This window comes from Onychostoma macrolepis, chromosome 04 (assembly GCF_012432095.1).
Source record: "Onychostoma macrolepis isolate SWU-2019 chromosome 04, ASM1243209v1, whole genome shotgun sequence".
NCBI classification, from domain to species: domain Eukaryota; kingdom Metazoa; phylum Chordata; class Actinopteri; order Cypriniformes; family Cyprinidae; genus Onychostoma; species Onychostoma macrolepis.
The window spans coordinates 14206475-14453953 of record NC_081158.1 but is presented as its reverse complement, the minus strand read 5'-3'; the positions used below and the strand labels follow the sequence as shown (position 1 = coordinate 14453953).

Below are 247479 nucleotides of genomic sequence, written 5' to 3'. Positions count from 1 at the left end.
GAGACGCTTTAGTTGCTATGATTTGGAATATCCAGGGCGGCAATGTGTTACTAGTATTTCATTTTTAAGAATTTTACTAAATATAAAAAAAGCAGTAACCAGTAATATTGACTTCTCCCTTGTTGTAGGCAGTTGGTCGGTATTTGTCCCGCCCCTCCTCTATTTACGGCTGGGTAAATAGTTTGCCAAAAAGAACACAGAACGTTTTGCGCACCATTTACACGTGGTACGGAGCAGGTGTACATTTCTTTCGTACCAACTAACATTTTGAAAATACGAACATTTTCATTCATTCGAAAGTTTACATCAGAACGGCTTTACAAATGATTTATACGAAAATTCGTTCTGCTCGTGTTTCATGAATGCTATTACACAACTTCTGAATAAGCACAGACTTCATATCAAAACACAGGTAAAGAAGCAGGAACAAGCAATAGCATACATAAGCGGATACATATGTAAAATAGTGCAATCATCAAACAGCATATAAATCAAAACTGCCAAACATTACATCAACCCAGGAAGCAGTATAGGACTGTGCTAGTCTCAGCCTCAGATGTCATGCCCACGAGCCTTTGGCTGAACATCTGAAGCATATTGCACACAAAACTGGAAACACTTTAGGAGTTTTGAAGTCATCATCGGATTGGTTGAATTATACAGGACTTCCAGGAAATGTGTGTCACGTTCTTTTACGTTCCGCCTGGAAACAAAAATGATGCCATGATGCCAAACACCCTTATGGAAGAAGAAAACCGTCATGTTTACCCCTTATGAAACAAAAATATATTGCAGTATATTGGAAAATATCATGCAATATATTAGGCAATATATTCTCATATATGGGATTTAATATTTATATTTTCCAATATATTGCAATATATGCATAGACCATATATGTATATATATTGATACATATAAAAATATATATATTGCAATCAAAACCAAAAAAGGCAATATATTTTTACATGTAATAGTTTCTTTATATGCTTAAATATACTGTAATATATGCATGTGCTATATATATATATATATATATATATATAGTTACACACACACACATATACATATATAGTTACATTTTATACTTTCCAAATAAACCATAGCATATGCATGGTATAGCTATATAATAAAGAAAATAGTGAAGACAAATATCTGCATTACACAAGCAACAGTTTTATTGTTGCACACTGTAAAACCTAACAGTGAAATTCACTAAATGAAATGAGTTAATTTAACTCAACATTTTAAAAAAGTTAATTCAACTCAATATATATTTGTGATGTGAACTCAACAGCTAATTAGGTTAAGCAGAACTCAATCTAAATAAGTTACTATAAATTATTTTAATCTGTTATTACCATACAGTCTATGATTATTACATCTAAATGGCAGACCACAAAATATTTAAAAGAAATGAGCTTAATTCATTATATCTAACATTGTTTTTCGAGAAGTCACGTTTGTACAACATAGGGCTATAGGTTATTATGCTTTATATCTACTAAACTAAAATATAATACCTTTCATAACTAATTAAATAACTAAGCCATAATATAATAAATACATAAATTATTTCATATTAAGCATAGATGAATCCTTTTAAAGTAATTAATTTTACTCGAGACAAAATATTATCCGGGTGTTTTTCAAAAACCGCGCGCATTTTTCTGTCAGTCAAGTCTCTGCTGCTCATCCCCGCTGCAGCTCACTCAGTCAACGGGACCACAGCCGGACGGTTCGCGACGCGGTCACGGGAAATAACAGGTAAGCATTCGAACTTCTTTATTCCTGTTTAAAGCACTTTTGAACCATTTTGTGTTTTGTCAACTTTATCTGAAGATTAACCAGCTCAGTTATCATAATGCGTGTAATGCTAGCTAGCAAAGAAGCAAGGAGCTAACGCGCCATTAAGTTATCAACGGCAAGTGTTAAATATGCAGTGTTATACACAGCAGTTTGTCAGTGGTGGTAAATTAAGAGATTTTTTTTTTTTTTTGTGGTTTCTCACAGCCGGACAGAAACCCGCAAATTATATTTTGAAACTAGAGAGACGGCCGACAGAGCATCTTCCTCATCTCTAACAGTCACTCGCGCCACAGATCTGAAGCAAGGTAAAGCAAACACACATTCCCTGTATTACACGTTTAAACTTTTTGTTAATCGTTATTTATTATCCGCTTTGTCAGTTTCATCTATAATATCCATGTGATGCTGATCAAGTTTACTAAATCCGCCGAAGCCCCGGTGAACAAAGGGGCTGAGGACCGTTTATAATGGCTTTTTTGTTAACTTTAGTTAAAATGTTACACTGTTATTTGCTCCTCACTGTCTTATTTAAAATTCATACTAACACATTTTTGTCGTGCTTTTGAAATCAATCTTTTCAGAGCAAAGGCAGCGAGGGGTGGTGTGATGTCACTGGCAACAGGAAGGCTGCAAAACTAATATGAGCATAAAATGAAGTAAGTAGAATTCACATTAAACAAATTGATGGGCTTTAGTGTTGTACAAGATGTAATTTGTCACGTTATAAACAGTTATTTAAATACATCGTTTTTCATTTTTTTTTTTTGATGGATTGCTATTAATGCAGATGTAATGATGACCAGCAGCACAAATGTTAAGTCTTCTGAAGCAAACTATACTTTTTTGTGAATATTAGATTGAAATTTAAACTTAAACATTGATTAAATCATGAATACACAGCACAGATGAAAAATCACAAACCTCAACTAACATCCCACAAGAATAACATTATGACATCTAAAAACCAGTCATGTTTGATATAATGTAGTGTGTGCCACCATTTTGATTCAGACTGAATTGGCAGAGTGAATAACATCTTAAATTTCAGTTTGTCGATCATTCTGTCAAAGTCTTTTTGCATGTTGTGTTGGTTCAGAAGAATACAAGTGAAGTCTTTTTAAGTTCTGATTATAGTTATATAATTATATACTTAACTAATATAGATGGAAAAATGATCTTTTATATTTCTACTTACACTTATCCTAAAGTTGCTCTGGTTTTTCATAAAGATATCAGGTAATTGCCATTGCTAAGTTTGTAGTGGTTGAAAGTTGTCTTATTATGATTCATAAAAATAAGCTGTCCATAAATGTTGCTTAATTGTGAGTTAAATTTCTGTAACTTTGTGTTTTGTCTTCAGGAACAATAATGGCATCAGTCATTCAACCTAGGATCCTGGAAGATCTACTACTATCTGAAAAGAAGACTTTTTTTTTTTTTTCAAGACGCACAAGGTAGGACACAAGACAACTTTATATTTACTTGCCAACATTTTAAACTTTTAGCTGAGATCAGCAGAAATGACTGAATAGTTGAACATTTGAGTTGTCTTAAATGGATAGTCCACAAAAAAAAAAAAAAAATTCTGTCATGGTTTACTCACCCTCATGTTGTTCCAAACCAATTTTGAATGAATTTTATTCATCTTCAAACAAAAGTATATATTTTTATATTCTTTCGTTTTTGTCTATCCATTGGAAGTCTAGGCAGTCTTTATTTTCAAGCTTCAAAAAGTTTTTAGTTTAGGCTTTGACTCATAATAAAAAACCCTTAGTTCAAGCTTCTCAGTTAATGTTTGTGTCTTCTTTAGAAGACTTGAATGAAACCACTTTATGCATATGGATAAACTTGTCTTTAAGCTTAATATTGATTGCCTAGACTTTCAATGGATTGACAAAATGGTGAGAGAGTTTTAAAAATATCTTAATTTTTGTTCCATAGATGAACAAGATTCGTATGTGTTTGGCATGACATGATGGTGGGTAAATTGTGGTAATTTTCATTTTGAGGTGAACCTGTCCCTTTAAAGGGTTAGTTCCCCCCCCAAAAATTAGAATTGTTATTAATTACTCAGCCTCATGTTGTTCCAAACCCGTAAGACCTTCGTTCATCTTCAACACAAATTGAGATATTTTTGATGAAATCCGAGAGCTCTCTGACCCTCCATAGACAGCAACACAACTGAAATGTTCCCAGACCCAGAAACATTTTCCTATTCCATACATAGACACTTAGGTTACATAACTGAAAAAACAAAACCGTTCATGAAACCTCTTTAAAGAAGTCTGAAAATGGGACACAATTATTTTTTATTTATTATTCATTGTTATAATGGTGTTGATTTTTGGCATTAAGAAAATCTATCCTTCTATGTGATTGTAGAAAAAGAGGCTACACTCAGAGCTGCTGAGCGGGAACTATATCCAGAGGACATGGCGGGCAAGAGGGTAAGGAAAGCCAAATGCCTAGACTTTGGTGAGGAAGATACCACCAGTACTGGCAACAAAGCCTCTGGCTCTGGAAATCCTAAACAGGTAATTACACAGCAAAGATTGATATATCAGATTAGGGATCATTTGTGTATTGGATTGTCCATGATTAAATATTAAAAATGAACATCTTTGCCCTATAGAAAAAGGCCAAGGTTGCTGCACAAAGACGGGCGGAGGAGGAATTCATATCACTTAGCACAGCGTTCATCGCTCGACTTGTCGAGACTGTTTTTCAAGATGGCTGCTGTCTGTATACGCGTAATGTACTGTCTTTATAAAGTATCTTCTTATTAAACCAGGGGTGCAAACTTGTCACCTTTCGGCGAAATTCGCCGTTTTCATGTTGAAATAGGTCATTCACGTGAATCGTGTAGATCTGTAAAAAAAATAAAATTGGGGGGGGTTCGTATCTGCGAGTCATCTGTGTCACGTCACCTGTAGCGTTTTTTCCCGTTAACAAAGGAATGGCCCCGCCCAACTCTGCCTCTGATTGGCTTACCTTAATGTTCTTTCCCTCATCCAACCAATCTCACTCCTGAAGCACAACTTTTAGATGCTGCAGGCAACTGTCCATATTTCCAGAGGCTACGTAAAACATGAAGGAACAAGCTAACGGCAAGCAACTTATTTTTGAAGTAATTGGGCTATGTTGGTGGTTAGATTAGCCTGTTTGTAGCTAGCCAAATTAAGTTCGCTTGTGTTCCAGCATAAATGGTGATTACCGCGTGAGACTGCGGTTTTTTGTTTTGTTTTGCGTGAGGCTGCTGTTGCAATAGCTATGAAGATTGTAAGTTACTTAATCGCTACTTGAGTTCGCTACCCTTTGCAAACTGCTCCTCAGTCTCGACCTTAACATTTCTCTCACATATCAGTAAGATATTACACTGATATGAAGTCGATTTGAGAACTGTTCGACCTACAAGTAAAGCATAGCGTTTAATGTACTGTAATATTAGTATCACTCAGCTCAAGTGGAGGCAGCGCTAAGCCAGCTAAGTGTCCGTCTGTAACAGCCTGTTTCAAGACGGAGAAACACCTCGCGTTTAGCCCGTCAGCTGCTTCAAAAATTCGAGTGCTGAAATGAAGATTTACAGTAGAGGTCTGCACGGGCTTTAAATTGAAGCCCGAACCAGGCCCGTGCCCGAGATCGTCTGACCCGACCCGAGCGGCACAGTTAAATTTAGAGCCCGAACCCGAATTATTTTATTTTTTTTCACAACAAATAGCCAATTTAATAATAATAATTAAAAAAAAGGATGCTGTATTTCACGATTGCATGCAACGGTCAGTAAGCACATGTCAAGCAACAGATTCATCAAGGCTCGGCCACTTCACAAGGCAAAAGAAAAAAGAGTTGTCACCTTTTTCACTCCTGAGGAGTTTGCACCCCTGTAAACTGTTTGTACACTTACAAAGTTCTCAATGCTTCGGTTTGCATGTAAGGACCCTCATTATGCTACCGTGTTAGTGTGAGGCTATTTTGAGCCTTGTTAGTGGTATTAACTAGCGATTTACTTTAACTTAGTCTGTGCCCCATATACTAGCGTTATAAGCTAGTATCTGTTTTTAGAGATAAAACTCTTTACATTCGATTATCATGAAAACGCATCCCAGAGAACGATCTACTCGGTAACCATGTGTTAATTACCCCTAGGTTCATTTTTCACCGGAATTGTCCTTTAAACAAAAATTAAAGCTTTTTTGACATTCTATTGCTTGTGGTGATTTTCCTTGTTTATTTCTTTGCTTAAGGCAGGGGTGCCCAATCCTGTTCCTGCCGATCGACTATCCTGCACAGTTCATCTCCAACCCTAATCAAACACACCTGCCTTTAATTTTCAAGTGATCCTGAAGACCTTTATTGGTTGCTTCAGGTGTGTTTGATTAGGGTTGGAGATGAACTGTGCAGGACAGTCAATCGGCAGGAGCAGGATTGGGCACCCCTGGCTTAAGGTCTTATTTTTATTTTATTTTTTGTTTGTTTACAAAAGGTGAAAATTGGGAATGATGGAACAGTCACTGTCTCGTCACATTGTTGGGAGACTGCAAAACCTAGTACCACCCCCAATGGGATGGCACGGGTGCTACTGATGGGGCTCTTCAGTGTGGATATCCTCCTCAAGTCCAACCTGAAAGGAGGGGTCAGCAAGCTGGATCCCTGTGCTGATCGTCGGAAGGCTCTCGACCCGAGGAAACTTCAAGCTTTACTATGTAAATAGTTTTTAGAGCTGGTGCTTTCCAGAATCAACCAGGCGGGGGGAGGGGGTTGAGATTTTCGCAAACCTGAGGGGCAGCTGGAGGAGTGAGGAGGGGTAGAGTAATCATTAGGTGCGTTTACATGTACACTTTTTTGTCATTCCGATTAAAATCATTCCGATTGAAAGATTCGATGAACTGTTTACATGAGACGTTATCTAATCCGATATGGTGTTTACATGTGCCTGTGCTTTCCATTTTAGGATATGCTAATAGCCTACAGTGACAACAAAAACAAGTCACCAGAGGAAAAAACGCCCATATTTACGTTAATATTTTTAATATCTGTTTGCACTTGCTTAGAATAAACGGTTAATATTTGAATCCCTTGCGTTCATTCGAAGCTCAGTCATATGGCCAGAACGCGATCATAGAAATCATATGTCCCTCTGTAATGCAGCTGAGATTAATTGTACTCTGATACTACAAAGTTGTACTGAACTTAAATGGAACAAATACACGATTTCTTACGAAGAGTTGCTGAACAATGAATCAAAGGAGCATTGCTTTATCACAATCGTGTTTAGACAACATTCATGGCGTGAGCACGTATAAATTCAAGCAGATCGAAATTATGAATCTGTCATCTATACAAATAAAAATGACAAAGGCAACTTTTGGTCAAGTTGTTTATTTTCATTGAGCTACTTTCACTATCATCACTGTGTTGTTTCTAAGCTGAAAAGCAGAAAATTGCGCTTCATTTCAGATCTGTTTTCACTCCGGACATGAGAGCAGATAGTCCGTCACACAGCAAGCGTTCTCCTTTCTAATGTGTTTTAACTGTATAATGGAAATTTTAACTTTATACCTCCACTATTACCCAGTCTCTACTGTAGTGTCGGTGTCCCCAAATCACAGAATGTACCGTTGCCGACATCATCACGTTCACGTTCTGACGACCCGACCTCTGGACGTGATGACGTAGACGCAAAGTAATCGGTTTAAAGTGTTTACATGGCAGGATTTTAATTTTGTTCAGTTTATAGAAAGGTTTATCCCACCCCTCTCAAACCGATTACAATTTCATTCGGTTTGGGCATTTTTATTCCGATTGAGGTGTTTATATGGAGTATTTTCATTCGGATTGGACTTTTAAACCGATTACAATGCTCCATGTAAACGCACCTATTGTTGTTCTGTTCCACAGATACTGTTGTAAACCAGTTTCCGACGGCCAAGGAAGCTGATGTCAGAAAATCCATTAATGGTAGAATCTGCGAGCTAAGACACCAGGTGAAGTCCAAAAGTGTGCTCGTTTAGATCAGTGAAGAACCAAGATGGACTCCTAACCAGGATAACGCACTTTTCTTTTGGCATATTTCTTGGCTTTTCCACAGTTTTTATTTATTTATAATTATTATTTTTTTGTTTTTCTTTTATAGAAATGTTATTTATATTTTATAACAGCACTGCTGAATGTTTAGAACAGACATTGAAATTGCTTTAATTTATAATTAATATTTTGTGTTCAATGGTACCATTTAAAAATGTTGCACTGTTAAGTTTATCTGACCAAATGGTTTTAATACTGGTAGGCCTGTGTAGCTCTTTATTATCTGCCTGATTAAAAGAAAATAAAGGTGGCTTTTGATAGATTACCCATTAGTCTGTGTTAATATGTGGTATAAAGGTTTGCACATATATTGCAGATTACATATTTATTAATTCATATTTTAGATGTTACATGTAAATATACTATATATATCACCATATATGTATATACATTGTATGTGCATGTTCTCATATGTACACATATTGTGTGTGTATATATATTTCACATATTTTCACATTATATTTGATAATATTACATATTTAAAATGTATTCCACAATATATTGAACAAATATATGTACATATATTTCATGTTTATAATTCCATATAATTTTACATATATTTAAAATATATTCTACCATGTATTAAACATACATGTGACACTATATCTTTACATATATTACCAAAACATTTTCCCATATAAATTGAAATACATTATGGTAGATATTTATAAATATAATATTGCATATATTTTGGGATATATAAACGCATATATTATATATTCACGTTCAATATATTGAAAGCGCAATCATTTGTATATTTTGCAATATATTACATGAATATATAATATAGTGTATAATATATGTATCATCAATATATTATTCAATGTATGCGAATATATAATATATTGGAAAATAAAAGGGAAAAATAATATATTACAATATATTTTAAGAAATATATTGGTAAATATATTTTCCTTTCATAAGGGACAACTGTGACGATGAGCTGAGATTTTCAAAAGTATGTGAAATATTTAAAGTTCGCAGCACAGAATCTTACATGTCTAAATATGTCAATCTGTTATTGTGGAGACATTTCCGCAGCCCAAAACGAAACGTTGATTGCTTGCTTTACCTGTCAGTCATATGGCCTCTTTGGCGGGCCTTGGCCATTCAAAGCGGCCAAGGTTCTGCCGTAAGCTTGCTACACAAGACTGGGACTGTGCAAGCTTTAACGGTATTGATGGAAGCAATCTAATCAATGTTTTTATCATCATTCTGAATAAGATCCATACGTACTCTGACTAAAATGCGATTATCTCTTATTTATTGTTCAAAGTGTTGATTAAAAAAAATGCATGAAGCTAGAATAAAATGTTTATTTGGTTAAAAGCAGAGGCTCTGTTCTTTTGACATACTGCAGATATTCATACAACAAAGTATTTTGGGGGCCATGAAAATTTGCTGTCTAAATTGTTGGCAGCGACTGGCAACTTTTTAAAACCATTGATGGGAAAGAAATAATTTTACTTTTCTGGTGACATTTTAAACTGCAGAGCCAGTTAAAACCTCTTTCCACACACCCATACAAAATAGGGTCTCACATCTGCATGACTTTTCAATTTTATTTGTGTGCATTTTGTTTTTGTTTGTCTTTTTACAATCATTACAATTAAATCATACTACTTCAGATTAAAAGCACACGTGATTTTGGAAATTATGAATTTTTCTAAACCTCTTACTACAGTGAGGAACACTGCAATGTCTTGCCAGAATGAGTTTGCAAATGTTGTTTAAGGTTTCTATGATATGTAAAACTCTTTTCACATTGAAGACATGAGAACGGCTTCTCTCCAGTGTGAAGCCTTATGTGAGTCTGAAGGTTTCCTTTTTGTGAGAACTTCTTCCCACAATATTTGCAGGTGTAAGGGGTCTCTCCAGTGTGAGTTCTCATGTGGGAATCAAGGGATGGTTTATAAGTAAAACTCCTTCCACACTGAGGGCATGAATAAGGCTTTTCTCCAGTGTGAATTCTCATGTGATTCTTGAGGCTTAATTTATGACAGAAATTTTTCTCACATTGATGACACGTAAAACAGTCCTCTCTTGAGTGAATTTTCATGTGGTAATTAAGGGTTACCTTGCGTGTGAAACTCTTTCCACACTGACCACATGTGAACAGTTTCTCTCCAGTGTGACTTATCATGTGAGAATTAAGGTTGTTTTTGTGTGTAAAATTCTGTCCACACAATCTGCATGTATAAGGCTTTTCTCCGGTGTGAATTCTCATATGGACTTTAAGGTTTATTTTTTGAGTGAAACTGCTTCCACACTGTTGGCAGGTGAAAGAGCTCTCTCCAGTGTGAATTCTCATATGGACTTTAAGGTTTTGTTTTTGAGTGAAACTTTTTCCACACTGTTGGCAGGTGAAAGGTTTCTCTCCAGTGTGAACTCTCATGTGGACTTCAAGATTATGTTTTTGATTGAAACTCTTTCCACACTGACGGCAGGTGTAGTTCGATTTAGATTTGGTCTTCCGAGCTCTTTTTCGTGAGGTATTTTTAGCTTGCGTGGATTTTTCTCCAGTCATGAAATCATGATGTTTCTTATCTTTCTCTTCCATTTCACTCAGTTCTTGACTCTCCTCTTTGAGCAACATCAGGTCTAAAGCAAAAAAGACAAATACAAGTTAATCCCAGTTTAAAGGTACAAAGTAGTGCTGGGCAACAATTAATCTAGGTTAATTATGTATATTTATTATGTATATATGAATACACACCCATGTATGTATATATTTAAGAAAAATGTGTTATGTTTATATATTAAATATATACATGTAAATATTTTCTAAATATATACTGTATGTGTGTGTCTTTATATACACATAATAAATATTCACAGTACACACAGATATATTATATAAACAAAAACTTTTATTTTGGATGAGATTAATCTAGATTAATCGTTGCCCAGCACTAGTACAAAGCAATGAAATCATGTTTGCTAGATCCTATACTCACTAAGCTACTGAAAGAGGTTACCCAAAATCTCAGAACTTCTTCAAATGAACTCTTCACACTTTTAGGACATGTCCAGAAATCATCTGTCATCTAAATATGTTATAGTAGCCTAGGAAGAATATTCAGCTTCAAAAGAGAGACATGGTCCGGCAAGAAAATAGAAAGGATGCTCCATCTCTCCAAATCCATTTTAATTCATTTCAAGGAAAAAAAATAATCTGAAACATTTGGTTAAGAGATGGTGTAAGCTTTATGCCCAAGTACAAAGCCTTCAGGAGACCATCTTAAAAGGGAGAGGAGGGGAGGATCAAGAGTGTGAATTAATAAATGGGTCTTTATCTGTGTTGATCTGTTAAACTTGTATTACATTGCATTTAAATAAATAAATAAAAAATCCTTGGAATTGGGTAAATCCTGCCCAGGGCTATTGTCTCGGACTGATTTCTATCCCGTATCCTGAAAAAGCACTATATCTGCCAATTGTCCCTATAAGGGCAGGGTACACATCCCAGGATTAGTTACGAAGATCAGGGGCCTAATTTATAACCATTGCATACGCACAAAACCTGCCCTGAAAGAGTCGTATGCCACTTCCTACTCAAAAAGTGAGATTCATAAAAACAAACTTGATGGGAAAATTTGCACACCTGCACGCAAACTCTGACCCATGTGTACGAACTCTTTTTCCTGGAGGGAGAAAATTAAACAATTTTAACCTCTTGTTTTCATGCCGATATACACAGTTACATTAAATATTCCACTCTCACTAATGGAGATAAGGACTGAAATTACATAAAGACATTACGCATAAGTTAAACCAAAATTATATGAATTTAGACATATTTGTAGTGGATGCACTTGATCAATTTTCCCGTGGCATGTTAAGTTTTGAACTAAACTGCAGATCTCATTTTATGAGAAAATAATATTTTTTTATTGAGAACAATGATCAATGATGTGCACTTTCTTCGACATTATGGTGGACACTGCTGGATTTGGTGATCGAATGGTCCATTGTTTAGGTGCCACCCCCAGAACCAGCACAAGAAAACACTGAGGAGGATGCTGAAGCTGGATGCGCTCCAAAGAAAAAGATGACTTTAGAAAGCTACTTTAAAACTACTGAACAAGCCTGGCCATCTAACAACCAGGAACCCAGCGTAGCCTGTGAGCTGCAGTCTTACTTACAGTCATGCAACCTGGATAGTGAGGGGGACCTACTCAAATGGTGGAAGGAACATGAAAAGGTCTACCCAAGGCTTTCAAAAGTGGCAACCCAATGCATTAGAACGCCTTTTGTGACAAAAGATTGACTTAAAAGGCATCAATATTTTTATAATCATAAAGCTACTTTCCTAAAATAAATAAAAAGTATAAAAAATTTTGCATATAACAAGCTGTTCACATATCTGGAAAAGTAGAAGAAACACATTTTTGCAGTAAACCTTACAGATTCTGAATATTGTTAGCTTCCATGTCCACTGCACAAAAAAGGTGGGGAGATAAATCCCTTATATTATTATTATTTTTTTTATTTAATACATAATGACGTAATCACAAATGTCCAACTTCTTCTCAGGTGCACTTAAAGCCAGGTGCACTTAGTATTTGTCTGGTCATGTGATCTCAACATGTTAAAATTTTAATAAGGATCGAAGCTCACCTTTGAAAATGGAAACTAACCTGTTTGTTCCTCAGTATCTTCTAGTTTGACTCTGAATGCTTCTTCAATCTTCATGTCTTCACTCTCCTCTTTAATAAATGTCATCTTTAATGTGTCATGTGGATCTGAGTTACTTCACCAGGAGTTTTGCTGTGTGTGTGATCACATTGTCATGTTTAATATGAGAATAATTTATACAAAGAAAAACTACATCTAAAACTATGGATGCATCTCACTCAGCTCCCTAGTTCTGCAGTCAGGGTATACTGGCAAGGAGTCAGTCAAAACAATGGTTGTCTTCAGCTCGCCTGATTAGCCAAAAGAACACTCAAAACTAACACTAAAATGTATCAAAATAAATAAAAGATTGAATATAATAGATTAATAATTTATCATGAAAACAGTTGCAGTTGGTTTCATAAAAGTTGCTGCCATATTTGTTGTTATCGTTTCATTTACTGTGTTTTGAGCAGCATGTGTATGTACTTTTAATTTTTTTTTACTGTCTATGGCGTGCAGTGATTCGAGGCTTCAAAACAGTGAATCATTGAGAAGCAATTGGTTCAATTGACTCGGAGTTTCTTTAAGCTCCGTTTCTCCATCACTATTTGCCAGTGCCTAAATTCGTGTTTAAGGTTAACCGATTCACTATATAAAGAGTTAATGAGCGAAATGAGACACTTGTTCTGCTTTTCAGGCGTGGATGAGCTTTGTTTAAAGAAATAACGTTTAAATATGTTAGCTAATGACTTATTGAATGTAACGTTATAACATTTATCATTACTTGTCAAAACTATAAAAACAATTAAACAGTTTGTATCGATTTAATTATTTTCAACTCCAAAATGCTCAAACAATTTAAAACGTAAACCTTTCTGCAGCAGAATCACAACAGACGCAGGAGCACGGTGCAGCCTTTTGGCGTCAGGTCACCTGACCAAAATAAAAGTCTTGTTTAAACGCTAGATGTCTAAAATCACAGATTATACATATTTACGTACATTAAATTGATTCCCGAGGAATTCAGAGTTGAACTCTTGGTTAAACTGCTGAACACTTTAGACTGTTGGACAGTTAAAATTTTCTTTTGAGTTACGACCTAACTCTAAACGTCAGCTTATGTCTATGTGCGAGTGTGTGTGTGTGTGCGCGTGCGCGTGCTCGTGTGTGTGTAACGTTACGTACTTTTATTTTGGTCTGACGATATGACGGCATAAGCCTGCGTTCTTGTGTCTGTTGTGATGTGATTCTGCTGAAGAAAGGTTTGTGTCTTTACGCGTTTAACGTTTTTACAAATGTTCAGGCAGTTTTACAGTTTAATTTAACCGTATAATATCTCATTTACCATTTAATAGCGTTATTCATTTTTGTGAGTAAAGCATACACAAAAGGTGCGTCTCATTTCGCTCCCTAGACCTCACGCACGCATTGTCAGGTCCAAAAACACATAATTTACACAGCTTTCAAGACTTATTTATTAATTTGTTATATTTGTATTTATTGTTATTATTTTTTTCTGCTGGAATTTTACTGTCTGGCAGAGTTTAACTCCAGCCTTAATTAAACATACCTGAACTGGGGTTTTCTTCATGCTGAAGCAGGTTGGAAACTTTGCAGGACAGCAAAGCAAAATTTCAGTTTCAAGTGAGATAACTTGAGACATACAAAGGAACTGTCATGCCTCTCAGGTCCACAGTGCTACATATGTAAACACAAACATAAAACAAAGAAATATATAAACATACTGTTGAATTATTTCTGGCGCAGTATGTAGGGGTTTAAACAGGGTTCAGAGGGGAGCGGGGTGATTGCAGTTGAACCACAAATCACAATTTGTTTTGTTTTGAATCAGTGGAGCTTGTACTCAAGGCTGATGATGCACAGGGTAACTTTTTTTTACACACTTAAAGTGCACTTTTTCTTTTGTGAACACACTACTCGTAAGATTTATACTACAAAATGTCATAGAATAGCCCATAAGTACACGATTTGGGTTGCATCTAAGAATTCCAATGCAACTCAAGTAGTATCTGATTTTAGCAGTACTTAAGTATTTTACCTGTACTGAATGTGGCTCAAAGGTGCAGTAGTCTTTAGCACCTAAACAGTTCATTCAGCAGTCATGTTTATTTTCTAAAATTGAAATAAAACTGGACACCTCAATATTGTAACACATTAAGATTGACACAACAGCATCTAAATAAAGCAATAATCCCCAATAAGCTGTGGTTTACTGTGAATTTAGAAATCAAAGGGCCGTTGTTAGGCATGACATGGAGCAGAGTGCCCAAAACCCCCTTAAGAAGAAGAAGCCCTCCCTTTAAGTCAAAATTCATAACAAAATCTAACAGTTTGAAACTTTGCATCTTTGGTGCAATGCTAATAGCAGAATGGTTGGCGAGCAACACAATGACACAGTATTACTGATGTAATTAAATAATGGATATGTATTTCCAGAGTAATTTAATTGCTTTGAACATGGCTCAACCATTCATAATCAAGTAGCAAAACTATTTGTTTCGTAAACATCTACAAACACTTAATTCACTTAAAGTTCAAGTGCACAAACAGAACATAAGTAAACCAATATACTTCAAAAAGTTTTCTTCAATGTAATGGATACATTTAAAAAAAAATACAGTACACATGTGTGTGTGTGTGTGTGTGTGTGTGTGTATCTACTTAACCATATTTTGGGGACAAATTTGTACCCAAAAGTGAGGTAAACCTGACAAACTCTCCAAAAACCTCCCTTTGGGGACGTCCTCATTTGTTTTGTTTTTTTTTGTTTTTTTTTTATTGTAAAAGTGCAGAAAGTTTCCTGTAAGGGGTAGGTTTAGGTGTAGGGCAATAGAAAATACGGTTTGTACAGTATAAAAACCATTACGCCTATGGAATGTCCCCATTTAGATTAAACGTGTGTGTGTGTGTGATGTAAAATTAAAGCGTACTTGCACTGGACTTGCTGGTTTCAGCCTCATCACTGAAACAATCATGTAAAGTAGCCATGTTGACAAGTTTGGGTGTGTAAGGGCAAAACACACAAGCTCTAGTATCTTCAAAGCCCCATAGATTGCATTATTGCTTACTTGGTAGGGGTGGGAATCACCAGAGGCCCCACGATACAATATTATCACAATACTTGTGTCACGATACAATATTATTGCGACTTTAAATATATTGCGATATATTGCAATTTATTACCTTTTTCCAACTTCAAATTATGTCCCCAAAGGAAAACTTCGGCAACATGTTTTAACTAAAAATAAATTTCTCAGTTTGTTTATCTCGCTTCAATTTTATTGCTGCAGTGCAAATGGGATTGTCAAGCAGACAAACTGACCAACACTTTCATGAAAACCTGTCATAAATGTATGCACCTGGCAAATTGAATTATTTGTATTACAGTCTAGTCTAGTCCACCTTAATTAAATTTAAACAGGTACGCACTGCTGTGCTACTACAGGTATGTTGAACAACGCAACTTGAACTTGTACAAAAAAAGTTGTGCAGACCCTTCAGCAATTGGGGCATTTTTTAAACTGAATAAAACATAGTCTTACATTCGATTTAAATGAGGATGGCTTTCCTGATAACTTTCAGCAATGCCACCATCTTTATTTTACTAACTTACTACATGCTGAAGGTGACCCAGCTGACTTCACCAGAAAAAAAAAATCAACACTACCATCTAGTGAACTGTAAAGAAATTGATTTTATTATTCAACCAAATAGTATAATAAAAAATCGATACTTGGCATCCGTGTATCAATACAGTATTGCCACGGAAAATATCGCGATACTATGCTGTATCAATTTTTCCCCCACCCCTGAGAAATAAACTGTTGCAAAAATTGTTAGGTGCCATTCAAAATGTAACTGCATTAATTATTACAAATGTGAAGTAAAGAGTACATATACTTATGCGAAAATGTAGTCAAGTAGAGAGTAAAAGTTCAAGTACAAATTGAAAGTAAACGTACAAATGCTTCTCTTTATTATTCATGTCTCAAACTGCTCAAATCACTGGAATGCTGGTCAAAACAGTGCATGTGTCCAGGAAAGTGTAATCTATAACATATACAAATTACTAAATGCCAAATGTGAATCATAAAGTTGTAAATATGAAGTGTCTTTATAATGTGTTCTTTTGGTATTTTTTGGCTATTCAGACCTTTTAAGACCATTAATGATCACTTTGACTTGTGTGCTAATTTAGGGAGCTGATTGAGACACACCAGAATATTTAGTTTTTCTTCTTTTTGGTAATTTTTCTCATTTTAAACATGATAAATTGTCTAAACACACAGAAACTCCTGGTGAAGAGGGCTGAGATTCACATGACACGTTACAAAGATGGCTTATATAAAAGAGGAGTGTGAAGACATGAGTATTGAAGAAACGTTCAGAGTGAAACATGAAGATACTGAGGAACAAACAGGTAGATTTCCATTATTAAAATGTTTAAATGAAATGGGGGCGGGGGGGGAAGTAAATGCTAATGGAGTAAATTTGTCCACCTCATGCTCCCTGTACAGAATTTTTTTTACTAATAATTAATAAACCTCTAACTTTATAATGTTTTCAAATATAATTGAACACCACAATAACCAAGGTAGTTGACAAAAAATATGTAGTAGAAAATGGCATCAGCTAAGCAAACGAAGAAAGACATTGCTTCTAAAGACGAAGCGCATGTCAGCCTTGATTAACATAATTGAGGAACACAAAGCTGCTTCATTGTCCATTTGTTTCTGGAACTGAAAAAAAATCAGAACAAAAGTTTTTGTCTGGTTGATGATTATACTTGAGGAGTGTTCTGTTTTTCAAAAAAATATAGAACTACAATATGTTCAAAATAGTATCGCTGAATTCTACATGTCTGCACATATACTGCAGGTTAAGCTATTGTAAGGCATAAATAAGGTATGTTATAAACATTCAGTATGTTATAAATATGAGATATGTTGCAATAAGATTCTATTATTGCCAATTAGAAATGGAGCTGATAAAGCACATCTTATGTAAACAGCATCAATCTTAGCCTAATTGATAATAAACAAATACATAAACATCCACAAATTAAGATATCTGGTGCAAAATTGATTTCAATCAGTGTTTCAAACCGGTATTGCAACCCAACACTTATTGATCGCAAACTGCTGAGTCATGCATTAGTACCAGCAAGAACACAAAATGGCCAAGGATAAACTCTACGATAAATAATCAAATCAGCTGCACATTCATCTCTACATCTTCTATCAACGCCTTTTATTAAATTTTTAAATGTATAATCAGAAGTTTATTTAGGATGAGCGTTTCTTCTCCAGAACTCAATGTAGTTGCACACATGTGGAATGTTATTCACATTAAGCCCAACAATATAAATGTGAGGACCAAACTCTCAATAGATATTTTGCCTCATTGATCTCTAGTGTATGAGATAGGAGTTATTTGTAGATTTAATGACATACTACTGGTAGCTACCTTGAGATGATTGATGATAACATTAATTACAACACAAGAACTGAAAGTGCAGGGGGTTTTTTTCGGTCACACTTTAATTTGAGGACCAGTTCTCATTATTAACCAGCTATTAATTATGAATTTTGCCTCAACAAACTCCTAATTTGCTGATTATTAATAGTTAGTAAGCCAATATTCTAGTAATATGCATACTATGATAAGAAACCAGACAACAGTGAAAATTGGTCCTTAAACTCAAAGTTTTATTTTTTCTCAATTCTTAGTGATTTTTTATAATTATTTCACAAATTCTTTAAAGGTTTTGTGTAGGGATGTCACACCTTATTCCCCTATCGAATCGAAATCATTTAACATTTAATATTATCCCAATCTGAAAGTTATTAAAATCAACCCAGAGTAGGTTATATGCTTGACAACTGAATAGATCTGTAATGCATTAAGAAAAAAGTCTGAATCCAACTTTATTACTATTATTATTACTACTGTTATTGTTGTTATTACTATTATTACAAAATATACAGATTAAATATTTTTTCTTATTGACAGTTCAGTTTGTTGTAGAATTATAGTAAAATTAGTATAGCATAGCAAACATGAACAACAGAAATTCCGCTAAAGTGGTCCCAGGTAAAAAAAAAATGCACTTCCATAATGTGCTTAAAGTGCTGTATTTTCATGCACTAATTTTGTACTTGATATACTAAAATTTATTAAAATTGTACTTTATAAATATGTATTAAAAAAATGTATTTCGTTATATACTAAAAACATTTAGTACACTTGTAGTACACTTGAACCCACTATTGTATGAAAGATGGGTTCAAGTGTATTACAAGTGGTAACTAATTTCATATAAATACAGAGAAAGTATGTTAAAAGCTTGTTTCATATTTATGGTGTCCCCGAATAGCACAGTTGAGTACACTTAATTGTTCTTAAAATTATCTTAAGAAGTACTAAAGGATAATTTTTAGTAAATAAAACAAAATTATTGCATGAAAACTGATCACTTCAAGTATATTATGGAAGTGCACTTTTTTCACCTGGGGTGAAGCAGCTAAAAAATAAAATCACTTATAGTAAAACCAGAAAAACAAAATAAAATTTCAAGGCTCTCTTTTATGAAGTCCAGTACTTAAAAGTGATTTTATTTGAACAGTAAAAATAAGGTGGCTGATGCAAATCCATTTGTACTTCAGAAGTACCGCAAACCTTTGGAGTATGCTAGATATAGAATGGGCCATCAGTTTACTGTTACAGATTTTTTGAGTTGCATTGCATCACATCCAGTGTAGACAGAACCATAGATTAACCATACACTCATCCTCTCAGTGGGCACTTGGGTTACTAACTTCAGAAAAGGAAAATAAGGCATAATTGTGTTTTTATAGGAAAATAAGGGAAAAAATAAGGAACACTCAAAACATTTGTACTGTACCACATAGTGAATGTCATTTCAGTGTCTGCAGTCAAGTATAAAAGATGTAAAGGCCTAAGGTTCTAAGACAAACAAACACATTTATGTGCATTTTAATTCTAAAAAGAATTTTAATGTCATACAAAAAAACCATTGGCCTGAGCAAACTGTAACACTTGTGTATTGGTGTAGTAACATATATAACTACATCAAAATGCTACACTTTTTAATGTTTATTTGTCAAGAAGATACATATGACAAGTGAGTGGCAGCTCGTGGTACCATCACAGAGGAAAATCACAACATTTTCGCTCTCCGTTCCTGGCTGGTGGAATGATCTTCACACCCCCATCCGAGGCAGGCACTGGTGCTTCCTCTTGAGACAAGGGGGCCACTGGTGCTTCTTCAGAGGATGAGGCAGGCACTGGGGCTTCCACACTGGACATGGTGTGCACGGGTGCTCCCTCTGGGGAACTGGTGGGAACAGGTGCTTCTCCAGGGGATGCAGGCAGGCACTGGTGCTCCTTTCGGAGTTTTGTCAGGCCTTGATGGTGGTCCCTTTGGGGGCCTTAGGGGAAAGAGTGTCAAGATGACATGCCTTGTTAGATATAGTCTCATATTTTCAGGGACTTACAGTTTTCCCCTCAGTTTGTGCCTGGCAGGCACAGGTGCTCCCTGCGGGGACCCGTCTGCCACCAGTGCATCCTCAGGGGACGAGGTGGGCCCAGGTGCTTTCTCTTGGTACAAGGCAGGCACTTGTGCTTCCTCTTGGCTCAAGGTGGGTACTAGTGCTGCCTCAGGGAATGAGTTTGGCATAGGTACTTTCTCTTGGTACGAAGTGGGCACAGGTGCTTCCCTCTTGGGATGAGGTATGCACAGGTGTTTCCTCTGGGGATTTGGTGGAAACAGGTGTTTCCCCAGAGGAAGAGACAGGGACTGGTGCTCCTTTTGCAGTCTTGGCAAAACTTGGTGGTCCCTTCGGGGGCCTTAGGGCCAGTGGTGTCAAGATGACATCCCTTGTTAGATAAAGTCTCATATTTTCAGGGATTTTTAGTTTTGTCCTCAGTTGGTGCCTGGCAGGCACAGGTGCTTCCTGCGGGGACCCGTCTGCCACCAGTGCTTCCTCAGGGGACGAGGTGGGCACAGGTGCTTCCTCTTGATACAAGGCAGGCACTGGTGCTTCCTCTTGGCTCAAGGTGGGCAGTAGTGCTGCCTCAGGAATAAGCCTGTCATAGGTACTTTATTGTGGTACAAAGTGGGCACAGGTCCTTCCCTCTTGGGTCATTGTGTTTCCTCTGGGGATTTGGTGGAAACAGGTGCTTCTCCAGAGGAAGAGACGGGGACTGGTGCTCCTTTTGCAGTCTTGGCAGACCTTGGTGGTCCTTTCGGGGGCCTTAGGGCCAGTGGTGTCAAGATGATATTCATTGTTAGATAAAGTCTCATTTTCAGGGATTTTCACTTTTCTCCTCAGTGGGTGCCTGGCAGGAACAGGTGCTCCCTGTGGGTACACGTCTGGCACAGGTGCTCCTTCAGGGGACCTTGCCGGCATGAGCTCTTCCTGTTGGTACTTAGGAGTAATAGGTGATCCTTGTGGTGGGGTCTCCACAATACCCCACCACTGGCCTGAAGTATGGTCCCCACCCTCATTCATTCCTCTTAGATGATCACAAAAGATCTTCTACCTCCATTATTGCCCACCACCGCCCTGCGAGAAGGGCCGTGTTGGAGGGTCATAAGTGGAGCTGAAGTGCATGGTTGACATGCTCAGTATAGTGGATAAGTGTTTTTGGTGGTGGTAAGACAGGTTATCCAAAAAAGGAGTATAACTCTGAAAGGCTGTCTGTGTGAAACACTGTGAAAGAGAAGAGGTCCCTTTGGGAGCCTTAGGGGCAAGAGTGTCAAGATGACATCCCTTGTTAGATAAAGTCTCATATTTTCAGGGATTTTTAGTTTTGTCCTCAGTTGGTGCCTGGCAGGCACAGGTGCTTCCTGCAGGGACCCGTCTGCCACCAGTGCTTCCTCAGGGGACGAGGTGGGCACAGGTGCTTTCTCTTGATACAAGGCAGGCACTGGTGCTTTCTCTTGGCTCAAGGTGGGCACTAGTGCTGCCTCAGGAATAAGCCTGGCATAGGTACTTTATCGTGGTACAAAGTGGGCACAGGTCCTTCCCTCTTGGGTCATTGTGTTTCCTCTGGGGATTTGGTGGAAACAGGTGCTTCTCCAGAGGAAGAGACGGGACTGGTGCTCCTTTTGCAGTCTTGGCAGACCTTGGTGGTCCTTTCGGGGGCCTTAGGGCCAGTGGTGTCAAGATGATATTCATTGTTAGATAAAGTCTCATTTTCAGGGATTTTCACTTTTCTCCTCAGTGGGTGCCTGGCAGGAACAGGTGCTCCCTGTGGGTACACGTCTGGCACAGGTGCTCCTTCAGGGGACCTTGCCGGCATGAGCTCTTCCTGTTGGTACTTAGGAGTAATAGGTGATCCTTGTGGTGGGGTCTCCACAATACCCCACCACTGGCCTGAAGTATGGTCCCCACCCTCATTCATTCCTCTTAGATGATCACAAAAGATCTTCTACCTCCATTATTGCCCACCACCGCCCTGCGAGAAGGGCCGTGTTGGAGGGTCATAAGTGGAGCTGAAGTGCATGGTTGACATGCTCAGTATAGTGGATAAGTGTTTTTGGTGGTGGTAAGACAGGTTATCCAAAAAAGGAGTATAACTCTGAAAGGCTGTCTGTGTGAAACACTGTGAAAGAGAAGAGGTCCCTTTGGGAGCCTTAGGGGCAAGAGTGTCAAGATGACATCCCTTGTTAGATAAAGTCTCATATTTTCAGGGATTTTTAGTTTTGTCCTCAGTTGGTGCCTGGCAGGCACAGGTGCTTCCTGCAGGGACCCGTCTGCCACCAGTGCTTCCTCAGGGGACGAGGTGGGCACAGGTGCTTTCTCTTGATACAAGGCAGGCACTGGTGCTTTCTCTTGGCTCAAGGTGGGCACTAGTGCTGCCTCAGGAATAAGCCTGGCATAGGTACTTTATCGTGGTACAAAGTGGGCACAGGTCCTTCCCTCTTGGGTCATTGTGTTTCCTCTGGGGATTTGGTGGAAACAGGTGCTTCTCCAGGGGAAGAGACGGGGACTGGTGTTCCTTTTGCAGTCTTGGCAGACCTTGGTGCTCCTTTTGGGGGCCTTAGGGCCAGTGGTGTCAAGATGATATTCATTGTTAGATAAAGTCTCATTTTCAGGGATTTTCACTTTTCTCCTCAGTGGGTGCCTAGCAGGAACAGGTGCTCCCTGTGGGTACACGTCTGGCACAGGTGCTCCTTCAGGGGACCTTGCCGGCATGAGCTCTTCCTGTTGGTACTTAGGAGTAATAGGTGATCCTTGTGGTGGGGTCTCCACAATACCCCACCACTGGCCTGAAGTAATGTCCCCACCCTCATTCATTCTTCTTAGATGATCACAAAAGATCTTCTACCTCCATTATTGCCCACCACCACCCTGCGAGAAGGGCCGTGTTGGAGGGTCATAAGTGGAGCTGAAGTGCATGGTTGACATGCTCAGTATAGTGGAAAAGTGTTTTTGGTGGTGGTAAGACAGGCTATCCAAAAAAGGTGTATAACTCTGAAAGGCTGTTTGTGTGAAACAATTAACTGTCTGTGTGAAACACTGTGAAAGAGAAGAGGTCCCTTTGGGAACCTTAGGGGCAAGAGTGTCAAGATGACATCCCTTGTTAGATATAGTCTCATATTTTGAGGGACTTTCAGTTTTCCCCTCAGTTTGTGCCTACCACTGTGAAATGCACGTTTTTAGCAAACTGTACCTTTAGCCAAAAGCGAACCGTACTCAGACCACCTCCCGAGACGGTCTCGGTTCGGTTCACTTCTAAGGGGTCTGAGATCGTTTGGAGTGTTCACATATGGGCCAAAAATCACACGAACCGCGCTCAGACCCCTGAAAAGAACCGTGTGTATAAACACCCTTATTTGTTCATGTCTGCGTCGATAGCCTTGTGGGCAGTGCGCCGACATACAGCACCGCTGCTTTTCAGGCATCCCGAGTTCGAGTCCCGACTGGTGGACCTTTCCTGATCCCATCCCCTCTCTCTACCACTTTCCTGTCTACATACTATCCTATCTCAATAAAGACAACAAAATGGCAAAAAGGTTTTACTTATATGTATATATATATATATATATATATATATATATATATATATATATATATGCGGTTGTCTTGTCTTTTAGTTTCTTTTTGGTTTATTGCTAAAATTATTGTACTTTTTAATTTTAAATATTAATGTAAGACTAGAGCACAATTAAACAGTTAAAGGATATCAGTAACAGTCCTGAATACATGGACAAGTTCAGTCAGTGATTGGAGGGATTATTACGCTTTAATAATTATCAAGACTATTTTAAGATATCAAAGAACATAATTTGTGTTCAGGAGCATAATTATAAGCAATAAAAAAAATTGTAATCATTAATTTATGTATCGGGCACGTAACTTTCACTTTGAAATGAAGTCTAGGTTCAGTTAGAGTAAAATCAGCATCTCTGTCGTGTTAGCAAACAGCCAGTTCCTCTTCTAATCAATGACCTTGTCACTCTTAAAAGGAAATTTCCCTCTTCTAATAAAAGTATCTTCAACTGTGTTTTGCATCACAATCTTAGCATGGGTTCAGTGGACAGTTCAGTTGTGGTGGATGCCCTCAGTGAACATGCTGTATTCTGTTGAGTGTTTAGTTTTTAGGTGGTGTGTCAGATTGGTAGATTTGAACAAAGCTCTTTTGTTACCACCTTGCGAAATGCTCACATTGCATACATTTACAAGTTGCTGTTGGACTGTTTTCATATTCCAATTTAAAATATTCCACAAAGCAGAAATGTTAACCACATATTCCTGTCACAAATTATGTTCTCTGTTTAGATACCTGTGTGACTGCTGATGTAAAATAAGAGATTGGGCTTAATGGTGCCAAAGCCAATTAGTTAAAAATGCCTTAACTGATGTTTGAGATCAATTCAGTACATCCCACGTTTCGGAGGCTTTTGGGGGTCATGCCATGCTTACAAACAGGCACATGGGCATGGGAGGCCCTGCAGTGCAACAAATTAGAATATGGTGACATGCCAATCAGCTAATCAACTCATAACACCTGCAAAGTTTTCCTGAGCCTTCAAAATGGTCTCTCAGTTTGGTTCACTAGGCTACACAATCATGGGGAAGACTGCTGATCTGATCTGACACCCTTTACAAGGAGGGTAAGCCACAAACATTCATTGCCAAAGAAGTTGGCTGTTCACAGAGTGCTGTATCCAAGCATGTCAACAGAAAGTTGAGTGGAAGGAAAAAGTGTGGAAGAAAAAGATGCACAACCAACCGAGAGAACCGTAGCCTTATGAGGATTGTCAAGCAAAATCGATTCAAGAATTTGGGTGAACTTCACAAGGAATGGACTGAGGCTGGGGTCAAGGCATCAAGAGCCACCACACACAGACGTGTCAATGGCTAAGGAGAAGAAGAACTGGACTGTTGCCCAGTGGCCCAAAGTCCTCTTTTCAAGAGCAAGTTTTGTATTTCATTTGGAAACCAAGGTCCTAGAGTCTGGAGGAAGGGTGGAGAAGCTCATAGCCCAAGTTTCTTGAAGTCCAGTGTTAAGTTTCCACAGTCTGTTAGGATTTGGGGTGCAATGTCATCTGCTGGTTTTGGTCCATTGTGTTTTTTGAAAACCAAAGTCACTGCACCCGTTTACCAAGAAATTTTGGAGCACTTCATGCTTCCTTCTGCTGACCGGCTTTTTAAAGATGCTGATTTCATTTTCCAGCAGGATTTGGCACCTGCCCACAATGCCAAAAGCACCAAAAGTTGGTTAAATGACCATGGTGTTGGTGTGCTTGACTGGCCAGCAAACTCGCCAGACCTGAACCTTGTCAAGAGGAAAATGAGAAAGAGACCAAAAAATGCAGATGAGTTGAAGGCCACTGTCAAAGATACCTGGGCTTCCATACCACCTCAGCAGTGCCACAAACTGATCACCTCCATGCCACGCCAAATTGAGGCAGTAATTAAAGCAAAAGGAGCCCCTACCAAGTATTGAGTACATATACAGTAAATGGACATACTTTCCAGAAGGCCAACAATTCACTAAAAATGTTTTTTTTTTAATGGTCTTCTGAAGTATTCTAATTTGTTGAGATAGTGAATTGGTGGGTTTTTGTTAAATATGAGCCAAAATCATCACAATTAAAAGAACCAAAGACTTAAACTACTTCTGTCTGTGTGCATTGCATTTATTTAATACACGAGTTTCACAATTTGATTTGAATTACTGAAATAAATGAACTTTTCCACAACATTCTAATTTATTGAGATGCACCTGTGTGTATATATATATATATATATATATATATATATATATATATATATGGCGATAATATTGCATATCGCGCTATTGAGCCACTCAAAATTACCACAAGGGAAAATCCTTCACCGCGGCAGCCTTAATGAGATGCAGCCTTAGTCTGACGCAAGAAGCAAGTCATTTGTAATTTTGATAAGTGCATTTTCTGTGCTTTGATGGGGCCTGAAACCTGATTGAAATTCTTCAGAGATAATTTTTTTGCAAGAAGGAGCACAATTGAGCTTTTTTCAAAAATCTTTGACGTAAACGGAAGATTTGAAATGGGTCTGTAATTTGCCAGTTCACTAGGATCTTGTTGTGGTTTCTTAATAAGAGGCTTAATAACCGCCAGCTTGAATGGTTTTGGGACGTGACCTAAAGATAACGACGAGTTAATAATATTGAGAAGCGGTTCTTCTGCTACAGGTAACAACTCTCAGTAATTTAGTGGGCACAGGATCGAATAGGCATGTTGTTGGTTTAGATGCGGTGATAAGTTTATTTAGCTCTTCTTGTCCTATAGTTGTAAAGCACTGCAGTTTATTATTTGGTTGCGATGAATGAAGCTGAAGTACTAGGCGCTGTAGAATCTACAGTTGTTATTGTATTTCTGATGTTACCCATTTTATCAGTGAAGAAATTCATAAAGTCATTACTATTAAACTGTGAGGGAATATATTTAGATCGGGTGGCGTCTGGTTATTTGTTAATCTAGCCACTGTGCTAAATAAAAGCCTTGGATTGTTTTGGTTATTTTCTATGAATTTTCGGATATGCTCTGCCCTGGCAGCTTTTAAAGCCTGTCTATAGCTGGACACACTGTTTTTCCACGCAATTCTAAAAACTTTCAAGTTAGTTTTTCTCCATTTGCGCTCAAGATTACGAGTTTCTTTCTTGAGAGAATGGGTATAACTGTTGTACCATGGCGCAGTACTTTTTCTCTAACCTTTTTCAATTTGGTTACGTTTTGTTTGACTCCAAAATAGTTTATTAGGTCAGTAAACGCAAGTCGTAATGCATCATTTGTATTATCAACGTGAATGTTAAAATCTCAGACAATTAGCGCTTTATCAACATTAACCAATAGATCTGAGAGGAAATCTGCAAATTCTTTTAGAAAATCTGTGGAGCTGGCGGTCTACACACAGTAGCCAGAACAAGAGATAGGAGAGATTTCTTTTGCGTATCTGACAGTGTAACATTAAGTAGAAGTATTTCGAATGAGTTAAACCTGTATCCTGTTTTCTGAGTAACATTGAGAATATCACTATATATTGTTGCAACACCGCCGCCACAACCAGTCTGACGGGGCTCATGCTTATAACAGTAGCTTGGTGGAGTAGACTCATTTAGACCAATATAATCATTTGGTTTAAGCCAGGTTTGAGTCAAACAGAGTACATCAAAACTGTTATCTGTGATCATTTTATTTACAATAACTGCTTTGGGTTTGAGTGACCTAATGTTTAGGAGCCCAAGCTTTGAAAATTGTTTTTGTTAATTTATTTAGCATTTTTCTGGTTTAATCACGATCAGATTTTTCTAGATCCTGCATTAAATTTATATTTTGACCTCACTATTCGGGGAACAGACACAGTCTGTATAGATTGGACAACACAAGTACTTCTGTCATTTAAGTGGGTAGAACAAAAGTCATCATAGCAGTTATTTGAGAATTTGCTTACTAGTCATATGGAACGTAGCGTCCTGGAGATGTTATCCAACAGTTCTGCTCCGACTCTGCTGGGGTGCAGGCCATCAGCACGGAAAAGCCTAGGACGCTCCCAGAGAAGATTCCAATTATTAACAAAGAGCAGTTTCTGTTCTTTACACCATGACAATAACCATTTGTTTAAAGCAAAAAGTCTACTGAACCTTTCCTGTCCTCGTCGATATGTGGGAAGCGGTCCTGACACGATCCTCGTCGCGGGCAATGTGCTGCGTACCGTCTCGATCAGACTCCTGAAGTCCCTCGTCAGTGTCTCTGTCTGCCGCAGCTTGGTGTCATTAACCCCCACATGCAGCACAACAGCTGCAACGCTCTCGTTGCCCTTCAGGATTTCGGGTATCTGTGCAGGAACATCGAGAACACGAGCGCCAGGGAAACAGTGAGTGTGCATTTTACCTTCAGCTAACGTAGCAAGGACGTGCCGTCTTCGATGATCACAGCGCCCCGTTCTGTCTCACGGAGGGGAGTGAAGTGGTTCCGGGTGGAGACCGGAGGGGGAGAGGTAGTCGCCCGGGGCCTGGCTCGTGTCTTCCGCTGCTGGTGCACCCAGGGTCTGTCGTGTCCTGGTGCCGGAGTGAAGGACATCTGGAAAGATCGCGTCCTGGGTGCACAGGGCCTGTGCAGAGAAACACATAGAGTAGAGGTGGTGGGAGTGTTAGCAGCGCGCTTTATACTTCCCCCGGACTTGTGAGCATAAGCCGCTGGCAATGCTAACGGGCTATAAGCTAATAGCGGACTCGGGAAATCAAAATAAATCTAGTGATAACAACTGATTGTTTTTGTTGTAGAATGTGATAGAGGATATATTCACATGTTATAGAAACAAAAATGATGGTCTATAACATTGATTTTAAGATAGAAAATCCAAGATCTTTCTGACCCTGCATAGACAGAAACGCAACTACCACATTCAAGGAAAGGTAGTAAGGACAATAAAATAAGTAGTAAAATAGTATATGTTTCTTCAGTGGTTCAATTGTAATTTTATGAAGCTTACGAGAATAATTCTTCAACAATTCTTCTCAGAGTAACCATCTACCACCATTACGGAGAGTACCACACATGTGCATGCACTGCGCTGTGTCATAGTACTCTCCATAATGGCGGTAGATGGTTATTTGGGGGTTGGACCCTTGCTGTCTATAGAGGGCCAGAGAGCTCATGGATTTCATCAAAAATCTTAAAGTGCCCCTATAGAGCTTGGCAACCGACGTCACTGCGCAGTGCATTCTGGGACGTAAACAAGAGGGCGCCGCCATATTGTGAGGCCACATCGGGCGAGACTTAAAACAACCACATGAAAAACAATGTTGAAAAGTCGATTAAAAGAACAAAATGTACTATACAGAGACAAACTTCTAACGGACGCAAGAAAACGGTACCTGGAAAAGATGGCCAATCGATGCACCTATATTTTTGCCTGATTTTGATTTAGATAACAGCACCCAATCGTGACATTCAGGGTTCATATACGGTCATGAAAAACCTGGAAAAGTCATGGAATTTTAAAACAGCAATTTCCAGGCCTGTAAACTTTTGGAAAAATAAATAAAGCCAGAAAGTTTTGGAAAAGTCATGTTTCACAATTCTATGTACAGTAGAATTATGCTTAATCAGGTCCTGAATTTCGGTGTGGGATTGCGCATATATTCCCGCAGCTTTTGACTTTAAAATGAGGGAAATTCCTGCAAAACATTTATTGAATATAGCGTGTAGGTTAGATGAGTAAATAAATTCACACAACCAGTCATTTGAAAACAGCGTGAGTGATTCAGCTGCACCGCGTCCTCTCTCTTTGACCTTCTCTTCACATCTGCGATACAAGACTTTAGCTCGCGTTTCGGTACAGTTGACAGAATTGTCAATTGCCTAATCGGTCATTGTTGCGTCGTCACAGAAATGTATTATTTGCACGTCTTAAGTCTTTCGGTACTCGTGCGCTCCAGAGGCGCTTTTCTGTGCGCTGCAGTCACATCCAAATCGCGCGCTGCGAACAAACAAACACAGCTGGTTGCGCTTAAGTGGCCAAATACACACAAAATTATGTCAAAATGTTCGTCCTGGCGAGTATCCTCATAAGCATTGTCAGTTTTGTCTTAAGTTGCGAAAGAAAACGCATATGTATAAGTATTGGATCCGTGAAACAGGTCTTGTGACAGAAGCCTAATAAAGCTGTGCCGTCTGTCATTAATGTTAATCAAAAAACAAAAGACAGAAGAAATCCCTCACTGCTCTTGACTAAATAATGTTTTGTTTAATAACTTTAATATGTTGATTTACACTTTAATCAATTTCTGTATCCTATTTAAAACAGGTTCATATTACAACTTCCTCAGCGCGTCGCAACAAGTGGCCTCACAAAATGGCGATTTTTCCCATCAGCCACCGCGGCGCTAGAGCAGTGACGTCACGCCCCCATCCCCTATTATGGGTTATGAAAGGTTCATATTTTTGTTGATGTGAATGCAAAGTCAAAAAACACTTTCATTGTCTTATGATATGCATTATTTTTACCTTATTTGCTCAATGACTCCCAAACGATTCCCTCAACGATTCATTTTTCCAAACCCCTCCTTTGCGTGACGCTAATCTGCAGTGATTGGTCCAATTGGTCGATTTCATTTTCATTTTATCATGCTTGTAATGCCTGATGAAGTAGTGTTTGTGAGCGCAGTGCTGCTTTGTGTACAGCGTAAGCGGCATACCTAGTGGCAAAGAATGAATTTGCATTTTCATTCAGACCAACGTAAAAATCAACTGATGGTCAAGTTTTCTGCTTGTGCAACAATTGGCCGGGAAATATGCTAATGTTTCATGTTGACGTCAACATGAAACAGCTTGGGATTCGTTTTAAAAACGACTCGTTTCAGTGATTCAGAGTCGACTCTTTTTTTTTTTTTGAGAGAATAACTTTATACACGGTGCACTTTCAGATTTAAAACTTTGCAGGATGTTTTCATTCACTTAGTGTTACACAGTGCATGAAAGGTAATTTTTAAAACTCCATAATAGGGGCACTTTAATTTGTGTTCCGAAGATGAATGAAGGTCTTACAGGTTGGGAACAACATAAGGGTGAGTAATTAATGATAGAATTTCCATTTTTGGGTGAACTAACCCTTTAATGAACTCTTTCTATTATTGACCTTGATCTTGTCTGTTCCCTGGATTGATTTTGTGTGTGGACTGATCTCCCAGTGCCAACTTCTGCCTTCCTGTCTATTCTTCTTGTCCTCTACTGACCAACCAGAGCATGGCCCGAGATTTTTAGTTTAACTATTCAGTAAAGACATCGGCCCTTAATTATCAATCTAACAATTTAAAAAATGAACCGAAACTTATCATATACTGAACTTGTTGCAGGGTTGTTGTTTTTTCTGTTGTTGTATTAATCTGTTAATTGTTTAAGTGAAATATATTTTGTGTTGTCCTATTTATTTTATTCCTTTTATATGTAAAATTTTATTGTTTTTCTTCCGTTCACAAAATTGCTGCAGGTATGTGATTTGACCATGTGTGAATCCTCATGTTCTGTTGTTTATGCTCCTATTTGCACATGTAAAACTAAACCCCCGGGCAAATCATATATTTGTGATATTTATAACGGGTCACAGACACATCCATTCTAATTTACCCGAGCACAGATCCGAGCGCACAAATCAACTTACGACAGGGTTAATGTGATTCATGAAACATTTGTATGCCGTCAATCCCATTATACAATTGATTGGATGTTGATAAATGTGACGCCCCTAATAATGCCCCGGTTTAGAAGCCTTACCTGAGTTGTAGCCACTGCTCATGTTCATACTGATAAAGGCCAAGTTTTGTGTGGAAATGGCTATATGTACAATTTTCTGTTGTACATGTATTTCATAATTTAGTGCCACTGTGTCTTTTATCTCTCTACATTTGGGTCCTTATTACAGACTTATGAGGTTCTTAACTGTAGAAAATGTAACAGTACATCAAGCGAGATCTAGATGCATGGAGGTTTTCGTCTTTTGTCTTGTCAGAATTTAATGGAAGGAAATTACTGCCATCCTATGTTTAATATCTTTAATACACACTACTAACCTGGATAGTTGTGCAGTTTCATCAGGCTGTGAGGAAATATAAAACTATCAGCTGCACAACAATTAGTATCTTATTGATTTTTAATCCTGGACCATTATATGTCTCTCTTATCTGAGACACTCATTTCTTTTTATGGAGCTCTCTGCTTAACAAGCTGATGATCTGGATTGGAGACAAACAAAATGTGCAGAGTAGTGGGTCCCCAGGACCAAGGTTGAAAACCACTGCCTTATTGTGTACAGGAAAGGATGGTGTATACAGTGTACATGTTGTTGGTTTTGATGCTTTGAGTGTCTAAATATTCTGATGTCTTTTGCTTTGAGTCTTTAAACTGGAGTTAACTTGTATTTGCCTTTTTTCACTTTAGACCTGATGACGCTGAAGGAGGAGAATCACGAGCTTAATGAAATGGAGCAGAAGTATGAATATGAGAAACATCATGATTTTATGACTGAAGAAGTATCCAGAAAGACCGAAAAGACTTCCTCACAAAAAAGAGGTCAGAAGAAAGGAACTAAAAAGTATTTCACCTGCCAAGAGTGTGGAAAGAGTTTTGATCAATTTGGAAATCTTAAAGTCCACATGAGAATTCACAAAGGAGAGAAACCTTTCACCTGCAAACAGTGTGGAAAGAGTTTCAATGAAAAAGGAAACCTTAATGTCCACTTGAGAGTTCACACTGGAGAAAGGCCTTTCACGTGCCAACAATGTGGAAAAAGCTTCTCTCAAAGAGGAAACCTTAAAGTCCACATGAAAATCCACACTGGTGAGAGCTCTTTTACCTGCCAACAGTGTGGAAAGTGTTTCACTGAAAAGGGGAACCTTAAGGTCCACATGAGAATTCACACCGGAGAGAGCTCTTTCATCTGCCATCAGTGTGGAAAGAGTTTCACTCAAAAAGGAAACCTTAAGAAACACATGAGGATTCACACCGGAGAGAAGCCTTACACCTGCAAATTATGTGGGAAGGGCTTCACACGTGAACTAGGCCTTAGTTATCACATGAACAGTCACACTGGAGAAAAACCATTCATATGTAGTCAGTGTGGAAAGAGTTTCACTCGTAAAGTGACCCTTGATACCCACATTAGAATTCACACTGGAGAGAAGCCATTCGTATGTGGTCAGTGTGGAAAGAATTTTAGATGTAAAGAAAACCTTAATCAGCACATGAGGATTCACTCAAGGGAGAACTGTTTTATATGTCATCAGTGTGGAAGGAGTTTCACAAAAATGAAACGCCTTAAGAATCATTTATTAACTCACACTGGAAAGAAGCCTTTCATGTGCCATCACTGTGGAAAGAGTTATACAAATAAAAGAAACCTTCAGACTCACATGAGAATTCACACTAGAAAGAGGTCTTTCACATGTCTTCAGCGTAAGAAAAGATATCGCCTGAAACGTCATTTACAAATTCACGCTGGAGGAAAACAATTTAATTGCAATCAGTGTAATAAAAAATTCCTGTTGCCATCACACTTACAGATACACCTGAAAAGCCATGCAGATCTGAGACCCTATGTGTGTTCCTTGTGTGGAAAGCATTTTAAATGGCCCAGCAATTTACTATGGCACCAGAAAATACGTATCTGTGTAAAATTAAGGCTACGCTCACACCACAGTTGAATGTGGGCCAAATCTGGTTTTCTGCTTTTTTGTGAATCTGTTCACATGACATTTAAATGATCAGATACACATCTAAACAAGTGATGCTTCTACAACCACCACCCTGTTTTTCACCTCCATCGTTACTTCATTTATTTGCATTAAATCTCTTTTTGCTTCACCATTTTATACTTTGAGGCTTCCTATTTTCTTGCAAATAATACGTATCCATGCGTTACTGATGACAGAGAATAGCGTACGCACTTTGAGTCCATCAGATGCTTTTCAAAATGGTGCTACGCTAACACAGAGAGACAGAGAGGAGACGAATTGTTGAATAAATGTCGTTATTTTTATTTTCTTTGCGTACAAAAAGTATTCTCGTCGCTTCATAAAGATTGAACCACTGATGGCAGATGGACTATTTTGAGGATGTTTTTTATACATTTATGGACCTTGACAGTGTAATTTACTTGGCAGTCAATGGCACTGTCACAAGCCTCCCGGTTTTCATCCAAAATGTCTTAAATTGTGTTCCGAGGACAAACAAAGTTTTTACGGGTTTGGAACGACATGAATATTGACAAAATTTTCATTTTGGGGTAGAGTATCCCTTTAAAGGGGTGGTTGATTGTGATTTCACTTTTTTAACTTTAGTTTAGTTTAGTTTACACTTAGTGAGTTTTCATTTTAAAATGGTGTTTTAGAATGAAAACGACCTCCGTTTCACCACACAACCGAAAACACATGCCACGTGACCATTCATACAGGTACAACCATAGATTTGTATAGGTAGATCCCTATTATTTAGATGGCGGATGCATCTGCATGCTTGGAGCGGTCGAATGGGGAATCTACTCATACATATCTATGGGTACAACAACGAGCATGATGTTATTGTTTGTGGGCAGCCACACCATCGTTTTCAGAAGTCTCCGTTTTGGTCCATTTACACTGAAATGCTACCCCGGAGTTTTCAAACTAAAACGAGGTCTGCAGCGTTTTCAAAAGTCTCGAAAACGGCGGAGTAGTGTAAACGATAGGTGTATCCGTAGCAAAAGTTATGCGTTTTAAAATGAAAATGCACTGGTGTAAACGGGGCCTTAGTGTGTAATGTTGCTGTTTGAGCATAAACAATATCTGCAAAGTTATGATGCTGAAAGTTCAATGCAAACAGAGATATTGTCTTTTAAAATTTTGTCAGTTTAAGGCCTACAGTTACGGCTCGTAGGGACTACGACATCACAATCACATCACAGGCTGGTGACATCACAAACAAGCTTTTGAAATCTTGATGTCAAAATCCAGCATTTTTCCAAAAATCCCTGGCGCCTAAAGGGTTAATTTAGTGTTACATAATCATACAAGAAGAAAAGCAGAAAAATATCTTATTTTATAAACATAAGCTTCTTGAATTTGCATGGTTGGAAAATAACACCCTGGTCAAATCTTTCATAGCAACTAAAGATGAGAATAACAAGTAAATAAAAGTTATATGATGTGTGTTTGTGTGTGTGTATGCATGTGTTTTTTTTTTTTTTTTTTTTTACTAGTTTGTTGCACTCATTTTTAATTTTTATTAACATACCTTGATCACTGTGTAATAGTAAAATTACCTTTCGTATGGCTCTTTCAATAGAATTTCATCTTAGTGCTTCACACTTCTTCATTGGTAGTTATTTTTAAATAAAACTGAAGACCTCTGACATATGATGTATATGTCTGCCTGACATATGGGTTTACCTTAAATTTATAACCTCTGTACATTTGTTCGTACTGTATAGGACTTTTATTTTGATTTGTCTACGTGACGCCATAAGGCTGCGCCGCGCTCCTGCATCTGTTGTGATTCGCTGTAGAAAGGTTTGTAATTTTAAGCTTTTAAAGAGTTTAAATTAAACAGTTCAGGCAGTTTTGTTTGTTTTTCAAGCGATGTAAAATGATTTAATATTTATTGGATGTAACATTGTAATATTTTGCGTGAGTGGAGCGAATCTAACGTTACTAACAAAAATGTGCGTCTCATTTTGCGTGAAATCAGTTTATTGTAAACAGTTGAACAGGGGCGGATCTTCGTTTATTTTATACACCTTATCACAGATTTCATTGTGTCTATTGTGGTGTGTCAAAACCTGCTCTTGCAGGGCAAGACCCTGCAGAGTTTATTTCCAACACATTTCCGTGGAAGTTTATATTAATTCAGATTTTAATTATGTTCTTTTCTTAAACATGACAATGCCTCCAAACACACAGAAAAAAACTACCGGTGAAGCAGCTGAGATCATCTCCGTGACATACAAAGATGGCGTTTATTAAAGAGGAGAGTGAAGACACGAGGATTGAAGAAGCATTTAGAGTCGAACATGAAGATACAAGGAACAAGGAACAAACAGGTTAGATTTCATTCTCAAAGCTTTGAACCTTGAACTGCAACATATTGCATTACACCAAATACACCAAATAATGTTATTTTTAGCATCGTCGTGTGACCCGTTTAAATATGAAACCGTGTCTAACAAAAGCATTTATTTTGCACAAATCAGATGGGCTGATTGGAAATGCAAATTCATTCTCTGCCAGTAGATGGCACTTTTGGAGCAGCAGAAACATAATTGTTTCCCAAGTAACTGCTGTAATCAAAAAGCAGCTCTGCACTCATAGTTTGAACCCTGCAGCACTCATATTTATCCAATGAAATCTTTTGACGTTTAATCGTCACATTAAGCCATATTACGATTTCTGTTTTTTCATCTCTAAATTTAAGACCTCTTGGAAATATAATTTAGAATATACCATTTAAGGTATTTAAGAATTTTTAATGATCCGCAGAAACCCTGTAGTAAACACTCTAGCTGCTGCACCCTATTTCTTTTGTGCTCCCTCTGTTCCTGCACTTTCGTGCTAATGCTCATTCAGAGACTTCCTTGCTGTCAGAATGCAAAATGCATTATGAAGAAGAATTGGACCTGTTCTGCAGCTGCATTAGAGCTAACATTAGCATCATGCTTCATAAGACAATTTATGAGATTAATAGTACACTTTTACTCAGAACTCGCTTCAAACCACCATCGAGTGTTTGTAATAACTTCCTTTTACTATCACATGTGGAATTTGGTCGTTTACTGTTGTTAAAATATGCTATTTATAGCCTTTTCTATCGCTGCACAAATGAGCATTTCAGATGTACACATTCAACTAAAAAAAATCACATACAAATATCTATCGTAATCGTGTGTTTATTATCTTATATAATCTATAGTGGCTGTTGTCATGTTTATTTCTGCTGTGGAAAAGCCTGAACATGTAACGTTATGCTCTGGCTGAAACTCACGTTGCTTGTGATGTTACTTACCGCCTCTCCTTTCTTAAGTCGTCAGGTATACATTCCAAGTATAATACACATTAGTAAAATTATCTATTTGAATTATTATTTGTCTATACTTTGGGCGGTCGCGGTACATTATAAAAGAAGCCCAAAAAACGCGACTATTTTCAAAATAGCCCACTTGTGCCGCTACCCTGGCAACACTGGTTCGCTGTAGCCTCATCACACAATGATAGATAACCTTCCGCACTGCGAAGACGGGAAGACGTTGGGGTCAAACCTTATCAAGCGATTAATTTGCGTGAAAAAAAATATTAACGCGTTAAAAATTTGATTACTCGCATGCGTTAATGTTGACACCCCTATATATACATACACACACACAAACACATACATACATAAAATGAAAACGAGTAGAATAGAAAAAGAATAGAATAGAGAGTGCAAGTGTTAGAGGGTCAAATAAAGATGGAAGATAGAGCTGCATGATAAATCTAAATGAAATCACAGTCGCGATAAGGCAAAAGCTGTGATTGTCATGTGCATCTTGTCAGTGAAGCACAGTTCTGTAATCAGTGGTAAATCTCCATCCGAAGGCCAAAGGGCGCTCTCGTGTGGAAACTCCAACTATGCCATGCGGAAGAAATCTAGGAAATCCCTATAGCAGTAGCTGAATAAACAGAAGATTTAACTGCTTTCATTGATTCAACGTGACTAATAAACACAGGACTACGACAATATATGATTTATCTGAGTTCTTATTAGAAATATTATTATATTTTCCATTATAATAATAATAGAATATAATAATGCAATGCTAATCGAGCCTTTATCACTGCTTAGAATACTATGAAATATGTTGCGTGCCTTATTCTGTGTAAGAAGCCACATCATCTCACAGAAGGATTTATTTCAAACACTCGACTGACGTTATGAAGTGAGTTTGCAGTAAAACCATGTTATTAATTGTGGTATTTTCACATGCTTTCAGATGAAGCAGCATCTACTACACAGAGCCATAGTTCACTGAGAAGCTACGCAAACAGCTGTCATTATTGCAGAACGATTTCTTAATCGCACGATTATATCGTCAGTAGGCATGCTATTGACTGTTTAACCGTTAACCAGAAGTAAGAATTTTAACCGATTAATATTATTAGTCAAATATTATTACTTTTTTTCACACACATTTTTAAGTTTTCTGCATGGTAAAAGAAAAAATAATGCTATACATAGTGTTTACTGCATTCAGACATATTTCGCTGAGCAAGCACCTGCTTCACCTTCACTGAGTTAACTGATGTAGTATACATAACACAATGGCAAGTGGCAATATTGGATAAATGGTTATCAGAGAGTGAATCCGTGAGTGAATGTACTGTATGTAAATTCTGAATGGATTGTAGTGCGCAATGGGAATAATCACTGGAAAGCTGTCACTCATCTTACTGTAGATCATCGATCTCACAAAGTTAATAAAAAATAATCAAAGAAGCTTTACACTTAATCTCTTATTTACATCATGTCTACACTTTCTTTGTTTTAATGAGAGAATTCGCGAACATAGAACTCAGCAGAACTTAACAGAACACCGCATTTGGGTGGGGTGAGTGGATTGCGTTCATGAAATCAACAAATATGTCTGTGATTGGCTATATTGCTCAACGCTGCTGCAAACATGCTGCGAGTATGACCTCTGGATGAAAAGTCCCAAACCCTGAAATGACAGGATTTTTGTGATGGTGTTTTTGCCGCGGGTCTAACAGGTAGCGCTCCAGTCTATCCATACAGCATGTCGACTTGTTACTTAGAAAACAAATAAACAAAAATAGACACATACACTGAGGTAGGCCTGCTGCTGCTATATATTTTTATGTCTGACGGGAAAACAACTAGCCGTTCTTCAAAGCACATAGAAAGTTTTATCTTAATTTGTTAATTATTTATTTGATATATATTTAGTGTAAGCCTACAAGCGCTGCTGGTGTGTGTTAATATGAGGATGTGTGAATCCAGGTTTTGCTTGCTCTGTTTGCTGCTGTTTGCACATTAAAATAAAATACTTGTTTGTATTTCTAATGTATCATCACAGATGCTTGTCCAGTCTATTTTTATTTAATACTAATTTATTATTTTATCAGTTAACGGTTAATGTTCGGATAACGAGCAGCAGTTGTCGGTCAGGAAAATTAACCGATATGAGCATCCCTAATCGTCAGCAAATTTTAATTTTATTTTAATTTTTTTTTGCATAGCGTGTCAGTGAACTATGGCTCTGTGTAGTAAATGCTGCTCCATCTGACAGCACGTGATGGAGATTTACTATAATCGCGCAGCCCTAATGGAAGAGATGTGTTTTTAGCCGTTTCTTGAAGATGGGCTCAGCTGCTCGAATTGAGTTGTGCAGGTCATTTCACCAGGAGGGGAACAGTTAATGTAAAAGTCCGTGAAAGTGATTTTAGGATGGCACAATAATGCTCTGTTCACTTGCAGAACGCAAGCTTCTAGAGGGCACATAAGTCTGAAGTAATGAAATAAAGGGGTGCAGAGCCAGTGGTGGTTTTGTAGGCAAACATCAATGCCTTGAATTTTATGCGAGCAGCTATTGGTAGCCAGTGCAAATTGATGAACAGAGGTTTGACGTGTGTTTTTCGGCTTGTTTATAAATTAATCTTGCAGCCACATTCTAGATTAATTGTAGAGGTTTGATAGAACTGGTTGGAAGACCTGCCAAGAGAGCATTGCAACAGTCCAGCCTGGACAGAACAAGAGCTTGAACAAGGAGGTGTATAGCATGTTCTGAAAGAAAGGGCCTGATCTTCCTAATGTTGTACAAAGCAAATCTGCAGGACCGGGCAGTTTTAGCAATGTGGTCTAAGAAATTCAGCTGATCATCAATTACAACTCCAAGGTTTCTGGCTGTTTTTGAAGGAGTTATGGTTGATGTGCCTAACTGGATGGTGAAATTGTGATGAAGTGATGGGTTTGTTGAAACCACAAGCAGTTCCGTTTTGGCAAGGTTGAGTTGAAGGTGATGATCCTTCATACAGCAAGAAATATCTGTTAGACATGCTGAGATGTGAGCAGCTATTAGCATGAAAACCTAATCCCGTCCGAATGCGAATGTCTTGTGTTTTTGCATTCACAATGTGTTCTTGTGTGGCTAATGTGAAGTACTGTAGACACTCTTACACCGCATGCATTTTTTAATGTTTTTATATATGGAAAAGAAATAAAAATAAATCAAATCAAGAGCCAGATCACGTTAAATGTTAAAGACCAGCTACTGTAATGTCATCGTCAGGTAAGATTACTCGCCTTCATTTCTAGACTCAATTACATAATGTTTTAATTACATATGTACCTTTATGAAAATTAAACATTGTTTTACTATAAATAAATGAAAAAAAAGATGAATGAAAGTAACCACAAATAAACCATGGTATTTGTAGTAAAACTGTGGTTATACTAATGGAAATCAATCCGAATGACTATGCAATGCACACATACAGAGCACAGGATCTCTGCAATGCTCAGATGTACAAAACAGACCTCCCACCTCTGTCATAAACACAGAGATGTTAGTCCTGTCCGAATTTGTACATGAAAATCATTGACGTCAGGTGATAAGAATCAAAACTCAAACGTAGTTTAGAAAACTAGTTCCGTCCGAATAGGGCTATACACTCACTGAAATCATTTCATCAAGTTTTATGTTGAAAACCAACAAACTAATGAAATTAGCAACACTATGCACTTTGTATAAACATTAAAAATCATGGCCAAATTGAAAAAAAAAAAATCTGAATCAGCTTTATTCGCCAAGTGTGTGCAAATACACGGAGGAATTTGTTGTCGTTTTTTTTAAGAAGCTCTTGGTACATACATGCATATCTGACATGAGAACAGAAACATTTAAATAAGACTTAACAATGAATAATAATGTGTATGAATCTGGAACAGAAGATTTATGTACAGATTTGTGCATTATTTACCCTGTATAGAAAATATGCATATGTATACTTAGTACTTGAGAGAGGCAATAATTAGAGATGGAGAATGAATTACAGAACACAGATAATTCCTGTGTTAACTGTTTAGGCTGGAGATGGCATGGGAATATGGCATATATATATCCAGTATCTCACAGAAGTGAGTACACCCCTTGCATTTTTGTAAATATTTTATATCTTTGACACTTTGCTACAATGTAAAGTAGTGAGTGTACAGCTTGTATAACAGTGTAAATTTGCTGTCCCCTCAAAATAACTCAACACACAGCCATTAATGTCTAAACCGATGGCCACAAAAGTGAGTACACCCCTAAGTGAAAATGTCCAAATTGGGCCCAATTAGCCATTTTCTATCCCTGGTGTCATGTGACTGGTTAGTGTTACAAGGTCTCAGGTGTGAAAGAATTAAATAATTAGTAATTCTAATTCAGTAATTCAGTAAATAATTATTCCTCTACATAAAGATGGCGTAGGCTATAAGAAGATTGCCAAGACCCTGAAACTGAGCTGCTGCACGGTGGCCAAAACCATACAGCGGTTTAACAGGACAGGTTCCACCTGTTCTGAGTTTCAGGGTCTTGGCAATCTTCTTATAGCCTACGCCATCTTTATGTAGAGGAATAATTATTTACTGTAAATAATTATTTACTGTTACGCTTATACTGTCAAAACACACAAGGTTTACATATAGACTCGGTTGGTTATGTCTAAAATGAAAGTAAACCGTTGAGAGAAAAATGGATTCGTGCCTGTATATTAGATGCGTGCAGGTCTTAAAGGGACAGAACTAAACATGCAGCCGACTGTCATTAAAGGGATAGTTCACCCTAAAATTTAATTTCTGTCATTATTTACTCACTCACATGTTGTCCCAAACCTGTATTAATTTATTTCATGTGCTGAACACAAAAGAAGATATTTTGAAGAATGTGGGTAACCAAACTGGTTGCTGGTCCACATTGAATTTGATTGTAGGAAAAAATCATATGGAAGTCGCTGTGGACCAGCAACTGTTTGGTTTTCCACGTTCTTCAAAATAGCATTTATGTTCAGCATAAACCTTTGCAAATGAATATTTGATTTAAGCTATTCAATGCATTATTTAAATAATACATTACAGATTATTATTATTATCATCATCATTAATGATTAACTTCTTTGTTTTGTATTTTCATCTAAATGGCACGAGACTTTCCATGCACATGCTATACTTCATACTTTAATATGATAAGAATTGTTATAATAGTAATTTTAAAAAAAAATCCAAAAGCAAAAAAATTCAAATAATTGACAAATGAGGTAATGAGTGATCTTCTGCAGCCATCTACTGTTTATAGTAGTAGTTTAGTGGTAATTTCATGACATTTTCATTTTATAAGTGTTAGTTTTCCACAAGATTGTGCATTTTTGCAATTTTGTCAACTTTTTCTCTCCAGTGGCCTGTAGCACGAAGTGAGATGAACAAACTCAGAGTTTCAGAGTAGGTTTAGAGTTGCAGGGTTCGTACAAGGTGCTTGAAGTACTTGAATTTGACTTTTTGAAATGTAAGTCCTGGAAAACCTTGAAAACAGCCATATTTATGAAAAGTACTTGAATTTTTAAAATTAACGTTACTTTCGTTATTGAAGGGAATGCGCCGATCCTGACCTGCCTAAATGTCTGTGTTCGCGTGAATCATTCGTGATCCGGCTTCATCTACAGAAGAAGTGAGTATAAGGGTTTTTTATTAATATTTGCAAATCGCCTTTCCTAATAATGTGCTAGTTTCGCGGCTGAAGTTTACAGTCTGCTCGACACCCCACGGAAGAGAGGGGTGGGGTCAGCAGAGCTCATTAGCATTTAAAGCAACATGGACTAAAAAACAGCTTGCTGAAAATAGAGCTGACTTTGACAGGGTAAAAAGGTGTTTTTTACACTACCATTGAGAAATTTTTACCGGAGTATTTTATAGACTTTTCATGAAGACCCTTAAGAATCACATCAACTTGTGGAAAATGGTCATCCGATGACCCCTTTAAAAGGCAGTATATATGAAATTAGTGTTAGTTTTTAAATCGAAAACAAAAATTATCTTTTCACGCAAAAATGCAGCGCGTTAAATACAGAGCCATTTCACCCGGCTTTCGGGAGCACTCCAGAACTCGCAATATTACTCCTTGAGGTGAAAGCTGTCTCGTGATATCACTATAGAGTTGAGTTTATGGTAAAACTTTTGATAGTGCTTGCATTACATTGTTCGGTCTTTCATTGCATGTGCTGTTTGTTTGGGTTTCATTTGGGAACGCATATGAAGTCTGATGCGCTTTGTGTTGCACTGTTATCGTTTACAAGCCTGGAGCACGTCTCCCATCTCAGCAGCTCGGTCGACAAACTCTTCCTCTGCATGTGCTGTGAGTTTGGGTTGCTTAAAACCGTGCGTGAAAACCGTGCGTGTTAATTCACTAGATTTATAAAACCTATGCCAACACAGGAGAATGCATCAACATTTCTAAATATGCAATTTGTTGTAATTGCGATTTCAAAATAAAAGTTCTGAGTTTGCTTGTGTTTAAATATTAAAATTAAATGGATTTAAACATCATTGAATCACGCTGTAAAACGAACCATAGTTGGTGCCCACTAAAGGTATTTGTTATAATAGGCTACATAATGTACTTAAAGGGATACTCCACCCCAAAATGAAAATTTTGTCATTAATCACACAATTTAAGATATTTTGGATGAAAACCGGGAGGCTTGTGACTGTCCCATTGATTGCCAAGTAAATTACACTGTCCAGGCACAGAAAAGTATAAAAAACATTGTCAAAATAGTCCATCCGCCATGAGTGGTTCAATCTGAATTTTATGAAGCGACGAGAATACTTTTTGTACGCAAAGAAAATAAAAATAACGACATTTATTCAACAATTCGTCTCCTCTCCGTCTCTCTCTGTCAGCGTAGCGTCATTTTGAAGAGCATCCGATGGACGCAAAGTGCGTACGCTATTCTGTGTCATCAGTAACGTATTGTACTTTTATTTACGCTTTGATTTGAACTGAAACATCGTATCCATGCATTACTGATGACAGAGAATAGCGTACGCACTTTGCGTCCATCGGATGCAACATGGAAAATAAATCCGCAAATAACTGCAATTGCCGGTTTCAAACAGAGATGCGACAAAGAAGCAAAACTTACAGACTGCAGCTTTAAATGCAAAGCTTAAAATTAATTGCCACTTCATATAATAATTATATGAATATATTATATGAATTATAAACAATTATAATTTATATAATATAGACATAAGTAGCCGCAAAAATCTGGTAATTTTGTGTCTTCGTTGCATCAGATATGTCACTTTGCTCACAGCTGATTGGTCCAGTTTGGGTTTGCGATCTCTAACCCAGAATAAAACCTGCTCCGGAGCAGAGTAGCTGTGTAGTGTAAGTTACCATGGTGATGAAACCCGCTCAAAACCAACCCATCTTCTTGAGCCCAAAAACTCAAGAGTTTGCTCGAACTGAACGCGAACTTACCTGGGTAAAAACTGAACCGGCTTCATGCTACAGGCCTCTGATGATTTTGTGTTGCTGTAAACAACAGTTCTTCTTATTTTGTAGCTGGTGCATCGAATTTGAAGTTTAATGTTGTTGTGAGGTTGAATAGTAAATGGATGTTGTTTGGATTGTGATACTGGGCTATATAAACAAAACTCTAAGAAGCTCTAAGAAGGCAGCTTGCCATAAGATGGAGCGTAGGTGGCGTCTCTCTGGCCTGAATGTTCATCACCTAGTTTGGAAGGACCACTTAAGTGAATATAAAGCTGAGATTGCATCTGTCAGGTCTCAGTACTTCTCCCAGATAATTTTAAATAATCAAAGTAATCCCAGACAATTGTTTCATATCATTAACAAAATTTTGAAAGGCAACAGTTCTGCCAGCGTACCCATTACGGCTAATTTCTGTGATCGGTTCCTTGATTTTTTTTAGTTATAAGATCGATAAGGCTCGTAGCTATATGAGTACTTCTTTTGTTTCAGCTGATTCTGCTCTTAATACCACTCAATTATCTGGAGCCCCTCTCTCAAATTTTTCCACACTTGATTTAATTTCTCTGAGCAAAGAAGTTTCACAAATGAAGGCTGCCACCTCCATAGTTGATCCTGTACCGACATGCTTATTTAATGCATGTTTTACCTGTGTAGGCCCTGTTGTCTTGAGTATTGTTAATGACTCCCTGGGCTCTGGTGTTGTGCCAGCATCTTTCAAAATCGCTTCGGTCACCCCTGTACCAAAAAAGATGAATTCAGACTTGAACAATAAATAATTACCGCCCCATTTCGAATCTCCCTTTTTTAGCCAAAATTCTGGAGCGAATTGTGGCATCTCAATTACATACCCATCTTACACTTAATAATTAGTTTGAGCCTTTTCAATCTGGATTTCGTAAGTTTCATAGCACAGCATTAGTGAAGGTCACTAATGATCTGTTACTTGCTGTGGACTCTGGCTGCCTGTCAATTTTGATCCTTCTTGATCTCAGTGCAGCTTTCGACACGGTTGATCATCCTCTTTTACTCTTGCAGTTGGAATCTGTGTTTGGTGTTACAGAGACAGCATTGAATTGGTTTAAGTCTTATCTCTCAGACCGCAGGCAGTTTGTCTCCATGGGAGGACACAAGTCTAAAATTGGCTCAGTCAAATTTGGGGTACCACAGGGAGCACTTTTGAGTCCATTACTCTTCTGCATGTATATTTTACCTCTTGGCCATCTCTTGAGATCTTTTGGTCTTAATTATCACTTATATGCAGATGACACACAAGTGTACATTCATTCTAAACTGGGTGATTATCCTGCTGTTGCTTTTTTGGAGCACTGCATCTCTGAGATAAAAATTTGGATGTCTCAATTTTCTTTGCCTTAACAGTAATAAGACGGAGGTTATGCTTATTGGATCAACACACCAACTTCGTAAAGCTGGACCTTTAACACTAACTGTAGATGGTTCAGTCTTGGAATTTCAAACAAAACTAAAGAACCTGGGGGTGATATTTGACGCTCATTTAACATTCGATCCCCATGTTCAGAACACTGTTAAAATGTCATCTTTTCATCTCAGAAATATTGCACAAATTCGCCCCATGCTGTCTTTTACGGTGGCCGAAAAACTTATCAATACCTTTGTCTTCTCCTGCATCGATTACTGCAATGCTTTGCTTGCAGGGATTGCAAAAACCACTAAATAAATTGCAGTATGTCCAAAACTCAGCTGCTAGAATCCTGAGAGGGAACAGAACTAGGGAGCACATCACTCCAATATTGGAATCCCAACACTGGCTCCCTGTTAGGTTTCGTATTGACTTCAAAATTCTTATGCTTACGTATAAGGCCTTGCATGGTTTGGCACCAAATTATCTATCGGAACTTCTAACGGTTTACTCGCCTAAAAGGAATCTCCGTTCCTCTGATTCTGGCCTTTTGACTGTCCCTACAGCTCGTTTACGCTTTTTGGGTGGCCGGGCATTTTCCTCCCTTGCTCCTACACTCTGGAATTCTCTTCCTTATAATATTAGAAATGCAGAATCTTTTGTGTTTAAATCTTTTTTGAAAACTCACTTTTTTAGACTTGCTTATCTGTGAGTTGTTAGGTGCTGAGGGGAAGGGTATTGTTTTTTTGGTAACACTTTACAATAAGGTTCATTAGTTAACATTAGTTAACAACATTAGTTACCATGAACTAAGAATGAACAATACTTCTACAGCATTTCTTAATCTCAGTTAATGTTAATTTCAGCATTTACTAATGCATTATTAAAATCACAAGTTGTGTTTGTTAACATTAGTTAATGCACTGTGAACTAACAATGAACAACTCTATTTTTATTAACTAACGTTAACAAAGATGAATAAATAGTGTAATAAATGTATTGATCATTGTTTGTTCATGTTAGTTGATACATTAACTAATGTTAACAAATGACACCTTATTGTAAAGTGTTACCGTTTTTTTTTTTAATCAAATCTGCTGTTTTTTTCCTTCATTGTGCTTTTATTGTTACCCTTTCCTCTATATATTTTGTACCCTCTTAAGTGTAAAGCGCCTCAAGAATGAACTTTTAAAGGTGCTATATAAAAATTAATTTATTATTATATTATTATTAAAACAATGTCAGGAAATAGGTGTTCTGTTTCTGCAGTCTGCCACTTTGGGCAAATAAATAAAATGTTTCTCTGAAAACATTTCTTGGATTTTGTGTCCTTTATGCAACATTAATGTCCTTTGGCTGTCACAAGCGCACTGCTTAAACTGCACTATTTTTGGTTGGAGATGTAATTTCATTGATGTAAAAGTGTCAACCTCTGTAGCACCAGTGCTATTATGTGCAAAACATTTACAGCCCTGGTCTATGTTGTCAAAAGATCTAATAGCACGGAAAGAGAGATGTAACCGTAATAAGCACAGTTTCTGTGTTACAATGGAGCTTAAATTCTGACTGAAATGGTTTACAAATATAGTTTTTCTGACTCAACAGTTAAGAGCATACTATTTTATTTTTTAGTTTGATAATTGACAAGTAGCCTGGACTGCAGGTTTTTCATAAAGTCCTAAAATTAACAATACTGAAAGATTCTGAGATTTCAGTTAATTAATCTTTGAAATCTAACAAATCTTAGTGCATAGGATCTAATATACAGGTGCTGGTCATATAATTAGAATATTGTCAAAAGGTTGATTGATTTCACTAATTCCATTCAAAAAGTGAAACTTGTATATTATATTCATTCATTACACACAGACTGATATATTTCAAATGTTTATTTCTTATAATTTTGATGATTATAACTGACAACAAAGGAAAATCCCAAATTCAGTTTCTCAGAAAATTAGAATATTGTGAAAAGGTTCAATATTGAAGACACCTGGTGCCACACTCTAATCAGCTAATTAACTCAAAACACCTGCAAAGGCCTTTAAATGGTCTCTCAGTCTAGTTCTGTAGGCTACACAATCATGGGGAAGACTGCTGACTTGACAGTTGTCCAAAAGACCAGCACCTGTACATGTTGATTTTGATGCTTCATGGTGGTTTTGATGCTTTAATGCTTTTGTGTTGGTTTTGATGTCTGTTGCTTTGTGCCATTAAATTGAGGTTAACTTGTATTTGTCTTTTTTTCACTTTAGACTTGATGGCTTTGAAAGAGGAGAGACAAGAATTGAATGAAACAGAAGAGAAAGACCAGTGTGATAAACAACATGATTTCTTAAATGGAGAGAAATTTTTTAGTTGCACACATACATCTTCACAAAAAAGAGCTCAAACGAATGGAAGTTATTTCACCTGCTTTCAGTGTGGAAAAAGTTTCACTCAAAAAGGAAACCTTAATGTCCACATGAAAATTCACACCAGCGAGAAGCCGTACACATGCCCTCAGTGTGGAAAAAGTTTTACCCTCAAAGGAAACCTTAATACTCACATGAAAATTCACACTGGAGGGAACCCTTACACCTGCAAACAGTGTGGGAATAGCTTCTCACGAAAAGGAAGTCTTAATACTCACATGAGACTTCACACCGGAGAGAAACCTTACACATGCCCTCAGTGTGGAAACAGTTTTACACGTAAAGGAACCCTTAATACCCACATGAGGATTCACACTGGAGAGAAGCCTTACACCTGCAAACTGTGTGGGAACACTTTTTCACGAAAAGAAAGTCTTAAGACTCACATGAGAATTCACACCAGAGAGAAGCCTTACACATGTCCTCTGTGTGGAAAGAATTTTACACGTAAAGGAACCCTTAATGCCCACATGAGATGTCACACTGGACCTCACTTCTCACAAAAAGAAGGTCTTCAGACTCCCATCGAAATTCACACTGGAGAGAAGCCAAGGAGTTTCACAAACAGGAAACACCTTAAGAATTATGTAGTAACCCATGCCGGAAAGAAGCCTTTTATGTGCCATCACTGTGGAAAGAGTTTCACACTAAATGGAAACTTCAAGGTTCACATGAGAATTCACACTGGAGAGAAGCCTTACACATGTGATCAGTGTGGAAAGAGTTTCAGACATAAAGTAACGCTTAATTACCACATGAGAATTCACTCAAGAGAGAACAGTTTTCTGTGTCGTCAGTGTGGAAAGAGATTCACAGACAGTAAAGAACTAAAGAATCATGTAATAACTCACTGTAATAACACTGGAGCAAACAATATCATGTGCCATTACTGTGGAAAGACTTGCATAAGCGCAGCAAACCTTGAGATTCACATTCGAGTTCACACTGGAGAAACCTTTATCTGTCTCCAGTGTGGAAAGAGTTTCTCACGTAAAGGAAACCTTCAGACTCACCTACGGCTTCACACCGGAGAGAAGCCTTTTACATGTCTTCAGTGTGAGAAGAGTTTCACATATCAAAGAGACCTGAAAGGTCATTTGCAAACTCACTCTAGAAAGAAATGGCAGAGTTCTGAGAGTGACAAGAAGTTTAGAAAAAGAAGCGATTTTAAAAATCACCTGCACATTCACTCTAGAGGAAAGAGATTTAATTCTATTCAGTGCAACAGCAAATTTCTGTTGCCATCGCACTTACTGATGCATCTGAAAAGTCATGCATATTTGAGACCCTATTTGTGTTCTATATGTGGAAAGAGTTTTAAATGGCTTAGCAATTTAAAATGGCACCAGAAAATATGTATTATGCGAAATTAATTTCAACATTTAGTTTCAAACATCACTCATTCATTTGATTGAGTTTAAAAGCACCAAAATGTTAATTATTAACAATTATTATAAGTATTAATGTAAAATATTAGATAAAGTTGTAGCTTGCTGTGAAATGCCACAATGTACTGTAAATGAACAATCATAAATGAAAGGACATAAATGGAATGAAATAATAAACATTGTATTATCTGATTCAACTTGTTTTTTAAACTTTTCAATCTGAACCTAAATTTGGCTACTGTTGAGCTTCCTGTAATGACATCTTGGTTCCAGTTGTGGGTTGCTTTATAGCTAAACACTGTCTCACACAATCTTATGTTCCAGCCTGATGCTACAAAGTGCCAAAGACTATAGAAATACAAAAGGCAGTTCACTCCTATACTTATGAATGGAAGAAACTGCAACACACAATATGGTGGAATAGGTCCCGCCTTCTAAATTAAATCTAGGAACTACTCTAAAGGGGCGTGAGGCTCTTTTTTTTTTTCTTTAATCTAAGAATAAGTCAAGTATTTTAATATTAAATCTAGCTCTTGACCCCAGAACAGCTCAGAAATCTATAGGACTAGAAAACCTCTATATATCTAAAGCCCGAGACACACTGCACGATTTTTGGCTGTCCCAGAAAAAAGATTGGCATCGTGAAACAATCGTGGTGATTCAGAAATCACCACGATTGTTTCACGATGCCAATCTTTTTTCTGGGACAGCCAAAAATCGTGCTGTGTGTTTAGAGCCTAAGAGACTGCTGTTGTAAAAAAAGCTTTACCGGTTGCATTTTCACTTTCGTGATTACACAGTGACTGCCAAATTTCAAATGAAAAAGCAAAGTTTGCGATTGCTTAAATACGACAGGTTCATAACTTGTAAGACACTGGAAATGCAGTCATGAGTCACTTCTGATCTGAGAATTTTACATTTTGAATTTTGAAAAATTGTAGCTTCACCAGAATGGCACGGAACTTGGTGACTTTTATGGCACTTGGTATGTGAACACAAAAAAAATTGAGGGCAAAAATGACCGACCATAGGAAATTAATGGAAAATTGGGGGGGAAAAATCCAAAACACTGAGAATGTTTGTGTACAATCTACAAATCCCCCACAATGTAGGAAAAAATTGCACAGCAATGAAGGGGTGAAACTCTAAAACATCTAGAGTGCAAAATCAACTCACCTACTCACACACACACACACACACACACACACACACCTGAAGTGGTATGACTGTAACACAGCAACTATATAAAATAAAATCAGTAATTCAACTACAATGCAGTAAAAAAGTTGACAGCAAGGAAGGGGTTACACTCAAACTCAAAAACATCAAGAATGTAGAACAGATACATCCACTCACACACACACACACACACACTTACCTACACACAGAGAATTATACACACTCAAATGAATTGGTATGGCTATAACCATATAGCCAAAAATAAGTCAGAAGACTGAAATAAGTGATTAAAATCAGATCAGACCCAGAAGGATTAAGCACCGATAAAGTATTTTGGTTCATTTTTGTTACATTTTTATAGAATTATAATGTTTTGTGTAACAAAATGGATTGTGTTCAGGTTTGACTGTAGTAATAATAATAATAATGCAAAACCTACACTACAGATCAACATTTAAAACAAAAAGTAGTCTTTGAGAATACCTAAATATACATTTAAATCCACAGCCTAATAAAAGTAAACAATTATGTATAAAAACAACTAGGGAATTCACAAGCCTCTCTATAGAGTCCTATACAGGAATCTAGTGGTTACACCATGAAATGTAGTTTTTCTTTCTTTGCTCTCACCAGGAGGTGCTAATCTGCCTTATAAAATTGCATTTTAAAGTCGGCATGAAACGGAAGTTGCGACTGTCTTTTCTTCTCTACTGTGACGTATATCCGAGTGAAACGGCATCTGAAATGAGAGGGCGGGACTTGATTTTGTCCTTCAAGAATTGATTGGATCGTTGGAAGTTGGGGTGTTACTAACAAAATGGAGGCAGATCTGAAATGCCAGTTTGCAGTTAGTGGTGGGGGATTTCTCGCCACTGGATTCACCGCCGACACCCAAGCATGAATAAATGAGCTATTTATTAGGGATGACGACCACGATCAAACAGCACAAAACATGCCAAAACAGCGCACACGAGAGAGTGAGAGAGACTGCCTGAATATGAGCGCATCCTCCATCAGGTTAAGTCATATTCATGAAACAAATTAGTTTGCGATGTCCTAAGAGTAATGTTGTCGTAATATCCTAATATCTTTTCAGTGTTCAAGGGTAACATACTCCCTCATGACTGGTGTCAGTGCTATAAAGTGAAGCATCAGCTTCAGCTTTTCCCGTCGTTTATCCCAGCGTTTACCCCTCACATCACTAGCTCCGCCCCCTTGCGCCATCACTCGTGACCGGAAGAGTAGATGAGTCCTTTTGAGGGGGAGGTTAATGTTTTTGATTAAAGATTACGAGGGCACATGAATTTTTTAAAAAAATAATGAAGTGCACGGATGAATTCTTTATAATAAACACTACAGTATTCCATCAAAAAATAAGAATTGTAAATTTTGATTTCATGCCGACTTTAAAGGCCTAGTTTCTATTTTATTGAAATACTACATTAATTGAAAAAAAAAAAAATATATATATATATATATATATAGAAAACGTTGTACTATTTTCAATGGGAAAAATTTATCATAATTATTACAGTCAGTTACAGACATTAATACAGACATTGCAACCTTCTTGGCACCTTTCACAATAAATAATTCTGTCTTTTTTTTGCCCCAAATGCAGCGATTATTCCCTGCCAATATAGAGGGAGCCACAATGGTACACACAATAGGGAATATTCTCTGTTAACCAAATGTTTTTCACCTGTCTAAGCATCTCTCACTGTTTACACTCCGATTGATGCGAGCGAGTAAACAGGACAGTGCAATTTTACACTTATTACCATATATTTTATTCCTCTCTTTTAATCCATAATAGAGAGCGTGTCAAGCCTGTCTCATGATATTTTACTGTTTGCACTCAGATTGATGCACAAGACAAAACTGAACATGCCACAGCCAAGATGAGTTAATATTAAAAATCACGTGCATCCATCTTGTGGCAGGTGCCACGGGTCGTGTGCTCCAACAGATTAAAACGGTTGAATAAAATATAAGGTAAGGTGGTAAATAAGTATAGATTTGCACTGTCTGATTGCTTAGGTGCAACAATCAGAGTGCAAAAAGTAAAAGATCTTGAGGCAGGCGTGACGTGCACTCCATTACAGATTAAAAGAGAGGAATAATTTTATATAATATAAAGTGCTTGGTTAATGGTGAATATTGACTGATTATCTCCATTGTTTAAAGCATTCAGCACGACCCAATATACACGTCACCACCCAATATAAACACATCCCATAGTATAGTCCTGCCCCTGAATTGATTGACAGGTTTCCATGTAGACATCGGAAATTCAAATACAAAAGGAATAGCAATTTGTTAGATTTTGCTGTATTTGGCATGGCTCGCCAAAGTACTAGACTTCTCTAATATATAAAATAAGTAAGCTTGACCAAAGTTCTTGTGGGGAGAAGAATTTATTGAAGGTAGCAGTGTAGCAGATCTTCAGCAGCGACGTTAGCAGGTCATCCTTCAAACAATCTTCACCCTTGTAAGGGTCCTAGCTTCTTCCTAGTTTCTTCCAAAGTTCTCCATAGCTTCTCCCAATTTGTTCAGTACTCTTTAGCTCCAACCAGCTCCAACACACCTCCCAGGACATTTTTAGTAATCATGAAGACCTTGAGTAGATGGTTCAGGTGTTTAATTGGGGTTGGAACCAAACTCTGCAAGGAATAAAGTTTATATAAAGCAAATCTCTCAAGTTCACTTGCTATTATACTCTTAAAGGAAAAAACACCACCGTATTTCCATATTCCAATATGTTCTTCCCTCAACTTAGATGAGTTGATCCGTACCTCTCCCGTCTCAATGCGTGCACTATGCTAGCGTTTAGCTTAGCACCATTCATTCCTTAGGATCCAAACAGGGATGAATTTAGAAGCTACCAAACACTTCCATGTTTCCCCTATTTAAAGACGGTTACATGAGTAGTTACACGTAAGTATGGTGACACAAAATAAAACGTGGCGATTTTCTACGCGGATACAAGGACTATAATGTATGGCGGAAGAGCACTTTGCAGCACTTCAACCTCGGCGCAGTAATATCATCACTCCTGAAAACTCCCCCTCTCCCTCTAACTTCCGTCATCACAAACAACGTGACATTCACTTCTACCTGTGCTGCTAGCAAGCTGCAAGAAAACATTTACAATGGCCAACATTATAGACGATGACGACTACTTTGTAGCAGACCCAGAGCCATATCTATTTGAACCCGAATTCACAGAGGAGGAACTAGCTATTATGGAGTGTGAAAGGGAAGAAAGATATGAAACAGAACAGACCAGAGCCGACGAGAGAACACGGGCAAACAGCAACTGGTGGTGCAAGTGTGGCTGTTGCCAACAGATGCCGACTGAAATTGAGAGCCTATGCTGTCAAGAATGGGACCAGGTGTCCTTGACATTTTTTTTTTCCGACGTGAGAAATTAATTGGAAGAAACGACCCAGGCTGAGTGGACCTGATGGGCAGCTATCCCCAGAGTAAGTGCTAACTGAAACTATTGAAATAGGCCTAGGTTATACTGTTTTCCTATATTTATGCCTGTACTTAGCCTGTTGCTGTCTTCTCAGTCAAAATAGGTTGGTGTCCTACCGGATAGTCCTGGAGTGGGCCCTACAGGGTGAAACTTTGGGCAGAGGGCATCGGAAACCACTGCCTTCATGTGTGGTTGGGGCTGTTCGACAAAGATATCCGTCTGAATTTGGTGTCTATGTTAGATTCCAAGAGATAAATGATGCACTGGATATACTGTAATTGAACTATATGTGCTGGGCCACGACAGCAGTCAGATCCAGATTCTTTGGCTCCTTATGTTTACATGTTCCACGGACATCTGCGGGACAATTGCACTGCAGCTTATGTCAGAATAGGAGGCTACCTGATTGTATTTATTTTTCTATATTACTACCATTATTTAGATGTCTCAATGTAACTACTTATTTTCAATTTCACCTTTTGTATGTGTCCACATTGCACATCATCACTGTCTGTATATTGTCTTACACTCTGAACAGATGTGGGATTTCTATCTTTGATGTAAATGAATAGAGCTTTGTACCTACAACATCTCGAGTGATACCCTTATCTTGTTTGCTAAATCAAACAGCTTCTGATATTATCAGTCATGCAACGTCCAGGATCTTTATTATCTTTTACTTTAGCTTCAATTGCATAGTAAATATGTGATAAAACAGCTTTTACTTGGAAAACACGTGGCCTGACGGATATGTTCAAACATAAGTGAAGTCACAAACTGAAAAAAACATGTAATTTATTTCAAAGTATAAAAACAAAAAGGTTGCCCTCCTATGACAACAAGTGTAGAAGGCACATGTCAGTTATTACACTGCACAATGTAGAACAAAAATGTTGCCCTCTTATGACATTATAACAGACATGGAAGGCACTTGAAGTGACACATTCATCTGCACTCCTATTCATGCACACACAAAGTTCCCTTCTGTAGTTTGTGAAGGACACCGGTTCCTTGTCAGCTATATGAGTTACAATGGCTCAGACAGACTCTTGAATCTTGAGGTGTGTGAATGTATGACCTCCTCTTTGCTGGGCTTTGGTAGCAAAGCAATGTTAGTAGCCAGGCGAGGTACTTGGATACGGGATGATGCATCTTTGAATCTGACTGTAGGGTCTAGTCTTCTTCGGATCACTCTTTCAAAGAGGTCATTTCTGAATTTTTGAGTTGTCTCCACATACATTGGTCTAGCAATCCACTGTTTTGACTGCTTTTGAAAGACAACACTGTGTCTTGGGAGGCCTGAAATCAAAACCAGTATGAATGAAAGTGTTGGAATTACAGTAAAGTTATGATTGTGATATTTATAATGTTATTACAGATCTGTTAGAACTGTATGTGTTTGTGTATTGTATGTTTATTTTTTTTTAGAAGAAAAACATAAGTCAGTCATATGTACAGGTGCTGGTCATATAATTAGAATATCATCAAAAAGTTGATTTATTTCACTAATTCCATTCAAAAAGTGAAATTTGTATATTATATTCATTCATTACACACAGACTGATATATTTCAAATGTTTATTTCTTTTAATTTCGATGATTAGAGCTTACAGCTCATGAAAGTCAAAAATCAGTATCTCAAAATATTAGAATATTTACATTTGAGTTTGAATAAATGACCATCCCTACAGTATAAATTCTGGGTATCTCTTGTTCTTTGAAACCACAATAATGGGGAAGACTGCTGACTTGGCAATGATCCAGAAGACGAACATTGACACCCTCCTCAAAGAGGGTAAGTCACAGAAGGTCATTACTGAAAGGTGTGGCTGTTTACAGAGTGCTGTATCAAAGCATATTAAATGCAAAGTTGACTGGAAGGAAGAATTTGGGTAGGAAAAGGTGCACAAACAACAAGGATGACCGCAAGCTTGAGAATACAGTCAAGCAAAGCCGATTCAAACACTTGGGAGAGCTTCACAAGGAGAGAACTGAAGCTGGAGTCAGTGCATCAAGAGTCACCACGCTCAGACGTCTTCAGGAAAAGGTCTACCAAGCCACCTCTGAACCAGAGACAACGTCAGAAGCATCTTAACTGGGCTGTGGAGAAAAAGAACTGGACTGTTGCTCAGTGGTCCAAAGTCCTCTTTCAGATGAAAGTAAATTTTACATTTCATTTGGAAATCAAGGTCCCAGAGTCTGGAGGAAGAGTGGAGAGTCACAGAATCCATGTTGCTTGAAATCCAGTGTGAAGTTTCCACAGTCAGTGATGATTTGGGCTGCTATGTCATCTGCTGGTGTTGGTCCACTGTGTTTTCTGATGTCCACAGTCAACGCAGCCATCTACCAGGAAATTTTAGAGCACTTCATGCTTCCTTCTGCTGACAAGCTTTATGGAGATGCTGATTTCATTTTCCAGCAGGACTTGGCACCTGCCCACACTGCCAAAGGTACCAAAAGCTGGTTCAATGACCATAGTGTTACTGTGCTTGATTGGCCAGCAAACTCGCTTGACCTGAACCCCATAGAGAATCTATGGGGTATTGTCAAGAAGGAAGATGAGACACCAGACCCAACAATGCAGATGAGCTGAAGGCCACTATCAGAGCAACCTGGGCTCTCATAACACCTGAGCAGTGCCACAGACTGATCGACTCCATGCCACGCCGCATTGCTGCAGTAATTCAGGCAAAGGAGCCCCAACTAAGTATTGAGTGCTGTACATGCTCATACTTTTCATTTTCATACTTTTCAGTTGGCCAAGATTTCTAAAAATCCTTTCTTTGTATTGGTCTTAAGTAATATTCTAATATTTAGAGATACTGATTTTTGACTTTCATGAGCTGTAAGCTCTAATCATCAAAATTAAAAGAAATAAACATTTGAAATATATCAGTCTGTGTGTAATGAATGAATATAATATACAAGTTTCACTTTTTGAATGGAATTAGTGAAATAAATCAACTTTTTGATGATATTCTAATTATATGACCAGCACCTGTATGTGCTATCAGCTATGTGAAGATCAATATTCATCGTGTTTATCTATGGATGAAACCTCAAGGGCTGCAGGGAAGACACATAGTGTTATTACAGAAATTTGCATTCCTGTAGTACCTACCAGCTGCTGTTGTTGCTTGTTCACGCTTTGTGGTGTGATTCTCATTATGATCCATAATGGCTAACATAGTGCGTGCCGTCATTGCTGGGTATTGAAAGTGAAGTCGCTTTGGACAGTACTTCAAAAGGGCATTGTGGAACACCTCAAGTTGTCCTGGAAAACAAAACAAAACAAAAACTTTACAGTGGAAAAACATTAGGACGAAAAGTTGTATGCCTGTTCTTTAGAAGCATTGTGTCATGAATGGGATGCACTGTACCATTTGTCTTGTCTGGTGTAACATTTCCCCCTCATGCAGACTTACTGCAAATTAGTTTCCCAGAACTTATTCTTACTGACACAGTCATGACTTGAACCATATCACTAGTTTGCATGTCAAACTCTTTGATACACATACCTGTATGTTTGAACAGTGTCATCTGTTGTAGATCTTTTAGTAGACGGTTGTCCATAATCACTGCTTGCAGGGCTTTGAAGGCAGGGGAATCAACTTTTAGCCATTTCTTCTTTCTTTGGTCCCCTGCTGACAAGTCCTGATGGTAACATTTGTATTGTGTTCCATTTTCCTCCCAGCGATGGACCCCAGTGATGTGATGTAGGAGTGACGTCCATGGTCTGTGCAGCTCCTGACAACACAAGAGTAGAGGCATACATTTTATTCAGGACTGGTGCTGCCATTTATTTGTGATTTAACTTTCTGAAATACAATACAGTTGTCATCCATGTTGAAGACCAAAAGTTTGCTGTGCATTACACCTGCATACAGAATTTGAAGTATATAAGAAACAAAATAGAATTTCACTTTGTGATATGTTGTGTCTGTATGCTTGTATACCTTTGCATCTCCTTTGGAGGAGCAACAGCTCCACCACATGTGGTTGGTGACACTCCTGACCCAAGGAGCAAGATCTTTGCAGTCCTTTTTATTGGATGCTGCAACCAGTTTCATTTTCAATCCTGAATTATGAGAGAAAAGGATTACAATGGGTGTGCATTTACGTCCTGTGGTAAATGTAATACACAAAGAACAACAGACAACAAAGCAGATGAGATATCAGGGTGTTGTGCTCTATTGCTCTATAGCTTAGACTAACGGTAGACTAACCTTTGGTCACATGCCACGGATCAAACTGATGAATTATATGAGGGTATTCCTCTGTCATAATTTTTCTTATGGAGGGATGCCGGTCTGTGGTGACTACTTTCGCATCAATGCCCTCATCCAGGATCTTCTCCAAGCCTTTCCTGAAGCCCAGTGGTTCCATTGCAACAGAATTGGATGCCTGGGACACCTAGAGAGGACAAATGTATGGATAATGTAATTTAAAAAAAATGTAAGAGAAATGATTTTAGCTGTGTGATTAAAAAAAAAAAAAAGACAATTTTTACCTGAAGCAGCTCAAACACCACAATCTGGTTAGTGGAGTCATCCATGAAAGAGTAAGTGAGGTATTTGCTGGAGTGGCTGGGGCTGTCACTTCTTCCGCCTCCACATAGCTGCACTCCCTCACCATCTTCAGTTTGGCAAATTAATCTAGCCTTGATTGTGGTCTCCTGCTCTGTATATGCTTCCTCAATCACTGGGAGAAGATAGCTTGCCTGTATGTTATAGAAAGTTGTTTGCTGGGGCAACTGCAGGTTAAAAAGTCCAGCCCAGTCAGCTATGTCGGTGTATGTGGAGCCAGTGAAGAGGGTGGCAGCTGCTGCCAGAAGGTTATTTTCTGCCATTCCACGTATATTGGGACATGACTCCCATTTTCCCGTATGGCCATTGTTGCACTGCCAGTTTATATTGATTCTACTGCCGAACTGTGTTATTGTTTGATTCAGGTCACACATCGCAGCACCACAGGTTGTACATTTCTGAAAGAGTTCCATGAGTTTGGACTCATTTACAATCCATTTCCTCTCCTTCCATCCTCTGGGTTGTCCGGAGAGGCTTGAGGTACTCCCTGTGGTGGTGGTGGTGGAGGGGCTTGAATATGGCACAAAACTGGTGTCTGCGGGATCGACAGCAGGCTCTGAGGACATGCTGACATCAAAGACTGAGGTTGCACTAAGATCCATCACAGTAGATTCCATGTGGTGTGGTTCCTGTTGTTGACAATCAACATAAAAATATGAATTGGTTTTGTATACCAGTGCACCATAAAGCAGATTTTGACTAAACAATTACCTGACTTGACATAAAAAAAAGTGTAATGGTTTCCATAAATTGTATTATGGATCACAGATAACAAACATAGAAGTTGGCCACCCACCTCAAATACAAGACTTTTTCTTGGACTACACGTGGCCATCATTTTGGATGAAGATGCAGTGTCCTAGAGATTAAATAGATTTCAAGTAAATGTGGGTTTTATTGCATTCAGAGCTCAGTAGGAAACTAACATGAAGTTACCATGTAGCCTACCAATTGACTTGTCCATGTGGGAGCCAGGGCAACAGCTGGTTTGCTGGACCGTGCAGGACTGGTTAGCTGTACAGACAAGGGCACTTTGAATTCTGCAGCAGACGCTTCAGCTCTGTGCTTCTGGGGGGTTGAATGAGGTACACCGACAAAAAAGGAATCCTCTTGTTCGGGCAGATCTTGCTGTACATCACTCAACTCAGCCTGTATAACAATTGACACAACACAGACACTACCATAATTGATACAGTTTTTTACATTCATCAGAGTAGGAAGAAAGGACTGTTACAGGGGATTACATAACCAGACAGTAGCCTACTCTTTCAGTGTTTCACCTGAGACAAAAATACCCCTCCCCTACCATCGTTAGTCAAGGCATTAGCATGGTAGACCCAACGTTACAGTCTTATCAGACAGTCTCATGTTACAGAGAATCAGGTTTGGTGATAGTAACGTTACATTACGGACTTTGCACAGTGTTGTATACTTCATCTGAATCTCTGAGCTCAGTAGTCATGCAAATAAAATCGTCATTCCTAATTGCCTGTTTCAGAATCGCACTGATTTTGCAGTGAGGTTATTCGTGAACCGAGTTGAACTGGTTGAACTCAACTCGTGTTGCATAGGCTACTGCCACTTCCAGGCCAACCAAACAGAATGCAAAAGGACACTTGCAGCATTGGTTGATGATCCACTTTGTTCTGTTAGTGATTTGAATATCGTTGGTGTGGCTGTATCCTTTAGGCGTAGTCCCGTTGAGGTATAGTCCTCCTGTGTAAAATGCTCTGAGCTAACACGCCAATTCTTCAGCATCTGTACTGGAGTCGTTGGATCCATGTTCAAACAAGCCATCCATACTTTCCGCCGTTTGTGGTGAGTTGGAATTCTGTGAAACATGACGGTGCTATACACTTTCTGCTTGTTATCACAACCCTTTACAATGCACGTAATCACCATGATTATTCACAAGCTATCTTACTACTACTACTACCTGACTGATACTTCGCCCGAGTCTGCTCAAACTCACTACTGATTGGGCAGACTTGCAATGTCACGTTGTTTGTGTTGACGGAAGTTAGAGGGAGAGGGGGAGTTTTCAGGAGTGATGATATTACTGCGCCGAGGTCGAAGTGCTGCGAAGTGCTCTTCCGCCATACATTATAGTCCTCATTTTTATCCGCGTAGAAAATAGCCACGTTTTATTTTGTGTCACCATACTTACTCGTGTAACTACTCATGTAACCGTCTTTAAATAGGGAAAACATGGAAGTGTTTGGTAGCTTCTAAATTCATCCCTGTTTGGATTCTAAGGAATGAATGGTGCTAAGCTAAACGCTAGCATAGTTGCGCCGCTCGCTAGAGCGATTAAGTGCACGCATTGAGATGGAAGAGGCACGTATCAACTCGTCTAAGTTGAGGGAAGAACATATTGGAATATGGAAATACGGTGGTGTTTTCCTTTAATATTTATCTGTTGGGTCAGACCAACTGACCTTTAAAACACATTGTGGTGAGGGGGGCGTGGTTCAGCGAGGTCTGCAGCGGGAGAGAGAGCTGGGAGACGAGCGGTGAGTAAGTGGGTCAAGTGCAGATGACAAACACCTGTGTCTCGTTCCAGTATGTGGCGTGGGGAGACCGCATAAAAACACCTGGGAACGTCAGAAGGGGAGAGAGAGACCTACTGCTGACTGGAGGCTGCTGGCTGGGGATTGTGCGGCTGTGGAAAACGCTATTGCTCAGGAGAGCAGGACTTTTTATTTTTGCGTACGCATTGTTATGTTGAGCGCTAATAGCGCGACTTTCTGTTGGGAAGATGAAGCTAAATAAAATCCCAGTAACAGCCCAGTCGACCTCGTCCTCTTCCTTCCTACACATTGACTTTGTTACACTGGTGCCGAAACCCGGGAAGGAAGCAGGAGGGACGCTGCCATCATGCAGACTCCCACAAGCACGCCGTTTGCGGACGTCATCTCATCTCTTGCGGTCCTCCACCAAGAACAACACCAGGCACTGCTGGACATGCGGACTGACCAGGAGCACCGCTTCCAGGCCATTCTCCGGGCGCAGCAGGAGGACCGCGAGACGTTCCGGAGCTGGATGAACCGGGAGGTTCGGGCAGAAAACACAGCACGTGCAACCCCACCCCCCCACCTGCCACTGAACAAGATGGGGGCTCAGGATGACCCCGAAGCTTTCTTAGATCTCTTTGAGAAAACCGCGGAAGCCGGGGAGTGGCCTCGTGAGCAGTGGCCGGTGCGTCTGATACCACTGTTATCTGGGGAAGCGCAGGTGGCTGCGCAGCAACTGCCTGTGCCTCCTGGTCTTCGATGACCTGAAAAGAGCCATCCTCCAGCGGGTCGGCCGAAGCCCAGAGCAACATCGCCAGCGGTTCCGTTCGCTGGTCCTGGGCGAGAGCGGCCGGCCCTTTGTGATGGCACAACAGCTCCGGGACTCATGCCGCAAATGGCTGCTGGCTGAGGGAAGCGACGTCGACCACATCATCGACCGGGTGGTACTGGAGCAGTTTGTCACTCGCCTGCCAAAGAAGACTGCAGAGTGGGTCCAGTGCCACCGACCGACGTCGCTGGACTCAGCCATCCAGCTGGCGGAGGATCAGATGGTAGCGTGCCCTGGGGTCGGCGAACCCCTTCCAGCTGTCTCTCTCTCGTCACCTTTACTTTCTCCCTCTCTCTCTCCCTCTGCCGCTCGACCTGTTCCCCTTCCTAGGTCCCGTCCTCCAGGTCTTCCTGGGGTCCCACCTCGAGGACAGGGTGGGACTGGCCAGGATTATGCCGCTGGTCTGAGAGTCCCGCCCAGGGGGGCGGGGCTGACCACCGTTGGGACCGATACGGTCTCCGTTTCCCTGCTCTCTCCACGCCACTCACTTAATCCACTTCCTGCCACTAGGGTGGCGGGGAGGTCTGGGCCGGCCTGTTGGCGTTGCGGGGACCCGGGGCATTTTATTGACAGGTGTCCGGTGATGGAGGTGGGGACGATGATCCGGGTCCCCGATGCACCTCAGGCTGCCCCCGGTCAGGCTGGCGGGTACCAAATACCTGTGAGTATTAAGGGGGGTACCTATCAGGCTCTGGTGGATTCAGGATGTAACCAAACCTCTATCCATCAAAGCCTGATTCGGCCCGAGGCATTGGATGCAAGCCGCATGGTTCAGGTACGGTGTGTGCACGGGGATGTGATGAAATATCCTTTAATGTCCGCGATGATCCAATTTAGGGGACAAACTCATAGTGTGGAGGTCGCAGTTAACCCGCACCTCCGACATCCGCTGATTTTGGGAACTAATTGGCCTGCTTTTAGTGAATTATTGGGATGTTTTTGTGCGGATGTCTCTTGGGGAAAAGGAAAGCAGGGAAGGGGCGCGATTATACAGGTGGGAGAGGTTGAACCGGGACCCCTGAGTCCTGAACCAGAGGAACGGAGTGGAATCGAGAGGCTGATCCTCTCGGAGCGCGATGATTTTCCTCTGGAACAGACTCAGGATGAGTCATTAAAACATGCTTTTGAACAGGTCCGTTACATCGACGGTCAACCTCTCCAACCTCACTCCGGTTGTATCGAGTGACCCAAGACGCTCAGACAAAGGAAGATACAACACAGTTGTTAGTGCCAAAAAGCCATCGGGAAATGCTTTTCCAGGCGGCTCATTGTAATCCCATGGCTGGACATTTAGGCCAAACAACAACACTAAATCGTCTCATGGCCCGTTTCTTTTGGCCGGGCATTCACGAGAACGTACGCAGGTGGTGCGCGTCTTGTCGCGAATGTCAGCTGGTAAACCCACCGGCCTCCCTAAAAGCACCTCGAAAGTCCCCTTCGAAAGAATTGGGATGGACCTCATCGGGCCATTACAGCGGTCAGCGAGAGGACATGCAACTGGTGGACTATGCAACTCGATATCCCGAGGCAGTGCCGCTCCGCAGCATCTCGGCCAAGAGTGTTGTGGACGCGCTGTTTCGCTTAATCTCCCGAGTAGGGATCCCGAAAGAGATCCTCACTGATCAAGTCACGGCGCTTATGTCACGTACGTTATGCGAGCTATATGAATTATTGGGCATTAAATCGATTCCCACCAGTGTTTATCACCCACAAACGGACGGACTGGTGGAACGATTTAACCGCACGTTAAAAACCATGATTCGTAAGTTCATTCACGAAGACGCCAAAAATTGGGATAAGTGGTTGGAACCCCTCTTGTTCGCTGTGCGGGAGGTCCCGCAAGCCTCCACGGGGTTTTCCCCCTTCGAGCTTCTTTATGGTCGTCAGCCCCGAGGGGTTCTTGATGTCCTAAAAGAAACTTGGGAGGACGGACCTTCTCAAAGTAAAAATGAAATTCAGTATGTACTGGACCTGAGAATAAAACTCCACACTCTGGGGCGGCTATCTAGGGAGAATTTGTTACAGGCCCAGGACAGACAAAGCCGGCTATATAACAGGGGAACCAATTGGCGGAAATTTTCACAGGGAGATAAAGTGCTTGTATTGCTCCCAACGTCGAGCTCCAAATTACTTGCGAAGTGGCAAGGACCGTTTGAGGTCACACGGCAAGTTGGAGATCTCGATTATGAGGTGGTACGAACAGATAGGGGTGGGGCACGTCAAATCTATCACCTCAACCTCCTAAAAAAATGGAGCGAGGCGGAGTCAGTGATGCTGGTGACGGTGGTGAGTGGAGAAGATGATCTCGGGCCAGAAGTGAGCATCAAACATCTCTCGCTCTGGCCCCGGGAGATCATCTCTCGCCCTCCCAGCTCACTGACATGGCCAGGTTGCAAGCAGAATTTGCTGATGTGTTCTCGCCCCTACCTGGTCCAACAAATCTCATTCAGCATCATATCGAGACCGAGCCAGGCGTAGTAGTACGCAGTCGGCCGTATCGCTTACCTGAACACAAGAAAAAGGTGGTTCAGACGGAATTAGAGGCAATGCTCGAAATGGGAGTAATAGAAGAATCTAACAGTGATTGGGCGAGCCCGATAGTCTTGGTTCCTAAGACGGACGGCTCGGTCCGATTCTGTGTGGATTACCGCAAAGTGAATGCTGTGTCGAAATTCGACGCGTATCCAATGCTGCGAGTCGACGAATTGCTGGATCGACTGGGCACAGCTCTTTTTATTCGACACTGGACTTAACGAAAGGATATTGGCAGATCCCCTTATCGCCGGTATCTAAAGAAAAGACATTTTACATTTTACATTTATGCATTTGGCAGACGCTTTTATCCAAAGCGACTTACATTGCATTCAAGTTACAGTTTTTACATTTTTATCAGCTCTTGCTTTCCCTGGGAATCGAACCCATGATCTTGGCGTTGCTAGCGCCATGCTCTACTATTTGAGCTACAGGAAAGACAGGAAAGACAGCCTTCACAACGCCGTTTGGATTACACCAATTCGTTACGCTTCCGTTCGGCTTGTTCGGGGTGCCGGCTACCTTTCAGCATCTCATGGACCGTATTCTCCGGCCCCATGCTGCATATGCCGCTGCTTACCTGGATGATATCATCATCTATAGTAATGACTGGCAGCGGCATATGGAGCATGTGAGGGCTGTCCTGAGAGTGCTGAGGGTGGCCGGTCTCACGGCCAACCCGAGGAAGTGTGCGGTTGGGCGTGTGGAGGTCAGGTATCTGGGCTTCCACTTAGGTCACGGACAAGTGCATCCCCAAATTAATAAGACTGCAGCCGTTGCAACTTGTACGAGACCTAAGACCAAAAAGGAGGTGAGACAGTTCCTGGGGCTGGCGGGATACTATAGAAGGTTTGTGCCTAATTATTCGGACCTCACCAGCCCGCTGACTGATCTCACTAAAAAGGAAGCGCCCGATCCGGTCCAGTGGACAGAGCTGTGTCAGCAGGCTTTTACCCAGGTAAAGGCTGCTCTGTGTGGCGGGCCGCTATTACACTCTCCTGACTTTTCTCTCCCCTTCTTGTTGCAGACTGGCGCGTCGGACAGGGGGCTGGGTGCAGTCCTGTCCCAGGAGGTAGAGGGGGAGGAGCGGCCGGTGCTGTACATTAGTCGCAAGCTCTCGAAGAGAGAGACTAAGTACAGCACCATAGAGAAGGAGTGTTTGGCCATCAGGTGGGCTGTCCTCACCCACCGATATTATCTCCTGGGACGGGAATTCACTCTCTGTTCGGACCACGCCCCTCTACAGTGGCTCCACCGCATGAAGGATACCAACATGCGGCTCCCCGGCCTGAGTCGGGCAGTGGGGGTATGTGGCGAGGGGGGCGTGGTTCAGCGAGGTCTGCAGCGGGAGAGAGAGCTGGGAGACGAGCGGTGAGTAAGTGGGTCAAGTGCAGATGACAAACTGCATCACTGTCTGGTACGGGAACTGTACTGCAGCAGACCGCAAGACCCTACAACGGACAGTGAACACTGCTGCAAGGATCATCGGTGCCCCTCTCCCCTCCATCCTGGATATTTTCCTCACACGATGCTCCAGCAAAGCCAATAGTATCGTGAAGGACTCCACACACCCTCCCACAGTCTCTTCCAGCTCCTACCATCAGGAAGACGGTGCGGAGCATCAGAGCCCGCTCTGCCAGACTGCTCAACAGCTTTTTCCCCAGGCTGTGAGAGCCCTGAACTCAAATCACCCCAGCCCCTCTCTGAACCCCCATACAAACCCCCTACCTCCTGTAACATGTAACGTGCAATTCAAGTGTGCTACACACAGGTGAGTGGGCCTGTACAAACCACCTGTAGTAGCACACTCTCCTCCTCTATGCGCACTAGTCACTTTTCACACACACTGCTGTGTGTACACAAATCCCACAAAAGAACTCCGTAATATATGTATGTTTACATGCTCATGCACTACAAATCATCCTGCACTGTTCCCCAGCCAGCTGCTTGAACTCAATGTTTCTCCTTGCACATGTACAGTACTTATCTGAAGCATTCGATAGTTTGTATAGTTTGTATTTTTAGTTTGTATAGGTACTTTTTATAGATAGTATATTTATATTTATAGTCAAAATCTATCAGTAGGATAGTTGTGTATAGGTTTATATTGTCTTACTCCATTGTTGTATGCCTGTATTTATGTAGCACCGTGGTCCTGTGAGGCACGACATTTCGTTCCACTGTATGCCCCCGCATGTAGCGGAATGACAATAAAGCTCAACTTGACTTGACTTGAAACACCTGTCTCGTTCCAGTAAGTGGCGTGGGGAGACCGCATAAAAACACCTGGGAACGTCAGAAGGGGAGAGAGAGACCTACTGCTGACTGGAGGCTGCTGGCTGGGGATTGTGCGGCTGTGGAAAACACTATTGCTCAGGAGAGCAGGACTTTTTATTTTTGCATACGCATTGTTATGTTGAGCGCTAATAGCGCGACTTTCTGTTGGGAAGATAAAGCTAAATAAAATCCCAGTAACAGCCCAGTCGACCTCGTCCTCTTCCTTCCTACACATTGACTTTGTTACACACATATTGTTTTCATTTGTCACACAGCTCATCCTTACTTGTTAGTGTATTATACCCAGTTTTTCCTCTGTTAACCGTTTACAAATTTGCCAAGGGTATGATGCCTAGTGTTTTTAAAAAAAAAAATTGTATAGTTGTGTAGTGTATTCCAGCCATTGGAATACACACATATAGTATATATTGGGTTTGAATTATTCAAACCCTTCAGTTTACTACTAATCTGTTACTTGTCAAACCAATACTTGCTATAGTTATTTATTATATAGTACTAAAGGTTTATGCTACCATTTTAAAATAAGGCATAAGAATAGTTTTTGTCAAGTGTTTATTAATTAATAGCCCAATGTTTGCAACAGTTGCATCTACATGTATTGCAAAAATGTTTAAATGACAAATGTAATTTTGTAACATGCACTGACATGCAATGTTTATTAACTGACAGTTTACATTTTAATTGTAAAAACTGTGTTCCGGTGTTGTGCATATGTTGACAGGTAGTTGGAGGCACTGTACAAGCTGTCTCAATCTGTTATGATATGCAATCAATATCGAAACACTGATTATAAAATCTTAACTAATAACTTATATGCTGTCAGTAAATGAATGCATGTACCATGCACAGTATCTTCAGTGATAATTTCAGGAAGAGCATCGAGAGAGTGTTGTCATATCCCCACTGTTGACATAAAGCTGAATAAAAATGTAAGTTACAAACCCTCATTTGATCAAATGCAGAGAAAACGACAGAGACCTACTGAATACAAGTGCATGGAATATAGACTGTCATGTGATCCAGTGACACTCTCCTCTTAAAAAGTATAAATCCTTTTCCAAATCATGTTGAATCCTCCCAGTCAATGCCAAATACGACATACACAATATATGCACAAATTTAGTAGATAAACTATGCTTAGAAGTTAAAAAAAATAACTGTTATAAATGGTTGCTGCACCCAAACATCTTTTCCCTTATAGATGTGCTACACACTCTTTTATTCACAGTCACTGTCAACACACGCTTGTTTATTTATATGAATTTCTATGTACTTTTAGTGTGTAGATGGGACTTTTCTTTTGGTGTAGACGTGACGTCACAACGCTGCGCCGCGATCCTGCATTTGTGATAAGGTTGAGCAAAGGTATGTTTTTTTTTTTTTTATTTGGTTTTTTTTTTACGATTTAAAGTGCTTAATCCAATGTAAACCGTTTAGTCTGTTTCATGGAATTAATTGTTATTAAATGTAGGACTTAGCTAATATTAATGAACTTTATTACGTGAGTACAATGTAGCCATAACAGAAAAGGTGCGTCTCATTTCGCTCCCTTTATCGTGAATCAGTTTGTCTGAAGTAAATATTAACGGTTTCTATATTTTGTGCCCTTTCATTAATTTATAAGTTACAGTTTTGAGTGTTTTAGACTAGTCGGGACCGACTAACACTTTGATAGACACTCTTGTCAGTGCGCTGAATAGGGAGCTGATTGAGACCGGGATTTTATCAGTTAATTATTCTCATCTTACACATGACAAATTGTCTAAACACACAGAAAAACTCCTGGACATGCGACTGAGCTCCATGTGACACACCATTATAAAAATGGCGTTTATTAAAGAGGAGAGTGAAGATGTGAGGATTGAAGAAGCATTCAGTGTGAAACATGAAGACATCGAGACACAAACAGGTTAGTTTTACCTTATCAACCATCATACGGAGGGAGTAAAATAAAAATGTAAGACTGCATATGTCCATTAATATGTAAGACCTGGATTGGGGTCGTTCTGTGTCGACACAACCAGAGGTCTCAGCTTAAAAAAAAAAAAGGATAATTTGCTTTTTAGTGAAAGAAATGCATAATTGACGAAGAAAGTTACATTTTTAAATGTCATATGGTCGAATATTTAACTGAGTAATATTTGTAGTTTCAACATCATTTGTTTTTCAGACAATCTTCCTAAAACATAAATATTGATGCAAAGTGACCCACATTTGTTTTCAACCATTGAAAATTGGTAAAAATTCAACAATTTGGACATGGAGCTGCATTTCCATATACATAATGGCATTCAGGCAGGTGGTTTGATAGAAGGAAGGAAGATACATTTCTATTTTCAACATAATTTGTTGTTCAGCCATTCCTCTTTAAAAGAAAATATGAATGCAAAGTGACCCAAATTTGATTATGATGCTTTGATCAGGATTTTTGCAGCCAATACAGAGTACTGATTTTTTTGTCATGGTGATCGGCCGATGCCGATTCTGATGCTTCAAGCTTTATATATGTAATAATGTTATATAAATAATCACAAAAAATATTCCTTATACAGTGAACATTTTAATATGCCTTTAAAATGGAGTTTATGCATAACATTATGTATATCAGGATACTTAATATAAGACAAAAATAAATACAAACAAAATGGAGTAGTCTGATGCAACCCACAAGGTTTATTTAAACATTATCCAATAGTATGACATCTGACATCTCTGAATTCAATAATGAAATGCCTCTAACTGAAAATTGAAAATTGAGTGTTTAATCTTATCATTATACATTACTGACACTCTATCCTCTAATTTGATACTGTTAAGTGCTTTGACACAATCTGTATTGTTAAAAGCGCTATATAAATAAAGGTGACTTGACTTGACCAGTAAACTGTGGAGGACAAAATAAACATTTAATCTCCTAAAATTGAGAAGTCTGATGTAACTCATAAGGTTTAATACTGTCCAATATAAGACTGAAGAGGGAAAAAAAATAGAAACATTTAAACTACTGAAAGAACAAAACGGAGTATTTTGATCATGGTTATATCCACGGGCGCTGCGGATAATCCGTGAGTCAGGTAATAAAAAATGCATTCTGATTATTTGCGGGTGGATAAAATAAATCATAAATGATGCAAATATTAACTAAATTTGATCAGGCCGACTATTTCATTTGTGTGCGTGTGTTCGCCTGATCGGGAAGTAGCAATGACAGAAACGGTGACATTCCAGATAAAGTTTGTAAGGACAATGTTAATGCTATTGAGTAGGCTAATTTGGCCAAAGAAGATATTTTGTTTTATTTACATTTACATTTCGTCATTTTGCAGACGCTTTTATCCAAAGCGACTTACAATTGGGGAATACATAAAGCGATTCATCTTGAAGAGGCAATCAGGCATTGTTCAAATAAGTACAAGCTAGCAAGGGAAGGAAAAAATAAAAAAAATCTCTTTCTCTTTAAGTTTAGGATGAAGTCAAGTAGTGTCGAAAGAGATGAGTTTTCAGCTGTTGCTTGAAGATTGACAGGGATCCAGCACTCCGGATAGGGGTGGGAAGATCATTCCACCAGCCAGGAATGGTGAACAAGAATGTTCTGGAGAGTGATTTTGAGCCTCTCTGTGATGGTACCACGAGGCGTCGCTCACTAGCAGATCTCAGATTTCTGGGGGGGATGTAGAGTCGTAATAGTGAGTGGAAGTAGGCGGGTGCTGAGCCTGTAGTTGTTCTATATGCAAGCATCAGTGTCTTGAACTTGATGCGAGCTGCAACTGGTAGCCAGTGCAAGGAGATAAAAAGAGGTTTAACATGGGCTCTTTTGGGCTCGTTGAAGACCAGTCGTGCCGCTGCGTTTTATAAATAAATGTTCATTTAAAAGCAGCCCACGATCAGCGTATTGTTACTGTTACCCCTTATGGCTCCGACGAGGTTTTGTTCTGTCCTCCAAGCGGTGCAAACTCACAAAAGACTATTTTTAGCCAAGCAGTGCGGAGAACCGCTTCAGAAACATGCCACGGCTGGCATAATAAACACAAAACACAAGCATTGACTGAGTGGCCGCGATCAGCTCCGGTTCCCGTGGAGCCATAACGTGCCGCAGATGTGTGCAGTAATGCGCAGATGATCAGCTCTAACGTCACTGAATCTGCTGTTAAAAATGAACCGGCGATGACGTGACTGTAGCGCCAAATCGTTTATTTCCCCACGCATCATGTACGTCCTCACGCGTTGATGTCATTAAATTGCGATCGGTTCATGAGATCGGTCAAGTGTAGTGAGTACCGATCGAGTCATAAAATGTGATTATTGGCTGATACTGATCTCCGGCCAATCGATCGGAGCATCCCTAAAATTTGGCATTTGACCACTGAAGATGTGTACAATTGAACAAATTACGAGACACATTGAAATCTCTATATTTCTATAAGGCCATGTCCACACTAATACATTTTAGTTTGAAAACGCATATTTTTCTCTCCGTTTTGGTCTTCTGTCCACAGTGAGACAACATGCTTGTCAAGGAAAACTGAGCTTTTTGAAAATGCTCTCCAAAGTGGATTATTTTGATAACTTAACCGTTTTCTCGTTATAGTGTGGATTGTGAAAACAGAGGCTTTTGAAAACTATGATGCATGTTTAGTCATGTGACACATATTGTACCAATAGACATCTATGTTTATACTGGTAATTGTACCTGTTATGTGTTATTCACTTTATCACTGTTGCTTAAAGATGTTTACTTTGTACACTCTTCATTTCAGTCCAAAAAAGATGAAAATTTACTCCTGCAGCAAACATTTTACTTTTTAGATCAAACATGAGTGAGATGAGATATTTCTTTTTTTTTTGTTATATATATTTTATGACACTTTTCTAACATTTTTTCTGAAAATACAAAACAATACAGAATCCCACAAAATGTGAAAAGAAGAAAAAAAAAACACATACCTGAACATGCACCAGATACAGTAAAAATACACACCATAAAGCCTTACTTAATCCGACTTAAACAGAATATTAAACATAGAAAGTACTATATTAAAATTAAATTTCAACTCTTAAAAAGATAAGTGAGGAAGGGCCCCAGATTTTATCAAATTTTTATAAGCGTCAACCTTAGAAAAACGGATTCTTTCAAGCTTGAGGGCAGCAACCATCTCAGCCAACCATTTATGAAAGCTGGGTGGTAAAGTGGACTTCCAATCCATCAATATCACCCTTTTAGCCACCACCATACCAAACATAAGAGACCATTGCTGAGAATGTGTCAATGCTAATGTATGGTCAGAACATCCAAACAAAGCTAATTCAAGATCTGGACTGATGTCTTCTCCAAAAACATTTGAGTACCACTGAAAAATATTTTTCCAGAACTCAGAAATCTCAGGGCAAAACCAAAAAGTATGAGTATGCGTCCCATCTGATCTCCTACATCTATCACATAGTGGGGAAACTGAAGGGTAAATTTTATTGAGTTTAGTTTTGGTATAATGTAACCTATGCAGCACTTTAAACTGTATAAGTTGTAATCGTGCATTAATAGAGCAGGTATGAATTCGTTTCAGGCCCTCCTCCCAGATCTCCTTGGAAACATTAATTCCAGTGTCATTTTCCCATGCTACTTTAAGGTGATCTGAAGACACTGCAAAATGAGAGACGAACAAAGCAACAAACCGAGTCACCAAGTGTTTGCTCATAGGAGATTGTCCCAAAAAATGATACAAATCATGATCTTGTGGTAACTCTTGAAACTCAAAAGAATGTTTTATAAAGTGACGCACCTGTAGATAACGGATAAATTGTGACTGAGGAAGATCAAAGAGTTTATACAAGTGTTCAAAAATGGCAAATTTCCTGTCTATATAGAAGTCCTTAACTGCGGTCAGTCCTTTTCCGACTGGCCAGGCAAGAAATTATTGTTATCGCAAATGGGCAGGTGTACTGAGGGACATGTAATATTCAAAGCAGTCTTAATTTGATTCAAAATTTTAATGGAGTTGAGCACAACAAAATTTTACATTGAGACTTCTTTAGGGATGCAGTTTTAGAGAAAAGAATAGCAGCTAAGGAGCTACCAACAACTGACCGAGCCTCCATATACAACCATTTGGGTTGTGAATCCATCGAACTGTCAGCAGCTTGGTCACTCATCTGCCAAAACATCATAGCCCTGGCATTAGTGGCCCAGTAATAATGACGGAACACCGGTAGCGCTAAACCACCTAACTCTTTCGGCTTCTGCAAATGGGCCTTAGAAATTCTATGCGCTTTATATCCCCAGATAAATGGCAAAATGACAGAATCTAATTGTTTAAAAAAAGTATGTGGCAGATACACAGGCAAGTTCTGAAAAAGATAAACAAAGCGAGGCAGAGAGACCATTTTAATGGCATTGACCCGACCGATTAAAGATAATGGAAGAGCCCTCCATTTATTAATTTTAACTTATTTATGGCTTCTGTGAAATTTAACCTAATAATATGTTTACAATTTTTGGGGATGACTAACCCTAAATAAGTAAAGTGATCCTCTGAAAGTCTAAAGGGTATTGACCTCAGAAACTGAGCATCCAAAGGCATGAATACACTTTTCTCCCAATTGACAGAATAACCAGAGAAAGAGCCAAAAACCTCAAGTGATTCCATCAACAATGGCAAAGAAGAAGAAGGATCACTCAAATATAAAAGATCATCCGCATATAAGGACAGCTTAACCTCAGTATGGCCACATGTTATACCCCTAATCCCAGAATGATTACGAAGATGTATAGCCAGGGGTTCTAAAAAGCTAAATCAAATAATAGTGGACTTAAACAACATCCCTGACGTGTACCTCGCTGAAGAGGAAAGAAAGCAGACTTATCTGAATTAGTAAGTATTTAGGGGAAGAATAGAGCATTTTTATCAATAGTTTAAAATTCTCACCAAAACCAAACCAATCCAGCACAGAAAACAAGTAGCTATATTCAATTCGATCGATTCATTCTAAGCAACACGGGGGCGATAACATTTGCATTAGCTTTATAAAATTCCACACTGAACCCATCAGGGCCTGTGGCTTTCCCATTAGGGAAGGAATTTATCGCCTCCAAAACTTCACCGAGAGAGAACGGCTCCTCTAATTCCTCTCTGGCGGATTCATTAAATTTTAGAAAGTCTACCGCATCTAGAAATTGGTGCCCTACATCGTTTAGCTCTAAACAGCCGGAAGAATAAAGATGTTTATAAAATTCTGCAAAACAATTATTAATTTCTTGTGCATGTGTTAACAAAGTACCATTCTGAGATTTTATTTGATGAATAGCCCTGCTAGCCTGCACACCTCTTAATTGCCTGGCAAGAAGTGTATCTGCCATATCTCCCAGTTCAAACTGTTTCTGTTTAAGTTTTATTAACAAATTAGAAACCTGATCATTCAAAATAGTTATATTCATATTTCAGTCTTCTCCAGTCAGTCTGAGATTTAGATGAATGAAATACCTGTTCTAAGGATGGCAGTATGGACTCTATCTCAGACAGACGCCTGCGCTTATCCCTCCTCAGTGAGGATTCATATACAATAATACTACTTTACAGGTTTCCCAAAGACAGGAGTCTGAAACATCCCGCTTGTCATTGTTCTCCAGAAATTGGCCTAAACATTCAGACATATAAGATTGAAATTGTTTATCCATTTAATAATTGGGGATTGAAACGCCAGCAATACTGTGCCTTTGTTAGCGAAATTTTCAGACCCATAGAAATAGGGGAGTGGTCAGAAATAAGAATATTGTGATATTTAGAATAAGTCACCCCCTGAATGAGTTTAGAGTCAATAATAAAGTAGTCAATACACGATTTATGAACAATGGGAAAAAAAAGAATAATCACGAGCGGTAGGGTTGAGTAGTCTCCATATATCCACAAGATTCTGGATTTTATTAAATTATTTAAAACACCTACGGATTGAATAGAGGGAGGAGCTTGTGAAGATTGGCGATCCAGATAAGGATCCAAATTGCAATTAAAGTCTCCAGCAATTATCAAGTTAGTTAAGTTCGTGTCTGGAATAAGCCTGAATAATTTTTGAAAAAACCCTGGATCATCTATATTTATTTGGTCCATACATGTTAACACATGTAATCGGGAAGTTATTAATAAATCCAGACACAATAATATATCGTCCCGCAGGATGAGGTACCACAGAGTGCATTCGGAAAGGAATTGATTTCTTAAAAAGTATAGCCACACCTCTAGCTTTAGAGGAGAAAGTAGCTTGATAAACTTGTGAGATCCAATTTGCCCTAAGCCGCATTTGTTCATTGGGTCTAATATGAGTTTCTTGAAGAAAAATAATATCAGCCGACAACGACTTTAAATGTGTAAATACTTTCCCCCTCTTAATTGGGTGCCCCATTCCTCTTACATTCCAACTAACAAATGTAATATTCACTCCGGCATTGTTATAACTATTAGTACTAGTTCCACTCATACATATAGTCAATAATTATCTTAACAAGAATAAACATTTTCTGGTGCAACAATAAACAAGAAAAAGAACACACAAACTCCCCACAGCTGCCCCAGGAACAATGGCATCAAGTATTCCCCATCTTCTCGGAGACAACAAGAGTGCAGAGTAGGAATAACTTGGTTTACCTTACCTCACAATAATAGCAAAAACAAAGGAAAAACCCACGAGGCGAGAAAGAGAGAGAAACAACCCCCAAAAAAAAGCTGATCCCCGCCACGCACATATCTAACGTTAGTCCTTGAGTCACATATCATAATGAAAAATAAACAAAATGTTTCAAATATAGTCTACTTCTGTTCGTCAATATAATTGTTCAGGCCAAGCTGAGTCAACGTAGAACCTACGCTGTCTCATTCGACAAGTTACCCACAAACTTCTTTGCCTCTTCTGGAGATTCAAAAGAGAACTCCCGACCGTTATGATGCAGCATCAATTTCGCTGGAAAACGCAGGGACCATTTCAACCCCGCTTCTCGCAGAGCTTTCGTGACTGTGCTAAAGGCACGTCGCCACGCGGCTACCTCCGGAGTATAGTCAGGGAAGATGTAAATCCGCTTTCCTTTATATTCCAGAGGAAACTTTTCCCGGCTCAAACAAAGAATTGAATCCTTGTCCCGATCATTATGGATCCGTGCGATAATGGTGCGAGGTCTCTGGCCTTCAGATGGCTTGGGTAACAGTGCCCGGTGCGCTCGATCAATTTTGACCGGTTTGGGGAAGTTATCTCGGCCGAAGAGCTCCATAATCAGATCCGAAATAAATGCAGAGGGGTGTCCCCGCTCTTCTTCCATTATTCCCACAAATTTGAGATTCAACCTGCGAGAGCGTCCCTCCAAGTCATTCAGTTTAGCCCAGAGAGATTTATTTTCTGCGCGCAAGTCTTCGCACACCTTTTCCACCTCTCCTAGCCGTGAATCCGTACCGTTCAGGGCCCCTTCTATTTCCACAATTTTTAGTTTGACGTTGGCCTGTTCTGACTGTCTAACGCATCCAAGCGAGTACTTAGAGCCGTCATCTTGTCCTCTATTAACTTTTTCAGTTCATCCCCTTGGGCACCGATTGCAGCGAGTATCGCGTTCACATTTCCCTGTGAAATTGAGTCACCTGGATTGGCGTCCTCCTTCATAGCTGCAACGGCTTTTGAAGATTTCTTAGATGCCATTTTACCGACACAGAATGAGTTAACGAGATGACAAAATTCGCCTTCAAGGCACTTATTTATCACAACGTATTCAAAACAACTGACGAAGGGTAGCTTTCAGAAAGTCATTATTGACTTTGGCGTGAACTGATGGTACTTCAGTTATGAAAATGTTTCACATCTAGCGCCAGCGGAGAGGAGCTCAGAAAAAAGCGTCTACTCCATGATCTGCGCACGTGCGCCCCCGAGATCAGTTATTTCTGTACATAAAATTATCCCGCCAGAAGAATTACGTGAAAACTTATGTCTGTTCCGTCATCATCTTAGTGAGCTTTTATGAGGTTTTACACATGCACAGTAAGGGTGCATTTAACATTTTCCGACATTTCAGCGTGGATGAGAAACTTTTAGAAAACGCTAATGTGGACGGAGAGCGAACTCTGTTTTCAGATGTATCCGCATTAATGTAGACATAACCTAAATTCACCATGTAGGGCAGGGAACTCCTGCAGAGTTGAGCTTCAACCCTAATTAAACACACCTGAACCAGCTAATCTAGGTCTTGAGGATTAGAAATTTCCAGGCAGGTGTGTAGGAGCCGGTTGGAGTTAAACTCTGCAGCACAGTGGCCCTACAATTATGGAGTTCATCACACATGTGACACAGGGCCTTAAAATGAAGATGGAGAAATACATTTTTTTTTAAAGAAGCAAAATTTTAAATATATTAAGGGGGACTGCTTTTTTTTTTTTAACTGTCACTATTGGCATATAATGCCACAAAGATTTCTATACTCAACAGGTTTTACTAATAGACCTACCAAAAATATAATGATGCTGTCATAATTCTAAAGTCATTTTAGGTGAAAATTGTCATTTTGACCACCCTCTACAAAAATTGTGGATTATTTAGTAAATATTTATTTGTGGCATTTAATCACTATTTATGTTTGTCTTTTTAATGAAATAAAAAAAATAAACGACATCAAAAATTAAGGCCAGGGGGTTCCCTGAAATTTGGTTTGATTTGACGCAGAATGAACTATTAGCTATAAAATATTTAAGGGGATGTTCTGTATAGATTATTTTAGTTTGTGAAGATGATGAAACCTATTTTTTTCTGAATTTTGGCAGCGTTTTTGCTCTTGTTAATTTCAATCCCTAATCCTGCTTCTAAATCTGTTCTCTTACCCCCTGCAGCCAGCTTTTGTATTTGTTGGGTAACATGTAGTTGGGATATGCTCTAGACGCTGCTCTAGACTACTGTATCTTTTTAGTGGTTAAGTATTTAAATTGGATATTAAATTATTTGATTTTATTTTATTTATCCTTTGTTTAGCCAGGAGAATCCCTTTGAGACTTCACAATCTCTTCTTCCAGCACATAGAGTTTAACACAAAGATAACTTAACTTAAAAAAAAAAAATGATAGACAGAGTCCGGTTTCCGGTTTGATCCCTTCTAGCTTCATAAAGCAAGCAGTAACTATAAAAGAACCCTAATTTTGGTTTAAGCTTCTTTAGCAGATTATCAGTGTGTACATTAAAAGCTCATTTTTTATCTAACCGTATCCCTGGGTATTTATAATACCCTACTCTTTCAATTATTATACCATCTAACGTTGAAATGACCATATCTGTTGTTTTAGAAGGAGTATGACCAAAAAATCTAATATTTTGTCTTTTTTCAATGTAATACCAGTTTCAACTGTAACAGTGAATGTTGTATTGCAATAAATGCATTCTATAAATTCATCCGGATACAGATGTACACTGCCGCTCAAAAGTTTGGGATCAGTAAGATTTTTAATGTTTTTTTAAAGATGTTTCTTCTGCTCTTCAAGGCTGTATTTATTGCACACACTCTTAAAAAGATGTGTTAAAACTGACTCAAAATGTGTTAAATTATTACACATCTATGGGTGATTTCTGGGACAACGTTTGTTGTGTTAATTTTAACACATTCACTGTGTTAATGATTTTAACACAGTGAATGTGTCAGAAAGGTTAACATAAAGAAGTGTAAACTTGTAACATTAACACATTATGTGCTGTCCTAGGCTATCTTTGTGGTACCTTGGAATAAAAATGTGGTACTTTTGGCATAAAATCAGTTAAATAAAACAATATAATTTGAATTCAAAACATTTATTGTCATGAAATGTTCACAATAAGATTCATTACAATACACAGAATATAGTGATACATTTTTCAAGCATAAGGCAGTTTTTTACTCCATTCCATTGGGCAGATAACCTTGTACTACATTTTAATACTATGTATCTGGGATTAATATAGATTTGATCATCCAAAAAATTTGTCTGAATGTCAAGGGGTCGGGAATCAGACAGATCAGAAGGAATCTTTACTAGTTTATACTCTTCTGTCTTTTTCACTACATATGAATAAAACTGATAATCAAAATACTTAACATTAAGAATCCTTAAAAAAGCCAACAAAACATTGTTGACTACCATTGGGAACAAATGAACAACTTCCCCAAACACGGATTCCTGTTCATAAGTGGGTAACGTCAACATGCTCCCTGTTCTGTATGTGTGACCACTGAAATTAACTGAATGTGACACATGAACTGTCTCTGTTACCCCAAAGGAGATCAGTTCCTCACATAATTTCCAACAATGCATTTGCTGTACCTGGTTTTTGAAAGCCAACGTTTTTGATATATTCCTGAAATTGCAAACAGCTTGTGCCTGCCATTTGAGGGGACCGTGCTTTGATTCTAATCTCATACACCACAGTTTAGACAATGGTCCAAACTTAATCATCATGCTAGGATAATGTGGCATAAAGTGGTGTTTTGGTAAGAGAGTACGAGAAGGATAAAGTTCTTTGAACAAACTATGATGATCTATGATAAGCTGTTTCAGGAATACGGCAAGACCTCTGGTTACAGCAGGAGCAAATACAATGCTGCATATCTCACGCAACAAAATGAACATCTGCCAGTGTTCACTTTCAGGACTGACAATGTCCCCCCCCAAAAAAGGCAAATTTTGTATGAGACACCACATCTGGGATGCTGTTTGTTTGATTGCAGTCTCAGATTTCAGGTTAAGGATGACACTTGGTTTGTTTTTTGCGTTTGAATACCCATAATCATAGCTGGATATTCTTTCATTCAACTGTTCCAGGCACAACAGTTTTTCTTCATAAATTAAGTGCTGAAGTAAAAGTTTGACTTCTAAAGGTGCGACACCCTCGAGCACATCATGCATTACGTCAACACCTACATTTTCAGTTACATGAAAGAATTCCAAAATGTGACTCTCCTTTGATTCCTGTAGTAGTTACATCGTTCAACAGAACATGCTGCTGGTAATTGTGTCTGTCTCTCTTTTCAAGATTTTCTTCATTAAATATACTTTGTGAAGTTGTTTTATCAACAAGGCAAATATGGCAAAACTTATTCGCAGAAAAACTCTCCACACAGTGAATGACAAGCCAGATTGTCGGTGGTTAAAGGGCAGACTGTTCCATGTACTGTGTGTTTCTCCTCTTATCATTATGTCAATGCCTTGTGTCTCTAGAACTTTTATGTCATCTAAAAGAGGCTCAAAGATTTTTGCAAAGCCATATTTTTCTCTATCAATAGAATTGAAAAGACGGCAAAGATGAATGTTAGCCAAGTAAATTTCTCTGAAATTTCTCATTACCAAAGAGAAATCTTACGGTTTCAAGGATGGAAATGTAAAAGTGTTTGTTGTGCAATACCATTTTTTTTCATGGTGTCAGCTCTATGACCCAAGAAGATCTCTTTTGGCTTAACAAGCGAATACTCTGTTTCAAAGAATTTAGCCATTCTATATGGGTTATCTATACTGTTAAGACACTGCCTAGCAGCTTCAAACTCTTTCAATAATGAACAAAACCCCTCATTGTCATCTGGAACAGCCAAGTTTTTACAAAATGCACTGGTAGATGCTTGAAGGCTGTCAATAGTCCTGTCCAAAAGTTATTTAGTGCAAGTTACACTTCTTTGTACATCATTCAATGTTATATTAGAGCAAGAGTACATCTTTGCAGCAAATGTCGCTGCATGACTGGTAACTGACACTGCATCATCGGACTTAGAGCACAAAATGGCATTTTCCTGACCATCTGATGTTGCATCAGTTGTTGATTGAGTGTTGCTGCTGATATCTGCTTTGTTGTCATCTGAAACGTTGTCTGACTCCTGTCTTTCTGAAAGCTGGGCAGCCATGCACAGTAAGCTATCCCCTGATGAATGCTGTCTTGCAAGATGCTTAGAATAGGAGTTAATGTTTTGGTATGAACGTTGACACCCATTTTGGCTGCAAATTATAGTGTAGTCTTGTCCATCGGATAAGGAATGTATGGTGCGAAGATGCCAGCGTAGTCTCCTGATCTCAGAGCTAACTGGCTTTTTACTGGACAACAGTACATGTCAAGCTGATTTAGTCTAAAGCCTGAAGCTTACTAATAAGCTCCAAAACTTTAGATCTTCTTACAGTCTTGGACATTGGCAAGTCATACACATACTCCAAAAATGTGAAAACTGAAGTAAGTTGCGGAGGATATGAAAGGTTGTAGACCCAGAAGAACTTAAACAGCTTATCCAAGGCACAGGTTAGGCTCTCATCTTCCAGTGGAATTACAGCTTTGTCGGTTTTGGCAACAATGACGAACTGGTGGGTCTCACTGATCAGGTTTCCAATGCAGACTAGTTGTGGCTGCTGGCTCCTTGTGGCAATGTCATCACTGTCACATATACAGGAGATCCTAGTCCCAAACTATATAGAAATGAAGATGAAGAGCGAAGGAGACAAGGAGATACAGAGAGAGAGAGAAATACTGAATACTTTTTTTCATGCTACACGTTATTTGTGATCCAGGACACAAGATCATAATGAATAAATAAATAAAGAAAACTTACCGGTACAAAATCCAGCAAATATGAAATGGCAGATTTGACACTGCACCGGCTTTGAACGGCACCTCTTCCTGCAGTTGGTGGAAGTAAGTGTGTCAGGACCTGCAGCATGATGTAGCACTTCTCATCTATTTAATATAAAAGAGCATAAGATGGTTAGTTACAATTATGTCCACAGCTAACAAATTAATACATTATAATGCTGAAATAGTGATTAATCCTTGGTTTAAGATGAACTGATTAGTTTGTCCAAACAACAGCACAAGATTGATCACAAATTTTAAAACTGAAGAAAGTGTCATTTTTTGAAAATGAAAAATTGAAAAATGACTCACACTCCCAGCTCACATTGAAATGGCTGTCAAAGTTTAAGACAAAGACGATCAATAACATACTTAAGCAGTTAATCATTACTTACCATCATTACAGTTTATAAGTTGGTCCAAAAAAGAGGTTACACTTCCTTTCTCAAAAGCTGCGATCCGTTTCAGTTTTGGTAAATACATTTTACCAGAAAACAAATTTTACATGGCAAATTAATTTTCTAAACCATAGTATAATTTGGAATCTATTAGGGCTGGGTAAAAAAAAAAGTCTTCTCAATTTTACTCACTTTTTACACTTTTACAATTTTACTCTTTTGATGAACTGATATTTATTATTAAATCCCAAGAATCTATCTTTTAGTCTGTGCTGTTTTCAGCTGATATGTGAACAAAACTTCACTAAATATTCGTAGTGCTAATATGGCTACAAATTTTCACTATATTGTCACTGTAAAATGCACTAATTCTATTGCTTCATAACAAACAAATACTTTCTACCACAATACCATTGTCAGGTTAGTTTTACTACAGTAAATCCATGGTAACTTTTGGTGATTTGTAGATTGAAAAGGCTTCTGGATCATTGTGGCACAATGTTTCTCATGTTTGTCTCGTGTTTTTGCTGAGAATGTCAACGCTGTTTGATCTGGTTTAAACTAGTTTAAATCCCTGAAACGTGTGTTCTTCATTGAATTAGTCTTACCAGGGATGGCATGTCAATGAAGCGGGGGTACTGTTGGCAAATGTCACCAACTGTTGGTGACTCCATGCTGATCCAGTTCCTGCGATGAATTAATGTCTTTTCCATTGCAGTTTTGATGGAGGTGATGTTCTCAGATGATGGCTTCATTCTCTTGATGAGTGTCAACCATTAATTTGGGTCTTCATCATTAGATGACGTTACTAAGGCACGATGCAGGGAGCTTTCCTTTTTCTCTGATAGTGTCGCTGTCCCTCTTCAAGATGCCGCCTCATATTTCGAAATTTCATTTCGATGAATCCTTTATGGGCACAGGGTCATACAGATGCTCCTGCAAACACATTTGAATTAAAAGTTGAAGTTTTAAACAACAAATCATTTTGCCAATAAAATATACATTTCAGCAGAACTGTGAGCTAAATTATGCTAGATTAAATGTTAATACTTACATATCCTTCATTCTCTCCAGCGTTGTCCAGCGTTGTCCAGCGACCAAAGACCCAGGTGTCGCTGGCCCAGGATCATCTTTAGATGGGTCCATTGCTGTGTAATAAATAAATATACATTATTGTACATTTATTATAGAATGACAAAGGAAATATATTGTGATGCATTAACTGTCGATTAGCATTGCATTATAATAAATACACTAATTCTCGAGATGGCATAAAGAACACAGATAAAACATTTATCCTTGCAATCATGTTTATTTTCACATTTCATCAGTCTCTACGTCTCAGTCTCTAACATCTCTGGCTGCATGTTGTCCTGCTGCAACCTTTTTCTATATTAAGAATTTTCTGGAACTTCATATAATTTTACTTTTAGAGTCTCACTCGTGGACGTTTTCACTCCAGTATGAATGAAACCCATAGCTCACATCATCCCATTTTCATTAAAAACAGAAAAAATTATTCTCCTCTCTAATTAAATTTGAAGTACACATGACAAGTTTTGTCCAACTGAGCACACTTCTGAGAGAAGACGACGTTAGTAAAAGACTCGGTTGATCGAATTTGTTTTGTGGCCTACATAACCTACATTTTGGGCAAAGTGTGGTATTGTTCTGACAGTGGAGAGGGTGTGAGCCCCAGCACAAGCAATCATTTGAATTATTTTGCAAATAATTAACCTTCTATGGCATTTTGACATTAAAGAAAATAGATTTTATAGCCTATGTTAAAAGCGTGCTAAAATGGCGCAAAACCATACTTACCCTATAATCATTAACTTAATTTCAGATCGACTACAATTACACCTTTGGCATAATCCATACCAATTACACCACATTTACACCAATTTTGCAATGTTACTGGCACAATTTCACTGTTCACTGACAACGTCGATAGGGTAATATTGAGAAAAACTAACTTTAAGGGTGCGGTCACATTTACCGTTAATGTTTGGCGGAACTTTGCTTGCGAAATCCAGTCATTTTAATATAAATTCTTTTGTAAAATTATATGTTAACTGTGCTTCATGCATCGATACACCATAATGGTCAATTATTCCATTTTACCCGTGAAAGTTTGCTAATATTTTAAAGTGCCTTAACAGTTCTGTTGGAAACCAAACTAAACCTATTAACTTAACAGCAGCAGAACATGTAGTTTTCGCACATACATGCAAGTTAAAAAACGATTTTAGTACAGCTTACCTCAAAAATCTTCTTAGCAGTCACCGTCGCGACTTATCTTCTCCGTCCTCTGTTGCAAAAAGGCGGTTTTGATCCAAGGGAAATTCGCTCATCAATGTCAAAACGGCGGTCAATCAAACAAAATGGCGGACTATACCATTACTGTTTACAGGAGTCGAGAGTAGAGCACTGAGCTTTAGTTTTAATAAAAGTCATGTCATCAGTTACTCACCCTCCTGTCGTTCCTAAGGCTTTTGTTCATCTTCGACACAAATTAAAATATTTTCATGAAACTTGAGAGTGAATTCTGTCCCTATATTTAAAGTCTATTCACCCACTTTAAAACTTCCTTAAAGATATCATAAAATAAATCCATATGAACTCCAAGTCTTCTGAAGAGATACATCACTTCTTTATATGATGATCAGAATTAATTTAGGCTTTTATTCATTTAAAAACCACAGATATAAACTCAACCAGACACGCGATTATGAACATCGCTGGTTCTTTTGCGCCGTCAAGCATAATAGGTTTATATGTGAATAAAGTCCAAAATTAAATAGACGACTTATGTAGCACAAGATAAAAGAGATAATGAAATGACCAGTCCTTTAGACTTTGGGCTGCTTTAAAATATAATTTATTTCTGTGATCAAAGCTGAATTTTCAGCATCATTACTCCAGTCTTCAGTGTCACATGATCCTTCAGAAATCATTCTAATATGCTGATTTATAATCAGTGTTGGAAACCGTTGTGCTGCTTCATATTTTTTGGGACCTGTGATATTTTTTTAGGATTCTGATTAATAAAAAGTTAAAAAGAACAGCATTTATTTAAAGAAACGTTGTGTTACAATATACAATGCTATTCAAATGTTTGGGGTCAGTACATTTTTTCTTTCTTTCTTTTTTTTAAAGAAATTAATACTTTTATTTAGTAGGGATGTTAAATGAATAAAACATCATAGTAAAGACTTATATTGTTAGAAAATATTTCTATTTTGAACAAATGCTGCTCTTTTTAACTTTGTATTCAAAGAATAAAGAAAAATAAAAAAGTATCACATGTTCCAAAAAATGACAATGACAAATTATTTATATAGCACAATTAATTACAACTTCCGTTTACCAATGTGCTTTCCAGCAAGTCATAAAAAAAAAACAAAAAACAAATAAAAAACAAATACAACAAATAGAAAAGTAATAAAACCATGCAGATATCCCATCAGCCATACGCTTTATAAAATAAAAATGCCTTTAGCCTGGACATAAACATATTAAGAGAAGAGGCTTGTCTAATGGATAGTGGCAAGGCGTTCCAAAGGCTGGGGGCAGCAATACAGAAAGCACGGTCGCCTCTACACTTAAGCCTCGACTTAGGGGTAAACAATAGATCCTGGTTGGAAGACCGAAGGGATCTAGTGGGTTGATACTCAATCAATAACTCACAGAGATAAGTAGGGGCCAAACCATTTAGAGCTTTGTAAACAAGGAGCAACATTTTAAAATCCACTCTAAAACGAACAGGCAGCCAGTGTAGTGAGCGTAAAATAGGAGTAATACACTCCCTCTTTTTAACCCCACTCAAGAGTCAAGCCGCAGCATTTTGAACAAGCTGCAAACGGTATAAAGCTGTCTGGCTAATCCCAAAATAAAGTGAATTGCAGTAGTCCAGCCTAGATGAAATGAAAGCGTGAATTACTTTTTCAAAATCTTTAAAAGATAGAAAAGGCAGCTGCTGAAAAAAGCAAGCTTTGATAACTGAATTTATTTGACGGTCAAACTTTAAGGCATCATCAAAAATGAAATCCATGTTTTTTAGCCATGGTTTCAAGCACAGAGACATCCCACCCAATCCAATTTTGGGGAATTTGAAAACTCAGACGGACTAAAAACTATCATTTCAATTTCCTTTTCATTAAAAATGTAATAAGAGCCAAGCCTTCACATCCGCCAAACATACCATAAGAGACTCAAGACCCACAGAATTGCATTTGACAGGCAAATAAACCTGGGTGTCATCCGCATAACAGTGAAATGACAAACCATGTTTTCTAAAAATCGAGCCAATAGGGAACACATAGAGAGAAAAGAGCAAAGGAGTCAAAATAGAACCCTGGGGAACCCCTACAGGGCAAAAAAGCATTACTCAAGTAATATTCACATATTGTCAAAAAACAATATGAAGCAGCAAATTTGATTAATTGTGCAGCCCTAAGAGAATTAACATTAAGCACAGTATTTCTGCTACAATGGGGCAGAGGTTGCGTTAGACTTTAACAATGTCCGTAATTTTGACGGACAGGGTCGTAAAAATTCCATCATAATCTATTATTAGGCTACCTGTCATTTTAATTTTCATATTTTGATTATAATAACACATTTAATTGCTTTTATTTTTGTTCACGTTTTCATTGTTAATAATGAACGTAGAGGACGAGCATATAGGCTTATGCATTTGCAATGAACTGATCATCTCTTTCACTTTACTAGTGGATACTCGCCTGTGCATTAAGAAACGCATAGCAAAAGACTCATGAAAGTTTAATTTTTGTTCTGGAGACTTATGATCCTGCACTCTGCTGCCTCACTGGAGCGCACTCACCACCAACTGGACAGGGATGGGAATTACAGTTATAAATTACAACAGGACACCCTCAGTATAATCTGTCAAATGACAGACGGCCTTCAGATTTTTCCATCACTGCCAAAAAAATTCTGTCAATGACGGAGAATTTTCGGTTAACGCGACCTCTGCAATGGGGCTTAATTTCTGACTGAAAACTAAACTGCAAAACTGTTAACATCTGGGACGCCCCCCAGATTCATAGTGACCCGACCCGGTCTCTACGAAAGGCAACATCGGTAAACAGAGGATTAATCAGGGTTTCCGCTATCTACATTAGCCTAAGTAGTGGTGGCCCAGCCCGCCTCTCCTTAAATGTGCACTAAGCAAGTAAAGAGGATAAACTTTTCTAAAATTATAGACATAAATGGTAGATATGGGATTTGGTCTATAATAAACAATTCCTTCTGGGTCAAGTGATAAGTGGTTTGCTATCTGCCAACTTTTTATTTTATTTTTTATGAAATAGTTTTTTCTTTTTTCTTTTCTTCAAGCTTGTCCTAAAAAAGTGAACAGTTAACAATGAGAAGAGGTTCTGAGATTACAGGATGTGTATAGGATCTTGCATGCATGCATTTGGTTTTGATTATTATTTTGATGTATTATGTTGATTTTTTTTTTTTTTTTATGTCTGTTGCTTTGTGCCATTAAACTGGTGTTAACTTGTATTTTATTGTCTTGTTGTTTTTCACTTTAGACCTAATGGCTTTGAAAAAGGAAAGCCAAGAACTGAATAAAATGGAAGAGAATCAGTATGACAAAGATCAGGATTTTATGACTGGAGAACAATCCACACAAAATGAAAAGACTTCCTCACAAAAAAGAGGTCAAAAGACTGAATCTACCAGTTATTTCACTTGCTGTCAGTGTGGAAAGACTTTCAATCAAAAACAAAACCTTGATGTCCACATGAGAATTCACAATGGAGAAAAGCCTTTCACCTGCCAACAGTGTGGAAAAAGTTTCACTCAAAAACAAAATCTTAAAGTCCACATGAGAGTTCACACTGGAGAAAAGCCTTATACTTGCACTCAATGTGGACAGAGTTTTACACATAAAGGAAACCTTAATGCCCACATGAGAGGTCACACTGGAGAGAGTCCTTACACCTGTAGACTGTGTGAGAAGAACTTCTCACGAAAAGAAAGCCTTAAGACTCACATGAGAATTCACACTGGAGAGAAGCCGTTCATATGTGGTCAGTGTGGAAAAAGTTTCAGATGTAAAGAAAACCTTAATTGCCACATGAGGATTCACTCAAGAGAGAACTGTTTTATATGTCATCAGTGTGGAAAGAGTTTTCCTGACAGGAACCACCTTAGAAATCATGTAACAACTCACATTGGAGAGAAGCCTTTCATGTGCCATCACTGTGGAAAAACTTGCACAAACAAAGCAATCCTTGAGATTCACCTAAGAGTTCACACTGGAGAGAGGCCTTTCACCTGCCCTCAGTGTGGAAAGAGTTTCACAAATAAAGGAAACCTTAACATTCACATGAGGCTTCACACTGGAGAGAAACCTATCACATGTCTTCAGTGTGGAAAGTGTTTCACATATCACACAGACCTGAAACGGCATTTGCAAACTCATTCTGGAAAAAAATTGTAGTATTCCCCAATGCTGCAAGAGGTTTACGAAACAATTTCAAAACTCACCTGCACATTCACGGTTATTTACGAGCGTGACAACCGTATTTTGTAACCGAACTCACACCTGAAAATTTTCAGGACTCACAACCGCAAACTTGCACTGTGTGAACGGAACAGGACTGGACAGCTAGTTGTCTGTCACATCATACAGTGCGAGAGACAGCCGCTCTGCTGCACAAACACGCGTCTACCGTGTGTTTCGTGTTTTCACGTTTGGTTTCGGTAACTTACAGTGAAGGATAAATGAGCTGTGTGTCATCTGAAAGTTTTAAATTCAGTTTTTCTCCTTCGGAGCCGCTCCCGTCAGTTTTGTGTTCTGCGCATGACTTAAATGCTACACTCTCTACCCTAAAAGCTGCTGTCGGTTAATTGGACTCTTGTCCATACTGTCTATAGACAGTACTCGAGATGCTACTGTAAGCTGCTGTGTGAACGGGACATTTTGAGACTCACACCTGTAAAGAAAATGCAGTTGTCAATCCCAAAAACTGACAGTTTTAGCGTAGATGTAGATGCCTTAGATGTTCTTAAGATTATCTTAAAAGTACTAAAGAATAGTTTTTAGTATATTAAGTACAAAATTGGTGCGTAAAAATAGAGCACTACATTATGGAAGTGCACTTTTTTCACCTGGGTCTAGAGCAGTGGTTCCTAACCCTTGTCCTGGAGGCACCACAACACTGCACATTTTGCATGTCTCCTTAATCCAACACACCTGATTCAGGTCATCAGATCATTAATAGAGATTCCAAGACCTGAAATTGGTGTGTCAGAGAAAGAAGACATGTAAAATGTGCAGTATTGGGGTGCCTCCAGGACCAGGGTTGGCAACCACTGGTCAAGAGGATGACAGTTTTATTTTGTTATTTGTGTGGAAAATGTTTTAAATGGCTCAGCGGTTTAAAATGGCATCAGAAAAATATGCGTCTGTGTGAAAATTATTTTAATTGTTTAGAGGTTTAACTTGTATATTTGATTCAGTTTAATATGTCGGAATCAACACATTAGATGATATTCATCTAGCTTTAAATATTCCACAATGTAAATAAAATAGAAATGTAAACAAAGTATACAAGCTAAACAAGTTTATGTTGCCGGCTTATGCTTAAATGTTTTAACTATGGCGCTAAAATCGTCTCAGAATTAATGTATTTACAATATATTATTAACAACTGCATCAGCTAGGACAGGAAAATAAAACACCAGGTGTCAGACAGCGTTTCGAACAGTGCTTGAAAAGCTATTCTGAACACCAGGCGCGTAGATGGCACTAGGGACGGGGGGGTACATGACGCCCCCCAGATTCATAGTGACCCGACCCGGTCTCTACGAAAGGCAACATCGGTAAACAGAGGATTAATCAGGGTTTCCGCTATCTACATTAGCCTAAGTAGTGGTGGCCCAGCCCGCCTCTCCTTAAATGTGCACTAAGCAATTTTGAAAAACGCTTTTGACCGCAGTGTCTGACCGAGTCTCAAAAGACACTTGTAGCCAATCAGCAGTAAGGGGGCGTGTCTTGTACTGATAGAGCGAAGAGAGCGCTCAATTGACCTATCGGTAAGCCCCTCCCCTCGAACGCAGACTAGCCAATGGCAGTTGAGTATCGGTTTCACGGGGAGCGGAACGCGGACATCTTTAGGTTTCAGCACCATAGAGAAACATTGGAAGATCCAAAGCTCGCATCGGTTTTATGGGGTTTATGCTTCAAAAATGGAAAAACAATGTGTCTGGAGTACTTGTAACACTGATTCCAGGTGTCCTGAGAGGATGGGCAATATAATTTATTTTATTACATTTCCTGAATCTAAACAAAACAGAGCACAATCTCCCTAAGTATTCACCCCAATACAAGTGAAGACAAAAACTTTCATTTTCTGGTTGTCATACACTCATTAAGTTACAGTTTTCATCTGCTCAAGCAGAACGTTAATGTTATCTTGTGCTGTAGCAAGGTATCTCTGGCTAAAACTAGCTAACGTTAAAGTTAGTAAGTCCATGTTAATGTACAAACTTAAATAGCGGACTGTCCGCGATCGTGACGACCGACCGTAATATGAGACTTCTCCCGCTTGCATTGTGATCTGTAAACCCTCCTGCAAATTCCACCGTATTTATTTTTAAATATTTTATAAATCCCTCCATGGAATATTTAATTCCTATTTAGTGGCCTTCTGTGTCCAAAATTGTGCAAAAACATTGTGGGACAAGTTTTTCACGCTGTAGCTGTCATTGTAAGATAGTGAGCAACTCCGTTTGTTTGTCCGAGGGAGCAATAGCAACTAATAGGTCAATTTGAGTGCACATGACGAATATTAGCAGATCGACTATAGATAGAGAGAGATGGCATATAAAAAAAAGATAAAACATTCAAATGAAGGGTTACGATCAGGCAAGAGGTAGGACCCGCGTAAATATCGGAACAGCTTTCCAGCGGTGGGGAGAACTCAAGGAGCGGGAAGGCCTGGAATCTGACGTAGAGGTTGTGTTGTTTCTTTTTGATAGGCGAGTAATGTTGATTTTGCTTTGTTTCACACAACTTCTCCATGTTGGCTTTTGCTTGAATATGCTTGTGTGTCATCTTCGCTTGTTTCCGCGATCGTCGTTGCCATGGTTGTGTACGTACGTGTGCGGGGGAGATATCAAAATAGGGGCGAGGTCCTGTTGGGGTATGGGCGTGTTTGTTTTGGTGCTTTCAAATATCAACATCGTTTGGAAAAAATCGCTTAGTGCACCATTAATTATTGCCGCCACTGCTTCAGAATCGGGTCAGGGCAGACGCAGGCTGACGCACAATAATAATCTACCGGTCACCATTACTTTGTACCCACGTTCTCACTACAAGCTGTTCTGTTGTCAATACACACAACATTCTCTGTGTGTGTATGTGCTACGACTCCTGACCCCCGGAATCCTATGAGGAGCTGGTAGCTGCCTCAATTGTGCCTGTAGCGGTAACCATAGTGAACGTATACTATCGTCTATGACAGAGCTGGTGATTTTTCTGGACTGAAATAATTGGACTGGTGACAGCTTTCAGATTCCTGGGATTCCTGAGGAATTTCAAACTGCCACTGGAGCTGCTGATGCAGTTCTACACAGCTGTCATCGAGTCTGGATTCGCTCAGCTGTCAAATCCGACATCAGAAGGGCACTTTGAGCTATTGAGAGAAGTACTGGTGCTGCCCTACCCACCCTTCAAGAACTGTATACATTCAGATTGAAAAAAAGAGCTTAGAAAATTGCTCTGGATTTCTCACACATTCTCTTTGAACTTTTGCTGTCTGGCTGGCGGTAGAGAGCATTGAACACTATAAAGCCCGGTACACACCAAGCCGACGGTTGGCCGTCGGGCAGTTTTTGTTCGTCGGCCGACGAAGTCTTCTCAGTGTGTTCCGCGCCGTCGGCTGAAGTTGGTCCTCGTCGGCTTGTTTTCGGCCGATTCGACATGTTGAATCGGCGTCGGAGCTCGTCGGTCAGTCGGGCCATCTGATCATTCTGATTGGCTGTTCAGCTGGCGAACCAGTGCAGGAGAAAGGCGCAGAACGGACGTGCTACTTAACAGTCGGGTATCGAGCGTCGGCTTGGTGTGTCAGGGCAACTTTGGACCCAGAAGCTGCCGACGTCGGCCGACCCCGCAGTCTGCTTTCGTCGGCACTAGTTCGTCGGCGTCGGCTTGGTGTGTACCGGCCTTAACAGCCAGGCATAAGAAAACCTATTTACCCCAGACAATGAACAGTTCATGTGGCCTGTTGTCCCCAACTGTGCAATAAAACCTATGTGCAATATTTCTTATGTTTAATACCCTACCTCTTCTTGTTCTATTCGCTGTATTACACTATTTGTATATAGCACTTGTATATACAAGTATACTTTGTTGTTTTGTCTGAGCTAAATCACATTAACCAAAAAAGCTTGTTTATTTGCAAACAGCAATTCACACATTAATAACAATTCTAGTTCACAAAATATAATTTGTACATAATCAAATTTACATCCAAGAATTTACAATTCTCAAATACTACACACAAATGTATGTTTGCACATTTCTGAATGTTTCTGCATGTACAGATTGAATCCGCATTTGCAAGTCAGAATGTGCACATTTATTCGCTACTGTAAATTTGAGGAACTTGAATATATTTAAAGCAATTTTATACTTGTACTTCACTACACAGAGGCAAAGTTTGAACTTTTTCTCCACTACATTTTTCTGAAAACTTTAGTTACTACACAAGTTATTTTTCTCGTAACTGTAGCATTACTGGTTGCATGGAGTTTGAATGGTTTTGCTATCATTGTATGGACAAGAGGTACTTGCATCTGTGTCTCGAAATGTTTTAAGCAGTTGTCATCTAATGAAGTTTGAGCACCATTAGGACATTTATGTATCTTTAATAAGCATGCCTTAGAAAAAAGAAAAAAACATAACTTGTGTACATCTTGAGACAAAACAATGGAATGTTAAGATCAGTCAGTTCAAGTTTCTTTTAGTTAAAACAGCCCAGACATGCATTTTAGTTTGGGGCTAGGCGTAAGCGTTATCTGTGAAACCAGGGGTAAAATTTCATGTTTCTATCAAAGCTAAAGACATTTTAGTGTTAATGCTGTTATGTTTCACATTTAAAAGAGTTTCTGTTTTAAAGTTCTTGTGGGTAGCAGCATTGTGCTGAAGAGTAGTGCTCATGGTTGCAGGTGGCTACATTTAACATGTGCTTTGCTAACTGTTCATTTTAATAAACAAAACATGCATACCACATTCCTCTCCCTTTTCTTGTAAACAGCGCATCGCTTCAGGGAAAGGTTTTAGAGTGGGAACATCTGATCATGCATCAACACGTCGTGGTGTTCTTGTGAACACGCATCGGAGAATGATGCAGAAGTGAAGAAATTGTTAAATAAAGTCATTGTTTTTGTTTTGTTTTTTCAAGCACAAAAGACACTCCCATCACCTCATAAAATTAAGGTTGAATCACTGAAGTCACATGGACTACTTCAATTATGTCTTTACTTCACGAGTTCATGTGCCCATATAATCTTAGCATTAGTGGTAAACGGATTTGGCTTGATGTCCGCAATGGAGGCTCAGAGAGACTATTCTACTCAAGCTCCGAAAGCCCCCCTATAGACAGAAGGATAAATGAAATAAATATGCATAAAGGAGGAGATGGGGAGGTGGAGGGATGCCGAAAGAACCAAAAACGGAAATGGTAAGAGGCTGTTTTTATACTCTGATATTAATTGTAAGATTAGATGGGCGTACTCCTCCCGAAATTACGTTAATAACTTCACTACTTCAATAGGGTATATGTCCAACATCACCTGACCAAACCTGGAAAACAGGTCTCATCGCTTCCGCTTGTCGGAGAACAGTTTAACAGTCGTTTTAAATAATTGTGATATCTATGGTCTTTTAAGGTAATCAGTTAAACTAGCTAGCTGTTTTTATTGCTGACGTTTTATTCAATTTTTATATCTAAATATTAGTGAAAAGAATAAAAATAAAAACTTAGATAACAGTTTGCATATGTGATGGACATTGGTTATGATCATCTTAGAAGGCATCTTGAGTAAAACAGCTTCATATTTAACGAAGCAAATGCAAAACGCTAGAATCTGAAGCAACAAGACCCGTTTAACAGAATACGGAAGTCTGTTGCGTAAAATACGTATTAGGTCTCCACAGTCAATTATAGGGCATGCAGACAGAGCGGAGATGACATGCCGGCCTTGGGAAAACCTCACTGAGAATTTCCTACAATAAAAACATTCAGTAAAAATAGTGCGCAATGTACTATATTAATATGAAGGAATTTTCTGCATTGACTTGGTCTATTGTTCTATGGTTATCACTAAAAGACTATTGCAATTACAAAGAAATGTGAAAATGTGGCATTTTTGTGGCAACAAAATCTAATAATCACATTGCAACATTACACACACACACACACACAATAACATATTGCATGTTATCTATTTGGTTGTGGCTCTAATAAAGGTTTAATTTTGCTGACAATGCTTGTTTATTGCACTGTATTTTATCTTTTCAGCACCTCATTTGACAGCAGATGATATTTCACCAAGAATTCAGCTCTGAAAACCACTGATATTTTTATTTTTGCGTGTATAATTTGAACGATTGTTGTTTTGAATGTTTTTTTTTTTCTACTTAAAACGTGTGAACAGTTTTTATTTTGGTGTGGCTGTATGACGTCACAAGTCTGATTCAGCTGAAGAAAGGTTTGATTTTAAGCATTTGAAGTGTGTTAGTTAGCCTCTTTACAAGCGATGCAAAATTAATTGAATATAACATTTTATTGCTTTATCTAAAATTAATAAATGCAATTTTTTGTGAATTAAACCCCTCCGCACATGAGTAACAGAAAAGTAGCATCTTATTTCACTATATTTTGTAAATCAGTCTAGGTAAAACTAATTCTTTTCTCTTCCTTTTTTTAACTGAACAAATAAAAAATACATACAGAGGGTACATACATCACAAATATCATTTAAGAGAACAGAAATAGAAACTTGAAATAGAGCAAAGAAATAGAAAACATTTTCAAACAAGACACATTAAATAACAGAAGCAACAAATAATTGACTATTTAAAAAATAAAGGAATTAAAATAAATGAATAAATATGATGAATACAAACACAAATTAGAGCACTGGTGAGTAGTGATGAGAGAAAATAACTTTGTTATTTCTCATCGTAAACATGACGAATTGTCCAAACAGACAGAAAAACTCCTGGTGAAGCAACTGAGATCCAAGTGGTGAACAATTATAAAGATGGCGTTGATTAAAGAGGAGAGTGAAAATATAAAGATTGAAGAAGCATTCAGAGTGAAACAAGAAGAGACTGAGGAACAAACGGGTTGGTTTCCATTCTCAAAGCTAAACTAAGTAATTTTTTTTTTTTTTTAATCTTGACATCGATGGAAATGAATGATCATTTTTTAAGAATGTCATTTGAGTGGCCTAATTAAAGTTTCACATGGAGCAGGTTGCTTTATGTGGACAGTAGTGTTGCACGATATATTAATCAATCAAATATTTAATTTGGTGCTACCCTGACTATCTGTATAAGGCTCGAAAAAGACTCGGGCATAGGTCTCTCGCATTCTTTGGTGGAGATGTCCATATCACCATCAATCATAAATGATAGATAGTGGGTGGAGACAATTTTGTCAGTTGTCTTTTTTTTTGGAGATTGTCTAATATAAATTGGCCACAGGCCATGTCGTTGGCATAAGTGGGATTAACATTCAACTCTTTCTTTTTCATCAGTATTATTTGTGATTTGAATTTTGTGAATGGGTGTTCTTTTTTGCTATAAGCCGTGTTAAATGTTATAATTACTATAATTTTTATTATATTATAATTTAATAAATATAATTTCCTTGAGAGATGAATCTCTTCTAACCGCTGAAAGAAGTAGGGAGAGGCTCTGTGTTTCATGTGACACACCGGTCCCTACAGGTTTTAAAGGGTTAGCTCACCCAAAAATGAAAATTATGTCATTAATTACTCACCCTCATGTCGTTCTAAACCTGTAAAACCTTCGTTCATCTTCGGAACACAAATTAAGATATTTTTGATGAAATCTTAGAGCTCTCTGACCCTGCAAGGAAGGAGACTACCACGATCAAGGCACAGAAACGTAGCAAGAACATCGGCAAAATAGTTCATGTGACATCAGGGGTTCAAACTTAATTTTACGAAGCTACGAGAATACTTTTTGTGCACAGAGAAAACAAAAATAACAATTTATTCAACAATACTTCTCCCCGAGTTACCGTCTTTCGCCATTTTGGAGAGTACCCCAGAACATAATCAACGTAATCAGCATTGTTTACGTTCAGTAGAAACCGCACACATGCTGAACGTAAACAACGCTGATTACGATCTTAATTTGTTTTCCGAAGATGAACGAAGGGTTTGTGGTTTATGGGTTTGGAACGATATGAGGATGAGTAATTAATGACAGAATTTTCATTTTTGAGTGAACTAATCCTTTAAGTTTCTTGCTTTAGAGTGTTTTTTGCCCTTCAGCGCTTGTTCAGAGCGTATTTGCCCTTCCCATCACTGTCCGCCAGAATCTGTTCTGTCAGTCCTGCAGTGTTGTGTGTTTTGGGCAACAGCAGATCGACTGTCTCTTGAACAACGATTTTCCCACATGTGCTCCACAAAATGATGCATTCGGAGCTCAGGAGTCATGCTTTAAATCCACGTGATTATGGCATTGTGTTTTCAGTAAATGTGTATCCCCATGATGCATGCAGAGGCCTGTATACTGAGTCAAGCCTTGTCTGTGAGCCCATCCCCAGGCTCCCACCTGGTGAAGGTTTTGAGGTGACCAAGGTTAATGTTAAGGTTGCTTCTTTTTATTTTTGCTGTCATGTTATGGTCATTTTCTTCTCTGCCTTTGAGTCTCAGGATGCTGGCAGACTGTACAGTCCTTTGGTGACACAGAGGGTAGCACTTATGTCATTAGCCAATGAATTGGAATGATTCTATACGGTAATCAGATAGTTGTGAGGAGGGTGTTCTCATTGATTCTTTAAATGTCTAAAGCCCCGTTTCCACTGCAGGAACTTTCCCCTGGAACTAGGGACTTTGGGCCGGTACTCAGTGTGTTTCCACCGCAGGAACCAGGATCTTTATAAAGTTCCAGGTAAAAATTTGCCCCTCAGAAAGACCCTGCTCGCGAGGTAGTACTTTTTCAAAGGTCCAGAACTTTCAGGGGAGGGACTTGGGGGCTGAACATGCTGATTGGTTGAGTTCGCCCAGCATTGTATTTCAACCACCATTTATTCGCATAATTTTTAAAAATATTACTGTTATTGTGTCATGAAATGTAGTTTTAAAAGTATTTCAGGCGAGAATGTAGTTGTTTAAAACTCAAATCTGCGGTTTATTTACACTGAACAAAATTATAAATGCAACACTTTTGTTTTTGCCCCCATTTTTCATGAGCTGAACTCAAAGATCTAAGACTTTTTCTATGTACACAAAAGGCCTATTTCTCTCAAATATTGTTCACAAATGTTGGCCTGTGGAATGTTGGTCCACTCCTCTTCATCTATCTCAATATTCAGCATATAAAAAATAAGGCGAAAAAACAGTGGAATGTTGATTTTATCAGCTTAAAACAAGTAAATGTTATTGAATAACTAAAATAAAACAGTTTTTACATTCAAAACCAATGTTTCTTTGTTTATTTATCTAGCAGCCTTTTTTTTTTACTAATGATATAATACCTGCTTGCCCCAATGCTTTTTATATAATCTGGTTTTGTTTTGTTTGTCAGATATTGTCTTTATTGATCATTTATGGCTTCTTATAACTCTTAAGCATATAAACACAAACGTCTCCAGAATCGTTTTTAATCTTTAACCAAAAATATTTTTGAATATTTAATTCTTGTAGTTCCATATTCATCTTTCTGACTGACTGTTGTTTTTATTTTTCCATCATAAAATTGCAAGCAGAATTGTTAGCAGAAGCTATATGGTTTCAAATATAGGCTACTGTTTTATTAACATATACACTAGCATCTTATTCCTTTGCTTTATCACACACTTCCTTCGATATATCTGTTTTTTCTTAAGCTAGACTTTTTTGTCAATGTCAAATTGTTAGCATTGGTTATGCTTATTTTAGGTAGCTCTACTGAAGACATCTTGGGTAAAACAGCTGTTTTTAAAGACTTTTAAAGATTTAAATGATTAGTTTAGTTATCATTTATGCAATAAATTCTTTCCTCAATTATATCTGCTTGAGGTTGAAGGGGGAAATTTTAACACACAAATATTTTCACCAAGATTTCAAATATGAATACCTTTGATATGTGTTTCATTATGAGTGTGTTTCCAGTCTGTACATAATGTCTCTGCACTTGTGTGATTTTGGAAAGCAGCGTACTTTTATTTTGGGTGACGATGTGACGTCATATGTCAGCGCCGCTCTCCTGCATCTGTTGTGATTCGGTTGAAAAAAGGTGGGTGTTTTTAAGCATTCAAAGTGCTTAAATCGATACAATCCATTCAAACAAATGTATAGTTTTTACCAGCGAAGTACGCGAGTGACCTATTATTGAATTTAACATGCTTCATCTAACATTACAAAACGTTATTTTTGTGAGTAAAGCATATCCGCACATGAGTAACAGAAAAAGTGCGTCCCATTTCGTTCCCAATATCGTCAATCAGTTTATAGTAAACGCGAATTCGGTCACTGGCAGGTAATGATGGGAGAAACGGATCTTTACGGAACTCCGAGTCAATTGAACCGATTGCTTCGCAAAATGATTCACTGATTCGAAGCGCTCGAATCACCGCAGGCGGACGACACCTGTTGGTCAGAACGGTGTAAATACAACGAGAACACACATAAGCATTGAATATAATATACAAATATAAATCATAAGCAAGTATGAAAGTGCATGTATACTTTTTGTTCTTTTATTAATTAACAGTTGTAGTTTTGACCTTTTTTTTTTGGCTTATCAGGCCATTTAAGGCAATTCGTCACTCTGACTGACTCCTTACCAGTGTGCTGACTACTGAACTCGGGAACTGATTGAGATTCACCCAGAGATTTAGTTTTGGTTTTATTTTGTTTCTGTACAATTTTATTCACATCTTAAACATGATAATGTGTGCAAACACACAGAAAACACCTTAATGAAGCAACTGAGATCCACGTGACCCACTATTATAAAGATGGCATTTATTAAGGAGGAGAGTGAAGACATGAAGATTGAAGAAACATTCAGAGTCAAACAAGAAGATACTGAGGAACAAACAGGTTGGTTTCCATTCTCGAAGCTGAATACTGATACTTAAACTGTTTCTCTTTAAAAAGAAAAAAAAAATATTATAATGTTTTGTAATGTCATACGAGTGTCCTAACTGAAGCGGTTTAATGTGAACATACATGTCGAGATCACTTGTCCAGCCAAATACTAATTCTCCCTTCATATGCACCTGATAAGCACCTACTTCCAAGCTGGGCATTCATCATTACAGTTTGTCCACGCATTAAAAAAAATACAATTAGAACCCAATATCTACTTCTAAATTGGAAAAAAAAAGGTGAGTGATCAATGTTAGGCTTGTTGTCTGTAAGTACTCAATTGTATTTCCAGATGGACATCTGTGTGCCCTTTACTCCTGAAAGTACTAACTTTTAAAAGGAAATAATATATGTGTGTGTATATATATAAAAGTTGATTTATTTCACTAATTCCATTCAAAAAGTGAAACTTGTATATTATATTCATTCATTACACACAGACTGATATATTTCAAATGTTTATTTCTTTTAATTTTGATGATTAGAGCTTACAGCTCATGAAAGTCAAAAATCAGTATCTCAAAATATTAGAATATTACTTAAGACCAATACAAAGAAAGGATCTTTAGAAATCTTGGCCAACTGAAAAGTATGAAAATGAAAAGTATGAGCATGTACAGCACTCAATACTTAGTTGGGGCTCCTTTGCCTGAATTACTGCAGCAATGCGGCGTGGCATGGAGTCGATCAGTCTGTGGCACTGCTCAGGTGTTATGAGAGCCCAGGTTGCTCTGATAGTGGCCTTCAGCTCATCTGCATTGTTGGGTCTGGTGTCTCTCATCTTCCTCTTGACAATAGATTCTCTATGGGGTTCAGGTCAGGCGAGTTTGCTGGCCAATCAAGCACAGTAACACTATGGTCATTGAACCAGCTTTTGGTACCTTTGGCAGTGTGGGCAGGTGCCAAGTCCTGCTGGAAAATGAAATCAGCATCTCCATAAAGCTTGTCAACAGAAGGAAGCATGAAGTGCTCTAAAATTTCCTGGTAGATGGCTGCATTGACTGTGGACTTCAGAAAACACAGTGGACCAACACCAGCATATGACATGGCAGACCAAATCATCACTGACTGTGGAAACTTCACACTGGACTTCAAGCAACATGGATTCTGTGCCTCTCCACTCTTCCTTCAGACTCTGGGACCTTGATTTCCAAATGAAATGTAAAATTTACTTTCATCTGAAAAGAGGACTTTGGACCACTGAGCAACAGTCCAGTTCTTTTCTCCACAGCCCAGTTAAGATGCTTCTGACGTTGTCTCTGGTTCAGAAGTGGCTTGGTAGCCCTTTTCCTGAAGACGTCTGAGCGTGGTGACTCTTGATGCACTGACTCCAGCTTCAGTCCACTCCTTGTGAAGATCTCACAAGTGTTTGAATCAGCTTTGCTTGACTGTATTCTCAAGCTTGCGGTCATCCCTGTTGCTTGTGCACCTTTTCCTACCCAAATTCTTCCTTCCAGTCAACTTTGCATTTAATATGCTTTGATACAGCACTCTGTAAACAGCCACACCTTTCAGTAATGACCTTCTGTGACTTACCCTCTTTGTGGAGGGCGTCAATGTTCCTCTTCTGGATCATTGCCAAGTCAGCAATCTTCCCCATTATTGTGGTTTCAAAGAACAAGAGATACCCAGAATTTATACTGTAGGGATGGTCATTTATTCAAACTCAAATGTAAATATTCTAATATTTTGAGATACTGATTTTTGACTTTCATGAGCTGTAAGCTCTAATCATCAAAATTAAAAGAAATAAACATTTGAAATATATCAGTCTGTGTGTAATGAATGAATATAATATACAAGTTTCACTTTTTGAATGGAATTAGTGAAATAAATAAACTTTTTGATGATATTCTAGTTATATGACCAGCACCTGTATATATAAAAATTTAAAAAACATTTGGGTAACAGTGGGAGAGTCATCTGTAAGAAAGAAAGAAGAGATTACATATAACACCTATTAGTAGCTGAGTACATATAGGATCTAGTATACATGCTGTTTTGATGCTTTGTGTTGGTTTAATGTGTATTGCTTTGTGACATTAAACTGCGTTCTTTTTTTGCCATAGATCTGATGGTGCTGAAAGAGGAGACAAAAGTACTGCATAAAATTGAAGAGAAAGACCATCATTTCATAACTGGAGAAAAATCAATTAGCTGCTTACAGACTGGAAAGACTTACTCACAAAAAAGAGCTCAAAAGACAGAAACTAAAACTTTCACCTGCCAACAATGTGGGAAAAGTTTCAACAGAAAAGGAAATCTTAATTACCACATGAGAATTCACACTGGAGAAAAGCCTTACACGTGTCCTCAATGTGGGATAAGTTTTATTCAAGGAGTAATGCTTAAAAGGCACATTAGAACTCACACTGGAGAGAAGCCTTTCACCTGCAAACTGTGTGGAAAAAGTTTCATTCGAAAAGGATGCCTTAAAAGTCACATGAGAACTCATACTAGAGAGCAGCCTTACAAATGCCCTCAGTGTGAAAGGAGTTTTGCACATAAACAGACTCTTAATGCCCACATTAGAATTCACAGTGGGGAAAAGCCTTACACCTGCCAACAGTGTGGAAAGGGTTTCTCTGAAAATGGAAACCTTAAAGTCCACATGCGGATTCACACTGGAGAGAAGCCTTTCACCTGCCAACAGTGTGGAAAGAGTTTCAATCAAAAAGGAAACTTTAAAGTCCACATGAAAATTCACACTGTAGAAAAGCCTGAAAACTGTGTGGAAAGAGCTTTACAGCAGAACTAAACATTACCATGCATTCACACCGCCGCAGGCGAGAGTGTCAAAATGGCTGGAAGTCATTAATTTTCAATGTGAGCCGGCAATGAGCAGCGGCGCAGCACGTCTTGGATGGTTTGGGCATCGAGAAGTTGAAGTCAGGTCAACTTTATGGTAATGAGCTATGACGCGGTTCGGCTGCAACCAATCGGAATGTAGAAGTCCTCCGCTTGAGAGAACGCAGTCCTGTAAACTTTGGTTCCGACCACATTAGTTCCCAAGCATTTTCACACTAGAATGCTTGTTTTTCAGCGGGAATGCAATTCATTTACTCAAAACAACACCGATTTGACCAATTGCATTTAGGCTACACTTCAACCAGGACAGTTTGCAATGTAGGCTGCGCACAAATTAATGTTTATGTTAAAGACCAAGACTAGTAAGTTAAACGTCTCCTAACTGCATGTTGAAATTAGACTAGCACATAAACATGAAGGCTTTTAATTTGTTTATTTTGTTAGCAAACGTAACTATAATTAAGTTCTTTCCATCGATCAATTTCTTACTTTCACATTTAAAATATTTCATGAGGTTAACTTATATCCTACTTGCGGTCAGTCTGCACAAGATCAACACACTTGTTTGCTTTGCTACAGCGTTGTTGGCAGGGAGGCTAGAGCGAATTTTGACGCTCTGGCTGGCGGCAGTGTGAACGCACGATTAGATATCACATTAACATTGACACTGGAGAGAAGCCATTCAGATATGATCAGTACGAAATATGTTTCACACGTAAAAATAACCATATTTTAAAGGGTTAGTTCAACCAAAAATGCGTTCCCAACCACTGTGCCATGACAGGTTGTCTGATGTGCTGTGGAAAATTTTCAAAAAATCTCAATTATATTTCATTATTATTATTTTAAATCAGTGCTATTGGTTATCGTTATGTCTGCTTGTGGGTTTTACAAATATTTAATCAATGAAAAGCATTCAAAAGAGCTTGTGACTAAACCAAGTAACGCCATTGAACCCTCAAATTGTCAGTCAAACCTCATAACTCCACCCCGCCTCCATTCAGAATGAAGTGCCGCGACGCTCAGTTTGAAGAACTGATGTTTGATTAAGTACAGCGTTTTCTTTACTCAAGTAACACTGTCTATAAAGGTTAATTTCTTTGTAATGTAAAGCGGACATAAGAGTCTTAGCTTTTGCCGTCTGGGTGTAGCCAATACACTTTTGTACATCTTAAATATCCAGTACATACCGGTTCATCTTTTATATCATAATATTTCATGATATATATGAAAACCGAGCACCCATATAGCTACAATAAACTTTATAACCTGTAAATTGATAAAAAGTGATTAATATACTGCGGATGCGACCGTTCTAATGACGGACGAAATACATACCTCTGTCATTCGCTCGTCAAAAACCTCCATTTGAGCATGATTTTCAGAAAATGTTAAGTGCAACAAGTCCAAAATACCACCTCTGACAACATATTATATGGGGGGGGGGGGGACCTTTCCCCCTTTCTCTTTTTAATTTAATAAAAAATTTTTTTTTTGTGCTTAGTTGTGTGCCGTGGAATTTTTTTTAATTATCGAAACTGCCGCGGCAGAAAAAAGGTTGGGAAACTGGGTTAGTCTATATGAGCTGATGATATAAACACAGAGTGTACTGAAACCAATTTTCTATTTAATTTGTAGTTCAAAATTAAACCAAACAGTGAGGATGCCACATGTACCTCAGCAGAAAACTTTTCCGTTCCATTCATCTCCATGCCATGTGTGACTGATTACAATATAAAATTCTGTGAGATATGTAGTGTCAACGTGATTGTCAGGTGATGAAAATAGCCTCTTTTACACCCAGCAGAAATACCCACCCAAAGGCTGTTACAAGTGATGGCGGGTACCCATGTTTCGGCCATCCTGTATCGAGAACCAGTATATAATCAAGCAAATCAAAAAGCTGAGGGAGGAATGTGCCTCTGATTAGTTGAATGTACATAGTTTAACTTAAAACGACAGTTTAAAATTTTGTTGTTAGACCCGTATTTTAGTTTCTTATTTGGTGTTTTTAATATATTTCTTAGTCAGAAATAAACAATGTTGATTTGTTTACTCAGACAACCTACCTTGTATGTCATTAAGCTTTCCCACTACTGCCTGCTGTGAGGAAAGTTTACCTTCAAGCCCCATCACTTCTATTATATGACATACAGAAAGTGTAATGAACACACAAAGACATGTTTAAATATTCTTCATCACTTCCTTTCCAGGCCTATATTTAATAATCATCCAACCTTCATTCACATAAAGAATCACACTGAAATGTTAAACTTAACAGCTTGTTCAAGAACAGTAAGACACAATTATTCTGTTCTGGTCCACTGCTCTAGCTGTACTTGAACACAAGAATGCATGTGAATGTCAATGGCTACTTAAAACTTAATGGAGTTATTGCATCAGCTTTTCAAAACTTTGCGAATAGGTCTGTCTCATTCTTCACTATTTGTCGACCAAACTCGGTGTGCTCTTAGTTGAAGGCCATAAATCACTTGACTTTTTCAAGATAGCTAAAGGTGTTAGTTCATCTTTAATCATATCCTCACAGACACAGCCTCCAAATAATGAAAAAAGTAATTAATAAATAATAATAATAAAAAAGTCTGGACTATAATAAGTATCACTGCACCAACGTAATTTGTTTTCCTGCTAGTCACCTCAGGATTTCCATCCTGAAACAGAAATGAGTTAAAACACTAAACAGGTTTGATGCTGCTCAGGTGGAATCCAAAAAAAAAGAAGAAAAGTAAAAAGTACAAGCACCCACACACAAAGTCACAATAATAACACATTGCAACATGTTAACTATTGTTTGTTTCTTATTTGTTTGTTTTGTGTTTTTAGTCTATAGCCCTAATACTGAATACTGTTGACATGTTTTATTATTTGTATGTCTCTATAGTCTAAAAATTTCTGTGCACTTTTGTGACTTGAAGCAACTTGTGAACACGACTTTTATTTTGGTTTTGCGATATGGCGTCATAAGGCATCGCCGTTCTTCTGCATCTGTTGTGATTTCGCTGAAGAAAAGGTTTGTTTTAGGGTTTCATGACCGTTTAAGCATTTACAGCATTTAAATCGATGCAACTTTTGAGTCTATTTTTACGATGCAAAATGAATTAATTATGCAGAATAGTAATGTTTTATCTAACATTAATGAACGTCGTGTTTTGTGAGTAAAGCGCATCCACACGCGAGTAAATGAAAAGGTTCATCTTCATTTCCGCTCTCTATATCGTGAATCAGTTTTTACTACTAATGTTACGTTTTCTCCAAGTTGATAGAGAGACGGAGCTTTTTGAAATTACGAGTCAATTGAACCAATTGCTTCTCAAAATGATTCACTGATTCGAAGCGTTCGAATCACTGCACGCTTAAGACACCTGCTGCTCAAAACGACAGAAAAACACAAACGTATAATGACAACTTAAACCAATAACAAATGTTTTCATTAAAGTGTAATCTATATGTAATCTACAAATCATTGAATACCAAATTAAAGTCATATATTTGTAAATATGAAGTGTGTTTGTGTGTGTGTACCTACTTAACCATAGTTTGGAGACAAATTTGTACCCAAAAGTGAGCTAAACCTGACAAAATCTCCAAAAACCTCCCTTTGGGGACGTCCTCATTTGTAAAACGGTTTAAAAATAAAGTAAACAGGTTTTTTTAAATTGTAAAAATGCAGAAAGTCTCCTGTAAGGGGTAGGTTATACAGTAAGTACAGTATAAAAACCATTACGCCTATGGAATGTCCCCATTTACATAGCAAAGTAAACGTGTGTGTGTGTGTAAAAATGTGAGTGTATATGAGTGAGAGTTATTGGTGAAATGTGTGTGTGTGTGTGTATATGTGTGTGTGTGTGTATATATATATATATATATATATATATATATATTAAAAATGTAAGTGCAAGTTTAGATTTTTTTTTTTTTTTTTTTGACTAATCAGGCCATTTGAGACCATTAACTCTCACTCTGACTGACTTCCTTACCGGTGCTCTGTAAGCTACTGAACTAGTGAGCTGATTGACACGCATCCAGAGATTTAGTTTGTATTTATTTTTCTTTCTCTTAATTATTCTCATCTTAAACTCATCAACTCCTGGTGAAGCTGAGATCCACGTGACACACTTTTATAAAGATGGCGTTTATTAAAGAGGAGAGTGAAGACACGAGGATTGAAGAAGCATTCAGAGTCAAACATGAAGATACTAAAGAACAAACAGGTTAGTTTTCATTCTCAAATCTAAATGATCCTTATTAAAATGTCTACAGATGTCTAAATCTCTACAGAAATTAATGATATTTTTGAAGAATGTTTTATATATATATATATATATATATATCTATCTAGAATGTTTTATTTTAAATGGATGTTGTATAAAATAATAATAATAATATTGAAGTAGCTTAAACAAAAATATTTTGAATTACTTGTAAATTACTATTTACTTGTAAACCTTTAACAATGAAAGCCATTAATTTCTGTGATTTTATTATGCAACTGTATGTAACAAAAATATTTATTTTGAATAAAGCAAGCCATGAAATATGAATGATCAACTTTATATTTGTTGCTGTACATGATTCTTTTACTTATCCTAAAAATGCTTGCTTTATCAAACTGCTGTTTTAAACAAAAATTTTGTTTCCAGATGGAATGATTGACATCTGTGCCATTTACTTCTGGAAAAATTACTTTTAAAAGAAGTTTCAAAACCATCAGTGGGACTATAAACTATATTTAAATGCTTTAATTATGTTCTTATACATATACAGTGCCCTCCACTAATATTGGCACCCTTGGTAAATACGAGCAAAGGCGGCTGTGAAAATAAATCTGAATTGTTTATCCTTTTGATCTTTCAAAACATTCACAAAATTCCAACTTATCATTGAAGTAAAACAATTTAAAGGGGGCGGGGGTCTCATTGTGAAATAAATGCTTTCTCTAGTTCATGTTGGCCACAATTATTGGCACCCAATTATTGCAATGTCCTTTTCCCTACATAACAGCTCTGAGTTTTCTCCTATAATGCCCGAAGAGTTTGGAGAACATTTGATAAGAGCTCAGAGACAATTCCTTCATATATAATTTCTCCAGATCCTTCAGATTCGCAGCTTCTTCTCTTCAGTTTACCCCACTCATTTTCTACAGGGTTTAGGTCAGAGGACTGAGACAGCCATGGCAGAAGCTTTATTTTCTGCTTAGTGACCCATTTTTGTGTTTATTTTGATGTTTGTTTTGGATCATTGTCCTGGTGGAAGACCCAAACATGGTCCATTATAAGATTTCTAACAGAGGCAGTCAGGTTTAGATTTTTTATCTGTTGGTATTTGATATAATCCATGATGCCATGCATCTGAACAAGATGTTGAAAAACAGATCCAGCAGTATATTTAACCGTGGACATTGGGTACTTTTTATCCCTGTTTGGACTAAACCCATCTGGTGGGTTTGCTGCCTAAAAGCTCGTTTTTTTAGTTTCATCTGACCATAGAAGCCAGTGCCATTTGAAGATCTAGTCGTGTCTGACAGCGCTTTGCTACACAACATCCAAACTTTTACATATGCGCGCATTATGTATTCACACGCTTACCTCATATTTCTTTAAATAGAATAGAACTATAATTTCTTAATGACTTGCAGAAAGACGATTCTCTGCCGATCCATCAGTCATATTGCATGATCATAATTCCCCTGACGGTAAACATCTGCGTTCTGTCTCATAATACACTTATTATGCGTCAGTTTATTATATGCATTATCTGCATTAGGTCACAGTAGAGTGAGTTTTGAGCTAAACCATTGTGTATTAGTCTCATACTGTCACTCACGCGTTGACTTTCTGAAAAGCCCTGCATGGATTGAGGCACGAGACTGTTGACCCATCCCTTACACCTTAACCTACCCTTAAACTTACCCATACCACCAAACCTGTCCCTAACCTTACCCATATCCCACCTCAATAGCAGCAAAAGTGTTTTGCAATACAATATAAACACAATAAGTACATTGTACTTATTTTTTGATGTAAGTACATAGTCGTTAATGCCACTTAATATAAAGTGGGACCCATATTGTTATTGATTTACTCCACTTCACGTCGTGCCCATAGACTTTAAAAAAGATGGACGTCTCCACTTCCTTTCACTATAGAAAAGTGAAGCCAATGCTTCTCAGTATGGGCGCTGCCATCTTGAGTAAATGACGTAATTTGGAGCCTGCGCAGTAGTGTCGTGAGGTGGAGCCGTGGAATCAAAGTCCCGCCCAAACTCCCGCAGACCCAATCGCAAGATCACAATCATGACACCACACCCCGTTTTTATAGTATCAAATAACTAACTAAAATCAAACTTATTAGAAAAATGAACAGTTGAACATAAGTCAGCACGATACGAACTACCTCAAATGATGGAAACCATCTTTGGGAAAAATTTATTTGAAGTGTAATTTGATTATTTAATTTGTCTCACATCAGCCAGTCACCTGGGGGGTGATCGAAACATTCTGGCTTCACTTTCTGGACTCGTGTGGCACACTTGGTCGTGCCTAACAACACCCTTCAGCCGTAACTTATTCACAGCAGCTATAGCACGGCCTCTCGACCCTTATTGCTTACTTATTTACATTTATTTGAACATTTTATTGTGCACGCATTAAATATTTGTCTCATTTCAAACGGCTCCACTGTGGTGATATTCGACGCGGTTCTCTTTGGTTGAGGCTCAGCAGTGTTTTCTGTTGTAGTAAGGATGTTGCTCCAGCGCTTTCTTTGATTTAAGTTTGACCTCCAGTACTTTAGCTCTGTAGTGAGATTTCACACTTATGTCCACTCGCAGACATGATTTCTCTTGAATCGAGAACTGCATCAGACAATCTCTGCACCCAAAGTAAGCTGATATGTCACTAAACTACGCAAAAACATGGTGACGCCTCTGTGCATGTGCAGTACTCAAATCAAACAACAACAAAAAAGGAGAGTTTGATCAATCATAGTGCTTGGTTCATTCCCCAAATATCAAGTGGGGATAATTGACAAATTTGTAAGGCCTGTAATTAAAAAGAGACTGCAAATCAACAGAAAATCTAAATGCCACTGGATCACCCTTCCACTCTCACCATCTGACTTTTCTTAAGCGAGGACAGTACAAAGACGGTACAAAGTTTGGCAATGCTGACATTAGCCCTAACAATTGCTGTTCATATCAGGTAAGGTGAAAACTATATCTTGGCAAGGCTGTTGGCAAATAGATCAAAGTAGTAAAGCTGTTTTAGAGTTTGGCATTTTTACCAACAATATTGTTTTTCTTTTTTGTTGTTACTCAACGCACAACAAATATGATGCTATGCAAACCATGTTGATTCGTGTTTTACTACAGGTACTATCATCTTCCCCCTTCTTTATGGTTTGATATTCAATTGTTGTGGCCTCAAGATACTTACACTGCATATAATAGTAACCTGCTTTCTTTATTTACGAATATGAGGTAAACATGCACGGAAGGGTGGGTATGTTGCGATATTGGAAATATTTCTGTTTTAAACCGTTAAGGCAAGCCAAAGGATATCATACAAGCAACGTGCAAACTTTGCGCAAGACTTGTGCCGGTGAACGACTTTCACCAGAAAGTGGACAGCGCATATTCTCTCAGAGATTTTTAATCTTTAATTTATTTCCTTAATATTTATCTTGCGGCCTGAACATAGGCTAGTGAAAAAAAAAAGAGAAGAAACGTATTTTGTGTTTAACTGGTTGTTTTTGAAAGTCGGTGCTTTGAATAAAGCTGCCATTAATTTTCATTGACCAGTGTTAACAATTTTAATTATAAGTAGGGGTGTCAACGTTAACGCGTTAACGCATGCGATTAATCAAAAAAATTTTACGCGTTTAATATTTTTTTTACGCAGATTAAGCGTTTGATAAGGTTGGACCCCAACTTCTTCCCGTCATCGCAGCGCGGAAGGTTATCTATCATTGTGTGATGAGGGTACAGCACCAGTGTGCTATTTTGAAAATACAGTCGCGGGAAAAAATTACAGAGCCGTGGGCTGTGGTTTTTTGGGCTACTTTTTTAATGTACCGCGGCCGCCCAAAGTGTATATAGACAAATAAAAATAAAAATAGATCCTTTTACTAATGTGTATTATACTTGGAATGTATCCCTGGCAACTTAAGAACGGAGAGGCGGTTGTAACATCACAAACAACGTGAGTTTCTGTCAGAGCACACATGTTAAGGCTTTTACACAGCAGAAATAAACATGACAACAGCCACTATATATTATATAAGATAATAAACACACAATTACGATAGGATATGGTCTGTATGTGATTTTCTTGAGATTGAATTTGTACATCTGAAATGCTAATTTGTGCAGCGATATAAAAGGCTATAAATAGCATATTTTAACAACAGTAAACGACCAAATTCCACATGTGATCGTAAAAGGAAGTTATTACAAACGATGGTGGTTTGAAGTGAGTTCTGAGTAAAAGTTCACTATTAATCTCATAAATTGTCTTATGTAGCATGATGCTAATATTAGCTCTAATGCAGCTGCAGAACAGGTCCAATTCTTCTTCATAATGCATTTTGTCATAATACTTCACGTAAGGTCGCAAGAAATGTTTTGTTGTATTTATTTAGAAATACGTTTGATAATAGTCGGGTAAATGTATACTGGGATTGAAGCGATGTGGCTTGGTAAATGTTTTATTGCCAGTTTAAAGGCTGATAATGGCTGAATAAAAACAAAAGAATAATAAGGATTATGTCTCATACCTGGCGGAAGTGTGAAAGGTTCTGTTTCCTTAAACTAGTTTCATGCATTTCTTTTTCAACACATTTCCAGGTAAATCCTAGTATTTTAAATTTGCGATTAATCATGATTAATCACAGCCCATGACTGTGATTAACGCGATTACATTTTTTAATCGATTGACAGCACTAATTATAAGCCTATAATTCATTGTTTAGGCTATAATAGATCTGTTTTAAAAGACATTTTTAAAAACATTTTCATTGAGAGTAAGCTATAGCCTAATCTTTTATTATCCTCACAGCACGTCAGTTATGCGGTGATGCGCTATGACATTATTGCGATGCAAATTAAATTTAATATTTAATAAAATATTTAATAAAAAAGTACCCTAATAATAATAATAATAGCCCTAATAATAATAATAATAAGAATTGTAACAGGCCTACATTCATTAGAAATGCCAAATACTCTTAATATTGACATTATTTAATGCTTTTGACAATATCTCTGTCTATCTTCGATACATGATCATCATCTTTCGACGCACCTGATCATCTTATTACAGGGACCCCCGCAGTGCGTGCCCTGCTTGCCTGTCCGCTAGACCTCTGGTCTCGATGACCTAGCCTGACCTGATCTATAGTCGTTACAACAACATATGGAACAATAGATGAGTTACATAATGGATAAGTCTATTTGACCTTTTCTAATTAGACATGAACACCAGTTTGGGAAAAGTTTCCTGCATATATATTCCTTGTGCCTACTCTGATTCCTTGCTTATATCTTATTTTTGGAGTTTTTCTTCTGATATAATTCTTTCTGATATTCTTCTGATATACTTCATTCCTTAGATATAATAATTTGGAATACTTTGCACTTTAGTATAAATCAGCAGTTCTTAATCCTGGTCCTCCCTACCCCCTGCTCTGCATATTTTGTATGCTTCTCTCATCATTTCAGAGGTTTGTTTCATTCGACTGTAAGTGTCCTGCGAGGTAGACATCACAGGATATTCCGCCATGATTCCAGTTTGAAAGGAGCGTATATGTTCCATTTAAAGGGCATTAAAGTGCGCCAGACATGATTACTTTGCACACTTCAAGATTACGGTTAAATAACCCTTCTTACTTCTGCAGTAGGTTTTGTCTGTTTGTGAAGAAGCTGCAGGTAGTGGTGTAGCGCAAATCTGTGTTCTTAAGTGAAGTAAACTTCAGCTGATTTCCTGTGTGCAGGGAGTAGAGAGCAGTGAACACTGTGTTGCGACGCTGTCAGTCAGAACACGATTCATTCATGGATCTCTCTTCAAACGAGCTGGTGATTTGAATCAGGTGCGTTAAACAATAGAGACATGCAAAATATGCAGAGCGAGGGGGGTGGGGTGGTTGCGCAAGGACCAGGATTAAGAACCACTGGTATAAATTATTGAATAAGATAGATTTTAATTTTGTTTAAATTTACTTCATCTTATAATTTTCATATTCTTTTATTTTATTAATAATTTTTATTTAATGAATTAGTTTTTCCTTATTTGAAAATTGATCTCTGACATAAATATTAGGCTACTCATCCGCTCACTGTATCAGTTAGTGTGGCTTTAATTCAGAGAAATGGAACAAGTGGTGTTGTTAGTTCCAGCAGACTTGACTAATGCAGCATAGCCATGAGTTATGAATGTGATTACAAGTATGCTTGGCTGAAAAGATGCATTTTAGTTTTCAATTGAGAATCTTTTTTAACCCTCCTTTTGTAGACTTTGATATTGAAAGTACAGTGTTTCCCACAGGATTTAGTGAGACAATGGTCGGTAGACCTTGTGTCGTGGGGCATGTGCCCCTGTAAGAAAAGTTTGTATGTTTTAAAGTGAAATGCATTAATCTGGTGTGAATTGAGAGGAAAATTAAATTAAAAAATTTTTTTTTTTGACCAAATTGAAGAGTAAAAAAGAAAAAAAAAGTCTTTGTACTAGGGCTGTGCAAATAATCGAATGCGATTATCATGAGCCGTAGTTCACTGACAAGCTACGCAATATCGCGTTCATTATCAGCGATGAATTGCCTGCGATTATGAACGCAATATTGCGTAGCTTGTCAGTGAACTACGGCTCTGAGTAGTAAATGCTGCTCCATCTGAAAGCACATGATGAAGATTTACTACTAATCACAGAACCGGCTTTATTGACGAGATGCACATGATAATCGCATTCGATACTACTTTGTACCGACTTGAACCTTGACTTTTAACTGAAATAAAACCTCCATTTAGTTAGGGTTAGGGTTAGGGTTTCCAACCCTGGTCCTGGAGGCACCACAACACTGCATGTTTTGCATGTCTCATTAATCAAACACACCTGATTCAGGTCATCAGCTCATTAGTAGAGACTCCAAGACCTTAAATTGGTGTGTCAGAGAAAGGAGAGATGCAAAATGTGCAGTGTTGGGGTGCCTCCAGGACCAGGGTTGGGAACCACTGGTGTAGGCAACTGCCTGTGCCTATGCTACGGGCCAGCCCTGATCAGCAGAGCAGAAGTTGTGTGTGTGATGATTATAAAACCCAAGACACACTGAATGATTTTAGCAATCCTATAAGATCACTGCATGTCACACGGCATGTGCGGCATGGATCTAATAAACTTGGCTACTACATGTGTGTAGACTGTACGATGATGACACCTATTGACTCGTATGCTACGACGCACGTTCCTTTAAGCCCGGCTCACACTGTGCGATTTTGGCCACGATTTGGTCGTCTGGGACAAATTTTGAAAATCCTAAAAGATTCCTATGATCCTAGGCTAAAATCCGTAGTCTTTGATCGCTGGTTTGACATGTTCACCGACAGCCGATTAATGGCCGTTGCGATCAAATTTCACCTCCAACGAAATTCTGGCAGTGTCAGAAGATTTGGCGCACAGTCCTGCAGTGTGACTACCCCTACGACAAATATCAAACTGTCTCCGTTTTTCAAGGCAAGCTATGAGCAGAATTAATGCTAGAGAATTATTCTATCAGCCATAAATTCCGGCGCTCCCGTCCTCCGCTCACAGAATTCATCTAATATGTTTTTTATATATATATAAACACTGGTTGCGCCGCTGTTTTCATGTGGGTGTGTATGAATACATACACTATTCTTCTTAAACACGCCGCTATTGCCGCCGTTCGTATACTTTTCATGACAGCCGACATTTCGGTCCCGTGTGTATTTCAGCTCGCGGTCACTGGACGTGTATGGGTTGATAATGTAAAACTCCGGACAAGTTTTCTTGCGCGCACCCGTTTTTAACTTGTCTTGACTGTCTTACAGTCTGACATTAATGACAACTGAGATCCCATAGTGTGACATGATCATCATGTTCCTACAGTCTGACAAGTACAATCCTAAAGGACTTTCAAAAAAATCGCACAGTTTGAGCCCGGCTTTAGAACATTGGTCTCAAACTCAGTTCCTGGGGTGCCACAGCTCTGTACAGTTTTGCTCCAACCCTAATCAAACACACCTGATCCAGCTAATCAAGGTCTTCAGGATCACTAGAAACTTCTAAGCAGGTGTGAGTTGGAGCTGGTTGGAGCTAAACTCTGCAGAGCTGCAGCCCTCCAGGAATTGAGTTTGAGACCACTGCTTAAGAAGAATAAAACGTCATCAGCATGCGCTAGTGGTAAACAAAAAGAGCATGATAAATCACACTTTAGCAGTTGTATTTTTATGTGTGCTGAAAAAAAGCGGAAGTGGTAAAAGAGGAAGGGATAAGAGCTTGAGGTAAGCAGTTTTATGTTTTAGCACCATGTCGCATTGATTTAATGTAGCATTTTTATTGGTTGGTCAGTAAACGTGGATCATAGCAGTAAACACACTGTGTGATGATCATGCTGTATCGTAGGCTATCTTTGGTCGCAAGACCGTGACAACGGCCGTCTTTGAACCTCTCTCACTGTACGACACAGGACTACCAATTAGGAGCCACGATCACAGAAATCGCCACGATTGTTTCACGATGCCAATCTTTCATCTGGGACAGCCGAAAATCGTGCAGTGTGTTTAGGGCTTAATGCGGTAGAAGTTTGCAAAAATAGTGACTAGCTATGCAGTTGTGCCCAACCCTATTCCTTACAGCTACATTATTGATATATTTTTTGCTATTTTATTTTTAAAAAAAAATCTGAGATAAATCAATAAATACATTTTTAACAATATTTCAAGTGTAATTTATGAGATTTGTTGTATTTTTAATCGCATTTTTCTTTGTAAAAGGCAAAAAAGTTGATCATACTGATTTCAAATTTAGGGATTCATTAGTTTTGAATATACATTGAACCAAAAACTATAATAACATCTTAGTTGATAATTCAGTATATACTGTAGTTTTGACAAAACATCCCATGTTTTGGTAGTGACTGCACATTTATGCTTTGGCAGCCATCAGCCCACCACATCGCGTTACAGAATTTTAACTTGCATACTAAAACGTACATGCACTTTTACAAGTTGATTGTACTGAAATGTGTGTTAGCAGTGCCTGTACACAACCATCATAAAATGATAAAAATCCATCCAGTGTTTTTTTTTTAATCTCCTTATTTGTTTTACCCTGTCTCAAATCAAGCCGTCACACGGTCGGACGCCCCTCCCACGATGGTTGATTGACAGCAGTGTTTCAACACAGACCGCCCTTGCTCGTGAGCGAGCTGTCAATCATAGTCCGCGTCATTGTTGATATACGCTGGAGCTGTCTATGAGCAGAATGGCGTCTAAGCGATTGTGGTGTTCTGTTCTCGGTGCAATAATGAACACAGCAGTCATTTTGATGTTCCTAAGTCCGAACCGCTGAAGACACAGTGGCTGAGTTTTGCTTTTGAAGGGAATATTCCCCACGAGCAACGTCAATGTTTTCATGTTTGCGCGAATCATTTTTCACCAGACTGCTTTATAAATGAAGGTCAGTATAAAGCTGGTTTTGCTAAGAAGCTGCTCCTGAAAAAAGAATCGGTACCAACTATTCGTGTTCCTGCTGAACCTCCAGAAGAAGTGAGTGTAACGTTTAATTAACCTTTATATTAATCTTTATATTAATCTTTGCAAATCGCTAGCACGCTTCACGATGTATGTGGCTAATGTTTACATTCAGGGTACATGCAAGTTTTCTATTTACGATGTTCTCAATATGAAGAATTCCTGCCGTGACCTCATATCAGTGTTTCCGCCCTGAGAGTTGTACCTAACACTGCATAGATAACGTTACGCATCACTGACAAGCCTACATTTACCGAATTTATTTTTCATGACCATTAGCTGTAACATCAATCTGTCAATGAACTAACGTATCAGTAAACACATAGCGTTCGTATCTCACTACTCTACCTGACAGTACACACAAAAATAGATAAAAGTGACATTACGTTAACCAACCATTCAGAAACGTCCCGTTCGAGCCTTAATTGTGGAACTTCTTCGGGGCCGTCATCCTGTTCCGGGTCCGACTCCGGTTCGAATTGATAAGGTTGCACAGTATCCTCAGAGACTCCCGCTGCCATTCTTCAAAATATACCCTCAACTGTTGTCAAGGCAACACTCCACGTGTGTTGTGTCAAAAACGCCCCACAGAACAGAGGGGCGGGGCGAGCAAAGCTCATTAGCATTTAAAAACACACGCACTAAAACTGTGTGCTGAAAACAGAGCTGTTTTTGAGCAGGTAAAATGAGTGTTTTCTTACAATACTAATGAGAATTTTTAATTAAAGTATATTACAAACTTTCAATTTAGACCCTAAAGAATCATATTAGCTTGTACAAAAATGGCATTATATGACCCCTTTAAAACACTAAACAAAAGATACTAAAATACAAAAATGTTTTGCATAACTGTACAGAAATTTTATTTCCCCCAAATATGAGTATTGCATGTTCACTTTTGAAACAATGTCATGTTTCTGTCGTGATTGTTTTGGTAGTGACAATTTTTGACTTTTGAACTTGCTCAAAGATGCTAATCAGAACATTGTTAGCTAGCACAGTTCTGAACAGCTGTACACATAAAAAACTAAATGTTAAGGAATAACTCCCAAAAAAGTCTGCTTAATTGCAGAAAAAGGTGTTAAGTAGCAATGTTCCTTAGTTACACACAGATTTTCAGACTTTTGAAAACAATTTGATGAGACCTATCTACTCGCACCTTGTAGTGTTGAGAGAGGGGGACACAGCAATATTTCCTGATAATAAATTTAGGGGTGTAATTAAAACCAGTGTCAGGCAATGGACTAAAACATTCACTGTTTTGGTTGTGACATGAAAATGCGGGACAGTTTTTTTTTTTTACATACTATTTCATAATTTACAAAGAAAATATAAAATAAATATATATATATTTTTGAACTTCACTTTTTAAAAGAATCATATTATTGTGGGTTTCAATAGATAATAGAAAAATCTTAGTAAACACCTTAGTAAACAATATTTGAATAATTAAAAGCTTTTTTAATTAGTTTTTTGGTTGTGGACAGCAGTTTGACCAATTCTGTAAAATGGCCCATATACAGACAGGTGTGTTTGATCAGGTTTGGAAGTGAACTCTGCAGGTTGGTAGAGCTCCAGGAACAGGATTGGTCATCCCTGAACTAGGCCATTCAAAGCTTTGTGTGTAGTCATCATAATTTTAAAAATGATAGGAAACAGGTAATCAATAGCCATGTTTACATGTACACTTTTTTGTCATTCCGATTAAAAGATTCGGTGGACTGTTTACGTGAGACGTTATCTAATCCGAAATGGTGTTTACATGTGCCGGTCCTTTCAATTTTGGGACACGCTAAGTAGCCTACAATGACAACAAAAACAAATCACTAGAGTATGATTTTGTTTCTAATAAGTTGCACAGATATACTAGATAAAATAATAAAACACAATATAGCTTGATCTCAGCGAGTTGATCAACCCATATCATCATATCTCCCTAATTTCTTAATGTTAAACTATAAAGAGATAAAATAGTACGACCCTCTGTAATGCAGCTCTGAAATGAATTGTATTATGATACTAAAAAGTTTTACTGTACTTAAATGGAACAATACACGATTTCTTACCAAGAGTTGCTAAACAATAAATCAAAGGAGCGTTGTTTTGATACAGAGAGTGATCGCAACAAGCGATATTACACATAACATTTCCAAACGTGTTTTCACACAGTATTTATGGCGTGAGCACTTATAAATTCAATCAGATCGGAAATTATAAATCTGTAAATACAAATGACAAATTTTATTTTATTTTAAATTTTATTTTCATTGAGCTATACTTTTATTATCACCATGTTGTTTCTAAGCTGAACAGCAGAAAATTGCGCTTCATTTCAGATACGATTTCAGGTCATCATGAGAGCAGATATGGCAGTTCATTACACAGCAAGCATTCTCCATTCTAATATGTTTTTAGCCGTGTAATTGAAATTTTAACTTCTACCTCCACTATTACTCAGTCTCTAGTTTCGGTGTCCCCAAATCACAGAATGTGCTGCGTTGCCGACATCACGTTCCCATTCTAACGACCCCGACCTCTTGACGTGATGACGTAGACACAAAGTAATCGGTTTAAAGTGTTTACATGGTAGAATTTTAATTTTGTTCGGTTTATAGAAAGGTTTATCCCACCCCTTTCAAACCAAATACAATTTCATTCGGTTTGGGCATTTTTATTCCAATTGAGGTGTTTATATGGAGCATTTTCATTCGGATTGGACTTTTAAACCGATTACAATGCTCCATGTAAACGCACCTACTGTAAAGCTAATTTATACACCCTGCAATATTTTAAAGGTGGAAAAAGATTGTTTTACAAATGTTGTAAGTGTAGTAAATGTGAATATCATAGGACTGACTGCTGCAACACAACACGTTCATATCTATAAAAACCTTACAATAGTATAAACATCAAGGTCTAGTAGTATTTGTACCAATATTTAATACCTCTGACTTGTTTAAATTTAATAGAAGAAAATTACTAGCCATCCCATTTTTGATAAATATCTTTTTAATTACAACACTCTGCCAACTTGGAGTGTTTCAAGTGTAGATGGAATATAAGTGTATCATTGGCATAACAGTGAAATCTAATGATATTGTCCCTCAAGGAGAAAAGCACAGGACCTAATACTGAGCCCTGTGGTACTCCATACGTATGTATGATGAGGTATCTTACAAAGCATCTAGCATACCTGTTGTTGGGTTTAGTACTTTACAAGTGTAAATGTTTGGATGTATGTTGCTTTGTGCCATTAAACTGAGATTACTGATCTCTTTTTTTTTTTTTCTTCTTCTTCTTCTTTTTTTTTGCTATAGACATGGTGGTACTGAAAGAAGAGAGTCAAGAACTGAATCAAAAGGGAAAAAATCAGTATGAGAAACATCATGATTTCATGACTAGAGAAAAATCTTTAAGTTGCTCACAGACTGAAAAGAATACTCGAAAAAGAGCTCAAATGACTACAATTAGATATAATTTCACCTGCGAACAGTGTGGGAAGAGTTTTGATCAACATAGAAACCTTACAGTCCACATGAGAATTCACACCGGAGAGAAGCCTTATACTTGCCAGCATTGTGGAATGAGTTTCACTCAAAAAGGAAGCCTTAAAGTCCACATGAGAATTCACACTGGAGAGTGCCCCTTCTCCTGCCAACAGTGTGGAAAAAGTTTCAGTCGAAATGGAAACCTGAAAGTCCATATGAGAATTCACACCAGAGAAAGTCCATTCACCTGCCAACAGTGTGGAAAATGTTTCACTCAAAAAGGAAGCCTTAAAGTCCACATGAGAATTCATACTGGAGAGACGCCTTTCACATGCCAACAGTGTGGAAAGAGTTTTAAACATAAAGGAGCACTTAATGACCACACAAAAACTCACACCAGAGAGAAGCCGTTTACTTGTGGTCAGTGTGGAAAGACTTTCAAATTTACAGGAGCCCTTAATAAACACATGAGGATTCACTCAAGAGAGAACTGTTTTATATGTCATCAGTGTGGAAGGAGTTTTACAGATGAGAAACATTTGAAGAATCATGTAAATATTCACATTGGAGAAAAGCCTTTCATGTGCCATGAGTGTGGAAAGAATTGCGAAAACAAAGGAAACCTTGAGGCTCATAGAAGAGTTCACACTGGAGAGAAGCCTTTCACCTGCCTTCAGTGTGGAAAGTGTTTCGCACTAAAAGGAAACCTTAACATTCACTTGAGGCTTCACACTGGAGAAAAGCCTTTCACTTGCCTTCAGTGTGGAAAAAGTTTTGCGTTTAAAGGAAATCTTGAGGTTCACAAGAGGCTTCACACTGGGGAGAGGCCTTATAAATGTCTTCAGTGCGAAAAGAGTTTCACAAATAATAGAGACCTGAAAGGTCATTCGCAAACACATTCTGGAAAAGAAACTACAGTGTTCTGAGTTTGACAAGATGTTTACGAAATGAAACAATTAAAAAAATCACCAGCACATTCACTCTGGAGGAAGGCTTTTTAATTGTGATCAGAGTAACAAAAAAATATTTTGCCATCACACTTGCAGATACATAAAAAAGAAAAGTCAAATGTTTATGAGAACCTATTCTTGTTCTTTTTGTGGAAAGTGATTTAAATGTCTCAGCACCAGAAAATATGTATCTGTGTGAAAACAAAACTTCGTTCACACCACAGGTTTTTTTTTTCTTCGGTTAGGCTGTTTACATGACCATTTAATTGTGGCCCATACTCATCTGAACATGTGACATTCCTACAAGACTCCATCCTTTTCATCACAAGTAATAAATAATTTTATGTCCATCCTTCATCTCTTTATACTTTGCCTTAAAGCAAAGTATTTGCTTGGTTTTGGTCCCCTCAGCAGACATTGCGGTCCAGGGGCACCTACACCGGACCAAAAGGGCACTTTAGCATTGGCACACCCACCACTGATCGTCAAAGTATTTCTGAAAGCAGTGACCGCATTTTGGTGTTTCGTTTGCTTGCTCTAAAACATACTGCAAGTATCAAATTTCAACAATTACTCCTCAGTTTAAATATGAATTATTCTTTCTACTCTTCTGAAATGCCAGGTTTTGAAATCGGGAGAATTTTGACAACACAATATCCCCTCGACATGACTCTTAACAAGTGTTTTAAACAACTCATGTCTGTCTACCAATCAAGACTATATCAATCAAACAAGCATGATACAGCTTTTAGGTAAAGATGAGCTTTCAGTGAAAAAAATGAGCAAACTTTATAAAATAACCTTGAGAAACAATATAAAAATAGTTTTTCATGAGCTCATTTCATGAGCATCTTGACCTGTGATCGGTGCAAGAACCTCAGAGACTTTGATCTCCTGAGATAAGGAAAATACAAACACAGTGTATTAACATACAAGCATCTGTTTCCACATCTCACTAGGGAAAAATGAGAAAAGAGTCTCTCGCCTATCCTTCCTTCACATTTGTTCCCTTTCCCCCACATCCTCCCTTTTAACCATCCTTCCCTCTACTCAGTTCACTCAGAATGGAAAGTAGCAAATTCACAGTCGTGTTTGGTGTTATCTGAAATGTCTCAGTGCAACTGGTAAAATGGTCTCAATCTTATAAGTAGACTAAAAGGTAATAAAGATCCTAAAATTTTAACAATAGTTTGCTTACTGTAGATGATATATGCTTTCCTTGTGTCTTTCATGCAAATTACCACCTGTCCCCTAAATGTGTAAAATATGTGCCTTGATCAATTCAAATTCATTTGGAGGATGTACTCCTGAGTACTTCAGGAAAAGTTGCAAGAAGATCAGGGTGATTCTGTCACATGCCCCCACCCCACACACACACATACTTTAAAAATGGCTGCTATGTCCCTGCTTGCATCACTTGTGTTTTTACCAATCTGTGAATAAACACCTGTTTCAGAAGATATCTGTGTCTGTGCTTTTCTTCTTACTAAAGAAGACCTGATCGATTTGCAATGCAGTATGGACCCTAGCGATGTTTCATTTGCTGAACTAGTTCAAGCACTTTGTCAAACATTACAACCACCCTTCACCTGCTGCCTCTGACAGTCCCATGGCCCAACCAGCAACCTACACTGGCGGAGGAACGCAGCTGGTTTCTATTAGAATGCTCACTATTCTTAAGGCCCCAATATCCACCATTTTCTTCCCGAAAAGTTTACAATGACTTCAGTAATTACTAGGGAGTTCTTCTCACCCATAGGCTTACTTCCGCATTGAAGAAAAAGGTGGATACTTCAAACGAAATTGAAGAACGAACTGATATGACATTATTTGGAACAAAATCAGTCTGAAACGAAGTTCGTTTTGAGTCTGTTTCAACTGTTCGAAACAGCTGACCAAAGCAAACTTTCTGGGGGAGTTTTGGCTCCTAAACACCTTTGAGCTTCCATTGGTCTGTGGCAATTTCACAATCGGTGGGTGGGTTCGGGAACTCCACCTTCTTTAATGTGAGATCCCTTTCCACGGAGGTCAGACAGAAGAGAAACAACATCTAGAACAGCAAGTTACTAGCAATATGAATACACTGGATTGTCGAATAGTTGAGCTGGAACAAATATATCCGCTGTACGATCGGTCATGGAGAAACTTTAAATGATGTTTCATTAACAAAGTTCGGGAGGAGCACATCAGATACTTAGCCTAATTAGACACAAGTGGTACGCCATCAAGCTAATCAACACACGGTATAAATACAGCTGACATACCTCCATTCATTTGACGGTTAATCAGCATCCCTCCACCACCCCTTCTCCACTATCATCACTAAAGTTCTCAACACACTAGGGGGGTACTCTGGGTTCAGGCAATTCCCGAGCTCGGAGCCCCTCGCATTACATTACTCGTGCTAAATATATGCAAGTGTGAACTCGTGAAAGATCAGAGAATTAAAATCCTAAAAAGAAATTGCAACGAAGCACGAGTTAAAGGAATAGTTCACCCAAAAATGAAAATTTGATGTTTATCTGCTTACCCCCAGGGCTTCCAAGATGTAGGTGACTTTGTTTCTTCAGTAGAACACAAATGAAGATTTTTTCACTCAAACCGTTGCAGTCTGTCAGTCATATAATGGCAGTCAATGGGACCAACGGCTTTGAGAGTAAAAAAAACATACACAGACAAACCCAAATTAAACCCTGCGGCTCATTACAATACATTGAGGTCTTAAGACACGAAACAATCGGTCTGTGCAAGAAACTGAACAGTATTTATATAATTGATTTACCTCTGTTCCACGGCAATGTCCAACTGTCCTGAGCGCGTTCACAACAGCCAGTGCGTGACATGTCAACGTGCTCTGGCATAGAAGACGCATGTGCGGAAGTGATCTGTCGCGCGTATAAGTCACTCATTGTTTACACAGTCCAGAGAGAATGTGGGTACGCCGGCTACTCAAAATGGTAACTACTTGTGCTTATCCTGATTGTTGCAACCGATTAAAAACTAAAAGATTACGTTTGCTTGCGTGAACTCATCCGGGAGTGTTGACTTTTCACCGACTCCCAACTTTTGAGCCTGATCGACTGAAGTTATGGTTGCTTGCTCTTCGGCTGGATATCAACAAACCCATGACAGATTGCGTCCGCAATTGCATCTTCTATGCCAGAGTATCACGCACCGGCTGTTGTGAACTCGCTCAGGACAGTTGGACATTGCGGTGGATCAGGGGTAAAAAATGATATAAATACTGTTCAGTTTCTTGCACAGCCGATTGTTTTGTGTCTTAAGACCGCAATGTATCGTCACGAGTTTAATTTGCTTTTATCTGTGTATGTTTTTTTTTACTCTCAAAGCCGTGGGTCCCATTGACTTGCATTATATGACTGATAGACTGCAACGGTTTGAGTTAAAAATCTGTTTGTGTTCTACCGAAGAAACAAAGTCACTTACATCTTGGATGCCCTGGGGTTAAGCAGATAAACATCAAATTTTCATTTTTGGCATTTTTGACTATCCTTTAATGCAAAGCGATGTGGAGAAACATCCGATGCAAGTTTACCAAAGCCATGAAAGGAAAAATGGAGATAAAGTGGTGAGTAACAAATGTGTTTCAAATTAATGTGACACCATACTGCTGCTGCTGTCATTTTTCTGTACGCGAATTTGAAAGGTATTCAATAAATGAAATGACAAAAGAACATACAATAATTAACCGACACCACATAAAATATAAAAAGGTGCAATAATTTACCCAGTTTAATAAAATAAATGAACAATCATAAAATAAAGTAACATGTTTGTGTTATTGAGATGACTCGAATATTTTTTTCACATCATGCTAAAGTTTTCAGACTAAAAAAAAACACAAAAAAAACTTCAGACTATGAGCCATTCACACTTCCCATAAAGGACTGATTATGGAAATGGTATGGTTCTTTTGTATTGCAAACATGATACTTAACTCTGAACTGCTGCTAAACACTATTCTTTTATCTATAATATTCTGACCATTGGTACCCGTGTCACACCTACACTGAACAAAATTATAAATGCAACACTTTTGTTTTTGCTCCCATTTTTCATGAGCTGAACTCAAAGATCTAAGACTTTTTCTATGTACACAAAAGGCCTATTTCTCTCAAATATTGTTCACAAATCTGTCTAAATCTGTGTTAGTGAGCACTTCTCCTTTGCCGAGATACTCCATCCACCTCACAGGTGTGGCATATCAAGATGCTGATTAGACAGCATGATTATTGCACAGGTGTGCCTTATAGTAACGCGCCAACAATGCCCCTGAACACACCTCTTTTGGATATGTCCAGACCAGCACACCCATGGGCGCACAAATGGGCACAAATACATTTGCTATTTAAACAACGCGGTACAGGACGGGAAAATGAGAACTGCGTCTGGCTGAAACTAGCAAAACCACTTACGCCGGGAGCCCTTAGTCTCCAGCGCCATCATTTTCCAGAGCTGCAACCTCCCTGGAGTTTCCAGAATTACAAAGTGTTGGCTTCTGAGAGACTTTGCTTGGGTAAAAAATCCTAAAAAAAAAATTACCCTCATCCCCACAAATACACGAAGACTATTTTTTTATAAGCTGTATGGATAGATAAGTTTAGAGTGACTCTTGAAGGACCAGCACCACATCCTCTTGTAACTGTTTGAAGAATTTATCTTCCAGAATCTGGCAGTAAGTTTTAGGAGCTCATTTTTAGTCAATCCTGCAAGACAGACTTTTCTGGATAGGAGATGGAATAAAAATGAGCTCCTAAATCTTTCTGCCGGATTCTGGAAGATAAATTCTTCAAACAGTGAAGAACTTCTGTTCTTACTTCTTTGTCGATAAGAACAGTGTGGAGGCAAAGGTAAAGGAAATGCTGTTGGTAAGTGTAATTTTATCGCTGCAATTTTGTCTTTAATTTCAACTGAGAACAGTATGAAAAGTACTCTGTACTCATCTCAATGTAAATAATACTACACTCACCTGAAATTAAAAACAATGAGGAAATCCGAGATGACAATGAAAATAATTTGATACAAACTTAAGAAAACAGAATAAAAGAATTCCACATTCACCTGAGAAAAAATAATTAAGTTTTTAATACTCACCTGAGAAAATAAATGAATAACAAATAAAAAGTATTGAGTGCACTCGCCTGAAAATATCTCCCAGTTTTTGTTATTTCTTATTTATTGGTGTGCAGATATTTTCCTTTTTCTTCATTTTTAAGAGAGTGTACTCTGTGACAGTGAACCTGGACAGTGAACACAAATGGTAAAATGGTAACTCATGTCTTTGTCATTTGTCTATAGTCTTTTTTTTATAGGTGCCCCCCTTAACTGCCATGAAAGGAACCATGAAAATCCATCAGGTGATGAGTACCTTGCCTGGAAAATCCAGTACAAATCCATAACCTGTCTCTGCCAAAGAGAGCAGGGTGTCATGGACAGCAACCCTTCATGCTGATGTGGGATTGAATTTAAAATCAAAGGTTCCAACGACCAGAGGTCATTACTATTGACCATGTTGGCAGGTGGTGGTATATGGTGAACTATGAAGATGACCACTACCCTGGCATTATCATTAATGTAGAGGATGACAACATATAGGTCAACTGCATGCATCGCAATGGCATCAATAAATTCTTCTGGCCGGGCCCAAGAAAAGACATCAGCTGGTATGCTGACAATCAGATAGTGTGCCTGATCAAAGAACCGCAAGCCCTCAATAAAAGGTCTTTACAGGTAGATCACGCAACTTGGAGGTACATATGGAGGTTTTTGTGTTAATTTGTTAATCTGGTTAATCCAAATAAATTACAGCATCTTTATTTTAATCAATTATAAATTTAAAAAAATCTAATTTGTAATTATTTCTCTAGCCACCTATACAGAGAATTGTTTTGCCACTTGTCATCATGATTGATTGTGATAAGGAACCACATAGCTATTTTTTGTGTCCCTCCACCAAAGGAAATCTGGAATTTTTTTTGGAAAAAATTGTTTTGAAACAATATTATATTGTGCAGTTCCACACATTACAGATGGCAAACCATGCAGGACAATGACGGAAAGCTCATCCACTGTTAGAACCTGCTAACACTGGTGTTCCACCCTGTTAGACAAGTCATTTTAAATAATTTGACAGCAACATTAAATGTATTGACTTTTGTCTTAATTTGTGAGGTGAGGAGCATTACCAGCATATATATATGTTTTTGAGCAAAATTATTGTATTATTTACCATCCTGCTGACAAAAATGGGCACAAAAAATACCCGTTCTTAATAATCAAGACATATTCTATTCATCAATCAATGTTTTGCTATAGTTTCAAGAGTAATAATTTAAAAAAAAACTATTATGGCATAAGGGACATATACTATCCAATGCTCATTATTGTTTAACATTTACATTATTAACATTTTGTGAACTATTTATATGTCCCTAACAGGGTGGAATACTTTCACATCCAGTGTCTGAACGCATGATTATTATTTTTTTTTTGAGTCTGAGCTTGACGAATATGTATTCCTAATAGTTAAATATATCACTATTTTGGTAGAATGCTAGAAACATGAAAAACTTAATTTTTCTCCAAAAATTATGAAGCCAAAATGTTACTGGATACCAGGAATGACCCAGACCTTCACCCTCTTTATTAATTTTTAAACATTTTTAGTTTAGACTGGACAAACTGTATTTAAATTTGGATGCAAGTGTAAATTAGGTCAGAGGATTTTCATTCTTGTTACCTTTTGTGATTTTAGGCAACAGCGCGTGAATGGGACTTTTATTTGTTCGGACAATATGACGTCATAAGACGGCGCCACGCTCCTGCATCTTTGGTGATTAGGCTGAGGAAAGGTTTGTATTCTTAATCATTTAAGCTATTTAAATCGATGCAAACCGTTTAATCAATGTTATAGATATTACAAGCGATGGAAATTAATTATTTAATATTGAATAAATAATTTTAATGAATTATCTCATATCACTTTAACGTTTTTGGTGAATAAAGCGCGTATTACATGAGTAACAGAAATGGTGCGTCTCATTTTCGCTCCCTATATCGCGAAACAAGTTTATTATAAACACAAATTCGGTCACTGGCAAGTAGTGATGAGAGAAACGGAGCGTTTCAGTTCACTCCGAGTGAAATGAATCATTTGCTTCGCAAAATGATTCACAGTTTCGAATCGCTCGAATCACCGCATCGAGTCACAAACGTGTAATGATCAGGGGTTAAATTGTGATTTCTTATGCGGGGGGCTCTGTGGTTTCAGGCTTTTTAGGGTTGTACATGCTTATGCAAAATCTTAAAAAAATCTATCAATTGACAAACTGTAAAATATAACCATTTGAGAGAGTCCTCCTATGAACACTAAATGCTGATCAAAATCATTCTAGATGCTAGCAGTGTGCAAAGCTACATCTGTCTGCAGGATTTTTTTTTTTTTTTTAAAAGACCTGCAAAAAATAATTTAAAAATAAAAATGAATACCATATGAGCAGGGTAGAGCAATGGCTGGTAATTTATTAAGTTGAAAAATGACTGTAAAAACATGATTTACAGTTGAGATACAGGTTTTTACTAAATAAATAAATAAAATGACAAACTCTTCAAAAGAGATTAAAAAAAAAAAAAATCTTCTGGTTGTCCAGTGATGAGTTACCAGAATAAGCTTATGTGCAAGGGCCCAGTTTAACCTCAGGCAATGACAACTTTTTCATTAAGTTTATTATAAATTATTAATACATAAATATTAAAGCCAGGGTAGGTGACTTGGTTCAAAAACATATTTTGTTATGCTAGTTGAAAGTCTCTTCACATCTCGATAGCAATCACTAAGTTAAGTGGTCTAAATGTATTTATATTGTCTGTGGGAAGCGTAGAACCATAAAATGTTCGTCCAATCAAAATGTCTGGCCGAACATTATGATAGGCTGTCCTGCCTGCCTGTCAAAATATGTATTTGCATACCTCTGTGCACCCTGTTCACGCAGACATGATAAACGGTGCTGTTATTGTAATATTATGCACTTTGTACTGTAATGTTTTCTCAGCGGTGAATGAGACATGAGGTAATATGATAGCGTTTCATTCAATCAAAGTCTCTCATCGTGTCGCAGGTTAGTCTCTTATCTGCCTGAGCACGTCCATGTGTTTTTGAGGAGGCGTGGCTTTGCAAAGTGATTATGCATTATGGGGATCTTGTTTTCAAAGGTAGCTTGCTGTCGCTAGCCTGAACTGATTGATATGCACCCAGAGATTTAGTTTGGATGTTTATTTCTTTCTGTTAATTATTCTCATCTTAAACATGACAGAGTGTCCAAACACACAGAAAAACTTCTGGTGAAGGAACTGAGATCCACATAACACACTATTATAAAGATGCCATTTATTAAAGAGGAGAGTGAAGACATGATGATTGAAGAAACATTCAGAGTGAAACAAGAAGATACTGAGGAACAAACAGGTTAGTTTTCATTCTCAAATCTGAAGTGAGTTCACTATTTGACATTGAGTGGTTCACCTCTTGTGGACAGACATGTTGAGATCACATGACTAGTCAAATACTAATGCTGCCTTCAAGTGCACTTGAGTGCACCTACTTCCAAGTTTGGCATTCGTTATTACAACATGTGACAAGTTAAATTAGCAAAAATAACACACAAGTAGCCCAAACAAAAACATAATTTTTGTGTAAAGGCCTTTTAATGTTCTGCGTAATGATGCTTTTGAGTCAAAACAATAGAGGATAAATAAGGATATTCACACCAGGCGCGATCATTCGCAGTGCGAAAAGGTGAGGATTTTTTCATCCTGTGTGTCGATTTTGATGAAACGGGCCGTCCAATTAGATTTGAGCTGAGATCATGTGCCCGGAGCAGCTGCTGTTGCACAAAAGGGTGAGTGGTGGCGCTGTTTCAAAAACTAGTGTAAACAAAAACTGAAGAAGAGTATTCTGAGAGACGAGAGGACGCTGAGTTCTTGTCATCATTGGTATTTGAGAACAGATTTATTCTCACATGTTCTTTATACAGAATATAATTTCTATTAATTCTCCACCGAATCTGATCTGTAGGGCACTGTCGTTATGAGTCAGAGCACGTTCACTTGAGATCTGTCGATCATTGACACGTATGAAAAAAATGAGAGAAACTTTTTCTATACATTAAATATGGAATCAAATAGACATATGATTATGACGATATATTTTCTGTTTGTGTGTTATGCAGCTCATGATATTCTTGTAAAAATAAAGGATGTTTATGAAAAATGATAAGCAGGTGTCGTGTTCAATCCATTATAAAACATACAGAGTTTATATCTCGCAATTCTGAGAACATATCAGACCCCCCCCCCAACTGCGAGTTTATATCCCTCAATTCTGAGAAAAAAAGTCAGAATTGCGAGATATTAAACTCGCAATTTGCAAGAAAAAAAGTCAGGATTATATCTCGCAATTCTGACTTTATATCTTGCAATTCTGACATTATAACTCGCAATTGTGAGTTTATATTTCACAATTCTGTGGGAAAAAAAGTCAGAATCGTGAGATAAATATTTGCAAAATTATTATTATTATTTTTTTTAATTCAGTGCCGGAAACGGGCTTCCATAGAAACGGCCTTAACACTAAACACAACATATTATTTCAAAACAGTTAAAAATATATACCAATTAATTATGTAGTAACTGACAAAAAACATTTATTTTCCAGAAAGCAAACACTTTAAAGTAAGTAATAAACTTTACGTTTGTTGTCTATATGTGATTTTTACAAAACAAAGGATTCCATGTTCATTAGAATATAACATATTCTAATATGCTGATTATCAATATTTAAAACAGTTGAGTACATTTTTTCAGTATTATTTGATGAATAGAAAGATCCGAAGGTCAGCATTTATCCAAAATAAAAAGCTTTTGTAACATTGTACTACTCAGCTGGGCGTTTGCTTTTCATTTGGTTGCTCTGCTACGATTACTTTTGTGTTTGCTCCCTGTTTTGTTGTTGTTTTCTGAAATTGAGTTATTGTGTGTTTGAGTTTTCTCTTGTGGAACGTTACTGTTCATCGGTTATTTAACTGCGTTTACGCTGTGACTCGACTCTCGGTGTTGTCCGAGTTTATTTACGTCCTGTTTCGACACATAGTGATGGGACCAGCTCAGCATGTCACGTGACTTACATCTTATTACACACAGGGTAAAAAGTTGTCTAAACACACTAGTTTATGAGCGGATGCCAAATTCTGTATTTATGTTTGTGAGTCAGCGTAGTTAGTGGTGTTCTACGCTGAAGATGTTATTTTCTTTAATTCCTATGGTTTAGCTTAGTTTTGATCGGTGTTACTTGGAGTGATTATGTTTTGTTATTTTCTTTTCTTTAGCATCGCTCTTGTCCCTCACTTTTGTTGTCTTTAATTCATTATTTGTACATAATTTGTAAATAGATATTTGTTGGTTTTGGAAGGTATGTTGGGTTATTAGTTTATATTATTATTATTATTGTTGTTGGCAGCTAATATTGAATGGATTTTTCTACTAAAATGCAGAACTTTAATTCCGGGTTGCCTCTGTCTGTTTTTTTTAATTGCACACACCGCACTTCCATAGCAGGGAAAAGTGTTTTAGCTTAATATATTTTATTCATTAATGGTTTTGTGTTACCTCCTAAAATCCCTAGACGCCAAATAATTAGGGAGACGTAACACCCTCCGTCATCCTTCAGTGGTGTGTGCCAAACCACTCGGCCTGAATGGCACACACACCTGTACAGAATATGAGTGACCACAGGACTTCATATCAGCTTCTGAGTATGTGGTTGACACATCCCACAAGGACATTGATAACGCCATGCAGCCAAAACAAGCTCTCCTCATGGAAACTATCCCGGCTGAGCCCTGCCCACAGAGCTCAACACAGACAGATTGTGACATACTACAACAGCTCCAAGACTCAGCGCCTAAGGACGACTTTCTGGAAAACAGCCAGGGAAGCCAGGACAACATATCACAGCCACCGGAAACACCAGAGGCAGAGCCTCGCTCACCAGACACACTATCCCTCTCTCCAGCATCTCCACTTCTAAGCTTCTCACAGAAAATGGAGGAACTGGTGTATGCTGGGACCAAACTCTCCCACTCTTTTGCTGCAAGCCCCCAGATATCAACTAAAAACAGCTGCAGGCCCAGCTCTCCCGCCTCCTCCTGTGAGAGCTCTCCGGCCGCTGCCACAACACCAGGGCCAAAAACCCTCCTCCATCGGCTGTAGGTGAACCAAAAACAATTGAAAACAGCTCTCAGTGATATGTGTCGGGTTGTGACCCAGTGTGCTTGTTGCTCTCCCTATTTCTGTTTTATCACGTGATAGAAAGTCTAAGGCCTTCTCAAGCCATATGGCTGACTCATCTAATCTGCGGCCTGTAATGCATCAATCTAAGATTGCTGTAGAGACGAAATGTAATTCCATCAAATTAGCATTTTTAAACATTCGCTCACTAAAAAATAAATCATTTCTGATCAATGATTTATTAACCACAAACAACTGTTATCAATGATTTCCTCAGTGATTTCCTCAGAGTTTGACTGTTTTACTATTGCAGGGAATTTTAATATTCACATAGATAATGCAGAGATGAAAACTACAAAATAAATTATAACTGTTTTAAACACTTTTGACCTGATTTCAGCATGTGCATTGTAATAGAATTAGCTCTTCATTTAAGCTTTTATTTTGAATTTTAGCTTTAGAAAATCAAATCATAGAGATTCGCTGGATCTGATTAATTGGTATTAATCAAAACGTATAATTTATACTTTCTTAACGACTCGAGCCAGCGAGCATTAAACCAGTATATTTTAGCAATCCTGTTTATCTCGTGGCCACGATAATAATACAGAATTGGTTGGGAAATTTTGAGCAACAGGTAACACGATCTTTGGCAAATAATTTAAGATTTGAAAATCACGGCACCAGACCATTCATTAAAAATGAATCGAGAGTTTATTTACTATTCTAGGATACAATACAAAACACATACACACACATACACACGTTCTGGCAAGATGAAAGCAGTTTGAAGTAAGGCTATTCTCTTTCCTGAGAATAAAGACGACCTAAAGACGTCACAAACAGAAGACTCGACTATCGTTATCTTTTAAAGATTCATTCAAGTCAGCTCAGCAAATAGAGATTGTTTGTTTGTTTACTTGCTTTGAGTTGAGTTGAAGGCTGTTCTTCTTGAGGGAATCCCAGACTTTCGCGCTGATGTGTCGTGGTCACGTGACATCACTTTGAGATGATCAGCTAGATGTTAAGTCTGTAGGCGGGTGAGGCGAGATCAAAGTTTCCAAGCAGCCAAGTTTTTCCAGCTCAGTTTTTTTTCTTCCGCAGCTTTTCCAAAGCTGGGTGTCTGTTTTTATCGGACTGATGTGAGTCCATCCTATACACTGTCTGATCCAATCACATTGTCTCTGTATGGCAGAGCCCCGCTCAGAACGGCTCCTTTTCGTGCATACATTATCTTAATGTTTCATCCATCATGTGAGGAACATTTCTTAATAAATTCTTATAAAAGTATTCATCATTCATACGAGACTGAAAATCGACATACAATTCATTTCAACTTCCAGCATTTGAGATAAGCTTTAACCCAATACTACACACGGCTATCTATTCAAAAAGGCAGTTATAAGGCAAAGATCAAACTAAAACACACCATGCATAACATAAAACACCAAGCATATATATAGATATATATATAAGACATCAAACATGAGGTATTTGTCATATCGAATACCTATAATTTTACCTACTAAACGGGTTAAGTCATAGATTAAGTTCTAATAACCACAGCAAGATAAACAAAACATAAAATACCACATTCATATATATATATATATTGTCTCTTGAGTATATTGCTTTAATAGCAGCAGTCTTTTCTTGATTGTCCTTTTGGCAAAGTCCATAAAAGTTTGGGTGCTTTTTTTGCAGAAGAAGAGAAAAGAGGCGCATTCCTTTGGAAGGCGGGAGACCAAAGCTGAGGTCGTGAGGTCATTAGGAGTATCACGTTGTGTGGCTCTAGTGATCTTCTTAGCTCAGACGAAGCTGTAAGTCAGTCACTTTTTGTTTATCAGAAGGTAGTTTATGGTACGCGGGGTCGCAGTATCGCGAACACTCTGATTCTGGAACCTCTCCAAAGAAGTAGTTCTTTGTTGTTAACTCCGTGCAGATGTAGCGCGATCATTTCATCCTCAAACTTATAATGGTTTACGAGTCTCTCGAGGTGATAAGGAGAGTATGGCCGGACGCTAGTCAGAGAATTGTGGCGTTGTGTTGGTCATTTGTTAATTTTTACGACACAGCGTGGAGGGAGTTAAGATTATGTGTGTGCGTTCTTTTCGACCAGGTTCTACAGCATGGACCCACACACAATTGTGGACGCACTATAAATTTACTCATCAGTAAAGGTCTAAACATTTCATCCATTGTTATTAAGGATATAGCACTATCTGATCACTTCTGTATTTTCTTTGATATATTGATCTCAGTTACCACTGAATCTAGATCTGTCTCTGTCAGAAAGAGATGCATTAACGAGAACACTAGTGCGCTATTTATGAAGGCTATATCTTTAACACCAAGCATTTCTGCAGACTCTGTTGATCTTCTTTTGGATTCATTTAACTCAAAAGTCAAGAATTGTTATTGACAGGGGTGCAAACTTGTCACTTTTCGGCGAAATTCGCCGTTTTCACCTTGAAATAGGTCATTCACATGAATCGTGTAGATATGTAAAAAAAAAAATCTGTGTCACGTCACCTGTAGCGTTTTTTCCTCCTGTTGGCAAAGGAATGGCCCCGCCCTACTCTGCCTCTGATTGGCTTACCTTAATGTTCTTTCCCTCAACCACCCAATCTCACTCCTGAAGCATAACTTTTAGACGCTGCAGGCAACTGTCCATATTTCCAGAGGCTATGTAAAATGTGAAGGAACAAGCTAACTGCAAGCAACTTATTTGTGAAGTAATTGGGCTATGTTGGTGGTTAGATTAGCCTGTTTGTAGCTAGCTAAATTAAGTTCACTGTAGAGCAGGACCGAATGCATTTTTATCTGCTGTAAATTATGGTGTTCCAGTATAAATGGTGATTACCGCATGAGGCTGCTGGGTATTTTTTTTTTTTTTTTGCATGAGGCTGCTGTTGCAATAGCTATGAAGATTGTAAGTTACGTTATCGCTGCATTAGTTCTCTACCCTTTGCAAAATGCTCCTCAGTCTCATTTGTCTCGCATATCAGCTATTACTCTGACATGAAGTCGATTTGAGAACTGTTCGACCTACAAGTAAAGCATACTGTTTAATTTACAGTAATATTAGTATCACTCAGCTCAAGTGGAGGCAGCGCTAAGCTAGGGCTGGACAATAATTCAATATCAATATGTATCACGATATAATTTTTTTCAATAACGGTGATATGATTTTTAAACACATTTCGATATTTCGATATACATTACCAGTGTTCCCCATACATTGATTTATTTGTGGCGTTTGACTTCGTTGAATAAACATGAGCACTGCACGTTTCAAAAAGCGGGTGATTTATATGAATGTATCTCTGAAGGGAACATACTGTCTTCAGAATAGTTTTGATGTTATTTTCATTTTATCTGATAAAGTAGCGTTCATGAGCGGAGCTGCTTAGATTACAGCCGTTACCGGGGAAACCGCTAGTTCTTCCGCTCTCAAAGCGCCTCCTACTGGCAGAGAATCAGATTCTACTCCGCTGTTTTCGACATAATAATAAATGTTTTTTTGAGCAGCAAATCAGAATATTAGAATGATTTCTGAAGATCATGTGACTGGAATAATGCTAAAAATTCAGCTTAGAAATCACAGGAATAACTAGCATTTTAAAATATTTTCAAGTAGAAAACAGTTATTTTAAATGGTACATATTTCAAAATGTTACTGTTTTTGTGCAGGCTTGGTAAAATGCAAATAAATGCAGGCTTGGTGAGCAGAAGAGAATTCTTTAAAAAACTAAAATCTTACTGTTCAAAAACCTTTGACTGGTAGTGTATGTTAGCCTATAGTTTGGTTTGTCACCTTTTTCACCCCTGACGAGTTTGCACCCCTGATTGATGACATTGCTCCGGTAAAGGTCAGCAAGAAGACTGGCAGATAAAAATCATCTTGGAGAAAATCAACAGCAGTTCAGAGTATGAAAAGACAATGCAGAAAAGCTGAGCAGATGTGGCGGAAGATGAAACTCGAAATTCACTTTAGCATCTATAAAGATAGCCTTCGTGCTTTCAATGTGGAACTAGCCACAGCTAGACAGACCTTCTTCTCAAACCTTATAAACAGTAACTTGAACAACTCTCGCACTCTTTTTGCTACTGTGAAGAGACTGACAAACCCCCCAAGTCAGATTCCCAGTGAAATACTCTCTGACAGCAAATGCAATGAGTTTGCTTCCTTCTTTTCTGAGAAGATCAATAATATCAGAAAGCAGATTGGCACATCATCTAGTTATGCAGAGGTCACACAGATTCGACCGCAATTTCTAAAAGAAGTGACTATGTCTATTTTTGAAGCAATTGATGGCACCTTAAATCGTCAACCTGCTATCTTGACACACTTCCCACATCTTTTATCAAAAGTGTGCTTAACTGTTTAGAAGCAGATCTCTTAGAAGTGGTGAATGCCTCACTTCTTTCTGGGACTTTTCCAAACTCCCTGAAAACTGCAGTTGTTAAGCCCCTTCTGAAAAAGCGCAACACCATGTTGAGCAACTATAGAGCAATATCAAATCTTCCTTTCATAGGTAAGATTATTGAAAAGGTAGTTTTTAATCAGCTGAACAACTACTTAAACTCAAATGGATACCTGGACAATTTTCAATCAGGCTTCCGAGTGTATCACAGCACAGAGACAGCACTCATTAAGATAAAAAATGATATTCGCTTTAATTCTGATTCTGGCAAAATATCAGTGCTGGTCCCACAAGCCTCAATTCTGGCACTGCTCTTGTTTTGCCTGTATATGCTCCCACTAAGTCAAATAATGAGAAAGAACTATCACAGCTATGCTGATGATACCCAGATTTATCTAGCCTTATCTCCAAATGACCACAGCCCCATTGACTCCCTCTGCCAATGCATTGATGAAATTAACAGTTGGATGTGCCAGAACTTTATTCAGTTAAACAAGGAGAAGACTGAAGTCATTGCATTTGGAAACAAAGATGAAGTTCTCAAGGTGAATGCATACCTTGACTCTAGGGGTCAAACGACTAAAAATCAAGTCAAAAATCTTGGGGTGATTCTGGAGACAGACCTTAGTTTCAGTAGTCATGTCAAAGCAGTAACTAAATCAGCATACTATCATCTCAAAAACATTGCAAGAATTAGATGTTTTGTTTCCAGTAAAGACTTGGAGAAACTTGTTCATGCCTTTATCACCAGCAGGGTGGATTATTGTAATGGTCTCCTCACCGGCCTTCCAAAGAAGACCATTAGACAGCTGCAGCTCATCCAGAACGCTGCTGCCAGGATTCTGACGAGAACCAGAAAATTTGAGCATATTACACCAGTCCTCAGGTCCTTACACTGGCTTCCAGTTACATTTAGGATTGATTTTAAAGTACTTTTACTCGTTTATAAATCACTCAATGGCCTAGGACCTAAATACATTGCAGACATGCTCACTGAATATAAACCTAACAGACCACTCAGATCATTAGGATCGAGTCGGTTAGAAATACCAAGGGTTCAAACAAAACAAGGGGAATCCGCTTTTAGCTATTATGCCGCCCGCAGTTGGAATCAGCTTCCAGAAGAGATCAGATGTGCTAAAACATTAGCCACTTTTAAATCCAGACTCAAAACTCATCTGTTTAGCTGTGCATTTACTGAATGAGCACTGTGCTACGTCCTAACTAATTGCACTATGTATAATCATTTTCTATTCTTAACTGTTTTAAATTCTTTTTAAATAATTTTTTATATAATTTTGTTTTCATTGTTGTGATTATTATTACTATTTTTTTTTATTCCTCGTGATTATTATTTTTAATGACTATTTCACTAACTTTTATGTAAAGCACTTTGAATTACCACTGTGTATGAAATGTGCTATATAAATAAACTTGCCTTGCCTTGCCTTGTTCTGATGACCTGTATGACCAGTGGGACTCAGTAAGCTTCAGGCACCACAAGATTTCAGCCTCTAGGGTCTTTGCTGGTGTTAGGCTGAGACATGCTCCACTGTGTCCCACACTACTGTCTATGCTGGAGGTGGGAGCGGCTCATTAGCTGACTGCGGTTCTCTTGGAGCTATATAGGGAGGCTGCATTAGATGGGCACTTGGGCCAAAGATGATGCTCCTGTCAGCTTCATACGGGTAGCATGCTTCTTGCTGTTTGCGTGGCTACAGAGTGCTCCCGCTCCCATATTTGATAGCTTGATAGTAGTTTTACAAACTTTACATTTAGCTTTTCTGTCGTCTACTTTTAATACCCAGTCTTCGAAGTGGTCATTTTGTAGCCAAAGCTCTTGAAATGTACATTTTCCTGGCATATTTGCCTGAGTTAAACACAGGTTCAGGTGACTACATGTGACTTAAGTGATTGCCAATTGACGAGCGGGAAGGGAATAAATATGGCGCTGAAAATAGCCTAACCACAACAATATGCAAAACGTGTGAAACAACGCGATAAAAAAAAATCAGCATATAAAAATTACAGCTTCAGTGATTATAATGGGAGGTTTTGAGAGTGCTCGAACTCTGTCTAGACTGAAGTCAATGATAATGTAAATTTTCTTTGCTCTCTTTCTATACAATGACAGTGTTATAATTAGTAACATGCAATGTTTTTATTAAATTCACAGTGAATACAAAATCAGTCATATAAAAAATATTTTATGACATGACACCCTTATCTGGTACAAGTAAAAAGATGGGTTTCATGCATAGTTATTAGTTTACACTAACAGTAGGCTACTTGCCCATTGTCCATTATAGATTAAATAACATTATCTGTAAATGTGCAAAATGCATTTACTAATATTTGAGAGAGAAAATATTTCATGATATAGTTAGTATGTTTGGGAGTATTAAGAATAAAAAAAGGAACTCAAATTTCAACTGAGGAGAGCCTTTAATCAGTCCGTGCCCAGGACATCACTGCGTCATAATCTGTCCCTGACAAAGAGACATAAAACATGTTAAGTGCCGAGAGTGCTCTTGGACAGAACCTTTCTTTTAGTAGCTTGATGCTTTATGTTGGTTTTATTGCTTTAATATTTTGTGTTTTTTTTGCTTTAGACCTGATGGCACTGAAAGTGGAGAGTCAGAAAGATGAACTGAACGAAATGGAAGAGAAATATCAGGATGAGAAGTGTCATGATTTCAAGAGTGGAGAAAAATCCTCAAAGACTGAAGAGATCTCTTCACAAAAAAGAGGTCAGAAGACCGGATCTAACAGTTATTTCACCTGCTGTCAGTGTGGTAAAAATATAACTAATAAGCAAAACCTTGAAGTCCATATGAGAGTTCACACAGGAGAGAAGCCTTTCAGCTGCCAACAGTGTGGAAAGAGTTTCACTCAAAAACAAAACCTTAAAGTCCACATGAGAGTTCACACTGGAGAAAAGCCTTATCCCTGCAAACTGTGTGGACAGAGTTTTAAACTTAAAGGAAACCTTAATGCCCACATGAGGATTCACACTGGAGAAAAACCTTACACCTGCAAAATGTGTGGGAAGAGCTTCTCACGAAAAGAAAGTCTTACTACTCACATGCACATTCACACAGGAGAAAAGCCTTTCATATGTGGTCAGTGTGGAAAGAGATTTAAGTGTAAAGAAACCCTTAATTGCCACATGAGGAGTCATTCAAAAGAGGACTGTTTTATATGCCATCAGTGTGGAAAGAGTTTCCTGCATAAAAGAAGCCTCAACACTCACATTAGACTTCATACTGGAGAGAAGCCTTACACCTGCCCTCAGTGTGGAAAGAATTGCACAAATAAAGCAAACCTTGAGATTCACATTAGAGTTCACACTGGAGAGAAACCTTTCACCTGCCCTCAGTGTGGAAAAAGCTTCTCACAAAAAGGAAACCTTCAGACTCACATAAGTATTCACACTGGAGAGAAGCCTTTCAAATGTCATCAGTGTGAAAAGAGTTTTACATATCATAAGGACCTGAAACATCATTTGCAAAGTCATTCGGTAAAGATATTGTGAGCAGTTTTACTCTGTAGGAAGCCAGTTTAATTGTGGTGAGGGTAATAAAAAATTGGAACCAAAAAATATGGGTAACACTTTATTTTAAGGTGTCCATAATACAGAGTAATTACCTAGTTAAGTACTTAGTAGTAGCCATTGTACTTGCATGAAACAAAATGTACTTACCATGCAACTAAGTTATGGAACAGCCTGTAATTACAGTTTGTAATTATGTAGATGTAATAGGCAGCTACTGTTACACATATGTAATAGACGGAGTCTGTTACACAGCTAATTATGTAACCAAAAGATTGCTACATATGTGTTGCAGACTTTATACAACGTAATTATAAATCTAAGTACACAGACATAAGCTACAAATATAAAATGTATCAAGATTGTACTTAAGTGTACTTCATGTGTATCTATACTGTACACCTTATCCAGCTGCACCTTAGTTTGATTAAACCCACCAGTACACAGCTCAAATACATGTAATACATTTCTAATCACATTACAATTACAGAATATTACACAGGCATAAGCTACTTAAAGTGTATCAAGATTGTACTTAAGACTCGGCCTGTTACATATGTGTAACAGTTCTACATAATTACAAACTGTAATTACAGGCTGTTCCATAACTTAGTTACATGGTAAGTACATTTTGTTTCACGTAAGAACAACGGCTACTACTAAGTACTTAATTAGGTAATTACTCTGTATTATGACACATTAAAATAAAGTGTTACCAAAATATGTACTGTGGAGAAATATTTTTGTGAAATATTGTTGATTATCATCACTCAAAATTTGAAGGAATATGAACTGTAGATATACATATAAACAGAGAATTTCAACAAAAAAAGTGGAAAACAGTGATCAAAATTAGAGAACAGTAACCGCTGTAGCACAAAAGAAGATTACAACTAAAATTTTGGAGGGTAACAGCTGTCAGAAATTAGTTGGAGGTGTAGAGGCTCTTGCTTTGAATGATTTCAGCACATCACTAGTCTCTCACACTGTGCTGGTGTGATCTGGGTCCACTCTTCTTCATAGTTCGGTAACTATAGTAGGTTTCTTAGCCATAACTTTGTCGCCAAGGATTTTCCAGAGATTTTCAGTTGGGTTTAGATCAGGACCCTGTATCTGCCAATTTATTATTTCAGTGTTCTTAGCTTCAAGAAACTGCTTTACCCATTTTGCAGTGTGACGGGGGCATTGTCTTGGATGATATTGCAGGCTGATTGGGGGATGCTTGTAGAGAAGGCACCACATATTGCTAAAGGAGGTTCTGATAAACATTTGCATTCACTGCATTCATTTGCCATGTAGCTGTATAAGAGGTCCAATTCCTGCTGCCAAAAACATCCCCCAAACCACTTCCTCCTCAACCTTTCACTGACTTCTTTACGCACTTGGGGTTCAGTCTTTCCCCAGTTTGACACCAAACAAAATGTTTCCCATCTGACTCAAATAAATTAAACTTGCTCTCATCACTAATGTGAACTTTGGACCAGTTCTCCTCTGTCCACACAACATGTTCCTCTGCAAAGGTGAGTCTAGCCTTTTGATTCTTTCTGCTGATGAGAAGCTTTGTCACTGCAGAGTGCACTTTCAGTCCGACTACTCTTAAACGTGCCGGGACAGATCCTTACCCTGATCAGCTCTGAACTGGCAAGCAATTCCAGCTGCAGTGTTGAACCAGTTCCCCATTGAGAGTTTTCGCATTATTTTGTCTTCTCGTACATTTGTTTTAAGCCGTATTCGCACGGGATTAGTATTACCTAGTGACCTCAAGTCATTTGTAATAATTGCAGAGGTTGTCTGTGCTCTTAATCCTGTGTGAATCGGGCATGTCTGCAATTTGTAAAGTATAAATTCCCCCGCAAATTACCTACCATATTTTGCTGGGATAATATTAGTCCCGTGCAAATCTGCATCTCTGTTGATTTGGCCAGGATTTAGCAGGCTGGTATATAATTTTTTTTCAAGGTTTTTTTTTTTCCTGTGTGCCTTTTTATCCATCTTTTGTGAAGAATGGAGGCTGCGTTACAGTGTTGATAGTATTTTGGGTGCTGGGACATATTGCTATACACCATACAACTGTACAATTTGCAGAAAGAGAAGGCTGAAAACCATCAGGGTCCGTATTCACAAAACATTTTATCTTACCACTAAGAGTTCTCCTAAATAGCAATAAAAGTTTTTAGCTAAGAGTTTTCTCTTAAAGCCTATTCACAGATCTGCTGAGACAAACTATTACTAAGGAATAGAGGGAAGTCTTAAGCTAAGAGTAAGGGCGGGGTTGACCTCGTTGCTGGTTGACCTCGTGACTTGAGCCACTGAAGACGCAGTGGATTACCTTTGTTTTTGAAGGGAATGCGCCCCCGATCTACCTAAATGCGTCCATGTTCACGTGAATCATTCGTGATCCAGCTTCACCTCCAGAAGAAGTGAGTATAAGAGTATATTCTTATGAGTATAAACTCATAAGAAGTGAGTTTTTTAATGAATCTTTGCAAATCGCCTTTCCTAAAAATGTCCTAATTAGCAAGTTTCATGATGAATGCGGCTAAAGTTTACCATCTCTCAGATAACGGCTGAGAAGAGAGGGGCGGGGTGAGCAGAGCTCATTTGCATTTAAAGCAGCATGCAAGAAAATAGCTTGCTGTAGACAGAGCTGTTTTTGACAGGGATTCCAAATTCCAAAACAACGCTGATGGGCATGGAAATTTCTGCGAGTGATTTACTGACAACGTACAAATTAAAGAACACTGATGCAACATCTCATTTCCATAATGACCAACACAATCCAGCAAGGGAAGCGCAAATTAGCGTAAGGATATTTTTGGATTCAGACAATGTGCACTCTTCTGGCATTCCAAATAAATTAATACATGTGGAAAAAATCCTCTCTATTCTTTGTGGTGCCTCCTAGCAACAAAAAAATGCAGCCGTTTTAAGCGCTAAATAGTTTAAAACCTGCTTTTTTGGGGCGTTAAATAATGGTGCAAATACCAGTAATTTGATGAACACAAACGTTAGTAAATCACGTTGCATGATTCATTTTAATACTCCTCCCATAAATTTTGCGTCTGAAAGGACAGGTGCAAAAATAACTGTGTCCACTTTAGTAAGTCCTGACAGTACTATTTTAATGCCAAAAGAAAGTTTGCGATGGCGCAAGCTGTTAGTAAATCTGTTCCATAATGTTACGCAAATCCTTGACATCATATCCAGTACATTTGAGTAAAACCACAGGCTTCTCTTATCTTGTGCAAATGTGCCACACGAAATTCAGATGTGGTGGGGTAATTAATATCACACGAGGTCCTCAGATAATACTAATCCCGTGCGAACAGGGCTTTACGTGAGTGACCATCTTTTTTGAACTTAAATGGATTAGTGTTATTGTAAAGCTGCAATATTCAAGAAATCACAGATTTAGAACAGGCTCTTGCAGTGGCTGAAAGGGTCATCCCTTTGGCCTTTATCTGGACAACCTGCTGTTGCAGGGTTTCAGTCACCTTAGAGCGGCCTGCCATCTTGCAATCTCAGGGAAAATGAAAGGAATGCTGCCAGTTAAAAAGGGTTTTTCATATAATTAAGGAAATTAGCACCAGGTGCCAGATTAACACCTATTACTTGAAGGTATCTGCAAGTATTGAGAGTCAGAGTTCATTTTTATTCTGTGCTTCTGAATACAATTATTTAAAAAAACTGCCATTCTACTCCTGTTAGGATAATCAGTGGATTAAGCAGTGGTCTTTAAATTTAGAAAATTGTAGGTTGCTCTCTAATTTTGATCTCCTCTGTTATCTCTGTGCAGTTAAGACTGTTTATTTCTCAGGTGAATGTGGACCAAATTTGATCGTCCACCTTCATGACCACTTGTTTTGTTTGGATCCTTCACTTTTGCCTTGATTTTTTTATTTGTATTTTTTGATACCTCTGAATCAAACTATTGGTTAAACTTTTGTTTTGCTGAGAAATGCGACAATGTAAAATAAAAATTATAAATAAAACGACACAAATCATACATAAATAATGAACGCAGTTCTGCATTATTTGATTCATTGATGAGACATTGCACAGGCAAAAGTCTTGCTACTGTTGGAGCTCATTTGGTGACATCTGGGAGCTGGTTCCAGCTGCTGATATGGCTAAACATTCCAGCAGCCTCACCACTGATCTTAGGTGTTTCTTCTTACATTCATGTGAATGATCAAACCAGTGTGATTAAAATGTTCAGTGCGTTAGGTGATCAACTTCTGAATTCAAATCTGCTTTCATCCTTTGGTTTTGCTGAACCACATAATTTTTGTTTTTGTTACAGACATTTGTTGGATTTATTTCATTTATTTTGGTTTACTTCATCCTGCCAACTACCTGAAAAATGTTATATTGGATGTAATCTGACAACAAAAACCAGTTAACAAAACTGAATTAATTAAACATCTTTTATCAATCTTAAGAGGTTAAAAGAGGAAGCCTGAAATATCAGAAAGTAGTAGAAGAAGTGATCAAAAATGAGCAAAGTTTATTGAATAATCTTAGCTGCGTATGTATGTATGTTTCAGTGCTCAGACAAATTTTATTCCTACTTTATTTGTACTTTGTTTTACCAGCACATCTTACCTTGAAATTCTCTTAGTCGTGAAGACAAATATCCTTGAAACCACACAATCATAAGGTTGAATTTCAAAAGCAAGAAAAATAAGTAAAGAATATAATACAAATGAATAAATTATTATATGATTAAATTATATATGATTATAATAAAAATGGTCACGCTCCTGGAGGACCACCTGCTCTGCACGTTGTATGTCTCCCTCATTAGACACACCCAATTCAGGTCTTGCAGTCTCTAATAACGAGTTGATGAGTTGAATTTGGTGCGTTAGATGAGAGAGACATACAACATGTGAAGTGCTGCGGGTCCTCCAAGACAGATTTGAAAATACCCGTTCTAGAGTACACAGTGAAAGAACAGGTGCTGCACACAGTTTGATTTGAAGGGAAGAGGATCTACACTTGGACAAGACAGATATCTGAATTTTGAACATAATATTTCCCATGTTTAAAAACAATGTTCTCCACCTCAGAAATACTGCCAAGTTACAGAACATACCAGTTTCAGATGCAGAATAGCTAGTTCATGGAGTAATGACCTCAAGACTATCTTCAGTAGACTGTGGGCTAGATTTACTAAACAGGGCAAATTAGCGTTAAAGTGCATTTCCATAAAAGTGCCGATGGGAGGGGAAAATTCTGCGGGTGATTTACTGACAAGGTGCACATTAAAGAACACAGACACAACATCTTATTTCCATAATCACCAGCGCAATCTACCAAGAGCAGCATAAATTCCACCTGCTTTAAGACATGCGTTAAATAATGGCGCAAATACCAGTGAACTGACAAGCGCAAATCTTAGTAAATCTCATTGCATGATTCATTTAAATACTCGCTTCCCAAAAATGTATAGATCAAAAGAGAAACAAATGCATATTCAATAAGGTGAGTTGCAAAAAATAACTGTGTCCACGCCTTTTCAGCACTAATTTCCCACTGTGTGTTTTTAGTAAATCCTGACAGTAATTTTTTAACGCCAAATGAGGGTTTGTGCTGGTGCAAGCTGATAGTAAATCTTACCCTGGATCTTCAATAAACAATTTGCAATTAGTCCAAAATATAGCGGTGTATATGTTAAAAAAAACAGATACAAAAATAATAATAATTCACAATGTTATGTTTACAGTGCAAAACCAAAAGAAACTACAAGTCAATACCAATCAGGACTACATGGAGACGACAAAAGACACAATACCAGCCGCTTTAAATGGACTGCATATAGATGCTACATTGACCAGTTCAAAATACAAATGAAAAATAAAAACATTCTGCATGTGTTTAAACTCAGCTGAAGAATGGTCAACATCATCAGTAAACAGTTCCTCTGTCAGTGATTCCCCTTGTCCAAATACACTTGCGGTTTGGCAACTTGAGAGCACGCATGCGCGCGACAGGAAGTAAGTGCGCAAGACTGTCCCAGGACTGCGTTCATCCCCAACAAAACGATGCAAAAAGTTTTTTAAACGGAAACGGTGGTGCATTGAACACCTTGTTCTGATGACGCAAGAGTTGCAACTATGGCAGCTGAGAAGGCCATTCTTTGTGTACTTTTTGAAGAATTTTCGGAGTCTGATGAAATCAGTATAAATACGTGTTTAATACTGCAAAATACGCTCGATGTTACAGTCACTGCCCTTGCTGTCCAGAATAAAAGAGAACATCCCAATCGAGTGAAGGGATTTGTGGAAACTGTGGTTCCTAATTATTGTGATCCAACTTTTGCCTTGCATTTCAGGATGAAAAGACAAACATTTCAGGTGAAGGATAATCCACTTCTTACCTCCGAGACTGTGTTATGATCTATATAACCTTATTTTTATTGAGTATTAGGCTTATCATTATTGCTGATCACTGTTGTTGTGCTATGATATTGTAATATTTACCAATATATAATCAGAGGAGTATAGAAAAGTTTATGAAAGTGTCACTTCACAATACAATAGCAAAATATATAAATATGTATAGTATTTTTATGTTACATTAATCAGTGTGTGAGCTGTCTGTTTAATACCGCGTGGTTTATATACATGTTGATGCTGATTGGTCTGACATTTTTGACACACCCACCAAACAAGAGAAAAAGTATCTCAAATTCTGTTGCACACCGTTTCCAGGAAACATGTTGTTCAACCCGGAAACCGTAGCAAAATGATGCTTGTTGCGTTGCGTTTGAGCTTGAACGTGGCCCAGGTCTTAAAAACACCAAAGCACAGTGCCCTTAAAGCATACTAAATCCACACTATCTCGAATACCACTCCAGAGCGCTATTCGAGACTAGGTTATCCCATCATGCATCATGTTCTGGAAATAAATCGTGAGATTTTTTGCCAAGGTCTCGGGACAGGTCACGGAAAACTTTCCAATGTAAGTTAAATATTAATATAATAGGCTAATTAGACATTATATAATTTGGTAGAAAAACAAAATGTTGCACATTTTATTGGGGCAAAGATGAGCAGTGGTGATATTTATTTTGTACAACATTTGCAACTGCTTTTTATTACTTACTTAAAGCACCAAAAATGAAATTGTTTCATGTTATAGGGAATACTGAACAGACATTTAGAAGTTTATTTTAAAATGCAAAGTATTAAATATATATGCCAAAAACTCATCACCAATGACTTGTACATATGGGTTCAGTCATTTCAGACACTTCCAAAACTGTTGCAACAGAGATGGAAATACAATTTTTAAAATACATGAATTTTGTTGCCACAGTTTTGGAAGTGCCTTTTTCTGTTCTAAAGAAAGGGGTGTCCCAATATGTTTGTCCATATAGTGTATGTACAAGTCATTGGTGTTTGGTAAAGAGTTTTTGGCTCAAGATCTGCATTTAAAGTCACACCAGAGGTGTTCAGCTTGGATTAGGACTTGGCTTTCTACAGACCGGTCAAGTTCTTCCACACTGACTAAATCAATCATTTCTTTTTGAACCTTGCCTTACACACAGAGGCATTGTCATGTTAGAATAGAAAAGGGTCCTGTCCAAACTGTTGCTTTAAAATTAGAAGCACACAATTCCCTAGAATATCATTATATGCTTAAACATTAAGATTTGTACTCATGGAAATTACTAAAGTAGTCAAACCCGTTCATTAGAAGGGGGTGACCCAATACTTTGGCAATATAGTGTGTATATATATATATATATATATATATATATATATATATATATATATATATATATATATATATACAGCGGCAGCAGCGTGTGAACAGGACTTTTATTTTGGCCTGGTGAAATGACGTCATAACACGGCGCCGCACTCCTGCATCTTTTGTGATTTGTCTGAAGAAAGGTTTGTATTCTTAAGCATTTAAACTGTTTAAGTCGATTCAAACTGTTTAATGTTATCGTTTTATTTTACAATCGATGTAAAACTAATGATTCATTGAATGTAACATTGTAATGCTTTCTCTAACTTGAGTTAAAGAGTTAAAGTTTTTCGTGAATAAAGCGCAAACACGAGTAACAGAAAAGGTGCGTCTCATTTGGCTTTCTATATGGTGAATCAGTTTATTATAAACAAATTCGGTCTGGCAAGTAGTGATGGGAGAAACGGAGCTTTTCAATACTCCGAATGAATTGAATCAATTGCTTCTCAAAATGATTCACTGATTCGAATCGCTCGAATCACCGCACGCTCACGACACCTGCTGCTCAAAATGAACAAATACAAAAAATAACAAATTTGTAATAACAACTTTAACAAGCACACCGTTTTATTAAGGTGTAATCTATTACATTTAATCTACAAATCATTAAATACCAAATAGAAATCAGAAATGTCTATGCATTTAAGACCACTGATTACATCTCTGCTTGACATCCTTGCCAGTGCTGATGATTACTGTACTAAGCAGCTGATTGAGACGCACCCAGAGATTTAGGTTGGATTTATTTTTCTTTCTGTTAATTGTTCTCATCTTAAACAGAATGACAGAATGTCCAAACACAGAAGAACTCCTGGTGAAGCGACTAAGATCCAGGTGACACACTATTGTAAAGATGGCCTTTATTAAAGAGGAGAGTGAAGACATGAAGATTGAAGAAACATTCAGAGTGAAACGAGAAGATACTGAGGAACAAACAGGTTAGTTTTCATTCTCAAATCTGAAGTGAGTTCACTATTTGACATTGAGTGGTTCACCTTTTGTGGACAGATGTGTTGAGATCACATGACTAGTCAAATACTAATGCTGCCTTCAAGTGCACCTAGCTCCTAGATGATAGGCATAGGCTTAGCTCATGAATTTTGTTGGAAAGTGTGCACCTGTATGATCACACGTGCCAAAGGGTTAACATTATAATGGTAGAATTAACCTTTAGCACATCAAATAAAATAGTTTGTTGATGCCAAGTTGTTCTAAATTGTATAACATTTTCACAATACTCATTGTACCAGAGCAGCTTTACAGGAAGTTGCATCATAACAGAAAGTCATACAATGTCTTAGTAGTCCCTATTGAGCAGTTTTATGAAATACCTTTCTGAAGGTCATGCTGCAATACATTTGTCCAACTAAATTCAAGTGTCTTTCATTTAATTTGAATTTCACAAATGTCAGTAATAATTTATTGTCTGTGTAGTACATAAATTGAGATCTATCCGCTTATGTTTAGAGATTTTTGGTCCAATAATTAATATTTCTGTTTGGCAGAATTAATTAGAAGAACGTTGCTATCCATACCATAGTTTTGTTATATGACATATTTCAATTACACAAAGAAATGTTCAGCATTTTGTCCAAGCAATAATAAAAGAACACCTTTTCATTTATAATTTGTCTTAAATCTCATTTTGTAAAAATCGTAAATCGTTACATCCCTATTAAAAACCTTCAAAAAAATATCGAGAAGAGATTCTGAGAATTTTTATTTTAGTAGCTAAGTGCATATAGGATCTAGTATATATGCTGGCTTTGATGCTTTATGTTTTTGTTTTTTACTTTAATGTCTTTTTTTTTTCCGCTTTAGACCTGATGGAACTGAAAGAGGAGAGTCCGAAAGAACTGAATGAAATTGAAGAGGAAAATCAGGATGAGAAACGTCATGATTTCAAGAGAGGAGATAAATCCTTAAAGACTGAAAAGACTTCCTCACAAAAAAGTGGTCAGAGGTCTGACTCTAACAGTTTCACCTGCTGTCAGTGTGGTAAGAATATAACTAATAAGCAAAACCTTGAAGTCCATATGAGAGTTCACACAGGAGAGAAGCCTTTCAGCTGCCAACAGTGTGGAAAGAGTTTCACCCAAAAACAAAACCTTAAAGTCCACATGAGAATTCACACTGGAGAGAAGCCTTACCCCTGCAAACTGTGTGGACAGAGTTTTACACTTAAGGGAAACCTTAATGCCCACATGAGGATTCACACTGGAGAGACCCCTTACACCTGCAAAATGTGTGGGAAGAGCTTCTCACGAAAAGAAAGTCTTATGGCTCACATGAACATTCACACAGGAGAAAAGCCTTTCATATGTGGTCAGTGTGGAAAGAGATTCAAATGTAAAGAAACCCTTAATCGCCACATGAGGATTCACTCAAAAGAGGACTGTTTTATATGCCATCAGTGTGGAAAGAGTTTCCTGCATAAAAGAAGCCTCAACACTCACATTAGACTTCATACTGGAGAGAAGCCTTTCATCTGCCCTCAGTGTGGAAAAAGCTTCTCACAAAAAGGAAACCTTCAGACTCACATAAGTATTCACACTGGAGAGAAGCCTTTTAAGTGTCTTCAGTGCGATAATAGTTTCACATATAAAAGAGACCTGAAACGTCATTTGCAAACTCATTCTGTAAAGAATCTGTGATTTTCTACTTTTATGACCACTTAATGTATTTTCAATCTTCACATCTTTAAACTTTTTTATTTTCCTTTGTCATGTACATTATCAATCTCCTTTGCTATAGTTTCAAACACTGAGCAGTTGAAGTAGACGCCCTCTAATTTTGATAGTATAGAGGAATCGCTCCATTACATATATTGTTACTCAGAAGCAAACTATTGGTGAAATTGCTGTGAAATGCCACAATGTAAAAGAAAGAATATAAATAAAAGGAAACAAATTGTACATAAATAACCAACACTGCTCTGCATTATTTGATTCATGAGAACATGAACAGGCAATGACATCTGGGAGCTGGTTCTAGCTGCTGATATGGCTAAACATTCAAGTCGAATCAAGTCACCTTTATTTATTTAGCACGTTATACAATACGTATTGTGTCAAAGCAGCTTTACAGTACTAAACAGGAAAACAGTGTGTTGATAATGCAAAAGGACAATAGTAAAATCGTCGACAATATTGCCAGAAATGAAGTGTCCCCAACTAAGCAAGCCAAAGGCGACAGTGGCAAGGAACCAAAACTCCATTGGTGACAGAAATGGAGAAAAAAACCTTAGGAAAAGCCAAGCTCAGTCGGGGGGCCAGTTCTCCTTTGGCCAGACGAATCCAGCAAGGTGTGGTTTAATTCCAGGCTGCAGCAAAGTCAGATTGAGCAGAGGACTCATCATACAGTAAATGAACATACTTTCCAGAAGGCTAAAAATGTTTTTTTAATTTTTTTTATTGGTCTTATGAAGTATTCTAATTTGTTGAGATAGTGAATTGGTGGTTTTTTGTTGAATGTGAGCCAAAATCATCACAATTAAAAGAACCAAAGACTTAAACTACTTCAGTCTGTATGCATTGATTTTATTTAATACACGAGTTTCACAATTTGAGTTGAATTACTGAAATAAATGAACTTTCCACGACATTCTAATTTATTGAGATGCACCTGTACATATATACATATACATAATATGTGTGTGTTTGAAGTAGGGGTGTCAACGTTAACGCATGCGATTAATCTAAAAATTTTAACGTGTTAATATTTTTTTAACGCAAATTAATCGTATGAAAAGGTTTGACCCCAACTTCTTGCCGTCATCGCAGCGCGGAAGGTTATCTATCATTGTGTGATGAGGGTACAGCGAACCAGTGTTGCCAGGGCAGCGGCACAAGTGGGCTATTTTGAAAATACAGTTGCAGGAAAAATTACAGAGCCGAAAATTACAGAGATTTTTGGGCCACGGCCGCCCAAGGTGTATATAGACAAATAAAAATTAAAATAGATCCTTTTACTAATGTGTATTATACTTGGAATGTATCCCTGGCAACTTAAAAACGGAGAGACAGTAACATCACAAACAACGTGAGTTTCAGCAGAGCATACATGTTAAGGCTTTTACACAGCAGAAATAAACATGACAACAGCCACTATAGATTATATAAGATAATAAACACACGATTACGATAGGATATTTGTTTGTGATTTTCTGGAGTTGAATGTGTACATCTGAAATGCTAATTTTTGCAGTGATATAAAAGGCTATAAATAGCATATTTTAACAACAGTAAACGACCAAATTCTACATGTGATCGTAAAAGGAAGTTATTACAAACACTCGATGGTGGTTTGAAGTGAGTTCTGAGTAAAAGTGTACTATTAATCTCATAAATTGTCTTATGAAGCATGATGCTAATGTTAGCTCTAATGGCAAGGCAAGTTTATTTATATAGCACATTTCATACACAGTGGTAATTCAAAGTGCTTTACATAAAAGGAAGTGAAATAGTCATTAAAAATAATAATAACAAGGATTTAAAAATAACAATAATCAAACAAAGTGATTTAAAAAGAATTTAAAACATTTAAGAATAGAAAATGATTATACATAGTGCAATCAGTTCGGACGTAGCACAGTGCTCATTCAGTAAATGCACAGCTAAAGAGATGAGTTTTGAGTCTGGATTTAAATGTGGCTAATGTTTTAGCACATCTGATCTCTTCTGGAAGCTGGTTCCAACTGCGGGCGGCATAATAGCTAAAAGCGGACTCCCCTTGTTTTGTGTGAACCCTTGGTATTTCTAACCGACTCGATCCTAATGATCTGAGTGGTCTGTTAGGTTTATATTCAGTGAGCATGTCTGCAATGTATTTAGGTCCTAGGCCATTGAGTGATTTATAAATGAGTAAAAGTACTTTAAAATCAATCCTAATGTAACTGGAAGCCAGTGTAAGGACCTGAGAGATTTTCTGGTTGTAGTCAGAATCCTGGCAGCAGTGTTCTGGATGAGCTGCAGCTGTCTAATGGTCTTCTTTGGAAGGCCGGTGAGGAGACCATTACAATAATCCACCCTGCTGGTGATAAAGGCATGAACAAGTTTCACTGTTCGCTGTTTTCACAGGACCGCTTCCTCCTGCTCCTCCGTTGTCTGAATTTCACCAACCGTGCACGAGTTAGTCACCATGATCCACTGCACAAAATAAAACGCATATTTACTGCCATTACCTCCTCCTTTCATGGTGTTTTTGTCCCATATAAAGATCTCTGTGAGGCTGGCCTTCCGTCAGTACATCCCTACAAAAAGAAGCCGATTTGGAGTGAAGTTTTTCATCTTGTGTGTTGTGCTGACCGGATATGTGCAAGACATGGTAATTTATACCGGATCCACTACAGACATCTGACATCTGACTATGAAGGGTTAGGCATATCTGGTTTGGTTGGAATGACCCTACTTGCACTTTATCTGGGAAAGGGCCACGTCCTCTATGTGGACAACTGGTACAGCAGTCCACCGCTGTTCCAGCACCTCCTCTCTCATGGCACAGGGGCCTGTGGCACTGTGCGGGCCAACAGGACAGGAATGCCAGTTTTCACTGGAAAAATGGCGAAAGGGCAAGTTGAATGCAGACAGAACAGAACACAGCTAGTGGTAAAATGGCATGATAAAAGAGATGTTCTTATGCTTACCACGGTACACTCCATGTACATGAAAGTCGGCCATGTCACTGGTGAGAGGAAGGTCAAGCCTCACTGTGTCCTTGAATATAATAAAAAGATGGGGGCAGTCGACAGGGCTGACATGGTAAAAGGCTTTCTTGAGTGTGCCAGGAAAACAAGAAAGTGGTGTAAGATCATCTGCTTGACACTGCTGTGCTGAACAGCCACATTGTTCACAGCCAACTGTCAGGTTATAAATTTACACAACCATTTAAATAACCATAACTTATATTTTGTGCACTTTAAACTTATATTTACAATGCACAAGTGTTATGTTCACAACCAAACTGTCCTTTACTTACTCTACATTATTTCTAACTCCCCACAAATGTAATTTACTATCAACAGGACAGGTCACCACTTCCCTGGAGTCCAGGACAAACCTGATGAGAAGGGTGGCAATGCAAGGTCTGCCTCTCCAGCTCTCGGAAGAGAAAGGAGAGGCGTCTCACAAAGTACATGTGTGTGCCATGCAACACTCCGTTGTGTGCAACCCCATGTTTTGAGGAGTACCACACTCTAAAAAATTACTGAAAAAAAAAAAAAAACAGCAACACACAAATCAATATAAGCGCTAATAATCCATGTAAATAATCATAATTCTCCATTTTTAGATAATTTCAGGTAAAAATGATTTTACTCAGTCATTCCTGTAAAAATATTTGCACTGATATTGTTTTAGTAAATCTGTAAATAATTTGTAATTTATCAATCATTTCAATTACATTTATACATTGTTATACATAATATTTTTGTATTTCTTTTTTATTTATAATTTTTTTATACAAATAGTTTTCTGCTCCGTTAATAGTTTATATTAATAAACATGGTAACAGCTGCATGCATTGTGCGTTTCTCTTTTCAGTATTTGTAATACATGAATATAATATTTTATGCTTGTTACTAGCAAAACAAAGCAACCCCACAGCGTATATTTGTTACCATATACACTCTTTTATATATATACGCATTTGAGCAGTTAATGGTCAATAAGTAAAAGATATAACTTATTATGTTTCATGACCTCCAAAGGAATGTATCAGTCAGATTAGCCAAAATAGTACAAAAGCACACCATTGCAATATGACGTTCAGAAAAACATACTGTATCTGATGTCGGTGAACCGCAATTAAGTTTTGTTTATGCGTTTTATAGTCCATACATGTCTACAAATAGTTTGGGCACATTCTAAACTTAAAATAAACGTAAACATTACTCACCAACTAGTCGTCCTCGTGTGCGACAGCTGCCATGTGCTCATGTAAAGCGAACAAAGTAATATTTAAATAAAACGGCTGTATAAAGCGTTGATTGATGTGTTTATTGCAGTTTATAAACATTTGCAATTAATTTTGTGAGGTTTTAAACTGAAAACAGAGCAAACATCCTAAATTACTCACCTGCACGCTCTCATCCAGGCGCTCCTGTGGTGAAGTATTATGCCACTGCTGAGCGTCACGTGACAAGCTCACTGCGTATTCCACGGAATATTTAATTTTTTAGAATTATTTGATAGCGATTTGAAATAATGGTCAAAAAAACCTACGCTTGGGAGGCAGACGGCAGATTTGGAATTTACGTGTGAAAAGGTTAAGTTACGTTTGGCTTACTGACCCTCTGAAGGTATGACCTCGATTGAAGTTAAAGGGCACTGTTGGAGTGACCGCAGTTTCTTCTTCCTTCCATTTTTGGTCTCTTCTTCAGGTTGTTGTTCATGTCAAAACAACTGGAGACATCCAGTCCAACCGTGATGCTGCGGGACCTCCCCCATGCTGGCAGGACCTCAAAGTTGCAACATGGCTCCAAAGATGTTATTCTGACTCTGTGGTGGTCAGGAGAGTGTCTAAACTAAAAGGTAGTTAGTTAGCAGTAGAACCCTTTGTTAAAAAAAGACGCTTATGGTTCGCTTAGGTGGTTAACTGACTCTGTTTCCATATCTTCATTCACCTCATTCTGTAATGGTTTTGTTATGTCTGAAAACGTTCAGGATTGTGTCCTGTTGGACTCTGTTATGTTATGCACTGCGAGTGACAGGTTATGGTGCCTTTAAGGCTTACGGCAGTGATTGACGGTAAAGGTCGTAAAATGTAAGGTTTGCGGTAATTCAGAAAAACGCATAAACGAAGCTACACGGTGTGGTTATTGAGTCTTATCTAAACACAACAGGTTTCATTCATTCATTTCTACTTCCCCTTCTCCATGAGTGTATACATGTGTCTATATGTTTGTGTAGACTAGATATGTGTTAGTGTTTGGTTAGTGAGACCTTTGTGCACAGTTACCTGAGGTTTTGATTCTGTCACTGCTTGGAAAAAAAAAAGTCAATTTAACAAGCCTATCTTGCTACGTGATCTTATGCATTAGTACTATTACTGTGGCCATGAACATTGGCCATTACAGTTGTCCTATATAGCATATATTTACTCATAGCTTAATTCAATCAACTAAAATCTAAGAGGTTACTACTGATTAATAACTTGATTAATAACCACACAAATGGATATATATGTAAGCGGCTTCTGCTAAACTTCTACTTTGGGTCACCTCTTTTTGATGTTTTTAAAAAGTATCTCAGTGCTCATATAATGTTTCTTTTGTACCCTCCTCCCACCATGTGTAAGCTGTTTGTGAGCCATGGCTTTAGCAATAAAATATGATGAAGAAGCTGACACCTGTTTTTTACTCAGGCAACACTGTTGCCAGTAAGTTACTGTAATTAAGATTTAGAGTAGCAAGTTGTATTTGATTTACAGTAGCAAACTGTACTGTTTTACAGTAACTTACTGTTAAAAAATCCAATTCATCAGTATACTACTGTAATCCATGGAAGCCCGTTCCCGCCACCTTGAGAAAAAATATAATTCTGTAAGTCATAACAATGAGATACTTTCTCATAATTATGACTTAGTTTCTCATTATATTGATAAAATTTCTCGTAATAATGAGTTAATAAGTAATTACATTCAGGGGGAATCGCAATAATGAGAAAGTTTCTCGTAATAATGACTTACTTTCTCGTAATAATGACTTATTTTCTCTTAATAATGAGAAAATTTCTTGTAATAATGACTTATTTTCTCATAATAATGAGAAACTTTCTCGTAATAATGACTTATTTTCTCATAATAATGTGTCTTATTCCACAGAGATACATTCCTCCAACCTAGATGGCAATGCTTTGGAGTGTCCTCCCAGAATTCATTGCTCATTTTTTGGATGAAAGTGTGTTCGGGTGTGAAATAAAAAATCAACATATTGCACAAAATGGAAAATTTGAGAAGAGCCATGATGAAGGAGGAGTTGTGAGAGACTGTCTTTCTGAGTTCAGGAATGAGTTTTATGAACAGTGCACTATGGGCAGCTCTTTCAAGGTGCCTTTCCTCCAGCATGATTTTGGGCAAATACACTGGGAAAGTGTAGGCCGTATAATTGCCTTTGGATGGCAAAAGGAAAAGTATCTCCCTGTAAAAATAGCTCAGGAAATCCTGGAGCAGGCTGCTTTTGGAAGTGCTAAAAGCAATGTCATCGAGAATTTCCTGAAATTTGCTCCAGAATCAGAACGAGCAGTCTTTGAAGCATGGCAATCTGACTTCAACACTGTGGACAACGAAGAACTACTTGAAGTTTTGGATGGCCATAGCTGTCGTAAAATACCAACAGAGGAAATCTTACAAGAACTTGCCCAAAAAAACTCATCCAAGAGCCGGCCTATGTCATTGAACAGTGGGCAAACATACTTTCCACTGCTATCAGCCATCTTGATGAAATCTCCTCTGTGTATGAAAACTTGCAGCCCACTGTGAGAAAAGTTCTGAAGTCGCTTTCTTTCCCAGAAAACATGAATGCCCAGCAGAGGGAGATTCAGAGGTATTTAACCACTTACCTTCGGGAATCTGACACACAGGGTCTTTCAGGGTTTCTCAGATTCTGCACTCGTTCTGATCTTTTTCTAGGAAAAACTATCATCATTAACTTTACAACGATTCAAGGATTCCAACGACGCCCAGTTGCACACACATGTGGATGTATCCTGGAGCTGTCAGTTTTCTATGACAGTTATCCTGATTTCAGATCCGAAATTAACAAAGTCTTAGAATGCAATGTGTGGGTGATGGAACATTATCTAATTGCTGAAGTTAAAAAAGATGTCTACCTCTAAATGTAAAAGTCCAATTCCGTTTACATTATATACAACCATAAAACTGACCATTTGTTTTTTAGGTATTGTTTCCTCGTTCTGAATTGTCTGAATGTACAGCTGTACTTTGCTGTAAATTTGAAAAACTAAAAAAAAGACAACTATAATAGCGTTGAAGTAATGCAATGTTATTGTCAGTCAGTTGTAAGGCCGTTTGCAGTTGCTGCTCAGTACTGAGCATTTCCTTACGTAATGTCTTACAGATATACAAATACTGCACAATTCCAGTGCAAAGATATGTATTTTTTTATTTTTTATTTGCTGTGACCAAGTAGCACTCCATCCAAACCTGTTTTAGTGTTGTTCTGTTTACAGTTAAATGTGTTTACAGTTAGTGGTTTACAGTTAGTTTAGTTGTTAGTTGTACATTTGTTTGTGAGTACAGCTGAGCATTGCCTTCCTTCTCAGTCTGTGATGTTGCAATGCAATATGTTGTGCTGTTTTCAAACAGCAATACACCCATTCCTGTTACATTATATGGAAAATAACCATAAAGTTTAGTTTTTTTGTTTGTTTTGTTTTGTTTTTGTTTTGTAATAATTGCCTGCTTTGCTTATGCAGTTTTTACATTTTATTTTGAACATTAGCAGGTCTGCATTTTCAGTTAAATTCAATAAATGTTCCACAACATAAACTTTTATGTAACAGTGATACCGATAAATTGAAATACAGTGTATAAGTAGAAAAAGAGTACATTGTAATCATGTCAATGTATTATATCATTATTATGAGAAAATAAGTCATTATTACGAGAAAGTTTCTCATTATTATGAGAAAATAAGTCATTATTACGAGATAATAAGTCATTATTACGAGAAAATAAGTCATTATTACGAGATAATAAGTCATTATTACGAGAAACTAAGTCATTATTACGAGAAAGTTTCTCATTAATGCGATTTTTTCCCCCCTGAATGTAATTACTTATTAACTCATTATTACGAGAAAGTTTCTCATTATTATGATTTACAGAATTATATTTTTTCTCAAGGTGGCGGAAACGGGCTTCCATAGTAATCCATTCATTTTAAGATAGATTTCATTTGATTTCATAATTTTTATATAGAATTCATTTTATTTTTATCCTGCATAGTTACTACTGGCATTCAATTAAAACAGACACAATAATTACAAAATATCAAATTCTTTATTTAAAACATTGCATGTATAACACCTAAAAATACAGTCTTCCAATGCTGGGACAGTGCATCTTCACCATTTCTCCTGTCTTATGATGTTTTGCAGTGCTTTATGTTGTATCATCTGGATTTATCCTCACAAAGAATCTTTAGGCAACAGAAACAATACATTAAAAAAAATACATAGCCATCTGCAAAACCCAGGTGCTGCTCCAAAACGTGGCCACCACCTTTGCTCACCATTCACTTTGTTAGTGACAGAAATGTGTTCCCTGAAAAACAAGAAGTAAGAAATTACACACTTTTAAAAGGCAAACCTCATATAGAATACACAAACCTCTCAAAACCATAATTGTTCTCTTACCATGAATTATCAGTCTCAGGGTGGCTGCACTGTTAGACATTGCTGTAATTTCTGCAGAGGTGGAAAGTAACGAATTACATTTACTCGCATTACTGTAATTGAGTAGCTTTTTTGTGTACTTCTACTTTTTAAAGTAATTTTTAAAATCTGTAATTTTACTTTTACTTAAGTATATTTTGTTTGAAGTATTGTACTTCGCTACATTTTAAAACACATTAATTACTGAGTAAAAAATAAAAAATAAATAAAAAAATCGCTCCCTGGAAACTACTGCAGTAAATAAAGGGCAGGAGAACAAACTGGCGCTAAAATCAGAAGAAAGACGAGGACGGACAAGACAGGCGTTAATGGTGCAAACCCAGCTGAAAACCAAACCCTGTCGTATTCTGCTAAAGTTGAACTCGAAGAAAATGAAGTGAACCCCTGGCCATGTTTATGCACTATTATGCAGTGTAAGCTGTTTGCCTAGTGAGACCAAACTAGCAGCTTATAAATATCGACATCAACCCTTCGCAAGCATGTAGAGGTAAGTATAAATACTTGCATCATTGCATTGGTGGTTAAAATGAATCTTTGGCAGTTTAGCAAAAGGTTTTGCACAAATTAGCCAAAAAGACAGTGGTGCAAGGGTATGCGATATATCGTCTGCAATAATATCGTAATTGTTGTTCTAACGATGTGCGATTTGACATTATCAGTATTTAGCCAAAAACCAAACAAAACACTCCTACAGAGTGCCGTGAAGTCTAGTATAGACTAGTGCGCGCGCGCATTTAGAGTGCGATCTTTCACTGCGTGATTCAGTGTGTTAAAATGCATTTAAAATCACGGAATTGAAGATATAGGGGCAGAAAATGTATATTTATATCATTTCATATAGTAAATCAATATCACAAGAAGAGTACCGTTTTTCTCCAAAAATCAGCATGATTACATATAGATTTTTTTTTCTCTTTACAACAGTTCAATAAACAAGAAGTTAATTAAGAGACTTGCGTTTTAGACACCATATTGCCTGTTTTCGCTCTATTTCGATAACAAAAATAACCCCAAACACAGCCACAGCACTATTTTGCGTCTCTGAGCAACATGAGGGTGTTTCGTTCCTGAATGAATCAACTGTTTAAATGATTCGGTTCAATCTCAATGACTCACTTATTAACAGTTACTTTTTTTTTTTTCATAATTTCAAATGAGTATTCAACATTTTATGTCTTACATATCAAAACATTATTTCTGCATTTGTAACTGCAGGTTAAATGCATTCATGTCCTGCATTAAACAGTGTGTAAATACATCTAAATGCCACTTCAGATGAAGCTTCTGTGTTTCCTCTGCATTGCAAAGATTAATTTTGTTGATATTGATTTAACTTGCCTGGTAACAGCCCAAATGTCTTATTATTCTAAATAACTGATTCCTTTAATTAAAAACAACTAGTTTGAAATTTATAGGTCTATCCCAGGGGTGTCAAACTCACTTCCTGGAGGGCCGCAGCCCTAACGAGTTTAGTTCCAACCCTGCTCCAACACACATACCATGTAGTTTTCAAATAAGCCTAAATGATTAGATTAGCTGGATCAGATGTATTTAATTAGGGTTATATCTATACTGTGTAGGGCTGTGGCCCTCCAGGAACTGAGTTTGACACCCACTGTTAATAAGTTAATTTTAAATGAGCTACTTTTTACTTTTACTTGAGTAGATTTTTAGACTGGTACTTTTACTTGTACTTAAGTAAAATTTCATTAATGTAATGGCACTTTTACTTGAGTAAAATATTTTTCTGCAGTTATTTACTGTATATCACCCAGTATAATACTGCAAATTCCCTTTACAGTTAATAACTGTAATACCCTTTGCATCATGGGAATTTTCTGTGATGTCAGACCCCACATACAGAGACTTACTGTATTTTTAAAAATTGCTGTATACTACTGTATTTGCTGTAACGGCCTTTTTGGCGCCATTCTATTGAGATTGTTTTATTTTCCTAATTTCTTACATTTGGATTGACACGATTTGCCGTACACTGTGTCTATAACGCCGCAAAAGCTTGGGACTGAATACACTGGACGTGTTACATCGCTTGTAATGATTGGAAAATCCATTTGTACTTCGTGTCAGAAACAGCGCGAGTGCTTGGAGTGCATCTGTACGTCAGAAATATACCAGGGCATCACATTACTGTCCGCATCCACTGTAGATAGTATATATAATGGGTTCTATATCGTTTTTTTATCGAGTCGTGCCGACCAACTCGCGTCCGAGGAAGACCGGGGATGAACCCGCGAGAGTGGAAGAGCTCCGGAGAACATCTGCGCTGTGTCGATGCACCTTACGAGAGAATAAGACCACACCAGTTTACGTAAGGTTAGTAACATTTACCCGTCAACAAAAACAACAAAAACTATGGTAAACTGCGCTGTCGTTTCAAACGACATTTGTCAGCTTATTGAATTAAGTTACCGAATTACAATTGTTTTTAACGAGCAACGCTTATCTTATATTAACATTAGGTTAACTAATCTGAAGTTTTGTTCAGTTGTTAGTAGTTAATGTTGGTCAGTAGATTTACTGCATTTTTTTGTATTTGTGTTTTAAAGGCAACTGCAATGAAGCATCAAGAAAGACATGAGCAGCGCCAGCCACCCTGAAACTGATAATTAATGGTAAGAGAGCAACTATGGTTTTGAGAGGTTTGTATATTCTATATGGAGTTTGCCTTTTAAAAGTGTGTCATTTCTACTTCTTGTTTTTCAGAGTAGACATTTCTGTCACTAACAAAGTGGATGGTGAGCAAAGGTGGTGGCCACGTTTTGGAGCAGCACCTGGGTTTTGCAGATGGCTATGTATTCTTTGGCTGCTTGTCTTTTTTCCCCATTATGTTTCTGTTGCCTAAAGATTCTTTGTGAGGATGAATTCAGAGGACACAACATAATGCACTGCAAAACATCCTAGGTCAGGAGAAATGGTGAAGTTGCACTGTTCCAGCATTGGAAGACTATATTTTTAAGCGTTATACATGCAATGTTTTAAATAAAGAATTTGATATTTTGTAATTATTGTGTCTGTTTTCATTGAATGCCAGTAGTACCTATGTAGAGTAATAATAAAATGAATTCTATATAAAAATATTAAAATCTAATGAAATCTATATTAAAATGAATGAATTACAGTAGTATACTGATGAATTGGATTATTTTACAGTAATTTACTGTAAAACAGTACAGTTTGCTACTGTAAATCTTAATTACAGTAACTTACTGTCAACAGTGTTGCCAGTAAGTTACTGTAAAAACCCTTTGTGTGGCCTGCTCATGTCTTTCTTGATGCTTCATTGCAGTTGCCTTTAAAAGACAAATACAAAAAAAAAAAAAGCAGTAAATCTTAAATTCCATTAAAAACTATAACAAACTAATTCTAAAACTAGAAAGGCAGCTAGCCATAAAACTAGTTTGACCTAGCTAACATACGATTTTTTTCTCAATAGGCTACTGGCCAACATTAACTACCACCTGAACAAAATTTCACATTAGTTAAGTTAATGTTAATATAAGTGATGCTCGTTAAAAATAATTTTAACTCAGTAATTCAATAAGCTGACAAAAGTCATTTGAAACGATATAGCGCAGTTTACCATAGTAAAGTTTGTTACCGCTGTGTTGACGGGTAAATGTTACTAGGTTAAACATGGTGTGCAAAAATGTGACGAAAACACACAGACAAACGTATACATATTTTTACCTTGCTTGCTGGTCTTATTCTCTTGGAAGGTGCATCGACACACAGTGCAGATGTTCTCCGGAACTCTTCCGCTCTCGCAGGTTCATCCCCGAGCAAAACCCGCAGTGTCAAAGAGGCCGTAATGGCAAATACAGTAGTATACAGCAATTTTAAAAAATACAGTAAGTCTCTGTATGTGGGGTTTGACGTCACAGAAAATTCCCATGATGTAAAGGGTATTACAGTTACTTACAGTAAAGGGAATTTGCAGTATTATACTGAGTGATATACAGTAAATAACTGTAGAAATTACAGAAATGTTTAACAGTGCAGTTAGGGGTGGGAAGTGGTCTGATATGGATTTTCATTTATTTATTTTTAACATCTCAAAAAGCTGCACTGATCCCCAATCGCTGAAAGCAATACCAGCCAGATCAACGATCATGGGGTCTATTTAAAGCCTTCTATTTATCACGTACCATTGTTTATTAAATGATTTTTTAACAACAATGTATATTAAGTATTAAAATAAAGAGATGAAAAAAGTATCATGAATTGACAACTGTTTATTTATTGGCAGGCAACTCGTACAAATCTCTTAAAATGTCAAGAAATGCAGCTGACACTAGCAGAACCATAACTGCACTTTGATGGCCATCAAACTGCCATTATGATGGCTTTTGTATCACGAGTCAATGATAAGCTCTGAAGTTTTGCTCTTTGTTCTGGAAAGCACAGGCATATTTTGTGGGCTTTTACAGGGAGATGAGTAGAGAAAGTGTGGGGTACAGAAAGAGGGGGGATAGAGATTAGTAGATTCATATCTCCCAAAGCTTACTTATTAAGCTTCGATAGCATATTTTTCCTCATAAATATAAGCATCTTAGGCAGACATTTCGTTCCTCTTCTCATCTGTATTCCCTGCTGTCGCTATCTAAACTTGTACAAGGTGCACAGAGGTAGGTTTGTGCTGCTTGTGCAAAAGGAAAGCAGCTTTTATTGTCCTGTCATAAAACGAGGCTGTCTGTTTTTTAGTGTAACTGGCTCTGAAAGGTAGAGGTTCCGATAGGCTGTGATGATATTGACCTACTGATGTCACTGCCACCATGTTCCCAATCTTCATCCAACAACTCAGCAGACATAGCATGCAAAGAGCCCATTTGTGGTACTTCCTCTGGGGGTTTAGAGCCGCTTGCTGCCAAACTCGTCTGACCATCCTGTTGCCCCAATCCAGTAGCCAGAGCATCAGAAAGCAGCCCATATAACTGAGTCTTGCTTGTGGCGGGAAATATCTGCCTTTATACCTCTTTGTTAGGGATCCAAGCACTGAAGGTGCCAGAACGCTATTGCATTTCTACTGATTTTCTTCTTTTTTTCTGCCCTAAAAGTGTCTGGCCATCCAAAACTGTCCTAGAAACACCAAATTTGTCAGGGTGGTCCCAAATCTCCCCCACTACTCGGATGCACACACACACACCCACCCACCCCGATCGGACCATAGTTGGTGCCATAAGAACATTTACATTTTTGCGTCTCCGCAACCATACAGGTTACAATCAATTTTTTTTTTTGTTATTTTTTTTTATTCTCTGAGTCAAGCTAAACAAACGTTATTTCTCAATTTTGAGCTTTTTTTGTAAACCTACTTTTTTGAACTTTTCAGGGTCTAGAGACCCTGATGACAAAACCTTATCAAAAGAATTTGGATTCATCAAATGGTTTAGAAGACAGAGTTTAATAAGTGAATGCAACCATGGCTACAAAATTAATTGTCTTATATCTTCTAAACGGTTTGACTAATTGAAATTATTTTGATAACTTTTTGACATCAGTGTCTATAGATGATACATGCAAAATTTTGTTTGAATCAGTTAAGTGGTTTAAGAGGAGATCGAAAAAAACGTTTTTACTACAACACATTGTACTACTGTTGTGAACCACAGGATTAGAAATGCATTTTTTTCTACCAGTTTCCACCACTCTAAAAAACATATACATTTTACAGAGATAAATGTTTACAGAGGAAATAAATAAACCCTGTGCTTCATATTCTTAGGTATATTTTTGCCTTCCTTTACTTTACAATTAAATTTACCAAGTGATGTCTGTGGTTCCCATAGACAATACTCACAGGAGGTATCAGATAATTGATATAGTGCAAGTATAGAGGTTTCAGCCATTTTTAGGGATCAGCTGTTAATATCAATGTGAATGACACATGAATACTCATAAATTGAAATCTGTGAAAATTGTTCAGAATAATGAAGTAATATGTAGTAAACAAGATTCAAACATATTCATTATAGTGTCGTATGGATGAATAAACATTTTGCAAAGAAATTGTGAGATCTCCAAAACACTTACAGACCAATGTTATCGTTATTAAATGATATAAAACATTTGTAAAGCTTAATGACATGACTTTAATGCTGTCCAGTTAAAATGAAAAGTTTCCTCAGGTGTACTCATGCCAGCCATCAGGAATTTTTGATGCCCTGGGTGCTAACAGTAATTTATAAAATGTCAACCATTTATATCAATAGAAATGAGAGATGAGTTTTAAAATCTAAAATGGATTAAAATGTGTAAATAGTTCAACAGATTTACTATACACAAAATTATTTTGTTTCATATAGTCTAATAAAGGCTAGAACAATCTAAGTCTAATCAGTTTCCAAAGAAATCTGTGGTCTCCAAAATACCTTCATATTTATATATATATCCTAAATTCAGAAAACATTTGTCAAGTTGTCAGACATGACTGCATATATTGCTGTCCAGTTCAAATGAAGAGACAATATTATTTGTCTATTGTAATATAGTACAAAAAAAATAATACTTCCACAGAAAGACCATTAAATACTCATACATTTGAAAAGAGACATGGCCATTGTAAGACAACTGTATACTCTACACAAGGCGACTGTGCTTGGATCCTGATGATCGCCACTTGCGGCTATATTTGACAAGAAAAACAAAACATTAATTAATTTATTTTAATTCTATTCAATGTAATGTGAATTTATCAACACTTTATTAATCCGAGGGGAAATTGGGTGACTGTTGTTCAATTTTAGAAAGGAAACATGTAACAGCACAGAAATATTATAAGAAAAAAAGAAAAAGAAAACAGAGAATAAGGCGTTTTCTGTCATTTAATGCATTTTGTAAGTTATGCTTGGCTCTTGTTTTGATTAGTCATAGCCTTGGCCTCATAGAATTCTCCAAATTTGCATTTTTCAGCATTTTATGCTCGCGGGTGCCAATTGGAATCACGACCTTGGCTGCATTTGAGTCTTAGAGGCATATTGAGGACACAACAATGTCAAGTAAGTAATTATTAGCTGTTTGATAACATAGTGAAGCCAAGGGTCAATTATAAAAATTACATTAGGTGTCTGACAGAGCGATAAAACGAATGACCATTCTGATACATCAACTTGTAATGACATTGTATGTACATCGACAACGACCCTGTATAATTCTTCTTCTGAATAAGTTTCTGGTTCAAACATATATGGCTTAATTAAAACAATATTTCCACTTGCCTTTGTGTTACATTTACTACAGTTCAGTGGATCAGGACGCCCTGGCTGGTGTGACTGAGTGGAGGCGGGGCTAATTTGTGCATTCATAGATCCGCGAATAGTAAATGATGCAAGGGTGTAGAGTTACATTCAAGCTATTTTAAGGCATAAGAAAATTATTTTCACAAGAAAAAACATTTAAATATGTCATTTTGATGATCAAAGATGAGTTTTAAGAGATAAAAAAAAAAAAATGTCTACAGGGGGACTTTAATGAGTGCAGATTAATTCTCACACTAATCATTTGTAGCTCAGAACTTAATCAAATAATCCTTGCGCCTATATGTAATGTTCAGATTTGGCCCACATTCAGCTGCGATATGAACGCAGTCTTAATTTTACACAGATTCGTACTTTCTGGTGCCATTTTAAATTGCTGAGCCATTTGAAACGCTTTCTACACAAAGAACAAGAATATGGTCTCACATCTGCATGACTTTTCAGGTGTATCTGTAAGTGTGATGCCAAAATAATTTTTTTATTACACTGATGACAATTAAATGGCCTTCCTCCAGAGTGGACACTTATGTAAGACTGAAGATTTCTTTTTTGCGAGAAGCTGTAAAGGCTCTGTCCAGTGTGAACTCTCATGTGAGTCTTAAAGGCTTTTTTTAATCGAAAACTCTTTCCACACTGGTGACATTTGAAAGGTCTCCCTCCAGAATGAATTATTGTGTGCTTATTGAAGTGTTTCATGTCTGGGAAGCTCATTCCGCAGTGATTACATATAAAACAGTCTTCTCTTGAGTGAATCCTCATGTGGGAATTAAGAGTTACATTATATCTGAAACACTTTCCACAAAGATCACATGTAAATGGCTTCTCTCCAGTGTGATTATTCATGTGATACCTAAGGTTTAGTTCCACAGTGAAGCTCTTTCCACACAGTTCACAGGTGAAAGGCTTCTCTACAGTGTGGATTTTCATGTGTTTTTTAAGGTTTCCTTTTTGAGTGAAACACTGTCCACACTGTTGGCAGGAAAAAGGGACCTCCCCAGTGTGAATTCTCATGTGGACCCTAAGGTTTTGTTTTTGATTGAAACTCTTTCCACATTCTTTGCAGGAGTAAGGCTTCTCTCCAGTGTGAATTCTCATGTGGGCATTAAGAGCTGGTTTATGTGTAAAACTCTTTCCACATTGAGGGCATGTGTAAGGCTTCTCTCCAGTGTGAATTCTCATGTGGCTTGTAAGGCTTCCTTTTCGAACGAAATATTTTCCACACAGTTTGCAGTTGAAAGGGTTCTCTCCAGTGTGAATACTCATATGCCTGTTAAGGTTTCCTATTTGAGTGAAGCTTATTCCACATTGAGAGCATGTGTACGGCTTTTCTCCAGTATGAATTCTCATGTGGGAATTAAGGTTTCCTATTCTGTTAAATTTTTTTCCACACTGAGGGCAGTTGAAAAACGTCTTTTCCGAGTGAACTCTCATATGGACTTGAAGGTTTGCTTTTTTGTTAAAATGTTTTCCACACTGATGACAGATGAAAGAGCTCTCTCCAGTGTGAACTCTCATGTGAGTCTTAAGGTTTCCTTTTTGAGTGAAATTCTTTCCACACTGTTGGCAGGTGTAAGGCTTCTCTCCAGTGTGAATTCTCATGTGGACTTGAAGGTTTCCATGTTGACTGAAAATCTTTCCACACTGAAAGCAGGAGATATCATTTCTAGTTCCAGTATTTTGAGCTCTTTGTTGTGAGGAAGTCTTTTCAGTATGTGGGCAACTAAACGATTTTTCTCCAGTTATCTCCAGTACTTCACTCTCCTCTTTCAGCTGCATTGGGTCTAGAGTGAAAAGAGACAAACTGTTAACTCCAAAAAAGCTAACTTGTTTAATTGCATTTATACGTGTAAAGCAGGGGTGTCAAATTCAGTTCTTGGAGGGCCACTGTATATTATAGACTGATGCCATTTATGAACAGTTAAGATTAATCCCTATAATAATACAGAAACTTTGCTTATTAAAGTAGTATCTCTCTTCTAGTGCTATTAGTGCTTTTGTCAACATAGCTTTAAAATTGTGTTGACATTTTTGGACATGGAAAAAGTCAAAGTACACACATCCAAAGTGTCTTGTCCAGGTGCATGTGTGTATCATAGTGTGTCATGAGAACTTTATAGAAATCTATAGTAAATTCTGTCCTTGCCCATGCTTCAGCATGCTGTTCTGAAAGCGCATCATGGCGGGAGCTCTCTCTCTCGCTATAGCGTTTTTGAAACCTATCGATTATCGAAATGTGAAATTGCCAAAAATATCCATCCGTAATATATATATATATATATATATATATAGATGTGAGTTGTATGTGTAAGAAATAATCAATGCACGACGTGGAGGCAAAGAACCGCCCGACGCGAAGCGCATTCAAAGCCGTTGATTATCCCGCTTATTCAATGGTCAATTGGTCATTTGCCAAGTTGTAGACAAGTTATCACTTGTATTGTTCTTTGCAGCGCAATATTTGACCGAATGGGTAAAAATGACAGATATTTTCGTCAGTTACGGCTCGTTAGCGCTAGCATTCTGCCCACTTCAAATCATACACAGAGATGAAATAGTGCGGTAAGACCACATTTATTTGAATGAGTTATAGCATGTATTTCAATTAATTATCGAGAGAGAGAGAGAGATAACAGTTGTGTACACCTGCTTGCTGCGTCTGGACGTCTCTCTCTACAAATAGTTAACGTTACTTCAAAAACAGCGATTTTATCACCTCGTTGCTGGGGAATATAATGTAGCGATCTAGTATCTATCTTTTATTTTAGTAATAAAAATCGCGGGGGAAGCGTTGACGTTGAAGTTTATGTGTGTGTGCAGCACAATCTGCGACCTCCGACCTCTCTCTCTCTGTCTGTCTGTCTGTATGTGTGCGTGCGTGTGTGCGCGAGTGATGCCTGTTGGTTAGTGTGCATCAATTAAAGCAGTGCATTAATATGGAACGTGATTAAACTGTTTTTTTGGAACTACCTGTGCATTAAACGGTTTTGCTGCATACCTGCCAGCCAATCAGAATCCAGTATTCAGACAGACCATGGAATAAATAAATAAATAAACTATATATATATATATATATATAAAATCAAGGAGTTATTACAGGGTGGACACTAACAGAGCTAAAGTCAGCCAGTGATACACATGTCTGTGCAAAAAGTAGCTAGAATAGAAGATTCATCAAATGAAGAATTGCTTTGTTCTACATTTAATTTTCTAAATATTTTCTACTAACCCCATAACAGAGTGGACATATTGAGGTTGGCCATATCAAACCTCAAAATTAATAAACAATTGAAATAACAGGATCTCACTCACATTATCAACTTGTTTTCCTTTCAAAAAAGTGATGTCAGCTTTATGACTTAATTGTCATTTAGTTCTGGAATCTTTTATTCAGGGATCCTCAAATCTGGCTCGCAAGATTCAATTTCCTGCACAGTTTAGCTCCAACCCTGATCAAACTCACAGACCTGTGATTTTTTAATGATCTTGAAGACACTCACTACATTTACATGGACATCAATACTCCGATTTTAATACGATTAAGACAATACTCTGATTAAGAGACTTTTGATGACCTTAATCCGTCTAAAGTCATAATCGAAGTAAACAGAAATCGAATTAAGACATGTAGAGTATTCCTATTTTAGTCGCATTATCAAGGTGCAGTACAGACATGTAAACACTTTAATCAAACTATTATCGTTGTGTAGGACTTTTCGCCGCATTTTGCGACAGGATACACACACGGCAGCGGTCAACCGTTTGACGGCAAATAAAAGAGCTTCAACACCTCCGTCGTCTGTATGCACGTACAAATAATTAACTGGACTTGAAGCTTTCATAAAATGAAAAATGAAACACTCAAAACTATATATGGCATCATCACAAAGACGAACTATATGTTTGTACGTGAAATTCTGGAGGGGAAGTCGGATGGCGTCGTGTGGTGACGTAATGACGCATGCCATTAATCGATCTATGTACTATAACATGTAAAATGGGAACATGAAAGGATTATTCTAAAAGCAACCCATATAAACACCTTAATCATAATATTGTCTTATTCAGAATAAGGTAAATAATTACATTACTGATGTCCATGTAAACGTAGTCATTGATTAGCATGCTCAAGTGTGTTTGATTAGGGTTAGAGCTAAATTCTGCAGGAAAGTGGATCTCGCGACCCAGATTTGAGGATCCCTGATTTAAAGGGACAGTAGTCAACATAACAGAATGGATAATAACTTGAGTGACACGCTAAAAACCTTTCCTATAATTGTTCAATTATATTAACATTTAAACTAACAATGTGGAAAAAACGGGGGGAAGGGGGGTTGAAGTATCAATTATGGTACTGTCAATCATGGGGTTGTAGTTATCATGAAGAAGGGATATGCAAGCCATGTCTGTCCACATGAGGTAACCCATATCATGTCAAATAAAACCGCTTCAATTAAGACACGTGACATTCTTTGAGAATGAAAAACCAACCTGTATGTTCCTCAGTATCTTCTTGTTTCATTTTGAATGTTTCTTCAATCCTCATGTCTTCACTCTCCTCTTTAATAACTGCCATCTTGATAATGGTATACCACGTGGATCCCAGTTGTTTAATCAAGAGTTTTTTTCTGTTTGTTTAAGATGAGAACAATTAACTGAAAGAATAATGGTAACACTTTACAATAAGGTGTCATTTGTTAACATTAGTTAAAGCTGCAGTCTGTGAGTTTTGCCTCTTTGTCACCATCTCTGTTTGAAAACCTGTAATTGCAGCTCTGTGCAGAATTATCTTGCTTGCATGGGGTTGTGCTCCGGCACGGCTCCAGCACGGATAAATCTAATGTTTTGAGGAGTATGTGTGTGTCAGTCTTTCAGTCACCGCACTGGAGTGGATACTGTACTTAAGAATCACAGATTCTAGCCTACGTCTTGGAAAATATGACCCAAATAAGAATTTTCAACAAATATTTCCATCTGAACAAGTAAGTAACAAGTCTGCCACGTTTGTTCTGACCAACTGAGGTAAAAAGCATTACCATAAATTGCGCTACCAATGGTGATTTAATCTAACGATCGGTTAGCTCATATCACATCTAACCGTGCAAATTATTATTATTGTTATACTTTATTCTCAAATTATTAATGTTAACAACATCAGCATTGTGTGACAGTGAGTATAGTGTATATTAGCATGTAGATTTCCATTTCTGTACAGTCTAATATCTAATTGTCATACCATTCGAATTTCATATTAAGAAATTATTTTAACCCAAAAAGCAAACTATGCTCCCTTCGAACTGGTTTTCTTTAAAATACAAATCTTGTGTAATCCCAGGCTATCTGTAATCAGAAGCACATTTAAAACTGGAATATAATTTAATTTCATTCACATGTGTTTCATAAACACATAATCCTTTCTGAATTACAATCAAAATGATACATTTAATTATTCCAGCTGCTGGGAGAAAAGGCTATAAATGATCTGCCACCTGCAGCATCCTCACATGCGATAGCCTAGTAGCCAGGACAACTTCTTTATGTTTACAGACATGACGTAATGACGCAGTGCCATGCTTGAATTTCCTGCGAAAACCTACGATAGTTCTGAACACTGGCTGGTTATGTACTTGCTCAAATATTGATTTTGGATCATTTTTAAGCCAAAAAAGTCACGGACTGCAGCTTTAATGTATTAACTAACATGAACAAACAATGATTTACAGTCGTTCATTGTTAGTTCATCTTAGTTCATAGTGCATTAACTACGTTAACAAATACAACTTGAGATTTTAATAATGCATTAGTAAATGCTGAAATTAACATTAACTAAGATTAATAAATGCTGTAGAAGTATTGTTCATTCTTAGTTCATGTTGTTAACTAATGAACCTTATTGTAAAGTGTTACCAGAATAATAAATGCAAACTAAATCTGTGTGTGCCTTTCAGTCTGCTCTCTAGTTCAGTAGTCAGTGCTCTGGCAAGAATGTCAGTCAGGGGTGTGGTTTCCCAAAAGCAAGTATGGTCTCAAATTTTCATCATTACCAATAGAGTTCAATGGATCTTGTGACCATAGTTAGGAAACAATGCTTTTGGAAAACACCCCTTACATTGGTATCACAGTGACAGGCATCAGCCGTGCTCCACGCACGGAAACCAGTGAATCCGTGCATGGACCACGGCTGATGCCTTCTGTGAGCCCATCACGATGTTTACATGTCAAGAGCAAAGCTCTTACTCCCGTTTACATGCAATTTCCATTATTCTTATTATTCGCTAAGAATTGTGGTTAATTTTTTTTACTGCCATTATTCACATACCCCACTGGACAGCACAAATGATGGACTCAGAAAGAGCAGTGTTACTGGTCGCTGTTTTAATTTATTTACGTCTAATGCATAATGATTTTGTATGGCTGTATTCCACGCTTTTTCGGCGCCATAGAAATGTGATAGAATTTTGATTATACGCTGCCGTCGCGTTCTGCTCGCCGTTTCTGGATGAGGGTAAGGAACAGAGACTGCTGGCAGCTTGTTGTGTTTTCCTCAGAATGCGATGCTTTCTTCCCCTCCATCGTTTCTAATCTCCGTATTATTACAGGTGCGTGTCACGTTATTCATGTCACAAGCGCATGCGCACTTTGGTCAGAGCGGCAATACTGCGATTAAGGTGTTTACATGCCTGTGTATTTCGATTAAACTCGGCGTACGCCACCTATGTTAATACGATTATGCTTGCTGCGATTATGAGCTTAATCGCATTATTTAGATCGAAGTATTGCGTTTACATGAGGTAAAGCATAATCGCAATATCGCCAAAATCTCATTATAATCGCATTAAGAGGGTCCATGTAAACGCACTCAATGCTTGCCAGTGTGACCAAGTTCGTATTTACAATAAACCGATATAGTGAGCAAAATAAGACGCACCTCTTCTGTTAGTCATGTGCTGATGTGCTTTACTCACAACATAACGTTTCTAAATGTTAGATGAATCATTGCAATCTTACATTGAATAATCATGCATTCATTTTACATTGTTTGAAAAACTTTAAATGCTCAAAAACACTAACCTTTCTTCAGCCGAATCCCAGCGCGGCGCATCCTTAAGACGTCACACCGTCAGATCAAAATAAAAGTCCTGTATCGTGCACTTCTATTAGAGATAATAAACGAAAGTACCGAATTATTTATAAGAAGCATTTTCATTAATAGACTTTACCCAAATCGACTCAGACGTCACCATATTTTTTAATATTTTGATTCAAAGGAATTAAAATGGATATTAATGAGCTACCTCTCTTTTCCAGTTTTCCCAAAAGTAAAAGAGTTTCAATTTAAAAATAATGAATGATTTTGCGAAAGTGATATTGAAATCACTGAGCAAATTTTCTTCAACTGTATCCATTCAAAGCTGTTTTGGTCTCACTTGAATAACAGAATGTCCTGTGTGAATATTCAGTGTTAACCTTATAAACAAGTTAAGTTTGGAGTGTTTAAAAAAGATTGTATGCAACACTACTTAATTAACAACCTTCCTTGTTGTGCTAAACTCTTTATTCATAAGTGTAGATTTTTGAAAACCACTCCTTCTTTTCCTCACTTCATAAATGAACTTAGAATTACTGCTTCATCCCTCTGTACACTTTTGAATAATAAGGCTATTACATTAGCTATTTTTTTCAACGAGTTTAGTGACTCTTATAACCCCTTCTGCAGATATTTATTTATTATTATTTTAATTTATTAATACATTTCATCTTGATTTCTAATGCAAATTTAACTGCTGCCATTCAATGTATATAACTTAGGCTATAGTTGTGTCTGTCTCTTGTATTTGCAACTGTGTATTTTGATAGTTCAGTTGAAGTCCATATAGTTTGTACATTTTCTGATTTTCAATAATAATAAAAAAAAGTCCTGTACAGGGCATAGAAATAGGCGTAAAAGAAAATACATATAAACAACAAAACATATGTCAGAGGTAATCAGAATGTTGTCCAATGATGTGCTGAAAATAATTACCAATGAAATAATAATATTAAACATTCATGTTTGGATGCAGAAACCATTTATACCAGGGGACCAGGGATTGGTGGGTTTTAAAGTAACATGCCTTTAAAAATGTTTGATGCATTTTTTCGAAAGAACCAGAGCAAAAACTATTACTTTACTATTTACTTGTGACTGTGTGATTGTATATGAACAAAATTGTCTTCTGCCACCATTCACCTGTACATCTGTAAAGCATCTGACCTCTGTATCTGAACATCTGTACGTTCACATTGCTTGTAGGGGCTAAAGACAAACATCTGATCATTTTGAGCCCTATCTTAATATCCTAATGTCAAACTAACAAAGAAAGGGTTCATTTTGATGATGATGATGATATAACTATTAAAAAAATACAGAGTGAGATATATTAATAATACTGATCCTTGAATTTTTTGTCATTAGGTACAGATGTGAAATGGGTGGAGGGTCCTATTTCCTAGGGTGGAGGGTTAATGATACCTCTGCACAAGATGGATGAGTAGTGAAGTCTAATGGCAGTAGGCAAGAATGACCTCCTGTAGTGTTCTCTGTTGCACTGGGCTGGGTCAGTTGCTTGCTGAATGTACTTTTCATTCCAGCAAGCATGTCATGGAGGAGATATTGTCCATGATGGTCAGCAATTTAGACATTGCTTTCCTCTCTCCAACAGCCTCAAGCATGTTCAGATCTATTCCAATGACAGAACCTACTTTACCGATCCGCTTGTTTAGCCTGTTAGTACCCCCAGCTTAAATCCCAATGCCCCAGCACACAGAGCACTAGCAACGACAGACTGATAGAACATGTCAAGCATCTACAAACAAAGACCTGATTCTTCTCAGGCAGTTGAGTCGGCTCTGACACTTTCTGTAGATCTCTTAGGTATTCTCAGTCCAGTCCAGGCAAGTCTGTCATCAATGTGGATCCCCAGGTACTGATAAGAGTCCACTATCTCCACATCACTGCCATGAACGGAAAAAGGTGAGGGTTGATCCTTTTTCCTTCTGAAGTCAATTAGTTATATTCATTTGTTAGTGGCTCACTCCACGCCACAGTTTACTCCATCTCTTGCCTACTCTCAACACAATCAACCACAGCAGAGTCATCTGAAATCTTCTGTAGGTGGCATGCCATAGAGTTGTAACTGAAGTCTGATGTATCTAGAGGGTGAAGAGAATGGAGACAGAACAGTTCCCTGTGTTGCTCACCACCCGCTCAGCAAATTTAAATGACAGATGGTGATTATTAAAAATATACAACAGTGACAGAAAAATAGAAAGCCCAATACTCGAGTAAAACCTTGCATTTGATTATTTAGCATTTAATAATTTGTAACATAGCATTTATTATGTTATTGACTATCAAAGGAGATCTGAAGTAGTTTAAAAATAAGATTTCCTTTGTGTAACTTAACTCACTAGAGCAGTGGTTCCCAACCTGTGGCCCATGTGCTTCTTAGCGTGGGAACTTACATGCTTTGAGGCAAAATATGGATGCAAAAACAACTTTTCATAGGTAGTTTCTAACAATACTTCAAACGATTGGCAATTGATCATAACAGCTGATAATCAGTTTCTTAACTTGCCATTCACATAAACTGATAAAATTTTTATTACGCAAAAGACGTGAGCGTGCTCACACTGAAAGGTATGCTAAATGCGAAGAGTTCTAGATGTTGCAGTGAGCCAAGTAAAATAATAATATGTTTACGACCAGTGTTGGGGAAAGTTACTTTTAAAAGTAATGCATTACAATATTGCTTTACTCCCTAAAAAAGTAACTAATTACATTACTTAGTTACTTTTTATGGATAGTAATGCGTTAAGTTACTTTTGCATTACTTTCGCATTACTTTTTAAATATGAGCAGGGCTTGATTGTTTTTAATATTAAGAAGTTCTATTTATAGCAAATGTAAAAGCCCTTTCACACCAAAAAGTGTAATGAATAAACCTCAGGCTGAAGGAAAAGTAAATTCACGTCTGTACAGTAGAACGCAGGAGAAGGTTCAACACTCTTCAGCAATAAAAAAAACAATGACGCACAATTGTTAGTTTATCTAAAGTCATTTTTGCTTATTAGTATGGTTGAACTGGATCATCAAAAGGTCAGCAACAAAGACATTGGTTAATAAAATGGGATTAGATACATTTGTGTTGTTTAACATATTTAATTATTGCAGGTTTGCGTCATATTCTGATTTTGGATTTCACTGTTTTAATTCATTTTGATGAAAACTAAATCTGTTTTGTTTTTTTGTGAGTGGGATGAATTAATGCACATTCACATTTACTCTAGAACTACAGTAACATTACATTTACATTTCGTCATTTTGCAGACGCTTGGGGAATACATAAAGCGATTCATCTTGAAGAGGCAATCAGACAGACGAAGTGCTTGCAACACCAAGTCTCAGGCATTGTTCAAATAAGTACAAGCTAGCAAGGGAAGGAATAAATAAAGAGAAAGCAAGTGTTTTTTTTTTGTTGTTGTTTTTTAAAGTTTAAGATGAAGTCAAGTAGTGTCGAAGATTGACAGGGATCCAACATTCCGGATAGGGGTGGGAAGATCATTCCACCAGCCAGGAATGGTGAACGAGAATGTTCTGGAGAGTGATTTTGAGCCTCTCTGTGATGGTACCACGAGGCGTCGCTCACTAGCAGATCTCAGACTTCTAGAGGGGATGTAGATTCGTAATAGTGAGTGGAAGTAGGCGGGTGCTGAGCCTGTAGTTGTTCTATATGCAAGCATCAATGTCTTGAACTTGATGCGAGCTGCAACTGGTAGCCAGTGCAAGGAGATAAAAAGAGGTTTAACATGGGCTCTTTTGGGCTCGTTGAAGACCAGTCGTGCCGCTGCATTCATGTTCACATCATGTTCACACAGCGCACACAACACCTCTGTACTTCCGATTTCTCCCAGGAGACTTGTCAGTCAATAAATGGGAAAACAAAGTAACTGCCGTTACTTTTTTGAAAAAGTAAGTCAGATATTTTCTCGTAAATTAAAAAGTAATGTGTTACTTTACTAGTTACTTGAAAAAAGTAATCTTATTACATAACTCGCGTTACTGGTAATGCATTATCCCCAACACTGTATACCTGGTCTCATGGCATAAACGTAACTGGGTGCACTTTTTAGCGAGATGCAAAATACGTACCACTAAGTACATACCACTGCAGTTTACAAAAGAAATGAACACTAGAGGCAGTAAAACTCCAACGACTTTTATTCCTTTTCACACAAATTTACAGAGTTTCAATTAATAAAGTGTAATTTTCGTACAATTACTTGAAGAATATGTAGGGTAATATGTAATGTAAATAAGTCAATTCAGCTCAAAGGGAATAATTTATGATTTTATAGGGAATTTAGAGTCACTGTTTTGCGGCTAATCACTGAGTCGGCCGGCGATTCACTGAACGAGACGTACAACATCAACTCTGCACTGGATATCCTGTTGTTGAGAGGTTGATTAACACTTTTGTGTTTACCCGGATTGATTATTGTAATGCCTTGTTGGCTGGGGCGTCAAAAGCTACCCTAAACAAATTGCAGGTATACAAAACTCGGCTGCTAGAATCCTTACTAGAACTAGGATGAGAGATCATATTACACCAGTCTTGGAGTCTTTGCATTGGCTTCCTGTTAGTTTTAGGGTTGATTTTAAAATTTTGATGCTTACTTACAAGGCTTTACATGTGTTGACACCTCAATATTTGTCTGAGCTTTTAATTCCTTATATTCCAACACGTGACCTTCGCTCATCTGAAACTGGTCTTCTAATTGTTCCTTTAACCCGTTTAAGATTGATGGGCGATAGAGCATTGTCTTCATTAGCTCCAAAACTGTGGAATTTATTACTGATTGAGATAAGGCAAGCTAAAACTCTTAGCACTTTTAAATCTCGCCTTAAAACTAATTTTTTTAGGGTAGTTTTTAATTTTTTTAAAAATTATTATTTTTTTACGTTGTTTTATTTGTTGTGTTTTTGATTGTTATTGTGCATGGTTTTATTTGTTGCTGTAAAGCGCTTTGAGATCTCCATTTAAAGGCGCTATAGAAAATAAAGTTTATTATTATTATTGTTATTAAAATCCAAAATTTAGTGAAAACACTATTAATAAGCACAGTAACAAGATCGGCAGTTTAAGACATTAACTTGTAAGCACAAAACACAAGATACTTCTCTTTTCAATATAAATAAGACTTTATTTATATAAACCTAAGACATAAACTAATCTAACACATGAACACAAGCAGTCACACATTCACATGTTGCAGAAAGAGAGAAAGGATGAGTTTAGAGAATGAGAACGTGAAATCCCAAGTTCACAGCAATATGTGCAATTGCATAGACCTGAACAACCATCCATCACTTAATTAACACTTGCATTGAGTTTCTCAATGAGGCTAAAATTTATATTAAATGCACCAGCTCAACAAAAATCTGGAAGTTACTTGCTTGCCTTGTGTTAAGGGATTCCCTTTTGTCATTGTTGTTGCAGAAAGGGGGTTCCCCGAGGTTGCTGATTGGCTGACAGTTCAGTGGTCGTTCGTAGTGAAGTCTTGGGAAGCTAATGGTTGGGCGTTGGCTGACGATGGTTTTGGAGTCCGTTGCTAGTTGAAGTTTGGTGCAGTTGGAGCTGGACTTTGCAGCAAACTTAACTTTTGAACACGAAACTCAACAGAAAGAAAAGAAACTAAAGTAAAAGAATAAAAGGATGTAACGAGACTAGGTGGTTTTTCTTCTCATCGTGGTGTTAAGTAGCAGCTCTGGCAAGTAGCAGCTCTGGCGCTAAAAAGCAGCGTCAAAACGCGGTGGCAAAAGCAAACAGAGAAGAGAGAAGAGAAGAAGAGGAAAGATTTGATGGTGTCCTGAGTTTTTAAACTCGGCTTTTGGACACATCCCAATGGGTGTCTTAACCAATTAGATATGGCCTTAGCTCGTTTCTCCTCCCCATCATAAATCATGTATGTTATCTGGTCAGTCACATGTCCGAACTTTACACGCTCTTGCAAAGTATAATTTTGGACATGATTTCTATAACAAGGCTATGATACATTCGACAACGAATTGATTGGAAGAAACGTTTAAAGCATGATTTTTCAAACTCATACATACTAAATACGAATATAAATCCTTAAAGTCGTTCAATAGCTATTAAAAAGACATACATAATATGTGATTAAAACATGATAGTCTAATGTGTGGGTTACATACATAATATAGAATTATTCATAGAAGTCATTAGTTGCTCATGTCCTTTTAAGATGATTTTTGGTGCATTTGGAAAAGAAGTCTCAGTGAAGTTCTGTGTAGGACATGTTCTGTGAACAAAGGAATTTCAGTCTGGTTTGTGTCTTCTATGTGTGGGGGAAAAGTCAATCTAAGGAAGCTTGTGATTTATCTCGTGGAACACATGTGATGGCCATCTCTTTGACCATTAATCTTGATTATTTACCCCAAATTTGACGATCTCCTTCCTGGGTTGGAATTATCAATAAGTGTTCCTTTTGTTTTAATGTTGCAAGCTGTTCTGGATAAGGCTTGTTGGTTACGCTTGCTTCAGACGGAAGCTTGCTAGGGATCTGATTTACGACATCCTGTTTTCTTGGGGCCTCTCTGGAGTTTCGGCTCCTCTTGTTTCGATGTTCTGATCGAATCTTAATTTGTCTGACTCGTTCTGATCCTACAAATATCATGTTATGACTTTGAAACAATATTAATATGCTGAGAGATTTGAAAACAGATGCTTTTGAACGTTAGCATCACACATATCCAGCTTCATATCTATGGGTTTTCATTGACAGTTGGTTTGTTTGGTAGCTCACGAAGTACGGAGACAAACTTGAGAGCTGAAGAGCTCCGGTTCGAATCCTGTGTAACCACGGTTTGACAAAGCAGTTCAAATCTGTGTAAAAGGAAGTTGAAATGGCACGGTTCCATCTACAAATACGTTTTTATATCAGTTTTGCATTTGTTAACACTATCGGGTAGGTTTCGGGTTGGATTTGGTGTAGGGCATATTTCCAACACGATACAGCATTAACTTTGAATAAAAGACATTTGAATTCTGAACCGCCACAATACGTACCTGAGGCAACGTAATAAAAACACAGCAATACGTACCTATATCAGTAATAAAACCTATATATTACCTATAAGGTAATAAAAACGTGGCAGGCTTCACGTATTGAACCTGTGTTGTAGTGCCACTCAGTGGACATTTCTCTTTGAAACTGTGGCGAAACGTGCAGCAAGGTACGTAAAACGCTGTTGCACAAAAAGTGCACAGAGGTACGTATTTTTATGAGACTAGGTTGGTTTACGAAGTGTGTGTATTTCAGAATACTTTTTAAATAATTCCAGACCAATCAGCATTAGCATTATATTTGTAAAACACTGTAAATTAAAACAATAAAGCATAAATAATTTACAAGTGTACTAATTGTAATCACATATTATAGTGACACTGAAACCTCCATGTTTCTGTGTTTAGTGCAAAACATTAAAAATAAATTCAAATAGTAGATGTGTATGAACAACACATGTTGTTGCTATTTCAACATGAAAACAACAACATTGCATTCAAATGTAAACCACATTTACTTGAGTGGACATTAAGCTGCGAAGGTCTATGAAGTTGGGAGATGGCACTGGCAGCCCCATGACCCTCCAAACAGTGTTGAAGGCCGAATGGAGGCCATTGAAATAGCCTAAATTACAGAAAAAAAATAAAAAATGGAATTCCCATTATCAAATGAGGGCTGAGATTGAGGAACTCTCTTATAAAGGAATACTCATTTTCAGTCACAGCAAAAGTGGCATGGCATTTTGGCATATATACTGTATATATGGCATATATATATGTCTAATGTCTGGAGGGTCATGGGGCTTTTTTTGACCTGTAAAGTAAAAGATTATGCATAAGCACATAATTACTCAAAGCATTAACATGGTCTCAAGACATCATAAGATTATATAAATGTGTCTTGGTATGGATCTTGGTCTCAGTACACAATGTCTTGGTGTGGTTCTTGTGGTCTTACAGTAAAAACCACTGTGTCGATCTCAAATTGTGTTCATTTTTTACTCATACGCTAGGAAATGTGTACATTGTGTATGTGTATCCTTTGAAGTTTTGATAATCATAATTGTACATTTAATTCATACAGTGAAGACCATACAGTGTTTTATTTTAGATTATTCATTCAGTTTCTGTAGTACTTTTATTTTAATACCACTTTTAGCTAGAGCTACCTTTAAAATTTTAATTTATATTTTTGTTCAATATCAATAATAATAATTTTATTCCGGTCCTCACAGACAACTGTTCACAAAGTAAATAAAAATACATAGTTACTGAAAAAGGTGTAGGCTGAAGCCTTGCTTATTATGCCTACCCTTTATACATAGTTAACTGAATGGGCGACACTTTTCACTAAGTTAAATAATACAAAGTAAACAATATTACAAAAACATTTCCCAAAATGTACAAACATAATTCACAACAAACCTAACATAAATACACACTCCAACTATTACTTCGATTCTTTAACAATACAACCACAATTTGTTAATACTGAGTCATATAATTATTTATCACCTTATTTTTATACATTTTCTTAAATTGACAAAGTGACTTACATACTTTTAGTTCCTTATCATATTTATTCCATAAATTTACCCCTATAAGCACCTATTTTTGCATTAGTTCTTGCCCTTACTTTCTTAAACATATACAATCCTCTTAAATTATACTGACTTTCTCTTATTTTGAACAGCCTCTGAATACAATTTGGAAGTAAATTATTATAAACTTTATACATTAACTGTAAAGTATATAATTGAACTAAATCGACAAATTTTAATGCATGTAAATCAATAAACAGTTTCGTTCAATTTACCCAGCAGTGATGATGAACGTTCACTTTCTACATTGACACCTTCTGACACTCAAGGTTTTTTAGATGTCACATACAAGGAGGATTCGCAAGTAAACAGAAGTGGCCGCAGAGGCCTAGACCAGGCGGGGACGTACGCAAAGATCATCGAACAGCCCAGGAAGGCGTCAGAACCAGGAATCAAGAGAGACTGAGACCGTGATTAACATATCTAATATTGATCTTCCACTTGAGTGTACTTCTGTTCTTTCAAAGGGCCTTACATTTGCCCCAACTTACTCTGCTAATGAATTCCAAACTAAAGTGGATTTGTTTCGTTTTTATAGGAACTTACATCTTAAAACATGGTATTATAACAACCACCATGATATGGACAACATTGTAAAGAGTAACCCTATAGATCCAACGGGAGTGACTCCTTTCAAAACCAAGTCTACTTTTTTTCCTAAGAGTTCTAATTCGACTCTTAATACGTATATCAACAAAGTTACATATGATGTTGATTGTCTGTTTGCGAATCAGAGTAAACCGAAATATCATAACCTTACAAAGAATGAATTTACAGCATTGAAGTGGTTATCTGATAATAAGGAAATCATTGTGAAACCAGCGGATAAAGGAGGTGCTGTTGTGGTTTGGGGGAGAGAACAATATATTAAGTGTAGCGCCTCTCTAGTGTGTTAAACTATAAGGAGAGGTGGCTATCCTGAGTTCTTTAAATATCTGTCCAATCAAATAAGTGAGGTTTCACTAATAAACTTATCAGTCTGTAACTGGTGTGTGTGCTTACTAAGCTAACTTATTAATAAGCTTACCCCTTTAAATCACTATTTCAGCAGTAATATTTTAACTTTCACAGGAAATTAAATGTCTTGGAATTACTTTTATCCTATACACACTTTCACATTTAAACCAAACAAAATACTATTTTTCTTAATTAACTTAAAATATCAAAAGAGTCAGTAACCACAACAGTTGTATAAAAAAATATATAACCGATTTACTTGGAAAAATAGGTCAGCAAATAAATGTGTCTTGTCAATATCACTTATAAAATCACAAATGCATTCAAATTCACATTTAAAACACAAGGGCCCAAGAAAATAAAATAGCCGGCAAAAGCTCAATTTGAAATACTCTTCAAATGTTCAAATGATGCAGGCCTGAATGTAGCTTGGGTACGTTGTAGTCTTAAACCAAATGGCTGCTTCACCACATAGGCCAAACAAAAAAAATGGTACCTTTACTCATTGTGAATATAACCGCACACGCCCAGGATCAAGGGCGTCCGCAGCAGATGACAGGATGAGAGGATTCCCGAGGAAGAGAAGAAAGTCGAAGAGAAGAGTCACATGGTTGACGATCAGGGCAAAGTCCACCACTCGGACGGTAACACTATCCGGCTCCGTCAGGGTCGATCTCACAGTTCACACGGGCTTACTAATCGAGGTCGCTGGCCGCTAGCTTGTTAGCAAAGTCCATGCAAAAACACTAACCACTAAATCAGCGGCTAAATTAAACTTATCTCAGTCTTCGTGTGCGGAGTTGGCCACTCACACAGACAGAATGATCACTTGTAACGTTTCACATAAGAGTCCTTGTTGAACACTTTCAGAAAACTCGTGCACTATGCACATTAACACGTGTTTCTCCTCTAGCAAACTTCCCGCGTCTCTTCCTCCTCACTTCCTCAAACCTTGACCTCTACTGTGATTGGCTCATACACAATACTTTCAGAAATAAAATAAATTCACAAACATTTGTGTACCTCTTTCTTCATATTCTTAACCGGCATCTTTTAAGCATTTTCACATATTATTACTCAACAAATAATTAACATTTTAAATGCTGTATTCAGTAGACCCAATACATTACCCAATATATGCATTTCTCTTTTAGCAAAATTATAACTTCCTTGCTGGTCAACAAATCTTTTTTACTTTTTAACCTTCAATTATATTTATTAAACTATGAAATTATTTATTCAAACTTGTATCTTATACTAATGAATATATTTCAACAGGGTTACACCAGGAAGGACTTCGACAACTTTCCAATCCTGAGTATTATTCAGCTCTAACTGTGAATCCTCTGGAGTCCATGATGACTCAATTGACAGATCTTCTTTCTACAGCGAAGGACAATAATTGGATATCCCATAAGGAATATGACTTTTTACTTTGTAAAGATCCTCGTGTCCCATCGTTCTATATGTTACCCAAGATTCACAAGAATGTAGAGACTCCACCAGGTAGGCCCATAATCAGTGGGAATGGATCATTGACAGAACCGGCATCACAGTATGTTGACTTTTTTATTAAACCTTATGTATGTATGCTTCCGTCTTACATTCAAGATAGTACACATGTGCTTAATAAGATTAACGATATAAAAAATGCAGGTGAACACTTGTTAGTGACTATGGATGTTGAATCCCTGTATACTAATATCGATCATGTGGACGGATTTGAAGCTGTTGAACATTTTTTGAGTGATAGACCTCTAGAAAGTGTACCACCTACCATTTTTATTTTGCAACTGATGGAGTGGACTCTTAAAAATAATGTATTTCTATTTCAAGATGTCTTTTACAAACAGATGAAAGGGACGGCAATGGGTGCTTGTTTTGCTCCCAATTATGCCAATCTATTTTTAGGTCTGTGGGAAGAAAGATATATATATTCTACTCATAATCACTTTTTGGAGAATATTGTTATGTGGGGTAGATATATTGATGATGTCATTATGATCTGGTCGGGTTCTGAATCAGAACTACATAGGTTCCACAGATATATTAATGACACAAATAGAAATTTGAAATTGAGCCTTGAATATTCAGTGTCTAAGATTAATTTTCTCGATTTAAAAATAACTAAGGAGGCTAATGGTGAGCTACATACTTCGATCTTTAGGAAACCAACTGATCGCAATACGATTCTTAGAGCGAACAGTTTTCATCCACCTTGGCTGATCGATAACATACCTCATGGCCAATTTCAAAGATTGAAACGTATTTGTGATCGGGAAGACGATTATGAAATTCAGTTACGGGACATGACTAGTAGATTTCAACAAAGGGGTTATGATTCTAAAGCTTTAACTAGGGCCACAGAGAAAGTTAAATCAATAGATCGGAAAAAACTCTTGTGTAAGAAGGAAAAAGTGCAACAATGTTCTAATGATCATAATCGGTGTTTTTTCAACGACTTATAGTCGGAAGCAATACAAATTAAGCGTATAATAAATTCCAATTGGAACATTATCGAAAGTGATAGCACCCTTAGGGAAATTTTTAGAGAAAAACCAATGGTCAGTTATAGACATTCACCAACTATACGAAATAAGGTACGTAGCTATCTACCTGCCCCTGAAAAGAGAACGTGGCTTGGTTCTTTAGCAGGAAATTTTAGATGTGGGAGGTGTAAACATTGTGATAATATGGTGCGAACTAACAGTTTTACTGATGTGTTCTCTGGGAAAATATATCCAATTAAGTCTTTTATTAACTGTAATTCCTCGTATGTAGTCTACAGGTTAGAGTGTGAGTGTGGATACTTTTATGTAGGTCAAACTAAGAGAAAATTGCGCTTAAGAGTGGCTGAACACAAATATGCTATTCGTGTGAAAAATATGGCATATCCTATGGCAAGGCATTATAATGAGGTGGGCCATGTTACTGAGAGTTCTCTTAAAGTTATTGGAATTGAATCTATCCCAGGTTCAATAAGAGGTGGGAATAGACAGAAACAGCTTTTACAAAGAGAGACTTTTTGGATCCACATGCTCCAGGCAACTAAGTCCCCAGGAGTCAATGAAGAAATAGATTTTCTACCATTTTTGTAATTTGTATTGTTGATGATGTGTGACTTGATATTTGTATTGTTGTATTTATGAAGGTTGTGCCTTTTTTGGATTGAGATATCAGTATTAGCCACTCCTACATATTAACCAGCTGTTTTGGATGATTCAGCAATTAACACTAGTTTAAGAGCACCTGTGTAAAGCAATTGATGTGTGTCCTGAAGAAGGCTTTGTGCCGAAACGCGTAGATCTACTTTTAATTATTTGTAATACTTTAAGCCCAATATATTAAAGGCTTTTTATTTCACCCTGTGAGTGCCTTGGAAGTATTTCGTCTATACAATTTATTTGTTGGTTCGTAATAATCAACCCTTTTAACAATTCTAATAGCTTTCTTTTGCAACATGTGTATTGATTTTAAATTGGATTTATAAGTGTGACCCCACACCTCCACACAGTAAATAATGTATGGAACTATGAGCGCACAATAGAATATGTATAACGTTTTTTCATTCAAAATATGTTTTGTTCTATTTAATATTGCAATAGATTTGGACATCTTTGTTTTTACATAATTAATGTGTGATTTCCAACATAATTCATGATCGATTATAACACCCAAAAATGTATTTTCATACACTCTTTCTATTTCCTCGTTATCAAACATTAATTTAACTTTGTTGTTACTTTGTCGATTACTGAATATTATAAACTTTGTTTTACTTAAATTCAGTGAGAGTCTGTCATCATCAAACCATTCACCTTCAATTCGATTTCCACTGTATTCAGAAGCTTTTCCAATATTTTCCCAGAACAATATAAATTAGTATCATCAGCAAACAAAACCATTTGTAATACTTTAGACACTTTACAAATATCATTTATGTACAGTATAAACAACTTAGGGCCTAAGACCGAACCTTGCGGAACACCACAAGTAACTTTCAATAAATCTGATTTAACATTATTAATTTGTACAAATTGATATCTGTCATTGAGGTAACTTTTTATCCAAGCAAAAGCTTTTCCTCTTATACCATATCTCTCCAATTTCATCATTAATAATCCATAATCAATAGTGTCAAAAGCTTTTTTTAAGTCTAGGAACACCCCCACAGTATATTCATTATTATCCATTGAAGAGGAAATCTCTTCTACCAGTTCCATCACAGCCATGGAGGTCGACCTGTTTGTTCTAAAACCATAGTGTTGATCACTCAATAATTTGTGTTTATCTATAAAATCATCTAGCGTGCACACAAATATTTTCTCTAAAATCTTCGAGAACTGGGAAAGAAGAGAAATTGGTCTGTAGTTGGAAAAACATTGACGATCTCCATTTTTAAAAATAGGAATAACTTTAGTTGTTTTCATATTACTTGGAAATATTCCTGTTAAAAAGGACTGATTACAAATGTGTGTAAATGGTTTTACTATATGTTCTATAATATTTTTTATTAACGACATGTCAATATCATTACAATCGATGGAATATTTTTTCTTACAATTATTAACAATGTCTAGTATTTCCTTTTCATCAACTCCCCTTATAAACATTGAATAATCATTACTGGAGATATTCATTTCATCTATCCTATCCCCAGTTCTTTGCTCATGATCACTTTTGCTAAATTGCTCCCAATATTTACAAAATACTCATTAAATTCATTGACAATGTCATTCATTTTATTTATACTTAATTTATCATCATTAACAAAGTAATTTGGGTAATCTACTTTTCCAGTATTCTTTTTAATTATACTATTAAGTACTTTCCATGGTGTTTGTATATTATTCTTATGCTTGTCCAATAACTTATTATAATAGTCCTTTTTACTAAATCTTATAATACTTATTAATTTATTTTTATATATCTTGTATTTATTTTCCGCTTGTATAGTTCTAGTCGCTATAAATTTCCTGTATAATGCATTTTTCTTTTTGCATGCTTTCTCTATTCCCATAGTAATCCATGGTTTATCCTCATTTTTACTTCTTCTTTACAGTCTTAAACAAACAATATTTTTCAATTAATATGGACAAAAAAGCATCATACACACTATTTGGATCTTTACTTGCATAAACCTCGCTCCAATTTTGATTCTTTAAGTCCTCACTGAGAGCAGAAATAATTTTTGGTGTTCTATATCGAATTAATTTAAAACTGTTTGTCCTACTACCTATTGTTTTATCAAATAATCTTTGAAGGATTGCAAAAACTGGAAAATGATCAGTCATATCATTTATAAATAATCCTCCTACTATTTTTCCTCCAATTTCATTTGTGTATATATTATCTATTAATGTAGCAGTATTTTTAGTTATTCTACTAGGTTTTGTAATCACAGGAAATAGACCTTTACTATATAATGTGTCAGTAAAATCTATAATTCTCTTATTACCATTTGGATTCAACAAATTAATATTGAAATCTCCACATATAATTTGTACCTTGTTCTCATTCCATTTATCGAGCATACCAAATAATTTATTCATAAAGGTATCCGTACAAGTTCCTGGTGATCTATACACACAACTGATAATTATATTTTTAGCTCTTTCAATATCGATTTCTATGGTTACACATTCCAAAAGATTTTCTATAGTCACTGACATACTTTTAATCACATTACATCTTAACGCTGTGTCAAAATACAAAGCAACTCCTCCTCCTTTCTTATTAACTCTGTTTACCGTGAACAAATTATACCCTTCCAATTCAACTTCATGTATTTTCTCATTATCAAGCCAAGTCTCTGACACAGCAATCACATTAAATTTATTAAACTGACGCAAATAATCCTTAATGTGTATGAAATTTTTATAAAGACTTCTACTATTTAAATGTATTATTGATAATGCCCCCTCCATATTCACATTTCTATTAAATTTATCTTCTGTATAATACTCACAACTGTTGTTATTTACATCATTAAAAAAGTGATTTTCCGGGTCAATATTATTTTCAATCTCATACATTTTATGATCCACGTGATTGAAGGATTTAAAATTCAAGTTATCGTACTTACAGTGACATTGTAAGAGGTCAGACACACAGTCCATTTGAATATTGACCAACTCCCCATCATCAACATCACTAAATGGGAACAAAAATTCCTTATCATGTCCATCATATCGTTAATCCTTTTATGAATATTCCTTCACACAGTCATCCATACTGATCCAATTCATAGCGTTCTCTTATTGCGTATACTTTGGCTTCTTCAGGAGTTCCATTTAGCCGTATCATCACTTTGCAATTTCTTGTCCATGTAGCTTGTATCTTGTTCTGTTTCCTCAAAATGCGTGCACGTCTAGCTATGTCAGCATTCATTTTAGTAAGATGTTCATTCAGGTACACTCCCGTACCCTTCAACTTCTTCGCCTGCCTCAGTAACTCGGCTTTATGTTTCCGATTCACAAACCGAACAACTATTGCAGGTTTTGCTGCGCCATCCCTTCGTGGAAGGGTATGACAGGCCACAACATTATCGCTCTGAATGATCATATTCTGGCTTTCAAAGAACTTGATTACTTGCTTTTCCAGTGTTTGTAGTTCCTCTGGCGGAGCGCCTTCACCATCTCTGTCTCTGGCCACTGTACTGGCGTACGTCCGGTGTTTTGTTTCTAGTCCGCTTATAATTAAATCCTCCATTCTTGTATATTGCTCCAGGTCGTCAATCCTTCTCTCCAGTCCTTCAATTTTCTTGTCCTTCTCTTTCACGAGGTTCTTCGGTTGTTTAACTTCATCCATCAGATCAAGTAGCATAGTTTGTTGTTTAACAACTTTGCTCAACTCGTCTGACATGAAGTTTAAGGATTTTCTGATCTCCTCCAACCCATCCTCAACCACGCTGCTGATTTTCTTCGGTGGCATTTTGGTTTGTTCGTTTTTGTCTTTGTGTTTTTACAATTTAATTAAACTTAGTTTATTATTAGCACTTTTTTCTTATCAGAGGTAGCTGCACGTCACGGAGTGCCGCCATCTTGGTTTACTCCCCTTCTTCTATTGCTTGATAATTTTTTTCTTTGTTGTATGTATTATACGGTGCTCAGCATAAATCTTTGAACAAATACAAAAGATTTTTATTTCATAATGATCAATAATATTTATCATTTCACACTAATATTGATTATATTAAATCTGTAAATCCCTGGGCTGCTGTGGATACAGCTTTTTCTGAACTGCAAGGCAATTGAGATGAATATACAAGCCAGATACAAAGTTATAAGTCTTCTGTAGGAGAGCAAAAAAGTTAACTGCCTCAGGCACTTGTTTTATGGCATTAACAAGAACGAAATTCAAACAATGTGCATTACAGTGCAAAAAATGTGAACCTGTTTAAAAACACTATTATTAAATCTGAGCAGATATACCTGAATGCTTTCATAGTTTGGACCACATTTTAAGGAAATATATTAACATTTTCAAGAGGCCTACTGCATCTAAGCTTTCAGCTGACTGAAAGTGTAAAAATGTTTGTGAATGGCCATGTTTTTATAGTTCCTCAAAGAGATTTTTCTAATTTTTTCTACTGCCTCATTTAGAGAGAACAATTGATCAACGCTCACTGACGATACAGCATAGTCTGCATTAAAAAAAAACATGGTCTGGGGTATGGTTCATGCAAACTTTTGTACAGTTTGGATCTGATGTGAATGCAATCAAACTAAATCATGGAAGTGAGTGGTTATTAATAATGTATGAATTGGTCAAACTGTGTATTTATGCATTTCCTCACATCACATGCTTTTTTGTTAAGGGTCACTGATGCGAACTGGGTCATCCACTTCACCAAAAAGATTTAAAATATTTTAAAAGAATATTTTAAGGACCATAAACAGGGAACCCACAAAATCAGGTCCTGTTGGATCAGAAACAACTGTGTGGCAAAAGCATCATTATAGCAGGAAATAACCCATGCTGGTAAGAGGCCAGAGGCAGAAAATCACAGATACATGGTGAAAGTCATTGTTAATTCCATGAGAGAACACTCCTTGAACCCATCACACAGAGACTGCACAGCAGTAGCAACACATATAACCTGGAAGTATACAGAAATCTTTCTAGAGAATGCTGAGGAGGGAGAACCCAAACAATATTCGATAATAAAGATTTTACTTGAGTGTACAGTAATGCTATTCTGTATGGTAGGTTAGACATTTCAAAGGGTTTGTACAATTTTACTTATTGGCAACACGGTTTACAGTAACTTGCTGGTAGCACTGCTTAATTTAAAACATCACAATTTTTTAAAATAATTTAAAGGTGCTGTATGTAGGATTGACACCTAGCGGTTGAACTAGGTATTGCAGCCCAAATTCAAAATATTGGAGATGGTTTTTTTCACCAGGCCCCTCCTCCTCAGACTTGACGCACACGCAGGTTGCCAGATTAACGACACCAACAGGAACGAGCGCACATGCCAATGAATGAAATTAAATACGCTGTGTTTTCCACCAACTGGCAACCCGGGGTGCCGAAATACAATTGGGTAAACTGGCAGTGGGCGGGTTTCACAAACCATAACAAACACAGACATTCCGGCCCGGAATGCACATTTTTAAAGGAGAATAACTGACTGTAGAGTTGTTTTTCAGATAACATACGGCAGCTTTAATGTAAATATTTGAAAAAAAATACTGTCATGGATGGCTGCTATGAAACACACAAGCACATGAAGATGAATGTAGAAGGTAATCTTTAATAAATCCAAAGGTTAATAATCCACAAAGTGAGAACAGCAACAAATCCACACATTGATGTAGAAGACCAGACAATAAAGAACAGAAAGAGAGCAACTTAAATACACAATCAACTGAGGACACTATTGCCACACCTAAACAGAATGAGGAAATCAAATCAATAACCATGACAACTAAGAAGACTGTGAAAACGGTGCAAACAGAGAGTCCAAACTAACAGAAACCATGACAGAAAGCCCCCTCCCGGAAGGTGCAACCTCATGCTGTGAAGGGATGATGAAGGGGCAGAGAAGGTATGGCACTCCCGGTGGAGAGCTGCAGGAGGAGGTTTAGCAGGTGGATGGATGAGCGGGAGGAGGACAACAAACAGCATACAGGGAGGTGCAGACAGAGGGAGTAGCCAGGAGCAGGAGGACTCAAGCGGGACCCATACCACAGCCAGGAAGGCGGCCCACGGTGGAGCCGATGGAGGGAGGAGCCATGGTGGAGGAAGGGCTGACGACTCCAGGGAGTCAACTGACGGAGGCGGAGCTTGTGGTTTTTTCCCTGTTTGTCCCTGCTACCGTTTCAGCTATTAAAATAGTTCAGGTTTGTATGTAATGGCAAAGTGATTATATTTCATTTTGTTCTTTTTATGAAGTTAATTTAGAAAAAAGTTTGGAGCATTTTTGTTCATTAAATAGAAGTTTTTTGGTTTTTAAATAACAACCAAGAGGCCAGCGGCAGACAGTGAGCTGATCATAGCCTATGTTTGAACAATTTAGCCTTCTCAAATCATCACGACTAGCCTAAAATAAAACCTATAGATATAAAAGAGTTCAAGCTTATAATAATAATAATAATAATAATAATGTTTAAACGTTATACCTAGATGTGTGCTATATCCAATACAATGTGTGCTATATCCAATAGTTTGTGCGGAGAGTGTAAGCTAAAACATAGAAAGGAGCCAGGAGAACCAGAGGAACAACAGAGGAACTGACGAAGACAAGACAGGTTAGCGTGCCATAAATAGCCAGAGAGATTACGAGCCATACCTGACTCCAATCAGCTCGCATCTCAGACACACCCACTATTTAAACACACACACACACACCACAAGCATGAATGAGGTAATGCATCCATGAAACGTGACAGTACCCCTCCTCCTAGGAGCGCCTCTTGGCGCTCCCAGCCAACCTACCCTGTTGATTGTAATCATCAATAAGGGAGTGATCCAATATGTCCCTGGCCGGTACATAACTTCTCTCCTCTGGGCCGTAACCTTCCCAGTCCACCAAGTACTGGAATCCACGTCCCCTCCGTCTCAAGTCCAGGATACGATTTACCGAATAAGTAGGTTCCCTGTCTACGAGACGCGGCGGTGGAGGAACCGGGGTAGGCGGATTAAGACGAGAATGAAAAACGGGTTTAATTTTGGACACGTGGAACACGGGATGAATTCTCCTGTACGCAGGAGGGAGTTGGAGGCGGACTGTCACTGGGCTAATTCTTTTAGTGACAGGAAACGGGCCAATGTATTTGGGAGCTAACTTATTACAAATGGATCGGAGAGGAATGTTCTTAGTAGAAAGCCACACCTTTTGACCAACGACTTATACGGGAGGCTTCGACCGGTGGCGATCAGCCTTAGCCTTGGTGCGCGCCCCCACCCGGAGGAGAGTCTCTCGGGCTTTCATCCAGGTACGGTGACACCTCTGGACGAAGACGTGGGCAGAGGGGACCGTGACTTCAGATTCCATACTGGGAAAAAGAGGTGGCTGGTAACCTAAACTACATTCAAACGGCGAGAGGCCCATAGACGACACTGGCAACGAGTTATGTGTGTACGCAACACTAGAGAGCTGCTGACACCAGGAAGTGGGATTCTGGACGACCAAACATCGCAATACCCTCTCGAGATCCTGGTTGGCCCGCTCAGTTTGACCGTTGGTCTGAGGGTGAAACCCCGAAGACAAACTCACAGTCGCCCCCAGTAAACGACAAAATTCTCTCAAATTTGGATACAAACTGGGGACCTCTGTCGGAAACCATGTCCATTGGGAGGCCATGAATGCGAAAGACATGATTCACGACAGTAGCCGCTGTCTCCTTGGCTGAGGGCAATTTGGGCAAGGGAATGAAATGGGCTGCCTTCGAGAACCGGTCCACTACGGTTAAAACAACCGTATTGCCCAGGGAGGGAGGGCGGAGGGCAGTAATGAAATCTAGCACTATGTGGGACCAGGGTCTCGAAGGGACCGACAGCGGCTGAAGTAACCCCTCTGGCGGTCGATTGGAAGTCTTACCTCGAGCACAGACTGAAGAGGCCAAAACAAACTCTCGGATATCGCGAGCCATGGTACGCCACCAGAATCGTTGTTTGACCAAAAAGATGGTGCAACCAATTCCTGGATGACAAGCCACGTTGGAGCAATGACCCCACCAAATAACGTCTGACCGTAACCTCTCCGGCACAAACAATCCACTCGCTGGCATTCAGGCAGAGGCGTTACCCCTTCTAAGGCTGTGCGGACCTTCGATTCGATCTCCCAAGTGACTGCAGAGACAATCAATCTCTCAGGTACGATGCACTCGGGAGACACCGGGCGGTCCGAACGATCAAAAATGCGTGAAAACACGTTGGGTTTAATGTTCTTAGAACCCGGCCGATAGGAAATGGAAAAATCAAAACGTCCGAAAAATAGTGCCCAACGAGCCTGCCTGGAGTTAAGACGTTTAGCGGACTGAATATATTCAAGGTTCTTATGGTCGGTCCAGACAATAAAAGGAACCCCTGAACCCTCTAACCAGTGACGCCATTCCTCCAACTCTAATTTGACGGCCAGCAACTCCCTGTTACCAATGTCGTAATTCTATTCAGCAGGGGATAAACGATGAGAAAGAACAACAGAAGAACTGACGAAGACAAGACAGGTTAGCATGCCATAAATAGCCAGAGAGATTACGAGCCGCACCTGACTCCAATCGGCTCGCATCTCAGACACACCCACTATTTAAACACACACACACACCACAAGCATGAATGAGGACTTTCGTTGGTGGGAGCTGGTGATTGAATCATTGGATATATGCTCCAATCTCCAATTGGATTAAATACATTGGAGATATGCTCACTGAATATAAACCTAACAGACCACTCAGATTATTAGGATCGAGTCAGTTAGAAATACCAAGGGTTCACACAAAACAAGGGGAGTCTGCTTTTAGCTATTATGCCGCCCGCAGTTGGAACCAGCTTCCAGAAGAGATCAGATGTGCTAAAACATTAGCCACTTTTAAATCCAGACTCAAAACTCATCTGTTTAGCTGTGCATTTGTTGAATGAGCACTGTGCTACGTCCGAACTGATTGCACTATGTATAATCACTTTCTATTCTTAAATGTTTTAAATTTCTTTAAAATCAATTTTTAAATCACTTTGTTTTTATTGTTGTGATTTTTATTATTTTTAATTTCTTATTATTTTTAATGACTATTTCACTTCCTTTTATGTAAAGCACTTTGAATTACCATTGTGTATGAAATGTGCTATATAAATAAACTTGCCTTGCCTTGAATCCGCTGGCGATTGTGAAGTCGTGTTTGGAGTCTACGGCGGTTGACATAAACTGGTTTGTGACTGGATTGAGGTGATTTCTGGGGTAATGGATGAAGATGAAATGGAGTCAGATGACTGGAATTTAATAAGTAGTAGGAAAGGACAAGAAAAGAGAAAGAATGGGCGAAATGAAGGTAACGTTAATAGCCGAACCAGTAAAAGGGGATTAGAAGGAAACAGTTCAGAAGAAGATAGTAGGGTTGTCCGTAAAAAAATCGTAAGAGAGGACTATAAAGTAATTCTTAAATTCGGAAAGGAAGATGAACATGTTAATCTAAGTCCAATAGCATTGTCTAGAGAGCTGAAGAAAAAGTTAGGAGAAGTGGATACGGCTAAGATTTTGAGAGATGGAAGCTTGTTAGTAATATGTAAAACAGAAGAACAAAAAAACAAAGCACTAAAAATTGATAATGTGTGCAAGAAAAAAGTGAATGAAAGGAAGATGTTGGGTGAGACACGAATGAAACAGGGAGTGATAACAGGCATTCCAATCGAAGAAGATCTAGAAAGACTCAAACAAAGTATTTCTGGAGGTGAAGTGAGTAAAATAAAAAGGTTGCAAAAAACAATGAATGGGGAAAGGGTTGATAGTTTATCAATTCTTTTGGAATTTCAGGATTCAGTGCTTCCAGGAAGGGTCAAAATTGGCCATATATTCCTCCCCCACTCCGCTGTTATAGATGTCAAAGATATGGACATATAGCAGCGGTATGCAAAGGAAAACAAAGATGCCCTAAGTGTGGAGGTGATCATAGAATTGAAAATTGTGAAGAGAATGCACAAGACAAGTGCTGTAATTGTGGGGGGCAACATAGGGTAACATACAGTGGGTGTAATATAAGAAAGAGAGCTGTGGAAATTGAACAAGTGAAAGTGGTAAACAACATAAGTTATGCGGAGGCAGTGAAGAAGGTCCAAGAGCAAAGGAGAAGTGATGGTACTGACAAAGATAAAGACATCTCGAGACAAGAGGTTGGTCAAGCAGTGGAAGGTAACCCAACACTGACAGTGGATGGGTTGATTTTGTTCATTCCATATGTAATTAATTGCACCGACCAAGTCAAACACAAAACAGAGAAAATTAAAATAATTGTGAAGGGAGCTGAAAAGTTTTTGGGTATAAGTAACATATCTTGGGAAAATATCAATAAAAAGTTGGAAGTGGATGGGAAGTCGGGAGGTGTAGGTGATAAGACAACCTGAATGCAAGAAGCCTGTTAGCAAATGGTCAAGAGTTTAAAGGTTTTATAAAAGAGCTTAAAAAGAAACCAGAAATCATATGCATTCAGGAAACCTGGCTTAAACCAGTTTTAGATTTTAGTATTAAAGGATATGATAGCATACACAGAGATAGAGAGGAAGATATTGAGGGAGGGTGTATAATATTTGTAAAACAAGGAATACAATACAAGGTTCTAGGGAAAGGAAAGAAGTTGGAATTCATAGTAATAGAAGTTTTGGAGGGAAAAAAAGGAAATGTTAAAATTATAAATTTTTATAATCCTTGCAAAAGATTGTCATTAGAGGTATTGGATGAACTGATTATATATTTTGAAGGGAAAACTATATGTTGTGGAGATTTTAACGCTCATAGCACGTTATGGGACAAGTGCAATGATGGGAATGGAATGGTGATTGAAGAATTAATGGAGATTAAGGATTTAGTATGTTTAAATGATGGGAGGGGAACAAGGATTAATGTCAGAACAGGAACAGAAGCAGCTATTGATCTTACACTTGTTTCAAATTCATTGGCAGGTATATGTGCATGGGAGGTGTTTAGAGAAACGACTATAGGGAGTGATCATTATCCTATAGTAGTTGAAGTAAATTTAAGTGTAGAAGAATGTTATACAGGAGGAGTAGATAAATGGTATTTTGAAAATGCAGATTGGGAGGCATTTAGGAGTATTAGTGAACACGAAATGGAAAAAAATCGAAAGGAGGGGTTGATAAGATTAATAGTGATATTTGTAATGCAATATTGTTGGCAGCAAATCAGACTATTCCAAAGAAGGGAGGTAAGAAAAAAAAGAAGATTGTACCATGGTGGACAAAAGAATGTGATAAAGCAATTAAATCTCGAAATAAAGCTTTTAAAATGTTAAAAAAGAATCATAGTTTTCAGAATTTTATTGAATATAAAAGGAAGCAAGCAAGTGTAAGAAGAATCATTAAAAATACAAAAAAATAATTTTGGAGGAAGTTTTGTAACACAGTGGGAAGGGAAACAGAAATCGGTCAAGTATGGGGAATGATAAAAAGAATGAATGGGATAAAAAGAGAATTTGGGTATCCAGTATTAAGGGATGGAGATACAACAGCTGTTAAAGATGAAGACAAAGCAGAAATGCTGGCGAGGAATTTTGTTAAAATACATAAATCAGACAATATTAGTGAGGAGGGAAAAAGAGGAAGGGAAAGGACGTTGGAGCAGTATAAAGAGTTAATACAGAATGAGGAATACTATAATGACCAAATAAATATAGCATTTACGAAGACAGAAATCGTTCTCTTTGGAAAACCAAGAAATCAGCTCCAGGTATGGATCAGATTTGTTATTTAATGATAAATCATCTTAGTGAAGTATCCAAGGACGTTTTATTAAAATTGTACAATAAAATTTGGGAGGAAGGAAAATTACCACAAAGTTGGAAGGAGGCGGTTATAATTCCAATACGTAAACCTGGGAAAGACTGTACAAATCCAGGAAATTATAGACCTATTGCTTTGACATCTAATATTGGTAAAATAATGGAAAAAATGGTGAATGAAAGGTTAATGTATCATGTGGAAAATAATAAATTTTTCTCCAAATATCAGAGTGGTTTTAAGAGAGGGAGAAATACAATGGATTTGGTTGTGTGTTTGGAACATGAAATAAGGAAAGCACAAATAAATAGAGAGAGTGTAGTGGCTGTCTTCTTTGACATAGAGAAAGCGTATAACATGATGTGGAGAGAAGGGTTGTTAATCAAATTATGTAGGTTAGGTATTAAAGGTCAAATGTATAGGTGGATCAAGAATTTTTTATCAGGGAGAGCAATAAAAGTGAGAATAGGAGACGGTTATTCAGAAAAGTTTGTGATTGAAAATGGAACGCCACAAGGAAGTACAGTGAGCCCTTTATTGTTTTCTATAATGATAAATGATGTATTTGAAGATTTGGATAATGGGCTGGGGTTATCGCTCTTTGCTGATGATGGGGCAATCTGGAAAAGGGGAAGGAATATTGGTTTTATTGTTAAAAAATTACAGGAGGCTATTACAATAGTTGAAGAATGGTCATATAAATGGGGTTTTAAATTCTCAGTTGACAAAACAAAGATAATGTTTTTTACAAGGAAAAAAATTGGGTGTGAGGTAAAACTAAAATTATATAATCAAGAACTGGAAAGAGTGAAACATTTTAAGCTTTTAGGGGTATGGTTTGATGAAAGGGTTACATGGGCGGTGCATATCCAGAATATAGTGAACAAATGTAAGAAAATAATTAATACAATGAGGTGCTTAGTTGGTAGTGAATGGGGAGCAGATAGGATGGCATTAAAGGCCATGTATAGTGGATTGGTTAGATCAGTGTTAGATTATGGTTGCGTGGTGTATGGATCAGCAGCAGAAACATCTCTTAGGAAGTTAGATAATATACAGCATCAGGTGTTGAGATTATGTACAGGAGCTATAAAAACTACACCAATTACAGCACTACAGGTTGAAATGGGGGAAATGTCATTAGAAATGAGAAGGGAACAATTGTCAGTGAATTATTGGGTTAATTTACAAGGCCATAGTCAAGAGCATCCAACGCTAGTTACTTTAAAGCCCTGTTGGGAAAAAGAGAGGAGGACAATTAAATGTTTTGGATGGACAGTGATACAGAAAGCAACAGAACTTTTAGACAATAAAGAGTTTAGACAATAAGACAGGAGTAGCGTTTACCGTTCCTGAGTTTCACTTATCGGTAAAGAAAAGGACTAGTGATGAGTTATCTGTTTATTCAGGAGAAATGATTGCACTGTTATTAGCAACACAGTGGATAGAAGAGATAAGACCTTTGAAATCAGTTATTTGTTCAGATTCATGTGCATCATTGGTTAGTTTATTATACAGTCATTCGGAAAGTAGACCAGACATTTTAATGGAAATAATACAAACGTTATACAGAATTCAAATGATGGGTATTACAGTGGTATTTTTATGGGTGCCTGCACATATTGGTATCCAAGGAAATGAAACTGCAGATAAAGAAGCAAAAGAGGCAGTTAAAAACAACAACATTGATTTAATTGTTAATCTAAGTAAGAGTGAAATCAAGAGTATTATTAAAAAAAGACTGAAGGAAAGGTGGCAAAAACAATGGGATATAGAGAAAAAAGGTCGATGGTTTTACAGAATTCAAAGGAAAGTGGGAGAAATGAGAAGTGCAGGAAAAACAGGAGGGAGGAAATTTTAATATCAAGGATGAGATTTGGACACACAAGATTAAATGGTACACTTTATAAAATGGGTAAACATGATACAGGAAGGTGTGAATTTTGTGGGCAAGAAGAATCAGTGGAACATGTTATTTTGTATTGTCAGAAATATGAAACTGAAAGACAGATTTTAAAGGAAAATTTAGGAAAAATAAAAGTGCGATTTAAACTGAGAGATATATTACAAAATAACTCGGGGAATGAATGCTATAGTTTTATTTTTCAGTACCTTAAAATAACAGTCATTTTGATCCACACTCCATACCAGTTGGTGGCGGAAATACACCATTTTGTTGTTTGTCAATAAATTTCAAGAAGAAGAAGAAGCATGAATGAGGTAATGAATCCATGAAATGTGACAAACAGATGTTCTCCACTACTGGCAGGATCAACACATCCATTCAATCGTTCATGACAACTAATCGCTTAAAGCACCTCGCCATCCTTTCACATGAGTGTGAGATTACAGTCTTTGAAATATGATGAAATTATTGTGATTTAAAAATAATTAAAACAATTATTATAAACAATGTTTATGGTCTTGTTCTTTAAGATTTGAGACTTGACGGATGCAAAAATGGATTTTTCATAATTTTCTAAAAAGACATTAGAATCACTAGAGTTCACATCCACAATATATAAACAAGTATTCAAATACCTTTCAAAAGCAATCAGCAGTTATGAACCTTGGTAGCCTTTTAATCAAAAAGTCCAAAACTTCCATGCTTGTTGCTAGTTGAGAACATTTTGAAACTTTGAAAACTTTCTGTTATGTATGATGCTTAACAAATCTCGACAAGTCATATTTTTAATTTTCAATTTAGTTATGCCTACATATAAATATATAAATAAATGAATATAATTTTTGGCTCATATCTTGACTTTTTTTCCATTTCAGCCAAAAAACATTAATGCCCTTCTCAGCTGTCAAAATTTGCACCCCTATTTGTGTTATGTTTTATAAAATGTATTGTATTGTACTTTAGTTTCCCTGCTAAAAAAAAAAACAATAGAAGCCCAATAGAAACCATCACAGAAATTCCAATGGTTTCCATTAAAATACCATTATAAACCATTAGCTTTTTCCAGTAAAACCATTACAAAATTCCTCTTTGTAGTGTGTTTTGGGCATTTATCCAATAGGATTTAACATCCCACCAATAGAATCCATCACATACCAGTAGACACCATTGTAGTTTCCATTAAAACCAATACAATTCCCATTATAATCATTCAAACCATTACATTTTCTATTGTGTTTTGGGCAGGGTTCTATTGTTTTTTGTTTTTTTTCCAGCAGGGTATAGGCAGTGAGGTCCACCCTAATTCACCAAAGTTCACTAAATTTAAAATTTCTGGCTTTGCTACTGGCTTACATACCACCTTATTTCCTGTTTTGTTTGCCATTTCTTCACTGCTACAAATAACTAAAATGAAATAACTGAAATCAAAAACCAGTTTTTACATCAGTTAACAACAATGTGTATTTAAATATGAATTTCTCTAAGAAATAAACCCCGATTTACTCATTTTATTGTTTGCATGTATGTGTGTGTAAATTTCAGCGCACTTTCTTGTGATTTTACACAGCAGCACGTGAGCGGGACTTTTATTCTGAGCTGGAGTTTATGACGTCATCAGGCTGCGCCGCACTGCTGCGTTTGTTGGGATTCGGCTGAAGAAGGTGTGTGTGTGTTTTTAACCATTTAAAGTTTTTAAATATATGCAAACTGTTCAGTCTGTTTTATAGTTTCTTTCACAGGCGATGTACAATTATGCAATCTTTATTTAATATAATATTGCAATACTTTATCTAACATTAACGGTCGTTATTTTGTGCAAGTAAAGCGCATGCATTCACGAGTAACAGAAAAGGCGCGTCTCATTTCGCTCCATGCATTGTGAATCAGTTTATCGTAAACATGAATTCAGCGCTGCTAAGTAGTGATATGACATGGGCTTTTCGAAAATTCGAGTCAATTGAACCAAATGCTTCGCGAAATGATTCACTGTTTTGCGCTCGAATCACCGCACGCTGAAGACACCTGGGCAAAACAGCAAAATGCAGCATGCTTTTACAAACAAATAGCAAACGTTTTAATGAAAGTGCCATTTCTTTCGATTTAATCCCTTCTTATCTTCAAATAATTAAATACAAATATAAACCATAACTAAACACGAAGAGTCTGTAAAATTTGTGGTCTTTTTTTTTTTTTTACATTTTTTTTATTAGAAGTGCTGGTTTTGAGTGTTTCTTGTTTTTTTTTGTCTAACTTAATCGGGCCTTACCAGTGCACTAACTACTAAACTAGGGAGCTGACCGTGTTACACCCAGAGATTTAGTTTGGATTTATGTTTGTTTTTGTTATTTATGCTTGTCTTAAACTTGATTGTGTTTCCAAACACAGAAAAACTCTGGTCGAAGCAACTGAGATCCATGTGACACGCTATTAAAAAGATGGCGTTTATTAAAGTGGAGACCGAAGACATGATGATTGAAGAAGCATTCAGAGTCAAACATGAAGATACTGAGGCACAAACAGGTTGGTTTTCATTCTCAAAGCTGAACTAAATCACTTGATCCTTATTAAAATGTTGTGTTGTGCAGAAATGAATTGTATTTTTGAAGAATGTCATATGAGCATCCTAATTAAAGCTGATTTATTTGATATTGAAGGCTTACTCCACCCCTAAATGAAAATTTTGTCATTAATCACTTACCCCCATGTCGTTCTAAAACCGTGAAAGCTTCGTTCGTCTTGGGAACACAATTTAAGATATTTTGGATGTAAAACGTCTTCTACGTTTGTTTACGCTTTGATTTGAATGAAAACTGCGTATCTGTGTGGTGCGGCTGACACAGAAGAGCGATAATAAATTGTATTATTATTGTTATAACTTTGAAGTTCATTGTACAATGCTAATATATTTCTGTCATAATTTCAAGTAAAATCGAACTTTTATTTTGACGGGTTGTTACGGACCTTCGAGTTTCAGAATGTATTGTAAACGTGAATTTGTTTCCAGGTGGACTGTGTATCTTTCACTCCTGAAAGTCCTAACTTTTAAAGGAAAGTCAGGTTGAAAAACACATGCGTTGCAGTGGTAGCATCATCTATAAATGCTTCTTTTTAGAAAGAAATATAATAAATCCCATTTAAAAATATTTTCTTCTTTTTGTGTTATGCAACATTAATGCTAAAAATATTCAGAGCTTTATAAAATTCAGAGGGACAAAAACACACATAAATATCAGTAAATATTAATTGAATCAAAACTTTAAAATCCAGTGACCAGCAACATAATAGATGGTTTGAATCAAAGTGCTTGATTGTTAGTGACACAGTTTAAAACAAAGACATGAATTAGCCTATATGCTAAAGAAAACATCTGTTGTCGTGACTTTCACATCTTCTAAAACTTCAGTTGTAAATGTAGCATCTGAAGTTGATCTAGGATGAGTGCTAAGACCAAAACTTAAATGTTGTTAGAAACAAACTCTCTCTGAAGTAACCGGTTTTACATAGAGACTTGAGACTTATGATGCTCTGACTGAGCGCTGTTAGCTAAATAATAACATTGTCACAATGACCAATTATTTTAAAGAAAGTTATATAAACTCTGGTTACTGGCTTATAAGAAATATTTTGGCACATACATTTTCTCAGTTCACTCTCTGTTGGCAGTTCAGCATATATTTTTTTTATTAGATTGTACTGTTTTTTATTTTATTTTAAATAGACAACGGTTTTATTCTGAGGTGTGTTTAACTGATTTATTTAAAAATGTATCACCTGAATATATTTTAGAATTTTTGTCTAGTGTAGATCTGAAGTGTCTTTTATAACTTTTTGTTAATTGTATATTTTGTGTAATTTATTCAGAGATCGCCATGAAAATAGTTTTGATGCTGGTATGGCGTTAAGAAGTGATTTAAATAGAAAATAAACTCTGTTGGTAGGTGTTCCATTGACTTGCATTCATACTCATGCAAATGCATCAGACCAGAAACGCAAACCCGTGCGAAGATATTTTGCAGCATAGCAAAGTTCAAGTTTGGTAAAATCTGACCTGCGAATTCACGTCACATGAATGCGCGAGACCAAAAGAAGATCAAAATGTCACACAGAGACCTCGGTACAGAAATTTAAAACATGGCGGAATCGCTAATTTTAGCAGTGTCACATCATCCTGTTTTATACAACTTTAAAAGATTGCAAAAATCACATAAAAAGAGAAGCGGCTTGGTTTGCAGTGGAAACAGGAGTGGATGGTACGTTTGAACAGTGAAACGTGTAATTTAAGGTTCGTTTCCACTGAGCGGTACAGTACAGTACGATTCGGTACGGGTAACCCTGATCAGGCTTGCTTTTCCACTGCCAATAGTACCCTTACTTGGTAGGCGTGGTGTATGCCGGAAAGTAGCGATCGACGATAAAGCGCGACAGTAAGCACAACTCTGCCTCTTTTTGTTAAATGTCAGTTTTAATGAACAATAATAGCCATTATAAAAGTAAATACATAGTATAAGAGGCTTATATAAGAGAAAATAAAGACAAAAGCAAACAATTCAGTCAAACGTATGCTACAGGTCAGCGCTGTTCTATGGTAAAGTTCAAAATAAATATATAAAGTTAAACATAACTTTGTGCTCAGCCAAAACGATATGACCAGGAACAAATAATAGATTCATGAGACCATGAATGCCTGTTAAATATAGCCTACCCAAAACGAATTGTATCTCATGTTTAATCACTACAGAGACATCAGAGCCAGCGGCAAATGTTGGAAGGACTAGCCGAGTGTGAAAATATAAAATTATAAAATGCAGTGTTATATTTTTTTGTGTGTGTTTGCGCACTCTGCTGTCCATGAGTGTTGGGCTTATAATTACATCAGAGCGGAACGAGTGAAGGAGAAGCTTTATCCCTTTGTATCACGCAAAAGTGACGATTCTAGTCAACCAATCAGCGTTCTGCAGTGAGTTTAGCTCCACCCTTTTGGTACCCTTTGCTATGCTAGGTGCCCCAACGGATACGGTTCGCTATTTTAGTACCATTCACAACTTCTGGCAGTGGAAACAGAAATAATTGCGTAGCGAACCGTACCGCTCAGTGGAAACGAGCCATTAGTGATTTAATTTTTTTTTTTTTTTATTGCATGAGATTTTTATGTGCGTATACTTGATTGACTATACTTCTGACCATGTTGTGTGTACTGTGAAAACCTTGGCGCGTGATGTCATATCCTGCTCCCGCCCCTTTTCACCGCACCGTCCGAATGAAGTCTAGTCTGTCCGTGGCTTTACACTGCTTTTGTATTTGAAGGCCTTTTTAAGCTTCATTTTTATTTAAAGGGGTCATGCATGCATAACATTTCCCCCCTTAAGGTGCTCTAATAATGTTAGTAGGATTAAATCAAAATGAATCTTTTATAATTAATTTATAAATAAAAAGCCACTTTCTACCCTGATTTTAACGCTCTTATTTAAACACTCCATTTAGGAGTAGTTTTACTGTTACACCTGCCAAGATAATTGAAACATTAAAAGCATTGGTTATAGCATTGTATTCCACTGCATCAAAGGTTACAATGCTGATCATTGTTGGCGATCACGGTCATGTCTGTTGAGCAGATGCATGCAGTGATCTCACTCTTGCAGTTTGATTTGGGAACTCTCAAGAATGCATTTGTTATAACAAACATAGTGCGGACACAGTGTCAAGTTAGAGATTAAACTAATTAAAAATTAGCAAAATCTGCTCTGAACCGGTCCAACTTTCTCTTGTGTCATCCTAAAGCTTGTTCACAAATGGCAACATAATTCTCAAGTTATCCAAGATAATGCTGTGGTCTGTTGTCAAAAGAGGTTATGGCAATAGAAGAGAGATTAACATTAATAAGCACTGTTACTGCACTACGATTTGGTCGAAATTAAGTATGTATATTATATATACATATCACCCTGCAGTCCAAGACTGGTTGCCCACTGAAGCTAAGCAGGGTTGAGCCTGGTCAGTACCTGGATGGGAGACCTCCTGGGAAAACTAGGTTGCTGCTAGAAGAGACCAGCAGGGGATAACTACACAGAGCTGTAGTTATTGCGTAGCTTGTCAGTGAACTACGGCTCTGTGTAGTAAATGGCACACCATCTGAAAGCATGTGATGGAGATTTACTACTAATCACAGAACCGGCTTTACTGACGAGATATGCATGACAATCGCATTCGATTATTTGCACAGCCCTACTCCTATCTTATAATCACAAAAAGCCTTGTGTTTTGTTACTTTTTCTTTTCTCATGTACATATGAACGTCTATGGCCAACCTGACCATCTCATTTGCTATAGTTTCAAATCTAGAGTGGTTGTGGGAGGCTCCCTTTTTTAATTGTGTAGAGGCGGTCCCTCATATATTTGTTTGTTTAACACCTTGGAATCAAATTATTAGATAAATTTGCTGTGAAATGACACTACGTAAAAGGAAAAGTATAAATAAAGAGACAAAATGAATGAAGAAATAAACATTGCACTGTGTTGTTTGATTTATAGAGTGAGAATGTACAGGTAAGCATATGGTTTCAGTCTGTACTTGAATATGACAATTGTTGGAGCTAAGTTTGTCATCTGGAAGTTGGTTCCGGGTGCAGGTTTTGTAACAGCTAAACATTCTAGCTGCCATTTTGAAGCACATTCCTCTTCAGGTGGACAAGGGAGGTTTACATGGAAAGACCCTCGTCCCCTTGATTTTCTGTAACTCAAACTGATGTGGTTTCTCTTACAGAAGCTCCAAAGTCTTGTCCAGCCAAACTTCGTATCATTCTTCAAGACCATGACATTCGCAAACTGGACTTGCCTCAGGGAATCCCTGGGACTGTGAGTGAACTTGAGTCTATTGTGAGGAAGACATTTGGCCTTAATGGGAACTTTACTTTGCATTATAAGGATGCTGATTTCGGGGAGGAATATTTTTCTCTTACCTCAACAAGTGACATCAAGGACAAAGACACAATTAAGGTGATTCACATTGTTGAACCTCCCACACTTACTCTGACTTTTACTGATGTGGAGAGTTCCATTAAAAATGCATCAAAGACCTGCATCCAAACCTCGGTTCACACTTCAGTGACCGACATCTATCCTTCTATCAGCGGTTCCTTTTCTGGATCGCAGGATACACTGATTTTTCCATCACCTGAACACAAGACTCAGCGTTCACAGCGTTGGCCTACTGAATTCTCAGTACCTCGCTTTGCCTATGATACAGAACTTGTGCTCGCCGCAGGAACTGAAGCTTTCAGGAAGGATGGAATTCAACTCAACTTTACACCAATCCTTCCAGACATCCTAGAGAAACTGGCTGAAAGCATCTTTCAGTACGTGGCCTACCCAACAAGCGCGCAGTTGTCTGATGTTGCCGAGGCGCTGGTTCAGAAATATCCCTGCCTTAAAGAACCAGGCTCATATAATGGATGCTATGGATGGCGACAGAGACTAAAATATAAAATGGGCAACTATAGAGCAAAACTGAGAGGGCTTGGATGCCCTGAGCTTGATGTTAACTCTATCAAAAAGAAGCGAGCACATGAAAAAGCACCTGCAAAAAATATTAAAAAGCCAAGAAAAGCAGAGGTGAACTTTTTACCCCCTCACCCACAAGGAGAAACTGAAGAAAGCTTGGAAAACGAAAGAGTGGAGCTCCTTAACGAAGTAAAGAGGGGTATGATGAACTATCAGATTATCAGTGAAAAAATGGCAAAGACGTTCTCTATTCGCAGGCAGGAAATTGTCAGTCAAGCAACACCAATCAATGACTTAAAATACAGATGGCCTGCACTTTTTGATGCAGCTCAGGTAAATTTATTTTCATAAAATATAGTTTGCAGTTTGTGCTAGATTACATTCAGTTTTCAACATTAACAAATTGTGCCTTATTTTTACAGATAAACGAAGAATTCACAAGGATCACCACTGTTGACCTGGAGGAAACGTTCATGGCAAAACTGGACCAGTACTCTCCTAGAATAATGTCCTTGGTGTTCTCAAGGGGACGGTCTTCAAAAATGAGTATTCAACGTATTAAGAACATGCTGCTAGAGGTATGAATAAATGTATCCGTTACAAATGGGGGAGGGGGGGACTGTGGGGTGCTATGCTGGGTCAAGTCAAGTGAATTTTATTTGTAGAATGCTTTTAACAATGCACATTGTGTCAAGGCAGCTTTCCAGAAGTTCATAATAAAAACACAAAACGCAAAGAAAAAACATTGTCTTTCAGAGCCTGTTTTCAGCTAGAAACACTATCCTTCAAAGCACATTGAAATACCTCTAATTTTGTACTCTTCCACCTGCACTCCAACAGAGTTAAGAATGCATCATTATCAACATTATCTCCTACAGAAAAACTGAATTCTTTAAGGAAGTCTGTCAGTTGTTCTTTGTGTCACTATACTGTGAATATTTGATGGGTGGCCAGAAATACAACTTCAAATAATACTATTATTATTATTTTAATGATCAATTAATTGTGATTTTAATTGAACAGGGTAGAAATCAATAATTGGAACAGTTTAGTCATGAATCTCATATTTAAGTCTTTTTTTTTTTTTAAATTTAAGAGTCGTGTATTTAAAAACCCATTTCAATGGACAAGCAGTCTTAACCTTTTTTTTTTTTTTTTTCCTTTACAGGATTATTCTATGGAAAAAAGGAGAGAGGCTGCTATCCGTTGCTTAGTGGTGTATCTGAGAGAAAATGAGGAAGATCTGTTTAAAGAACATTCGGTAAGTCAGACATACTGTACTTTGTGTTAATCTGATTTTTAAATATGATAACTTAAACTGACATTGATTTTGACCTGCTTAGGATGATGAGGATATTGCCAATGAAGTGATGAAGATTATTATAACTAGAGGTTCCACGATATCAGAACCAGCCAGTGCAAGAATTGTGATTGAGGGAACAGAAGTCCAGCAAGACCTGGACGTGCCCAGGGCCTGTGCATTGCTAATGGGGCTAATATATGCACTCAACCTCAGCTACCCAAAAGAACTGAAAAACACTTTTGAGGCATTTCAAAAGATTTTCCTTGAGCTGGATGATATGAAAGCTTGCCCGAAGGTAATGTCTCTAAAAAACAAACTGCTGTACTAAAACTGTGATGAATTAGGTTGCTGTCAGCAAATTCAAATGTGATGTGAAAAAGTTGAGTCGTGCATACAATTACAGCAGTTGTGCTCTTGACAGTTGGCAGTTTATTAGAAACACCTAGATAAAAATGTATGTTTAAAACAACAGCCCAAGCAAGAATGACGTTAGTTTTAGCAAGGTGGACACAAGTGAACTGTCAATGAGTGTTGTTGAAATATGTTTTGAAAGTAAAACCACATATTTACTTAAAAAATAGCTTGGAACCCCCCCCCCAATGGTGTGTGCCATGTGGTGTGTTGTTCGCAACACTGAATCTATGGATTCTCTTTTTCACATAAATTGTGAAGCTCTGTATTCCGTTTAGAGGATCAGTCCTCCAAAATCCACATTCATAAATTGAACGTGTTTTATTTTGTTTTAAGAGAAATGTCCTGCTAAGACCCTGCAAATTTGTTTTTTTGTTTGTTTGTTTTGGTGCACAGATGATGCTCATGATTACCAAATTATTTGGACCAAACAAAAGTTGCCACTACTTTTATATTAAACGGTTGTTAATACTGAAATTGCAATGTTTTATTTGTTCCTACTGAAGTGAAATAAATGACCAGTACTCGAAAAATAAAGTAACAATTTGTGCTAGCTGCATCATAAACTCCACTAAGTTCCACTAAGGTGTCTTTGTCACTTTAGTTTTTATCACACTGATGTTTAAATGTTCATTTTTCTAACAAGTTTGTTTTAGTACTTAAATGCTATAAAATGGGGGTGTTTTGTCATGATTGACCGCTTCAGTCACAGAAGGCACTGGCAGACTTCTTTCAGGAGCTTCGGGAAGATATTCAAGCTTTAAGTGTTGTATCATAGCGACAAAATGAGTTGTTTTGCAGTAAACCATACCATCAGATCTGAGGGATTATTTTAGTTTGCTTGGTAAGATGAATGTGTTCTTTATAAGCTAATTAGTAAATATGTTATTGGCAAGCTGAAACGACTAGATTCATTTTGGCTATGTGGGAAAAGGCAAATGATTGTTACTGGCAGTTACAAAAATGTAATGTTAGAAAATAATATGGATAAAAAATCAATTCTATTAGTTGGTGGGAACTTGATACTGTGGCTCCGCTTCACGATCACCACTGCAACAGACTCGGGCTCCAAATGACGTCAACGCAAGGTGGCAGTGGCTGTCTGAAGTGGAAGGAAGTGAGGACGTGGCGCCTGTCTTTCAAATCTAGACCCTTCAAAGCCCAATTTTTCACACTCTTCAGACATTGGGGTTGGGGTGGTCTTTAAAATGGTGGATTTATAATCAATATTTAGGCATTATCTGCCTAATTGTCATAGTAGACATACCTGATGTCAGTAGATCACCTAGAAAGACCATTACAGTTATGTAGTGCTTATATAGCCTGCACAGTATGTCTATTTTGTTTGCTTTTATTATCCTCGAGGGGAACCTAGATTTGCAGCATGATGACAGACAATCACAACAATTACAACTAATAAAAATACCTATGAAGAGTTCAATAAATTGTGTTCTACCTCCTGGGACTCTGAAACAGTGCTCAAAAGGCAACACTTTAGAATTATTTATTTAATGGGTGATCAAACACTTTGATATAACATATTTCTACTTGATAATGTAAGCGTGCCAAACCAAGCTACTATAAGTAAAAAGTAAACAATGATTCAATAAAACCTTCATAAAATAGTAATATTGAAACATAAATTAAATGTTTTCATCCTCATTAAAAACTGATATTTTGCTTCAAAGTTTAGTTTGTCAATCACTGCTCCAAGATATTTATACTTAAGTCAGTACAATATCTACACCATTTATCTGTCAACGCTTGACCATAATGTTAACCTCCTAAAGTCCATTAACGTCCTTAGTTTCCACATTTACTAAATGTGGAATTTATTACACATCACAAAGCCATTTACTACAAGATCATGTTCCTGTAGAAGACTTGCTATCTCTGAGTCATCTGTATTGTTCATCTTCCATGGTTCTATCTGTCTCTCAAAAATAAATAAAATAAAACAAAGATTATAAGAAAACCTGCAAGTTTTGGGGACACGCCACATTGTTTCATTGTAAAATGAGGCACCGTAAAACCAAGCTTCCATGTTCACCATATTTGTTGAACTCTGTGTACATCTTGCTCTTTGTTTAGATGTAAATAAAACCACCACTTTTGAGTGGAAGAAAGAACCTGGTAACTGTTAGGGAATGACCTAACCTATAACAATACACTTTTTCTTCCATGTGTGCTGCTACAAACCATCAATGGTCTGCCTCATGACACCAAGAGTAGACAAGAGAAACTAACAACTACTAATGAACGCTACGAATAGATAAAGTGCATTAAATTGATGAATTCAAGTGACTCAGAAACGGTTGTTCCTCTGAGCCGAACAAGGTAAACTTTACTCTGAATTCAGCAAATAAAGAGAATGGTTGTAATAAACTGACTACACAATCAGCTATACAAAATCTAATGCAAAAATTTAGAGAATCATATACTGACAACAAACACTAAGGCAGCGTTTCCCAATCCCAGTCCTCGTGCATATTTTGCATGTCTCTCTTAGTTAACACACCTGATTCAGATAACCAGCTCGTTAGAAGAGAACTACGTGCAACAGTGTTCCAATTGATATGATCCCTACACAGTGTTCATTGCTTCCTACTCCCTGAGCAGCGGAAATCCGTTTAATTCATGGATTCAAATTAATTCATGGATTTATGCTGCGCCGCTGCCTCCAACAAGAGTGTAACATCATATACCACTGTAAATAAATACAATTTAAATTAATGTCTCGCACACTTTAATGCCCTTTGAATGGAACGTATACACTCGTTTCGAACTGGAATCATGGCGGAATATCCGGTGATGTCCGCGTGAGGACTGCGATTGGGAAACGCTGCACTAAGGAGTTTGGAAAGAGGTTTGGTAAAGTGACATTAGGTACTTTCACACCACATAATTCTATGAACTACTCATCATGACTGTTCCCGAGAACTAAATTTCCCCCCAGGGCCATTTTCCTGGTTGCAATCGCACCGCCAACAGAAACTCTGAAGTAACTTAAGGAGGCCGACTGCAGTCATTTTAGCGCTGAATTCAACATAACAACAGGATGTTTGTGATATGTATACTGGTTTTCTTGATAACGGAGATAGAATGTAGACGCATAAGTTGTGCTCTAGAACACACGTGTCAATCTCAAGGCCTCATTTTATTTTGTCTTAAAATAAAAAAGTCTATGCTGCTTTATATCGTAAATTACGAAAGTGCGTATCAATACCACAAATTTCTGTGTCCATTTGGTGTTCTATTTATTTGCAGAAATTGACTTTGGTTTGCATATGATACACAATGGTTAGGATTTGCGGTGTGGGATTGACGACTGTGTGGACGGCTCAAAGATATAAGTGCGGACTTCATCAAGTGCTCGAGCACCAACGACAGAAATGGTTGAGCAGCACACTTGAAAAACACGATATTCTCCATTCATTCATTTCATGAATTAAAAAATTGATGGCAGCTTTCAGACATGACTTTCTTCTCATTTTAATAGTTTGTTTGAGGCAGTTTCTAGGAGTTATTTTAATGACAGATGTCCAGAGCGCTTTATAGCCTATGCAAGAGCGTATCAAATGCGAGAACACAAATCTCTCGCTCACAGGTGGATTCCATTTCACTCTCACAGAAAACGGACACGTTTCTCTATCGGTCAGACATTAAATGAAGATCATTTGTGAGCACACACATGTAATGTTGCCATAAGCACAACCTGGAGTGTGGGCATCCACAGGCAGAAACATAAATTGGCGCATACTGTATGCCAGCGAAAGTAAATCAGTATTTACATAGCATAACAGTAGTAAATGTACCTAACTGTCTCGCACGTGTCCCACATTGTCTGGCAAAATCACATCTACTGTCCTGCAACAGATCTATAGCCAGGTGGTCACCCTAGCGCAGAGTAGTAAAATAATTACTCATTTGAATCAGTAAATTTTAACGAAAACAATAAATTATAAATGGGTCATTCTACAGAAACGTCCACTTTTGGTATGGCAAAATGTCTTAATTTATTATAATTTTTTTTACATTTAAACTTAGACCACATTGTTAGATTACCTTTTGACTTTATGAATGCATATAAATGACAGCTTAATTATTATTTTTATTTAGATTTTTTGTGCAATTATTTCAAGACCACATGTATCATTTTTTGTCACTGGTGTTACCTTCTTTAGCAATATTAAACGTTTTTATGAAATATTATTTCTATAAAAAAAAAATTCAGCAATGTAGTCAGAGTTACAGAAAAATAATGAAAATGCAAGAAATAAGGAGATTGTTTTATTTATTTAATGTGACAGACAAAAACAGTACAGTAACACAGCACAGTAACACCAGTGACAATTTTCATGAAAAATGCATTTTACAAAATGTCTGCTGCAAGGTATCAAGCCACATGTTGTCAATCATGGTATACTCACTAAATTAAGTAGTTTAATCCATTTGTATTATAGTTTTTTTTACATTTCCCTAACAATAAATAGGTCACACCAGTGACATCAACTAAAAGCTTCATATGAAATCATGAGATAAATGAGAAAATTTATCATAACTGAAAAGAAACAGTGGACTAAACATGGGCCTTTTTTCATGTTTAGAAAATAGGAAGGAGAAAGTCGAGTGATGTCATCAGTGTGATTTTTTTATTCCAAAATAAAAGACTTTTGTTAAGCGGTAACACCAGTGACACAACTCCAGGGGACCACTATTTTCATTATATATTTTATAATATTTTTTTGCCATTTTGTTTTATTATGCCATTTATATCATATATTTGATAGTTATGAATAGACTTTTGTATTTTAAATCGTAGAAAATCCTGTTTTTGACCTCAAAATAAAGCACTTTCCTGCTGTACATGGCTGTGGGGACGAGCAGTTTTGTGGTGCTTGGAATTCTATATAATTAAAAAAAAAAAAAAAATGCCACATTGATGGCTCAGGAAGGTGTAATTGTTCATATAACATATTGTTTCATTTTAAAATATAAAAAAATTGTAACCCTAATGTGTATTTCAATTGTAATATTTCTTTAAAGTCTAGGGACAGAAACGTGGACATTTCTGTAGAATGACCCAAAAATGAAAAGAAGCAGGTTTTTCAGATCAACCGGTAAACTCCTGGAATTTCGAAGGATCCAGAAAGCAAATGCATTCAAACAGTAAGTTCAAAACAGCGCTAATGCAGAGAAAACAGACAATTTCATTAGAGACGGCGGAGATAATAGTACTCACATACAGATGTCAGTAAAAAAATTATGTACCTAAAGTGCTCTATTTTCGCACACTAATTTTGTACTAAAAATGATCCTTTAGTACTTCTTAAGGTCAACTTAAGATCATCTAAGTGTACTCAACTGCTATTTTGAGACACCATGAATATGAACTAAAATGCACTTTTAACATACTATCTCTGTATTTAAAAAATGTATTTAGTTTCCACTTGTAGCACACTTGAACCCATCTTTCATACACTAGTACACTCAAGTGTACTACAAGTGGTAGCTAAATACATTTTTTAAACACAAAGATAGTATGTTAAAAGTGCATTTTAGTTCATATTCATGGTGTCTCAAAATAGCACAGTTGAGTACACTTAGATGATCTTAAATTGACCTTAAGAAGTACTAAAGGATCATTTTTAGTATATTAAGTACAAAATTAGTGCGCGAAAACAGAGCACTCTAAGTACATTATGGAAGTGTACTTGTTTTTCACCTGGGAAGCTATTTGGCTTAAAAGCACAAGTGTTTTATACTGGATGCTGGCTGAAGGTGTTTTAGATTACACAGTAGTCAGTGGTTTAGTAATTCTGAATCAGTCAGGTCAAGGTAGCTCGTTTAGTGGTCTTTTGGCATCTTCCTGTATTTCTGTTTGGTTTTGCAGATTCAGGGCCGCTGCTGGCCAAATGGGTGCCCTAAGCAGAATTGTATTGTGCCCCCTCCCCCAAATATTATGGATGTAAAAAAAAAAACACCCACTATAGGGGTCAAAATAGGGTATAAATAAATTGTAATTAAATTGTATTGTTTACTAATTATAATTGTAGCTCTAGACAGTTACCTTTGGCTATTATTTTATTAATACAGTTGTCTGATTGACTTTATAGTCTCAAGCATTCAGAAATCACACAAAAGACAATAGAGCAGTTTTACTACGATAAAACCATGGTTAATTTTTGTAAGGGTTGTGACGTCCACATGTTTTTGATGATGGAGGCTGTAGCATTTCTATGCAAAAAGGTGGCGAATAAATTTGGATATTTGAATTAGCCTAAATATTTGGTCAATATTAAAGGGTTTGATCATCCTGTAAGTGTAGCAGCAATTACCAGGCCTTTGGCGCCCTTTACAGGCATTTGTAATAATATGTAGACTAATGTAAATTCCTAAATTGTTTTTTGTATTACATTATTTATTTTAACAGTGTTTTTCAATGAAACCTTATAATTATTAATTAATCAATCATTATTGCCTCATTGTTTTTATACAATGCGTTTTAATTCATTTTAAAGGCTGTTGTTGGCTTAGGTCTGTTTTATAACCACAAAAAAATATTATCTTAATACTACTTTGTAAACTATTATTTGAAGTAACAAAACCATGGTTAATTTGTGGTTACCATCCATGGCTACAAGAACCATTATTTTTGGTTTTATTCGTAGTAAAACCATTGCTAATTTTCGTAAGGGAACATGGAAAGTCAGAGAGAATATTAGATGCATTGTTGGTGGTTAAATTATTACAGGCATTAAAACACATTATTAACGTCAACAGCCAAAAAAGTTTCACAGGATTATTAATTTACATAAAAAGTGATGCACGGGCTTCATCTTTTTTTCTTTTTCTTTTCTCGGTTGCTGATGTCTTTTCACGGGCATAGCTGTCCATCAATTCTGATCATTTGCATTCAGCCACAAACATGAGGTGAGGTCGCAGCCTACTGCATCTGCGTTCACCATAAAATGCATTTTTTTGATAATTATATGTATATATATGTTCATGTTTAGATTTTTATTTATGTATATGTTAATTTTGTGGATATATATGTAATTCATTGCAAATTATGAAAATTAAAAAGTACTTTTTTAGTACTTTAGTTTGTATTTATTTATTTATTTTTGGGTGGGGGAGTGGGATTGAGTACCGCCACTTCTTTTTTTCTACTTCAAGCATTGATTGCATATCATATGCATGCCAAACACCTGCGTATCATATGCCAAAGTCAATTTCGGCACCAAACAGAAACAGAAAATCATGCTATTGATAGGCATTTTCATGAGCCCGTGCTCATTTGTTTTTAAATGCTATATCAGTCACACGTTTTTAGCAGTGCACAATTATTTATTGTACCATAAATGTAACAAAGTTTTTTTTTAACAAAGTTAATGTAATGACTTGTGTTTGATGATATTTGTCTTTATTTACTTTGATTTATGGAGTGATGTGGATTTCTTAAGCTGATAAATTAAAAAGATTTATGTTATAATAACACAGAGCAATTACATATATTTTGTACATCTATGCAAATGCATATACAAAATTTGTAATTTAAGCAATAATAAAATAAAGAGACAATTATTTAACAATATGTTAAGGAGTAGTAACGTTTGTACAGTCTTACAGTTACAACCGGCCCTTTGATGGCAGCCATAATGTTGAAGTGGCCGTCAGTGAAAATGAGCTTGACACCCCTGCTCTAGAAAGAGTAAATCAGAGGGTGAAGAGACGAAATCTCCTACGGCAACTTGCATTGCTTCATATGATCGAGTCAGAGAAAAGAGCACAACACCGTAGACAAACACGACAGGTAAATGCCGTTAACATTAACCTTCATTATGTTTATGTCTTGTAACGCTTTAAAATATTATTTCATGTTTAATGAATAACTACACAGGAATAAATGAGTAATGCAGCATTAATATTCTAATGATTACTAGGATGTTATCATATTTTTTTATGTTGATTACCATTTGTATAATCACACAAATACCATAGTTAAACTATGGTTTTTGTGGTTTAACTACAATAACCTTTTTTTTTCACTTGTAGGGGTTTCACTTGTAGGAAAACCATTGTTAAATTTTGTAAAGGAATTCTATATAATTTGTTTATCACATTAATCATGCACCTGTATATAGTACAGTATATAGTATAGTCCTCGGTAGTTAATAGAAATTTCCAATATTAGTTACTAGATGTCAATACATTGATATTATGTACTAAATTATATGTCTTGAAGGGCCATTATCAAAGTGTTCCTGGAAATTCTAAAGATGATGATGCTTACAACAAAAATGTACTGAATGTGTTTCAGACCTTGCTACAGACCATCAGTTTGGGTCTGGAACAGAATTGATGACTGGTGGAAAATTTTCGTTCCTGGTTTTACAGATGAGCAGTGGATTCAAAACTTCCGAATGTCCCAAGAGACTTTCCAGTACATCTGTTGCCGTCCGAAGCCAGCGTTGGAGAAAATGGACACAAATTATCATCTGTCTGTGCCTCACCAAAAAGAGTTGCTATTGTAGTGTGGAAACTCGCAACTAACACAAAGTACAGAAGTGTCGCACATCTGTTTGGAGTTGGCATTTCAACTGCCTGTGATTGTGTGAAAGACTTTTGCTCCTCTGTTGAAACCATCCTGTTACCTGAAGTCATTTAGATAGCAAATGCAGAGAAGCTGAAAGACCTGTACCTTTACTTTGTGCAAAAATGGGGGTTACCGCAATGCGTGGGGGCTAGTGATGGCTCCCACATCCCTATTGTGGCTCCCCAGGAATACCACACAGGGGTGGAATTCCATTGTCTTTCAGGCAGTTGTTGATGGAAAAGGTTTATTTTGGAATATTTTTGATGGGCTACCTGGAAGTTTGCACAATGCTAGGGCTCTGTACGGGAGCTGGCTGAAAGAGGAAAGTTGCTCTCAAAGCAATTCAGGAATGTCAGTGGACAAGAAGTTGGCCATTCAATCATTGTAGATGCAGCGTATCGACTGACAAGCTAACTCATGAAGCCTTTTTCTGACAATTGACCTATCGGTAAGCCCCGTCCCCCCTTAGTTACTGTTGCTCCCTCGGACAAACAAACGGAGTTGCTCACTGTCTTTCAATGACCGCTACAGTGTGAAAACCTTGTCCCACGATGTTTTTGCACAATTTTGGACACAGAAGGCCACCAAATGGGAATTAAATATTCCATGGAGGGATTTATAATATATTTAAAAATAAATACGGTGGGTAACTCGAAGGAGGGTTTACAGATCACGATGCAAGTGGGAGACGTCTCATATTACGGTCGCGGATGACCGACTGTAATATGAGACGTCTCCCACTTGCATCGTGATCTGTAAATGTGATTATTGAAAAACATTGGAAGACAACATGCAGGATCAACACTGTTCATGTATCGCAGGGTACGATTAAATTAATGTACATTTAACCAGTTTAATATGGAGAGGCACTGAAATGTAGACCTTCGTTTATGTGTTTTTGACCTACACTGTACAAGACGCGAGAACAGTCCGCTATTTAGGTTTGTACGTTAGCATGGACTCACTAACTTTAACGTTAGCTAGTTTTAGCCAGAGATACCTTGCTAAAGCACAAGATAACATTAATGTTCTGCTTGAGTAGATGAAAATTGTAATTTAATAAGTGTATGACAACCAGAAAATGCACGTTTTTGTCTTGTATTGGGGTTGAATACTTAGGGACATTTTGCTCTGTTTTGTTTGGATTCAGGAAATGTAATCAATTATATTGCCCATCCTCTCAGGATACCTGGAATCAGCGTTACAAGTACCCCAGACACATCGTTTTTCCATTTTTGAAGCATAAACCCCATAAAACCGATGCGAGCTTCGGATCTTCCAATGTTTCTCTATGGCGCTGAAACCTAAAGATGTCCGAGTTCGACTGCCATTGACTAGTCTGCGTTCGAGGGGAGGGGCTTACCGATAGGTCAACTGTGCCCTGACACAACAGCAAGAAGAATGTTTGTTGATGTTTTTCGTGGAACTGCTTTGCCGTGTGATGAAAGCCCAATACTGCTAGCTGTGCAGAAATAGTTGAAAATGTTCATGCTTCGCTTGGTTCCTTCAAAATCTCATTGGATTTCCTTCCTTTAGAAGTGCCAAGACTTCGGAGTCGGTCCATCTATCGCTGTTTTACATCTTGTCCTGTAAAATGTTCCGTGAATGCATGTTGTGTGTTTACATGGGTTTTTAAAAATGGTGGGTGCCGGTGTTTCTCCACATGCATTCGGCCAATCAGCATACACTTACGTCACTGGTAGTTCTTATAGGACTGTTTTAGACTCTACTTTGAAGTAGGAGCTAATTTAGTTCCCCTAAACTGCAGAGTTTGAATACGTTCCCAGTTCCTGCGGTGCGAACATGCTAAAAAGCAGTAACTTCCACTAATAGTTCTAGGAACTATGAAGAGCTTCCTCCGGTATGAAAGCGCTTATTTACACACAGAGTCCAAACACAATTTGTAATGTTGAACTTTCACACTTGTGGTCATGTTATACCCATTAAGCATATACAGTTCTATATATACACCTTATTTTTCATCACGGAAGTAAGTCATTTCCTGTGAATGTGCAGGACTTCCGGTTCATTAGCTGCTGTAGGGAAATAAACCAGAAGAATAACAAAGTGCAATAAACGGTAACAACTGTTTGCACCACAAACCAGTGTGTTCACAATTAGGTTAATACATTCAAATAATATGGTAAAACATAACAGTTTGTGCTGTTTTCTTGAGCTAAAAATAGCTGGAAGCAGATGACACCCTGAAAGTTAGACACATTCAATTTAAAAATGGCCGCGGCGGCTCTTATGGGAAAAATAAGGTGGATAGAGATGGAAAAGGTCCATTTTGTATAATAGAAATGTCTGTGAAATATGTGGAGATCTGCTCTACCGTTTGAGTTTCAAGTCAAATGGCAAAACATTTTTTACCTGGGCATCCTAACAAATTTGTGGATAAGAATGAAGCAGAACGAAGCAGTTCCTTCATGGGGGTCACTATGTTAATGTGATCCTCCCTGTTCTCCACAAGAAGTAGTGTTGTTTTATCTCAAGGCAAAAGGCTTTTGTTTGTGTTGTCCACATAAACTGATCAGTAATCCTTCCTGCTTAGGTATGGTACACCCTAAAATACACTGAGGTGCAAATAGTATCTGCCCTATTGGCACTAAGTATAAACCGCACCACTATTTACTCATAGTGAAGATTAGTGACCAACCAATATTTACACAAAGAAAATACTTTTTTGTTATTTATATTTGCTGTAAATGATACGCTATATTTTTACACATTGTAAATAGCATCTAATGCAAATAGCACTCGTTGCAAATAGCTTTCATAAATTTGTTATAAGTGTGAACTGTGTAAATAAAAATGTTGATGTTCTTTTGTAATGTAAATGTACTTTGCTCGTTTTCTGTTTGAATAACTGAGGAAATGTAACTGTTTGATTAACTGCTCGTGGTCAAACATTTCAAGAACATTCTTCCTCTCCTGAAATATTTGCAAACGTCTCTGTCTCCTCAGCGCCATCACAAGCCCCTACTGGCAACTCCTAACCACTTGAGAGACCTCTCGAGCTGTTTTAAATAACTGGGAGTTTATACTTAAGTTTGAATGTAGGAGTAAATTTCATGATTTCTTAGCACTTTAAAGGGATAGTTCACCCAAAAATGAAAATTTGATGTTTATCTACTTAACCCCAGGGCATCCAAGATGTAGGTGACTTTGTTTCTTCAGTAGAACACAAACAAAGATTTTTAACTCAAACCGTTGCAGTCTGTCAGTCCTATAATGCAAGTCAATGGGCACACAATCTTTGAGAGTAAAAAAAAACATGCACAGACAAATCCAAATTAAACCCTGCGGCTCGTGACGATACATTGATGTCCTAAGACACGAAACGATCGGTTTGTGCGAGAAACTGAACAGTATTTTTATAATTTTTTACCTCTGATACACCACTTTATTACTCTAATATGACGGCTAATCAAAATGGTAATTACTTGCACTTATCCTTATTGTTCAAACCGACTTAAACCTAAAAGATTATGTTTGCTTGCGCAAACTCATCCGGGAGTGTTGACTTTTCACATATTCCCAATTTCTGAGCCTGCTCAGGCCGGATGCCGTGCACGCGCTCAGGGCAGTTGGACATAGTAGTGTATTAGAGATAAAAAATGATACAAATATTATTCAGTTTCTCGCACAAACCGATCGTTTTGTGTCTTAGGACATCAATGTATCGTCACAAGCCGCAGGGTTTAATTTGGATTTGTCTGTGCATGTTTTTTTTTACTCTCAAATATTGTGTGCCCATTGACTTGCATTATAGGACTGACAGACTGCAACGGAAATCTTTGTTTGTGTTCTACTGAAGAAACAAAGTCACCTACATATTGGATGCCCTGAGGGTAAGCAGATAAACATCGAATTTTCATTTTTGGGTGAACTATCCCTTTAAGACTAAAATGGCACTTTGAGAAGTTTGATACATATGGGCCCAGATGTCATCAGATCCCAACAGTAGCCATATTCAAGTCCAGACTGACATGTTTACCAGTGCATTCTTTCACTAAAGATGAATCATAATAATCCAGCACAATGTTCATTATTTCATGTAGTTTGTCATTTTATTCATAATCTCTCATTTACATTGTCTCTATACGATCAAAACTGGAAGGTGTCTATCACAACCTCTCAAGATTTGAAACTACAACAGAGTAAATGGTTAGGTGTAGATACAGGTGTTAATGTACAAAAAGCCAAAAGCAAAGTATAAAGAGGTGATGCAAATAAAAGAAGGGGTTATAAAGGTGGACAATCACATTTTGCCCACATTCAGCTGCGGTGTGAACGTTTCCTTAATTTCACACAGACACGTATTTTCTGGTGCAATTTTAATTTGCCGAACCATTTAAATCTCTTTCCACACAAAGAACACAAATAGGGTTTCACATTTTCATGACTTTTCAGGTGTATCTGTAAGTGTGATGACAAAATAAATTTTTTGTTACAATGATCACAATTAAATGGCCTTCCTCCAGAGTGACTGCGCTGGTGATTTCTGAAATTTCTGTTTTTTCTAAACCTCTTGTCACACTCGGACCTCTGCAATTTCTGTCTAGAATGAGTTTGCAAATGACGTTTCACAGCTCTTTGATATGTGAAATACTTGTCACACTGAAGACACTTGAACGGCTTCTCTCCAGTGTGAAGCCTCAAGTGAGTTTTAAGATTTCCTTTTTGGGAGAAGCTCTTTCCACACAGTTTGCAGGTGTAAGGCTTCTCTCCAGTGTGAAGACTCATGTGAGTGCTGAGGCTTTTTTTATGACTGAAACTCTTTCCACACTGATTACATTTAAAACAGTCCTCTCCTGAGTGAATCCTTATGTGGTAATTAAGGGTTACCTTACGTGTGAAACACTTTCCACACTGACCACATACAAACGGCTTCTCCCCAGTGTGAATGTTCTTGTGATATCTAAGGTTTAGTTCTGTTGTGAAGCTCTTTTCACACTGATCACATGTAAACAGCTTCTCTCCAGTGTGAATTCTCATGTGGGAATTAAGGGTGTTTTTATGTGCAAATCTCTGTCCACACTGAGGGCATGTATAAGGCTTTTCTCCAGTGTGAATTCTCATGTGGACTTTAAGGTTTCCTTTTTGAGTGAAACTGTTCCCACACTGTTGGCAGGTGAAAGAGCTCTCTCCGGTGTGAATTCTCATGTGGATATCAAGGTTTTGTTTTTTAGTAAAACGTTTTCCACACTGTTGGCAGATGAAAGAGTTCTCTCCAGTGTGGAGTCTCATATGGACTGAAAGGTTTTGTTTCTGACTGAAACTCTTTCCGCACTGTTGGCAGGTGTAAGGCTTTTCTCCAGTGTGAACTCTCATGTGGACTGTAAGGTTTTGTTTTTGCGTGAAGCTCCTTCCACACTGTTGGCAGGTGAAAGAACTGTTAGCTCTGGTCTTCTTAGCTCTTTTTCGTGAAGAACTCCGTTTAGTCTGTGTGGATTTTTCTCCAGTTATGAACATATGTTTCTCATTCTGATTTTCCTCTTCCATTTCATTCAGTTGTTGACTCTCCTCTTTAAGGGCCATCAGGTCTACAGTGGAAAAAGACAAATGTAAGTTTAATGGCACAAAGTAATAGACATCAAAACCAACATAGGGTATCAAAGCCTTGCGAAAAAACTTTTTCCTGTAATCACAGAACCTTTTCTCAATTTTGTTAACTTTTCACTTTCTTTACTTTTAAACAGTTATAAAACCCCTTATCAAGCACAGCTTGAACAAAGGAGAAATGGTTTAGAGATAATTCATACAGAACGTTGTCATGTCGCTGGACTTGTCTATATCCTATCACCAACACTCACTGGTGTGGAAGAAAAAAAAAATAGATTCTGATGCATCTCTGTGTGAGCAGTTAAATGCACTTGCATCTCAAAATGTTTTTATGACACAAAATTAAAGTAGTCAGTTGTGTCTTAGGGACAGGACAAAACATATGTTAAAAACCAGAGACGTCATGCCCATTCAAAGTGAGGGGGGACATGCCCCCTCAGATTTCTGAGCCAAGTGGATTTTGAATGCAGGTAAAAAGACAGACGCGTTTGTACAGCGCTGCATTATAACCAGTCACACACGATTCTGCTGGGCTTACGATTGCAATAACCAATCAGAGACGGTCAGATGAGTCACCTCTGAAACGTGGTGTTTTGTTCACTTGCTCGCTGACTGAATTATCTGGCGAATTCTCTCATCAGAAACAACAAAGTGCAGATGTGCTTACGAATGTAAGATATTCATTTCACAGTGTAAACAGCTTCAGTGGTTTTAATGGGAGTTTTTGAGAGTGCCTGAACTTTGGCTAGACTGAATGAAAATGTTTTTGCTCGCTGTAAAATGAAAGTGTTATAATTAGTAACTTACAATATTGTTATTAAATTCACATTAAATACATAGTCAGTTGTATTAAATATTTTATGGCATGACACCCATATCTGGTACTTAAGTAAAAAGTCAGGTTTTTAATAATTACACTATTAGTCTACTTTGTCCATCACCCATTAAAGATAAAATAATCTATAAAAGGTGCAAAACGCATTTATTTACACATTTGAAAATCAAGATATTTCCTGATATAGTTAACACGTTTGGAAATATTTCGAATAAAATGAAAAAAACAACAACATAAGCCTATATCAGTTATACAGTGCTATTGTGGCTGCTGTGGGTCACATGACAAGCATGACGAACCCCCATACCGCCCATGAGAGTATTACACCCCTGTTAAAAACAGATATGTGCATTAATGGAATTAACCAGGGCTCAAAATCGATGCTTGTTCAAGACAAGTGGGTTTTTTGAAGAAGAAAGTAGATTAAAACATGTTCTTATGTGTATTTAAATGGCTGTAACGAAATAAGCAATATAAGGTTGAAAAATACTGAACAGTTGCGATATATGACAAGAACTGAGCATGTCCCGTCTCTGGCTCTACGGCAGCCAAAGCGTGTTAGGCAGACTTCGATTAACCGGTTGATGCAATTAACATTCTAATTACACTGGTGTGATTGCATGTGCTCACTCATATATGTGACCCTGGACCACAAAACCAGTCTTAAGTCGCTGGGGTATATTTGTAGCAATAGCCAAAAATACATTGCATGGGTCAAAATTATCGATTTTTCTTTTATGCCAAAAATCATTAGGATATTAAGTAAAGATCATGTTCCATGAAGACCGTAAATGTATCAAAACTTAATTTTTGATTAGTAATATGCATTGCTAAGAACTTCATTTGACAACTTTAAAGGCGATTTTCTCAATATTTAGATTTTTTGCACCCTCAGATTCCAGATTTTCAAATAGTTGTATCTCAGCCAAATATTGTCCTATCCTAACAAACCATACATCAATGGAACGGCTTATTTATTCAGCTTTCAGATGATGTATAAACCTCAAAAATTGACACTTAAGACTGGTTTAGTCGTCCAGGGTCACATATTAGGACACTCACATGACATTCTTCAACAACATCATTCATTTCTGTAGATTTGAGCTTTGAGAATGAAAACCAACCTGTTTGTTCCTCAGTATCTTCTTGTTTCACTCTGAATGCTTCTTCAATCTTTATGTCTTCACTCTCCTCTTTAATAAACGCCATCTTTATAACAGTGTGTCACGTGGATCTCAGTTGCTTCAGCAGGAGTTTTTCTGTGTGTTTGGACACTCTGTCATGTTTAAGATGAGAATAATTAACAGAGAGAAAAAAATCTGAATGCATCTCAATCAGTTCAGTATTCAGTGCACTGGTCAAGTTGTGTCAGGCGTGATAGTTAATGGTCTTAAATTGCCTTATTAGCCAAACTACAGACACTATTTAAGATGTTATTTATATTCATTTTGATTAATTAAAACGCAATGACAGCATTTGCATTTGGTTTGTACATGTTGTTACTCATGTTTGTGTTCTCCTTGCATTGTTATAACCAACAGTTTATTTGAGTGCCTGGAATGAGTGAATCATTTTGCGAAGCAATTCATTCAAAATCAGAATCAGAAAGAGCTTTATTGTCAGGTATGTTTACACATACGAGGAATTTGTTTTAGTGACAGAAGCTCCACAGTGCAACAGAATGACAAGACACTAAAAGAATAATATACAAAATCCATTCAGTTGTCTATATATCAATTCTCCATATGGGGAGCGAAATGACACGCACCTTTTAATCTATTAATAAAGTGTTGATGCTCTTTACTTGTAACGACGTTTCTTAATGTAAGCATTGCACTGCTACGTTCAATAATAATCCATTTCACATAGTTTGTAAACGCTATGAAACTGAATTGACATTTTATACAATGATTTAATTACCTTACATGCTGCTGCTGCTTCTTATTGATTGGCAAATCGCACCATATACGCTTTAAAAACACAAACCTTTCTAAAATCAAAACAGACGCAGGAGCGCGACGCAGCCTTATGATGTCACACTGCCAGACCAAAATAAAAGTTCTGGACACACGCTGCTGTCTGAAAACAGCGTGCAAACACACACACACACACACACACACGCACACACACACACACCAGTGGTATTCATATGTGAATTATACATATTTAAATATATGTTGTATAATGCTGAAAATATCAATGAAAAAGAATAACTACATCTAAATATGTGAGATTCTGTTTAAGAGACAAAACATGTTTGGGTGCAGAAATCAGCAGGGGCAGAAAACGTTTTCAGTAATAAGACACTTTTCTTTTTAATTTTTTGTTTATATGCGTTTTTCAAAAGTGCCAGAGTAGAAACTACCTTGAACAGGTTTGCTAATAAGGGCCACAGACAAACATAGGTAGTATGCAGATGTTGCAATATGTTTTATTAAATGTATAAAATTGTGACTGTTTTCTTCAATTTATACTATTTACTCATTTAAAAAAAATATTATGGGGGAGTTACTTTTAATTCTTGGTGTTTTTGTTGATTAACAAGCAATTGTGTCATTCTTGTGTATTACAGTTATATTAACATTAATATCAACTGTAGTACTAATCTGAGCACTAGATGTCACTATTAATCACTTTACTTCTAGCAGCAGTCATTGTCACATATAATTCAAATAATTGACATTGTAGTCATCAAACATTTAATTTCACTTGTCCATGAACCAGCTGTGAAATACCCATTAAATGTATTGGAAGTGAGCATTTCACGTCTTCTAATTTTAAAAGAGTATGTACTGGGGCGGGACAATCTATTTTCTAGTATGTTTGAATGGATTTTATCTTTATAAAAACTGGAAAGGTGACTATCCTGCCCCTGTAGAGGATTTAAATAACCTGCAGACACAGAGTTTGTGAAAGCACTTCCTATACTGTATCTGTACTGCAGCACTTAAGAGATTCTGAAGAACTTGGCTGATCTCAGGGCATCCCATCCAGAAGTGCCATTCATCCCATTCAGGCCTCTGCCCTGAATCTAAAAGAGGCTGAGAGCCAAACAGAAGTGCTGGCCAAGAATCTTCCTGACACTTTTGAGGACAAATGTGAGAAGGAGTTCTGAAAGCAAATCAGAAAACAGCTACAAGATAATGTGATTGACCTGAATATGAATTGTCCCTGCTAAAAAACAATAACAATAGAAGCCCAATAGAAACCATCACATAAATTCCAATGGTTTCCATTAAAATACCATTATGAACCATTAGCTTTTTCCAGTAAAACCATTACAAAATTCCTTTTTGTAGTGTGTTTTGGGCATTTTTCCAATAGGATTTAACATCCCACCAATAGAATCCATCACATACCAGTAGACACCATTATAGTTTCCATTAAAACCAATACAATTCCCATTATAACCATTAAAACCATTACATTTTCTATTGTGTTTTGGGCAGGGTTCTATTGTTTTTTTCAGCAGGGTGGTAACACTTTATTAAGGTTCCCTTTGTGAAGGGTTTATAAAGGTGTTCATTTTTTTACTAATAACACATTTACAATTGCATTAAAAATCATTAACTTTAATCATTTTTGAAAAATTATGACATTAGCTGCCAAATAATGCATGTTGTAAATGCTTAATAAACATTCATGCATTCAAATCTTAATCAAAACCATTTTCATGACAGCAAAATAGATTATTATTGTGTGATAGCAGGTGTTTAGGCTGTAATGTCTCACTTTGCTTTAAGGTTCACAGGTATTTACTTTGCACTAACTTACAGAGGTAAGACATATCGCTTGTAGACAAAATGGTTCACTGGTGTCCACCCAAGATTAGGTTCACACATAAATAATATTGAAATTACGTTATTCATTAATAATCTTTTGAATAAAGAGGTTGTGGTCACCTTTTTTGAGTCAGTCTTTGTCTTCAGAGGACAATGGGTACGACATGGTAAGAAAAGTGGCATGAGATATTAATAAACAACTTTAATTCTTCATTAATGACAAAGGAGACCTTAATGAAAAGTGTTTGATCAGTTGAATCAGTGGTTTTATACAGGTAGATTGCTAACTGTTTTCTCTTTTCAGCTAGAGTTCATACTAGAACCAGGAAGTATGATCGCATTAGCCCGATTCTGTCAACACTGCACTGGCTCCCTGTTAAACATCGTATACATTTTAAGATCTTGATAATTACCTATAAGGCCCTGAATGGTTTTGCACCTCGGTATTTGAGTGAGCTCTTATCACATTATAGTCCTTCACGTCCGTATCCAGATCAGATGGTGGATCAGCACCTAGAGATGACCTCTACAGCCCTGAACGCCAGTGGAGACGAGGACAACTAGATGAACCCCAGAGACTGATCCCCAGTGAAGACCCCGTCTCCTAGACGGCCATCGGGACAAGATCTCAGGAACCAGATGAGTCCTCTGCACAATCTTACTCTGCTGCAGCCTAGATTTAACTGATGATTTTGTCTGGCCAGAGGAGAATGACACTATTTCGACAAACTAATTCCCATCTAAATACTGTAAAGCTGATATAAAGCCACCCAGATTTATATCAAGATGATGTAAAGCACTATACAAATATGGAGTTTCTTTTGTGCCTTTTTTATTCAATCAAAAATTCTTTGTTTGAGAGTAAAACAAATTATTTTGTAATTAAAAAATAAAACATCGCAAAAACAACTCTGCAATTGATAAAATCCTTTGGAGTGCGTACAAATCTTAAAAAAAAACAAAAAAAATTTGTGCACTTCAAAAACTTTTCATCACGAAACCACAAATGTTACTCTCTTTCTTGCTGTCTTTTTTTTGCGGGTCTAAAACTTTTTTTTGCGAGTTGAAAAGTTTTGCTTGCCAGTGAAGCTGTATTTCAGTGGGCGGTCTCTAGCCACCAAGATGAAAGGCCTTTTTCTATTGGCCACTCTCGATTGAAGTGACAGGTTGACCACGCCCACTACGTTTTCCCGCCACTGCAGCCTGGCGCTAATGGCCAGCAACTGCTCATTTACTGGGTAAGATAACTATTTTAACATCTTAAACTCAGTGACAAGTGAACTTAATTATTCTCTCTTCTCATGTCTCCCACCTAAATACGTAACGTTAGCTAAGCCCGTCTGTAGTTGGTGATACCGCTGAATAGATTTGATTAGCCAACAGTATAACTAGCTGTTTTGTGTGTGTGTGGTTTAATTAACATAACGATACACGCGATTGTCCTTTAAGTAAAGAAAAAACAGTAATTTGTGGTCAATAGACCTTTATCACAGTTGTCACATCTGGCTCCGATTAGTAGCGTAAAGGAGTTTCCGCCTGTATTATTGTCAATGAACAGACACCAATTTTGTGAAGAAAATTAAACTAATTTAGTTGGACGTCGCAATTATTATTTACTGACACCCTACAATGTATGTCATCCTTCATTTTAATGTGTAACATTATCTAATCGATGCATTGTTGCCCATCAAGAGATTAATGTATAGCAGCATGCTGCTCAAATTACTCCCAGAGGAATAATCGGAGTGATTCACATTTATTTTTAATATTATTTTGTTTATTCTTGCAGTATATTTATTATGATTAACCTCCCGTTTTTGTATACAGTATAATGCTAATCAATCAGTGCACTCAATCACGGAGGAAATGACTCATTTATGATGGTGAATATTGTTATTTTGGAATAAACCTCTATGGGCTGGAAAGATTTGTTTATTTGAACAACTTTAATTTGATATAATTACTGAGGATTGCATCGTAAAGTAAGTACATAAAAACGTGAGCATTATTGTTTAATACAATAAGTTTTTCACCAAACTAATTTTATAATATTAATGTGATATGCTGTTTGTATTGTTTTCTTGCAGTTCTGTAATAAAATAAGGTGGTCAGACTCTGAAGTGTTGCACAAACACATACAGTATGGATTGTGCGCTCCCCTTCAAGTCATGAAATATATGTTGGAATATCATGAAACCATCTTCCTTGATTTCACAATACTCAATTAATTATTGTAAACTGAGTTTGGTGTCTTTAGAAGACATATCGGTGCTGAATTTCACATAAATAAATCACAACAATCTCGTGGAAGTGTGATTAAAGGCCAATGTACTGAATTTTTATTTAGCCAAAAACTAAGTACACAGTTAAATATACATGCTTCTGAATGTTATATAATTGTTACATTACGTATTTTTGTATTTAAATGTTGTTTCTCTTAGCAGGACTACGCAGTGGCAGATTTTACAGAGGTCTGTGGATAGAATTGGTTACAGCCCATTGAATATCTTAATTTCATATGCTGTCAGGAGTTACAGTTTCTGGAGCATCATATATAGACATTCCCCAGTGTGTAGTGGATGCTCTAGAACAGTTATTCGAAGTTATCTCCAATTACCTTTCTCAGAGTATTGTCCCTCCATTGTTGGACAATGTAGCTGTGGCTGAATGGAGTGGAAGTGTGGGGCGTCCCAGATTAAACATTCAAAAAGAGACTCTCCTAGATTTGCTCAGCATTCACTTACCACTGGCCTCTTTGGCTGAAGTGCATGGCGTTTCAAGATCAACCTTATATAGGCGAATGAAAGCGGAAAGTCTGTCTGTAAGGAGCAGCTATTCTGATATTTCTGATCATGAGCTTGATCAGAAGGTTAGGTCTATAAAGGCAAGAATGCCTCATGCTGGATACAGGCTGGTAAAAGGATCTCTACAAGCAATGGGACATTGAGTTACATGGAAAAGAGTGAAGATGTCTTTGCAACGTGTGGATGGTGCAGGGGTACTTTCAAGGATGGTCCAGCTGTCATGCATCGCAAGATGTACATACTTTGTCTCTTGTCCATATAGACACTAATCACAAGCTGATAAGGTCATTTTAAATATTTTTATTAGCTTTATCATACATTTGTTTTGTGTCATTTGTGACATTTGTCATCTCTGTTATTCTTTTCGCTCTTGCCATGAACATGGTGGTCAAGTCAGCCGAGGTGGAATGCAGAGGGCCCTTAACCAAGTCAGGCGTACGACAGCCCCCTATAAGAGCTTACATGGATGACCTTACCATCACAACGACATCGGTCCCAGGGAGCAGGTGGATCCTACAAGGACTTGAGAGACTCATTACCTGGGCAAGGATGAGTTTTAAGCCCTCAAAGTCAAGGTCCATGGTGCTGAAGAAGGGAAAGTGGTTGACAAGTTCCGTTTTCCATCTCAGGAACTGTCATCCCAACCATCACGGAGCAACCTGTCAAGAGTTTGGGAAGCTTTTGACTCCAGCCTGAAAGACTCTGCCGCCATCCAGAAGTCCAACAAAGAACTTGGAGCCTGGCTTACCAAGGTTGACAAGTCCGGTCTGCCTGGTAGATTTAAAGCTTGGATTTACCAGCATTCCATCCTGCCCGAGTCTTGTGGCCCCTGCTGGTATACGCAGTCCCATTGACAACAGTTGAGTCCCTAGAAAGGAAGATCAGTGGCTTTCTTCGGAAGTGGCTGGGCCTTCCACGCAGTCTTACCAGCGCTGCACTGTATGGGACGAGTAACATCCTGCAGCTGCCCTTCAGTGGCCTCACAGAAGAATTTATGGTGGTACGCACCAAAGAAGCCCTACAGTATAGAGACTCCAGGGACTGCAAGGTGTCATCAGCCGGCATTGAGGTGAGAACAGGAAGGAAATGGAAGGCTGGGAAAGCAGTGGAGGTGGCAGAGTCACGCCTGAGACAAAAGGCATTGGTGGGCACAGTGGCAACAGGCAGAGTTGGCTTGGGCTACTTCCCAAAGACCCTGGTGAGCCAAGCCCGCGGCAAGGAAAGACACCATCTACTTCAGGAAGAGGTCCGAGCAGGTGTGGAGGAAGAGCGAGTGAGTAGGGCGGTGGGACTACGGCAGCAGGGAGCGTGGACTAGGTGGGAGAGTACACTGCAGCGTAGGATCACCTGGGCAAACATCTTGCAGGCAGATTTCTATCGGGTCCGTTTCTTGGTACAAGCTGTCTATGATGTCCTGCCAAGCCCAGCGAACCTCCATGTCTGGGAGAAGAGCGAGACACCTTCCTGCCTTCTTTGCTCTGGAAGAGGCTCTTTAGAACATCTCCTCAGCAGCTGCCCAAAGGCTCTGGCTGATGGTCGCTACCGTTGGCGCCATGACCAGGTGCTTAAGACAATTGCGGAGAGCTTAGCCTCAGCCATCAGCACTAGCAAGCACCATCATGCTCCAAAAAAGGCAGTCCCCTTCATCAAAGCTGGAGAGAAACCCCGGGCGTGCCCACAATTAACAACAGGCCTCCTCCACAAAGCCTCGGACTGGCAGCTGCAGGTCGACCTGGGAAAACAGCTGAGGTTTCCTCAGCACATTGCAACAACAAGCCTCCGCCCAGACATGATAGTTACCTCCGAGGTTTCAAAACAGCTGATCATGCTGGAACTTACGGTTCCCTGGGAAGAGCGGATTGAGGAAGCAAATGAGAGGAAACATGTTAAGTACCAGGAACTGGTGGAGGAGTGCAGGGAGAGAGGCCGGAGAACCTTCTATGAGCCTATAGAAGTCGGCTGTAGAGGCTTTGCAGGACGTTCATTTTGCAAAGTCCTCAGTCGTTTGGGCGTTACAGGGGTGGCTAAGAAGAGGGCAATTCAATCTGCAAGTGAAGCCGCAGAGAAGGCCACAAGGTGGCTTTGGATTAAGAGGGCTGATCCGTGGACTGCTACTGGGACGCAAGTCGGGGCTTGATCAACCCCGGCTGGGTCGCCTGGGCGAGGGTGTATGATGTTGCGAGACCCGAAACACCCAATGATCCCAGGGTACATCACTGAGGATGCGTCCCAGGGCATCCATGAGATGTTTCTTGCATAGTGATAGTTTCACAGACAAGGTTTAAGACTAGTCCCAGACTAAAATGCATGTTTGAGCTGTTTTAACTGAAAGCAAGTTGCACTGACATTTTAAAATATGTCACTGCCATTGTTTTGTCTCACAAGTAATGTTTTATTTATTTATTTTTTCTAAGGCATGTTTGTAAAAGCTACTTGTCCTAGTTAAATGTCCTAATTGATCTAAGGTCTAATCCTGGCTTAATCTAAGCCCTGTCTGTGAAACCAGGCTTAAATCTCATTATACACTACTGTTCAAAAGTTTGGGATCTGTAAGGTTTTTTACTGCATTTATTTGTAATATTGTGGAATATTATTACAATTTAAAAGAACTGTTTTCTATTTTAACATATTTTAAGATGTAATTTATTCCTGTGATCAAAGCTGAATATTCAGCATCATTACTCCAGTCTTCAGTGTCACATGATTCAGCTTTTATCACAGGAATTAATTACATTTTACAATACAGGTGCATCTCAATAAATTAGAATGTCGTGGAAAAGTTCATTTATTTCAGTAATTCAACTCAAATTGTGAAACTCGAGTATTAAATAATTTCAGTGCACACAAACTGAAGTAACTTAAGTCTTTGGTTCTTTTAATTGTGATGATTTTGGCTCACATTTAACAAAAACCCACCAATTCACTATCTCAACAAATTAGAATATGGTGACATGCCAATCAGCTAATCAACTCAAAACACCTGCAAAGGTTTCCTGAGCCTTCAAAATGGTCTCTCAGTTTGGTTCACTAGGCTACACAATCATGGGGAAGACTGCTGATCTGACAGTTGTCAGAAGACAATCATTGACACCCTTCACAAGGAGGTAAGCCACAAACATTCATTGCCAAAGAAGCTGGCTGTTCACAGAGTGCTGTATCCAAGCATGTTAACAGAAAGTTGAGTGGAAGGAAAAAGTGTGGAAGAAAAACAACCAACCGAGAGAACCGTAGCCTTATGAGGATTGTCAAGCAAAATCGATTCAAGAATTTGGGTGAACTTCACAAGGCATGGACTGAGGCTGGGGTCAAGGCATCAAAGCCACCACACACAGGCGTGTCAAGGAATTTGGCTACAGTTGTCGTATTCCTCTTGTTAAGCCACTCCTGAACCACAGACAACATCAGAGGCGTCTTAGAGGCTAAGGAGAAGAAATGGACTGTTGCCCAGTGGTCTAAAGTCCTCTTTTCAGATGAGAGCAAGTTTTGTATTTCATTTGGAAACCAAGGTCCTAGAGTCTGGAGGAAGGGTGGAGAAGCTCACAGCCCAAGTTGCTTGAAGTCCAGTGTTAAGTTTCCACAGTCTGTGATGATTTGAGGTGCAATGTCATCTGCTGGTGTTGGTCCATTGTGTTTTTTGAAAACCAAAGTCACTGCACCCGTTTACCAAGAAATTTTGGAGCACTTCATGCTTCCTTCTGCTGACCAGCTTTTTAAAGATGCTGATTTCATTTTTCAGCAGGATTTGGCACCTGCCCACACTGCCAAAAGCACCAAAAGTTGGTTAAATGACCATGGTGTTGGTGTGCTTGACTGGCCAGCAAACTCACTAGACCTGAACCCCATAGAGAATCTATGGGGTATTGTCAAGAGGAAAATGAGAAACAAGAGACCAAAAATGCAGATGAGCTGAAGGTCACTGTCAAAGAAACCTGGGCTTACATACCACCTCAGCAGTGCCACAAACTGATCACCTCCATGCCACGCCGAATTGAGGCAGTAATTAAAGCAAAAGGAGCCCCTACCAAGTACTGAGTACATATACACTTAACACTTAATGTTAATGGGGACACTTAATTTCTAGCGATTATCGCCGATTTGATTGCACAGATACTATTTAAACTAAACTGAGCTAGACAATGACATCTCTGAATTCAATAATGAAATGCCTTTAACTGAAAATTGAGTGTTTAATCTTATCATTATACATTACTGACACTCTATCTTCCAATTTGATACTGTTAAGTGCTTTGACACAATCTGTATTGTTAAAAGCGCTATATAAATAAAGGTGACTTGACTTGACTATACAGTAGATGAACATACTTTCCAGAAGGCCAACAATTCACTAAAAATGAAGTATTCTAATTTGTTGAGTTAGTGAATTGGTGGGTTCTTGTTAAATGTGAGCCAAAATCATCACAATTAAAAGAACCAAAGACTTAAACTACTTCAGTCTGTGTGCATTGAATTTATTTAATTCAGTAATTCAACTCAAATTGTGAAACTCGAGTATTAAATAATTTCAGTGCACACAAACTGAAGTAACTTAAGTCTTTGGTTCTTTTAATTGTGATGATTTTGGCTCACATTTAACAAAAACCCACCAATTCACTATCTCAACAAATTAGAATATGGTGACATGCCAATCAGCTAATCAACTCAAAACACCTGCAAAGGTTTCCTGAGCCTTCAAAATGGTCTCTCAGTTTGGTTCACTAGGCTACACAATCATGGGGAAGACTGCTGATCTGACAGTTGTGCAGAAGACAATCATTGACACCCTTCACAAGGAGGATAAGCCACACACATTCATTGCCAAAGAAGCTGGCTGTTCACAGAGTGCTGTATCCAAGCATGTTAACAGAAAGTTGAGTGGAAGGAAAAAGTGTGGAAGAAAAACAACCAGCCGAGAGAACCGTAGCCTTATGAGGATTGTCAAGCAAAATCGATTCAAGAATTTGGGTGAACTTCACAAGGCATGGACTGAGGCTGGGGTCAAGGCATCAAAGCCACCACACACAGACGTGTCAAGGAATTTGGCTACAGTTGTCGTATTCCTCTTGTTAAGCCACTCCTGAACCACAGACAACATCAGAGGCGTCTTAGAGGCTAAGGAGAAGAAATGGACTGTTGCCCAGTGGTCTAAAGTCCTCTTTTCAGATGAGAGCAAGTTTTGTATTTCATTTGGAAACCAAGGTCCTAGAGTCTGGAGGAAGGGTGGAGAAGCTCACAGCCCAAGTTGCTTGAAGTTCAATGTTAAGTTTCCACAGTCTGTGATGATTTGAGGTGCAATGTCATCTGCTGGTGTTGGTCCATTGTGTTTTTTGAAAACCAAAGTCACTGCACCCGTTTACCAAGAAATTTTGGAGCACTTCATGCTTCCTTCTGCTGACCAGCTTTTTAAAGATGCTGATTTCATTTTTCAGCAGGATTTGGCACCTGCCCACACTGCCAAAAGCACCAAAAGTTGGTTAAATGACCATGGTGTTGGTGTGCTTGACTGGCCAGCAAACTCACCAGACCTGAACCCCATAGAGAATCTATGGGGTATTGTCAAGAGGAAAATGAGAAACAAGAGACCAAAAAATGCAGATGAGCTGAAGGTCACTGTCAAAGAAACCTGGGCTTACATACCACCTCAGCAGTGCCACAAACTGATCACCTCCATGCCACGCCGAATTGAGGCAGTAATTAAAGCAAAAGGAGCCCCTACCAAGTACTGAGTACATATACACTTAACACTTAATGTTAATGGGGACACTTAATTTCTAGCGATTATCGCCGATTTGATTGCACAGATACTATTTAAACTAAACTGAGCTAGACAATGACATCTCTGAATTCAATAATGAAATGCCTTTAACTGAAAATTGAGTGTTTAATCTTATCATTATACATTACTGACACTCTATCTTCCAATTTGATACTGTTAAGTGCTTTGACACAATCTGTATTGTTAAAAGCGCTATATAAATAAAGGTGACTTGACTTGACTATACAGTAGATGAACATACTTTCCAGAAGGCCAACAATTCACTAAAAATGAAGTATTCTAATTTGTTGAGTTAGTGAATTGGTGGGTTCTTGTTAAATGTGAGCCAAAATCATCACAATTAAAAGAACCAAAGACTTAAACTACTTCAGTCTGTGTGCATTGAATTTATTTAATACATGAGTTTCACAATTTGAGTTGAATTACTGATATAAATGAACTTTTCCACGACATTCTAATTTATTGAGATGCACCTGTATATTCACATAACGACTGTTTACACTGCACTTTAACCCCAGGTTATCATCGTTCTAAACACCGCATTAACCCCGGGTAAAGGAACGTTCACACTTGTAGTTCAGAAGTGGGGTTAGCACCGTTTTTTTTACCCAGGGTTATGAAACCCTGCTCCGGAGGGTTTCCTGTTAACCCTGTATTGCGGTGCCAAGCTTGTACAATGAGAAACAATGCAGTGTTAGAATGTTACGACTAGATGCTTAGCAACAGACAACCAATCACATCTACACACCTTAATCAAACTATTACCATCGTGTAGGACTTTTTGCCGCATTTTGCGACAGGATACACACACGGCAGCGGTCAACCGTTCGACAGCAAACAAAAGAGCATGGCTTCAACACCGCCTTTGTCTGTATGCACATATAGCATTACAAATAATTAACTGCGCTTGAAGCTTTGTAAAAATTTAAACTGAAACACCCAAAACTGTGTATGGCATCATAATGAAGACAAACTATATGTTTATAGGTGAAATTCTGGAGGGGACGTCGGATGGCGTCGCATGGGGACGTAATGAATTGAGAACCAGTGTTCTAGGCCCTTCCAGTTTTATGGCAGGCCCCTCTCTGACTGCGACAGTGGAGAGAGGATTTCTACATTTCTCGATGGGCTAACACAAACAAATGTCTAACGGCATCAGATAAGCATGCAAGGACAACAGCCAGCCACCTCTTAATGGGGCAAGACAGTGACCTCTGGCACCAAGCCCAGGAGGAAAAGGACTTCTTATTGGTCCACATGAAACAAAGGTGTAGGTCAGGACTGTCAAAAAATTCTGTAGGATAATGTGACCATATCTGCCATTTTCTAGAGACACATTCTGGCCAGGATTTCTATATTGCCTAAAATAACCAGGTTTTGTCTATTTGCACTGCACAGATCGATCATTGTATGACATCTAAGTACCGTGAGAGCTACAGAGAGCAGAGCAGATGGCTCTTTATGCTTTCGAATGCTTTTTATGGTACTTTGATGTCATACAACCATCGGTCTGCGCAGCGCCACTTCAAGTCGAAATATTGTGATTTCAGAGAGATTTGACAAGTAATTGAAGAGAACATGATATTAACCGAGAAGTTTTTGTTTACGGACCAAAAGAGAGAAGCACATCATCGTTAATTCAGTGGTAAGAAATGAATGTAATATTAAAGTCAAATAAATGTTATTAATTTTTAATGTCTGTAAAAATAAAATTCACATTCTTAAAACCCAATATCTTGTTGAAGTCATTGTTATTTGGTGCTTAAGAAACGTAAGATCTGGGTTATTATATGGTACATTGTAGTTACAATAAAGAAATCTTATATTAACGGATAATTCAATCTCATTCAATGCTCCTTATGATAGTTAAATGTGCTCTGATTATCTTTAATGATTAAACAATAGTTTGAAACAAGACATATGGTTTGTAGTACTGATTATTGAAGTCCATACAGTATCTGTCCGTCTTCCATGCCGCAAATACTCTACTCGGGACGGGAGTGCTGGATGATTACTGACAGCAGCGGTATCGGAGTAAAGAGGTTAGGAGAACGTTCTGGGAACCTTCAGAGAACTTTCTGGGAACCTTCTAGGAACGTAAATAGAACATTCCCTTCAGGTTAGGGGAACCTTCCGGGAACCTGCCGAGAACATTCCCGGAACGTTCCCCTAACCTAAAGGGAACGTTCTATTTACGTTAAGAAAACTTTCCTAGCTACCCAAAAGGGAACGTTCTTGAGAACGTTCTGGGAACCAAAAATTGTTAGCTGGGAAGCTTTTTTTTTCATACATGATTTTATCATATTTGTGATTTTTAATGCAAAGTTGTTTTGAAGAATAGTTAATCGTTACTTTTGTATATTCGTTATGAAATAAAATCCATTATAAAGAATATTCGTTATGAAGTTTATTTGGGCCTATATTATTCAAGACAAATTTTAAGAAAAAGTTAAATGTTAAGAAAACATAGAATTGGTCTGTATTCTATAGATAGGCCTGTAGGCTAATTCAATTTTTTTCTTAACTTTTTTTAGGCTGCGTGTCCACCAAAGCGTTTTTTCCCGATGCTAGCTTATTTTTTCAATTGCTCTAAATGGGAGCACCGCGTTTTTTAAAACGCCAGGAGCGTGCCGAGCGCTGAGCGTCTTTTTCGCGCTGAGAGTTGAAGAATGTTCAACTTTGGATAAAACGCTGCGCTCATCACTGTCACTTTTCAGTCAGCTAACCAATGAGAGTGGAGGAGGGGCGGGTCTACCGACTGTACTACGGCTGAACAACAATAGAGAAGTTAATATTGCTTGTCTCCGAGTATTTATTTCTTTACTAGATCAAATTTATTATGTTGTTATGAAATATTATGTTTGGAGAAGCATTTCATTTACGATGCGTATGCCATTACTTCAGCGGATATTCCGTATCATAGTAACCACAGCGTCTCAATGGAAAAAAATGCTGAGCTCACAGCCGAGCGTTTTCAGCAGAGCGCCTGGCGTTTTCAGCTGGCAAAAACGCTTTGGTGGACACGCGGCCAAGACTGCAGATCGAAAAAAATAAATAAATTGACAATATATTTAAAATGAGAGATATCACTGACATTCTTAATTTAGGCCTCTTTCCTTTCTTCGACCGCATAAAAACAAATAGTCTAAAACCATTTAACTTGCAATGTTAATTTATGGAACAAGAAAGATCAAAACAAGAACAATTTTTTAACAAAATTAACAATGAATTAGGCCTATGTTAGACAGTGAGCACATCTCCACTACATAGCCTACAATATACAATGAGCTCAACCAATTTAGACAGGAAAGTACGAATAAATAAATGAACAATATGGAAATTAACACATCTGAATGCACATACACACACACACACACACACACACAGATACATATATATTTCTGTTTACATAGGTTAGGGCTAGGCTATATATTTCTGCAGGTTTGGGCCTCCATACTGATTCTCAAGGCCTAATTTTAGGCTAATACATGAACTTACCTCAATGATATTCAGACAGGTGAACAATATTAACTGCTTGTCCAGGAAACCACCTGTCACCTCAATGCGCTGGTTGTGGTTACTTGAACCATAGATGAAGCAGTTTTCTGCATATTCGTCATGGTCATCATAGCGTACGAACTTCTCTGTTCCCAGGTCTGACCTTATTCTGGCTGGTGTCCCCATTCTTTGTCCAACTTCATTAATAAAATAGCTGGTGATTACCTTCGGGTCAGAATTAGTAGAATAAGCATGGAGCCAAATTACCATTCTAGAAAATCCATCGATGATGCAGATACCAAAAGGTTTCAGTTTGTCATAGGAGTCCATGTGCCACATAAAATTGGGGCCAGGATTTCCATACATCCGACGTCTTAAGCGATTTCTCCTTCTCATTTGTACTCCATCGGGATCCAGGATGCCTAATAAATGTCAAATTACACGTTGACTGACAACAAATCCAGCCTGAATACACTTCAGATGTAGTAGTTTATATCCATGTAGCTTTCCTTAACGGTCTGGTTCATGCTACTTCCAATATATCTGTTTGTTTCTTTCATCTGTACAGTCTCAGATGTTTAAGATGCTGACGTAGTGTTCGCATACTAATAATTATCCTGTCGACGTGGCTCAATGTTAATAAAATGTTTTTGTGACTTAAACCGAGAAGAAAGTAAAAATAAATCAGTTCATTTAAATGTGCCATGACTCTAGCCAAAGAAGCTGAATTCTTTTACTGTTCCAGTACTCCGTAGGCTATGGCTGAAGAAACAAAACAACCTGTCACGCCATGCATAAAAGATGTCGTTTTAACAAGAAAATGATGTAATTTTAATGAGAAAATTTTTTGTTTTAACGACTTAATATCTCCTTAGATCTCGTTATTACGACATAATTGAGTGGAAAAAATAATATGTGTGCAGCAGCAATGCGTCACCGTAGTTTTCAACATTGCTAATAATCAGAAATGTTTCTTGAGTATCAAATCAGCAAATTAGAATGATTTCTGAAGGATCATGTGACACTGAAGATTGGAGTAATGATGATGAAAATTCAGCTTTGATCACATAAATTATATTTTACTATATATTCACACTGAAAACAGCTATTTTAAATTGTAATATTTTACCATATTACTGTTTTTTAATATAATTTTTAAATAAATTCAGCCTTGGTGAGCATAAGAGATGTTTTTTCAACAAACATAAAATATCTTACTGAATTTTGAACAATAGTGTATATTTGAGGTTAATTTACTAGCCATATGTTTCACTGTGCTTTGGAGATGTTGTCTGACAGGAGGTTCGCTCAGACTATGGGGTGCAGCAGGCCATCCTCAAGAATCTAGGAACATAAGCAATTTGTCACAGAGACAACCATATTTAGTATACAATGGCAGGTTTATTACAAGGAACCAAGCTAAAGCAGAGGTGAAATGTGGAAAAGAACAAGAAGAAAATACAGAAAACTATTTCTTAACATAACAGAATTTGTTTCTAGGTTTACTTATTTAATATTGCGCACTGCTTACTTATGGATGTCAAAGCTTTCTTAAAAATTTAATAAGCTTTCCCAGTTCACCTGTGTTCCTTCTCCATCTAGGGCTCCCTTTAAAAATTGTGAAATCTTGGAACTTCGCCTTTTGCCAAGGTTTTTTTTTTTTTTTTTGCTCCTGAAATTTTTGCTCCAATATTTGTTTACCACGAGACATCAAAACACGTTTGAACTCGATTCAGTTTATAAAGAATGGGAATGTGTCGTCACAGCGGAAATGCATTCTGGGCATTTACAGTAGGTCACGGGAGCTACAGCGGAGACTGGATAATATAGTGAATGTGGACGTTGATATTGTTTATATTAATATTAATGTTTATATTATTCTAGTTAAAGGAAAATGCCACCGGTTTTCCATATTCTAATATGTTCTTCCCTCAACTTAGACGAGTTGATGCGTACCTCTCCCGTCTCAGTGCGTGCACTTAATCACTCTAGCGCACGGCGCAACTATGCTAGCGTTTAGCTTAGCACCATTCATTCCTTAGGATCCAAACAGGGATGAATTTAGAAGCTACCAAACACTTCCATGTTTTCCCTATTTAAAGACGGTTACATGAGTAGTTACACGAGTAAGTATGGTATAATGTTACCTCCTCTGAAAACGGCTAAGATGTTAACGGACTTGTTCGTAGACACTAAACCATTTATATGAACTAATTTCAACAGACGTTGAACAGAGTTCAGGAAAGTGTCAGGAATATTTGTATGTAATATTTGTTGATTTTAGGTACTAAACTTACCGAAAGCAGTGAAAACAGCAGCGAGAGACGGAGATTCTCTGCCCGTTTCCATGACAACTCCCTCCGCTCCAGTGTTTGAATGAGACTCGAATGTTCAGTACGCACGCCCATTAAAATACACCACAGTCACACAGAATTTACATAAATAAACATAAAATTAGAACATTACATACATAAATAACTTAAATACAATTAAATTGTTATTAAATCATCTATTCTTTGGACTTGTTTTATTTTATTAAGTGTTCACGGTGTGTGTGTCTGTGTTTTTGTGACAAATGAGGACATAAATTTGTATAATGACAAGGGTATAACATAGGTATTACAAGGAGAAGGTGACTTTTCAGGACATTACCCCATGTCCCCACTTTTCAAAACGCTTATAAATCACACAGAATGGAGTGTAATGAAAATCTGAAATAGCACAAAGTTTCCTGTAAGGGGTAGGGTTAGGTGTAGGGTAATAGCACATACAGTTTGCACAGTATAAAAACCATTACGCCTATGCGATGTCCCCACTATTCACAAAAACAAACACGTGTGTGTGTGTGTGTGTGTGTGTGTGTGTGTCTTTGGAAAAGAGTCTGCTAAATATTTATTTTTTATTTTATTTGATCCTCTAACTCTAGCACTCTCTATTCTAATTTTATTTTATCTATCAGTCTTCTTTTTATTTAAAAAAAACCCCACACATTTGACTCTCCATCAATTGCATATTTATTCTCTAACTGCTAACTTTTCTTGTAAAACTAACACTAGCTTTCTTTTTTTCTATCTACTTGTTTCTTATTAAAAAAACAAACAAAAAAACACTAGGTTTTTTTTTCTATATTCTATCTACTTGTTTGAAAAAAAAAAAAAAAAAAACTTTTTATGTGTACTGCGTTAGGCTAACAAAGACTTGTAATAGCACTAATGTACTCATTTGTAAGTCGCTTTGGATAAAAGCGTCTGCTAAATGACTAAATGTAATGTAATGTTGTATGTTCTACGCCACAGGCGCAAAATGCTACCCCTGCACGTGATAAATGGACAAAGCAGCACTTTTATAGTTTTAGATTTGGTCTTGTTGTTTTTACGAACACTCAAGCTTGCTTGCATGTAGACAGTGTTTATAGAGAGAGCGAGAGAGAGAGAGAGAGAGTGTGTGTGTGTGTGTCAGTGGTGCGCAGTGGTATTCTGAAATGAGTAGGCAAAGTCCTCAAATGTTTTTTTTTTTTCCCTTTCCTTTTTTTTTATTTTTTTTTTTATCAAATGTACATTTCCTTGGTAATAAACATTACTTGCACACTATCGAAAAAGAAAAAAAAACTAAAACATTACAATGTAACCAGCACACCCAGATGACCCCCAGAGATATATCCCCAGATATATCAACCAAAATAACAAAATAACTAAAATATAATAAAATACCTAACTACATAATACTACTATTGTTAGAAATTGCAACAAAATTAAAATAGAAATATAAACTTTTGAACTGCGGTTTCGTCTGGTCAGAGGAGAACTGGCCCCCCGACTGAGCCTGGTTTCTCCCAAGGTTTTTTTTTCTCCATTCTGTCTCAGAGGGAGTTTTGGTTCCTTGCCGCTGTCGCCTCTGGCTTGCTCAGTTGGGGACACTTAATTTCTAGCGATTATCGCCGATTTGATTGCACAGATACTATTTAAACTAAACTGAGCTAGACAATGACATCTCTGAATTCAATAATGAAATGCCTTTAACTGAAAATTGAGTGTTTAATCTTATCATTATACATTACTGACACTCTATCCTCTAATTTGATACTGTTAAGTGCTTTGACACAATCTGTATTGTTAAAAGCGCTATATAAATAAAGGTGACTAATCAATATTCCATTTATTAAAGGCATGTATGAATCTCATCAAGTTAGTGTTTTCAAGCATTTTACATTTATTAAAAGGATAACTCAAGGCAGTTTAAACAATATATATTTGTGAACTTATGTTCAGCTATTCTTTTTAATAGTTAACTTCACTATTTTTGAATTTTTCGGATCATCAGTCATCAAAGCTCTGTAAATATTCGTCACAGACACGAAGATTTACTTTACATTTCACCAAGCTGATTACTCACTAAAAACTCCTACAGACTATGTTTTCATGCCATTTTAAGTCTTCTTTTGACATAACAAAGAGGTTATATCTATCTAAGTGTGTGAGTTGTTTACTTTTTTTTAATTAATCTTACCATTAATGCCATTATAATATAACCAGAACATACAACCAGCTAAAACCAGCCTGGCCAGGCTGGGAGACCAGCTAAAACCAGCTATTTCCAGCTTAAACCAGCTAAAACCAGCCAACCAGTTTAGGCTGGTTTAAGCTGGGGTTTTTTTAGCAGGGTGGGCATTTTTCTAATAGGATTTAACATCCCACCAATAGAATCCATCACATACCAGTAGACACCATTATAGTTTCCATTAAAACCAATACAATTCCCATTATAACCATTAAAACCATTACATTTTCTATTGTGTTTTGGGCAGTGTTCTATTGTTTATTTTTCAGCAGGGTTGTATGGGTCAAACTTAGCGATTTTTTTTTTATGCCAAAAATCATAAGAATATTAAGTAAAGATCATGTTCCATGAGGATATTCTGTAAATTTACTACTGTAAATATATCAAAACTTAATTTTTTTATTAGTAATATGCATTGCTAAGGACTTCATTTGGACAACTTTCTTTCTTTCCTTCCTTCATCACTTTTCATTAGCAGTTCTTTTCAGCACACCAGTGGACAACAGATAATGTATCTCACCACGACTTCAACTCTAAATATCTCTGATATATATTCAAATTTCTTTCTAGACTATGGGCACTTTTATGTTCTTTGGTCATATTTTTAAAAATACATATAATTTTGGACAAATTCCTCTTTCTTTGTCAAACTAACAATAAAACCACCTTTACAACTTTTTACTACCTTTCTATTATGATTTTTTCATACTTTTCAACCTCCTTATAGGTGTCAAAATCACTGTTTTCTCCTTGTCGCACACCCAGACTTTTAAACTTCAACAATGAAAATACAGTTTAAAAATATGACTTATCTGGTAACTATTAATGTACCTGAATTAAGCACTAGAAAAATAGTTGAAATACATTGTAGTATTTAATGTGAGACCACTATCAATATTACTTTTTATACAAAATATAGCTGTCACACAGTATTGGTGTCATTTCCACCACAACACTGTAATGTCCCTTTAAAAAGTTTGTGTGAAAGATTGTTTAGGTGGTTTCTATGGAAATGTTCAGTGACATCAGAGCACATGTTGGACATGGAGGAAATTTAAATTTTCATCAACAACAAATGGAAGAAAAATCAAGGTAAATATTGCTTGATCAGTTAATATATTTATTCTACGTCATTTTCAAGCATACTGTACCTTCAAGGGTGTTTTTAAAAAGCTAAAAATGTTAAGTTAAATAAGAGTATTTTGCATACATGAAATGCTAAGTATTAATTCAAAGCTAATCAGTGAAGCTATCTTCCATTTTTTCACCAAAAACTACAGAAATGTAATTTCCACCACACTGCCTCTGTGGTGGAAATGACATTTATGGTTACAAAGTACAATTGATATGTTTAATGACTTTGTGGATTGAGTTTAATGAGTGTGATGAGTTTAAGACTTTTTCTAATAAATATATCTGCTATTTCTCTACATTCACGTTAATTAATTGTCATTTCCACAACACCCTGTCATTTCCACCACCACACTGTCATTTCCACCACCTCACATTTTTTAAAAATATTGAAAAAGTTCTCATCACACATTAAAAATGTAACCACAATTTATGAGATCATGCTCTACTTAATATAAAAATTCAAGTTATTTATTTTCTAATAAGCTCTTACCCAAACCAATATAAAATTTCAGAGTGTGACAGGTGTACAGTTCAGCATTTGGTACTGAGGGCAGTTAATTTATCTCATTGAGAAATGTATAATTATTGTACATTGTGTAAAAACTGGTAAAACTAGTTAGACAAATGATCTTAGACAATTCTCGAGTGGCATAAGTTATTCTATTTTTAAATAACAGCTGTATATTGGGATGTGGTGGAAATGACATTTGTTCATTGCAGGTAGGAAAAATGTAAAATATTAACAATTTCTCTTGTAATCTAAGTTTGTCCTCTTACAGACCTTAAAACTAGTCAACTTATTTAAACTTATGAGACTGTGTTACGTGACTTTTGAACAAGTTTTTTTTATTCAACTTCACAAGGCTAAAAGTGCCCCTAGTTGAAGAAACGCCCATCCACATTAGTTATTTTAACGTAAACGGGACTTTTATTTTGTTCTGGCGATGTGACGTCATAAGGCTGCGCGCGCTCCTGCGTCTGTGACACAGCTGAAGAAAGGTTCGTCTACGCATTTAAAGTTTTTAAATCGAAACAAACCATATTATGTTATTTCTTTATTTTTTTTAACAAATTATTTAACATCGAATGAAAAATGACAATTCTTTATCTGATGTTTATGAACGATATTTAGTGTGATTAAAGTAGCACAAGTAACAGAATAGCGTCTCATTTCTTATTTTTGCATCCATGCATTTGCGTATTTGATTATTAATACAGTTACAGATACAGTTATTTCACTAGGGAAAATACATAAAAGAAGTGGGCTCTTTGCAAACCAAACTTTTCACATTTTATAAATGACTTTACATTATAAATAAACCTCCTTGAAAAAATGCTTTAAATGCTTTAAAAGCACTTGTTCTTGTGGCATTGAAAAAAAAAAATCATTTTCTTTGCTTACTTTCCTCGCGTCTTAGCTCCACCCCCTTAGGATGCGAGGAAAGAGCGCAAAGGAAGGAAACGAGGAGGAATCAAAGGAAAACTTGTCTGGAATACTGTTCCAATAGATTAAGTGTCCAGTGTTACTTACACAAACCAATAGCAAATGTTTTGGTTATTTGACCTATAATCTACACATCATTAAATGGCAAATGCATAAAATGTTGTGTTATTTTATCAGTTTTCAAGTGCTAATTTTGAGTATTATTTATTTGTTTATTTGTATGCGTCTTTGTCTGCATTTAAGACCATTTATCTATCAGTCTGACTGACACCCTTACCATTGCACTGACTATTGAAGTAGGGAGTTAATTGAGATGCACCCAGAAATGTATTTTTTCTTTCTATTAATTATTCTCATCTTAAACATGGAAATTGTCTACACAGACACAGGAAAAACCCAGGTGAAGGAACTGAGATCCACATGACACACTATTATAAAGATGCCGTTTATTAAAGAGGAGAGTGAAGACATGAAGATTGAAGAAGCATTCAGAGTCAAAGAAGAAGATACTGAGGAACAAACAGGTTGGTTTTGATTCCTGTTTGATTCTTATTAAAATGTTGACCTCTACAGAAATGACATTTTTGAAGTGTTCTAAATAAAGTGGTTTTTATTTGACATGGATCAGTTCGTTGAGATCACGTGACCAGACAAATGCTAATTCTCAAGACCTAAAACTAAAACTTTTTGCCACGCCTATCAATGGCCGGTGACTTGAGAAAATTGACTGGCCATAAATATTTTTTACTGGCCATGAAACAGTTACTACTACAACAACTAAACATATTTAATAAAAAACAATAAAAGTATCTGTAACCATTTGAAATTAGAGGCAAACACTGCATTTGAATTACAAACAAAGATGCTACTAAGTGGTTGTAATATCAAGATTTAAAGCAAAAATATAA

General features: G+C 37.6%; 12 protein-coding genes and 1 pseudogene across 27 annotated transcripts in view; 9 read left to right on the top strand and 4 right to left on the bottom strand.

Annotated features, from left to right (window-relative positions):
* Positions 1–9194: 9194 nt before the first annotated feature.
* Positions 9195–27672, bottom strand: LOC131539636 (gastrula zinc finger protein XlCGF8.2DB-like). 5 transcript variants are annotated; one of them, XM_058774291.1, is made up of 4 exons: positions 27504–27672; positions 14084–14211; positions 12534–12663; positions 9195–10494 (listed from the first exon to the last, which is right to left on the bottom strand). In XM_058774291.1, the coding sequence occupies exons 3-4, from the start codon at positions 12616–12618 to the stop codon at positions 9572–9574; spliced, it is 1008 nt and encodes a 335-aa protein (XP_058630274.1). In that variant the 5' UTR covers positions 12619–12663; positions 14084–14211; positions 27504–27672; the 3' UTR covers positions 9195–9571. The 5 variants fall into 5 exon arrangements, with proteins under 5 accessions (XP_058630274.1, XP_058630276.1, XP_058630275.1 ...); XM_058774293.1 differs by lacking the exon at positions 27504–27672 and having other exon boundaries at positions 14084–14506; XM_058774292.1 differs by lacking the exons at positions 14084–14211; positions 27504–27672 and adding an exon at positions 13515–13659.
* Positions 13673–34687, top strand: LOC131539634 (gastrula zinc finger protein XlCGF26.1-like). Its single transcript, XM_058774285.1, has 3 exons — positions 13673–13775; positions 16824–16954; positions 31991–34687. Exons 2-3 carry the CDS (start codon positions 16870–16872, stop codon positions 33250–33252), a joined length of 1347 nt encoding a protein of 448 aa, XP_058630268.1. The 5' UTR covers positions 13673–13775; positions 16824–16869; the 3' UTR covers positions 33253–34687.
* LOC131539633 (gastrula zinc finger protein XlCGF57.1-like) lies at positions 32103–49477 on the top strand. 4 transcript variants are annotated; one of them, XM_058774283.1, is made up of 3 exons: positions 32103–32122; positions 35485–35624; positions 47739–49477. In XM_058774283.1, the coding sequence occupies exons 2-3, from the start codon at positions 35534–35536 to the stop codon at positions 49268–49270; spliced, it is 1623 nt and encodes a 540-aa protein (XP_058630266.1). In that variant the 5' UTR covers positions 32103–32122; positions 35485–35533; the 3' UTR covers positions 49271–49477. The 4 variants fall into 4 exon arrangements, with proteins under 4 accessions (XP_058630266.1, XP_058630263.1, XP_058630264.1 ...); XM_058774280.1 differs by lacking the exon at positions 32103–32122 and adding an exon at positions 34887–35094; XM_058774281.1 differs by lacking the exon at positions 32103–32122 and adding an exon at positions 35187–35211.
* Positions 49478–57810: 8333 nt separating this feature from the next.
* LOC131538963 (uncharacterized) lies at positions 57811–67795 on the bottom strand. Its single transcript, XM_058773181.1, has 5 exons — positions 67544–67795; positions 59480–59680; positions 59328–59390; positions 58456–59160; positions 57811–58358 (listed from the first exon to the last, which is right to left on the bottom strand). The coding sequence occupies exons 1-5, from the start codon at positions 67649–67651 to the stop codon at positions 58167–58169; spliced, it is 1269 nt and encodes a 422-aa protein (XP_058629164.1). The 5' UTR covers positions 67652–67795; the 3' UTR covers positions 57811–58166.
* Positions 61771–65941, top strand: LOC131538975 (uncharacterized). Its single transcript, XM_058773203.1, has 2 exons — positions 61771–62534; positions 65433–65941. The coding sequence occupies exons 1-2, from the start codon at positions 61908–61910 to the stop codon at positions 65778–65780; spliced, it is 975 nt and encodes a 324-aa protein (XP_058629186.1). The 5' UTR covers positions 61771–61907; the 3' UTR covers positions 65781–65941.
* A 218-nt stretch (positions 67796–68013) lies between the features above and the next one.
* Positions 68014–103281, top strand: LOC131538974 (gastrula zinc finger protein XlCGF49.1-like). 3 transcript variants are annotated; one of them, XM_058773200.1, is made up of 3 exons: positions 68014–68068; positions 68478–68612; positions 87249–92957. In XM_058773200.1, exons 2-3 carry the CDS (start codon positions 68528–68530, stop codon positions 88160–88162), a joined length of 999 nt encoding a protein of 332 aa, XP_058629183.1. In that variant the 5' UTR covers positions 68014–68068; positions 68478–68527; the 3' UTR covers positions 88163–92957. The 3 variants fall into 3 exon arrangements, with proteins under 3 accessions (XP_058629183.1, XP_058629185.1, XP_058629184.1); XM_058773202.1 differs by lacking the exon at positions 68014–68068 and adding an exon at positions 101287–103281 and having other exon boundaries at positions 68205–68612; positions 87249–88080; XM_058773201.1 differs by lacking the exons at positions 68014–68068; positions 68478–68612; positions 87249–92957 and adding exons at positions 98169–98206; positions 98881–99015; positions 101133–103281.
* A 53-nt stretch (positions 103282–103334) lies between these two features.
* On the top strand, positions 103335–121544 carry LOC131538968 (gastrula zinc finger protein XlCGF8.2DB-like). Of its 2 annotated transcripts, XM_058773187.1 has the most exons (3): positions 103335–104902; positions 105989–106103; positions 118971–121544. In XM_058773187.1, the coding sequence occupies exons 2-3, from the start codon at positions 106019–106021 to the stop codon at positions 120065–120067; spliced, it is 1182 nt and encodes a 393-aa protein (XP_058629170.1). In that variant the 5' UTR covers positions 103335–104902; positions 105989–106018; the 3' UTR covers positions 120068–121544. The 2 variants fall into 2 exon arrangements, with proteins under 2 accessions (XP_058629170.1, XP_058629171.1); XM_058773188.1 differs by lacking the exons at positions 103335–104902; positions 105989–106103 and adding an exon at positions 108615–109090.
* Positions 121545–126926: 5382 nt separating this feature from the next.
* Positions 126927–150500, top strand: LOC131538979 (gastrula zinc finger protein XlCGF8.2DB-like). 2 transcript variants are annotated; one of them, XM_058773211.1, is made up of 5 exons: positions 126927–126963; positions 128425–128576; positions 138435–139295; positions 141301–141314; positions 149155–150500. In XM_058773211.1, the coding sequence occupies exons 2-5, from the start codon at positions 128492–128494 to the stop codon at positions 149788–149790; spliced, it is 1596 nt and encodes a 531-aa protein (XP_058629194.1). In that variant the 5' UTR covers positions 126927–126963; positions 128425–128491; the 3' UTR covers positions 149791–150500. The 2 variants fall into 2 exon arrangements, with proteins under 2 accessions (XP_058629194.1, XP_058629193.1); XM_058773210.1 differs by lacking the exons at positions 126927–126963; positions 128425–128576; positions 138435–139295; positions 141301–141314 and adding exons at positions 147197–147279; positions 147917–148074 and having other exon boundaries at positions 148958–150500.
* Positions 150501–165219: 14719 nt separating this feature from the next.
* LOC131538958 (gastrula zinc finger protein XlCGF57.1-like) lies at positions 165220–172977 on the bottom strand. Of its 2 annotated transcripts, XM_058773169.1 has the most exons (3): positions 172893–172977; positions 170313–170449; positions 165220–167605 (listed from the first exon to the last, which is right to left on the bottom strand). In XM_058773169.1, the coding sequence occupies exons 2-3, from the start codon at positions 170395–170397 to the stop codon at positions 166134–166136; spliced, it is 1557 nt and encodes a 518-aa protein (XP_058629152.1). In that variant the 5' UTR covers positions 170398–170449; positions 172893–172977; the 3' UTR covers positions 165220–166133. The 2 variants fall into 2 exon arrangements, with proteins under 2 accessions (XP_058629152.1, XP_058629153.1); XM_058773170.1 differs by lacking the exon at positions 170313–170449 and having other exon boundaries at positions 172893–172971.
* Positions 172978–200910: 27933 nt separating this feature from the next.
* si:ch211-166e11.5 (uncharacterized) lies at positions 200911–209160 on the top strand. 2 transcript variants are annotated; one of them, XM_058773167.1, is made up of 6 exons: positions 200911–201027; positions 201752–201886; positions 206127–207196; positions 207286–207441; positions 208032–208124; positions 208207–209160. In XM_058773167.1, the coding sequence occupies exons 2-6, from the start codon at positions 201802–201804 to the stop codon at positions 208492–208494; spliced, it is 1692 nt and encodes a 563-aa protein (XP_058629150.1). In that variant the 5' UTR covers positions 200911–201027; positions 201752–201801; the 3' UTR covers positions 208495–209160. The 2 variants fall into 2 exon arrangements, with proteins under 2 accessions (XP_058629150.1, XP_058629149.1); XM_058773166.1 differs by lacking the exon at positions 200911–201027 and having other exon boundaries at positions 201055–201886.
* An 11938-nt stretch (positions 209161–221098) lies between these two features.
* LOC131538961 (zinc finger protein OZF-like) lies at positions 221099–225675 on the bottom strand. 2 transcript variants are annotated; one of them, XM_058773178.1, is made up of 3 exons: positions 225566–225675; positions 224704–224855; positions 221099–222725 (listed from the first exon to the last, which is right to left on the bottom strand). In XM_058773178.1, exons 2-3 carry the CDS (start codon positions 224786–224788, stop codon positions 221458–221460), a joined length of 1353 nt encoding a protein of 450 aa, XP_058629161.1. In that variant the 5' UTR covers positions 224789–224855; positions 225566–225675; the 3' UTR covers positions 221099–221457. The 2 variants fall into 2 exon arrangements, with proteins under 2 accessions (XP_058629161.1, XP_058629160.1); XM_058773177.1 differs by having other exon boundaries at positions 225500–225633.
* A 4638-nt stretch (positions 225676–230313) lies between these two features.
* Positions 230314–232372, top strand: LOC131538507 (uncharacterized; annotated as a pseudogene).
* Positions 232373–246054: 13682 nt separating this feature from the next.
* The window catches only part of LOC131538962 (gastrula zinc finger protein XlCGF57.1-like), an 8333-nt gene continuing 6908 nt past the window's right edge, over positions 246055–247479 (top strand). Inside the window, exons 1-2 of one of the 2 annotated variants that reach the window (XM_058773179.1) lie at positions 246055–246126; positions 246955–247095. In XM_058773179.1, the coding sequence (XP_058629162.1) occupies positions 247011–247095 (85 nt within the window). In that variant the 5' untranslated portion in view covers positions 246055–246126; positions 246955–247010. Of the gene's footprint in view, positions 246127–246591; positions 246868–246954; positions 247096–247479 lie in introns of those variants that run through there. The other variant, XM_058773180.1, reaches the window with a different exon arrangement.

Coding starts and splice junctions, on each gene's coding strand:
- LOC131539636 (XM_058774291.1), bottom strand. CDS start 12,618: ATGACATTTATTAAAGAGGAGAGTGAAGACATGAAGATTGAAGAAGCA. Junction 10,495..12,533: donor AGATACTGAGGAACAAACAG/GTTAGTTTCCAT, acceptor TTTTTGCTTTAG/ACCTGATGTTGCTCAAAGAG.
- LOC131539634 (XM_058774285.1), top strand. CDS start 16,870: ATGGCTTATATAAAAGAGGAGTGTGAAGACATGAGTATTGAAGAAACG. Junction 16,955..31,990: donor AGATACTGAGGAACAAACAG/GTAGATTTCCAT, acceptor TTTTCACTTTAG/ACCTGATGACGCTGAAGGAG.
- LOC131539633 (XM_058774283.1), top strand. CDS start 35,534: ATGGCGTTTATTAAAGAGGAGAGTGAAGACACGAGGATTGAAGAAGCA. Junction 35,625..47,738: donor AAGGAACAAGGAACAAACAG/GTTAGATTTCAT, acceptor TTTTCACTTTAG/ACTTGATGGCTTTGAAAGAG.
- LOC131538975 (XM_058773203.1), top strand. CDS start 61,908: ATGGCACAACAGCTCCGGGACTCATGCCGCAAATGGCTGCTGGCTGAG. Junction 62,535..65,432: donor CTGGCGGGTACCAAATACCT/GTGAGTATTAAG, acceptor TTCTTGTTGCAG/ACTGGCGCGTCGGACAGGGG.
- LOC131538963 (XM_058773181.1), bottom strand. CDS start 67,651: ATGAGGGTTTGTAACTTACATTTTTATTCAGCTTTATGTCAACAGTGG. Junction 59,681..67,543: donor CACTGAAGATACTGTGCATG/GTACATGCATTC, acceptor ATTGTTATACAG/GCTGAGTTGAGTGATGTACA. Junction 59,161..59,327: donor GAAAAAGTCTTGTATTTGAG/GTGGGTGGCCAA, acceptor TGTCAACAACAG/GAACCACACCACATGGAATC.
- LOC131538974 (XM_058773202.1), top strand. CDS start 68,528: ATGGCGTTTATTAAAGAGGAGAGTGAAGATGTGAGGATTGAAGAAGCA. Junction 68,613..87,248: donor AGACATCGAGACACAAACAG/GTTAGTTTTACC, acceptor TTTTCACTTTAG/ACCTAATGGCTTTGAAAAAG. Junction 88,081..101,286: donor ACTGGAGAGAAACCTATCAC/ATGTCTTCAGTG, acceptor TAAAACTTTCAC/CTGCCAACAATGTGGGAAAA.
- LOC131538968 (XM_058773187.1), top strand. CDS start 106,019: ATGGCGTTTATTAAAGAGGAGAGTGAAGACACGAGGATTGAAGAAGCA. Junction 106,104..118,970: donor AGATACTAAAGAACAAACAG/GTTAGTTTTCAT, acceptor TTTTTGCTATAG/ACATGGTGGTACTGAAAGAA.
- LOC131538979 (XM_058773211.1), top strand. CDS start 128,492: ATGCCATTTATTAAAGAGGAGAGTGAAGACATGATGATTGAAGAAACA. Junction 128,577..138,434: donor AGATACTGAGGAACAAACAG/GTTAGTTTTCAT, acceptor TTTTTGCTTTAG/ACCTGATGGCACTGAAAGTG.
- LOC131538958 (XM_058773169.1), bottom strand. CDS start 170,397: ATGGCAGTTATTAAAGAGGAGAGTGAAGACATGAGGATTGAAGAAACA. Junction 167,606..170,312: donor AGATACTGAGGAACATACAG/GTTGGTTTTTCA, acceptor TTTTCACTCTAG/ACCCAATGCAGCTGAAAGAG.
- si:ch211-166e11.5 (XM_058773167.1), top strand. CDS start 201,802: ATGGCGTTTATTAAAGTGGAGACCGAAGACATGATGATTGAAGAAGCA. Junction 201,887..206,126: donor AGATACTGAGGCACAAACAG/GTTGGTTTTCAT, acceptor TTTCTCTTACAG/AAGCTCCAAAGTCTTGTCCA. Junction 207,197..207,285: donor CACTTTTTGATGCAGCTCAG/GTAAATTTATTT, acceptor TTATTTTTACAG/ATAAACGAAGAATTCACAAG.
- LOC131538961 (XM_058773178.1), bottom strand. CDS start 224,788: ATGGCGTTTATTAAAGAGGAGAGTGAAGACATAAAGATTGAAGAAGCA. Junction 222,726..224,703: donor AGATACTGAGGAACAAACAG/GTTGGTTTTCAT, acceptor TTTCCACTGTAG/ACCTGATGGCCCTTAAAGAG.